The sequence below is a fragment of the Dermochelys coriacea genome, chromosome 9 (assembly GCF_009764565.3).
Source record: "Dermochelys coriacea isolate rDerCor1 chromosome 9, rDerCor1.pri.v4, whole genome shotgun sequence".
Taxonomy (NCBI): domain Eukaryota; kingdom Metazoa; phylum Chordata; order Testudines; family Dermochelyidae; genus Dermochelys; species Dermochelys coriacea.
In genome coordinates, this window is record NC_050076.1 from 18343239 (window position 1) to 18618278 (window position 275040).

Here is a 275040-nt window from a genome sequence, read left to right on the forward strand (position 1 = left end):
CCCTTTCCTCCCTGAAGCCCACAGTGCCTTCCCCAACTGTAGCCACCAGCCTCACCCCCCAGCCCCAAGTCACCTGAGCGTCTCTAGCCCCAGAGTGCCTGGTGGGTGGCACATGGCCCATCCTTTCCCCAGCCCCGGAGAGCTGGGCAGCACAGCCCCAGTGCCGGGGGCCCCCCAGAGGTGGGCGGTCCCAGCCACCCTAGCCCCAGCCGGCTTCCTGGAAGAGGAGCAGCCTGCCTGGGCTGGGGCTAACTAGGAGCAGGAGGGTGCCTCGGGGTGGAGCATGGGCAGGGCCATGTGGGGGCTGTTTGGGAGGGGCACAGCTTTCCCCCAGCCTATTAGATGTGTTGCCCATGATGGGAAGGGGGAGAGGACAACAGTGAAGGGGTATTTATATTGCCCCTATGCAACTCCTATATTAAAAGAATTTCCCCGAGGCCACTGGGACCCCTTTACAGGCCTTGCACGCTGCTGGAACAGCATTAAGAAGCCTCAAGAGCCCACCACATTTCCATCCTGTTCCTGCCGGCTTCATTGGGAACATGATCCAGCCCATATTTAACATCTTAGTGCTCTAGAGTTATTGTAATGGTGATACAAGGCCACTCTGAAAATACTGATGAATTTCAACAGAAGTACTCATTTTAATCAAGTTTTTAGCATCATCGTTAAAAGAAAAAACAAACAAAATAAGGATGTTAAACCCACAAAAGAAAACAGCATAGGTCAATTTTTTAGCCAGTTTCTAGTTGCCACTTTTTGCAAGTGAATAGCAGATATCTGGTCATTTCCCTCCCCAAACTGCTCCTACAAATAGCAGTGTGTATGCATAAAATGGTAACCCAGTCACTTTGCTGGATCAGTCAGTTGCACATGCCAAAGCAGATATGCAAAAATGAACTTAAGGTGAACAAATCTAACTTAAACATGTTGTGTAAAAGCCAGGAAATTCAGAATTTAGCCTAACCCTCATTCTTCAGTTCACTGCACTGTGCCTAAATATTGGAACAGGTGAGTGCAGTACAGGTAAGATCAAGCATTATTCTTAGAACTGTCTAAACCCTAGGCACACTGAGGTGACCGACAGACTTCCTGTTTATTTTCTTGAATGGGTTTCATGAGACCCTCAGCAGTATTTTGATGTAATGCTTTTGAAAATAATTTGGTAACATATACACCCGTACCCGCATCACTACCCTTAACTGTGCCGTAAATTATCTTGCTTTCTGTAAAATAAAACTACTCTGCAAAAGAAATGTAATTAACATAATTAGCCATGACAGACACAATGAGCCATTACTGGTATATTTATTACTCAAATTCCATGCAGCTTTCCATGAACTTAACTGCAAATTTAGCATCTTAATCAATGAGGCTTTTGTGTTTATCATAAATAATCCATTTATATCAAGACACTGTACGTCTTGCAGTAATTAAATGACAAGAAAAAGAGACATTTCTTGATTGCTTCTATTGAATAACAGACACTATCAGCAATTCAGGCACAGTAACTGTATGTTTTAAAAAGATATTCAATCTTGTAACACTATCTTGTTTATTCAAAGTGTGTCAAGCCAACAGTACAAAGACTAACATTACTTTTCCTCTTTCATTCCTCCTACCTTTTGGACATGTCTTGCTGTTGCATAAACTTCTCACAACTTGCATAAAGCTATTTGTCTACAATAAAATAATTTCTTCCTATCTTCCTCCCAGTGGGGCTGTATTTTGCATCCTCTGAAAAGTTGTAGCCCTGTTCAGAGTCTTGGATGGAACTCCATAATCACTGTTGCCACGGAAACAAGCTGTCACCTCGCAACACACAGTCATGTCAGGAGCTATTGATACCACTCTCTTATGTGCATCAATCGAATTTCTGTGCTGCTCTAGCCGGTAACAATGAACCCTTTTCCCAAGAGTTGTCTGGGGAGTGAGCTGACTGAAGATAGGTTGGTGATACACGTATCAAGATATGTGATCATCCTATTGGATCTCTGAAGTGCTCACTTGTCTTCACTTCTAGAATTTCTTGAATTGCATTCATATTTTGCCAATTTGAATTTTCGTTTGGCCTTACTTAGTGTGTCACCTATGCAAAAATTCAGTGTGTGGTGTCCAGTTATTGAAAAACCCTAACTATAATAATTAAAAATAATACTATGAATAGAAAGTTATGATGCTGTTCAAAGAATTATTTTGTTTGGTGTAAGGCACCTCTCTTCAATGCAATTTAACATCCTGGCCTCACATAAGACTGTCAACCATCATATACTCAAATCTTCCAGGGCCCTCTTGTTTCTGAGTATAAATGTAAATGGACATTCTTTGGTGGAAAATGACAGCAGCTAGTGTTGTGTCTGTTTATGTATGGTATTTCCCTTACAGAAAATTCAACAGCCAGTCCAATAAACCCATCCTTATATAGACCCAAAGAATCACTTAAATTGATGGGATTGTAACAAGCCATCAAGGGCAATGTCCTATGGACTTGATCCAATGTCCATTGAAGTCAATGGAAGATTTTCCATTGATGACAGTTGGTGTGGGATCAGGCCCTGTCTCTAAATGGGGTGTTTGATTAAACAGAAGATGATAGCTGTCACAGGGTGGCTGTCCCCCTGTGGTTGAAATAGGTTTGGTTCCCCTGTGCCAGAGAAAATGCTCCCAGTTGAGCCAGTTAAGGGGGCAGGATTGCACATGGGTCAGAGGGAGTTCAGTGAGCTGGAAGGGGAACTGCAGAGAGAGAGTGGTCCCTGAAAAAGGGAGTTGGGGCTAGGAAAGAAGACCAAGCTGAAAGTTTAATTGTCCATTGGGAGAAGGCAAAGAAGGCAGGCCAGGCCTTGCACCTTCTCTAGCTGCCCAGACAGCAGGAAGGGACAGTACCTCAGGGAGGAGGGGTTGTGCCCAGCTCAAGGTTGGATGGAAGATTTTCATTTTTTGGTGGGGGGTGGGGATTACTTTTTGGGATTTTGTGTCAATAGAGAAACCAGACCCCAAGCCCAGAAGATGGGGAAAACAAGGGCAGGGCATTGCAGAGGAATCCCTGACTATGAGGGGGCACTATAATATTATAGGAGTACTTGTGGCACCTTAGAGACTAACAAATTTATTTGAGCATAAGCTTTCGTGAGCTACAGCTCACTTCATCGGATGCATTTGGTGGAAAATGCATTTCCACCAAATGCATCCGATGAAGTGAGCTGTAGCTCACAAAAGCTTATGCTCAAATAAATTTGTTAGTTGCTAAGGTGCAACAAGTACTCCTTTTCTTTTATAATGTTATAGTAACACATGGGCAGATCATGCCCTTTTGGTCTGTGTGTGGATTGCTTCCTCCAACACATGGAAAGAAGACATCAGCCACCTCTGCAGCAGCATCCTCCCTCTTCCCTTGGGCTCTCCATGGGTCCTGGGATTCATGCTGAGGAGAAAGAAATGGGAATTTCAAGCCCAGTATTGGGGGAAACATTTATAATCCCCCGTATCCAGGGGAAAATCCGCTGGAAGTGTGATACAGCCACTGACTACTACATTTCAGTCTCCTCATGCAGCCTCCCTCCACAGGAGAAATCCTTCCCTTGTACTTCAGATCCTATCTTTCCCTACTCATCCTAGTCATTCTAAAGACCTTCAGACCCTGGTGGTGTGCCTCACAGTGTCTGATAATGATAGTCATGACTGGACTACAGGTATTGAAGGGTATGTGCTCTTTAGGAAAGACAGAAACAAAGGTAAAGGGGGTGGAGTAGCATTGTATATCAATGATGAGGTAAAATGTAAAGAAATAAGAAGCGATGCAATGGATAAGACAGAGTCCGTCTGGGCAAAAATTACATTGGGGAAGAAAACTAGTAAAGCCTCTCCTACGATAGTGCTTGGGGTGTGCTATAGACCTCCGGGATCTAATTTGGATATGGATAGAGCCTTTTTTAATGTCTTTAATAAAGTAAATACTAATGGAAACTGCGTGATCATGGGAGACTTTAACTTCCCAGATATAGACTGGAGGACCAGTGCTAGTAATAATAATAGGGCTCAGATTTTCCTAGATGCGATAGCTGATGGATTCCTTCATCAAGTAGTTGCTGAACCGACTAGAGGGGATGCCATTTTAGATTTAATTTTGGTGAGTAGCGAGGACCTCATAGAAGAAATGGTTGTAGGGGACAATCTTGGCTCAAGTGATCATGAGCTAATTCAGTTCAAACTAAATGGAAGGATTAACAAAAATAAATCTGCAACTAGGGTTTTGATTTCAAAAGGGCTGACTTTCAAAAATTAAGGAAATTAGTTAGGGAAGTGGATTGGACTGAAGAACTTATGGATCTAAAGGTAGAGGAGGCCTGGGATTACTTTAAATCAAAACTGCAGAAGCTATCGGAAGCCTGTATCCCAAGAAAGGGGAAAAAATTCATAGGAAGGAGTTGTAGACCAAGCTGGATGAGCAAGCATCTTAGAGAGGTGATTAAGAAGAAGCAGAAAGCATACAGGGAGTGGAAGATGGGAGGGATCAGCAAGGAAAGCTACCTAATTGAGGTCAGAACATGTAGGGATCAAGTGAGACAGGCTAAAAGTCGAGTAGAGTTGGACCTTGCAAAGGGAATTAAAACCAATAGTAAAAGGTTCTATAGCCATATAAATAAGAAGAAAACTAAGAAAGAAGAAGTGGGGCCGCTTAACACTGAGGATGGAGTGGAGGTTAAAGATAATCTAGGCATGGCCCAATATCTAAACAAATACTTTGCCTCAGTCTTTAATAAGGCTAAAGAGGATCTTGGGGATAATGGTAGCATGACAAATGGGAAGGAGGATATAGAGGTAGATATTACCATATCAGAGGTAGAAGCGAAACTGAAACAGTTTAATGGGACTAAATCGGGGGGCCCAGATAATCTTCATCCAAGAATATTAAAGGAATTGGCACCTGAAATTGCAAGCCCATTAGCAAGAATTTTTAATGAATCTGTAAACTCAGGAATAGTACCGAATGATTGGAGAATTGCTAATATAGTTCCTATTTTTAAGAAAGGGGAAAAAAGTGATCCGGGTAACTACAGGCCAGTTAGTTTGACATCTGTAGTATGCAAGGTCCTGGAAAAAATTTTGAAGGAGAAATTAGTTAAGGACATTGAAGTCAATGGTAAATGGGACAAAATACAACATGGTTTTACAAAAGGTAGATCGTGCCAAACCAACCTAATCTCCTTTTTTGAAAAGGTAACAGATTTTTTAGATAAAGGAAATGCAGTGGATCTAATTTACCTAGATTTCAGTAAGGCATTTGATACCGTGCCACATGGGGAATTATTAGCTAAATTGGAGAAGATGGGGATCAATATGAACATCAAAAGGTGGATAAGGAATTGGTTAAAGGGGAGACTGCAATGGGTCCTACTGAAAGGCGAACTGTCAGGTTGGAGGGAGGTTACCAGTGGAGTTCCTCAGGGATCGGTTTTGGGACCAATCTTATTTAATCTTTTTATTACTGATCTTGGCACAAAAGGTGGGAGTGTGCTAATAAAGTTTGCAGATGATACAAAGCTGGGAGGTATTGCCAATTCGGAGAAGGATCGGGATATTATACAGGAGGATCTGGATTACCTTGTAAACTGGAGTAATAGTAATAGGATGAAATTTAATAGTGAGAAGTGTAAGGTTATGCATTTAGGGATTAATAACAAGAATTTTAGTTATAAGTTGGGGACGCATCAATTAGAAGTAACAGAAGAGGATAAGGACCTTGGAGTATTGGTTGATCATAGGATGACTATGAGCTGCCAATGTGATATGGCTGTGAAAAAAGCTAATGCGGTTTTGGGATGCATCAGGAGAGGCATTTCCAGTAGGGATAAGGAGGTTTTAGTACCGTTATACAAGGCACTGGTGAGACCTCACCTAGAATACTGTGTGCAGTTCTGGTCTCCCATGTTTAAAAAGGATGAATTCAAACTGGAGCAGGTACAGAGAAGGGCTACTAGGATGATCCGAGGAATGGAAAACTTGTCTTATGAAAGGAGACTTAAGGAGCTTGGCTTGTTTAGCCTAACTAAAAGAAGGTTGAGGGGAGATATGATTGCTCTCTATAAATATATCAGAGGGATAAATACAGGAGAGGGAGAGAAATTATTTAAGCTCAGCACCAATGTGGACACAAGAACAAATGGGCATAAACTGGCCACCAGGAAGTTTAGACTTGAACTCTGATGGTTAAAAACCTTTGTCTGATGAGTGAAGTTTTGGAATAGCCTTCCAAGGGAAGCAGTGGGGGCAAAAGATCTATCTGGTTTTAAGATTCTACTTGATAAGTTTATGGAGGAGATGGTATGATGGGATAATGGGATTTTGGTAAGTAATTGATCTTTAAATATTCAGGGTAAATAGGCCAAATCCCCTGGATGGGATGGGATGGGATATTAGATGGATGGGATCTGAGTTACTATAGAAAATTCTTTCCTGGGTATCTGGCTGGTGAATCTTGCCCATATACTCAGGGTTTAGCTGATCACCATATTTGGGGTTGGGAAGGAATTTTCCTCCAGGGCAGATTGGAGAGGCCCTGGAGGTTTTTCGCCTTCCTCTGTAGCATGGGGCATGGTTGACTTGAGGGAGGCTTCTCTGCTCCTTGAAGTCTTTGAACCATGATTTAAGGACTTCAATAGCTCAGACATGGGTGAGGTTTTTCATAGGAGTGGGTGGGTGAGATTCTGTGGCCTGCGCTGTGCAGGAGGTCGGACTAGATGATCAGAATGGTCCCTTCTGACCTTAGTATCTATGAATCTATGATAAGAAGATAAATTTCTGCATCTGTGCAGAGACCCATTGAACTCCAAATAAGTGCTGGGGTCTGCACCAGTGCAGGATGGGAGCCTAAAGCCAGCCTTAAAATTTCAGCAGCTGTGTATCAATTTACAAATATTCATGAATTCTTCACTCAGTTCTAAAAGCTGAATGGGAAATCATCATCATCATCATCATCATCAATTCTCTTGTTTTTAGAATATTGTACAATTAATCTCATATGCTGTCAAGATTCCTTCCCCACTCTGAACTCTAGGGTACAGATGTGGGGACCTGTATGAAAGACCCCCTAAGCCTATTCCTACCAGCTTAGGTTAAAAACTTCCTCGAGGTACAAACTTTGCCTTGTCTTTGAACCCTACGCTGCCACCACCAAGTGTGTTAACCAAAGAACAGGGAAAGATTCCACTTGGAGACGTCTTTCCCCCAAAATATCCCCCCAAGCCCTACAACCCCTTTCCTGGGGAAGGCTTGATAAAAACCCTCACCAATTTGCATAGGTGAACACAGACCGAGACCCAAACCCTTGGATCTTAAGGGCAATGAAAAAGCAATCAGGATATTAAAAGAAGAATTTTAATGAAAGAAAAAGTAAAAGAATCTCCTCTGTAAAATCAGGATGGTAAATACCTTACAGGGTAATCATATTCAAAACAGAGAGAATCCCTCTAGGCAAAACCTTAAGTTACAAAAAGACACAAAAACAGGAATATACGTTCCATTCAGCACAGCTTATTTACCAGCCATTTAAACGAAAGGAAATCTAACACATTTCTAGCTAGATTACTTACTAATTTAACAGAAGTTCTGAAGAGCATTCCTGACCTGATGCTGGCAAACACATCAGACAGACAGACCCTTTGTTTTCCACCCCCCCTCTAGCTTTGAAAGTAACTTGTCTCCTCATGGGTCATTTTGGTCAGGTGCCAGCAAGGTTATCCTAGTAGCTTCTTAACCCTTTACAGGTGAAAGGGTTTTGCCTCTGGCCAGGAGGGATTTTATAGTTCTGTATACAGAAAGGTGGTTACCCTTCCCTTTATATTTATGAGATTTGCGAATTCATGGATATTATGGGATGAGTTCTACTAATGAGCACTCAGGTCAGAAGAAAACTGAGTTTGCTGCAGGGCAGAGAAGGCAGGGGTTATTATAGCTGCTGCAGTACTCAGAATTTTTCTATACCTTGATCACACCCTGGGAAGTGACCTTTACTATGCCTATACCCCCCACCCCTGAAATGTGTTTCTAAATGAAATAAGTCAGTAGGTGGTTGCTTTTTCTCTTTTAGTTTGTCCTCCAAATAAAATGAAAGGCATTAGTCTACATCATGGGCTAATGGGCTGCAGATTTTTTATGGAAAAATTATTTCTCACAAAGGGTATGAAAAATTATCTAAGTGCCATTTCAATGCAATGACATTTCAGGTGATATCACTATTTCCATTATAAATACTAATATTCAGAAGCTTATAACCAGGCCATAAAAATTTGCTCCTGCTTGAAGTTCAGCAACATACAACATGTCTGCCAGGTAGAAAGAGCTTCTGTCATTTTGTTAAATATTGAACACTTTTTATTTCTGAGATATACAAGTGAAGCAAATATAAGGCATGGACCCTTCTCAGGTGCTTCTTAGATGTGCATTTGTGAATGCATCCGATGAAATGAGCTGTAGCTCACGAAAGCTTATGCTCAAATAAATTTCTTAGTCTCTAAGCTTCCACAAGTAATCCTTTTCTTTTTGTGAATACAGACCAACATGGCTGCTACTCTGAAACCTGTCATTTGACTTATGTTACTTGTCATGTAATGCAAACTCAGCTGGTGCACCACTGAACATGCCTGAACCGTACAGAAACCCTCTGATTCTGAATTCTGTTTAGGGATGGAAAAAACTTCAAATTTCTGTTATTAGCATCATTACAGTAGTATGAGGAGGCTGCAACCAAGATGAGGACCCATTGTGCTAGGCACTGGACAAACAGAGTCCCTGCCCTGAAGAGCTTAAAACCAAATATACAAGACAGACAAAAGACAGAAGGAAGGAAGTATTATCCAAATGCTACAGGTGGATAACCATTGACTTTAATAGGGCTAGGATTTCATGCAGAGAGTTTAAGTGACTTTCCCAAGGTCATATCAGATGAGCATTCTAGGTTTAAACTCTATGAATTTACACCAAACTGCCGAGCTTTTCTGATGTTTATATGATTGGTTAAGAATGTTCACCAAATACTTAAATGACACCACTTAGCATCTTTCTACTGAAGCAAAATAAACATCAACAAGTTTTCAGTTAATATTCTGATGTCAGCACAACACAGAAGCTAGTAAAAACCAGTTTTCTGCCACTAGTTCATGCTTTTATGTGGCTTTCCTGGTGGAAAGCCGTTAGTTTGATATTAACAGTTAAAGTCATCTCTGAGCACTTACTGGCTATGAATAGCAGAGTCCATTCCTGGGGAGTGATGATGAGGTTACCTGGTTTGAATGCATTCTGGAACACATGGCAATCTCTGATGCTGGCACCACAAATTACACAGTTAGAGAGGTTTTCTGTGAATTCGAATTTGAGTAATTTGCATAGATGCTGGCAACTTGCAGGAAAGCACTTGGAAAAGGAACACATCACTGCCTTTCTCCCTCTCCCCTCCGGCCCCCAACTCTCACTCATGCACTCTCTCACACACACACGCAAAATGAAGAGGATCACTTTGACCCAGGCACTGATTTTTTTCTTCAGCACACTTAGGGTCTCATGATGCGATTCAAATCCCAGTGGCAGAGCTTTGAGAACATCTGTAGTGAACGACCAAATAAAAATACAGGGTTAAGTGCCTTTCATAAGGATTAAGAAAAGTTAAGCAATCACATAAATAATTAAACTGAAAATTATTTACAGCCTAATGTGCAAAGGTGCTGAGCCAGCACAACACCCAAGCATGTCCTGTAGGTTATACGCATGCTACACCACTAAAGAATAGGGCCTTAGTAATTTTGCTGGAAAAACACTTTGCCTGCATCTTGTAATGCCAAGATCTACTATAGGGACCTGATCCAAAGCCCACTGAAGTCAGTCTTTCCATTGACTTTAATGAGCTTTGGATTAGACCCTGAAGAGGGATGTTTGTGCTTGTGGAAAGATGAATGGCATCTTCATAGCATTCAGAAGAGGTTTAGTTCACTGTCAGATTTAACTAGGCTAATAAAATTTGTGTCAGCACTTGGTGGGTGAAACAGACATTTGCTAACACTCTGAAGAGAGACTATGTGCAAATGCTGCTTAGGGAATTGTTCTAGGAAGTTTTCCTGTTTGATTAACATTGTATATTTGCTGAAAGTATAATATATGTAAATTGTCTGAAGGTTAGTTTCACTGTCTGGGTGTGTATGAAAAATAGAATGTGAAATCTTGTTCCTAATGAATCAATGGCAAAACTCCCATTGACTTCAGCAGAGTCAGGATTTCTTATTGATATGGGTGAAAGAAAGACATTTGGTATTTAAAGTTCAACACATTTTTTTGTCTGATCAAAAATATTGGGCAATATGGGTCTGATCCACCAAAACGCTTAAGCTTATATATAACTTTAAGCATACAGGAGCAGGATCAAACCCTACATGTGTACAGTTATAAATAAAAAGAGTTGGATTCTACTAGAGTTTTCTAGATTTTTCACATCAAAGTGAACCAAATACACATATGTGTAGGGCCTGATCCAAAGTCTATTGCAATCAATGGAGAGGTTTCCATTAACACCTCAGCTAAGCATTTATACATGTGCAGAATAATGGAAAATTCTGATTAGGTAACATTTGCACAGATGTAAATAGCCATGCGAGGGACAAGGCAGTGGAGACTCAGGCCCATTGAGGTGCTCCTGATTTGCACCTGCGTGAAAGAGAGGAAGGACTCTCGACACCACAGTTTGTGTAGTGCATCTTTCCCCCGCCCTAGCCCGACTGCCTCCAGGCTGATAGTTATGGTATGCTAGATAACATCCAACTATTATTCATTTAAATCCTTGTCGTTCCCCAGAAGTCCTCTCCTGTTAGTCCCAGAGCATGTGTTCACAGTCACGGATGAGGTGAGTGCACCACTAGCATACACTGTTTTTTTAGGCCAGCTGATTCATTTTGAATAGGGTCCAACATAGGCCTGAATTGCAATAATTTTAATTCAGCATTGTTCATGGCTTTGGCTGCTTTCATCCAAACTGCTCTCCAAAAATAAATCTGTTCTCTGACTAGAGCTCAACTTCCTTCGCCTTGCATTCAACTGTAATAAAGCCGAGGTAATAAAAAAAAGGTGTTATGAAAGCGTATCAAGAACAGGAAAGTGAATTAGAGCCAAGCTCTTAGATGCAGCCCAGGATCTGGGTCTGAATGCTGAGCTGGCCTCAGCTCAGCCCTAAAGCAACAGATAGGATCAGAAGAGATAAGATGCCCATAAGCCACTTTTTATATCATCACAGTCCCCAGTCATGGGACCACCTATCTACTCACGTCTTCTAAGGGGTATTCCAGCAGCTAGGAATTGCCAAGACACAGATGTCCTGGCCATACTTCCTCTCCTCCATGTCTTTCATGGGGACCAACCATGTTGGTTTTATTAGGAAATACTTCCTCCCACATACTGGGGCTGCATCCCAACAAAACAATGGCCTCCTTAGAAGGAGACGGTTAGTCCATTGAATTGCACTTGTTTTGCTTCTGAGCTGATGCTTCCACCTCTCTGGTCTACTAGTTTTGCAGTGGAATTGTCAAATACCAGAAGATAAGCTAAAGTAATGTTTCCTCTTCATTGTACATGCCACCTCTGCTGTTTGGTGCAGCTACAGAAAATGAAATGAAGCAGAGACTGTGAGTTTGCTGTGCAGCTAGTTTGAATCATGAGGTACTCCTTTCTACAGTTGGAGAACACACTTAGAATATTCGTAACTATATTATCTTGCAGAATGTCAGACAAAACAGTTCATGTTGTTGTTTGATACTGCATGATTAATGTTCCAGGCAAAAGATAAGTATTCAAAACATGAACAATTTCCTGAATAGATAAAGATAAACATACGTCTTACTGTAAATGTCACTTCTTGACTCTTTGTGGGACAGCAGCTCCTGCTCCAAAATGCTACATAATATTTATCAACTTGTTCTTAAATGCTTTGATTGTTTGCAGGAAGGTCACATATCTTTTTTTTGTCCACCCTTCGTTCCCCAAAACGGTTAGAGCCCTAGTCTGGGACTCAGTAGACATTCGCTCAGTCTCTGCTCTGCCAAATGCTTCCTGTGTGACCTTAGTCTCTGTGCCTTATTTCCCCATCTGTGAAATGGGGATAATACAACTTCCCTACCTCAAAGAGCTGTTGTGAGGATGACTACACTAAAGATTGTGAGGGGCCAGATAGACTGGGGGGATACATTTACTTTATACTCTTCTGCTGACAGTGTTAGAAAGAAATTAAACCTGAATCAGCCTTGGTTGAGCTGGATGGGGATAGTGTGGATTGCCTTCTATACAGGATGCTATTCCCTCATTTTTGGCCGGTTCAGGCTTTGGCCCATAGTTTGTAATGTGATTTCAGATTCTTTTACAGGAAAGATGATGCTATAGAAGTGTAAATTGGTGTCATTAAAGAAAAAAGTTTTATGGGATGACACCCAAAATCATGGCAGAGTCATAGACAGAATAGAAGTTAGGAAATTCTGTATTCCACATGCTGGTGCTGCACATCCCATCAAACCAATGGTCTGTAAAGTTTATGATGTCTTAATTTCCCTTAGTCCGAAAGAGAAAGTTCCCTTTTTTGAAAAATCCAAAGAATAAGCAGGGCTTCTCCCCGTTGAAGATAGCTAACTGCACATGAAAGACATAATGGTAAAACATTTCTGTGAATTTTCTCATTTGACTTCTGAGTTTGTTAGACGTATTTACAGTCATCAGGATATATTTTCAGTCAAAACAATCGAGGCTTTGATTGGTCTTTTACTTGACTATTGTTTAGGCTCTTAAACCGACAGAAGACAGATAGAAATGAGATCGCCATATGGCTAATCCCACTCCCCATTTTTCTGAAAAATGACTTTTTCCTGAGTGGATCTGATGGCTATTGCTCATCATTTCATGATCTCAGGCATGGCTACACTTACAGATGTAGAGTGCTTTGAGTTAAAGCGGCCTTTGTAGAGCGCAGTAGGGAAAGTGCTGTAGTCTGTCCACCCTGACAGCTTCAAGTGCACTGGCATGGGCACATTTGCAGCGGCACTGGGCGCGGTGCATTATGGGCAGATATCCCAGCATGCAAGTGACTGCAACGTGATTTTCAAATGGGGATGGGTGGAGTGGAGTGGGTTGTGTGTATGTGGGGGGAGAGAGAGAGAGTTTTCAGGGGGCTGAGAACATGTCAGCATGCTGTCTTGTAAATTCAGATACCAGCAGACCACAGTAATGGTTGCTTTGTCTTAGAGCAGATAAGCAGCTGGCTGTGAGAAACAGGGCTTTCAAATCTTTCATTCCTACAGCAATTCAAAAACAATGACAAGAGTGGCCCTTTGACTTAAGGGATGTTTCCAGAGGCTGATCAGAGCACAGTAATGCAACATCTCCTCCACACTGGCACTGCTGCTCTCCAGTGGGGGAGCACAGCAAACATTATTCCACTCACTGATGTGGAGAACCAGCAGCACTGTAGCTGTGGAGTAAGAGCGCTCTACGTGCTTTGCCAGTGTGGACGGATAGTGAGCTAGTGCGCCCGGGGATCCTTTATTGTGCTGTAACTCACAAGCGTAGCCAAGCCCTTAGGCCTGTAGCAGAGCGACACTCTTCACCACCTCCTGCTGGCTATTCTGGAATTAGCTCAAGTCCTTCCACAGGTCGCCCTCCTTCGGTGGTGTCTCGATCACCATTACGCCCGCTTTGCTGTCTCCACCACTCCGGGACCCGTGTCGCTCCCCAGACACCAGCATTCTCTTCTGGGTACAGCCATCCAGCTGTGCCCTGCTCCACTGTCTCTCCTACTGTCAGAGAAACCAGCAGTCTACAGTGCAGCCACTCACTTCAGTGGCCTGCTGCAGTCACCAATCTAGTCCCTTACTCCAGGGGCAAACTGCCGTCTGTTAGCCACTTCTCTCCAGGGCCTCACTCTGGCAGCAGTCAGCCAAAAGCTTCTTCTGCTCTGCTACCCTGGCCGCCGCCGCCGCTCTAGCCAGGGTAGTCCTAGGCAGCCAGTCCTTCTCCTTAACACGCCAGGAAAAGACTCCTAGTGCGCTGTTGAACAGCCCTTTATATATGGCCCCTGCTGGCCCTGATTGGCCACTGCAACAAGCCACCTCCCAATTGGCTCACTTAGTGAGCCTTCCTCTAATTGGAGGGTCCTGCGCAGGCTCCCTCTGGCCTGCTTTAACCCTTCCTCTTCCTGGTGTGTGGCAACAGCCCTGCTACAAGGCTATATGCTCATGTCATTCAGGTAAGTGATCATATTTTAAAATAAGTATTGTCAAGGTTGAGGCCCCAAAATATCTCACTCTGATGTTATTTTTCAGTGTGTTCCAGATGCATCTACTAACAAGTTGCAAGATAATGTGTTCTAGAAAATGCATTTTGTGTAATGTGTGGTAACATACTAGATAATGAGTTCTGCCAGCTTCCCTAAATAGGGTTAGTGACTACCATCCAGGCACTCCAACTTGACAAAAATTAGACAGCTGCTGAGCTCTGACCACTGCCTATTATGCTGACCACCATTGTCTCACTGCTTCCTTGGTCTCCCCATCTCTCTAGCTGTACCAGTTGTCTCTTGTCTTTTTTACTTTGATTGTAAGCTGTTTGGGGCAGGGATTTTCTTTTTGTTCCGTGTTTGTGCAGCACCTAGCACAATTGGGCCCTGATCCACGACTGGGACTCCTAAGCACCACCAATAAAAATAATAATCAGAATAATAACTCAGCTGACAACCAGCCCCAGCTGCTGAGATAGGGCAGATGTGTTGCACGGTTATATCTCTCCTGATGTTCAGGGACCAATCAAAACCTTGGGATTTATGATCTAGAGCGAGAGAGATCCTAACTAAAGCAGCAAGTCAGAAGCAGAAGAATTGCTGGCAGCCAGATGCCTACTGGGTTGGCCTAGGATGCCTTGCTTAGAAGGCTTAATCCACCTCTGTTCTTCCCATGGGTAGGTAGGGGATTCAGATTAATTAATTATTTCAGATTAATTAAAACTAGGACAAAAAGCCACAGCTGAGATCTAGAATTTTGCCTAGATTCTGATTTTTCTGGGCTTTTGTGACTTTTTGTGGTCCTTGGGCACAATAATTTCTTGATCTGCAGTAAACAGAGACTATTCCACTGGGAATCCTGGAGAACACTTAGAATTAGAACACTTAAATATCTGCAATGGGTAAATCTAAATACTTAATGGAGAAAAATAAATGAGTTCACTGGGCACTTAAACCTGTGACATCCACCTTATATGAGCTAACAGGGGTCGACACCTGGGATGATAAACAGGCTGTTTTAGATGTTCTATGCACCAGCAGAATAAAGCAGTAAGTAATTTCTATGGTGTATTTTAAGGTCATTTATGATTGACTGTGTAACACTGGTGAGCTTGTTGAGTTGCTAACAATAAATTTTTTGATGACAGGACCATTTATAACTGAAATCCTAATACTAGTGCTCCTTGAACAGCCGTGTCAAAGAAGCAAAGTCACACTAACAATACTGAAAACAAGTCCTCTGAAATAAGGATTAACAGCTTCATAAACAAAAAAGCAGAACTAAATTCTGCCACAAATGCAGTACTGTTCTATGAATTAGACAATGGTCTGCTCCTGAGATTCATCCTCACAAGCAGGTTAGCAAAGGTATGTAGCTACAAGCAAAGATTGTGGGCTAAAGTCAGAGCCCAATTTATGCCACATTTGCTCTCCGCTGACCCTGTGGCTGACTGAGCACTGGACTGATTTCCAGAGTAATAAAGAGCAGTTTCAGACTTACTTTAAATTGTGTCAGCTACCAACATCCCCGTGGGGCTGTTCTGGCAGTGAGGGATCACCAGAACACCCCTAGTCAAACCTCCTTTTCATTGGCCATGGTCCCTTGCTGGCCACAGTGTGGCAGCATATAATATAGGGGCTATTATGGCAGTTCTTTGCCACCCAAGCTTACCCCATGTAGAGGTTCCTCCTAGGGCCAGTTAACTTTGCTTTATTGCAGCTTTTTACAGGCAAGGTGATACAAAGCTGCACAAATGCAGGGGAGAACCTGGTCTGCCTCCTTACAACAGAAATGAAATTGTACCAGCATAAGTGAGAGCAAAATCAGACTTGTATTCTGCTTGCTGCAGCCACCAGAGACCCCTGTACAACCCTTCAAGAAGGTAAGCATAATTGCAAGACAATGGTGTTGCACAGAGGTAGCTGAAAGCAGAACTTAGCTTGCTGAATCTTTATTACTTGTAATGATATAGACTTGGGAAAGAATCCAGCTTGATTCTCAGATCCCAGGGGAAGTTTGTAGGACTCACATGGAACTCCAGCATGCCATTTTTAGAGTGATTATTCATCCTTAAAGATTATTTTAAGAATGATTTTCTAGGATCAAAGGGTGGCAATTTAAACATGTAATTTTATTATGGAAACATTCATGCATTTAACAAAAAGTATCTCCACCATTTATGTCTTCTCCATTGTTGAAGGTGCAAGAACTTTTGGAATTGATGCCACTGAAGGAACAGTTGCATTACAAGTGGGCAACATTTGGTCCCAAATACTTTCTCTTCTTAACAGTAGTCATAAATATAAAGGGAAGGGTAACCACCTTTCTGTATACAGTGCTATAAAATTCCTCCTGGCCACAGGCAAAACCCTTTCAGCTGTAAAGGGTTAAAATGCTAAGGTAACCTCGCTGGCACCTGACCCAAAATGACCAATGAGGGGACAAGATAGTTTCAAATCTGGAGGGGGGACAAAGAATAAGGTCTGTCTGTGTGATCCTTTTGCTGGGAACAGATCAGAAATGCAAGCCTTCCAACTCCTTTTTAAGTTAGTAAGTAATCTAGTTAGCAAATGCGTTGGGTTTTCTTTTGTTTAATGGGGGGTAAAATAAGCTGTGCTGGAGGGAATGTATATTCTTGTTTGGGTGTCTTTTTGTAACTTAAGGTTTTGCCTAGAGGGATTCTCTATGTTTTGAATCTGATTGGCTGCAAGGTATTTACCATCCTGATTTTACAAAGGTGATTCTTTTACCTTTTCTTTAGTTAAAATTCTTCTTTTAAGATCCTGATTGATTTTTCATTGTTCTTAAGATCCAAGGGTTTGGGTCTGTGTTCACCTGTACCAATTGGTGAGGATTATTATCAAGTCTTCCCCAGCAAAGGGGGATGTAGGGCTTGGGGGCATATTTTGGGGGAAGACGACTCCAAGTAGTCTCTTTCCCTGTTCTTTGTTTAAAACGCTTGGTGGCGGCAGCATACTGTTCAAGGACAAGGCAAAATTTGTACCTGGGGGAAGTTTTTAACGTAAGCTGGTAAGAATAAGCTTAGGGGGTCTTTCATGTGGGTCCCCACCTCTGTACCCTAGAGTTCAGAGTGGGAAGGGAACCTTGAAAACAGTGCTCTATGCCGTATACATGCTTGTATTCACAGTATATTGTGTAAAAAGAAAAGGAGTACTTGTGGCACCTTAGAGACTAAAAAATTTATTAGAGCATAAGCCTTCGTGAGCTACTGCTCACTTCATTGGATGCATTTGGTGGAAAAAACAGAGAGGAGATTGATATACACACACAGAGAACATGAAACAATGGGTTTATCATACACACTGTAAGGAGAGTGATCACTTAAGATAAGCCATCACCAGCAGCAGCGGGGGGGGGGGGGAAGGAGGAAAACCTTTCATGGTGACAAGCAAGGTAGGCTATTTCCAGCAATTAACAAGAATATCTGAGGAACAGTGGGGGGTGGGGTGGGGTGGGAGAAATGACATGCGGAAATAGTTTTACTTTGTGTAATGACTCATCCATTCCCAGTCTCTATTCAAGCCTAAATTAATTGTATCCAGTTTGCAAATTAATTCCAATTCAGCAGTCTCTCATTGGAGTCTGTTTCTGAAGCTTTTTTGTTGAAGGATAGCCACTCTTAGGTCTGTGATCGAGTGACCAGAGAGATTGAAGTGATCTCCAACTGGTTTTTGAATGTTATAAAATTCTTGACGTCTGATTTGTGTCCATTCATTCTTTTACGTAGAGACTGTCCAGTTTGACCAATGTACATGGCAGAGGGGCATTGCTGGCACATGATGGCATATATCACATTGGTAGATGTGCAGGTGAACGAGCCTCTGATAGTGTGGCTGATGTGATTAGGCCCGATGATGGTGTCCCCTGAATAGATATGTGGACAGAGTTGGCAATGGGCTTTGTTGCAAGGATAGGTTCCTGGGTTAGTGGTTCTGTTGTGTGGTGTGGTTGCTGAAGAGTATTTGCTTCAAGTTGGGGGGCTGTCTGTAAGCAAGGACTGGCCTGTCTCTCAAGATCTGTGAGAGTGATGGGTCGTCCTTCAGGATAGGTTGTAGATCCTTGATGATGCGTTGGAGAGGTTTTAGTTGGGGGCTGAAGGTGATGGCTAGTGGCGTTCTGTTATTTTCTTTGTTGGGCCTGTCCTGTAGTAGGTGACTTCTGGGTACTCTTCTGGCTCTGTCAATCTGTTTCTTCACTTCAGCAGGTGGGTATTGTAGTTGTAGGAATGCATGATAGAGATCTTGTAGGTGTTTGTCTCTGTCTGAGGGGTTGGAGCAAATGTGGTTATAGCGTAGAGCTTGTAGACAATGGATCGTGTGGTATGATCTGGATGAAAGTTAGAAGCGTGTAGGTAGGAATAGCGGTCAGTAGGTTTCCGATATAGGGTGGTGTTTATGTGACCATCGCTTATTAGCACCATAGTGTCCAGGAAGTGGATCTCTTGTGTGGACTGGTCCAGGCTGAGGCTGATGGTGGGATGGAAATTGTTGAAATCATGGTGGAATTCCTCAAGGGCTTCTTTTCCATGCATCCAGATGATGAAGATGTCATCAATGTAGTGCAAGTAGAGTAGGGGCGCTAGGGGACGAGAGCTGAGGAAGCATTGTTTTTAATCAGCCATAAAAATGTTGGCATATTGTGGGGCCATGCAGGTACCCATAGCAGTGTCATTGACTTTAAGGTATAAATTATCCCCAAATCTGAAATAGTTGTGGATGAGGACAAAGTCGCAAAGCTCAGCCACCAGATCTTCTGTGACATTATTGGGGATACTGTTCCTGACAGCTTGTAGTCCATCTTTGTGTGGAATGTTGGTATAAAGAGCTTCTACATCCATAGTGGCTAGGATGGTGTTTTTAGGAAGATCACCAATGGACTGTAGTTTCCTCAGGAAGTCAGTGGTGTCTCGAAGATAGCTGGGAGTGCTGGTAACGTAGGGCCTGAGGAGGGAGTCTACATAGCCAGACAATCCTGCTGTCAGGGTGCCAATGCCTGAGATGATGGGGCGTCCAGGATTTCCAGGTTTATGGATCTTGGGTAGCAGATAGAATACCCCAGGTCGGGGTTCTAGGGGTATGTCTGTAACCTGGTGGCTGAACTTTGTGACTTTGTCCTCACCCATAACTATTTCACATTTGGGGACAATGTATACCTTCAAATCAGCGGCACTGCGATGGGTACCCGCATGGCCCCACAGTATGCCAACATTTTTATGGCTGACTTAGAATAACACTTCCTCAGCTCTCGTCTCCTAATGCCCCTACTCTACTTGTGCTACATTGATGACATCTTCATCATCTGGACCCATGGAAAAGAAGCCCTTGAGGAATTCCACCATGATTTCAACAATTTCCATCCCACCATCAGCCTCAGCCTGGACCAGTCCACACAAGAGATCCACTTCCTGGACACTATGGTGCTAATAAGCGATGGTCACATAAACACCACCCTATATCGGAAACCTACTGACCGCTATTCCTACCTACATGCCTCTAGCTTTCATCCAGATCATACCACTCGATCCATTGTCTACAAGCTCTACGCTATAACCACATTTGCTCCAACCCCTCAGACAGAGACGAACACCTACAAGAACTCTATCATGCATTCCTACAACTACAATACCCACCTGCTGAAGTGAAGAAACAGATGGACAGAGCCAGAAGAGTACCCAGAAGTCACCTACTACAGGACAGGCCCAACAAAGAAAATAACAGAACGCCACTAGCCATCACCTTCAGCCCCCAACTAAAACCTCTCAAACGCATCATCAAGGATCTACAACCTATCCTGAAGGACGACCCATCACTCTCACAGATCTTGGGAGACGGGCTAGTCCTTGCTTACAGATAGCCCCCCAACCTGAAGCAAATACTCATCAGCAACCACACACCACACAACAGAACCACTAACCCAGGAACCTATCCTTGCAACAAAGCCCGTTGCCAACTCTGTCCACATATCTATTCAGGGGATACCATCATAGGGCCTAATCACATCAGCCACACTATCAGAGGCTTGTTCACCTGCACATCTACCAATGTGATATATGCCATCATGTGCCAGCAATGCCCCTCTGCCATGTACATTGGTCAAACTGGACAGTCTCTACGTAAAAGAATGAATGGACACAAATCAGACATCAAGAATTATAACATTCAAAAACCAGTTGGAGAACACTTCAATCTCTCTGGTCACTCGATTACAAACCTAAGAGTGGCTATCCTTCAACAAAAAAGCTTCAGAAACAGACTCCAATGAGAGACTGCTGAATTGGAATTAATTTGCAAACTGGATACAATTAATTTAGGCTTGAATAGAGACTGGGAATGGATGAGTCATTACACAAAGTAAAACTATTTCCCCATGTCATTTCTCCCCCCCCTCCCCTCACTGTTCCTCAAATATTCTTGTTAACTGCTGGAAATAGCCTACCTTGCTTGTCACCATGAAAGGTTTTCCTCCTCCTCCTCCCCCCCCCCTGCTGGTGATGGCTTATCTTAAGTGATCACTCTCCTTACAGTGTGTATGATAAACCCATTGTTTCATGTTCTCTGTGTGTGTGTATATCAATCTCTCCTCTGTTTTTTCCACCAAATGCATCCGATGAAGTGAGCTGTAGCTCACGAAAGCTTATGCTCTAATAAATTTGTTAGTTTCTAAGGTGCCACAAGTACTACTTTTCTTTTTGCTAAACAAAACAGTTTGCCTTGGGAGGAGGAGGAGGCTAACCTCAAGATAAACCCCAGGAAAGCAGCTGCAGCTCACCTAGAGAAAGAGAGGGTAGGGCAGAGAGAAAACAAGTTTGGAATGTGTTGGGGAAGGGAAGAGGGATATCAGATTGAAAGAAAAAGAGGAAGGTCAGAAAAACAAATCAAGCCTTGGGAATTTAGACACATTTTAATGGAAGATATGGACATAAATCCCCTAGACTTCTTTCAAGATTTCAGCCGAAAATAGGAAAGCTTTAGTTAGGCTAGGATCTATTCTCTTTCTTTCTTTCTTTCTTTCTTTCTTTCTTTCTTTCTTTCTTTCTATAAAGGTTATAGCTTATATATAATTCATATCACAGTGAGAAATTATGCACAGTAACAAACATGCTGATATCAGGGGAATTTTCCTGATATTTAGGAATATTATTTGACCCCTGAAGACTTGGTGAAAATGTCTGGTGAAATAACACTTCTGGGAGCAGCCTTTTCCATTTTATGGAGCTAAGTGGTCAGTTATGTTTGTGATTTATACATTTTTTATGGAAGATGAATTTCTTTTTAAAAGATGATTTAACAATGCCAGAAGCTACGTTTCTAAATGATATAATGCACTAAAAGCTCTTCCATCTCTCTCTATTGGCTCATGGTTTCATGCTAGCCTGGGACTATCAGGCTTTTCTCACTTATTAATACATATTAACAATAATAATAGCACTCTTGATTTCAACAGCAACTCTACATTTAGTAATATATACGTGCCTTTATTTTTTTTTCTTGATTCCACGGCTCGGCTCATACAGGTACAACTATAAAGTTCTTTGGAAACACTATAATTGGAGATCCATTTTATATTAGCATGTAAACGACCTCTTTGAAGCAGATTTTGTACTAACTGAATGAAAGAAAAGATCTCATTAATAAACTGAAACTACAGCTATGACATTCACTTAGCTGTCCATCCTCATTTTTATTGCTCTTGTGCTTTAAAGCACAAGCCAAGCTCTACCGGATGTGGGTTAGAAAGAAATTTAAATAGGTTATTCCATAATTGCTCACTCTGCCATTTCTTGTACTCTGTCTAAACCATGTGGTGCTGACCACTCTCAAAAACAGGATACTGGACTAGATAGCCTATTGGTCTGAGCTAGCATGGTATTTCCTATCATCCTATGTGATGGCAGTAGCCAGGATCTAAAAATCACAGCTATTCATAATCATAGAGAACGTGGAACTTCTGGAGGTATTTCAAATGTTGTTTGAAATTTTAGAAGTTTAATGATAGTCTTTTTAAAAATATACACATAATTTTGGACAAAATTTTCAATTGGGCCTGAACCTTGCTTCTACATTTGTGTATGGAGTTTAGTGTGGACAAGTATCTGCATGTGCAAATGAGGTTGTTACGCATTTTGGCAATAGAGACGTCACACATACTATTCCTTTTGCCCACTTGAGCTAGTAATAATGCATGTTTATTTTTGGATACTTGACTGAATTTTAACCAATGGAATTTGAGGGGTGGGAAATCCCACAGGGGTGTGTGTGTGTGTGTGTATATTTCTATTTGATCTGTTTAATAATGCTGCAGTCACTCTGGGTGAAATTCTCACCCATCTAGAAGACCAGAACAGGTCCCATGTAACCACTTCAGTCCCATATTATCCCCTCTGCACATGGATGAATTTCACCGAGTCAGAATCTACTAACAGAATTCTTTCTCCAGTGGAATCAAGCTGGGTTCTTTCCCAACTATATATAATTACAAGTAAAAAACAGAGTCAGAACAGTAGGGGCTTCCAAAGCTCATTGAAGTCAATAGGAATGATTACATTGACTCCAGTGAGCTCTGGCCCAGGCCTTAAATGAATAAAACCTCAGGCTGAATAGTGACATTTTTATTGTGATACTTATTTTTATTTGTACGTTGTGTGATCATTTGCTTAATCTAAACATTTAACATTTAGAAGGTGACATTCCTAAATTGTGACCATCTGTAATTACACTTTCTCCCTTAGGATGATTTATGCCTGCCTTGTTGTACTCATCATGGTATTGAGATTTCTAGCCAGTGAAGGAGGAGCAATGGTAATGTCCTTGGCTCTTGTAAGTGCTTGGTGAATTGTAATCTATTTTGCTTTTCGATTCAAGCAACTGTGTCCTTTGTGTCTCATGACTCTAAAGGTCAGTAATCAATAGATAATTTCCTCAGTACAGTTTGCTCAGTAGACAAATATACATTAGAATTGGAGGAGAACTGGAAAATAAATGGATAAAAAGGAGATGCAAGATTAGGCAGCCCCATTCCCACCCTATTAAATAGTGACTACAAGACTAATGTTGACATGCTGTAGATACTCGCAAAGTCTTTCTTTAAAAATAATCTGAAACTATTAAGATGTACAATATCACACTGGCCCTGATTCTCTTCTCCTTTTAGATGGTTAATTGGGAGTAGTGCTAATAGTTAGTGGAAGTACATTATGGTGAAACTGGTCTAGCTTGGATTTGAATTGAACACACTGGCCCATTTGCCGGTTCCCTTGAGGACCTTTAATGGCTGTTCAAAGATGGATCAACTGAATCCCAGGAAATACCCCTGGGATACTGGATTCCCTTGGTGGCACAGGACGGGTGGGATGATGAGCCTGTATGGCTTGCCCTTGGAGAGGGAGGCAGAATGGCCCAGAGGGAGCTGTTGATAGAACATGAGATAATGAATTTTAGGATCAAACTCTTATTCCAGGCTGGTGTAAACCTGGAATAACTCCATTGGATGTTACTCCATATTTACACCAGAGCAAAGGCAGAATTATTGAAACTAAAATATAAGTTACTATTTGAAAGATAACACTTCCATAGGGTGTACAACAGTGGAAAATGCATCAAGTAAATAGGCTTTTCTTTTTGCAGATAATCCTTGTTGACCTGGTATTATTTTTGCACTATCTTGATCATTTTCCTAATAAGATCTGGGGAAGATAGGCTTTTCTGGTCACTTCTGTTTATTGGTGTGTTTGACATATGTTTAGGTGTATAAGCAACAGATATCACATCCTACACTAAGTACTCGCAAAAAGAAAAGGAGTACTTGTGGCAACTTAGAGACTAACAAATTTATTAGAGCATAAGCTTTCATGAGCTGTAGCTCACGAAAGCTTATGCTCTAATAAATTTGTTAGTCTCTAAGTTGCCACAAGTACTCCTTTTCTTTTTGCGAATACAGACTAACACGGCTGCTACTCTGAAACCTACACTAAGTACTGTACACTTATCCAGCTTTGTATTCATTATAGCACTTTGAGTATCATGATTTTAAAATCACATTTCTTGAAGAGTGCTAGATATAAAAATGGAGCAGAGGCACGAGATTCAGATCTGAGTTGGATCTGAATTTCCCTTAAGTTTTGGATCCAAGACTTTGGATTGAGGTCCTCTCTAATTAGAAGTAAGTAGCATTACATCCAGTCTCAAAGATGTAGGATTTTTTTTTTAAAAGGAACTTTGGGCAGTGGGTGTAGCAAGCTTTATCCTTGGACAGTTTATATAATCACCTACTATTCCCTTGCAGGCACCATTAGAAAATGTGGTTTAGAAACAATCCTGTTACAGTCTAGCACTTTTTTTTTTCATATTTTTCCCCCCATTTTTTAATTCAAGAAGACATCTGCATGAACACAGGACTGTTGGTCTGTAAGAGCTCTTTACTTACAATCTGTCTGACAGTACAGGAGCCATCTTTCCCCTAGGCAAAAGCAGATGTCTGTTTATCCTTGGAGTTCGAAGGTGGAAGACCCGTCACTTGAGAGAATGGGATGTGTGAATTTGCTATTTGTTTTATGATTGCACCTAGAAGTAAATGATGGAAAATGTGGATAACTTTAAGAAAGGAATGCATACCTTTAGCGTTTGGAGTAAATTCCCCTGAGTTTCATGTAGGAATCAATTTGATTCCTTGTTTTTAAAATGGCTACTATTAGACAACCTGGAATTTTAATACCACTAGTGGTGGTTTGATTTTCATAAAGGAGTGGAGCTTATTTTGATGGAGACAGTTTCAGGTTGAGATAATCAGTAAAAATGTCATTACAATAATAGTGGATTAAAAATGCAGCTCAGAGGACCACATTTTAAGTCAGACGATCCAGTGGAGACTCTTTTACATGGTATTCTTTTGCAGATTGCTAACAATATTTTGAGCTGAGCCGCCTGTTACCAGACCTGGACTCCTACTGACTTGAGCATGACTACTTACTTCACATCTTTTGAGTTCTTAGTATAGTCATTTGGAGCCTTGAACAGATTTTGAGAACTTGATTTGTATTTCACTTTGACAAGATTCTCAACAGTTGTAAAATTGCATCTGAGGGCTGAGATTCATCTGTTATTTAGAGATGTATTTATCCGCTCATAAAATAAGGGTATTACCTTCACTGCTATTAATCATTTGTCTGGTGTGCTCTCCAGGACTGCTCATAGATGCCCCTCAAACAACATATTAGTCCTAAGGTCTGGACGATACCATTATCTTTGAAGAGAGCAGTGTCCAGCTGCTGGGTAATGGATATTGTTACACTATCATCTGGAACTACACTTTTTGAATTCATGAGGTTATGATCTCTTTGTTCTATGGTTGTACAGGGTCTAGCGCAATCTGGTCCACAACTGGGGCTCCATGGCACTAGTGCAATATAGATAATTTTATTACAGGAGCATGCCTTTAAAAAAATTTGTATATATGTAAATAGTTAATAAATAAAATGCCAGTAGATAGTGCTCAAGAATATGTAGCATTGATCCTAGGTTTTGCAGGATCAATAACACTTTTTGTAGTAGTGAACCGCAAATGGCTTCTTGAGTGTAGTTCTTTCCTTTGCAGCTCTTAACAGATGCCAACTTGTAGCCAGAAACTAGAGAATAGTGAACCAGTTACCAGAGCTCTGCAGGCGCTGGTTAGACACTCTTTATTTATGTCCTGGCCAATATTGCTGCTGCAGGTTGAACAAGGATGCTTATGGACATCACACGGCAGTTTTACAAAGCAAATTACATGACAGCCTTCTTTTGAGCCTAGCTGATCATCAGTTACCAAGGTTGCATTTTTGTTCTTTGTATGGCTGTATGATGGTAGAATGTCCGTTGCCTTGCTCTGGCTAGGATATGCTGTGTTCTCTGGGAAAGCTGCACTGAGCACAACTTCATACACTCTTCAATTGTGGATGGATCTGTTTTTCCCAATCTCTCACTCTTTTGCCACGTTAAGAGAAGAGACAAAAGTCCCTTCAAACCGGACAGAAAATGCAGATCGATAATGAGCTAGGAAAGACTGCTTTGGGAATAATTGTTGACTCTCTTGCATTGCAAATCATTAAGGGACAAATTCTGTTCTTTCCAGGAACAGAGGGCACTACCCTTGCTCCATAGGTGAGTATGACTCCCTTACCTGAGGAAAGCAATGGGCTGCAACCCCACGCCTGCAAGGATACTGCAAGCAAGGATGTTTGCTGGAAAGGGGGGGAGGAGAAAGAGGTGGTATAACCATGTGTCAATGACCTCATTCACCATGGATTCACCAGCCATTTCTCCCCTGTAATTGAGAGAGCATACGAGTCCTGTACAGGCTACTGCAACCCTGGGCTCCAGCAATAGCCACAGAACAGCTCTGGTGTTAAGAAAATTCCTTTCACCCCCCAACCCCTCAAGCACACAACCTGGTTTCTGTGATTGGAGAAAAGAAGTCCCCTACGAGCACAGCAGCCGTGATGAGCTTAGCATAGCAATCTGTGGTTGGGAATTAAAGTAAGAGGATCTTTACCATACAGCAGCACTAACAGAGCTAGCTAGCCCAACTGCTAATTTCAGACACATGAGCCTAATTAGGCTCTCCACTACACCTCAGCAACTCCCCCTGGGAGCTGTACTTAGTTATTTGAGCCAGAAACCCACCGCTGGTAATCAATTAGCTGGATACACCTTAGAATTCTTGCCCATAAGAGAGTGACCTTTCTCAGCTTCTTAGGATAGAGTGACATCTTGTGGTGTAGTCATCTCTTCCTCTCTCTCTCTCTGAAAGGTATAAATTAGTTACAAGCTTTGTCTAATGCTTCTGTTTTCGAAACCTAATCTGATTTTACTCTGAAGGCTGGTTTTAATACCATGGGCTTGATTCATCCCTGCACTAGTCCAGTTTTACACCCATGTATCTCCTGTAAAATTGGAGTAAATCCAGTAGTGAATCAGGTCCAAGCAACTCATAGGATTAAAATTCAAAATGGTCTGAAGTAAATAGGATGAAATTCAATAAGGACAAATGCAAAGTACCCCACTTAGGAAGGAACAATCAGTTGTACACATACAAAATGGGAAATGATTGCCTAGGAAGGAGTACTGTGGAAAGGGATCTGGGGGTCATAGTGGACCACAAGCTAAATATGGGTTAGCAGTGTAACACTGTTTCAAAAAAAAAGCAAATCTCATTCTGGGCTGTATTAGCAAGAGTGTTGTAAGCAAGACACGAGAAGTTATTCTTCCACTCTACTCTGCGCTGATTAGGCCTCAACTGGAATATTGTGTCCAGTTCCGAGCACCACATGACAGGACAGATGTGGACAAATTGGAGAAAGTCCAGAGAAGAGCAACAAGAATGACTAAAGGTCTAGAAAACATGCCCTGTGAGGGAAGATTGAAAAAAATGGGTTTGTTTAGTCTGGAGAAGAGAAGGCTGAGAGGGGATAAAACAGTTTAAGTACATAAAATATTGTTACAAGGAGAAAAATTATTCTCCTTAACTTCTGAGGGTAGGACAAGAAGCAATGGGCTTCAGTTGCAGCAAAGATGGTTTAGGTTGGACATTAGGAAAAACTTCCCAACTGTCAGTGTAGTTAAGCAGTGGAATAAATTTCCTATGGAATCTATGGGAGATTATGGAATCTCCATCATAGGAGATTTCAAAAAGCAGGTTAGACACACCTATGAGGGATGGTCTAGATAATACTTAGACCTGCCATGAGTGCAGGGGACTGGATTAGATGACCTCTTGAGCTCCCATCCAGTCCTATGATTGTAGTCCTGTTTGGCCTACTGTCAGTGCATACATTTAAGCACCAGCATAAGACTGTACAGGATCGGGGTCTCATTATCTACACCAATTCTAAAGGTGCTTCATGACCAATGGAAACTTTGGGTCATATTTTAAAATGGTAGCTAGATGTCTCAGGATGCAGATAGGCACCTAGTGGGATTTTCAAAAACACCTAGGGGTCTGATTTACATTGATTTCAATGCAAATTAAGAGGCTGGTTTCAGTGGGAGCTAGGCACCTAAATATATTTGAGGATCTGGACCCTAGGCCCTTTTGAAAATCCAATTTGGTGCCTATCTCCATCTTTCGATGATTAAATTCCTTTAAAAAACTGGCCCTTTAATAACAAAATAAAATATTTGAACATGACAAACTCAAAGAAATACTCATGTAATTGTCCTTAACGCTACAGTTTACAGTTATTACTAACGTTTTAGAATAAGCGTTGTTTGCTAGAATAAAACTCGTTTTGTACTGCTGCTGTATTTTAAGGGTAGGATTTTCAAAAGCATTCAGTGTTAGCCAGTCCCCACTGTAGTCATAGGGAAACACCAATAGCTTTTAAACAGACCATATTTCTAATATCCACATTTTCTTCTTAAATGTTAATCGGGCATTTCTCTAATTCAGTCCTTCTATAGGAGATTAACATTCAATTAGTGTTCAGAATTTCAACGTTCTGTTGTGTATGACATTACAGCTCATTGATTTGATACAAATGTGAAAAATATGTTTAGTTATTGTTGTTGTCTGTTATGGTTGATACTCTGATCCCAGGATTGTAAAATATGGAACAATTTATTTCATCTTGTAGTCCATCTTCCTATAGATGCAGAATGTAAACTATAGCCTTCTACCAGAGGAAATATATTGACACCAGTTTGATTTACCGAAGCTTTTCTATGACTCAATAAGCCTGTCTGATTGAAAAATATTTTCTGGAAAAAAATCTGATAAAACTGTAGCAAAAAGTATATGAACTACATTTTCTCTAATCTTGAATACTGTCAGTCTCTAGGCTAGCCACCTCCTGTAAGCATTAGCCTTACCAACCATAAATAAAAGCCATGCTCAGATTTATTAATATTTGTTGCCTTTTGCAGCTTTTCATGTTCATTTTCAAGCCATGGCTACAGAAAAGATTTCCTGGTTCAGAGGTTTTTTCCAGTGACCATGCTGGGCCCGAGATCTCCCAGGACATCACCATGGCATCCACGATCATTGTTCTTTACATAATTTACATGTTTTTTGACTTCTCTTTACTGCTGAACTTTGTTTGCTCTGATGAAAGACCATAGTTATTGAATGCTTCAGGAGTGCTACACCTTATGGAGAGCACAGGTCAGAACAACATTTCATATAGTAGTTGTAAAACTACTCCAGTTGATTTTAATGGCTTCCCTACGTAAAACCAGAGTGTCACTACACCAAGTGGAAATATTGGGATAGATCCTACTCCATTAAAATCATTGGCAGAGTTCCCATTGGTTATCATAAGGCCGGGATTTGGTCCATTCTGGCTCCATTGAAGCCAACAGGAGTTTTGTGTGTTGATTTCAGTGGAATGGATTTCACCCATTCTAGTGGCCTTTTATTATAACTCTCAGAACTTCTTCAATGCAAATATAAGGTCTTCATTTAGGTGTTTCACAGAAATCCCAGACTTATTTAAGCAAATTAAATATTCTATATTGTAGTAAAATCAAAAGAGACAGGGGATCCATTTCCTAGTGTTGGAAGTTAATGGTACCTAGCACTTACATAGCACTTATCCCCAACTTACATTCCACTGAGTATTATTATCCCTATTTTACATATAGGGAGACAAAATCCGCTCTCAAGCATGAATTTGGTATCAAAGCCAGGATTAGGATTCAGATGTTAAAAGGCGCCCCAGTTCTCTGCTCTGACTATGCCTCTCTCTACAGTTCATACAGAAAAATGGAATGAATGTGCTACCTCTAATCCTTCTACATACTCTCTGTATATTGGTATATCTTTACTCTGAATCAGAGTTTTTTTTGTTCACTCAAGGGGGAGCCTTTTTTTTTTTTCTGTTCTCGTCTCTCTCAAAGGTTTATAGCTCCTTTAGCATCTTTCAGCTGGCTGTAGGAGATACTTTTCTATTATAATTGACTAACAGCCTATTACCTCAATCAGGTAAAATGTCAACCAAATGTCCAGCCTAGAAAACTGAAGCAAATAGATACATCTCTTGTTAAATCCCACTTCTTCCAGGAATTCTTCCTTCTCCTCACCAATAGTGCACACACTCTTCCTTTCCTCAACCACTGTCACATAGTGTTGAGGAGTTTGATTGATCTGTCATAGGTGCTGAGCCTGTGATGTTATTCTGCACAGACACACCGTGGCCTGCCCTTGGAGTTTACCACAGGACTGGGGTATTAGACTGCAAACTTTCTGGAGAATACATGTTATTCTAGGGACACAAATAGAAAGAGTAATAAAATGTTGCCCTCTTTTTATAAAGTGATTAGCACATGTAAGTAAGTGGAAATGGCTGACTGACAATGCAAAATGGCTCGGAATTCAGGTTGAGTGGCTGTTTTCGGTTTTTGATGCAAATATTAACCACCACCATCACTTCTAAGATTGCTGTAACAATTTTACTGTTCGAAAGGAACATTCATAGGTGGTTTGAACTAAGGACTAGCATCCCGGGGGAATTCTTGGCCTTGCTGAGGACAGGTGGTTCTTCAGTTAATGCAGCACCATTATAAAAATTCAGTCTGTTACATTTTGAAGACATATATTTGACTGAATGGGGGCAGAGAGTTAACTTAAAGTTTGCTCTATTTCTAATTGTTTATTCCCATTTTAAGTTTAAAAAATGCTGGAGGCCTCTAAAATGTGTCAGCAGTTTTTCCCCACCAGAGGATGTTTTCACACACAATAGATGCTTTCACGCACTGTGAGCTCTGAGAATGCATAAATAAGCTGATCACCCAAAGAGTGAATGCAGTCAGGCAGAACCTGACCACTGGTTTTTTATGAGTCATTAACCGTAAAGGCTGGTTTCCTTATTTGCTAGGGCGAGAGTTATGAAATAAATGCTCCAGGCTGTGCTCTCAGCCACATATTGATGGGGGTATTGGGAGGCCTGGGAAATTGAAGTCTCATCTTGAGCCTGCAGCAGCTTGATGTGCTAATCACACTGTAAGGTACAACAGCAGTTCTGGCTATGAGCTATTGTGTCCCCACATATGCATGTCTGAGGACCAGCGAGTCTCTCCTAGGTGAGTCTCACTGCAGACTCCATCCATTTGTTAGCACGCCCTCACAGCAGAATCATAGTAACTATACTACACCATACAATGGCCCAGTACTGTCCCCAACACTTCAGCTTAAACTAGAAAGTGTGCTTCCACAAGATGATAGATTTACTATGTTCACAGGCAAGATTCAATCCCCAAGTTACTAGCTATTTCCTCAACTCCCTGGGGAGTTGACACTTTTTCAAAAGGAAAGGAATGAAAGAAAATGCTGAAAGTGTGCCAAAATCAAAAGCAGATAGCATTGGATTCAATCATATATAAACACACATCTCCCAACATCTTGGCAATGATATCCAGCATGTTTGTACTATCTAAAAAAAGATACGCTATCCAAGAGATGCTCTTGCTGAGTGATAGCTTGTGTTCTATAGCCCAACACTTGTGGATAACAACTTTATTAATTTGGTTTTCAGCAACAAAGCTAGTAATAAACTCCTGTATTTTCAAGAAACATGGAACAACTATTTCAATTCTGCCAAAGCAGCCTGTGTACCAAAGCACCCACCTCCTATTCTTTAGTGTCCAGAAGCCTCTGACTGCCAGAAGCTGGGACCGGATGATAGGGGATTGATCACTCAGTTTCCCCGTTGTGGCCATCCCCTCGGAAGCATCTGGCACTAGCCACTGTCAGGAGATGGGATACTGGGCTAGATGGACCATTGGTCTGACTCATTATGGCTGTTCTTATGAATGGGATGTTTGCTCTTCTTTGCTGTGCACTGCTGTTCATATCAGGAATAGACTTCCACAGTCCGCTATTCTTATATAATGGCTAGGAAAGTTAATTTCTGCCTCATTCCCTCTCTAAGGGCAAGAATCAGGTACCTCAGGCCTGCATATCACCTAAGGTTGACCTAGATTTCAGGGGCTCTACCATAAGCACAAGACACCTTGAGTACGGTATCCAGCAGCCTTGTCTCCATGGCTGCGATAAGGGGCTACTCCTGGTCCCCTTCCCTTATGGGAGTTATTCATATTACAGAGGAGGACCCTAGGCAAGTTACAGCTGAAACAGTCAGCATTAACATGCACAGGCTTGCTTTCCAAAAATAAAGTGGGGATAATATGGAAAGCAGGCATTCTCCCCGTCTTACTCCTTGCTGCAACTTTTAGATCTGGAACCTAAGCCCTAGAGAGCAGCTTTGGTGGGGCTTTTGCAAGGACATTTGATCCATTATTAACACTATAACATCATAAGTAGCATGTTAACGTAATGCAAACAAATTAGGAAGATTAATGCTCTCATCAATATCCCTGAACCAGGCTGCAGATTTTATGGTGATGTCAACAAGATTCGCAAAAAGAAAAGGAGTACTTGTGGCACCTTAGAGACTAACAAATTTATTAGAGCATAAGCTTTCGTGAGCTACAGCTCACTTCATCGGATGCATCCGATGAAGTGAGCTGTAGCTCACGAAAGCTTATGCTCTAATAAATTTGTTAGTCTCTAAGGTGCCACAAGTACTCCTTTTCTTTTTGCGAATACAGACTAACACGGCTGCTACTCTGAAGTCAACAAGATTGAATACAACATATAGAAATGCAGTGTGAAAGAGCCAGCAATATTACAATCTAAAAGCAATATTACTAAGAACATCTAATAGATTATTAGTATTTGTAAAGTGCTTTGAGAATTTAAAATATTAAGTGTGTTCTTATTAGATCATAAAGCAAACATTTAGACTGATATTTGATTGTTAGGTTTCAGAGATGTTTGCACTTGATGTATGTATTGAATGGGGGGAAAAAAAAGTATTTCAGACTTTTTGATAGCATGTTTGGCACTTGAAGATATTTTTAACCAGAGCCTTTGATATATAAACTATTAGCCATTTTCTTGTCTCCCACAGGTTTAATGACAAAAAGATCATAATTACTTAGCACTATTGAAGCATCTTTAAACATGTATTATAACAATTCTAGAAACAATGAAAAGTACTTCCCTGCAAATGGTAGAGGCTGTACATCTCGGATAAAACTCAGATATTGGCCAACTCTACAGATGTCACTGGAGTTGCTTCTACTTACACCAGAGCTGGATTTGGCCATTAACCTGGAAAGTTTTGTTTTTAAAGTAGTCTCTTCTGATTCACCAGCAAAAGTACAATTATCTTATTTTTTGATATATGAAAAAAAACAAGCATAAAATGAAGAAAATTATCTTGAATGCTTATGAATCAACATCCTAACAGATAAAGCACAATATGGGATATTAGCTGATGTTGCTACAGACCACCAAATCACACCTCAGGAAAAGGAGGATTGGCTCCTTATGCACTTATCTATAAGGTGTAGGGAAAAAAGCTGCATGATCATGGGGGACTTCAATCTGAGTGACATATGCTGGAGGTCTCATGGAGCCAGTTCTAAAATATCCTTGGAATTTCTAAATATTATTATGAAAATTTCCTAACAAAAAAAAGTGTTGCATCCAACATGGGGAAATTGTATACTGGAACTCATCTTGACAGATTAACAGGAACTGATCATAGAACTAAAAATTAATGGTAGCTTAGGTACAAGCGATCAAGATTTGATCACATTTATAATGTGTAAACAGTATAAAGTCCAAACCAATAATATATATACTTGGTTCTTTAAAAGGGCCAATTTCACAAAGCTGAAAACTATTATGAGCCAAATTATCAGGAAGGAAGAAATTAGTCAGAAAAATGTGAATGACTGTAAGTTGTTTAACACTTTATTAGATAGCGAAAAAGCCACAATAGCACAGTTCATGGAAGAAAGCCATATTGGTTAAAAACCTACCTGGTTTAGAAGGAAAATGAAGGCAGTGAAGGCAATAATATATAACAAATGGAAGAAACAGAACCTGATAGTAATGAATATAAATCAGAAGCTATGAACTGTAGAAAATTGATAAGGGACGCAAAGGGACACAAGAAGAAATCTATGACCAGCAGAATGAAGGATAATAAGGACGATTTTAACTGTATTAGAAACAAAGAATCCTAGTAATGGTATTGGTCATACTAGATGGAAATGGTAGGATTATCAATAGTAATGCAGAAAATGCACAAGTTTTCAACAAATATTTCAGTTATATATTAGGGGAAAAATTATGTCATGTTATATGAGCATACATTCCATTTCACTGGTATCTCAGGAGGATGTTAACAGCAGCTAGTACATTTAAACACTTTAAAATCAGCAGGTCCAGATAACTTGCACAGAGGGTAATATAATCAGAGCCCATCAACCTGGGTTCATGGAAATAGATCCTGCCAAAACTGACATCTTTTTTTATGCGATTACAAGTTTGGTTGATAAAGGTAACAGTGCTGATGTAATATACCTGGACTTTTGTAAAGCATTTGACTTGGTACTGCATGATATTTTGATTAAAAAACTAGAATGATATAAAAGTTAACAAGGTGCACATTAAATGAATTAAAAGCTCACTAACTGATAGGTCTCAAAATGTAACTGTAAATGGGGAACCATGATCAAGCAGGTGTGTTTCCAGTGGGGTTCTGCAGGGACCAGTTCTTGGCTCCATCTTATTTAACATTTTTATCAATGACCTGGAAGAAAACAAAATCACTGATAAAGTTTGCCGATGACAAGAATTGGGGGAGTGGTAAATAATAGGTAGGACAGGTCTCAGAAACAAAGGGTTCTGAATCCTTTATTAAGATAGGTGCAAGCAAACAATATACATTTTAATATGGCTAAATTTAAAATTTATACAGTTAGTAACAAAGAATGTAGGCCATACTTACAGGATAGGGGACTCTATTCTGGGAAGTAGTTACTCTGAAAAGGATTGGGGGGTTATGGTGGATCATCAGCTGAACATAAGTTTCCAGTTCAATGCTCTGGCCAAAGGGGCTAATGCGATCCTTGGATGCATAAATGGGAATATTGAGTAGGTGGTCATTTTCACCTCTGTATTTGACACTGGTATGATCACTGCTGGAACAATGTGTCCAGTTCTGATGTCCCCAATTCAAGAAGGATGTTGATAAATGGGAGAGTTCAGAGAACAGGCATAAGAACGATTACAAGTTTAGAAAAACATGTGCCTATACTGATTGAGCTCCTTGAGTATCTGTTTAACTTAACAAAGAGAAGGCTAAGGGGTGACTTGATCTCAGTTTACGAGTACCTACATGGGGAAACATATTAGCTCTTTTTTCCACCAAATGCATCCGATGAAGTGAGCTGTAGCTCACGAAAGCTTATGCTCTAATAAATTTGTTAGTCTCTAAGGTGCCACAAGTACTCCTTTTCTTTTTGCGAATACAGACTAACACGGCTGCTACTCTGAAATATGTGACAATGGGCTCTTCAATCTAGCGAAGAAAGGTTTAACGCAATACAATGGCTAGAAGTCAGATTGGAAACAAGGCACACATTTTTAACAGTGAGGGTAATGAACCATTGGAACAATTTACCAGGGGTTGTGGTGGATTCTCCATCACTGGCAATTTTAAAATCAAGCTTTGATGTTTTTCCAAAGGGAAAATTCTAAGAACTTTGCGTGAAGTTCTACGGCCTGTGTTATCATAGAATCACAGAAATATAAGGTGGAGGGGACCGTGAGAAGTCAACAAGTCCAGCCCCCTGTGCTAAGGCAGGATCAAGGAAACAAAGTATACAGGAAGTCGGACTTCCTGCTCCAGAAACAACAAAGTGTCAAGTTTTAGACGTTCTTTCCCTTGTACAGCATGTAAGAAGTGCCTGCGAGGGCTTGGTTTAAACTGAAAACATACCAGGAAATTCTATGAATGATTCCACCTAAAGCTCAGCCAATACCTTTTTCAGAAATTAGGCCTCATCTTGCTCCCACTGAATTCAAAGGCAAAATTCCTACTGACTGGAAGAAGGAACCACATTGCCTCTTACCCACAGACTGTATGTTTTGCCATAGACTGGATTCCAGCCCTACCACCTTCTTTCCTTTTCCCTTTCACCTTTGTTAGGAATTACAGTTCATTTATATTTTACACAATGTGGGAAGTGATAATTATATGTCAGTGTCTGGCACTGGCGGGTACTTTCTCTTCCTTCCTGTGAGCGGGTGTGGCATTTATTCTCCCACCTCATATTTAGAGTATGTATCATTCTGTTCCATCTGGCACTTTGTTCTCAGTAAGAAGTATAGGAAGAAAGAGGATTAGATTTCATTAGACATTTATTTCACAAACTGAACATCATTTTCATTAGTTAGTAGAGCCAGGCAAATGTTGGGGTGGGGGAGGAGCGAGGCGGGAAAATATCCACAAATATTTGTGTGACTATGTAAATGATTTCAGTTCAGTCATGCTCTGTGCTCACTATTCACAAACATTCATGCGATTGAGTTTTACTGGCATCAGCATTCATGGAAAGTGAATTTTTAAAGTCACATGCAGGACTATTCACAAAAACAGCATTTTAGATTCACATGTGGGAGTCTTCACAGAAGAAGAGCTACCACAGTTATCCAACAGATTATATGTCACCACGCATGAACTCCTAGCCCATTGAAGTCAGTGGGTGTTTTACACTGACATTGAGGAGGTCAGGATTTCACCCCCCACAAGTCTTATCTGAACAATCACAACGAACCAGAACAGTGAATACCAAATACTTTCAGAACAGTTCACAATCAATCCAGAGAGTTAAAAAGATTTGCATAAGAGCATTCAAATAATGAATGAATTACAAGATATTACAATCTGCTTGCAAATATTTCAAGAGACTACATTTTTCAAATAATTAATAAAACTGGATGAATAATTTATCAAGTTTTGCCACTGGTAATATTTAAAACTGTAGACATTCTAGTCCAGTCTTACTGATCACGATAGCTTTGAGGTGTAACAAATATAGTACTTACAAATTAAACTTTTGCAGTATAATTCACTAAAATAAGAAAAACACAGCTGTTGACATGTATACAATTTTATTTTAAAGGACTGACACAGCAATCACAATGACAGCAACAGAACCATTATTTTAATACTGAAAGCTTTCCTCCATAAACTTGGCTTGTAATTTAAACCGCGTTAAATATGGAAGTATTTAAACAGTGTCTTAAGGTAAAACACGGCAAACCTTAAATATATCAATTATAAACTCAGTGTGCTTATTTCCCTCCTTTTTAGTGTGTGGCATTATTAAAGTTCTTTGAAGTCATGGCCACTTGTATTCATTGCTTCTGGGTGCATGACTCTTCCCATGAACAAGATAGTACCTAAATCAAATGAGAGAACACACAAATCAGAACCACAAAGGACACACTTCTAAACCACTCTTCATTGTTTGAAGTTATTCATGATTTATTCATCATCTGATAAAGATATAGATTTTATAGGGCACAACATTTATAAATTGCGTTCGCACATGCATGCACGTACACATGTATACACACACACACACGTCTGAGTTTAATATCCATGAGAGGTGATGGATTGATAGCCTTGGAGAACGAGTTCCTCTGTTTGTACTCAGAACAGGTACAGCACAGACAGAAGCAATGAAAACTTCTCCACTGCCCTGACAATGCACCTCAACACACTCCAGAGGCTTGCTCCAAAGCCCCTGAAATCAATAGAAAGATGCATATTGACTTCCTTCAGCTTTAGAGGGACTATCACCGATGTCAATGGGTAGTTCGGTGTCCACATCCATTCAGTCCTTGGCTTCTAGGTGGAGGATCTCAAGAAGGATCAACTGAAGTGTGGACACCTGCCCATAGGCAACTTTCATGATAATTTCGTGTTCCTGCTACCATTGAATTCCCTGGCAAGGCTCCCAACGACTCCAAAAAGAATGAAAATTTGGTCTTTTACTGGACTTGTTTCTCATTTGAAGGACACAAAGAGGCAAAAAATTCTATATACAAGTGCTACTATCCTCAGTCATTCAGTCCCCACATACAACACATCTTCAGCGCATAAATTGCTCACTACACACTATCAGATTGAAGGTTTTGTAGCCTTCTGTGATGCCTATCAGATTCCCCTTCCCCATCTCTCTGGAAGGGTCCCTAAGGGGACACTAAGTAAATGGACATAAGTTAGTGTGTATTAAACCCTGTGTGGATGCCCTCATTCAGAAGTAATGTGAGTCTAGTTCACTGTAGCTTAATCCGCTTGGACAGTACATTGGTAGGGCGTCTCTGACACACCAAGCTCACCATATGCAAGGTTTGAGACAAAGGCTTTTAATGTTTGTACAGCACCTAGCACAATGGGCCTCCAACTCTAGGCAGTACTGCAATATGAATGTTTAATAATAAGAAATCATATCTTGCACATGCTGGGCCAGACTGATCTCAGATGCACTAAAACCCTTGTGAACTGCAGCTACTGAATTTTGCTCCAGACTAGGTGAGATGTCATAACAGACAGCTCCAGCTCCTGTGTGGCCACATAGTAACATGCTGTTCATTATCCAGTCACATCCACGACATTACCAAGAACAAATTACAAATATCAAACCAAAACATTGCTTCATCAGAGGCTGTATTGCCAGCAAGTACTGTTCTCACATTGCCTGCCACAGAATATATACCAATGGAACCAGAGAATTATTCATAACTGCAATATCTGTCCTTTCTGGAAATCACTTAGTATTGGGGCAAATTCTGCTGGACTTACTAAAGCGAAGCACTTACTGAAGTCAGAGGGTATGTTCAAAGAATGCTGACTGCACAAGGGGATTCAGGACTGTGTCCCCTGATGAAGTCAAACAGAGCTATTGTTTAAGATTACAAATGACAATTCTGCCTCAGCCCCCAGTAAGTTTGTTGGTGAATTTTTCCTACGACCACTTACCAAGAAAGAGCAATAATATTTTTCAGGCTACTCCTGTGTGAGGTTGGGGTTGGGAGGAGTGTTAAAGGAATGTGTTATGAGAGATTAGTTAAAATCCCTCAACACAAAGCACTGCAGAGCAGAAAGTAGAGAAAAAATTACTCTCGGAGTCCAGTTTAGTGATCCAAAATGGAGAGCCTCTGCTGCATGGGTCTGATGGGGATTCACTGTAAACAACGAGAAAGCAGCTCGGAAACGGCATACACTTACCTGTTCTCCTGTTTCTGACCAGAAAGAAAAATGGATGATCGACTATAACCTGGGGGTACAGCACAGCCATTCTACTAATGGCAATCATTCCTAATGGGGAGAGAACACACACAAGCAGCACGTCAGGTATTGCTTTATCTTCCCCTCTATACTCTCCCTCTATACAGCACGTTAACTTCTTCACACGTAATATTTGTAAAACCCATGCATAGGAATTAAAGCCTACAAGACTGCACTATCACCAACAAATAGCATGACACGTCTAATCTAAAAGGAAGCAGATTTCCAAAGTAATTACATGTCTATGTATGCTCTGAGAAGGATTAACAATTGGCAATGGCACAATTTATTTCCAGTGATGATGGAACAGCTTATAATTTACAAAAAGGCAGAACCTCTGGATAATGAAGGCCATTCCCTTTTAAAGGAAAATGCATTACAGTAGACGGTATCACTAACCACTCTTATTGTGCTAGACAGAGCTCTAAGACTGACCCTGGTACTCACATTAACTGCTTATTAGATAAAAGAGTTAAGCCTGTGGGCTGACCTTGCCATTTTTAATTTAGCTCTTTGTTGTTTACTCTATTTTAAAGAATAAAGTTAAAGGCAAAATACATGAGGAGACCGGCAGACTTTGGCCATTTGGTATTTTCTTATATTTGGAAATCTTCTAAGGTTTTCACTAGGGCTTTATTATTTACAAGTGTTTTATTAACTTTTTCATTTTGACTGCATTGGCAATTAAAAAAAACACCTATGCATGCCAATAATTTCTGCCCAAATTAATGTTAAATTCCAAGCTCAAAAGAATCACTGGGATTGACTACAAAGGATGCTGCTTTTCTCTTGCTTGAAGAATAGTACAAGTACTTATGGAGAGAAATCACATAATAATGCAAGCAAGTTGGCAAATGAAGTAACTCATTTGCAAGAGGCGGAGTCAAGATTTGCCTGCGACAACCAAGCATCTTCACCACCTGGTCCCTGAAGCATCACTGCTGGCAAGTTAGCCTTTTGCAGTTATTGCATCCCAGCTCACATCCCTGTTTAAGTGCTTATTAAAAACACAACAATGTCTCTGAGGTACTTTTAACCATTTTGGAGAAAACACACAGACCTTCTCGATTAGCAAATCACACAAGAAGGGGAAAATAAAATAACCACAACCATTCCAAATTGCCAAGATTCAAGTTTCAGAAAGAAAATCTATCTTCAAAAATGCAGCATGTACCCTCCCACCTCTCATTAGAAAGGAAATGGGAGAAAGGGGCAATATTTTCCACTGAGCACTTGACACTTTATGACACACTCATATCAAAATGTTGGCATTTTCAATTTCCAGCATCCTCTCCGGGAAGGAGGGACACTTGCCAGACTACAACCTTATGCTGTATTGTGCTCAGCTTTTCGGCTCTGCACCAAGACATTTTTAAAATACTAATTAATATAGGACAGCCAGACCCATAATTGAGTTCATGTTTTCAGAGTCAGATACCTGAGGCAGCAGCAGCTTCGGCACCTTCCTCATTAACTTCTAGGAACGACTTGTGAATTGCTTTAGCAAGGTAAAGCTCTTCGTTATCTGGGGGGAGGGGAAGAAAAAAAAGGAGACATTTTAAAGTGGGTTAGTAAAAAGTGAAGCTTTTAAAAAAGCTTTATTATTAAAAAAACACCTCCAAGTCCTGAAGGCGAAGATCAATCAATCAAATTCAACTGCAATGACTTCCTCCCCCATCTTGGTTTTAAACAGTCTTTTCCTTGTTTATATTTTTATTTAGCTATTATTTGTATCACAGTAGCACCTAGAAACACCAACTGAGACAGAGCCCTCATGGCTAGGTTTCATATAAGCACAGAATAAAAGACAGTCCATAGCCTGAAGAGCTTAAACTGTAAATAGACTAGGCAGACCAAGAGTTGGAGAGGAAAGGATGTAACATTACAAGCAGAGAGTAGTTATTTGTTTCTCCATTTGGGACCAATGCTGAAAGACGCTATATAACTTCTGGGAGGAGCTTGCACAATCAGGCCCAAATTTTTCATGCATGTTTTCTTTCCATCCTGATTTTAAAAATTAAATGTCAGATGGTACTGCAATAGGATCACCAAGGATTCAGCTTCATACCTAGTGATGCCAATGGAAATGATGTAATTGACTGAGTTCACTGAGAGAGGGACTGAGCCTTTGCTTTCTCCCTCGTGTGCTCTCTCCCATCCCAGCAATTCAATACGAATCTGATCCAGCTCCTACTGAAGTCATTGCTATCGACTTCAATGGCATAGGATCAGACCATAGAAGGGCCTGGCAATAGGCCCTTACACTCCTAGTTAGTACAATCTTTAACTATTTTCCACCCCACCCCAGCAACACAATATATTACAGAAGTAATACACACACACTGGATTAGACTTACACTGTACATATACTCACACAAAAAGAAAAGGAGTACTTGTGGCACCTTAGAGACTAACGAATTTGAGCATAAGCTTTCATGAGCTACAGCTCACTTCACTGGATGCATTCAGTGGAAAACACAGTGGGGAGATTTATATACATAGAGAACATGAAATAATGGGTGTTACCATACACACTGTAATGAGAGTGATCACTTAAAGTGAGCTATTACCAGCAGGAGGGGAGGGGGAGGGGAGAACCTTTTGGAGTGATAATCAAGGTGGGCTATTTCCAGCAGTTGACAAGAACACCTGAGGAACAGTTGGGGGGAGAGGGAGGGAAATAAACATGGTGAAATATCTCATATCCACATAGACACGAGAGAATACAATTGAGAGCTAGGAAAGAAATACAATATTCATAACAGGGAAATAAATCAACGTGCAAAGTTTAAACTAAGAAGCCAATCGATTCAATAACCTTCTCTATTTCTGAAGCCTTCCATGACATAACCCTTATTACACAATACCTGCTATCAAATAAATCATTAACTGAACACACTGAATCACCACTATAAGAAAAGGCTGTGGGAATATTCTTGTAGTTGATCTTCATTTATGTCAACTCTCATAACAAAAGATAATGGTTCCAATGCTAATGTAAACAACTGAGAGGAAAGACAGCCCTGCCTATCACATGACTCCAATAGGTCTCATTAACTCAAGATAAGCTAGGTTGGCTCCGAACTGAACTAGCTCTCACAGTTCAGCTGCTCAGCATCTCTTCAACAAAAGTCCCAATTGATTTCCTATGGGATCATATGTGGTAAAACCTACAGGAGACTGCTAAGAACTGTACAAGCTTTAGGCTTCAGTTCTAAGCTTTCAGAAATGCTGCTGTTGTCTTGAAAGCAGGGAAAAAGCCTCCACTGTATTATTTGTAGCACATCTGTCACAAAGCATCTGTTTATCTTATGGATTAAGCAGAACTCTCACTCATTTAGGTATTGACATAACAGCTATTAATAGAAAGATCTCAAAAATATAATATGTGAAGTGTTCACATGTGATTATTCCTTTTTGCAGGTTACCGTTTGTCTAAATGGTTTATTTGCACCGCTAATCCAGAGGCCAAGTGGTTAAATCTAGTCTTCCTGTAAAGTGACCACTCATAGGAAAGTATTCAACTTAAATAAAATTAACTTTCTGAAGAATGAACTGCAGTGTTTTGGCAGGTCAGGGTGGGTGCTCCTTCACTCTGAATTTCTCTTTGCAAGCAGTCTCCACACACCCTTACATAAAGTTCACTATAGTGCATTTTATTTACAATATCTCATGCAGCTTCATGTCCTATCACCATATGGCTTTTCCGAAGCTTCAGCATATCCCGTAGATGGTGGGGTGAGTGGGGCAGGGAGAGAAGTCTCATCTCTCAGATTCTTTACCTTTCCATCCAGCTCTTTTCCCCCCTACTTTCCCATTGTCCATTTAATGGTCCATAGCAGACTAACTGAATCACATTATTGACTGGTTAATCACCCAGAACTAATCAATTATCTCCCTATTCAGCAGATGGGGAAGTTCAGAGTGCTGAGCCAGCTCTAGGCTACACCCACTCTGTCACTGGAACAAGTAAATTCTCAGCAGTAAGTGCTATATGCAAAAACAGTCAGTCAATTAGAATGGAAATATTTTGATGAACACTTCTAATAATCTACATAGCTAGAAGTCTCTCTTTTACATATCATTCCTATAATAGTCCCCCTTCTATCCATTGGCTGGCCTGTAATTTTCCATTCCATCTAGTGTAATTTCAGTTATTCTAGTTGAGAATCTTTCCACAATTTGATTAAATATTTGAGCTGAACAATGAATTTACCAAGAGAAATCTTTTGGAGTAAGAAAAATGCCACCTACAAGCTCACAATAGTCTTAAACCCAAAGAATGCTTATGCTTGATGGCTGTATGCAGTGATGTAGCTATGTTGGTCGCAGGACATTACAGAGACAAGGTGCGTGAGGCACTACCATTTATTGGACCAACTTCTGTTGGTGAGAGACAAACTTTTGAACTTACAAAAAGCTCTCAAAAGTTTGTCTCTATTACCAACAGAAGTTGGTCTAATAAAAGATAGTACCTCACCTTGTCATGCTTAATGGCTGATAAACTAAGAGATTCCCACTCAATTTTGCCTTAGTGAAGACACTACTTGAAATACCAAGTGTTTGAGCCTTCTCCATTGAAAACCAGTGGCAAAGCTCTTGATCATGCCTGGTTCTGAGCACCTTTAGTTTCCAATAAAGTGTGTGGCTACTGAGAGTGCTTAGCGCCTTGCAGGACTGGGCCCCATCACTGTACCCTTAATAGGTGTTGTGCAGGTAGGGCCTGATCTTGCAAACACTTTAAGAGTAATAACAACAACAACACTTATTCAGGGTGTAGTCCTATAATAATGTGCTTGGTTGCAAATTATGGCAGGATCTGGACCTCAAAAGTGCTGCACACTGAATAGAGACTATAGGGCACAGGAACTCACACAGGGGGGCCATCTCATCTAGTCCATGCTGCTTCTAACATAGCCAGGGTTGGATACTTCAGAGGAAGGTGCATGAAATCTCATAGCTATCGACTAACTTGCTCACAGGAGAAGTTTCTCTCAGTTAGTGTCTGGCTCATGCCCTGAAGCATGAGGTTTATAACGATCTAGTGTAACTGTGGATACTTTTCATTATCCACATAAACATCTAATGCATTTTTGAATCCTAAGCTCTTGACCTCAATGATATCCAGTGGCAATGAGCTCCGGGGGTGAATGCATCCAATGAAGTGAGCTGTAGCTCACGAAAGCTTATGCTCAAATAAATGTGTTAGTCTCTAAGGTGCCACAAGTACTCCTTTTCTTTTTATTAAAAGAAAAGTATTCTTTTTATAGGTTTTGAATTGCCTTTCAGCTCCACTGGCTGTCCCTTTGTTCTTCTACTGAGAGAAGAGTAATACTTCATTCCAGTTTTCCATTCCTATACCATTCATCATTTTATATGCCTCTATCACATCCCGTCCTATTCATCCCCTCTCTAAATAAAACAATCCCAGTCCTTTCAGTCTCTCTCCATATCAAAGCATAATTTTTGTCTCACTATCTCTGGACCCTCTCTCTTTCTGCTATAGCTCTGAGATTGCAAGAATTGACCATAGTATTACAGCTTAAGATGCATAATTTGTAAAATGGCATTAACAGATCATCAGTGTTTTCTCTTCCCTTTATATTCCCTACTTGGTTTTCCTTTTTGACATCTGCATAATGAATGGGGTTTTTAATTGACCTGTCCACTAAAATGCTCTGGCCATTTTCCCCAGTGGCTACTGTTAATTTAGGTTGGGATTTTCAAAAGGAGCTTAAGGCAGTTAGAAACCCAAATCCCACAGAAACTCAGTGGAATTTGGATATCAAGCTTCTGTAGGCTCCTTTGAAAATCCCAGCCTAGGAGCCCAGGAATGTGTAAGAGTTCAAATTATTCCTTCTATGACTTATGAGGAGAGGCTACATGACTTATGAGGAGAGGCTGAGGGAGCTGGGATTGTTTAGTCTGCAGAAGAGAAGAATGAGGGGGGATTTGATAGCTGCTTTCAACTACCTGAAAGGGGGTTTCAAAGAGGATGGCTCTAGACTGTTCTCAATGGTAGCAGATGACAGAACGAGGAGTAATGGTCTCAAGTTGCAATGGGGGAGGTTTAGATTGGATATTAGGAAAAACTTTTTCACTAAGAGGGTGGTGAAACACTGGAATGCGTTACCTAGGGAGGTGGTAGAATCTCCTTCCTTAGAGGTTTTTAAGGTCAGGCTTGACAAAGCCCTGGCTGGGATGATTTAACTGGGACTTGGTCCTGCTTTGAGCAGGGGGTTGGACTAGATGACCTTCTGGGGTCCCTTCCAACCCTGATATTCTATGATTCTATGATTCTATGATTCTAGCAAGCATGACCCTGAAAAAATTTAATCTGCCTTTGCACTTCACATCCTTGTGAACACAGTGGTAGTCAGGCCATTCTGAAGCACCTGAAAAATCTCCTCAGGTTTTCTGTAACAGGAAAAGTGTGTAGTAGGGGCTTCCGTGGCCTATTCCCATCCAGAGAAAGGATAGCTACCTCAACCACAATGCCTCCAGGAACCTCTACTGGGGTGATGTACCTCTACCCATTCTGTACTGTAAGATTCTGCCTTAAAATCACTTCACTTCTCATTGAAATGCAGGTCGCTTCTGGGGATAAAGGCAGCTGCCATTTTAACAGTGCACACAAAACACTACATGTCCTCTCAGGACAGAAAGCGAGAAATACCATATTCAGCTGAAAATACAGGGGGCATTCTAGTAAGGCAGAATTTAACTGCTCCAAGACAGTTCTCAAACCATGCTGAATAGTTCAGACCTCAAATTTAGGGTCTGTGTAAACCAAACAAAAAACAAAACAAAATGTATAAAACTCAATGTCAACAGAAGCAGTTTCATGATTTTTTTCATTTCATGGCAAATACAGAATGTTGAGTCTTGGGCACCTGTGGAATTCATAGAGTTCTTGTTAATTCATAGAATATCAAGGTTGGAAGGGACCTCAGGAGGTCATCTAGTCCAACCCCCTGCTCAAAGCAGGACCAATCCCCAATTTTGCCCCGGAACCCTAAATGGCCCCCTCAAGGATTGAACTCACAACCCTGGGTTTAGCAGGCCAATGCTCAAACCACTCAGCTATCCCTCCCAAAAATGCCTCTCTGCCAAGCCTAGAGATAAGTGTGTTTTGGCAGAACTCCATGTTTACTTCTTTTTAAATTTCATCAGATAATACAGTGTTTCTCTTTAAGCGTTTTTTATAATGTCTTTCTCTCTGCATCATAGAAGGTTAGGGTTGGAAGGGACCTCAGGAGGTCATCTAGTTCAACCCCCTGCTTGAAGCAGGACCAATCCCCAATTCCTTAAGTATATGCACATTACACCTGCCAGGAGCTTCAGAGAACCTCAGTTTCCCCTTTTGCAAAGGGGGGACCCAAAGGACAGAGTATGTGAATTAGACCAGCAGCAGATAGACACTTCCTCAGTTTCCCACTTCAGCTTTAGAATGTGCCAAAGAGCTTTTGTCCCCAAAAGCATGCTACATCTAGGGCTAACATTTGGATCCAAATATTCCCCTTTATAGTTCATGATCCAGACATGGCAGTAAAGCTGACTACTCTGTTTCCCTTTTCTGAGATGAATAAAGTACAAGAAATGAACAACCAGATAGTAAGCTCTTTGAGACAGGGAATGTCTTTTGTTCTGGATTTGTACAGCACCTGCTCCAGAAATGGGGCTCCGAAGTGTTACCGCAATAAAAATAAATAATAAGAATAATGGTGAAAATTAAGGCTGTGATCCTGCAATTGTATTCATACGGGCTGACATGTGAGCCCACACAACTCCACTGAAGTCAACAATCTGTGACTGGATTTGGTTTCTGAAGTGGGCCTAGACCTCGTTGGGAATTTTCTGATTAAATGGTTGTTCATCAGAAAATCCTGATTAATTGAAATTGAAATGTATCGCAGACACATTTCAGTTTCAACAAACTTCCTTCAAAACACAGGCTGTGTTCCTACAAAAAACTTTTATGTTGTCTTGCCTGATGGGTTGTTGGAGAGCTGAGCTTCCGAGGTCTATGGCTCTGGGACTGCCCAGCCAGACTACCCTGGGATCATAGATACAGGGCTTCCAGCAACCCTGCTACAGAAGCCTGGGAAATTTGGCTCAAATAGGGGCTCTCAGGGTATGGCAACACTACAATGTAAGCCATGGTCTTGAAGTCATGCTCAAGCCTAAACCCCTTCCATATACATAAAATTGCACTAACCCAGGGCTTGGACTCTGGGTCCCAGACAGTGGTGCTGCCACACACCCTGGCCTGAAGTAGTATTAACAAACACCAAATACATGGTTTCCGTTGTCAGCACCCACACTATAAAAAAAAAAAATGTTCCAGCACCTCTGGTCCCAGGATCTCACAGGAATGGAGGTTCCAAGCCTAAATCACACCAGGAGCCAGACTTCAAACTCTATTGCTCTGCAATTTACATGTAGCCCCACAGAACTCATGCTCTAGGAGTCAATCAAAAGTATCCCACAGGCCAACTTTCTTCATCCTCCAGAGAGTCAAGTTTGGTGGACAGTCAAGTATTCCTATATTGCACAATGAGCAAGGACTAGAGCAGCCACATTTTGGGAATGGGAATTCCCATGACCCCAGGGGACTCCCTGGGCTTCTCCCAACCCCCCAGGAGCAGCCCAAGCAGTCCTTAAGAATCAATTGGTGGCTCCATTTTTTTTGAGAGGCGCAGCTGGGGGGGAAGTTTAGATTATTCTGACCCCCCACCTCCCCAAGAATTTCCTTTCTGCAAGAGATTTTAAAGTTTCTAGTTTGTATTCATATTTGGAATGAAAACTTTTTTCAAATGTCAGAAATTTCCATGAAATGGAAATCCTGAAGTTTCAACCAGATCTCCTTGGGCCTTAGAAATTCAGAGGCTTTACATGGCAATAATTCAAAAAGACAGTAGCAGAAAAAAGTGATAAAAACTTGACAGTGTTTATTTAAAGCCTTTCTGTATTTTCTTTTATTTAATCTACCTACATTTTAACAACTTCCAAATAGGTGTACTTCTCTGAATAAAAAAAACCCAACAACTCACAATTGTTTGTATTTAACTTTCATGAAGTGCTACATTTTCCAAAAAAGTCTACGCCTTGATCTTTGAGAGAATTTTTGGACATTCAAACCCCTGTTAAGCACGCATGTTGTGGACCCAGGCATGTTGTGTATCAATTTAAAATAAAAGATTTTAAATTTTTTGCCCAGAAGTTCTTTTCCTTGTCTGATATTGAAGTAAACAAAAAACAGAACAAAAACAACCAAAAAGAAACCTTTTGTAAGAAAGGAAAGTAACCACAGCACTGGTGTTAACTTTGTCAAGACAAAATTCTAAGTAATAAAAAAATATTACTTTATTAAATTAAGAAATAAAAAAACCTATGAATGTTTTAGACATCTCCTCGGACATTCAGTGGGAAAAATTAGAGAGCAGCAACATTAATCATCGCTGTACTTAATGCTTTACATTCCATTATAAACAACTTAATCTTTAAATAGGTGAAGTGGGTGAGGTAATATCTTTTATTGGACCAACTTCTGTAATGAAAGAGACAAGGTTATGTCTACACTTAAAACGCTACACTGGCAGAGTTGGATCACTGCAACTTAGCTGCTGTAGCGCGTCAGTGTAGACATTACCTGTGCTGACAGGAGGGGTTCCCCATCGGCATAGGTGATCCAGCTCTCTGAGAGGCAATAGCTAGGCCAATGGAAGAATTCTTGGGTCAACCAAGTACTGTCTACACTAAGGCGGTTAGGTTGATTTTTTACACCCCCTGAGACGTAGCTATGCCAATATAAGTTCCAGTGCAGACCAACCCTGGCTTTCGAGCTACACAGAGCTCTTAAGGTCTGGGAAAGAGTCTCACACCTGCTCTGCACAAGAAAATTAGGTCGTTTTAACTATGTTGGTGAGGGTTGTGAAAAGTCCCACTATGAGCAGCACAGTTAAGCCAACCAGTCCTAAGAACATAAGAATGACCATACTGGGTCAGGCCAACAGTCCATCTAGCCCAATATCCTGTCTTCTGACAGTGGCCAATGCCAGGTTCTTCAGAGGGAATGAACAGAGCAGGCAATCAAGTGAGTCATCCATTCCCAGCTTCTGGCAAACAGAGGCTAGGGAACCTCAGAAGATGGTGTTGCATCCCTGACCATCCTGGCTAATAGCCATTGATGGTGCTAGGTGGATGGAAGAATTCTTCTAGCAACCTAGCTATTGCCTCTCCAGGAGGTGGATTATCTAACCATTGGGAGAACCCCTCCCATTGCTGTAGCTAGTGTGTAAACCATAGCATTTTAAGCATGGGCAAGCCCTCAGAGCCTCAGAATTAAATCCACGGTGGAATAGTTTGTTTATCATAAGTAGTTAACACATATGCTAAGAGACCAGTGAAGGTGAAGTTGCCCGTTAACACTTCTCTAGTCACAGGACACAAAAGGGGGGTTATTGTGGGTTACAGATTATTGTAATAAACCATAAATCTAGTGCCTCTGTGTCTTTAAATAGCAAAGTTCAATTGTCCAAGCAAGATATATATGTGGTCGTAAACTCTCTCTTGCTTTTGTAAGACATAATTGTACAAAATATAAATCTTTGAACAAATAATTAATCTCATGGATTAAACACAAACACATTCAATCCATCTGTTGCACTCCTGTGTGCAGAGCTGCTCACTGATGTTTATGCCTCTCTGTGTTGTATATGGAGTGAAATAAAGGGACATGCTCCGCTGCACTATTGGATACTACATCACAGACAGATTCGGAGGGAGAGTCCTACCACCACCCAACACGTTAAGTGAACTTCCAAAATTATCTTTGATACATTCATTTTAAGATTTTTCTTGTGTTAGAGCTATAGATTAATGTGGGATCAGCATTTCCACTACAGGTCATCAAAACAATGGAAGACTTTCTTCATGAAAATGTGGAAAATTCATTCCACAGGTTTGTAAAAAGGCACAATTTTTCGTATATTCATTTTTATTTTTCCTGCCCCCTCCCTTTTCCATTTTATGTAATGAAGAAAGAAAGAAAAAAAAAAAAGGACAGAGAGATGAGGTGGGCCAGAGGACTGGGGGAAGAGAAAGAGAATGGTGGTGAAGGAAAAGTGAACCAATTTTTTTTTTTTTAAATATCTAACTTTGCAAAAAGGGAACATTTGGAAAACAAAACCTTAACATTTCTGGTGAAAGTTTCAGATTAAAACTTTTTGCTGTTGTTGTTTGAAAACCTTCACTTGGCTCTGATTCTCTGTAGTAGGTGATAGAGAAAGGAGACTTCTCTGACTCAGGTATCCATCTCGGTGATTAAGCAGCAACCCAGAAGGGCTGCAGAAGTGGTTCTCAAACTTTTGTATTGGTGACCCCCTTTCACACAGCAAGCCTCTGAGTACGACTCCCTTTATAAATTAATTTTTTTAAATATATATTTAACACTATTATAAATGCTGGAGGTGAAGTGGGGTTTCGGGGTGGAGGCTGACAGCTTGCAACCCCCACGTAATAATCTTGCAACCCCCAGTTTGAGAACCCCTGAGCTACAGCTTCCTGGGTGGAGGACAGTGGGATCCCCTGAGGACAACCAAGGTATATATATAAAAAACAAAACAAAACAAAAAAACCCCACAACTGCAGAGCTAATGTAGTATAAGGATTGCAAGCGGAAGGCCACAGCAAGAACAACTCAACCAGTATTTCTGTGGGCACTGGGTGGCTCTGGAATTTGGGTACTGGATACGACTTAACAGCTCAAATCCAGCCCAGCATAGCAGTGACAAAGTAATTGGCTGTTTTCTTGCCACAGTCCAATTCCTAATGTCACACCACACTGAAGTTTGGTATAGAGATTGTGTATCAGTTTGTTAAGACTAGTGAAATGTTCTGGGACAAGGGAGACAGAGCTATATAAATGTAAATTACAACAACAAGGAGCTCACTGGATCATTAATGTTGATTTTCAATAAGTCTTGGAGCACTGGGGAAGTTCAAGAAAACTGGAAGCAAGCTAATGTTATGACAATTTTTTTAAAAGGGTAAACGAGATGACCTGGGTAATTACAGGCCTATCAGCTTGACATCGATCCTGGGGAAAATAATGGAGCAGCTGCTATAGGACTTAACAAATAAGGAACTAAAGGAAGGTAATGTAATTAGTGCAAATCGACATGGATTTCTGGAAAACAGATTCTGTCAAACTAACTTGATATCTTTTTCTGATGAGATTACAAGTTTGGTTGATAAAGATAATAGCGTTGATGTAATATACTTAGACTTCTGAAAGGTGTTTGATTTGGTACTGCATGACATTTTGATTAAAAACTAGAATGATATAAAACTAACATGGCACACATTAAATGGGTTAAAAACTGGCTAAATGATAGGTCTCAAAATATAACTGTAAATGGAGAATCATCATCAAGCGGGTCTATTTCCCGTGAGGTCCCACAGGGATTGGTTCTTGGCCCGATGCTTTTTTTTTTTTTTTAAATTTAAAATCAATGACCTGGAAGCAACCAAAGTTTCAGTGATTTGTATGCAGATGGCACAAAAAGTGGGGGAGTGGTAAATAACAAAGAAGAAAAGTTGCTGATTCGGAGAGATCTGGATTGCTTAATAAAACTGGGCACAATTTAACAATATGCATTTTAATAAGGCTACTCATAAATGTATACATATCTAGGAACAAAGAACATTATCCTGAGTGTCTCACTATAAGTTCTAATCCTTTGTTCATTCTCGAGGCTCTTTTCTGAACCCTCTCCAACTTTTCTACATCCTTCTTGAATTGCGGGCACCAGAATTGGACACAGTATTCTATTAGCAGTCCTAGCAGTGCTAAATACAGAGGTAAAATAACCTCTGTACTCCTACTCGGAAATCCCCTGATTATGCATCCAAGGATTGCATTAGCCCTTTTGGCCAGAGCACCCCACTGGGAGTTCATGTTTAGCAGATTATTCACCTTGATCCCCAAATCTTTTTCAGAGTCACTAGTTCCCAGGATATAGCCCCCACCCTCCCATCCTGCAGCTATGGCCTTAGTCAATTAAGCTTTACAAAGAGAAGGGGTGACTTGATTAGTCTAAGCACCTACATGGACTAAATATTTAATAATGAGTGTTCCAATCTAGCAGAGAATGGTATGACATGAACGAGTGGCTGAAGTTGAAGCTAGACAAATTTGGACTGGAAAGAAGGCATAAATTTTAAATGGTGAGAGTAATTGGTAAATTGTTCCAATCATTTCTCCATCAATGCAATTTTTAAATTGAGATTGGACATTGTACCAAGAGATCTGCTCTAGAAGTTATTTTTGGGGAAGTTCTATGGTCTGTGTTACACAAGAGGTCAGACTAGATAATCATAATGGTTCCTTCTGGTCTTAGAGTCCATTAACCATCATAGTCAGCTAATTGAAAATAGCTGATAGCTAGAAGGTAGAGACCAAATGAGCCTGAGACTGAACCAGTTTCTCATCCGTCAGGTCAGGACTGAGTATGGGGGAGCTTGTGCTACAGAAGTGCCTGCTACTGTTGCGTATAAGAGAGTAAATTCCTCAGAGAAGGACGTCACTCTGACACTTCCTACGATTGTCTGCTCAACACCTTTCCTGGACTTCACATTCATTTAAAAAAAAAAAAAAAACAAAAAAACCCCAACCCAGCTCTTTTTGCTGATTCTATTTGAAATGACTTTTTAAATTTAAAGGATTTTGGTAGGTATGAAAGTGAAATGCTGACAACTGGCTTAAACAGACATGCAGTGGATGTAGTTATTTGTGCTCATGTGCCTTAATCTTAAAAACTTTTCCTTTATAATGCTTCTTCTACAAAGAAGATTATTAACCTTTATGCTGTGGACAAATGGCCCCTAGGGTAAGAGATGACAAGTCACTTGCTGTTTGAATTCAGGCTACGAGATAAAAAAACAAATCCACTGAACCACCAAGGCCATGCGTATAAGAGGCCTCAATATTGTTCATCATGCCAGAGGCATCCACCTTTTGCATAATGTTCCTTTTTCTCTTTACTCATGCAACAGAAGCATTGCCACTTATAACACCAGGAGTAGAGGGTTCTTAAGCAGAGGTAAAACCCATAGATTGGTAAAGCTTGTAAAATAATCTCTCTTAAAACTGTTCTTGGAAAGTTCACAATCCAATGATAAATGCATAATGTCAGATATTAGAAGAATTCAGGAGGGTCACAAAAACTTATATTATTGGCAAAAACAAATTTTGCAGTCCTTTTTTGTTCTCTCTCAATAACGTCGAGACTTGATGCAGTATTGTGAAAGACTGGAAACAAGAGAGTGTCTTACCAGACATTGCAGTGAGATCAGCATTTCTGCTGAATACTTCTGTGATTCCAAGACCCTTCAAAACATCCTTCAGATCAACTTCCTGTTCTGCTGTGAACCTGGGGAGCATAACAGAGAATTGCAAAATCCAAGGATGTATTAGTAGTGTTTATTTTTATTAGCATGTTTGTAAATTGTAGTTAATTGAGGTTGAAACACCAAGTTAAATAAAAAAAGCAAATTTAGTACTCAGATACTATAGTACGGTGATGCATGCTATAGAAATGCTTATAAATACATTATAAATACATATATTTATTGATAACAGACATTCATGGCTAGAATATTCTATAACTATTTGTACTGCACTAGCCCCTGAAATATGCTAACAATATTATGTACATGAGGCATACACAAAATCCCTGCCTATAAAAACTTAGTAATGTAGTTAGATTAAATAGATAGGAGAAAAAGAAAGCTAGCAAATATCAAACCAAATGTGATCAAGTTTAATCTAGATAATGGAACAATGAGTGATACAAAAAGAGTGCAGAAACTTTAGACAGCTGTTCGCAAAAAGAAAGATTAGGAAAATAAAGATGCTCAGCTTTTATTTTAAGATAATAAATAAAAAACACAGAATACCAAGAAGGATATAGTAATTCATTCTGGTCCTGCTTCCAATTAAGTCAATGGCAAAACTCTCATTAGTTTCAATAAGAAAAGGAGTACTTGTGGCACCTTAGAGACTAACAAATTTATTAGAGCATAAGCTTTCGTGAGCTACAGCTCACTTCATCGGATGCATTTGGTGGAAAAAACAGAGTAGAGATTTATATACACACACACAGAGAACATGAAACAATGGGTTTATCATACACACTGTAAGGAGAGTGATCACTTAAGATAAGCCATCACCTTGGTGATGGCTTATCTTAAGTGATCACTCTCCTTACAGTGTGTATGATAAACCCATTGTTTCATGTTCTCTGTGTGTGTGTATATAAATCTCTACTCTGTTTTTTCCACCAAATGCATCCGATGAAGTGAGCTGTAGCTCACGAAAGCTTATGCTCTAATAAATTTGTTAGTCTCTAAGGTGCCACAAGTACTCCTTTTCTTTTTGAGAATACAGACTAACACGGCTGCTACTCTGAAACATTAGTTTCAATGTTGCAGCATTGGGTCCTAGACTAGGAAGTCCTGTAGTAAAGGAGTTTATCAAAGTAATAATGAGAAAGGGCTACCCTTAGCTAGATTAGAAATGTCACAGAGGTCTATTGATAGATGAGAAGGCGTAATAGGAAATTTTCGTGTAATAAAGGCTCTCTGTAAAATGACCAAAACATTAATTATAAAGCATTTCAATTATGCGGCCATCAACTGTAAGGTCACAAAGAGAAAGCAGAGAGTATAGATGGGTTTCATTACACAAGCCATATGGCTAGAGACTATTTTGCATTCAGACTGCAGTTCTTAGTAAAATCTCTCTCGTATACTCTTGACCCAGTAGAAAAACTATTGTACCACTGTGCCATTTCTTGTAATAAAAAATTAAACAGTCTTATTTCATATTAACAAACCATGTATGATGCAACGTGTCAACCATCCAGCAGCAATGATCCTATTGATGTGATCATTGTGAGAAATGAGTGGTGCTGTACAGAATCCTGACCCAGCATAAAGCAGCTGATGAAGTGTGGAGATGATCTCACTGAGTGTCAGGGCATGTGCAAAAATTGGAAGCTTAACGCTCCCCTCCCCCCCTCAAAATAAAAAAAACCTAGAGATAATGAAGAATGAAATGAAAAAGGTCAGCTGGATTTTCCCATTTTCAAGAAAAATCTAACAGAAGAAGAAAATGGAAAATATGATTCCTATTCATGCAACAAAAATGCAGAAGGTAAAAAGTGACAAAACAAGCCAAAGAGAATCAACAAAAATTCAGCTAAACAGACGTTAATGTTCTTTACTAAGGAAGAATTTGTCTAAATGAAAAGATGATTTATGAGGGATAGTACAGGAGCAGCTACACCTTATTGGTGACGGCAAAAGAATTAAAGCACCAGGCCCAAACAACCTACAGGAGGATCATGGTGCTTGAAAGGAAAACAGGAGAAGCAGTCTTCCTTAAGAGTTCATTGCTTTGGCAGGATACCAGAGGACCAGCAAGTGACTAATACAATGTCATTAGTTGGGAAAGTCCCCTCTGATGCTCTAGCAAATTTCACTGCTGTCAGCTTGACATCTTTTGTCAGAACACCGCACACTCTTAATGAGCAACACGTAAAGACATAGTGTACAGATGAACCAAAGCAGCCAACATGATTTCAGGAACGGGAAAGTGTCCTTAACTAGCTTTGTTCTTTGAAAGGATGCAGCACCCACTTTGCCCATGGCGATGAACTGTGAGTTCACGTAGAGTAGAATAAAGCCCCAAGCAGTTAGCCAATGCAAGGCCCTTTGAACAACTTTAGCCCTGAATTAAGGGCCAAATCCTCAAGTCTTTATTCATTCAAAGCCCCTCCCGACTTCAAGGCTCTGAATCGGTGGGCCAGATTCCGCTCTCAGTTATGCCAGTGTAAATCTAGAGTTACTCCACTGACTTCAGTGCAAACTCTTAGAAAGAACTGAAAGTGCTTGGCCCTTGATGCAGGGTTTAACTAGGGTTTAAATGGTGCAGATGGACTTGCATGGGCATCTTATACAGAGGTGAACCTTCTGAGGAATATTTTTTGCCATGTTACAATTGAGATACATTTCAAAATTAAGAGCCCAAGCATGCCTCCAATCCACCCGCACAGGGGATGACATTATTTGGTATTAGGTTAGTTGGTTATATATGCATTATGTAAAGCAACTGGCTTTTTTTTTTTTTTTTAAAGTAAGCATTACAATAAAGGTGCCAACTAATATCTCATACTGCCAGCTAGCTGGCTCCCACCAGCAATAGGCTCTGACAGAGAACAAACATAACTATACACATCTGATGGACCTCTGTTGGTGAACCATTAAAGTGAGGTAGAATGGTAGTGAGGGTAATGGGTTTGAAAAACAACCCAGAGGTTACAAACAAACAAACAACACAAAAAAACCCCACAAAAAACAAAGAAACCCCAACTACTGCAAATGGAAACTTCCAACTGCAGGAAGATTACTAGGAGATATAAATGGGATTTAAGTGGATTTAAGTCTCTGGACTACTAGACCGCAAATAACATGCTTAGCAGATAAATGACAAATAATAAACTACAAAAAAAAAAAAAAAAGAGAACGCAAATGGATACATGAAAAGATACTTTTGCATACTAAGCTTGGAAGAGATCTGGGAGTTATTTTTGAAAAATTCCTAAACACAAAACTGAATATGCTGCAGAAGGGGGGGCGGGGCTGGGAGGATGGAAAGGAGGGGGAAAAAGTTTATCATATTTCTAAAAACTATATGAAATATGGTATTGACAGTATATATAATGTAGGCCCTATTCTCATTCAGACGTCTGACAGGGCAAAATGTGAATGGGTGAAGTTCACCAGAAGGCCTGCAAAAGGGATCTCATCAGATGATCAGATTTGATCATCAGAAAAATGTACACTCCTAGATACGGACTTAGAAACATTACAAGTGTTTCTTGAACTTTTGAAAAACAAGCTGGCCCTTTAAGAAAAGTGACACTAATCACACACCCCATTCAACTTTGCCATGTGTTGTTGAAAACCTATTCAGAATCAACTGACTCAGTCTAGATTCTGTAGATCTTTCTAATAAGATACCTTCTTTCCTTTTTTACATACTCTGTTAAGCGGTGAATTTACAATTAAAATATCACAATTGGCATATGAATGAGCTCCCCTTGAAAGTAATGGGTCTGTTCACACTTCAGGCTCTTGGAAAACTCAGGGAGGCATCACAGTATCAAGAAGAAAAGGAGTACTTGTGGCACCTTAGAGACTAACAAATTTATTTGAGCATAAGCTTTCGTGAGCTACATCGGATGCATCTGATGAAGTGAGCTGTAGCTCACGAAAGCTTATGCTCAAATAAATTTGTTAGTCTCTAAGGTGCCACAAGTACTCCTTTTCTTTTTGCGAATACAGACTAACACGGCTGCTACTCTGAAACCTATCACAGTATCAGTTACACTCAGGTCACATTTTCAAGGATTTCTTTGCAGCTGTAATAGCTAGAGATTTAAATCAATTATGATGATGATTACTGCATTATTATTATAATTAAAGCGGATAGTCCAGAGAACAACTGAGCTGCCTGTTCAGCTCCAGCCCCCAAGCTAGTACTTTGGGGCACCCCACACTTTGGGAATGCTGCATTACATGATATTCAACCATAAAGAAGTAGTTTCCTCCATAATGTGCAGGAAGTATGTGGGTGCATCATGCAGAGCAGAAGAACTGCATATTCCCATGAGCGCTAAAAGTATCTGTCTTCCAGTCTTATACTGGCAACTGGACAAAAGGAGATTTACTTTGGAGCTTCAAATGCTATAAATAGGGCAAATCAAATTTTCATACCCATCAGACAGAAGTCATAGTCACTGAAGAACTGCAGTTATTTGACAGCACTTGAAACTTAAGTGGAATCTGACCAAAAGAAAACCTACATGTTAAACCTAAATCTATTCTATCAACCCTGAGACACCATAGGGAGAGTAATGCAAACAGCAAGTGAAAAACTGGACTCTCCTGCACTGACCAAAAAAAACCCAAAAACAAAAAAAACCAACAAACACCCAGGCAAGAGATAGAAGAGAAAGACAGGTTTCAGAGTAGCAGCCGTGTTAGTCTGTATTCCCAAAAAAGAAAAGGAGTACTTGTGGCACCTTAGAGACTAACAAATTTATTTGAGCATAAGCTTTCGTGAGCTACATCCAATGAAGTGAACTGTAGCTCATGAAAGCTTATGCTCAAATAAATTTGTTAGTCTCCAACAGAAAGACGGGACTAGCTGGGCTTGAATGAAAGCTTGTTTGTATATAATACATTGGATAAACCGTTACATGATCTCATGCTTCCATGAGAGTGAAAAATGTCAATTACCTGTTCCCTGAGAGAGCACTAACTTGTGAACCTGATCCACTTTCAAAGAACCCAAAAATGTTTATTGCCATAGGTTAAGAGGCGAGATGACTGGCCTGAACGTATAGTACATTCATGCCAAGGGGAACGTCTAACATCTGCTATACACTTGGGAATTATTTCCTCTATTACAGTAGCTTTGATAAATATGTATTCACATGTTAATATCTCTTTAGAGACTTTTATAAAGATAGCAGATGTTGGCAAGAGGCAAAGAAGCAGCACAACAAGCCAAGTATGAGAAAGAGTTGGGGTAAGCATTAGTGTGGCAGTCATTTTTACTAGGTTTACCTGGTCTCTCTCTTCACTTCCTACCTAGAACTGTGGGCCTGATCCAGAGCTCACTAAAGTTGATGACCACGTTTCTTTTTAGGACAGGCACCATATCATCTAGGGACAGCGAAATACAATATCTAAACTTCCCTGATATGATCCAGCTTTCCAATAAATGCCGGAGTTATTGAAGATGAGCCCTGCATCAAGGATTAAAGTTATACAACAGTGGCAATTAGAGGAGGTATTTATGTCCTTGGCAGAACAGAGTTCTTAGTTTAGAATTTATGTAGAGAATTAATTAATAAGATTCATTCAAAACCTTCAATGTTCAGAAAGGACAGAAGAGAAAGGAGAGATGGCCCAGTCCCACAAGATGCTGAGTGCCTCCTGCAAGGTGCTGAATTCCCAGTGAACCAAATGGGAGTTGAGAGTACTTAGAATCAAAGGGGACTTGGTCTACTTTTTGCTCATACAGCAAAAAGAATTGGAGCAAAAATTTAATTCAGCCAGAGGTTATCATTTCAAAGTTACTTAGTTTGTGAAAGGAAGTTGAAAATCTAGGTTCTCAAACTGATCCATAGCACATACTTTTATGCAGAGCAAAAAGCAAAGCATATGAAAAAGAGGAACAAGTGCATTAGTAGATCACAGGTAAAATTAACACCTGCCTAGATGGCCAGTATAAGCCCTCAGCATCTGAAGCAGTATTTTAGTCTAATGGGGAACCTAGGTTTCTATATGGTCAGTTAACATGGCTTCTGACATATCAGCCTGCATCTTAACAGGGCTTTTCAGTGGTGTCAAAGCTAACTCATCTGAGTGAACATGACTGAAACAGTCTCCTCCCTCCCCATCTTTGTCCATCAAGACCAGGCCATAGGCATCCTCTACCACAGCCCTCACTCACAGCGGTAAGAGCTGCAATACCCAGAGTTCTGGACATCTCTATGATCGTGTCACAAGAAGAACCAGAGCTGACAAATACCAGAAACAGCAGAAGGGCCAAGGAAAGAATGAGCAGGTAGGAAAAGCTTCCCCACTCCCCTTTTTAAGGCAAACAAACGGTGGCATGTGAAACTCTGAAGAAGAACTGCTCACACTGTGCTCCCGATATTAGCCAAAAGAAAAGGAGTACTTGTGGCACCTTAGAGACAGTAGTTCTCCCTTTGGTTCTCTTCAAATAAATTATGTTTGGGAGACGTTTTTGTAAATTAGTTTCATGGTCTGTTTCACTTCTATGCAGAAGTGGATTAAAATGTTGATCACTTTAGTCCTAGTTAAGCTGGAAACAATGATTTGAAAATGAAAAATGAGAAAGTATAATTTAACAATCCTGTACAATTGTCCCCTTTGTTATTAAGAGAAGTAATACAGAGTTTCATTTGCACACGGATAGCACAGACAGATATTAGAAAAGTTGTGATTAACTCTGCTGTGGCTAGTCTTTCAGACCCGTTTAGATTACAATTTTAAAATTAAAATTAAAATTCAGATTACAAATGTATAAGTTTAAAAAATGTTCACTTTATAATTGGATAGTATCTTTCAGGGGTATGAAAATTTAATTCTATTCCACTGCTGCTTTCAATTTCTCAGTGGACAGAGTCTGCAGGCCACATTTCATAACATGCCTTTTCAGTGAGAGCATAAAATATTTATGAAGTGTTTATTTAGTGCACAGATAAAATTCTGCAGATCACCTCTGAATCCTAATGGAAATCTAGCATGCTGGGAGTGCACAGTTAATCTCTGCAATTTAATAAGGGAATTACAGTATCTCTATGTCGAATTTCAAGCCCACACTAGTTTTTTTAATAATCTGAAAATACAGAGGGAGATTAATGGCATCCAATTTTATCCAAATTCATTAACATGTACAAAATGCTTAAAGATTGCTGGATGGAAGGGGCAAACTGAGGTTACACTGGGAGTAGTAGATCTGTGTTTCCCAGCTGGTTGGGATGGGCTCCTCCATGTGAAGGGGCACGAAGACTAGCAGAAAAGGAGCTGTTGGTTAGAGGTGGAGCAACAACAGGAGCGGGGAAATACGCAGAACCCAGCAGGACTGGATTAAAGCCTACCCACTACAGGCGCATGCCTAGGATTCCGACTCCTGGAATCATGTGACATTAGAGAGTCCTGTGTTCCCTGTAAGCTGCGCGCTTGAGCGGCTGCGCAGGAGAGATTTAAGTGCCGTGCATGTGTTCAGGTGCCCCGCCTGCAACGTTGCTCTGTCCTGCAGCTGCTTCCGGGACTCTCCTGCTGGCTGTGTAGGGGCAGAGGAGGGTGCTGATGTCAGTGTCCCTCCTCCCCCAGCCCCTGTACCCCATCTCAGCAGAGCAGGGGAGAGGCAGGGGACACAGCCTGGCTCAAGACTTCGAGCTGCTACAGGGAAGGGTGAGTGACTTTCTTAAAGAGACAGTGCATTTGTTTCTGAGATTTCCCCAGCATCCAGCTTACGGAGTCCCAGTCTCTCTGTATGTCTGTGTATATCTGACATGCACACATAGTTACTCTTTCTCTCTCTCTCTCTCTCCCCCTCTCCCTCCCTGCTCATGTATCCCATCTCTGCAGAGCAGGGGAGGGGAGACAACATGACTCCGATCACAGCAGGAGAGCTTTCAATGAGTGCCTTAAAGAGATGGCACAGGGCGTCTCAGAAACTCTCTCAGCACACACACACACACACACACACACACACACACACAGTCTCTGTGTCACACTCACCTCCCAACACATACTTGTATTATTGTTGTTATGTCTTGGTACTTCCTGCAATGCACATATATTCTCTGTCCTGGCTGGAGTAATTGTCCCTATTTAACTTTTTAAAAATATACAACTATATCTAGATATTTTGTTTCTACTGGTGGAGCGCATCCGCACATACCTCAGTGCGCATAACAAAATTTATCCTGCAGATGGATGGAAAAATTAGAGGGAACATTAAAAAAAAAAAAAGCAGAGACTATCAAAATTTCTAGCACTTATGGTTGCAAAGAGAAACTTTAAAAAAAAATGTGATAGGACTGTAACAGATGCAATGACACCTGCCTGAGTCTGTAGACAACCTGGAACAGTAGTTCTGAGATGGGTGAACTGCCTCATGCATCTCAATGGGGGCATTGCTCTGGAGGGCCCTGCCAACACCACCCCAGTTGAAGAACAGTATAGTGGGCCCAGCCCAAGTAGATACCCACTGGCTGCTGTGCAGGCCCCCCTGGTGCCTCTCCAGAGTGCAGGGGGCAAGAGTGATGATGGAAGAAGTGGTTACTTGTGCTGCTCTCAGGGGTGGGGGGAGGAGGTTCCCTCCTGTCTGGGGGTTGGGGGAGATGGAGATCCCAAAATAATGCTTTTGCCTTTCTGGGAGGGGTTTCCCAGCCTCTGCCACTCCAAGTGGTGGTGGGGAGGAGGCATGGCATGAGACAGGACCAGAATGGGGTGGTATGATGTGCCTAGGGCCCTGGCTTGCCTTCATCTAGCCCTATAACTCTGGATTTGCTCTACAATCCATAGCATGGGCCCATGGCTGCAGGTATCTTCTTGAAAAGGACCTTCACATGGGTACAAGGGTTAGGTTAAAAGAGTATTATTCGTTTAAAAGAAAACAGTTATAAATTATCCCTTCTCAGCACAAAGAAGCCCTTGAGTCATACGTACATGATTTCAATTAAATGTTACTGAAATAAAGAGCAGTAACTACCATTTTATGTCTTTGTTCTGCAGCAACAGAATGGTGACAAAGATAACAGTTCCTTAAAACCACTGGACCATAATGCACTTCAGATGTCCTCTGCCACCATCTGTTCCCTGTTTTCAAACCATTCCTTTGCCACTTCTCCCCCCCACTCCCCCCCAGTTGTTCAGTTTATAGAGTGGCCTAAAGAAGCCTTACATAAAAAAATAAATGAGAAGCAGTTATATTCTTAGATATAATGAAAGTTCAGCTAGTCTAAATTTAGAAATTAAGATGATTAAAGAGCATCTTTTCAAAAACTGCATACATCACTGAGGGAAGTTCTTGCTGTACACTGAAAAGCTGCCAGTGTCACCTAAGGAAAATAGATGCAAATGGTTTGATATAAACTCCTCTGAATAGATGTCAATAGACATCAGTGGACTTTGCATCAGGTCCAAAAGAAAAAGAAATCTGGAGGGATTCCTGTATGTTCCTGTGCTTATTACAGAATAACCTTGCATATTACAAACACTAAGGTTATATAACTGCAAATACTTCCTTATCCAAAAGCTAACTGTCAAGTTTGTTAGGGTCACTACTGCAACAGATGGCTACAGAAAAGCCTGACAAGAGGTTTGTATTTGATTGAATGGATCTGTCATTGCTCCAAGTAACCAGTGTAAATCAATCTTTTCACCTTAAAATCAGTGCTAACAGTAAGAAAGGTTTCAATTTGGATCATCTTACATCAAAATAAAATGGCCTCTTGGATGTAATTTTAATGAGAAATCTCCAAGGATTCACTCCCTGTTCTCTCACTGCCTAGAAATTTCACATCTGTATTCTAAAACCACCCCTCTGCAGAGCACATGACAAATCTCAAAATGTCCTGAAAACAGAAAACACTATTGTGATGATTAAAAGCAATTGCTACTGCGCCAATACTTCTCTGTTACCCTGTACAGTCATATAATGACATAGCAGGCAAAGCACATATAAATGCACCCTGTTAAAAAATGTGTACTTGGAAATATATCCTCACCTTGGTAGATATACCTCCACTTTTTGTTTTTTCACAGAGTTAGCCCATTCCTCAATCAACTGGGCTTTCACCAATGGCTCCAGTGTGACTAGTGGAACTTCCTGTCTGGAAAGAATGATCATCATACTTATCTCATCGCCTTCGTATGGTATTTCCAGAACTTGATAGATACCCCCTGCTTCATTGGAGCCATCGCTGAACTCCCCTACAAAAAAGGAATATAATTCCATCATAAGCATTTCCTTTCTCTTTACTAAACAAACTGGGGGAAAATGCACACTATGCAACACTAGTAATCTGTCAGATGTAAATTAAACATAACAAATATGTACACTGTATTCCGAATAAGGCAAAACACCACACCTTAAATTAGTAACCTCATCTTGGGTAAAAATTTTCAAAGAACTTAAGTAAACTGGGAACCTAAGTCCCATTGACTCTCAATAAGACTTAGGTTCCCAAATGCCTGAATTATATTTTAAAATGAGGCTTAAGCCAGGCCTACACTACAGATTTGTGCTGGCATAATTATCTGGGTCAGATAACTAACTAACGTAATTATGCTGGACACATCTGTAGCGTAGATGTAACTTAAAGGCGCTTTTGAAAATTTTAATCTTTGTCTCAATGATTAAGTCTTTCTTGATACGCGATTCCTTGTGATGTTCAATTAAAAAGTTTGTAATTGTATTTGTATTTCTAAGACAATTAATATTATTTAAAAAAGGAGATCCCTCAACTATGTTAGAAAATGATTCAGAAAAAAAAGTGCCAGTAAGACTGAACATAAATCTCAGCTTTTGATACCACTTATCACTTGACCAATCCTTCTCTTATTACCTTAATGTCATCATCAAAACAATTCAGCTATACACTGCTCACATTTGCTTGTCTAGCATTTTCTCTCTCCAAGTGTAGTTATATCCCTATGTGGAGAAAAATGACTTCCTTAACTTGCTCTTTGCTTGGTCTGCCAGAACCTAGGTTTGTTATCCTTCTGGGCATCCCTTTTTTCTCACAGTGAGGTAGATATATTTATAAGCAATCCTTTACTCATTATAATTTATTAAATAGGGCACTAGAGCACAAGACATGCACATACAATCATATTTTAGAAATCTGAAGCGATAAATAAGTAGAACAAAAAATTCAATTTCCCTAGTAACTTTCACAACTGCTTTTGAATAGGATAAGAGATGACACCTTTCATCAGAACATGATAAAAATCAAACTTTAAAATCAAACATTTCATAATTTTAAAGTGGCTAGAACTGAAATTTACAGAATTAAGGATGAAGAAAGAAAATTGCTTCTTGAGAACTCAGTAAAGTTTGATTTAAGGTTTTTTACTTTGTATATTTGACATGTGATGTTAACTATTTGTGTTTTAACAATTATAAAGCTTAAACTTTTTGACACTCAATGTCTACCATCATTAATTATTTACCCCCATCATAATTTCCTGCAACTGAAAATTTAAATTGGTAAAAAAAGAAAAAAATGCTTAAAAATAAGCTTCAATATTACCTGTTGAAATTATAAAACAAAATAAAAGATTAATTCTGTCAAGGCAACATGTAACCGACCATGTGTGTGAAGAAATACCCAGCAAGGGAATGCCAATCAGGTAGCTGCATATAGTTTGTCAACCATATACATACATGTGTAGAATTGTGCATGGCTGAATACATAGTGTCATATTATTGCTGCAATGAGTTAGAGTTATCTGCACTAATTAAGTCAGCTGTCCAGGTCCCAGCTTACCATAATAAAATTCTCCCTGCTGGTACATCATTGGAATCTGCACTTCACTTTCATCATCTTTAGTGAAAGAGAAAGTCCTTGTGTTTTCAGGTCTGAATTGTGACTTCCAGTTTCCCTTGAAGTAGACTGCATTGACGAGGGCCAAATGAGTTAGAGCATTGAAATCCCTTGATGAGGCAAAATCTTTGATCATGTCTGTCAGAGAAACAGGAAAAGAAGGAGTGCTTCGAACTGTACATAAAATTGAATATTCAATCAAAGCTCATCCAGCTCACAAAAGGCAAGAAAATAAAAAATAGCACTAACATATAATATCCAATTCAGATTTTCACATTAAATCCCAAATTAAATTTCCAGCATTTTCAAAACCTAAATCATGGTATTGGTATGTAAATCCTTCCTTCAAGTGGCTATCAGTCACTTGTTTCTGAGCATCACTTTTAAAATATAACCCACACTGAAACCTTGAGGAAATGTAGGTCAAATAAAGAAAGTTTCTACTGGTGTTACAGTATAGTTCACTATTTTTCTCCAGGGGATCAACTTTTATGGACTTTGGCTCTAATCTGAAGAAGCCCGTAAAGATGTGCTTAACTTTAAGAACATAAGGAGTCCCATTGATTGGGGCCTTTAATAGCAATGAGTGGGCAGCGCCGTCACTAGGCATTTCAATGCCTGAAGTGAGCAAGCATATTTGCGCCCCTTACTGTTTCATCCCCCCCCAATAATTTTTCTGCCCCTGTGGCTTTGCACCCTGGGAAGTTGCCCTGCCTTGGTTACGGCCCTAAGAGTGGGTCAGGTACTCAGTTTTCACTCAGACGAAGACCCACCGTCTCCAAGATGAGGACTGTTAAAGAGAGGAAGACCTCAGCATTTGATTCACAGACATTTGCTCAGGGAAAGGAAAGGAGAAAAGACATCTTACATCTGCTGTAGTCATGAGAGGCTTGTTAGCTGAGCATAGCAGCTGCTATGCTCCCACTCCTAAATAAATTATTCCAATCAGAGTGCATTGTCTGTTACCTGATTGGATACAGCTTGTTTTCGGTAAAATAATTTTGATTTTATAACTCTAAGAATAGTGACAAATCTAGTCACTGCATTTAATAATTCATCCCAGATGGATTCCTCACTCCCATTTGTGACCAACATGCTATACAATGGGTTAAAAAAAACAAACAAACCACTATCTGGTTATTACTTCTCAATTTGATTTATGCCATGTGTTCAAAGTCAAATTCTGCCTCTGGATTTGCATTTGCAGAGCTCCACAGAGCAGCCAATTGGTATCACATTTGTGCATCAGTGGGCAGAATCTGGTTCATGCTGTCCTGGGAGTAACTGTTTTTGTTTATACTTCAGTTTATTCAGGGCAATGTCCCTTGAGGCAGTAAGTTTACCACAGTCAAGAGAACACACACGAACACTCACTCAGTTCCAACATGAAAGCTTGTTTGAATATGTGGTATGGGGGGGTGGGGAGGAGAAGTAATCAGAAGTCTTTCCTTTCCTTGTTCGAAATTTCATTTTCAGTGATATTTTCCAAACAGTTCTTGGTAACACGCATTATTGTATATTAAGAATATTCCACACCATATAGACAGTTATGTCTCATTTATTTTGCACCTTGTTGAGCGCATATTACTCAAAGCTTTGAGAGGAGTGTGTTTAACAAGCCATGGATGAAATCCTGACCACCCCTGTGGCACTGTTGCACTAACGAGGGAAGAGGGTTGTCTCCTCCCTTGACAGCAGCCAGGCAAGAATGAGCTCTGGTGCTACAGACATATTAAGCTGAGGGACCACTACTGCCTCTCAGTGCATCACTGCCCCAGTGGATTGCAGACTGCCAGCTTGGTCAGCACAAAGCATGCATGTGCAGCGGGCATTAGACAGGTGCTTATACTGCGCCTTCTAAAAACCACAAAGGTGCACCCAACTGTACATTCACCTATGCCAACATGATGTGACCTATTGCATGGCTGGTGCTACTTTGTCTCCTCCATTTCTGTGTCTCCAAACAGCAAGGCAGGATTTTACCTCCGAAGTGCAACACATTCCCTGATACCTTGGAAAAACAGTATGAATTCAAACTAGAGCAAGAGCCTTAACATTGAATACTTTTCCCATTTGAACCACAAATTTATGTATTAAATAAAGCATTTCTTCCCATTACAGCTCTACAACTAGACTCTCAGGTATCATAGGGATGTGTATGTGGCAGAAATTCCTAGAAAGATTCCGAGTCTTTAGACTTACAGTATTGCAACTGAGGACAGAATCTGGCCTCTATTGTTAAAATATTAACACCACAAATTAAATTTAAGAGATGTGGTGGAAAAAGAATTAGAACAAAATTATTCTCTGATCCACAAGTTGGGACACACGCTGCTTCTATTTGCTCTCCAAATATGTATGGAGCCGAACAATCAATGGGAGCACCACATAGGCAATGATCAGAATTCAACAGCAGATCTGAGCAAATACATTTACTTTTTTAGTTTTGTGTTTACTGTTTTATCCTATTAGAGATCTCTGTTCACCTTAGTAGTGATAGTCTTATCAATGGTCAAATTCTGTCTTTGGCTACCCTGATATGGCTTCCACTGAAGTCAACAGGGGCTGCACGTGTCAAGATTTTGTCACTGAATCTGCACATGTCTACCAAAACTGAATTTATATTCCTTAATATATTTGGGCCTGATCCTGAGAGGTAATGAGCACCCACAATTCTCATTTTAAGTCATTACTAAGCTCAGGCCAGTAATGCCTTTAAACATTTTTTATGTAGTAACCAACAGTTTAGAAAGGAAGCATGAAAAAATTACTTTTCATTAATAAATACAATAATATTAAATAGAAAACAGAGACTCAAATCACAGAGTGGTTGCTAGTCAAGTGTCATTATTTACCAATAGATACTACAGTTATTTTCTTATATGTAGAAGAGGAAATGACAGTCGCTTAGATACCACTGTGTGGTTAGTGATGGCAAAAGCTGATTTTTGAAAGGACTATCACAGTACAGGAAAAAAAATATAATTGTATTAAGAACTGATGCTAGAATTCTCGCCGAGAGAGAAGTTTTCTTAATCTTAAGTGAGAGAGAAGATGACAGACAAGACAAAGGTCAACCAGTACTGACCTACTTCAGCACGACACAACCACAAACATTTACATTAAGAGAGAAATAAGAGAACCACAGGGACTTACTATTTGTATGATTTTCAACCCACTTATTGATATGGTTAGCTACAGCTGCACTTTGACTAAAGTCTACATTTTCTACTTCAGCTTTAAAGTATTTTTTCACCAGTTGCAAAAATTTGTCACTGATGTGAAATCCATTCTGAACATAGAGGGAGTTGGCAATTGTCATCACATACTGGCTTTCCTGAGTAGTTGCCATATCAGAAAGGTCCTTCAAGAATGACAATTCTTCACCTGAAAATAAAATAAAATAAAATAAAATAAAAAAAAAACATTAAAAGTAGTTTGTTTTCCTTAGCGAGGCAAACATACTAAAGAAATATTACATATTCTCCACACTACCAATTCATAATGGTATCTTAGCCTCAAGTACAGAACATCCAGTAACATTTTAGAGTTGTCTATTTATTTATTTAAAGACTCAGACATAGAAAATGTAAACAAATCAGAGGTCAATAAAAAACAAAAACAAAAAAAAACACCACACACAGTGACTAAGATATTGTACTACATTACACTGACTTGAATGTGCACATTGTAGACTGTTCCATTTGAGATCTTGAAGATGTGAATTAATCGGCATGGCAGGCCACTGTGCAATGACTAGTTTGGGTTTTTACTGTCCACAATAAGTAGCATTAGTGAGCCATTTCCTCAACCCCACACACAACCCTGACAATTGTAGTGCTTTCATTTGTTCCAACATAATGAATCATTCTGAGCTATCCTGAGAAAAAAAAAATTCTTGCACATATTTCTCTCTCAAAGGCTCAATGGGTCTTGTATTATGTCCTAAATGTTAACAGTTCAGGGCCGGGGGGTGGGGTGGGGGGAGGACGGGAGGGAGGAAGGGGGGCGGGGGAGAACGAGTTTCAATGCCAAAGCCCTCCACTGAGAACTCTTCATCAGTGGAATTCAGGTCTAGGGACTTTAAAATTACTTCAATTAATTTCAGTTGTCAGGACATTGCCCAGGGAAGGAGAAAAGCACTCTCTTAGGTAACCAGGAACTCTGACAGTAACAGATTTCATAGATTAAAAATCCCAGCAACCAGAATTGCTCCTGGAGTCAAAAAAGAAGCCAATAAAGCACATGGAGAACAAGTGTAGTAAGTTTAATGTGTACTGAACAAAGACTCAAGCAACCTGCTGCTTTCTACAATAGCTGAAGCTTCTGGTTGGTCTTTGCAGATAGCTATTGCAGTGCACTCTACATGAAGCTGAAATAGGAGTTGATAGCAGTGTAGACAAAGTAGGTGTCCGAGATCCGAGCATGGCCTTGTTCGCATTAACTGGACTACACTTTCAAATATCAGAGTGTACTTGTCTGTTTTTTTAATTCCTTAGAGGCAAAATTATAGAACTAGACAGCAAATATAATCTGCAGGCATCATCTGTGTAGGAGATTATGCAAAAGGGCTATTGCAGGGCCAGTGGAATTACATGCATATATCTCCAGAGCACCACTTTATTTTCTAGGCTGCCCAAAAAAATGCTGCTTCTCAGAGGCCCCCAGGTCCAGTGGGTTTTAATAAAGGCCAGAAGTTTCACTCACGGGTTTCCAAGCAAACACCTACGTACAGTGCCTATCATTATGATCCTTTGACGTGGCGGTCTCTAGCTACAGTCACGTTATGGGGTGAGTTACATTTACTCAGAGACATGTGGTAAAGTGGAAAAGCCCAGCAGATTCACTACACAACCATCACTACTACCTGTGAATCAAATTTGCCCTCAAGTATGTCCAAACAATAATATTGAAGGTACACAGATGTAACTGCGGGTGGAGTTTGATCCTATATTATTAAAAACAGATATTTATACACAAGGATAACATATAATATAGGAAACTTTTCTAGGTTTATATTTTCTTGTCCCTATATTTCAACTCACCACAACTAGTTCATACAATAGGCATTATCTGCCCATCTGTTACAGATTTTAGATGGGAAAAAGAAAAAGGAGTACCCGTGGCACCTTAGAGACTAACAAATTTATTAGAGCATAAGCTTTCGTGAGCTACAGCTCACTGATGCTAAATATTTACCCCATTACACCAGCTGCTAAGATTTTTTTCTGTTATTCTAAATCTGATCTAGTCCCATCAAGGAATCACAAAATAGTTATGATAAAAATATTTACATTAGACATTACACAAATCACATAAAATTACAGCTTCAAGAAATTCTACTACTTTTCAAGTGCAACAACTAACAGGTTTTCCAGACTTTCTCCTTAAGAATACTATATTATAATTCTATTGTTTTTGTCCTCAAGTTGCTTTACAGGTATTAACAAAACGATCATTCCCAAACATATTTGGAGGCTTTTTAGGTGGATGTCATCACTATTTTACAGATGGAAACTGAAGTGAAGAGTTCAAGTGACTTGACTCCTGAATCTTGAGTGCTGTCAGGCCTGGTATTAGATTCCAGGAGTTTACAGTTCTATGCTGAGTCCACTACAACGTACTTCAACATGCTCAAATTATAAACCAGAATGTCATTAAACCTACTGGTTAAATAGCAAATCAATGAACAAAACCTTGACATTTCCATGGTTGTTCAATAGGCTCCATTTCTTCCTTTACAACAAAAATACATAGAGAAACACAATTAGAAGACCTTACCATTTTTCAAGATGTCATATCCCAGGGAATGTCGAATTTCTTTCAGAGTGGACCCATGAGCTCCAAGCTCCACCATTCCCAGGGCAATTGCAATGCTCAGAGGAGAGAATAGAATATTCTCATCTTCCCCAGTGGCCCGCAGCTGATTATAAATGTTCACTGAAAACTCTGCAATAGTTTCATCAGGAAAATTTGTGCTTAAGGCCTTACTTTGCAAAACCAGCAAAGACAACAGTCCAAGGAAGTACATGTCTTGTGAGTTTCAGGTCTGCAAGATAAAATTTTAGAGAGGATGAGCCAACCGTATTTAAGAAATAACAGGCTTCATTCAAGAGACTGGAGGGAGCGAGGACACACCACAATAAAGCTAATTATATTGTTTTGTACCATGGTTGAAAAAATGTAAAATTAGAGAATTTAAACATGCAACTTATTTATTGGGAAAGGGGTAAAGCTAGTACATGTGCATTCCAAAGAGATTTCTGTAGAAGATCATTAAGAGGGATAATTACAATATTTATCTATTCTATTTTGTGTCCTTTTACTTCCAAAAGTCAAGTGCAGTTTAAAAAAAAAAAAAGATGGACAATCAAAATAGTTTTTTAAGTCTAGCAACAATTTCCCTTCCAAATGGGTTTTGCCAATAGTATGTGTATTAAAAATGAAATTACATGCAGGGCTTTGTCTTTGTCCACCGAGTCAAGGTCCTATTTATTTAGCTGAAATTGTGGCATGTCAGGCAGTGGCTGTGGTGTTAATGCATATCTGCAATTCTGCAAAAAAACTTGTTCTTTAGTTGGGAGATCAAAAAAGGCAGACCATCCATGTGCATTGCTGAGCTCTCTCTTTGCCCTCCAGTTACACTGAAATCAATGTCCAAATCTGATGAAGATATGCTGTCTCCTATTGAAACTGCTTTGGGTGAGACCACGGATACCCAGATCAATGGAAACATACAAGGGAGGCTGCTTGGTCACAACGCATGTGCCAAGTTCCTAGAGTGAGACTTTGAAAGGAAAGTAATTTAAAAGGTTGGTGGGGAAAAAAAGGCTATCAACTGAGTGAAATAAGATCCTTATTGGTAGCAAACCAACTAAGAAGGGATTAGTTTTTCCAGCCAGAGTAAACATGCACCTGGGGATCTTTAGTAGTGGGGTCAGTTAATACAGTGTTTGGCTGGAGTATCCTTTGTGGAAAGTGTCACAAAAAGAGGGAAGAAGAACTCAATAGAACAAGCTCTGGTTCTCAGCTCTTTGTCAATGCACTGCAGGCCTAGGTGAAAACGAGTCAGCAGCTTTCACAATTTTATCATGAGTCTCATGATGTTTTTCTTAAATCCTCAGCTCTTAGAGTTATGTGAGAATTTATTTTTTTAAATAAAAACTGACAAAGTTTAACTTTCTAACCCTCTTGATTGCAGAGAAAAGCTCAGAAACATGACTCAAAAAGGCTCCAAAGCCAGAAGGCAAATAAAAACACTTTGGGAGGGGGTGTTAAATTTCATGATGCTTGTGGGTCCTGGCAACGCTGATTAGTAGTTTGCTTAACTATTTCAGGACACTAGGGACCCTGAAGTCAGTGACCTTAACATAATATTACTTAATATTTATATAGTGCATTTTATCTTCAAAGCACTAAATAAGTGTTATCCAATTAAAACTCACAACAGCCCAGAGTGGTAAGCAATTAAGCATTACCACCCTCTTTTCATAGATGAGGAAACATAAGAATTAATCAGACGTGTGTATGTTTTGGCTACCACTCTGATGTAGCCATTATTTAGTGATCTCCCTCACCCTTAGCCACGCATGTCACAGATAAGATTTTTTGCTTTGCTTTTTCAGTGAGAAACCAAAACACTAACTTGTTAACTGTTGCGGGGTCTACACAACGTTCACAAAAATAGGGCCTTATTGATGCACTAAAGGAGCTCATGCATATTAGCCAGGCATTGTTTTATGGATCCATATTCTTTTTTGCTTACATATTTATATGGACCTTGTCCCATCCCATAGTTTCCAATAAATTCCCCCAAAACGGAATTTAACTATGTCTCTTATCCCTTCTTGTAGATCAATCTTCCCACTTCTTAGCAAGATATCAAGAAAGCCTGCAGTGGAGATTTCATTAACTTTTGCTTTATGTAAAACAAATCATCTGGGCCTGTCAGCTTTGACTGTTGCTTATGGCTTGACTACCTACTTTAGCATAATCATAAGACCATCTAACATTTCTTTGTCTCCCTTAGGAAAATGTCTCCTAGTCTTTGAGGCATGACCTTCATTATTTCTTTCAAGAACATTGATGCAATGAATTCATTCTGCTCCAAACTAATAACTTTATCTGTCACTAGCTTCCCACTTACCTTCCTTAATGACACTAAGGATTTCTTACCTGCCCGCTCGCTACCCAGCAATTTGAGGAATTTAATCTTTTTCATACTTAACATATAAATCATAATAGGGTGAACACGACTGTCTTTGCTAGTTGGGACAATTAAGACTTCCTTCTCAATGAGTGCCTGTGTGTGTTCTATTTTATATTATTACAAGAAACTCCAAACAGCAGTGCCCCATTTTGCAAGGCGTTGTACAAACATTGAGTAAGAGACCCTCCCCTACCGTGAAGCATTTAAGCGCTAAACAGCCAGACAAAGAATGGGAGGAAGGCAGTATGATCTTCCTTTTACAGATGGTGAACTGATGCACAAAGAGATTAAAACAGACGTCCATCGTTCTTCTCCAAAGCAACACACTGCTTTTCTGAGCTTGACCCCAAATTTTGGGAAACAGCATATAATGATTTAAATAAAAACGTCATATGCTCTGCTGAATGGGGGTGGATTTAAGCACGTATTTAAGTGCTTTGCCACGTCAAGGTTGTAGTTTTAACTCATGCCAGCTTGCTTTGAAAACTGAAAGGGGTAATTAGTTTGATGCACGTTGCATCATCTTCTCTGTCATTTCAAAAAAGCTTTCCAATTACTTCTGGTTGTGAAGATAGCTATTCAGCACTCTGATCAACAGTCTGCCATATGTGCTACAGCCAGAGAGGCTATAACAATAGCAGAAAGGGAGATGCACACATCTTAGAGAGAGAAAACTTCAATAATTAGTTTGGACCATTTAAATGCTAATATTTTTAATCAGGTTTATGCAACACACACGTGCCCAACACCACCCCTTTTCCTTGCACAAAAATCCTACACACCTCAGAACTTAAACTTAAACTTAAAATACATTTTAGTTGTTTTGCTAATCAGACGTAATTATTATTATTTTGTAAATGAAGAACAGCAGATTCATGGCCATTAAGTTACCTGAAAAGAGAACACTGCAGTTTCATTTAGTTCTCTGGTAGATAAAATGCTTCCTTACTTATATGTAGAATCAAGCGGTATCAATATATTAATGCAAAAACTGGATGGACTATATTTAATTTAATAAGTGAAAAGGCTGTCATAAGAACAGCCATACTGGATCAGACCAAAGGTCCATGTAGCCCAGTATCCTGTCTTCCAACAGTGGCTAATGGCAGATACTTCAGAGGGAATGAACAGAACAAATAAACATCAAGGGATCCATCCTGTCGCCCATTCCCAGCTTCTGGCAAACAGAGGCTAGAGACACCATCCTTGCATGTGGCTAATGACCATTGATGGACCTATCCTCCATGAACTTATTTAGTTCTAGTCAGTTTTATACTTGTTCAATGCTACCTTTCCTTTTAGTGGTCAGACAGAGACCTTTTAATGGATAGTTAGTTTTTTTCCCCCTTCACAACTTGGATATAGAGATTTGCTTTTTTAACCACATCCTGGCACACAAAATTTTGAGAAATAATGAAGTTTAAAACTGAAGAAAGATAACGGAGATTGCAAACTGATTCAGGCCTCAATTCAGGTAAGCACTTCAATTCAAGTAAAAAACACTTAACTTGAAGCTTGTGCATATGGCCCATTGACATCAATGCTTAAAATTAAGCATGTGCTTAACTGCTTTGTTGAATTGGGGTTTCACATGTGAGCAGGCCAGAACTATATCACTAAGTAATATTTCTCACAGATATGCCTTTAAAAACAATGGTGAACAAGAGCACTGCTTAAAGTACTGAATGTTAATTTCATGTTTCACAGATCAGTCGATAAAGCTTTGCAGAACCAGCCAGACTGCTCTGAAAATTTCTGCTGGCATCGCTTGTCAGGCACTATGACACAAATTTACCATTTTTCAAGTTCTCTTATCTGTTCAACCTGAAATTTGTGGCCACATCATCAGGCAGTGTAAATCCGCATAATTACATTGATTTACACACCACCTGAGGCTCTGACTCTTATCATTACAACCATATAACTGGGATTGCTCTTATACCAACAGCTCTCTTATTCTTTGCTTCAGGCTATACTCCTCTTTGGTATTAGGCTATCCCAGTTCTTTTTTGCAAAGGGTCTGATCCACTGAACTGATGAGTACCTCTACACTGAGCAATACATTCTCAACACTCATTGATTTCAACAGGAGTGGAGGACACTCAACACCTTGCTGGACTGGATTTACATTGAATTACAAGGCAGGCCAGAATTAACTGAACTGTATACACAAATATAATTTCAGCTTCATTTCCTTCACTTAAAATGCTCTAATCTATGACTGGAAAATTAGATAATTCCCATGAGTATCACTGGCCTGATAGAGCCTATCAGTCTCTGCATTAGCAGAGGCCTCAAATCTCCAATTAAGTGGTACCGTATTAGCTGCAAAAAAAGATTAAAAGGAAAAGAAAAGGTTAAATAGAATAGAATAAAGAGTGTTTAAAAACCAAGAATAAATTTAGTTTCTGAAGTTACTGTGTATGCTTATGTGAAATTAAAGTTCTTTTTCACCAAGTTGATTGCAGAGCTAAACTTTCAAACAAAAATGGAGAGGACCCCTACCCCAGAAAAGCCCATAGCCTAGTGATTAGGGCACTCACCTGTGAGGCGTCTGATTTGAAGCTGGATCTCCCAGATCCTCGGTGAGTGTCTTAACTAAGAGGCTATTGACTGTTTTGGGGTAGATGTCTGTGTCTGTTGTGTTTTTTACATGAAGAACATTGAACGGCCTTGCTTTCGTTCCATGCTGGAATGGAAACAAATTCTGAAACCTCAAATCTTTTCATGAAATGGAAACACTTCTGGCTATGCTTACTATGTTTAAGAGTGTCATCAGGTGACTCTCAGCATAAACTACAACTCTAGTTTTATGAGCCCACACATTTCTAAGCAACTGATGTACAGGAAAAAAAAGAGATAATTAAATTAAGGCCTGATCCTGTGAAGTTTTAAACAGCTCTTCAGTTCCCACTACAATCAAGCACGGATTCCAAACCCTTTGGGGCAGGAGACATGTCTAATCTATGGTTTGCAAGATATCTGTTAAAATGCATGGCTCTAAACAAATGTTTTAAAATAAAAATAAGTATCCAATCTGAACACACACACACAATGGGTGCACATAGAATAAGAAATGTTAAGTTGCATATGGCAACATAGCAAACCCATGGAAGAGCTGGAAATAAAACCCAGAAAAGTCTGGATGTTTATAATCCCATCCTTTCAACATCAGGCCTCATAGGCTCACTGTCAAAACATAGTGATGCAGAAATTTGTGCTGCTGAACTAACTAACTGTTAAAGCAAAACCTCTAATTATACAGCAAAAAGATCCATCAGACAATAACATCCATCGTTTATTGGCTCCGACATGGCAAAGCAATTTACACACAACAGCTTTGAAATTCTCCTTCTCACTTTTCTGTTGTCCTCCCACATTACCAAGGAAAATACTGCCGTCCATTTTAAAAAAATATAAATCACTATTTTCTGGAGCTAGTCAATCTTTTGGATACAGATTTAGGTCCCGGTCTTGTACTGTGAACTTATCATATTGCCCAATATTGTTTCATTTTTTCCTTGTACTCCCCCATTGGTCTGTATCCATCTGTTGTGGTTTATTTTGGGTGGTCAAAACTATTAAAAAATTAATCGCGAGATTAAAAAAAGTTGCAATTAATTGCAGTTTTAAATCACACTGTTAATAGAATACAATTTAAATTATAAATATTTGTGGATGTTTTTCTACACATTTTCAAATATATTGATTTCAATTACAACACCGAATACAAAGTGTACTGTGCTCACATTATTATTTTTGATTAAAATATTTGCACTGTAAAAAAGATAATCAAAAAACAGTGTTTTTCCATTCACCTCATTTTTTTCATTCATACAAGTCCACTCAGTCCTAAGACAAACAAGTTTATTTACACTTACGGGAGATAATGCTGCCCGCTTCTTATTTACAATGTCACCTGAAAGTGAGAATAGGAGTTTGAATAGCACTGTTGTAACCAGCGTTACAAGATATTTATGTGCCAGATATGTAACATTTGTATGTCCATTCATGTTTCGATCTGTAGGCTCTAAAGTTTTACATTGTTTTGTTTTTGAGTGCAGTTATGTAAAAAAAAATAAATTAAATTTGACATTTGTAAGTTGAACTTTGACGATAAAGAAATTGCACTAGGGTACTTATGAGGTTAAATTGAAAAATATTTTCTCATTTTTTACAGTGCAAATATTTGTAATAAAAAATATAAAGTGAGCACTGTATACTTTGTAATTGAAATCAATACATTTGAAAATGTAGAAGAACATTCAAAATATTTATAGTAAATTTAAATTGGTATTCTACTATTGTTTAACAGTGTGATTAAAACTGTGATCAATTGTGGCTACTTTTTAAAATCTAGTTAATTTGTTGTGTGTGAATTGCATGCATTAACTGTGATTAATTGACAGCCCATGTCTCATCTTATACTTGGATTGTAAACTCCCTGAGGCAGGGACTGTCTTTTTATACTGTGTTTGTACTGATGCTAGCACAATGGGGCCCATGTCCATCACTAGGGCTTCCATGTGCTATGATAATACAGATAGCTAACAAAGCCCAGACCCCTCCATCAGCAAGGTCAATAGAGCACCAGGCAGGTATAAGGGTCAGAGTTTCTCAGTACAAGACTGGGCTTTAGTCTCTTTGCAATTTGGCAAAATTATTTATAATCAAGTGGTTCTTTTCTTTAATACGTTTCTACCCCCAAATATTTGGGGAAATGGTTTTTATACTATGATTTTCTGGTTATCTATTTGCATCCACTACTTCCCATTTGTAACTCACTGCATATGCCTAATTCATACAGCATAATTCTTATCTCCCTCCTAAAAATATTTCAGTAATCCACACTGGAGAATAGTTACTTTATGGAGGAATAATTATGCGTGAAATTTAGAGGGTAGCAAATATTCTCAAATATCCAGCAGTTACATGAATATGCAAAAAATTAATAGGATCCCATGAACCATGGTGAAACAAACTTGCTCTTTTTATACAGGCGTATATTTGCAAATCGATTTTTTTTTAAACATGCTCAACCAGCGCTAGTATTTTCTTAGTTTATTAATATAGTTAGTGTTATAGCCAGGTTATATCTAGTGTTATATCTTGCTGTTATTCATACCAATTACACTTTTTTCCCTTTTTAAAAGTTATTCTGCAAAAGACTTGTAGTATTTAATAGAAAATTGTCACCTTTCTGTAAGTATTTTGGGCCATCCAATAAAATTTAAACAGAGAATTTTATCCCTGTTATAGAATTATATGGGATGGTTCAAGATTCTAGAACATGCATCACTCTAAAAGCCTACTGAATGTAAGAGTAGTTTCTGTAGAACATAGTGGCCTTCATCACTGTTAAAAAATATAAGCCTTTTCCATAATAATGAATCTGTTATTTGAGATGGCTGTCTCTTATCCTTATGAACATTACAGAAAGAGGTGTTCAAAAATAATTATTTGGGAAAAAATAATCAGTTAACACACAAGAATCCAGCACATTCCTTTTATTATTTCAGTTCCAAAGCAGGCTCCGTCACCTACTTTTCTAAAGGATTGGAGCTGGAACCTGCCTTCAGTGGAAGAAGCCAGAGAGACTTCTTTACCAGATAAGCCAGGAAGGTGGGTAGCTCATGGGTGGCCTCAGTGTTCCAAGTGATGTGGTCTATGAAGTTTGCAGTGATTTTGTAGCCTTGTTGAGCCCAGGATACGAGAGACACAAAATAGGTAAGGCAATATCTTTCATTGGATCAACTTCTGTTGACAAAGGAGAAACTTTTGAGTGTCATAGAACTCTTCTTGAGGTTGGAAAGAGGACTTCAAATTCTGAAATCCTTTTACTTCCAATAATTCAGATGTTGCCAAATGGAATGGCCACTCTCAGCTTCCTCACAAAAGAGGTTACATCAGACCTGATGATGCAACCTTGTGTCTCTTGATGTACCAGAAATTAAGTCACTACAGTAGAAAAATCACCACAGCGTGTCACCTACTGTGAAAATAAATGTCTTTCTCCTTCATATTTATTTTTGATAAATGACTTGACTATAGCTTGACATTTACCTAACATTAAGAAACAATTACTTGTGGCAACATTCTGCTCTAGTGACATTTTTCTGTTAATAACCATAAGGTAGATCAACTTTGAGTATTCACAGTGACCAAAAATGTTATCATATACTTGGATTATCAGATTATTATTTGTATTTCATCAGCACCACATTGTGTTAGGCACTGTACTAATGTGTTGAGAGAGTCTTTTTCTCCACAAATCTTATAATCTAAACAGACAAGGATCGGAGTGGAAACGGGTACAGAGAGGTGATATGAGTTACCCAAGATCTCACAACAGATCAGTGGCAGAGCTGGGAACAGACCTCATGTCTTCCGAGTTCCTGTCCAGTGCCCTATCCACAGGGCTACGCTGCTGCTGGACATGTCAAACACTGAGCTCCTTCTGTAAATTATTCTTAATCCCATCCATATGTTTCTTTCCCTCTTTCACTGGGGATTTCCAGCTCTCGACAAAAATTAAATCCTAGTTCTACCACTGTCAAACAATTGTACAAGGTCTATTTGGCAAACCTGATGCCAATTGTCTAGGGTGGCCTGTTTTTCATGAATTTCAGTAAAACACCTCAACAGAGGAATTAGAAGGGTTTGAGGCTTGGAAAAAAGGATTTTAAAAAAGTCTTAAAGAATAGTTTTTAAAAAGAGCGAAACTTACAGAGAAATTATTCAGTGGAACAGTTTTGATATCATCTCTTTCATTTCAGGGTTTCATTTAATATTTTTTCCTGTAAGCCACTACAATGCCATTTTTCCATGTATATTATGTGTCTCTATGTACCCACTGCTGTTACTGCTAGGCACCATCAACATGATCTATTGCACAAGATGATTCAATAGACTAGAAGATTCAGTATTAAGAATGAAGCACTTAACCTTTCATCTCTAGGTCTTCACATTCCTGTGTTCCAAGTCTTCCTCCTCTCCCTCCCCAAACCCATGAAATGGGAATGATGAAGTACTTATATGCCTCACTCGGATGTTGTAAGCCATAACTATCACTTAGCGTTTGTCTGAAAATGAAAAATGCTATGCAAATGAAACCCACTGGTGAGTGTGTGTTACAGTACCCCTCTGTGCAGAATCTAGAGCAGGGGTGGGCAAACTTTTTGGCCCGAGAGCCACATTGGGGTTGCAAAATTGTATGGAGGGCTGGGTAAGGAAGGCTGTGCCTCCCCAAACACCCTGGCTTCCACCCCCTATCTGCCCCCTCCCACTTCAACCCATCCAATCCCCCCCGCTCCTTGTCCCCTAACCGCCCCCTCCTGGGACCCCCCGCCCCTTACTGCCCCCCTGGAACCCTACACCTATCCAACACCCCCGTTCCCCGTCCCCAACTGTCTCCACCCTGCAGAACCTCCGCCCCATCCAACTGCCCCTGCCTGCCCCCCTGTGACCCTTCACTCTTTATCAAACACCCCAGTCCTGGCCCTCTTCCCATGCCGCTCAGAGCAGCATTTCTGGCAGCCGTGCTGCCCGGCCGGAGCTAGACACGCTGTCGCTCTGCTCGGCAGGAGCTCACAGCACCGCTGCCCAGAGTGCTGCCCATGCAGCGGCGTGACAGTGGGGGCCGGGGGGCAGCAGGGGAGGGGCCAGGGGCTAGCCTTCCTGGCGGGAGCTTGAGGGCCAGGCAGGACGGTCCCATGGGCTGGATGTGGCCCACAGGCCGTAGTTTACCCACCTCTGATCTAGAGGATATGGGTCAGAACAGCCTCAGATAAACAGGCTTGACTCCCTAACTCAAGCTGCAGAGCTCTCACTTTTTAGAGGTCCCAGGTTAAATCCCTAGTATGTTAAACAAGACAGTGGTGGTCACGAGTTCTATAGTGTCAAATCCTTAGTTCCCAAAATACTGTACCAGTGTAACCAGTTGCATAGTTACAGCAAAGGGGCTTCCTTAGAGGGAAACATATCTGTATCCTAGCACAAATTCTCTCTACACAGACCAGCTTATTAAGGTCCCCATCCCTTCCCAAAACACACCAAATCATAGAAGCGTAGAACTGGAAGGGATCCCAGTAGGCCATCTGCATGTCAGTCAAAGCAGGACTAAGCAATAACTAGACCATTCCTGACAGGCGTTTGTCTAACCTGCTCTTAAAAAATCTCCACTGATGTAGATTCCACAACCTCCCTAGGCAATTTGTTCCAGTGCTTAACCACCCTGACAGGAAGTTTTTCCTAATGTTCAACTTAAACCTCCCTTGGTATAACTTAAGCCCATTGCTTCTTGCCTTTCTTTAGAGGCTAATGAGAACAATTTTTCATTTTCCTTGTAGCAACCTTTTATGTACTTGAAAACTGTTATGTTATGTCCCCACTTAATCTTCTCTCTAGAGAAAACAAATCATTTTTTTCAATCTTCCCGTATAGATCATGTTTTCTAAAGTTTAATCATTTTTGTTGCTCTTCTCCGGATTTTTCTCCAATTTATCCACATCTTTCCTGAATGTGGCACCCAGAACTGAACAGAATAAAGACCATATCTTTCATAGGGTTCACTTGCAACACAAACTGTAAGCCACAACATTTTAATTGTATTTTATTCCCAAGGGACCACTCCATTAGAGATCTGTTTCAGAGAGGTAGCTGTGTAGCAAAAACAACAAACATAAGAACATAAGAATGGCCATACTGGGTCAGACCAAAGGTCCATTCAGCCCAGTATCCTGTCTGCCGACAGTGGCCAATGCCAGGTGCCCCAGAGGGAGTGAACCTAATAAGTAATGATCAAGTGATCTCTCTTCTGCCATCCATTTCCACCATCTGACATCCAGAGGCTAGGGACAACATTTCTTACCCATCCTGGCTAATAGCCATTAATGACTTAATCTTCATGAATTTATCTAGTTCTTTTTTAAACCCTGTTCAAAGTGCTAGCCTTCACAACATCCTCAAGCAAGGAGTTCCACAGGTTGACTGTGTGCAGTGTGAAGAAGAACTTCCTTTTATTTGTTTTAAACCTGCTTGTGGCACCTTAGAGACTAACAAATTTATTTGGGCATAAGCTTTCATGGGCTGAAACCCACTTTATCAGATGCATGGAGTAGAAAATACAGTAGGAAGATATATATAACAGTACATGAAAAGATGGGAGTTACCTCACCCAGTGGGGAGTCAGTTCTAACAAGACAATTCAACTTGAATTGCCACGTTATATCCCCCCAAAGCCTCAAAGACGACCAGGGTAGGGGTATTCAGGAGTGGCTTTCACTTACCCTCCCCCTTGGCTGGAGCAGCTTCAGTTTTGTTCCTATGTGGCAACAGGTGGGGTAACTTCTGGTCTAAATGGTGTAAGAGAGCGGTGACTGGGTCAGGGGATGGGACAGAGGACTGCACTCCCTAAACACCAGGCTGGCACTAGTAACCACCCCAAAAGGGCCTGAGAGGAGGCAGAATCAAAGCTCCTACTCTACAATGCTTGGTTACACTACACAGCTCATTGTACACACTGTTAAAGAGAAAAGGAGTACTTGTGGCACCTTAGAGACTAACAAATTTATTAGAGCATAAGCTTTCGTGAGCTACAGCTCACTTCATCGGATGCAACGGAAAATGCATCCGTTGAAGTGAGCTGTAGCTCACGAAAGCTTATGCTCTAATAAATTTGTTAGTCTCTAAGGTGCCACAAGTACTCCTTTTCTTTTTGCGAATACAGACTAACACGGCTGCTACTCTGAAAACTGTTAAAGAGAGACACTCAAGTGGCCTAGCATCACCTGCAAGCCAAGATTTCTCCGAGTTTCTGAATGAGCAGAAAAAAAGTGTCAAACTCTAGTCTTCTGCATGCCCAGACAGGTTAAAAAAAAAAGTGTAGTCCTTTGTTTGCCTGGTCACACATTCAATACACTTATTAATTTTATAAACAAATAATCCTTATGACTTTTCAAATAAAGTAACTTTCCAGAATAAACTCATGATGCTTATCCTTAGCTCCCTGGCACACAGGGATTAGACTAAGAATTGTCATTTTATAGATCACACTGCAAGCTACTTGCAAGCAAAACAACACTTGGGGAGGGGAGCAGGAAGCATCAGCAGCTTTTCATTTCTGATCGCAGAGCAGAACTTCAGGCAACAGCTAGGGGAGGTGTTTGGGTGCAGGCAACAGAACTGACTGTGTTCACTTGTTCAGAGAGGAATAAATAAGCAATAGCTGCAGAAGTCTGACAGAATTGCTTTTGTGCTACAAGATGTTCTCAATTAACTTGCTGCCCAAACATAGGGAAACTGACTGACAAAAAGATGGTTAGAGGGGATTCTGGTGGAGCTTCACTTGCGGTGGTGGGGTTTTTTGTTTGCTATGTATAGCAGTAAATCCAGGGCTCCAACTCCGGCTCAAGTCTAACCTCTCTCCTGTCTACACACAAATCATGCTAACCTACGGCTCAGATCCAGTGTCCCAGAACCCCAGAGGGGTGAAGGGTTAAAGCAAGGATCAAGCCAGGAACCAGGGTTCAAGCCCTCTTGCTTTGCAGTGTAGACGCAGGCCCACTGGACTCACGCCCTGGTAGTTTGCCAAAAGTATCCCATAGGCCAATTTTCTTTGTCCTCTGGACAGTCAAATTTTCCTATACTGCACCATGAACATACCCCCCCGCATTACTGCACTGCCCTGTCCTGTCTGTCCCCAGCCTCCCTTCCTGCAGTGTCTTCTTCCCTTTCTCGTTTTTTTCTTTAAGTAATCACCTCTCAACTAAATTGCACTCCCCCAATCCAACATATCATGGTTTTATCATGACATTTTCCCTTGTCATTTTGTTTTACCCCTCTGTTATACCTCTTTCCCCTGCTCTTTGCCTGTCCTGTCTACTCATATGTAAGGTGTTCAGAGCAAGAACCGTCTACTAGGTGCTGCAGAAACACAGAACAATAGGGCCTTCATTTCTGTTGGTCTATAGGCTTATATATATATATATATTACACACTCACAGAAAAGTATAATATTTATACGCCAATTGATTTATTTTATAATTATATGGTAAAAATAAGTAAGCATTTTTTCAGTAATAGTGTGTCGTGACACTTTTGTATTTTTATATCTGATTTTGTAAGCAAGTAGATTTTAAATGGGAGATGAAACTTGGGGCTACACAAGACAAATCAGAACCTCTTGAAAGGGGTACAGTAGCCTGGAAAGGTTGAGAGCCACTGGTTTAAAGGCCAGATTTTTAAAACAAGAATTAGAGTGTGGGCTGCCAGGAGAACTATGTCTGAGGGTGAGGAACAGTAACCAATTGTCAATAAAGTTGCCAGATATTCCTATTCTGAATACTGCAAGAGTTGTATTAAGAGGTCTGTAAAATAGCTTGGTTGCTACAAAAGTGATAAACGCTGTGATTCCAACCCCCTCCTGCTCAGAGGTTTCCATAACTTGCGATATTGTTACCATAGCTTTTCCCAAAATTACCATGACAATCCTGCAAGATTGCTCACCCACGTAGGCATTATTACTGTGTTTCATCAGTAACATTTTAGTGCCTGTTATAGTCTGGTTGCACATAGCCAGTGAGTCAGCTGGTTCATGATATGCACATTTGTTTGACTTGCTGCATTGGAAGAACTGAGAATTAAGGAGAGTTTAATATAGTTATATGAGGTATGCTCTTGTCACAGAGTTGCTATGGACAGATGTCAAGCATCAAACTTGTTTGAGTATGTTTGCCTTAGCAATGTGCAATTACATTTATATTTTAATCTCCATGAATATTAATAATAAGGTTATGACATTTGAAAACCAGCTGTTGATTCACAGTCACTGCCTTCTGAAGCAGGAAACCCTGAGGTCAATTTCATTTTGTCTGCAGTTCTGTACACCTCACAGAAGTATTTAAAAAGTGACAGCAAAGTTATTTCAAAGATGATGGGAGATTAGCCATTAGACCAATATACATGGAACTAAATAAAAAAACAAAAACAAAAACAAAAAAACAAACAAACAAAAAGTCCCTCTAAAGATAACATTTAAAGAGATATCACAAGGTTTGGGATTTTTTTTTGGTATCAAGCATGCTATTTCAGGATGTCCGATTGCCTAAGCCTGCTAGGGATGAATGGAAAGTGCCATTAAAAAAATGCAATTTTTTTTTTTAAATCTTCCAAAATGTGGCTCAATCCTGCAGGGTAGTTAGCACTTGGTCCCCAAAAAGCAGCTAAGCAAATCAGACATCTTATTCAAGCTTCATATTCCCTCAAATTCTAACAATTAACCCAACAATAATGCTCTCTTCTCCACAAGAGTGTTGAGGCTGTGGCCAAAAGACAAGCTTGGATAGCTTATAGTTACAGTAGGCACTTAAATTCATATTCAGGCACTTTGAGAAGTGGCCTCATTTTCATAGCTACCAACTTCTGTGGGTTGTGTCGGTTAATGGAACCTGTTTATGTACCGCCTATGAATGCTGTATCTATTTCAAACTATAATCTACATTTAGCCTCCTAAACACCATTTCAGTTATAAAACTGTACAGATCCTTCACCTTGGCTCTGTACCTTCCTTCCATATTGAGCTGAAATGCACAAGAGGTGTCAGGAGAAATTCTTGTACCTAACAGAGGGCTAACAATGGAGGCTGTTAAACCCTGATGATTATCCATTAAAATGAAGACCCCCCCCCCCACCACCTTGGACAAAGAGGCAGCTACTGCCCAGTGTAAACCAATTTTTCTAGTTTAGACTCCAGGTCGATAGTGCCCAAGCTACAGACCACCTGACAACTGACTTGGATCACAAGATGGGGCTTGAGGCTAATCATAGCGATCACCTGATAGGGTACTGGAATTCTCTAGAAGGTAGGTTCTGTCACCGGCCATTTTTAGAAAAATGACCAGAAGCAGAAGACAGGCGTATACAGGAAGAGAAGAGAGACAAGATCCTGAATTCCCTAAAAGACTCAGCTCCTACCTCCACCTGAAGAAAGAGTGATCATTTTAGAAATCCTTCTGCAAAGCCCAGATCTACTTGTTTCAACTATCATTTGTCCCCCTAAGGGTAAACTATAAACCAGAGTAAATATAAAGGTGGTGCTCTAGGAAAAAAAGGTATCCTTATGCTATTTGGGAAACTTGTTTTGGAGGTAGTGAAAAGTGTATTCAGCACTGGAATAAAGGCGGCAGGACTGTGAAGCCATATCTCCAAGAAGGGCTACCGGAGAGAATCTATGCCTATGGAGTGAGCCTGGAGGAAAGGAATCCATGGTCTACGCAAACCAAAGGAAAGCTCTATAGCACATTGGACCAGCATGTGGGTCCAAACCCAGAAGCCTAGTGAGTGTGTTCAACAGTGAGAGCTTCAGCAGGGCTGACACACAACATGTGTCGTCTTCAAGACATGCTATGGGTGCTCAGCACCTCTCACAATGAGACTACTTTTGTTTGAGTTCCTAACGTTAGCAGAGCCCAAGTTTGAAAGTGTTGATCTAAGTTTACCAAGACTTTCAGAAGTGACTAGTGATTTTGGGTGCTCAACTTGAAACACCTTGAAGGGACCCAGTTTTTAGGAAGTACTGAGTGGGGGGGGGGTCAAAAAATGAGCAGTTTAATCAAAACCTAAACATTTTGGGTGCAGTGTCAATTTCAATGTATATATATAAAATTCAAAACGAAATTAAGTATATCAATGCTATTGAAAAGAAAAGTTTTAATTGTCTTAATTAAAAAAATCAATTTGCATTTTGTGGGAAGTTTCAGAAGTGTGTTTGTTTCAATTTGGCACTAAAAAAAAAGTTTGATATGTTGGATTTCCCACCGACTGGAAATTCTGGTTCCTGATCAGTTCTAGTATGAGCATCTTTAAAGGAGGGGAACCCTAGAAGGTTCCATTACAACTGTGCTAAGTTGGAGAGGAGAAAGCTGCAATAGAGTCTGGAGGTGGGGCCAGAGGGGCTAAGATTGCCACCTGTCCAGATTTTCCCAGGACCATCCCTTCTTTGATGTAGTTGTTCTGGGAAATCTATAAAGGTGCTCAGTATATACTGCCAGCTGTCTAGTTTTATGGCTCAGGATCATCCCAGATGTTCTTTTTTGTACCTCAGAGATGGGGGACCCAGTGGGTTCCCTTAGATACCCACAAATATGACAGATCTGCAAGAGCCAACCCCTTGCTTTTTTCTATGGGTAGCAGGGTGCAGTACCCTCCCCACAATGGGCTGACCTGGGGAAGACTCCTCAAAGGAGACATGGAAATGTGAGGGGTTGAACAACATTGAGTCAAATAATTTTCCATCAGAGGCAGCAATGAGTTCTCAATTTTTATTTTTAAAGAAATTCCACAAGTTAAGATCTTCCCCTCTGCTCTCAGACATATCACAGATTCCATCATTTAAACGAGTCACACATATTGTATTCTGCTGCGAAATTTGGTAGATCAGTGTGATCCCAGAAGCTAACTCCCAATTGTAATTTAATTAAAAGGGCAGTAGTTAAGTTTCACCATACGCAGCTGCCAGATGGCATCACTGCAGTTTAAGTCTAAAGGCGATGTTATCGCATGTACTGAAGCATGCTTTTACAAGTAATGAAAGCTGTCACTTATGCTACAGAAATTGTTGTAATGCCTTCTGATATTACAGTATCAGCAGAATATAAAAGTATCAAATAAGACCTGAAGAAGAGCTCTGTGTAAGTGTGAAAACTTGTCTCTATCAACAACAGAAGGTGGTCCAATAAAAGACATTACCTCATCCACCTGGTCTCTTATTTTGTGAGGGCATTTACAGCTGACAAACTTCAAAACAAAGATCAAAGCACATACAAACTGAGAGACTTGAAACTCCATCCGTACTCTCAAATATTTAAAGTGTCCTGAAGTGCTTCACAGTGATGAACTACACGCTAGTACCGAAGTGGGCAATTCCTGGGCACACGTCAGCTATTACATGTTAAACGAGCTGATAGCTAATTTTGAGTATCAAGAATTGGAAGACTAAAGAGCTCAACTAATTGGAGGCTCAAGAAGACTGGGAATAGAATAGTGATCCCTTCACCTCTAGATGGGTCATGCGAATGTGCACTAGGCTGACAGTACCCAAAAGTTGTTACTACTTGGGGACTGATCCTTCTCTCACTGAAGTCACTGTTAAGAGCGCTATGCAGGGGATATGTACTGCCTTTTGGCCCCCTAGCTCAGAACAGCATTAGTTCTGCTGCCATGGGAGCCTCTCCAGCCGGGAAGAAGTGTTTCTCAGGAGGGATCTGAATGAAGAGAGCGTGGTGGCTTGGCAAACAGGAATAGCAAGGGAAATGATGCCTGGAGATGGAAGCAGCAGATGGAAACAAAGGCGGCTGATATTATTAGCAGGGCAGGAAGGATGTGATGCCAAGTAAAGTTTGAGGTGGAGCTGATTTAAAATGAAACCTCTCTGGGGACAAAGGACTCCTCTTCTGTACATGATATTTTCTGATTTCTTACTATTTAGTTTCAACTATCTCAGTGCTGAGTAATCAACATCCTTTGCATCAAAAATGGTACAAAGTCTTACATTTTTTTGTTGTCTTTGGTCTTGTCAAGGTTCCTTCCCCACTCTGAACTCTAGGGTACAGATGCGGGAACCTGCATGAAAACCCCCCTAAGCTTATTTTTACCAGCTTAGGTTAAAACTTCCCCAAGGTATAAACTATTTTATCTTTTGCCCTTGGACTTTATTGCTGCCACCACCAAGCGTCTAACAAATATATAGCAGGGAAAGAGCCCGCTTGGAAACGTCTTTCCCCTCAAAGTCCTCCCAAACCCTACACCCCCTTTCCTGGGGAAGGCTTGATAAAAAATCCTCACCAATTTGCATAGGTGAACTCGACCCAAACCCTTGGATCTTAAGAACAATGAAAAAGCAATCAGGTTCTTACAAGAAGAATTTTAATTGAAGAAAAAGTAAAAGAATCACCTCTGCAAAATCAGGATGGTAAATACCATATAGGGTAATCATATTCAAAACAGAGAGAATCCCTCTAGGCAAAACCTTAAGTTACAAAAAGACACAAAAACAGGAATATACATTCCATTCAGCACAGCTTATTTTATCAGCCATTTAAACAAAACAGAATCTAACGCATACCTAACTAGATTGCTTATTAGCCCTTTACAGGAGATCTGACCTACATTCTTGCTCTGGTCCCGGTTAAAACAACACACAGACAGAGAGAACCTTTGTTTCTCCCCCCGCTCCAGCTTTGAAAGTATCTTGTTTTCTCATTGGTCATTTTGGTCAGGTGCCAGTGAGGTTACCCTAGCTTCTTAACCCTTCACAGGTGAAAGGGTTTTTCCTCTGGCCAGGAGGAATTTTGAAGATGTTTACCCTTCCCTTTATATGTATAACATGCCCCCCAAATCACAGATAGGGTGAAATGGTGGCTGTGATTTCTTCCTGGAGCTCTAGGAGAAAACAGAGTTAATAAGACACATGCACCTCTAAATATACTACCGAGTATATAAAGACTAACAATATTTTCCACATCTCAAGGATGACTTTAACCAGTTAAAAACCAGAAACTTTCACAGGAAAGTGCATCAGCCACTTTGTTAGAAGCTCCTGAGATGTGTTGGATGTCGAAATCAAAATCTTGGAAAGCTAAACTCCATCGAGTAAGATTGTTATTTCTCGTGGCGGTATGAAGTCACCGTAGTGCAGCATGTTCGGTTTGCACCTGGAAACACCGTCCCCAAACATATGGGCGTAGCTTCTCCAAAGCTTAGACAATGGCGTAACATTCTTTTTCACTGACTGACCAGTTGCTTTCCCTCTTAGACAGCTTCTTGCTGAGAAACACTCCAGGGTGGAATACTTGATCTGGTCCTTCCTGCATTAAAACTGCCCCCCCCCCACCACCACGCTCGGACGCGTCTGTGGTTACTAGGAATGGTTTGTCAGAGTCTGGGGCCCTTAGCACAGGATCAGACATGAGTGTCACTTTAAGCTGGTTAGAGGCCTTCTGACACTCTTCAGTCCACCAAACGACATTTGGCTGTTACTTTTTGGTTAGGTCCGTCAGTGGGGCAGCAATTTGGCGGTATTGCGGTACAAATCGCCTGTAATAACTGGCCAAGCCTAAGAAGGATTGGACCTGTTTCTTTGACTTTGGGACAGGCCACTTTTGGATAGCATCCACTTTGGCCTGTAGGGAGATGAGAGTTCCTTGACCTACCTGGTGTCCAAGTTAAGTCACTCTGTTTAGGCCTATTTCACACTTCTTAGCCTTGACAGTTAGTCCTCTGTCCCTTATGCGCTCAAAGACTTTCTGTAGATGTTCCAGGTGTTCTGCCCAGGAATCTGAAAATATGGCCACATCGTCAAGGTAGGCGACTGCATATTCTCCTAATCCCACTAGGAGACCATCTACAAGTCTTTGGAAGGTGGCAGGTGCATTCCACAGCCCGAAAGGGAGTACATAAAATTCATACAGCCCGACATGTGTGGTGACCTTTCCTTGGCGGATTCATCTATCGGTACCTGCCAGTACCCCTTGGTTAAGTCCAAGATAGAGATGAACTGGGCCCATCCCAGTTTCTCTAATAGTTCATCTGTACGTGGCATTGGATAGCTGTCTGGGCAAGTTACAACATTTAGTTTATTCTAGTCCACTCAAAAATGTATCTCCCCATCTGGTTTGGGAACTAGAACCACTGGAGATGCCCATGCACTGCCAGAGGGGCAGATTACACCCATCTGTAGCATTTCCTGGATCTCCCGTTCTATAACAGTTTTAGCTTGAGGAGACACCCAGTAAGGTGGTTGTTTAATTGGGTGAGCGTTACCTGTGTCAATAGAGTGGTATGCCCATTCATTCAGTCCTGGGGTGGCTGAGAACGTCGGCGTGTAGCTAATTCACAGCTCCTTGATTTGCTGTCGCTGCATACGCCCAAGGGTCATGGAGAGTTTCACCTCTTCCATGCCACCAGCACTTTCCCCTTCGTAGTAGATACCTTCAGGTCATCTCCTCCCTGGGCTGTAAACTGACAAACCTTTAATTCTCTGGAATAAAAGGGCTTTAGAGAATTAATATGGTACACCTTAGGCTTTCGGTTGGGGGTAGGGAATGCTATGAGATAATTAACAGCTCCCAGGCGCTCCTGGACTGTGAATGGCCCTTCCATTTTATGGGCCTGGAGCACCTTTAAAACCATGACCTGGTCCCCTACTTAGAAGGAACGCTCTCTGGCATGTTTATCATACCAGGCTTTTTGCTCTTTTTGAGAATCCTTTAGGTTTTCTTTAGCAAGGGCTAAAGAGGTTTGGAGGGTGTTTTGTAGGTTGGTTACAAAGTCCAGAATGTTAGTTCCTGGAGAAGGTTTAAACCCTTCCCTTTGCTGCTTCACCGACTGTAATGGCCCCTTAACCTCGTGGCCATATACAAGTTCAAATAGTGAAAACCCTAAACTGGGATGTGGTACAGCTCTATAGGCAAAGAGCAACTGCTGCAACACTAGGTCCCAATCATTGGAGTGCTCATTTACAAATTTACGTATCATGGCCCCCAAAGTCCCATTCAATTTCTCCACCAGGCCATTTGTTTGATGATGGTAAGGGGTGGCAACCAAGTGATTTACCCCATGAGCTTCCCAAAGGCTTTCCATAGTTCCTGCATCTGTGAGGCTGTCTGAGGACCAACCTACCCTGGCAAAAATGTCTGGTAGTGCCTGGCACACACTTTTAGCCCTGGTGTTGCTTAGAGCTACTGCTTCCGGCCATCGGGTGGCAAAATCCATGAAAGTTCCACACAGTTTACGCCAGACAGCCACATTAGACTACCTTCCCAATGGGAGAGCCTGGAAGTTCCATGCTTTTGAAAAGGAGGCCAGATATTCTAGGTGCTGAAACACAGAATTGTGAGTCTAACTTTAAATCTCTAGGAATGAAAATCAAGGTCTATTCATGCAATCTGACAAAGAACATGGGAAGCGGTGCCACAGGGCTCACAAACTATTTAATGGGAGACTAGCCTATTCCTGTACACTACAGTTACCTTTGGGATTTAACTGACTTTTCCTCTGGGTGTCTTTTTCGGAAAAGGAAAAATCCACAGCTACTCGCTGAAATGGAACTTCAATGATGGGGAGTGGCTGGAGAGGGGCTTTGACCTGGTCTTGGGGTTTTCCCAATCTTTGGCATACCTCACAAGACCGGACATAGGTAGAAACGTCCTTGCCCATTCCCTCCCAGTGGAATGACCTCCCCAAATGGTCTTTCGTCCTGTTCACCCCAGTGTGGCCACTAGGATGATCGTGGGCCAAGCTCAAGAGCTTTACCCAGTACTTAGTTGGAAATACCAACCATCTCTGAGGTGTCCATCAAAGAATTTCTTGTATAAAAGCCCTCTTTCTACAGCAAACCTGGATCGATTAGAAGAGCTGAGAGGCGGTGGGTTGCTCCGGGCTGCCGTGCAAGCTCTCTGGAGGCTTTCATCTGCTTCCTGTTCAGTCTGAAACTGTTCCAATGATGCTGGAGACATCAGTTCCTTATTGGATTGTGGACCTAGGCTTGGTCTCTCTGGAAGCGATGTAGGGGATGGGGCTGTTTCCATTGACTGTGAACCGCTCTCCACTGGTGCACTATGTTGGGGTTCAGGCTCCGGCTGAACCTCTTGTGTAAGGTTAACGGCTGCTGCCGGTTCAGGTCTGGTGGGGCCCTCTGGTGTTTGGGTTGCAAGTACCAGACTCAGTGCTGACAATGGGTCCGGTGCTGGTTGTTCCGCTAGTTCTGGTTCTGGGACTGGCTCTGTCTGGGTCTCTGGGACTGGATCCACTACTGCTGTTGCAGATGTTGGCATGGGGTCCGGGTCCATCACCTCTGACCGGAACAGTTTCCGGAACAGAGCTAGGTATGACGGCTTGCTTAGCCTGGCTGCGGGTGACCATTCCCACCCTCTTTGCTAGCTTCACATGATTGTCCAAGTCTTCCCCCAACAGCATGAGGATAAGATAATCATCAGACTGCAAAAGTCCATGTTCCTGACCAGCCTTGTACTGGACAGGCAACTTGGATCTCTGGGTCGATTAAATTGGGGTCCACTAAGTAAGCGTGGATAGCCAACACTTGTGATCCGGTGTCCCTCCACGTTGTGACCTTCTTCCCGCCCACACTCACAGTTTCCCTCTGCTCCAAGGGTATCTGGGAGGTATCTGGGCCTGAGGACCTCTGGTGTGATTCCAGTGCAATGAACTGTAATCGGTTGGGGTTCTTGGGGCAGTTGGCCTTCACATGCCCCAGCTCGTTACATTTAAAACATCGTCCAGCTGACGGGTCACTGGGGCGAGGTGGGTTGCTGGAGAATGGTGTGGCAGGACGATAAGGTGTCTGGAGTATTCCTTGGTGTGTAGTTGGGGCCTTGGGCCCCGGTAGTAGAGTGTGGTCTGAGGGTGTCCCTTCTGGTATCCGCTCCAACTGCGACCAGGGTTGTTCCTCTCTCCTCCCTCCACCCATTTTGTTCCAGCTTGCCCCGCCTCTCTGGCAGTCTGGGACTGCTCTTAGTGATCAGCATAAGAAGCAAGACTTTCTGCTGAGTCCATTTCCTTATCCCATAAACACTGTTTTATTTCCTGCTTGGACATATTCAGGAATTGCTCCTGAGCTATCTAATCACACTCCGTCAAAGCTAGCGACACCCCTTCCTTGGACCCATTTACCTAACAGATCCTTCATCTGGTTTAGATAAGCCACGTTACTTAGTCCTGGCCCTTCTTAAGGGTTCGAAATTTTACTCTGTACATTTCAGATGTAATTTGAAATTGCTTTAAAACCAAATCCTTGAACTTATTATAGTCAGAAGCCTCATCAATAGGCATCTTATTGAATATGTCCAGAGCTCTTCCAGTTAATTTTGCGACCAATTTGGTCATCTTGTGAGCTTCAGGAATTTTATGGAGAGAGTGCACAGTCCCTCAAAAGTGAGAAAATATTCAGAAATATCACTGGATTCATCATACTGTGGACATAGTCGCTCTCATTTGTGGATTGTTGGGGAAGGATGGTTAGGGTTATCCAGTAGATTCTGCTCAGCCTTTGCCTTCTCCATCTCCAGTGCATGCTTCCTCTCTTTTTCCTTTTCCTCCATAGCTCTCCTGTGAGCAGCCTCTTTGGCTGTTTCTGCCTTGGGCTCTGTCATGTTTGACACTCTGTTTTTAACTAACTTTACACAAAAGAGTTAGAAATAAAAAAACAAAATAAAAAAAACTTGGCTTCTCTCTCTCTCTCTATGTTGTGCTGTAACGGGATACCTATGTTCTCTGATAGTGATTATCAGCCTATAGAAAAATCCTTTAAAAAAAAAAACCACACCTTTGTCTCCAGGCAAATAGACAGAAAACCCCTCTAGTTGCTCTTAGGTAAAAAACAACTCACCTCTTCAGATTTGTGAATTTCCCTGCAGGAGGTTAACTACCCTGCCTTTAGGTAGAGAAAACTCCAGCTCACAAAATACAATTACCTTTTGTCTCTGCTCTGACCCCCACGCAGAGACAAAAAAAAAACAAACAAAAAACCACACACCTCTAACTGCTTTCAGCTTAAAGCCTGCTTTCCAGCAGCCCAAAGGAAAAAAAATATTTCCTTTTAAAAAAAAAAATCTGTGCTTCTGGTTCAAAAAAAATCTCAAAAATGATTTCTAGTTAATCCCACCCCTCTGCCACCATGTCAAGGTTCCTTCCCCACTCTGAACTCTAGGGTACAGATGTGAGGACCTGCATGAAAAACTCCAAGCTTATTTTTACCATCTTAGGTTAAAACTTCCCCACGGTGCAAACTATTTTACCTTTTGCCCTTGGACTTCATTGCTGCCACCACCAAGCATCTAACAAATATATAGCAGGGAAAGAGCCCGCTTGGAAATGTCTTTTTCCCCCAAAATCCTCCCAAGCCCTACACCCCCTTTCCTGGGGAAGGCTTGATAAAAATCCTGAACAATTTGCGTAGGTGAACACAGACCCAAACTCTTGGATCTTAAGAACAATGAAAAAGCAATCAGGTTCTTAAAAGAAGAATTTTAATTGAAGAAAAAGTAAAAGCATCACCTCTGTATATCAGGATGGTAAATACCTTACAGATTAATCAGATTCAAAACAGAGAGAATCCCTCTAGGCAAAACCTTAAGTTACAAAAAGACACAAAAACAGGAATATACATTCCATTCAGCACAGCTTATTTTAATCAGCCATTTAAAACAAAACAGAATCTAACGCACATCTAACTAGATTGCTTATTAGCCCTTTACAGGAGATCTGACCTGCATTCCTGCTCTGGTCCCGGTTAAAACAACACACAGACAGAGAACCTTTGTTTCTCCCCCCGTTCCAGCTTTGAAAGTATAGTCTCCTCATTGTTCATTTTGGTCAGGTGCCAGTGAGGTTATCCTAGCTTCTTAATCCTTTACAGGTGAAAGGGTTTTTCCTCTGGCCAGGAGGAGTTTTGAAGATGTTTACCCTTCCCTTTATATTTATGACAGGTCTTTTTCACTATATGAAGTTACAGTATGCAACACTTCAGCCTGACTACATGTTTCACATCCAGTCTGTTGTTCAGCAGTCCTAAGAAGGAACGCTTCATTCACTTATTTTCTGTCAAACAGATCTTATAATGGAATATCCCTTTGGAGAGAGAGAAATACTTGAGAAATGTGGTTAATTGCTCATGATAGTTCCTGTATCTCCATACAGTTCAGATTTGTAATGAATATACCTATGTCGACTGAAGGACTCCCTTGCTTTTCTGCCATCTCCTTTTAGAAATAAGTATCTATCCAGTTATTTTTTTCCTTCCATTTTTCTGTTAGGTGGTTTTTGGAAGTTTTTGCATAAGTCCAGTTTTATGGGTAAGCTTGTTTCAAACTTGCAACCATTGCAGCTCTGCTGGTCGGGCTTAGCATTTCTGCCACAACAGCTCTTTCAGCAGGCTTTGGTAGCAGTCATTTATAGTTCTTGGCCAGGTTCAGAACCACTGCCAGTACAGTGCCGGATGGTGATAGATTCAGCACTCTGCCAGTACAAGTCCCATAGCTGTCTGGCTTCACAACATCTGCCAGGACTAGCTCGGTCCCTTTGGAAGCTTTGTTGGCCTATTGATGTGCCTTGTAATCCCATTTTTAAAACATGTCTGTTGGTTGGCTGTCAGCATTGTGGCTATCCTGACGGTTTGTTGATTCGTGTAATCACATCCAAGGATAATTGCAGTCTGTCTGGGAGCTCACCAATGGCTGTGGCTGCTACAGTCTTTCATCTTGTGTACAGTAATTGCCTATAAAGCTGAAAAACGTTGGAGAAGCAAGGTCTGCTAGTTATTTTATAACAAACACTTTGTAATAATAAACTGGCATTCCTCACACATTGTGTGACATCTTTTAATGCTAATGCTCTTTGATGCCATCCTTAAATAAATAGAATCCTTATTTTATTTTTGTGGAATTTAATGGTCTGGATTCTGTCTGAGTTACACCAGCTTAAATCAAGAGTAACTCCATTGACTTCAGTGGAGTTATACTGGTGTAAACGTAATCAGAATCTGGTTCTAAGTCCTTGATGCAAATAGGGCTTCACAGGATTAGGGAAATTGTTTCAGACACAGATTTTCATCCAGTAGCCAAAGTAATACTTTTTTCCCCCTTGAAGTTTGAAATTTTTCAGTTAATTTTTCCCTCTGTTTTTGCTCTTCCTGGTTGTGGACTTACTCATCTGACTTAGGTCAGGTCTCTAAATAGCTGTGAGGGGCCTGATCCCGTTTCCATTGAAGCCCTTAGAGATAAAACACTCCATAGCCTTTAATAATTATAATCCCATAATATGGGAACAATTCTGTCTTTGTTCTGGTTTGTTTCTCCTGACTTGGGAGTGCTGCTGGAGCAGATTCCTCCCACTTGGCTCCCCAGTAGAGTCAGCAGTCCAGTGCAGAGTCCAGTATCCAGGCTGTGTATTGCGAGGGTGGCCTTGGCTTTGACATACATCTCTATTCAAGTCTTCTTGATAAAAGGTTCAGCACAATTACTGCTGTTCCAGGAGTTCTCTCTATTCTCCAAGTGAAATTTCCCACCACATTTTATTTATGTGGGACAATTGGCACAATTAAGACAAAGAAGTCTGTACTAGGTCAGATGTGACAACTTGTAACTGTTGGAACAGTTCTCACAATGAGCCAATTTCCACCCTCACTTACTGCCACGCAATCTCATTTGTGACTGGATGGATATAGCTGAGGGTAGATTTTGGTCCCAGGTTTGTTATTTAAGCAGACATTAGTTAAAACATTTAGTTAAAAAGGGCATCTATGATTCTTTTAAAATCTGAATGTTACAATAATTGAAAGCAAATAACCAAATCATATCATTGAAGAGATACTGTGCACTGCATAATTTTTTACAATTTTGACTACAAGCTTTCCTGACTGGCAGAAATTGAACCCAGTTTACATCCATGGAGTTGTGTAATCATGGCCTTGTTTAAAGAAAAATAATAATTACTTCTCAAAACTGAACTTTTTGGGGGAAGGAGGTTGTTTGGATGAAAACTTCAGAAAAGAAAGATGTCTTCTAATTGAAGCAGGGTTTTTTTTGGCTTTTTCAGTTCAGTCCTTCATACCAAATAATTCTCTCAGCCCTACCTTCACAGCCCCTAGCATACAGGGCTCGTTGGGAGAGAGTGTAGCCAGAGTGCAGTGTGCTCCAGCTATTATGTGCTAGCACAGGGACCCAGAGAGGGCCATTACGAGCCAACTTAACTTACAGGAGCCCTAAGGAAAAGGGTTAGAGGCTGATCTGACCTGCAAGTGTCTAGTCCTGTTTAAGTGCACAATTACATGCCACCAAACATTTGATGTTTCAGTTCCATTTTTGTTTAATATGGTAACAAATTAGTTGATTAGGTACAAGATCCAAGCCTCAAGTGGGATATGTTATTGAGGGCTTCCTAGAAAGGACATATCCATACAGGTAATGGGGATAACCAAGCAGGGCCTGCATTTTTAACAGCATATGAAGTTGTACTTTGTGACAGTGATGTAGTTTATTTTACATGGCCCCAGACATGCTTATAGGAGTTAAAAAACAAATACTACTACTGCTATAGCAACCATTATTATATTTCATTCTTTTGCTAGACTAAGTAAGATTAAACTTATGCTGCAGCAACCTGAGGTGGTCTTTTTCCGCTGAATTTCAGGATTGATTTCCATGTATCAGGAGTGACACCGCAATGACTATAGATAAAAAAGGATTTAAAAACTTAATACAATGAGACTTGAAATCTCACTTTTTATCAGAGCTGCCATTACATGCATGAAAGGTCACAGCAGATCTCTAAACTCACATGCTTCTAATATTAAATATTTTTTTTAATTTGTTGGTGTTAGAAAAATCTTTATCCTGCACTTATGCAGCAGATGTTTTCCTTTTATCTATTTGAAAAACTAAAAATCTGACATTTTTCCACAGTGAATCAGCCCATGACATTACAAATGTTAGAATGTAACCACACCTTGTGCACCATGGGTTATTTGTCTCTCCCTGTATCCACAATAAGAAAAGGAGTACTTGTGGCACCTTAGAGACTAACAAATTTATTTGAGCATAAGCTTTCGTGAGCTACAGCTCCACAATGTCTCTTATCATTGCCATTCACTGAACACTACGGGGAGGGGAATTGCAACTCACTTTGCCCATGACTCAGTGCTTAAACCATTTGTTACTCCCTCCCTCTGTTAATCTCTAAACTCAGTTTCCCTATGGGGTGCTCATCAGCAATTCCCTCCACTTAATATCCCATATCCAATTGTAGTGGTCTCAAATAATAGATTTTATTGGTAAATTCTCAAGAGAGAAAAAGTATGACCAAAAGGTAACAGGAAAGAGATCTAGGTAGACACTACTAAATTCAAGATTTGTGCCCCCAAATGATGCCTTTCAGAATACAGTACAGGATTACCACCTATATCAAAGTAGGTCATTTGAAGCTTGGCCACTTTAGCTATCCCTTTTAGACTGACAGTCCACACCACTGAACAGTGCACTAACCCACAGAAACCTTCCTACCAACGCTACAAGAAGAAGGATTCTGCATGGACTCCTCCTAACGGTTGAAATAACAGAGTGGACTTCTACATAGAGGTCTTCCGCCAACGTGCACGGACTGAAATTGTGGAAAAGCAACATCACTTACCCCATAACCTCAGCTCTGCAGAGCAACACGCTATCCACAGCCTCAGAAACAACTCTGACATTATAATAAAAAAGGCTGACAAAGGAGGTGCTGTAGTCATCATGACTAAGTCGGAGTATCAATGAGAGGCTGCTAGGCAACTCTCAGACACCACATTCTACAGGCCAATACCCTCTGATCTCATTGAGGGGTACCAAAAGAAACTGAACCATCTGCTCAAGAAACTCCCTGAAGAATCACAGGAACAAATCTACACAGACATGCCACTAGGGCCCCAACCAGGGGTATTCTATCTGCTACCCAAGATCCATAAACCTGGGAATCCTGGACACCCCATCATCTCAGGCATTGGCACCCTGGCAGCAGGATTGTCTGGCTATGTGGACTCTCTCCTCAGGCCCTATGCTACCAGCACTCCCAGCTATCTTCGAGACACCACTGAATTCCTGAGGAAACTACAATCCATCGGTGATCTCCCAGAAAACACCCTCCTGGCCATTATGGATGTAGAAGCCCTCTACACCAACATTCCACATAAAGATGGACTACAAGCTGTCAGGAACAGTATCCCCAATAATGTCACAGAAGATCTGGTGGCTGAGCTTTGCAACTTTGTCCTCACCCACAACTATTTCAGATTTGGGGATAATTTATACCTTTAAGTCAATGACACTGCTATGGGTACCTGCAGGGCCCCACAATATGCCAACATTTTTATGGCTGATTTAGAACAATGCTTCCTCAGCTCTCGTCCCCTAGCGCCCCTACTCTACTTGCACTACATTGATGACATCTTCATCATCTGGACCCATGGGAAGGAGGCCCTTAAGGAATTCCACCATGATTTCAACAATTTCCACCCCACCATCAACCTCAGCCTGGACCAGTCCACACAAGAGATCCACTTTCTGGACAGTACAGTGCAAATAAGCCATGGTCACATAACTACCACCATATACCAGAAACCTACTGACTGCTATACTTACCTACATGCCTCCAGCTTTCATCCAGGACACATCACACGATCCATTGTCTACAGCCATGGTCTAAGATACAACTGCATTTGCTCCAATCCCTCAGATAGAGACAAACATCTGCAAGATCTCTATCAAGCATTCTTAAAACCACAATACCCACCTGGGGAAGTGAAGAAACAGATTGACCGAGTCAGAAGGGTACCCAGAAGTCACATGCTACAGGACAGGCCCAACAAAGAAGAAAGTAAACAGAACGCCACTAGCCATCACCTACATCCCCCAACTAAAACCTCTCCAGCGCATCATAAAGGATCTACAAGCTATCCTGGAGGATAGTCACTACACAGGGCCAGATCTTCAGCTGGTGTACGCTGATATAGTACCATTGAATTTCAAGGGAGCTATGCCAACTTACTCCAGATAAGGACCTGGCCCCTTTTCTTTTGTTCAGTTTAATTGTTCTATAAACATGACTCCATTCAGTATACTATATTGAAGAAAATCTACTGAAAATCAAAAATGCTCCATTGAGATTAATTGAACCTGAAGGGATAATTGGGCAAGCCAACGGGCAATGCAGGCGGAACAGTAATAAGTTTTCTTCATATAAAAAAAGTATCCAGCATATCCAATCATATTAACTCATTAACATACAACCCATGTATCCAGATACAACTATCAGTCATATATGGACTGGGCAGGGACTTCTGGTATTTGCAGTGTTAAATTCTGGAATATATTTAGTCAACTGGAAATGTTGAAAGAGGATTTCACTAAATATAAGAATTAAGTTTTTAACATTAAATTCTTTTCAGGGGTGGATGAGAGAGAGAGAGAGAGAGAGAGAGAACCAACGAACACACTCCTTTTCTTTCCAGTGACGAGACTTTAGGAAAGGTTCAAGTTTCCTGACCTCTATTAGCCAGAGGCTGATAGGCAAATAATCATGGTAGGAATCTCTTTCCCAGTAGTTTGGGGTGGAAGATGGATTGCCCTCTCCAATATTTCCAACTTCAAATATTCCAAATTCACGAGTCAGGTGCCCAAAAGTCATGAAATTTGGTTTAAAAAAAAAAGTTAAGTTTTAAAAGTAATAAACCTGAGCTTTTTTCTTTGCAGTCTCATTTTTAAGTCTTCAGGGTTTGCATTTTCAAGTTTTTCTTTACAACCGTGGGGGCTAGAAACTATTTTCTTTTAAAAAATAAAAGCTAGGATTCTAATTATAGAGTCACCTGACTCCGGAGCTGGGGCTTTAAAAATACAAAATATCACAAGACTTGTGAAAGAGTCATGAGAATTAGCAACAATGTTTCTGACATCGGGGGTTACAACTGAAAAACTAGATCATCTTCCTTTCGTCTTCCTTTGTGTCTGTCTGTCTAATAGATTTAAACCGTTAGGTGTCTGGAAGAATTTCCAAGCCCCACATGAAGGTGTGTGGAGGGGTATGGGTGTGAGCATAGAGAAAGATTATGGCTAGGATTTTCAACAGTGCCTAAGGATAAATGAAAGTTAAGGGGACTTGGGATCCTAAATCACTCAGCTGCTTCTGAAAAAATCTCATCCTTAAAAGGATGAGTTAAGGAAAGACACTATGTAGAAAGGAGACAAAATATAGGGAAGGATGAAGGGAACACAGTGTAATATTGGCAAGGAGTGAGGGCAGGGGGGAGAATTTAGGCACTAAAAAGGACTTAAGACAAGATACAGCATCAGACTACAGTAGAAAAGACGGGAGGCAGGAAGTGGAATCTAAGCCTATAGCAAGTAGGAGTGGTCAGCTATTTTATTTGATGAGTTTTTTACAGAGATGTTTCAGATAATTTGACTGCATCATAATATTTGTCAATGTCGAATTAGCCAATGGGGCCCATGCCCAGGGGCCCTAGCCAACTGGGGGCCCCTGGAAAAATGGGTGCCCCCATACCCTGACCTGCTCCGCCCGGTGTTCCTGCCAGGGAGCAGAATCAGGGCACATGAGCTTGCCCTGCTGCGCCCACCCACGCTCCACTCAGGGAGCGAGGGCTTGCCCCTGGATCCCAACCCTACTCCTTGGCAGGAGTGCCGGGGGCCTCCACTTGCTCTGGTCCAGGGCCTCACAAAATCCTAATCCACCCCTGTATGCAATTATAGACGAGGTCTCTAGCTGGTTGGATGTTAGTTGTCATATAGTGGTAAAAATAAAGTCAAATAAAAACAGTCAATTTTTTTTCTGCTATTTGATCAGCCTTAATAGTAAATTACTTTCAAAATAAATTAAGTAAAAAGATAGATCGATCAATCATGTTACAGTCAAGTTTAGTACAAAAAGCTACTTTATTGTTTTAGGGCCAGGTACCAATAAATTTATTTATACCAAGTCGAAAGATGTCCCACTTAAATTAATAAAACCATCTTGGATTAAGGCATTCAATACAAGTAAGAGTATCAGAAACTGATGCCCATATATGGGGCACCATGCAGAGATTTTCCATCCTAACCCCGAGCTTAATCTTCAAATTAGTAGGATCCAAATTTGTCAAACCCAGATACCATCTATTAATTATTTATTTGGCAATATGATGGATGAGAATCCTGTCAACAATGGAAATCTTTTCTCTGTCAGTCATTTTAGGAACTCACTGTTTCACAGGTTTTATCTGGTTGGGGTAGTTACCGCAGTAGGGACATTTTACTAAACTCCTGAGCTTCCATCATTCCACTAGTATGTAGTGTTGTTTTAAAAACAACAAACAAGTAATACATCATAAACAAAAAATAAACACCCTGATACACATAACCCTAAAGTCAATAGAGATTTATTTTCACCAGACTTTCTGTGCTGGTCCAGAGGAGTCCATTATGTTCAGATTTAACTTTTTTCTGCTTTCAGACATCTGGATACCTATAACTACTTCAAAAGTGCTTGTCACCGTATAATTTGGGTGTTGGTTACATTCATGCGTTAACACATGTACTCATTTGCACTATCAATATTTCAGAAATTCAACTGGAAAGTCAGTTATGATATTCCAATGAGCCACTTTGCTCCCTTTCCTTCCTTGCCACTCAATGAATAACTGGATGTTTCTCCCTTCTAGAGCAGATAACATGGCAGTACCACTTATTCCTGTAGGTCTTCATACCAGCCCATTAAAGTCAATAAAAAGGCTCCTACTGACTTCAGTTGGCCTCGGAACTGCTACCCAAGCACACACAAACAGGCATGCAAAAGCGAATGCTCATTTTTGAAGACTTTGCCATATATATACACACAAGAATCTCTCACCTGCTACAGAAATAAAACTATCATTTAATACCACCACACTACACTACACAAGGGTGTTTTTTTTTGTTTAAATGAATAAGCGAAGAATATCTTCTCCAGTTAAAAATGCAAGGGAAATTTAGATATAGGAGTAAATATTGACAGAGCGTAACATCCAAGACATGGGGATTAAAATAACCTCACATCTACTTGAGTACCATGGGATCTTTAATGAAAAAGAGTTAGGTCCTTGGGCTTACATTTCAACCAAAATAATGAACCTGCCACCACACCACAAAAGAAGCACTGTGCCTTTATTCTGCGATATTGATTCAGTACCAATTCGAAGGCAAGACTCCCACCATCATTCCCTGAGGGTTGTGCTGAGAGCTCCCATCCAAATACTAACCCAGCCTCACTTTGCTTATTTTAGGATAGCTGAGGAGGTCACAACCCATGGTGGAATGGCTGCAGACTAAGTAGACCCTAGTAGTTTAAACCCCATTGACAACAGGGAAAATCCCTCACAAAGAGGCCAATGTTACTAAGCGCTGGTCTACACCGGAGCGGGGGAGGGGGGGAGAGGAGGGAGTCAACCTTAGCTGAAGTTGGCTTATCTTAGGTCGACTTACCTGGCTGTGAGGACGGCAGTGAGTCATCCGCTGCCGCTCCCCTGTTGACCCCACTTCTGCCTCTCACAAGCTGGAGTTCTAGAGTTGACGGGGAGTGCGTTCGGGAATCGATTTATCGCATCTAGACGAGATGCAATAAATCGATCCCCGATAGATCGATCACTACCCGCTGATCCAGTGGGTTGTGAAGACCTACCTATAGTGTCATTTTTCCTGCCAGGTGAGGTAGCCATAACTACTAGGAAGATTATAACCTGATTTATGAAGCCCTTTCAAATGTTATGTGGTAAGCTATACTGCCTCACAGTTTATGCCCTTCAGAAAAGTATAACTGTCTGATATATATATCATTAAGTAATCACTTACTATATTAGAACAAAACATAAAAAGGCTAAATACAGTACGAGTTTAATTTTTTACACATTGAGTATTAGTGTTTTGTACCTGACTCATCCTATCACTGCTTATTACCGTACTATGTTAATGCTATCCATTTTCCAAATATAATATTTATCATATGCAAATTAACCTTTGCCTTTTAATAAACTTATTCATGATTTTTAATTTTATTTCTAACCAAAGCAACGTGCATCATCATCCATTATATGTACCAAAACAGGAAGAGGTTAACTTAACTTGAAATACATAGTTTCAGAGTAGGATATGTATTTATTCCCTCCAACACTTATTTCCTTTATTCAAAGTTAGGAGAAGTTTACTTACATAAAATTGCTCCCTTTCATCTGTTTAACCTCAAGCAAATCTGGTTCACAGGTTACAGCCCAATGCTACCCAATGCATAAAGCATTCTAAAATAAATAAATGAATTATTAAATGTGCCGGCAAGAGAAATAAATGATTTCCCTGAACATTTTCATAGACTGCAAGAAGACACAATTACTGTAGCTGGTCTTGTAAGTTAATGATTCACAGTGATGGATTATTCATGCATGCCAGCCAGCTGAACATTATACTTTGACCCTAGCGGGGGGTGGGGGGAGTGCAACAGGTCTTAATTATGCTTTGTGCAAGCTGAGAGACAGTCAAACTTCGACAATAAAGTGTTTCAACCAGGACAAATTTAAAAAAAAAAAAAATAGGATTAGTAGCAATTTAAGAGTAAAAAGTCTTGATTGGTCTCCATAATCCCAAATAGGTGAAACAGCCTCTTACAACAAGAGCACATTGCCTCAAGTGATCTCCCTAAAACAGCCCTAACTTGTTGTTTTAGAAATATACATTTTGTTGGGTGACTTGAGTTCACACTTATTCTACTCAAGCATGGAAAACTGATTTAAAATTCCATGTGAGCATGTCTGTCTTATGTTGTTTCCATAACTTCACAAAAAACTTAAATGATGGAACAATTTCTTGCTTCCAGAGCACATCAAGCTAATTTGCATAGACTTTTCAATTCCACTCAACACCATGAATTTCTGTATGAGCAAAACAACCAACCAACATTTCAGTCTCTTGTGCTTATTTTCTAAATAAAAATAAAAAGAACAGTTTATTTCCTTCTGGAGTTCTGATGTTCTCCTATAACATCTCCATTTCCCCCTACATTTACAGGTGTGAAAAGATACTTACTTTTTGTATTATTTTGATCAGAACTGTGGAAAGCATTGTTTGTACTGACACAAATCTAGGCTGTTCAGTAATAGCTACTTCATTTTGGGTACAACAATGTTATTTCAAGCCATTACACTCAAAGTTCCTAAATGTTTTACAAAACATTTGTTTAAAATTGGTGGTAAGAAAAACTAGTTTATTATAGTTTATGAGAGAACCTAATATGAATAGTGTTTCTAGTAGATTACCACTGGGAGGGGAGTGGGAAAAAAAAAGTCACCACATTTGATGAGTATTGTGGCCATCTAATATATTATGATTTATGAGTTTTATCCTCACAACACCCTTATGAGGTAGGTAAGTAGGTGGGGAAACTCAGCCATAGAGTAGATTACATGACTTTCCCAAGGTCACAAAGGAAGCGTGTAGCTAAGCTAGGAACTGAACTCAAGTCTTCTGGGTCCCATTTCAGGGTGCTAGCCTCTAGATTTTTCTTCCTTGTGCTACTGGAAGCAATCCTGGAGCCTGAAAAGATCCCTGAAACCAAGATGCCTATTTGCTTGCTTGCTTTTCCCCTGCCACACATAGGTACCAAACACTGAGGCCACTCTGTGGGCCCTCACTCCCTTTTGAAGTTATTATACTCATAACTACCCTAAAGTCCCCTGCTGCCTTTGTTTTCTTGAATAATATACCAGCTACAGTTCAGTTTATTTTCTTATTAACTTTCACTAGATGCATCACCATATATGTTTCCTAACACTGTAAATCTATGCACATCTGTAAAGGGCGGATCTACGCTTGAAAAGCTGCAGCAGCAAAATGAAGATGCTAATAGGACGATGGGAGAGCTTCCACTGGCGGCGCAGTTATTCCACCCCCGCGAGAGGCGGTAGCTATGTCAACAGGAGAAGGCCTCCCATTGACGTAGCACTGCCTACACCGGGGGTTATTTGGCACCCTAAGTGGCACACTTATATTGATGTACTTTTATAGTGTAGACCTGGCCTAATTTACTGCAGAATACTTTGCTAGTAGATCCTCCAGTGTCAGGGCCTATCTTCACAGGCTGATCAACAGTGCATAACATTACAACCAAGAGAAAAGTGTCTGCCATGTAATATGATCCCCCCCCCATCCCTGGCCCCGACATGTGCAAACAGTCCCTTGGTGTCATCTAGGTCAGGAGAAAAACAACTAAGAGCAGTATTAAATGGTCAATTTTCATCATGGCAGAAGGTAAAAGTGGGGTGCCTCAAGGTTCTGTAGTAGGTACAGTATTATACACACAAACATATATTTATATACTATATATAATAATGTAATTATTAATGACGGAAAGTGGGGAGGTAAGTAGACAAGAAGCAAAATTAGCAGGTGACACAAAGCTATACAGGTTATTTGGGACCAAAAGGAGTCTAAGGAACTTCAGAAACACCTAAACCTGCTAGATGAATGGACAACATGGTACTAAATGAAGTTCAATGTCGATAAATGCAAATTTCTGAACACTGGACGGAAAAATGTAAACTACTCATACACTTTACAAGTTTCTAAATCAGGGATCGGCAACCTTTGGCATGAGCACAAGCCCCCTGGCGGCCAGCATATCCCTCAGCCCACGCCACTTCTCGCAACCCCCATTGGCCTGGAGTGGTGGACTGTGGGAGCTGCGATCAACTGAACCTGCAGACACGGCAGGTAAACAAACTGGCCCGGCCTGCCCTGGCAGGACGCATGCCAAAGGTTGCCAATCCCTATTCTAAATTAACTGCATCAGTTCAGGAAAGAGACATCATTGTAGACAGTTCAGTGAAGGCCTGTGCTCAGAGTTTAGTTACACTAAAAATTATTATACACACACACACAAAGAATGGGGTAGAAAATATTATAAATGTCCTTCTGTAGAAGGATAGTGCAGCCTCACCAGGAATATTGTGAGCTGTGATTGTTACTGCATCTTGAAAAGATATTCCAGAACTAAGGTCATTCAGAGAAGGACAATGAGAATGACCAAGGACATGGAAAAAACTCTCATATGAAGAGTCATTGAAAAATTGACATCATTTACCTTAGAAAAGAGATGAATAAGAAGGGACGTGACAAAAACTATATAAAATGATCAATGATCTAGAGAAGGTTGATCTCCCTGCCTTATAACACTCAAAATAGGAGACTAATTTAAATTGAAAGGTGCCAAATTCAAAACTAATAACATGTTTTCACATAACTTCTAGTCAGACTGTGGAACTCATTGCCACAGTAAGCCATTGAGGACAAGAACTTAGATTGACATTACAACCACTCTAATAGGACAATTCCTATATTCCTGCTTGCAGATTTGGATCTGATGTTGCTTGTTCCCTCTTCCAAATAATCAAAGCTATATCACAGCACTGAGCCCTGCGGCGCCTCACTCATTACCTTTCTCTGAGGAGTGCTTCCATGATTTTTGGAGCCTTAAATACTATATTCAGGTCAGTGACGGAATTCCAATGACTGGGTGAAATGCTGGCCGCACTGAATGCAATAGATCTTGTGCTATTGAAGTCAATAGCACCAGGATTTTACTGCTTGTATTTAAAGTAATTCACAATTTCTTGAAAACTTATCAAAAGAGTCAATAAAATCTACAAATGGTACCTCTACCTCTTACCCTCATCTGCCTCTAAATTGTAACTAATTTATGCTGACCTTCAGAGTCATGTGAATAATATAAGGTGCTATTTATATATTCACTGATAAAAAAAATTAATGCAGATTTAGGACTGCCTAGTAGTATCTCAAGCCCTTCCATAACATTGAGTTCAGCAAAACTCAGACCTCTGAAACCCAAGAAATACTGAGTTACACCAACTTAACCTTAACTCTGCCCTCTTTGAGTGATGACCCAATATACCCCTAACACAGTTGCATTCCGCCTTTGCAGACAGTGCAGAACACTCAGGCAACGTGACCCACTGTAGGACTAGGATTGCCAACTTTCTGATTGGCATCCTTGCACCGCCCTGGTCCTTTCCTGAGGCCCCGCCCCCACTAACTCCATCCTCCCTCCCTCCGTCACTTGCTCTCCTTCACCCTTGCTCACTTTCACCGGGCTTGGACAGGGGGTTGGGGTGAGGACTAAGGCTGGGTGCAGGCTCCAGTGTGGGGCTAGAGATGAAGCATTTGGATGGGGAGAGGGGGGCTCCAGGCTGGGTCTGAGGGGTTTGGAGTGTGGGAGTGGGCTCCGGGCTGCAGGTTGGGATATGGGAGGAGGTGTGGGCTCCAGGGAGGGGCCAGAAATCTGGGGTTCTGGGTGCAAGGGTTCAGCGTGCAGGAGAGGGGGCGCAGGGCTAGGGCATAGACTCTGTGTGGCACTTGCCAGCCACTTCCAGGAGCCGCCTGAGGTATGTCCCTCTGGCTCCTAGACGGAGGGGCGGTCTGGGGCTTCTGCACACTGCCCCCATCCACAGGTGCTACCCCCACAGTTCCCACTAGCTGTGGTTCCCAGACGAGAGCTGTGGAGTTGGCACTTTGGGTGGTGCCTGTGCTGCGAACAGGGGCAATATGCGGAGCCCTCCTGCCCACCCTTGTGCCGAGGAACCAGAGGGACATGGCGGCCACTTCTGGGAGCCATGCTGAGCTGGCCACTGGGGCCAGCTGGACTTTTAATGGTCTGGTCAGCTGTGCTGACTGGAGCCGCCAGGACCCCTTTTCGACCAAGTGTTCCGGTCGAAAACTGGATGCCTGGCAACCCTACAGTAGCACAGGTTCTAAGACCTTCTCTTTGCTAAGGCAGAACTTGTATTTAGGTGAGCTGTTCTGTACTGAACAGAAGCTCTCTGCACCTGTTCTACACTCAAACCTCAGCCTATTTCACAGGAAAAAAAATACTACACCCGATATGTTTTACAATTCCTTTACCCCTGGTCACAACCCCTTTGCCCCAGGATTCCATCTAACACACTAGACTTTCACATACTTACCACTAAAGCCAAAGACCACTCTCATATCCCATCTCATGCCTCCAATCCCCATACCAAGAAGACTTCCCCCCCACCCCCATGTCCCATTACTGAAAACCTACAGAACTCAGCGCTGAGATGAGGCATACTGGATCCCTCAGGGTACACATGCATCTCTTTCCTTTGATCTCTCACCTCCATGGAGCTCAAGCCGTCCTTCTCCAAGGACCCTAGACCTGATATCACAATCTCAACTCTGCCAAGTAGCCCCAACTGATCTCTGCACTGTTCAGTACAGCTACACCTAACATAGCTGAAGTGCATGAAGATAATTACCATTGGTTATTGCCAGCTCCAGAAGGGTAGAGTTAAGGTTGCATTAGTATGTCCTTGGACTCTGAATTTCCTTGTTTTCTGAAGTTTGAGTTTCACTGAACTCACTTTCTGGAAGGGCACAAGACACCATTAACGCAGATAAGGTTGCCTAGTGAAGTTTTCTGTCAGTGATTATTACACTATTCATGGCTTTGAAAGCAAGTATAAGCTAGTTACACAGTTAGAGCTGTGTGAACTACTGACTGTTTTGTGGGGGGTTTTTTTTTGGGGGGGGGAGGCAGGCAGCCAAGGTCAACAAACAAAACAAAAAAAAGTCACTTTGGGTCAAACAAAAATATTTAATTCAACCCAAAATGAAGTGATTAGTTCTGAGCTTTAAAACAACCTTTTTTTTAAATACATTTATATAAAAATTAAGTAAATTTTGAAACAGACATTTTGAATCACAATAGTTAAATGGTTTGTTTTGACTTTTTGAAAAAAACATTGAGTTTTTTTTTTTTAAAAAAAGGAACAATTTGTTGAGTTCAACATGATTTTGCAAAATATTTCAGTCAACCCAAATCTCCTTTTATTTTTGGCAAAAAGAGAAAGTTTTGTGCACAAAATTTCATCCACCTCTAGCTACAATCTGCTTTTAAAGAGCACATCTCCCAGCAGTTTATTTTCCTTTACTGTATTTCTATTTATTGTTTGTAAGATCTCCTTAGAAGCCTCTTACTCCCATTGATTTTTTCCTCCTTGTTCACTTGGCAAACTGATGTTTTCCTCACTCTTACCTTTTGAATGAATCAGAAAGTAAGACAACAATAAACTAGTATATGTACAGTAAAGTGAACTTGGATTTTTCTGTATCATCTATCACAGGACTTCAGGAGGATAGCAAAGAATATCTTGGTTTTATATGTAGCTGATCATTTTGGTAGACTACTATGAATCTCATTTAGAACAAAGTGATCTCATGTTGAAGATTTGCTATTATAGTAAGTTGATCAGCCTACCTTGGGTTTTGATTGATTAATATTTATAAATAGTAGAAGGACTAGGAGAGGGTGCTTTTATCTGGAAGACTGAATATGTCTGAGGAAAAGACAAAATATGAACTGCTTCAGTGATTTTAAATTGCTATGTGAAGTACACAACAATTAAATGCTCCAATAACGGCTTTAATGTGGACAAAGGGGCAAAAGCACTCTAGAAGAATAGATTTACTGAGCCAATTAAAAATATATAAGTTTTAGTTAGATATATAAAAATACAACTAAAGTCTTCACTGGATAAACTGGGGTAGGAAGCATCACCATAAAATCTTCTGACATGGAAACGGATGTTGTTGGAAGATGCAAATTTTTGCTATTGTGCTGAGAAATGTGGCAGATGTGTAGACGCCTTTGGTAATTGTGAGACAGTAAGCAATTCATACTGGGCATCTTCAGATAAATGTATCTAAATCACCCTTAGACTTAAAAGGAGGCCATGTTCAGTGAAGAAATAGTAAACAAAGAACTGGTGCAAAGATGAAGGGCCAAATTCTGCTCTTTTTACATGAAGTATTATCTCACTTCTTGCTTCCAATGGTACTTATTTATGGAACTGGGTTCTACACCACACGAGTACAAATGCCAGGATCTGACCCTCCTGGGCAAATATGGGGAGCAAGTTAATTACTGCTAAGGCAACTTAAGTCATCTTGCATTGATGAATACAGTACAATAAAGGGAAAAACTACAGGGAGATACACTTTTTAAAAGCGGATTGTAGCTAGAGCTCAATTTTGATAAATGAAAAGTAATACATATTGGAAAACAATCCCATCTATACATATAAAATGATGGGGTCTAAATTAGCTGTTACCACTCAAGAAAGATCTTGGAGTCATTGTAGATAGTTCTCTGAAAACATCTACTCAATGTGCAGTGGCAGTCAAAAAAACGAACAAAATGTTGGGAATCATTAAGAAAGGGATAGATAATAAGACAGAAAATACCATGGTACACCCACATCTTCAATACTGCGTGCAGATGTGGTTGCCCCATCTCAAAACAAACAAAAAAAAAAGATATATTGGAATTAGAAAAGGTTCAGAAAAGGGCAACAAATATGTTTAGGGGAAAGGAACAGCTTCCGTATGAGGAGAGATTAATAAGACTGGGACTTTTCAGCTTGGAAAAGAGACAACTAAGTGAAATATGATTGAGGTCTATAAAATCATGCCTGGTGTGGAGAAAGTAAATAAGGAAGTGTTATTTACTCCTTCTCATAATACAAGAGCTAGAGGTCACCAAATGAAGTTAATAGGCAGCAGGTGTAAAACAAACAAAGGGAAGTATTTCTTCACACAACGCAGAGTCAGTCTGTGGAACTCTTTGCCAGAGGATGTTGTGAAGGCCAAGACTGTAACAGGGTTCAAAAAAGAACTAGATAAGTTCATAGAGGATACGTCCATCAAAGACTATTAACCAGGATGAGCAGAGATGGTGTCCATAGCCTCTGTTGGCCAGAAGCCAGGAATGGGTGACAGGGCATGGATCACTTGATAATTACCTGCTCTGTTCATTCCCTCTGGGGCACCTGGTATTGGCCACTGTCAGAAGACAGGATACTGGGCTAGATGGACCTTTGGTCTGTCCCAGTATAGTTGCTCTTAAATTGTTATGAAGTGGTGGTGCACAAGCCAATGCACCATGATGAATTCAGTCCCCTTTGAAAGGTTGCTGAAGCAAACAACTCTAAGTCCATTTAATGGCAAGTCAATAGGCGTTTAAATGTTTCCTGTCAGATACGGCAACACAAAAGTTGTGTACATGGATTAAATCCATGGAAGGAAAGAGGATAATGTGGAAACTGGGCTAAGGAAACTGAAGTCCCTCAAGCATTCTTGTCAAGTTTAAACCCAGTGATGGAGAATTTACACTTTTATATCTAAGGAACCCTACTTCACATATGGGACTGTATTGTGAGAGTATTTGCAGCCCAGTCTGGTTAAATGCCAAGATCTTCCTGGAAGGAACTGAGTGCCCTTTGTGTTTATCAAGTTCATGAAGAGTTGAGAGATGTCAGTAACTCACAGGGAATTCTTAGCACTTTTTACTATTAGGCTCTTGTTCAGTGAATGCCCAGCGTAACTATTACATTTAAATGACCAACTGCATGAGTAAAGCACAGCACCACAACAGACCTGTATTTCTCTCTCTCTCCCCAAGTTAGTTTTAGTTAGCATTTTAGTATTTGCATAAAATAACTAAAATATGGCTATATTGTTTACCTTTCTTCTAGCTTGAATTCTAATCAACGTAGAATACCATTCCTTTGGAGAGAATTTGTCTTAAAAATGGAATAGCTTTTAAAAATAACTTGCTAGTAGGTCAATAACCTTTTGACAAAATATGTATGTTGTATTTAATGCATTAGCTTCCCAAGAGTCACTGATACAAAATGAAAAAAAAAACTTTCCCTCCCCCTTTGAAAGAGAATCTGTCTGACCGCTTTGCAATCTTGCAATGATCGATACAGATCAAGAGCATCAAAATGGAAATCTTAAATTCAGTTTTCATTCTATTAATATAGCTATATTCTGCAGCTATATTCATTTATTCATATAAATTTATGAAATAAAGATCTATGGACATATGACATGACACTTGAAATTTTAATTACTTCACAAAGGTGGTCATCATACATACTTGCATAAGTCTGATAGTGAAGAATCATTCCAAAAGCATTTTGAAAACAGAGAATATAGCTATTTTAAAGCCCTGTGATGACAGGAATGGCCACTCTGCCAAGTACCATGACTGGGTATTTTTCAACACTGAATGACAAGACAATTTTTGGCACAAGTGGCTCTACTTTGATTTTGTCTGGGATGAAATGAGTGACAGGATGTGGAGTGTAATGTAAGTGTGTATGTGAGTGAGTGAGACACTATCACTCCAATCCACCAAAAGCAGAATGATGCTTTTGCTTTTGAAGCACTGCAATGTAATGTAGCTTTATTGTTTTGAGCACTGCTGAATAAAATCATTGGAGGACAAGTTTTATGGGCTGTCTTATTATCTGGATTTATAGCTGGTATGATTTCTTTCTCTTCCCCCCACCCCCCCAAAGTGTTATATGAGTTAGACACCATAACATAAATTTCCTACAGGTATTGTAATTCAACCCACTTGCTGTATATGGTTAATGCTCGAGAGATTCTTTTTGGATACCTCCTTCCAAAAAAAAAAAAAAAAAAATCTACATAACTGTCTCCACACCTTCTCTGTGATAACTATAACGTGCATGTGTGCACGCGTGCACACACAGAGTTTAGAAGGAGCTAAATAAACTCCTTAATGCAACTTGCTCTGTTATCTCTGTCATTTCGTATGTGTCATTTCCTTTTCACTGGGCCTAAAACTTTGCGGTTTTTACTGCTGGCATTACTATAGGAGTCCAAGCAACAACAGTTGAACATAAATTTGTTTTGTTTGTTTTTTTAAATACCTAGGAAGTTACATAAACAAAAAGCTATGCTGAAAGAAATGTTTTAAGGTCACCAAATCAAGCACTCAAGAGTTAGGAAGTGCTAAAATTAAGTTCCCCTATGGTACCTTAATTCTGTCCTCTTGAGCACATGCAGTACGATACAATCTTTAATTACATGATCACATACTACTTTTTCCACAGGACCCCTCACTCATTCAGTGCATATGAGACACTGTGCAGTGTTCAAGGAATGAGGTGGCTGTTTAGTATTGCTTTCACCATGTAAAGCAGAGGTGGGCAAACTACAGCCCGCAGGCCACATCTGGCCCGCGGGACCCTCCTGCCCAGCCCCTGAGCTCCTGGCCCAGGATGCTATCTCCCGGCCCCGCCCCTGCAGCATCAGCTCACCGTGCCGCTGGCACAATGCTCTGGGCGGTGGGGCTGCAGAGCTGCGGCTGCCTGTCCTGGTGCTCTGGGTGGTGTGGCTGTAGCGCCGTCAGCCACCGGTGCTCCAGGCAGCGCGGTAAGGGGGCAGGGAGCAGGTGGGGTTGGTCAGAAGACAGGGGAGTTTGCAGTGGTGGTCAGGGGGCGGTGGTGTGGATAGGGGTCAGGGTGGTCAGAGCACAGGGAACAGGGGGGTTGAATGGGGGCAGGGGTTGGGAGAGCAGTCAGGAAGGGGGGGTTTGATGGTGCGGCAGGGGGCAGTTGGGGGCGCTGTCAGGGAACAGGGAGGGCGGTTGGATGGGGAAGAAGTCCTGGGGGGGCTGGGCCACGCCACGCCTGGCTGTTTGGGGAGGCTCAACCTCCCCTAACTGGCCCTCTGTACAATTTCAGAAACCCGATGTGGCCCTCAGGCCAAAAAGTTTGCCCGCCCCGATGTAAAGTAATACAAGAATTCTCAAATATAATAATGTTTCATTAAAGTTTTTTTTTTTTTTTTTTACATTTACCATTTTTCATATAAAGTTAAAAAGAGTCACCACTGATCACTGCTAATGACAGTCATATACATATGCAACCAGATACACAAACAAAATTATATTATTTACATATATATATAAAATATGATAATTCATAGTGTACAAGTTCTGTTGAGTTTATTTGGATATGCAAAGTACCAGATACCAGTACAGGTGTGTGAATATTTAAGGCAAGATTTTAAATGGTGCCTAATGTTAGGTTCTAAGTCCATATTTAGGCATCTGTTTTTGGTAAGCTCTTAAGCACGAGCTCTGCACCTTGAGGAGAAACTGTACAAGGTCATGCACAAAGTGAATTTCACCCGTAAGTGTGCTGTTACAAAGTTAATGGAACAAAGCATATCGCCTATGAAATACGTGGATTATTAAATGCTCTTTTCTACAGCAAGTTTTTCAAATATGCCAGAGACATCTCTTTGCCGGGGAGGAGTAATTCCCTAGCAAATTTGAAATTTTAATATGACACTTTATTCATATGTGAACAAAATGTTTGAAAAGCTAAGGGTAACAGTTTCCACATTAGGATCAATCAGAAGTGGCTAAATAGAATATTGGCAAGCTACCTCCAGCCCCCAAAATAAAATTCAGCTTTGGCTAAAAATAAGCACAAGACATTGAGGTAATTTTTAAATGAGCTATTAAGGGCCTGTAAATAAAGGCTTATTACAAGTGGCTTCTCAATAACAACATCACTAGCACAATGCTATAATGAGTGGCCATAGGTTTAGTTGTACTTGAGATATGCAGTAAGAGGGCCCAACCCTGAAGAGTGATAGTCTCCAACAGAAAGTGAAGTGGCTCAACACCTCAAAGGAGGAGCTATACAGCCACTTTCATGCAAGAGCTGACATCAAAGTCAGAATTCCTGCAGCTAAGAGGTTGCTCTAGGAAAGTAATACTCTCACTATGTAGTCATTGGACCAATAAGGGACATGGGATCTACTGTGAGTAAATGGGGCTGAAAAATATACCACTTGTGCACTACCAGGTATTCCACATATATGAAAAGTGAATGATTTACTTACATATATTAAAATGGACCACAGGATGAAACAGGATTAACCTCAAGAGATAAGGTTTACATAAAGGATGGATGGCCTACCTCCGCCAGATTTTCTGAGTCACCGGAGACAAGTAACTTACCTGCCCTGTGTAGTACTGCAGATAATATATACTTACCTACCTGTGCGTGAGGCACTCAAAAATTGCAAAGAACTCTGAAATACACCCCCAGATTATAATTCAGAACTAGCATAGCCATAAGAGTATATAAATGGGAATGCACGACACATTTAGCCAAAATTTCTATGACTAAAACATCCGCTCTAACCACTATTCCCATTGGAGAGGAAAACATTCCCTCCTTCATTATCACTCAATTACACAAACAAGCCTTTTCCTTACTGATCCAAGTTAAAAATCTATATGAAATTGATCTGATTTCATCCTTGATAAAGGTTTACATAAACATATTTAAAAAACCTGGATATCTATCTTCTCTTTAAATTGATAATACACATTCAAAGATGTTCCTTAGATGATCAAAGACTCAGTTTTTAACATCAGGTTAGAATTAAGCTTAAAAGTAGAAGGTTGGATACAAAACATACCATATCCCTTAAACCATGGTTTATATATAAAAAAAATTGGGGTTTCCTGTCCTTCTCCCACAGTTACATAAAACATTCCAAGGCCATGCTCTTGATATACTTAGCTACTTACTTGTGATGAAGGGCAGATCTTAAATATCTAAACCTTAAATATCCAGATTAACCAGAAAAGATACTGTCAACATTAATAACTATTTTCCTCTCTTTTGTCAGTGTACCTCCACTGACTTCAAGGGAAATATTTCTGATTTAATTCAGAGTGATGGAGAATCAGTTTTTAAGTAATCCCCTCACTACCACCACCCTTATTTTACATGGAGATTTATGACTTTACCCAAATCTTCATGTATACGTTTTTGGTCGGATTTTTTTTAAAGCAATATTTTTACTGCATCTTGAGATTGTTTTGTAAGCCTGATTTTCTTCACATCATTATTATTTTAGCCAATGTCATTAAGATTAAGAGAGTAAAAAAAAATACTGTTTTAACATTAATGATACTTGTTGAACTCTCTTTGCAGTTTACTGAGCTTTTAAGCTTTTCATCATGACTAAAATACCCTTTAGAGGTCGCTGATAGGAATATTTTCTACACTGCAAGGTGAGGTAAAGACACCATATTTTGTCGGTTCTCACTGTCTCCATATTTCCCTCATGGAGCAAGGTGAAGTGGGGGAGGGAAGTCATACATAGAACCCTGCGTGGATACAAAATTTGTATCCACATCTGATTCGCCATCCATGGATGTAAAGCTGATTGATTTGCGGGGCTCTTGATATAAAATTTGGATCTGCATCCATGCACAATCCACAAAAATGTTCCGCAGAGATAAAGCGGATATTCGCAGATTTGCAGGGCTTTAATCATGTGGCTGTCACTCACTCACCTGAGGCCAATCTGAATGTAGCTTGTTCAACCATTTATCTATAATCCCCCCAACCCTGCCCATGTTGGAAAGACCGTAGTGGAAATCTCTGTGCCTTAGGCAAAACCACTTAGTGCTGTTACATGTCTGACTATGACCTATACCAGGGTTCTCAAACTTCATTGCACTGTGACCCCTTTCTGACAACAAAAAGTACTACACAACCCCAGGAGGGGGGATGGAAGACAGAGCCCGCCTGAACCCCACCACCCCAGGTAGGGAGGCTCGGCCCATTGTTCCAGGCAGGGGGGCTGTAACCTAAGCTCTGCTGCCCAGGGCTGAAGCTCTCTGGCTTTGGCCCCAGGTGCTGGGGCTTGGGCATTGGCTCCAGGCAAGTCTAAGCAAGCCCTGGTGACCCCATTTAAAAAGGGTCATGACCCACTTTGGGGTCCCAACCCACAGTTTGAGAACCACTGGCCTATATTATAAAAGAGGTCTAAAGATATCATAAGCCTTGCTTTATAACAAGGCAATCATCTATAGTTTCTTTTCAAAAAGCTCCAAACTCTCCCTTACGCTCCACAAAACCACAACCGACAGCAGTTTTGAAAAAACCAGGAAGCGATAAGTGAATGGAAAAAGTATTAATCTCTGACTATAGAATCTCGTTTTGGAAAGTCAAATCTGTGGTTAAGTAATTTGAGGGAAGAAAACCAGATATTTAACAGAATATTCTGTTTTATGAATTTTTAAACAAAAAGTGTGCATTACTACACAGCTTCATTTAAAAACATACTTAATTTAATTTCCTCGTGCATGCACTCATATGAGAGAGAGACTCCGACTCACACCCCCATCCACCCTTTGATTTATTTTATGGACTTTTCAAAGCACAAAAAAACCTTTCCCAAGCAGTAGTTTAATTTTCCATAGGACTTACAGACATAAGCCTACAATTATTAAAACAAAAATATTTGGGATGCCAAACAAAGTTAAAAGCTATTAATGATATTAATATTTTTCAGAGTAGCAGCCGTGTTAGTCTGTATTCGCAAAAAGAAAAGGAGTACTTGTGGCACCTTAGAGACTAACAAATTTATTAGAGCATAAGCTTTCGTGAGCTACAGCTCACTTAGTGAGCTGTAGCTCACGAAAGCTTATGCTCTAATAAATTTGTTAGTCTCTAAGGTGCCATTAATATTTTTGTACACTACACAAATTCTAGATCTACCCCACCAATAGAGAGGGATGTGCATGAGTTGGTGTTAGAAGGATTGCACAAAAATAGATTAAAAATAATAAAAAGCATGGTAGAATGAGGGGAATATTGCTTTTTTGTTTGTTTGTTTTTAAGTGGAGCATAACATTCAGATGTCATCTTGGGTATTCCGGCTTTCTTTATGCATTAAGCTATCGGGACCTAAAAGGTGATGATGGATGGTTCCATGTTGTGTTGCTGTCCCGAATATTTGAGATCTCTGTTCCCACACAGCAAAACTAGGAGCCTCAAAGGTATGCATAGCTTTCCACAGACAGTCCCTTTTTGTTACCAAAAAGTTATAACCAATGGTTGATAGGTTTAATCATCATTTACCTATTCATTCAGTTGCTGGCACTCTTCCTACACATCTCTTGTTATATGAAGTTTTTACATCTTTATCACACTATACAGTATTCTTAAAAACTCTCTTTACATGAGCTAACAAATTTAAGAAACCTGAATTTAAAATTTTTAAAAACCTATTTCTTGATTTTCATATGCTATTTAAAGTTCTAAAGCTTTTCTGTAACAGTTGCTCTTAGCAAGTAACATGTTACCATTGTTTAAACAGGGAAATGCATGGACTTAAAACAGTGATATTATTTTGACATTTACAGAACTGTTCATTTAAAGATTTTGAAGTGCTTTACATAATCATCATTATTTATTAGTATAGTATCTTCATTTTTATTCATAATAAAAGGGGTTAGAAATAAAACTTAATTTTTGCATTTTTTTTTAAACCTTGGGATAATTATTGTATTAGAAGGCTGGTAAATATACACCGCCAGAGATTGCTATTCATTTTACTGAGGTGTCAAGATATGTGTGAGACTTTGAATGAGGGAGATTTCAAATTTGGCGTGTTGCATGTTTTAATGAGCCACACAATGCAAAAATGTTATGTTGTAAAGAGAAAGGCACTTTAAAATAGGTTCAAATTGAAAAAGTTTTTTCTCCAAATAGGGGAGACTTACAAGTTATATAAACACATGCACCCACCCACATATACACAGGCAGACACACACACAAATAGCTACCCGTTTTAAATACCCTACTTCTATACTCATTCTGAATTAACTTAAAACTGAAAGACTTGTAATTAATTTTTTTGAATTATTTTTCAGTTTTAAGAAATTCTTTAATCTTCAGAGTTCTCAATATTATTTTCTCCAGCAAAGCTAACACACCCTGAATTGCATCAACACACACCAGATATTGGTCCCCGTTTACAGCGACAGGTTTCAGAGTAGCAGCCGTGTTAGTCTGTATTCGCAAAAAGAAAAGGAGGACTTGTGGCACCTTAGAGACTAACCAATTTATTAGAGCATACGCTTTCGTGAGCTACAGCTCACTTCAAATGCATCCGATGAAGTGAGCTGTAGCTCACGAAAGCTTATGCTCTAATAAATTTGTTAGTCTCTAAGGTGCCACAAGTCCTCCTTTTCTTTTTGCGTTTACAGCGAGTCATTGACAAAGTCGTAAGGCAAGTACAACAAAGCCAGGACTCAGATTTACAAATCTATAACGGATGTGGAAATAGCCTCTGTCAAACGAAACACTGGGGCGTGGACAGAAACAACATTTTAATAAAATAGAAGATTAAAAAAAAAATGCAATGGGTGGGCTGGGGTGGGGACAAACATACCACTGCACTAGGTCACACCCACACCCACATTCAGGAATTTATTTCACGGGGTTTGGGGCTGCCCGAAACCGAGGGAGGTTTCTCAATAACCGAGAAGCGAGCTAGGTGTAAACGACTCACACACATTGCAACATATAGATGTGGAGCAGCGGTCAGAGGGGGACTTTGGAACACATCCCAAACAATGAATGCGAAGTCCACTGGCATGCAAACCTCTGCCATGCATTAAACAGGTGGGGCAGCTACCAAATGATTTCCTAGGGCGGGGAGCCGCCGCCGCCGCACCCGCAGCCGCACCCGCACCGCGAAGTACCTAACGGCGCTTACCTCCCTTGGAGCGCTCCTGCAACCACTGCGGACCCCCCGCCCCCGCCGCAGCTCCCCTAGACCGGGGCTACTCCCGGGGCTGGAGCAGCCGCGAGCACAGCGACCGCCTCAGGAATTGTTTCTGAGGCGTCCACCGACGCCGGCATACTCTCACGCCTGCCCCGCCCCCTCGGGGCCACGCCCCCTCCTCCAGGCCGACACGCCGATTGGGCTAGCTCTCCCCCCCCCTCCGCTCCTCCTCCAACGCTTCCCGCTCCGCCCCCTCGCATTGCCTGGCGGGAGTGGTAGTTGTTTGGAACGGCACTACAGGTCCCAGGGGCCCATGCGGCTGCGGGCTGCTTCCGGACAACGCCTGGTGTGTGGTAACTGCGGCGGACGCTTCCTTCTCGGCAGGCTCTTCCGGCGCGGCGGCGGAGCCTACTCAAGAGCGTTCAAGTCCCCGAGGAGGGTGGGGGAGGTAAGGTAAGGTACCGGGTTGTGTGCGCGCGCCCTCTTCTCGGTGGGTGAGGAGGAAGCGCTCGGCTCCTACGGGCCGGGCAAGGTGACTAGGGTGTTTTCCTAGGGCCTGGTGATTCCCTCGCGGCTACGATGCGTTAGGGGCGTAGGACGCTTTGGAGAATCCGGGCCCCGGCTGAGGGCCTCGCCCAGAGGAGCTGTGGGTCTCCGGTGGGGCGGGGGCGGTATCTGAGGCCGGGCAGATCGGGAGCCGCTGTGAGGGAGGGGCTGGTAATGTCCTAAGATGGGGAAGGGGTCTGGGATGGCGGGGGCGGGCATCTCCCCACCCTTGTTAACAGCAGCAGGCTGAGGGGGTCAGCCGGCGGCGGGCAGGTGTACAGCCAGACCCGGGCCCGGAGGGGCTGCCCTTCGGCCCTAGCGCAAGGCTTCACCCCTGCCCCCCTCCCCCAGCCCTCTGCGTGCCGGAGGCCAAGGGGCTAGTGATTCTGTGTGGCTCTTTCCCCTCCCCTCACATTTTGAGACCTCTTTAAGGGGGCCTGATTTTCGGATTTATTAGTTTTATGAATGGCAAGTTGGGCACCTTCCCTCACTTGTGAAAATCTTGGCCTGGATGTGTGTCTTGTGTGTCCGTGGCATGTAATATTTTAAAAAGGGGCTTTGGTTTGATTTATAAATGTAGGTTTTATAACATATTTACAAAATCGAATGATAGGCGTCATTCATAACTTCCCTTTGCTAGTCTTTCTAACTTCAATCTTGCAGTCCTGTGCATGAGAAGCAGAAAGTGAAATTGACCTATTTGTTATCCAAGTTGAATCAAACGCAAAAAGTAAACAGCATAAATGCTGATGTGTTTTTTCCAGTTTAATAACTGTAGAGGAACTTAAGGAAAATTTAAAACACATAGTTTGTAACCTGGCTGTCCCTTTAAACAAGGCTTGTCAAGGCTGGTTGACTTCTGTTCTCCAGCCTAACAGTATGAGGGCCAAGGCTCTATTGCGTCCCTATCCCAGGAAATAAGCTCACCTGAAGAAGAGCTGTGTGTAGCTTAAAAACTTCTCTCTCTCAGCAGCCGAAGTTGGTCCAGTAAAAAGATATCAGAGGGGTAGCCATGTTAGTTTGTATCCACAAAAACAGTGAGGGGTCGGGTGGCACCTTAAAGACTAACAAATTTATTTGGGCATAAGCATGGCACCCGAAGAAGTGGGTTATGCCCAAATAAATTTGTTAGTCTTTAAGGTGCCACCGGAATCCTCATTTCAATAAAAGATATCCACCATGTCTCAGCCTCACAATATCAATTTACTTGGTGGCTTGTGGTATCATTGAGGTTAGTTTTACATTCTGGTTTCTAAAATATATGCTGCATTTTAATTTCTAGAAGCATCTGATTAAATCACAGGGATAGGAACAATAGCTTTATGTTCAAATTCCTGAGACTGCATAGCGGGAGAAAACTTGATAAAGAAACTGATGCGTGCTGTTACCTTCCCCGTGTTCATTGCTGTGGTTGCATTGCATCCATGCCGATAATTTGTTGCTTGACCAAATGGTAGTGGTGTGATCTTTGCTAATTCTTTTAGGTTTTGTAATCATTTTAATTTGGCTAGGTACAAAAATTGGAGCCCAATTTAAGATGCCTTTCTTGTGTAAGTGATAGGTAGAGAGATACTAAAAATGGGCTATAAGTTTATCTGCCTTTTGACTGTCTGAGGTGCTAATCTCACATTGAACTTCAGTATTTCAAAATAATGTGTTGAGATGGGAGTGAATTGCAAAACTAACGAAGCTGACTGGTAGACTTTCATGTTTTCTGTAAATTTTTCCAGAGTAGCAGTCTTGTTAGTCTGTATCCGTAAAAAGAAAAGGAGTACTTGTGGCACCTTAGAGACTAACAAATTTATTAGAGCATAAGTTTTCGTGAGCTACAGCTCCGAAGCGTAGCTGAGCTGTAGCTCACGAAAGCTTATGCTCTAATAAATTTGTTAGTCTCTAAGGTGCCACGAGTACTCCTTTTTTTTTTTTTTTTTTTTTTTTTTTGTAAATTGTTCACACAACTTCTTAAATGGTGGCACTCAGCCATATTCACAACAGTGAAATGTACCTAATTTACAATGTGCATTTGCATTTTTATCACAAGTAAACCCAATTATAATTGTCTATATGATTTCTATATAAATATAAAATTTATAGGTTATAAAAGGTAATAAAATACCTGATTTTTTTTTTTTTTGGTTTTGCTATACACATAGAACTTTTTTTGGAATAGCTGATTGCCATACAGTTTCTCAAGTATAGCCTCTGCGTAGGTGGCTCTTTAATTTTGGAAAGTTTTTTGGGCAAGCCAGTTTTGAAACTTTAATGGGGTATTATTTCACTTTCTGATAGCATTTTTTTAGTACCCTGATAAATGCTTGGTGTTTGAGGCAGGGGAGACTAGAATCTATACAAATGAGTGCATGTTCGTTTTTTACTTTATTTTATTTTTACCCAGTTAGACTGGCAAAGTTTTAGTTATAGTGGTTTAACTTTTATTGATCTCATCAAGTTTCTAATGTGATTCAGTGGTCCGGTAAATGTAACGATATTTGCTTTACATAAACTAAATTTTCATTCTTTAAAAGAAAAAATCCTTCAAAAGTGAACTGATCATCAGGTTTGTCACAATTTTTCCTAAAATAAACAAACAAAAATTTGTTTAGTATAGTGGTTTATATTTTGGTTAGTCATTTAGAAACTTAAATAACTTTAAGTTACTCATAAAGTTGGAACATGATTAAAACAAACCACATTTTACTGTTTGTCATCAAATCACAAACATTGCCACCTATCTTCACTTGGTGACTGGATTAAGCCCTTCCTGTTAGGAAGTTTCTGATTATTCTGCAGATAAAAATAGATAAGAGCCAAACTGCCTGATTCCATGAATACAGGATAGGATCTAGTCAGGGCAAATGCTAATTTTTTTTCTAGTTGAGTTTAGGCCAGTTACAATTACTTAGTCTCTAAGGTGTCACAAGTACTCCTTTTCTTTTTGCAAATACAGACTAACATGGCTGCTACTCTGAAACTAGGGATGGTGGGGGTTCATTGTTCCTCAACCTGGCCTTATTTGAACACTTATCTTTTCTCTGTCTAGAGAAAGTGAGGAAGAACTTGCTGCAGGTTAGCAGTGCTTCCCATAGTCAGGGTAGGATGGTGGCTTCTCTGCGGAAATTGTTATGCAGCCTCTGCTCAAGAAACCAACACTTGACATTGGGAATCTGCTAAATTATTGTCTGATGTCCAATTTTCCATTTTTGGAAAATATTATAGGGAAGGTTGTGCGGAGACAATTCTGAGTACCTAGATACCTCAGATGATCTTGATCTTGATCTGAGACTGTACTGGTGGTATTGGGAGACCTCCTGTTGGTGATAGATGAGGATTTGTTTGCATGCTGATTAATAAGTACTGCTTTTTGATATAGTTGATCATGAGGAGTTGATGGGATATAGCCTCTTTTTTCTGCATTTTTCTAAAAAGTGATGTCAGGCAACTGCTTTTCCATACCCCAGAGTGCTGTCATGTAGAATTCCACAGGGTTCTAACCTATCTTCCCACTTGGGAAGATTATTGAGGTGGTGTATATGTGGTGGTTTTAGTACGCTAATGACATACAGCTCGAAACTTCCGCTGCTTAGCCTGATGTTTGAAGTATGGATGGAAATAAGCTGCTGAAGTTCAATCAGGGTAAGACGAAGGCAATGCTGGTAATTTGAGGGAAGCAGCCAGAAGACAATTAAAAAATTATCATGTCTCTCTTATTGAGGATTGGTATATTCTGTTTGTTTGTAGATCTTGCAAACTGGAGTTGATGGTAAGTGTCTAGGAAGACATTTCCCCCCTTTTTTTGCTTAGCTATGAGATGGACCATTTTGTTTGGATATGGACCTTGCTACTGCAGTCCATGCCTTTGTCACTTTAAGGTTATAGAGATGCACTGTACACTGTCAACTGGCAGGATGCAGCAATCTGCAACTTTAGTGGTGTACCTTGTATGGGACACATGACATCAGTGCTTTGTGATATGCACTGAATTCTTGGTTTTCAGGTGGAGTTTAAGGTGTTGGTTTAGTGCTTGCATTGAAGCTCTTCTGTATAAAGGAGTGGGAGCTGGGACAGACATTTTTTTATGAGAGGCTGAGCGTTGGAGCATGCCTTTTTTCCCTCCTTTCCTTTAGGCCTGCATTCTGAATAACCTGATTTTGTTAATCTTCAAGGTATGCTGTAATGCCTCTCTAATTATCCAGGATTTTGGGGTGGGAGTAGCACAATAAAGGCAGCTTTCTGCAATGGTATTGTTAGGACTTGGTTTTAGTAGTAGGCTATTTTCCTGGTTTTAGAGTAAGGATAACCTGCTGATTTTACTTCTGACTTGACTGTGTGTTTAATTTTTGCAAATTCACCTACGGATTAGAATAGGTGTGTTTATATAGATGTCTGTGTGCTTATATGTATAATAAGACTATATAGTAAGGTCCACTGGGAGGTAATGTTCTAAGTTTTTTGTAAATTCAAATAAAAAAGAACCTGAACTCTGTTGGAAATCTAGAATTTCCATGAGCTTCATGGTAGCTGTGCTTATAACTGAAGTGGGTTCCCAAGGTGTGCCAGAGATTTCGCATCCTACTTCATTTCCATTATTATGAGCCATAGACCACTACTACCACCACGAATACTAAATGCATTGTCCTGTGAATCCTCTACCACAGGGGTTCTCAAACTTCATTGCACTGTGACCCACTTCTGGGATCATGTAGTAATTTCTGTTATCGAGACCAATGCCTGAGCCTGTCCCAAGCCCCACCACCCTGGGTGGGAGAGACAAAGTAAAAGGGGGGCCTGTAACCCCAGCCCCACTGCCCAGGGCAGAAGTCCTCAGGCTTCAGCTTTGGCCCTGGGCCCCAGCAAGTCTAAGCCAGCCCTGGCAACCCCATTAAAACCCACTTTGGGGTCCTGACCCACGGTTTGAGAACTGCTGCTCTACCATACGGGTTCAGAGATACAGCATTCTTTCAGCCCACCGTCTTGCTATGGGCCATAGATGATAACATTACATCTTATTTTTTGTGTATAGTTGAGTCAATATACCTCCTCCTCCACCACCGTGTTATGAGCTGGAGTGCCAACTTCAGCTAAACTCCTTGGAGCAGAGACAATATCCTATGTTTTTACAGTGCCAGGTGTGCACTTAGCTCTCTTATTGTCTTAGCCAGTATAGGAGGTCTGAACATCTCTACCCTAGGTTTTGAACTGGCTGTCATTACCATTCTAAATACTTGTCCTTTTAGATTGGCATAGGTAGTCCCTAAGTGACTTCTTAGATTCTTTGGCTGTTTGGGTAATAGGAAGCTCTACTTGGGGTAAGTTTTTATTTTATTTTTTAGGGAGGCTGGGATTATTCGTTTAAATGTAATTGTGGAAAAGCTTCTATCAAGAAAGTCTTGCAGCATATCCTGAATATGGTCACTGTCTGGGTTAGTCTAATGTCCTCTGAAAGTTTGTTCCTCAGCTAAATCCCCTCAACTGGGAGTGCCTTATCTCCTGTTCACCTGCTTGAGTCCGTGCTTTGTGATCTGCATTGTACCAGAGGAATGCAGCTGTCTTGGTTGTTCATGAACACAGAGATAGTCTCTACTATAGCTGAGATCTGCTCCATTAACAACTTTAAAAGTTAGAATCACGTCCTTGAACTAGCAGCAGAAACAGATTGAGTCAGTAGAGGGACTGGAATACAGGCTTGAATGCACACTGGTTTAATCCTTGGAGGAGGCTGACGTCTGGAGTCTTTGTACTGTTTTCACATTCAGCCTCTGGAAAATGCACTGTATGTATCCTGTTCATACTCTACATATGTGCTGAGAGTCCCTTTCTTTAGATTTAATTGAGGTCCTCCTTTACTCTGTACACTCTATATGCATTGGCTACACAACACAGACTACACTTAAGCCTGAGCATGTATTCTCCATGCAAAAAAGCCAGTGGTGAGCTGGTTTGAATACAGACTGCTTGTCAACCTTCCTTGTGTCTCGGGCAGTGTACAACTGCTAGCTTGTGCTTGCCTTTTCCCTCAGATCAGACACTAAGGCCACCTCTGCACTATAAAGTTTTGTTGCCCACAGCTGTGTTGGTCAGGGGTGTGAAAAAAACCTCATCTCCTAGCCAACACAGTTATATTGGCAAAACCCCTGGTGTAGAGACAGCTATGCTGACAGAAGAGATTCAGCACCTTTTAAGATGATATCCCTCCTAAAAATAAGTTATTTAATATAAAATATTGCGTGATCCTGCATTAACAAGATTTTATAACACAGAAATAAGGCATGCAAAGTTAGGTGATAAAGGAGGTATGCAACGATTCTGTAATGAATAGCATTTGAGATTCTACTGCCATTCTGTAGTCAAGCTTTCCCGTTGGAATAAATATATATAGATATACAGCTTAGAAAACTTTGTTATACCAACACCATATTCTAAAACTGTTAACATGCAGCCCAAATTAACTTTAAAATGGGGTTAACCTGGTTGATAGAAACCAGAACATGAGACAAAGGGACAGATGAGTAAGAAAAATGGACTGATCTCTTGACCTATAATAAGACAATTAAGTCCCTTATTAAATTCTATATTTAAAAAACCCTTAATATTTGTTACAGGTTTGATGTTTGAATAAAACACCCTTTCACAGATAAATCCTCAAGTTGGAGTAATATGGTACCTCTGTCATGTGGGTTTCTCATGAACCAGATAATTTAGAGGTATGAGTATTTCCCTTTCAATACAGTGCTCATATGCTCTTCAAGTTAGATGGGTTGGATAGGGTGGAGAACCTCTAAGTACCAGATTCAGTTACTGGAACAACTATTTTCCATTGAGCTAACATAGTTGCTGACACACCCTGAGTAGTAACAAGACATAAGATTTCTGTTTGTTTAAAGGCAAGATGTTATATCGAGAACTGAGCTAGCAGAAAAAAGCCTGCAGTGATGATTGATTGTATCTTGTAATGAGTGATTATTAGGATTATATTGAAGAAAATGAAACTAGATACATAAGCGTATAGATTAAAATTTGATTGTATGTTTGTATTTCTGTTTATAGTAATTGTGCATCTGTAAATATATATTGCCATTTCAGGTCTATAGTACATATCACTTTAAAAGTGTGCATTTTACATATGTGAATTATATTGTCTTTAGAAATCTTGCGTTTCTGCTCACTAGTGGTGGTGAGAGCTTCCAACATGAATCCTATAAGGAAAGAATCAATTCATTCTCCTTTTCCATACTTTTTTCAAGAAAAGTTGAGTATGACAACTTGAGATAAAGCTGTAGCCTTTCCAGTAGTGCCTTGCTTATCAAAACAAATTCTTGCATGGGCTACAGTGACTTAAAATTTCAGAACTTCATTAAGTAGAAATCCCATTCACTGAGGGTTTCTTTTCTTGTGAACATAATGTGTTTTTTCTCTAATTATCATGCGGTACTACATCTGCTACTTGAAACCTTTTGTAGGAACGTTTCATCTGAAAATTGTGGCAGTAGTTCAGTGTTTATAATATGTATTTTCTCCTCCTTCCCAGGGCAATTTATTTTTCAAGTCCTTTAAGTATTCTTGCACGACGAGGAAAAAGAAGAAACACTTCAGTGAATGAGGAGTCTTTGCTTTTATAGCATTTTTCTTGAGAAGTGGATCTTTGAATGAGGATGACAATGGAAGAGCTGAAGAATGAAGCAGAGACCACTTCTATGGTTTCCATGCCACTCTATGCTGTTATGTATCCTGTTTTTAATGAGGTAAGTTGTTTTCTCCTGTTCATAGTGTAATACTTTGTTCTGACATGGAGGTACCTGAAACTAAAAGGCAAGAGGCACACTAATTAATGCATGCTGTTCGCCTTAATATGCAAGGATGTTCTACCAAGCCCTCAAGTCTACCATACATTCTTTTTTTGTATTTCTTCATCCTCCTTATCCTTGAAAGCCATCAGCAACCTTTAACATAATCTTCAACAATTTAAGTTTTTTCTTTTTTGCCCCAATCTTTTCCTTAACTCTGGTTTTGCGGAGAGAAGGAGGACCTTGAGAGAGAGATGTCAGGCTGCAAGTATAAAAAACGTAAACTTAAAGTAGCAGTAGATTTCTCCCTCCCCCTCCAATTTTAGAAATGAGAAAAGAGTAGAATGCAGCCTGTCTTTGTAAAGTAATGCCTATTTTAGAGAATACTGTTCCATTGGGAAAATTATTTCAATGCCCCAGTTTGTGACTTGGGAAGTCAAGATGGAATTTAACAGCAAAATATAATTTTAAAGTAAAAGAAAATGATCTCCTGGTGCTAGAAATCTGTGCGTTTTGTGGTACTCGAAGCAAAGCTGAACACCTAAATGGTTTGATTACTGTTTATAAAGTTAGATTTTTTGCTACGTTTAAGTAGTGGGAACCTAAAATAGATCAGTTTCATCACTGATCACTGTAGTGCATCACTGATCTTTTAATCAGAGTACAATTTTAAAACTCTGTGTGTAAAATGGTTGATGAACAGACCCTTTCCTGTAAGATCAGAATAGAAACAGCAGGTAATTCATGGGTCACTTCAATTGTTTCATATTCAAGTCGTGCCTTAAGATCACTGTATTGACAGCAAAGGTTATCTGCAAATGTTGCATAGGTGGGAAATTTAAATCTGAATACAGGGCTAATCCAGAAATGTGGTAAAATGAGTGCTGAATTATCAAAGTTGGACATACTTTCTAGTCCATCAGTAACTAGGCAGCAACTATTAAAGTTAAAAACATTAACTTCTGTAGAACCAGAAAAATTCCATTTAGGAGTACTAAAGGAATTGGCCAAGGAGCTCTTTGAATAATCGATTTTTAATGGATCTTGGATCATTAACTTTATTCCAATTCTCTAGAACTTCCCTAAAGTCATAACGATATTTTAAAAGGTTAAATGGCATTCCTGGGTTACTAGGCCAGTTAGGATGACATTGATCCCAGGCAGAATCATAGGCTGATATGGGATAATCAGTAAAGAAATAAAGGGTAGTAGCATAAATAATGCCAATCCACATGGTTTATGGAAAAGAGATCTTGTTGGATAAACTTTGTATTTATTGATGTGATCACAAATGTGGTTGATGATGTACTTTCCCTTCTTTGACTTAGTTCCATGTGGTATTCTGTTTTTTTTCTTCCCCTAAGAAAAGAAGCACCATTCAAAATTAGTGGAGCCCAAATTCAATAGATTGAAAATTGGTTAACTGCTGATCACAAAAAGTAACTACATGGGGAATTGTCATCTCAGGGGTATGGTGTTTCTAGTGGAGTCCTGCAGTGGTCTGTTTTGAATTATTACTAATTAGTATCTTTATCGATCTAGAAGAAAAAATAAAATCATTACTGGTGAAATTTTCAGGTGACACAAAAATTGGAGTGATAAATGATATAGAAACAGATCAGTTATATGGACTGACCTGGATCACTTGGAAAGGTGGGCCTATTTGAAATTTGTTTTAATACATCCCAATGCAAGGTCATACATCTAAGAACATAGGTCTTACAGGATGGGAGACTATCCTGGAATGTAGCCACACTGAAAATAACTTAGTGGTCGTGGTAGACGACAGTTGAATGAGTTCCCAGTGTGATACTGTAGCTAAGAGGATGAACATGATCCTTGAAGGTTTAAGGAGGGGCATAGCAAGCAGAAATAGGGATGTGATATAACCTCTGTACATGCTATTAGTGTGACTTGCTGGAATACTGTGTCCAATTCTGGAGTCCACACTTGAAAAAGGATGTCAAAAAATTGGGAAGGGTTCAGAAGAAAGCTACAAGGAAGATTTGAGAGCTAAAAAATATGCCTTATAATGAGGCTTAATATGTTCAGCCTTCTTAATTTATCCAAGGTTATGAAGTGACAAGAACAAGGTCTATAAATACCTACAGAAGAAGAGATCCATTAGTAGAGGATCTTTAAGCTAGCCGAAACGGGCATGATGAGATCCAGTGGTTGGACTCTGAAGCTAGATGTATTCAAACTAAAAATAAGAAGCACATTTTTAACTTCGAGGCTAATTAATTTTTGTAACAATTTACCTAGGGAATGCGATGGATTCTCCATCACTTGAAGTCTTAAATCAAAATTGGATATCTTTTTAAGGTATGCTGTAGCTCAAACAGAAGATAAAAGTGTGATGCAGAAGCTATTGGGTGAATTCTTTGGGCCTATCTTATGTAGGAGGTCAGACAAGATTATCATAATGCTCCCTGTTGGCCTCAATCTGTGAAAGCAGATGATGTTGCAACAGTTAAACTGGCTAAAATGTAAAAGTGGTGAGCGTATGTATTGGTGACTCTAGGGTCTCAATGGTAAGGCTTATCTTGTTGAGGGAATAATGATCCCAGGAGAATGTTAACACTGGTAGAAATAAATATAGACAATAGACAAATATAGACGCATGCACAAATTGAAACTTAGGAAAAACAAACAACAAAAAACTTGTTACTGGCATGAGTAATTTGAGTTTAGTTCTTTTTTGCTGTCCCTTAAAGTTCTAGTTTGAATAAGATGAAAAGGACTAACATTTTCCTTGGCATAGTGTACCCTAGAAGATTAAGTATTATGCATATTCCTGCTACTGCATGATACATTTTGTAGTCTTCATGTCTATGCTGAATTTTGTCAATCCTTTGATAATTGTTCACAATTCAAAATGAATTTTTACACTCTGCAAGTTCCTAAGACAGCAATATGCGATAATACTTAATTTTAGTTAAATAACAATATGCGACCCAGTTTTACTGATATGACGTATCCCATTATCTTCCCAGTATAGAACGGATTCAGCTTAGGTGAAGTCCTTGAGGTTGGCAGGGTTTGCTTTATACAAAGTGAATATTTTATTTTTATAAAGGCCAATTTAAACTATTTTAAAACATAATTTTAATCTAAAATGTAACTTTCTATATTGCAAGATTGTTTGTTAGTTCTGAGTTGTGACATCTTTTCCCCAATCTGGGCCATGTCTCTTCCTGCAAATACTGGAAATAGTTTAGACTTGTTCATGGGGCTCTGGGTTTTGGTCAACCTCCTTCTGTCTTTGAGTCAAATTCTCTGACTTCAGGAGCATACAGTGGAGAATCAGCACTCCTGCCTTATCCATTAGCATTACAGTTTTTAAAGCTTATTTTGGGACAACAGTGAGCAAAATCTTCCCTTCTTAGTGGTCGGATTTCCAAGTCTCTGTCCCTCAACTGAGACCGCCAACTGCGTGCTTCTTGTTTGTTCTGTCTTTCCCCATTATGGCAGAGAAGGCCAAACAGAGGCTCAGACTTTTCCTGATTTAATGAACTTCATGTTACTAATGATTCTAAACTTTCATTGCAGCTAGAGCGAGTAAACCTATCTGCAGCTCAGACCCTGAGAGCAGCTTTTATTAAGGTGAGAAACTAATAAAGAAAGATTAAAAGTTGTGTCTCACTCAAAAATGCTATAAATAAATGTTTGAAGCACAGTTTAAAATAAATGCGTTTTCAGCTTTATTGCTCTATTTTCCCTTTGTGCCATCTTGTTTTAGAAGCAATATTTGGTAAGAATCAAATGGCCTTCAAGGAGAGTACCCAGCTTCCCCTTCTTTGGAAAGACTAATGGATTGGTCTGTCTCAAACTTGTATGATTGGTTTTAAAAGTTTGTGCTATTCTGTACTGGACTGATGGGGGAGATAGTTATTTTGTGTCATTGCTGAATGTACTGATATTAAGCACCTTTGATATTAAAAAAGCCTTAGTAGAGGATACTTATAAAAATCATCATTAGTATAGACTTACTGTCAACTGCTACTTCACATTAAATGTACAGTAGGAGATGGGTGGATTGTAGATTCTGAATACTCTGCTCATTGCTTAAGTCAAACTCTATCTCCAGTAAATCAGTTCAATGGAAATTCTGCAAGGATCCTCTTGAGTTTTCATTCTACTGTGTATGTGGTTCTCTTCTGCCCCCAGCCTCCTTCTCTTCCTCCCCCCCCCCCCGCCCAATGGCAGGAGGTAAACTGGCTTTAGGCTAGTTAATTTTAATGCTTTTATAGATTATACAGATGAAATCTTGCCTGGAATTAAGATGGGAAAAAAATGTTGAAATTTAAAACAAATTTCTTCTGCAGTAGGCGTGAGATTCTGTGTTGTGCCTCTAAGGGTATGTCTGCACTACACACTAAGCCTGGGCTCTGCCTCAAGCCCCACTTCTGCCTACACCCAAATCAGTCTGACTTGGATCAGTAAGCACTCGTGACCAGAGTCCTAGAAACCTGCTAGGGCAGGGATGGGCAAACTTTTTGGCCTGAGGGCCCCATCTGGGTATGGAAATTGTATGGTGGGCCATGAATGCTCACAAAATTGGGAGTGCGGGCTCTGGGGTGGGGCCAGAAATTAGGAGTTCAGGGCGCTGGAGAGGGCTAAGGGTTGGGGTAGGGGGGTTGGGATGCAGGAGGGTGTGAGGGCTCCGTCTGGAGGTGTGGGCTCTGGGATGGGCCAGGGATGAGGGTTTGGGGCTGAGGCAGGGGGCTGGAATGTGAGAGGAGGTATGGGTTCTGGGCTGGGGGCATGGGTCCAGGATGGGGCCAGAAATGAGGGGTTCAGTGTGCAGGAAGGGGGTCCAGACTGGGAGGTGCAGGGGAGGGGGCTCTGGGCTGGGGCTGAGGGGTTCAGAGTTTGGAAGGGGGCTCTGGGATGGGGGCAGGGGGCTGAGGTGTGTTTTGGGGGAGGTGAAGGCTCAAGCTGGGGGTGTGGGATCTGCGGTAGGGCTGGGGATGAGGGGTTTGGGGTGCAGGAGAGTGCTCCGGGCTGGAAGTGAGGGGTTTGGAGGGTAGGAGGGGAATCAGGGCTGGGGAAGGGGGTTAGGGCAAGGGAGGAGGTCAGGGGTGCAGGCTCCGGGTGGCGCTTACCTCAAGCAGCTCCTGGAAGCAGCGGCATGTCCCCCCTCTGCCTCCTATGTGGAGGCAAGGTGCCAACCAGGTGGCTCTGTGTGCTGCCCAATCCACAGATGCTGCCCCTGTAGCTCCCATTGGCCGTGGTTCCCTGCCAATGGGAGCTGCAGATCCGGTGCTTAGGGCGGGAGCAGCATGTGGAACCCCCTGGCTGCCCCTATGCATAGGAGCTGGAGTGGGGACATGCTGCTGCTTCCGGGAGCTGCGCAGAGCCACGGCACGTATGAAGCGGGGCAAGCCCTCGACCCAGCTCCCTGGCTGGAGCACCAGAGTGGGGCAGGCCCCTGACCCTGTCCCCTAGCAGGAGCTCAAAGACCAGATTAAAAGATCTGATAGGCCAGGTTGTGGCCGTAATTTGCCCACCTCTGTGCTAGGGGGTGGGTCAGAACCGAGCCATGTCATTTTTACACTGTGGCTTAGGTCACAGGTCTGTGTAGTGCAATATGGATGTGTTAGCAAGGCTGAGAGACCTGGGTCCAGCAATTGTAAAGCCAGGTTTACAGTGCAGTGTGGACTCTCAGGCATAGTAATGGAAATACTGAGTCCACAAGCCCGTATCCCACAGATCCAGGTTTAGTGTACGTTATACACATAACTTAAGAGGTTTAGCACAAACTCTCAATCCAGGGAGTGACTTTCAGGTGGGTACATAGGTGGCTTAATCTGGACTGCTTTGCTGGGTGCAGAGAGCTTTGACTGAGTTACAGAAGCTTCCCTGGAGCTGCCGAGGAGCTTGCAGAGTAAAAATATGCAGCCTAATTTTACTGATTTGAAGTATCCCATTGTTCTCCTAGTTCAGATTGGATTCAGTTGAGGTGATGTCATTTGGAGGTAATTTTATGGCACTCTTCTGCTGTTGCTGTGCTGCCATAATCTTCTCCCAGCTGTATATGAGACTTCGAGGGACTTTTAACACCACTCCAATCTGTTTACATGGCATGAAGGGGTTCGAGCATGGATAAGATTTTCACTCAGACTCTGTGGTTCTTTACAAATTAAATCTTGAGACGTTCTCTTCATGCTTGTCCCACAAAAATAGAGAATATCCATGCAAATTTGTAACTTTTTTTCGACCAAAAACTGATGTCACATTTTAGACTGATACTCAGTGTTCCATGCTGATTCACAAAAGATAATGACAGAACCACAGGAAATTGCCTCTAGGAGAGGATAGTGGGGAAAAGTAGGGAATGGGATTGTCCTTGATCAGGTAAGAATTATGTATTTAAGAGTAGCTTTGGCCCTTCTACCTTTCTTCAGATATAAAACAGAAAAAGTTCTTTAGATTTCTTTTCATTAGCTGCACAAAATCTTATACAGGAGGCAAAGAAACAATCCAAAGATCCACTGAACAGAAATACAGAAAGATTGTTGACTTTTTTCATTATGCTTCTGTAATATGAAAGCTAGGTGTATTTTTTTAAAATCAACTGTAGTGTAAATTTTTCATATATTGCAATAAACATTTTAAACTAAATATTTATTGTCATCTCCATAAAAATACAGTTTAATGTAGGAGTATGTACTATAATCTACTTTGACTTCTTAAAATTATTACCTTCTTGAAATTCCAACTCTGCAGTTGGGCTTGGTCTTAAATGCATTAATCAAACTATTAATACACAGGCATAATTAAATTTGATACAATCAGGGGCACATTTCCTTAGCTAGCTTCTGCAAATGAGGTATTAGATCCTTCTGAACAGAGATTAAGATTCAGTTACTGGTGTCAACGTATCGTGCTGAAATATAAGGGGAACTGTTGGTGAGTCACATCACTTGCATCTCAAGCACCTGGTGCCTATGTAGATTATAAATAGTACTTGATTTCTGCTCTAAAACACTGATATCTTGTTCCCTGAAGACTAATTTTCATCAATGAGACAACTTTTATTGCAGTACATTTTTCATTGTTGCCTTGGTTTGACTTAATTGAAGTTAAGCTGCTCTCTCACTGAGTCTGTAGATGTATTTTTGGAATGACATTCTGGAAACATAAACAAGTATGTATATGGAGAGGGAAAATTGCAGTGATTATAGTGGAGGTATTGAAATACAAACTCTTCTGGGCAGGGCCTTGCTGTGTTTTCTGTAAAGAACTATATATGTTTGTGATGAATAAAACCATGGCAATAAGCAGTCGGATGGATTTGTGTGCAGACAGAAGAGGGTCTTGAGACACAGCCTGGGTTTAGTGTGCAGTGTAGACATGCCTTAGAGCAGGGGCAGGAAAACTTTTTGGCATGAGGGCCACATCAGGTTTCTAAAATTGTATGGAGGGCTGGTTAGGGGAGGCTGTGTCTCCCCAAACAGCCAGGCGTGGCCTGATCCCCACCTACTATCCGCGCCCCCCCCACTTCTCGCCCCTGTCCCCTGACAGCCCTCCCGGGACTCCTACCCCATCAACCGCTCCCTGTCCCCAGACTGCCCCCCGCCGCCCCATCCAACCCCCCACCCCATTCCTGACTGCACCCCTGGGGACCCTTCCCCATCCAACCCCTACCCACACCTCTGCCCCCAGACCACCACCCCAAACTCCCTTGCCCTCTATCCAACCCCCCCACCCCCTTACCACACAGCACAGAGCACTGGTGGCTGGCAGCATTACAGCCACGTCGCCCAGAGCACCGGGTCAGGCCGCAGCTCTGCAACTGTGCTACCCGGCTGCCCAGAGCGCTGATGCTGCGGGGGTGGGGGCTAGCCTCCTGGGCCAGGAGCTCTGGGGCTGGGCAGGAGGTGTCCCGCGGGCCGTAGTTTGCCCTCCTCTGCCTTAGAGGCACAGAACATTGCTTTGATATCATTGCTATTGCTTGTTAGCAGCAAATACATCATGAAAGTATTACCTCAAAAAATACAACTAAATAGTGAAATACTTCACTTGATACAGGGCTTAGAATGTACTCTGCTGTACAGAATGCTGTTGGCCATCCCTTGTCATTGGCAATCATTTAAAAGATATACCGTGGAAGTAATAAGCATTTGATAAGTCTCCGTATGTACCGACTATCTTGAGAAATCTAATTCATATACTCTAAAGAGTTCATTCTATGCAGGCTTTTCACTTCATAGTCTTAGCTTTTTAATGTGAGACTGGTAGTTCACTAGCTTTTAAAGTTCTCTGATCCTGTGGGTAGCAGTAGCAGAGTAGAGCATGAGCTAGGTACTCCGTGGAGTATAAAAGCTGCCCTCCAAATGTTCCAATCAGTTTCTTCTTGACCATGATTGGAGGAGGAGCTCCTTACAGGACACTGGCCTCGAGCTGGTCATTTTTCCAGCTTTTCATGGGATCCCAACAATGTCTTATTTGCTGTCCACCTGCAGTAACCCTGACTTTCAGTCAGGTCTGATGGTGGTTGTATTTTTGAAGCCTTTTCATCACTGGTAGTTTTTTAGCATTCTAACATTTTTTTTTTTCTTTTGGTCAGAACCTCAGCACTACTTCAGCGTTCTCTATAAATTGTAAATTTACAAATCATTGTAAATGTACAATGCTCCAGTGTCAGCATTGTTCTCTGTCTATCCGCACTTGAGTCTAGATGCTCTGGCATCAGATTTGTTAGGCATCGCAACACCTTCCATCTCAATGCCTTGTTCTATACCTGTCTCAGCACTTATTCTGTATATATTGGTTCAGTGTTTTCCTCAATGCCCTTAAAGCACAGCATACTGGTGCTTCTTTTTTCTTTATTTTAAGAAGATGATCATGGGTTCCAACCTTGTCAATGCATGACAGACCAATGCTAGCTAGTGATCATGTTTTTGTTCTGACTTTCTCTAGGTCAACCCTGATGTGTAGGAGGGCCACATATGTTTGTAGATGTCACGTAAAACACTGAAAAAATGCGGGAAGTACCTTCAGGCTCTCTTTGAGGCATTCCCTGGGAGACTATTGTGAGTCCAGTACTGAGGCTGGTCCAGAATGCTTGGAAGAGTAAAATCTTCAAAGCTAAAGCCCGTCAGCCAAGCCTATTGAGTACTGAGATTCAACGCCAGCACTGCCAATATTGATGCAGACTTGGCTTCATCTTGTAAACCTGTTAGGGTAGCTTCAATACCAAAGTGCTCTGTCTCCTCACCAGCAAACCTGAGGATTACAACTGCACACAAGGGTCCCAAAAAAACCAATTCTTAAGATGTAAGAGTGAAAATCTTGCAAGATGATGGATTCAGAGAAACAGAATTACAGATAAATATTCCCTGCCCCCTCCCCCCCCCCATGTTTCCACCTAAAAGCTTTCCAGGTATTCTTTCTTGAGTTTTAATTAAATCCAAGTTGGTATATGGGTACAAAGCTGTGAACTCTGACATTGGAATGGAGTTTTGGACAGGCATAGAAGTTTTCACTTACTGTCAGTGCAGTACAGTGCAACGTGCTGTTGTGAGACTCAAAAGATGACCTGACTGGAATAAAATAAGACAGTAGAGATATACTATCCATGTAATTCAAAAACTAAGAGGAAGAAGTCAACAGTGAAAGTGGATGGAAAAATCAGTAGATGGATGAAAAAATTAAATCCAAATATATGATAGGAAAATATTATGACAGTTGACTTATATAATAAAATAGTACATCTAGGCTGCTGGTGAGAGAACTGAGTTCAAAATAAAACTGATAATTTAACAGTATATTGAAAACTTCTATTGATTACATGGATAAATATAGAATTAACATCTTATGCTTACAACAACAGTTCAGTGTAAAAACATCTCTAATTTCTGTTTGTTTCACCTTTTTATGGGGTTCTGCTTTGTGAGTACTTTGTTTCTATGGACTGTGTTATTGTAAGATGATTGAATATTATGTGGTAATGATTTTGAAAACCTGTTAAACAAAAATGTAAATCCAAAATAAATCTTACAAAATTTCACCCTCCTATATGTTTTATTAGACTCAAGGGGTAATAACGTTTTTGTTTTTATTGCAATTAAATGAATATTTATATTTAAGAATTATTGAGTTTAAATAACAATCTCTTTATAAAGGGAATGTATTTTAATTGTAGGTGGTAGGGACTAAAGTAAACGCGAGTAGTGGAAAATAATTAAAAGACGAGAAGGAGCAATAGCCATGTATGAAGCCAGTTAACAGAATATGCAGATCTGTTGTAACACCTCCAGAGAGTGTTCTCTTCTGTTACTGACACTCCATTAGAAGAAACACTGAAGCATTTGAAAAGCTATGAAAAAGTAATACTAGTGATATGTGAGAGTTATGATATGAGGACAAATTGAAAATCACAATATCTGTGTAACCTGAAAAAAATGCAGTTGAGAGGAATTAAATAGAAATATACAAAATGTCTTCTTGTCTTCTATGTTATGTCAATATAATTTTAATATTTTCAATTTTTATTCAGAGGGTAAAACCAGTTAAACGGAGAGTGTGAGATACCCGTAAATGATTTTCATGGAAATGAGTGAAATTACTTATTGGGAAAATTCCTGATGCAAAAACACTTTGATGCGATTGTGGAAAAAATGCTTTACAAAGTGGTCTGCTATTATGAGACTATTCAACTGCTCTAGTCCCTAATAATTTGATCTTGTATGTACAATCTGTTGTCCCATTGAAATTTAGCTTTAAGAAATATTTAGGACTTCAGTGACATTTTAAAGCATAATCAAAATATTCTTTATAATGCAGGCTGAAAAAGAAAATCCAGGTCTTACACAAGACATCATTATGAAAATTCTGGAGAAAAAAAGTGTAGACGTGAACTTTACAGAGTCTCTTCTGCGTATGGCTGCAGATGACGTAGAAGGTATTTATCTCTGGGAATGGGCGGTGGGAATTGTATTTAATTGCATGTTCTCTGATATTGATGGGTATAAGCCTACTTTTTGATGCTGTTTCTCAGAGACAAATGTTACATTAAATCTGAAAATTAGCATAGAAAATCTGTCAGTTTTCTTTTTCGGGACAGGTTTCATCTTAGCATTGGAAGTACAGGTTAATCCTGTACTTCTTGCTGTAATGAATCCCCTATAATAGTGAGCATTTTTTTTTTTTTACAAATTCCATTGCAATATAGGAAAAACCATATTACAATAAGCACTTGTAGTGGTATGGGTATTTTATTGGACATAGTAATTTAACTTACGTATTTATTATATTCTGTAATTCTAAAAGCATAATTCAAAAAGCATAAATGTAATTTAACTTACATATTTATTATATTCTGTAATTCTAAAAGCATAATTCACCTTGCAGTGAAAATGATAAATTATTAGAATGTACAGTGCATGTTGTTCACTCACTATAGCATGAAATCTGCCTTTTCCACAAGTTAGGAGGCAAAATGTTCTTTCTAATATGGTAGTGTTTTTTTCCCTGATAGAACCAGGAATTCACTGTAAGAGGGTTTCACTCCATTTGGTAAACTTTTCAGACTGTATTGGATTAGCACAATGCAGTCATTCCATTCAGTGGATCTTCCCTGGATTGTTTTTTGTAAATTACATTAAAATAATGAATGTTCTGGGTTTTTTGGATTGAGTGGATAAAATCAAATAAAAGCATTTATAACAGACTATGCTTCTATTGATATAGAAATCCATTGCACATGCATAATGCTGGTCTGTGTACTTCTTTTAAAATACTGCTTTGAAGTACTGATGGAGCTTTATGAATAGTAATATTCACAGTGCCACTAAAAATATACTTGAGGGTAAGTCATTTCTTGTAATTTTTTTTGCCTATCAGAGTATATGATTGAAAGGCCAGAGCCAGAATTCCAAGACTTAAATGAAAAGGCACGAGCACTTAAACAGATTCTCAGTAAGATTCCCGATGAGATCAATGATAGAGTGAGATTTCTTCAGACAATCAAGTAAGTGCTGCATTCTTTATTTATCTGCAGATCAAGCTGGAAGCCTTGACTTGGATATTAAGATATTATATGTGCTTTAGTGATGTAATGTGGTGCTTTCAGTGCTCCTTGAGATTTTGGCAGAACTGTGTTCCTCTGGAGGAATGGACCAGCATGTTCAGAGATGCTGTACATTGCATCTTTGTGTAGCATGTGGAAGAAGCACTGGGGCATTAAGATGTTTTGTACTACTTTTGCTTGTGCTGTACTTGTTTTGGGCTAAGTAGGACATTGGTTGCAGTTTGACTTTTCATGATCGTAGAAACTAATCTTGCATATATATTAAAAAGTAGTTCTGTTGTAATGTATGATAAATACCTTTACAATATTTCACTTACACATAGAGATTATGTCTCATAGTAATAAAATATAAATCACAGTATGAATAAATATAGGACAGGATTGATTATGTAGGTAGTTTATAATTGCATGAGACTAACTAACTTATCCACACAACCGATGAGTGACTTGCCTAAGACCATAAAACAAATCAATGTCATGGTAGTAACACTGTTAATGCCCATGAAAAATAATAATACTAATAATAATGCTGTATATGCTAACAGTTGTTAACTTAGCACAAGATGCAGCTTATTTGAAAATGGTTGAATCTATAGTTACATGTTTATGCTCAAATAAATTTGTTGGTTTCTAAGGTGCCACAAGTACTCCTCCTTTGTTTTGCTGATACAAACTAACACAGCTACCACTCTGAAACCTAGAATTACATGGTTAGCCTAATACGATGATATAATGCTATTTAATTTGTACACTTTATATTTTGATTACTTGCTTTTGTTTGTTTTTTTTAATGGGGTTTTTGAATGCACAGATGGGGCAATACTGACTGAGATTTTAGAGGGGTTTGTGTAATATATAATGTGTAAATCTTAGAACTCAATTTTATTGGTTTTGAGGCTATCCATACATGTTATAATATCTTGTATCCAGATAAACGTACTTTTTTTATCTAAATGTCAATAGTTTATCTTCCCTGCCACCAACACAACTTACTAAAGTATGTGTGTATGTAATGGATGCTGATGGATGAAGGGGTAGATTTTCTTAATGCTGATTGACTTGTACATGCCCATGTTTGTACTGGTATTTTTAAGTCCTTTTGTATAGTACTGACTGAAAACTCCTGGCTTTATAAACAGCACTGGCTTACTATATTGGTTAACCATTCTCGATTTCTATTTCCACTGCATATGTGGGTTTGATTTGTTTTTCCCAAGTCCTTGTCTTACAGTGTGGCAGTCTTCACTTTTAGAGCTTGACATTTCAATAGAAGGGTTGAGGCAGTGCCTTTGCTTTTTATAAAAGGGGGTGGGGTGAAGGAAGATACGTTCATGTCCCAACAATACAGCAAGCGTGTGTTTGCTTGAAATTCACAAGCTAAGGGGAACAGTTATATAACTGAAAACTGCTAATGTTAAACATGAAACAAAAAGGGTCAGACAAAGATGTCATTTCTATGCGAAAACTTAATCTTGATTAGTTGGGCTGTTTTCAATGAACTTTTGGATTCATTGTTCTGGATTGATACAGTGATACAAAGTGTCAGCAATTTTGCAAGCAGGAAATGGCCTGTAGCACTTTATCAGAAGAGTACCTAGATCTCTGCTTTCTGCTCAGTGACTAAGAAATGGGATTATAAACATCCTGAAATGCAATTTTTAATTTTGGTAAGATGATAGTAAAACTGCATATAGAGTGTAATTTTTGACATTTTATATGATGATGTTTATAAAACCGTGCACACTGTTGTACAGTTTTGATACAAAGAAAGTGGCACAACACAATAACTACTCTCTTCTGACCACTCTTAGTATAATAAGAGAGATGCTAGCTGGTCTTGTTTCAAATTGATTTTAAATCCTGCAAAACTAGATACTGTTATACACATTAGTCCTATGTGTGGGTTAGTGACATCAAATTGCTTTCAAAAGGACTGGATGTGAACATTTTCTGCCAGGCAGTTTAATTTTTTTGGTGTGATTGGACAAGCTACAAGGAATCCCAAACTGTTTTGAGCCCCTTGGTACCCTAAATGTAAGGTACATAATGGATGATTTTTTTTTCATATTTGGAACAAACATTAAGGATCTAATTATGCTATTAGATCCACACTTGCAACTATCCCTTAAATTGCTAGGAACTGTGTGTGCATACTGAAGGCACAGTTTGGTTCTTACTGTTAAACAAGTGAGTACAGTATATAGTATTGTTTAACATAAGTTTCCATATTATTGGGCAGATGCTAGCTTTCAGAGTCTAAGGAGCACATTAAACTTAATTTGGATTTAAGTATTATATAATCTGATTAGTTCTTTGCATTTGGTCTTCCTGCATCATATCTACATTATTTCTATAAAATTCTTTAGAAGTAAGTATCAAATATGATTTTTTTTCCTGAAAGTGATTAAAATTCAGTATTAAATTAGGCTAATTTAAAATGTTATAATTATCTTTTTTTAAATCAAATAGGGACATTGCCAGTGCAATAAAGGAACTTCTTGACACAGTAAATAATGTCTTCAAGAAATATCAGTACCAGAACCGGAGGGTACGTGAATTAAGATTTGCATGTAGTATTGTATTATTACTACTAAACATAAATATGAAAGATCTTTAGTTCTTATAGTGTATGGGTGAGTGCTGGAATTTAGCTAGTCATTGACAAGTCAGAAGGAAGTGTAAATGAAAAGAAAAGATAGAGCAGTGTAATCAACTCAAATCTGTCACTAAGGCCATATACTTTTTTCTATTTATTTATTCCAATATGCATGGGTTTTTAATATGTATAGATGTGTCAGTGTTGTATCATTTTAAAAATATTGTATTAAATTAATTAAACATTGTATTAAATTTTTCATTTTCTGGAAATGTCTGACAAGAAGCTTAAAAATTCCATTACTTACCTTTTTCATTTCAAAATCTTTTGAATTCCTGGTTCTGCATGTCTTTAATTCACTCTTTTTTTTGGTTTTGCTCCCTAGTCCTTTGTAGCTTGTTACTGATGAGTTACTATAAATATGTTCTGTAAAGGTATTGAATTAGATTTTTTTATTTAATTGTGGATTTGTATATTTTTAGGCACTTGAGCACCAAAAGAAAGAGTTTGTAAAATACTCCAAAAGTTTCAGTGATACTCTGAAAACCTATTTTAAAGATGGAAAGTAAGTATGCTTTTGAATGCAGCTTCACAACAACAAATGTGTGTTTTCCCTTTTATGTGGTGTTAAATTACTTGGCCTCATATGGCCATGGCATTTGTCTATCTTCATTTCTCCGTGTGTCTGTAAAGGGAGAATAAACCCATGAATACTTAAAAATCAACACAAAGTAATCAGGTGTGTAATTTTGAATATTGTGATTCACTTTCTATAGTATATGTAGCTATGAGAACAGGACAATAGTAAGGTAAGCCAACTAAAAATCTGCACAGATATTTAATGTTTATAACTAGTGGTTTGTGAATGGCAGTTTGAATATAGATGTCTACATTTTTTTATGTGCCTTCTAATTTTTCATATATTAAAAAAAGGCAGTTCATTAAGGTTCATGTCTTTTTGTGTTTTGGAATACACTTGTGCCATGGTATTTCACTGTCACTTACTGTTATGAAGATGATCTGATTTCATAGTCTAATACATGTCTTGGAGGCAGGCGGAATCTTCAGCCAAGTGGTATTGCTTGTCTGTCTCCATGCAGGAGAGCCGCCTTTCATTTTCCATTCTGTTGTGTCAGTCAACAAAGGCTGAGAGCATTGTGGAGACATTGCACCATTCATTATATGAAGGAAATATGAGGGTGATAACTTAAACCACCAGTGATCACCTCCCCTGCTCCCTTTGAAATCAATGGTAGAACTGCCACGAGGATACAGGACCCTGATAGTTTACATTTAGGAAATTTTCTTCATACCACAATATCTCAAAGTACTTTTCAGATCATATAAGCACCAGTTAGATATAGTCTGCAGACGAATAGGAGAAGAGAAGAAATTTTGGTCAAGGACATAGCAGCAAATTTGTATTGTTGGTTAGATCTTATAGAGATAGGAATGTGCTTGGCCAATATTTCTCTCGTTACACACATTCACACAAGTGAATGGAATCTTTAGTATTCATGCAGAGTACACAATATGTTTTTTGCCAGAGCTGAAAGATTATATCTGAGGTGAACTGTATAGTGTTTCAACTATCTTTGGAGGACGGGGAGAATCACTCTTGGTATTCCATTGTGTTTTTGGGGAATCTTTGTATTTGAACCAGATGCTAAGAGTGGCACTGACAGACAATGTGGGGGAATCCTGTCACCAGCCTGAAGACAGTGACTGCAATGCAGGGCCTCGAAGTTTCACAGTTAAAAGTGTAATTCTGAGTAGTACGGTTCTTAAGTCTGTACTAGGAATGTAAAGAACACCAACAAACTGGAGAAAGAGCAAGCTTCCTATAATAATCAGACATCAGTCAGGCGTTATAAATAAGATTTTATTCAACTTTGAAGGGGTCTTCTAGTATAGGAATATGCCATAATATGCATGGTAAAATATATTTGAAAGTAACAGGCTTACACAAATGATTAAAAAAAGGCAAAATTAGCGTGGGAAACTAGAAACCTGGAATAATGATGATTAACAAAAGCTATCAGACCAAACACAAACACACACTAATAATTTACACTTCTGTAGTGCCTTTCATCTGATAATCTTAAAGCATAGAAGAGCCAGTGCTAGGATCTGGAGAGTCTGAAAAATACTGTATGAGATTCCATCTGAGACTTGAATTACTGACTATGTTTGGATACAAGAAGTGATACAACCTGCACAAAACTGGCCATGGCCCAAAGCAAGACTTTTTAAAAGGCACCAGAAAAAAGTGCAACAAAAAGCAAACAAAATGACAGCAGTCTGACAATTATGGATTAGAGAGGTGAAAAATCCCATCTATGTTGACCTCATTCTTGGTCTTTTTTAAATTAAAGATGACTAAACAATGCTGAAGCAACACAGTATAGTTGCCCTGTTATATGGGGATGAGGGAGAAAATGGCAAACGTCAACTCCAGTTAACTTCAGCTGGACTTGTAAGTGCTCATCACTTCTGAAAATAAGGCCTTTAATGCCCACTTTCCACTTTTCTCTAGCTAGCTTTGGGTTTTTTAACTAAATTTTCAGGAGCCAAAAATATTGAAGATCCTACCATCAGTTGCTAGTATTCTTTGCATGGGTAAGGCATGCAAGATTGTGATATCTAGTCATCAGCTGTAAATTGAATGCAGGCTGCTATACTGCAAAACATCTGAATGTGCTTCACTGTGATGTTTTGCTGAGCCAGGATGCATGTAGTTGTCCAGATTTGGTACTAATATTTATTGCATAAAGTATTTCTAAAGCAGTCCATATTTATCTGAAACCGTTCTTGGTGTTGAAATATGTTTCTTTTCTTACAACAGGGCAATAAATGTGTTCGTAAGTGCCAACCGACTAATTCATCAAACCAACTTGATACTCCAAACCTTCAAAACTGTGGCCTGAAAACTGTATATGTTGAGAGTTGTACTTTTCAATGGTGGATAGGATACCTTTATATGTAAATTTTAAAGTTTTGACTGTATAAATTATCAGTCCCTCTTGAAGGGACCTAATGCAGGATTTCGAATGGGATTATTGCCATCTTACACCATATTTTTGTAAAAATGTAGCTTAATCATAATCTCACGATGAAGATTTTGCATCACTTTGCTATTATCATTCTTTTCAGAATTATAAGCCAAAAGAATTTACGCCTTAATGTGTCATTATGTAACATTCCTTATAAGAATTGTAAATATTTGATGTTCTATTTCTGACATTTTAACTTGAATGCGAAAAACTGCAAGACTATGTATTTAACAACATTGGTGGCAAATATTCAATAAATAGTTTACATCTGTTAGTTTGTCTGTTTGTATGTGAACAAAAAATGTGTAACCTGTTTCCCTATAATTTAAGAATATTCACTAGACGTAAGAAGTAAAAGAAAATTATGTGGGTGTTTTAGGTCAATGGCTCTGAATCACAACATTAAAAAAAGGGAGCTTTCCTGTTTTCCATTTAAATCTGAGAGCAAACTTTTTTGAAATGTATGATCAATTGTTAAACTTTGAGTAAGATACTAAGCTACATGTCTATTATTCAATCATAAAGACAAAACAAAGGACCTCAAAGTAGCCATTTTGTTTTTAAAAATAAATAAAGATTAAAGGCAAGGTACTGCAGTGTAATTACACTCATGTTGCTGACAAATTACACAGGTAATTTGTCAAATCTGGTTTAAATCTCAAATAAAGCTAAAATATGTGACAGGCAACCTAGTGAGCATTTCATTATATCCTAACTATGACATCTAATTAACATACATCTTGTAATTGCTGAGGCTGTTGGCTAACAGGTCTAGGTACGCTGTTAATATTTGTTCAGGAAGGAAGCTTGCACAACACCAATCCGTATCACTTTATTTTCTTTATTACTATCTTAAGTATTTAAAGTTTGAGCACTGAATTACAATACTTAATTTTTTTTGTCTCTCTATATACACACACATAGCTGACTTTGTTCAGCAAATGATGATATTCTGAAATGTATATCCATTATACATGACAATTAGCTTTATTTGTACTTTTTCCCATGAAGAACTACTATATTTAAAACTATCCTGTTTTAGGAAAGACAAGAGTTGTTTCTACCTTACAGGCAGCCAATTTTTCAGTAACTGCAAGTCTGTTAATGGTGGTGAGGGACACACTGTATTTGATTTACCTAGAGATGCAGGAGCCCTAAAATGGGTGTTGGGTAGAAAGTTCCAAATGTTACATCAGTTAGGCACTTTGGTGAATTTTTCAGATGTTCCAATACTCTTGAGTCCAACATGGTGATGCTTTAAAGTTCACAGCTTTGGCGCAGTATGAAACATGAAAACAATCTTCATAAAAGGATTTATCTAAAAATCTCAAGCTCAACAAGTGGCTTAGATCCTCCCTGTGTTGTCTAGTTTTTGCCATGTTGTGGATGTAAAGCATCCTTAAAACTGGTAGCTGGCTGCGGGAGGGTCATCCCAAGGTAGGTAAATACTCGTGTGGCAAAAGGGCAGTGTGATGGCTCTGGATTCACTACTTTTTGTTGGTGGAAAAGAGGCATGAGTAGACCATCCCCTGCACATCATGATACCTAGCTGCAGTATCCAGCATTTGGTGCAGTAGCTTACATTAGAGCAACCACTGGGTTGCTCTAACTTGCTCTGGAGGGGGCTATTTTAGCACAGACCCAATCTAGAATTAGGGGATCATAAAAGTGGTTTTATAGGTACCTTTGCATCCTATCCAAATGTGTATGCGGTTACAACAGAGTTATCAGGGCCTATATGTCTGAACTGGGATTTTAGAATACATCTTTACATTTGATAAAACTTCCTTGTCCCAGCTTCTATGTAAATGAGTAACCTGGAGTAACTGTTGAGAGCCTTACTTCTTGCAGTCTTCTAATATAGCAGTTCAAGCACTTCAGAAGAGGTCTTCCTATAGCAATCCACTCTGAATGTGAGTTTTAACAAAGATATTAGAGTAAATGTGAAACCAGTCCAGTAAACAATGTTAAACAAAATTTAGAAAATCTGGGATTGTAAAGGGGCAAAGAACCGCCACTTTTTGTGAAAGGTACTTGCTTTGATATTTTTCTTAGCATATGAATGAAGTAAAAATGTAGAAGTTCATTTATGTTTGATTTAATATTCTTTAAACTATTAGCTAAAGTTGAGTATAAACAAGTGAGCAACTCATTTTAAAATGAGAGTAAATGTGGTGGTAGTCAAACTCAATAGAGATGCTTACCCTCCATCTGAGATGTAACAGTAGCAGGCCTGAACTCCCCAAAGAAATTATTGGGTTCTGAAGCTCCCAAACAAACTTTGATTTACCAGAACAATGGAATATGGGGGTCTGGCTGGAATGAGATAAATAGTATTTTCTATGGATATGAAAGCCTGTTTTACCCATCCCTTTCTCTTTGTCCCCCACCCCCCTTCTCAGTTACCTTGACTGGCATTCAATTGTATCCTGCTTTCCAATGATCTTCCTCACAAACCTTTTGTTACCTATCAGTTCTGTGTTGAGGAACCAGGGCGCAGTACGAGCCTGTCTGTCTCAGGAAAGACCGCTTCTCCCCCCACCCCTCCCTCTGCTTGAACCAAAACCAATCAGAAGAAAGGTTTACAAAAAGCAATGAAAACGCAGTGGGAGATGCACTGAAACCCCCTGGGACAAGGGTGACAGGATGAAGGAAACTCCCCTAGCCTCATTTACATTGAAGATGGGACATGGAGGCATCTCCATTAGCCTACAGAATGGAGAACAGAGATTCCAAGGCAAGAACCGCATGGAACTCTGGGACCAGAAAAGCAGGGAAGCACCGCATGATGGGGATCTCTGTTCCAGATGTTAATGAACCGACACCTGCACACACCCAGCTCAGTAGTTATCAGATCAATTCTAGTAATTTTTTTTAATTGGTATCCAAAATAATGAAGCTCCCTAATTGCATTGTATGCTCACTCCAAGGAACACCGCCCATAGCCAGGAATGATCAGTTCATATTGTCTAGCCTGAACAAAACAACTGGTATACTCCCTTAAACCATGAGTTTACCTAAAACAAATCTAGTGTTCTCAAACTATTGTTCTTTCCCTACAACAACCCCTAGCCATGCTCAAGTAAGTGTTCTGATGCCTTGCTCCAAAATCTGCATCAGTTCCAGAGGGACTTCATCTTCTGCCTGATCGTGCTGGGGGCTCTGCCTGTCTCTAGCACTCCAAACCCTCAGCTACCACCACCACCTGGGACCCCCAAATGATTCAAGATGGGAACCCAGCACGCTCTTTTTCTCTAGGTATAGCCTTCTGACCTGACTTCTATGATCAGTTAGTTTTTTAAACCTGACTTTTATAATCAAATTTAAGTTAGTTAATTTTATAACTGTTTTGTTTGTTTGGCTCCTCTGTGATAATTACCAAGCAATAAATAACTTTCATGGTTAAGCTGGTTGCTTGCTTTTCTGTCTCCTCCCAAACCCCCTCTTCCCCCCACCCCATGGGTGTTTCTTGGCTTTCTCATTTGCTGTGCAGAAACACTCCTCATACCTAAACTAAAGATCCCTGCAGTGGCCAAAAGTCCTGTGAGGTTTGCTCATCAAGTGGATTACTACCAGAACAATTGTAACGTGAAAGTAGGAATAGAGACTTGCTGAACCTGGGACATGAGGGTGACAGCTTGGAAATGCTGCTCGACCCAGCCTACTGAGTCCAGGGACGTATAGGGTCAGCTTGGTAGTGCTGATTAACCCAGTCTTCTCAGAGGCTCTCTGTTAATGTGTGTGTTTTGTCTGATTCTGGGGCTGGAAGAACCCAGCCCTGGGGAACCTAGGTCCTGCATGATAGCTCCATTGGGAGAGAACTTGCAGCAGGGAAAAGTAGAGCTCCGTATGAGAACACAAGTGACACAAGCAGTACGTTGATAGAATTATAGAATCTCCTCCATCCCCCTCCCCAAGAGTAACCTTAATAAATGAGCATACCCCAAAGTAATGGGCAAATCTGGTAACACTTTTCCTACATATCTGGGGGAAATACTCCTTTTGTATTTAATTATCTGGAAGAAATTGTCTTAAGTTTTTCATTTTACAGGGATGATCGCACATATATGTTCCACATAGGAATACTGTCAAAATAAGGCTTTGATTTATGAGGCCATTGCTTTCCATTTTAGCTTCATGAACCTTTGACACTTTTTTTTAATCAGCTAGACAAATCACAAATCTAAGCCTTAGAAAAAGGATATAAATGACCAAATTTTAAAGGGCAAGGTGGGTAGGTAATATTTATTGAGCCACCTTCTGTTGGTGAAAGAGACATGTTTTTGAGCCACACAGACTTACGGGAAAAGTACTTTGTGTCAGCTGAATACAAGGTGGCACAAATTGTTTAGCATAAATAATTAACTTGTGTTTTAAGGTGTAATGGCTTGTTAACAACCCTGGAGTCATAGGACAAAAAAGGAGAGTTATTTGATACAGATTGTTGTAATCCAGTGTCTTTATAAAGACCGTAATTTTTAGTATCTGGTAAAGTTATGAATTTAAGCTCCCAGGCTTGTCTTCTGAAGATGTTTTGCAGGTTTCCTTTGAGGACGAGGATTGAGAGGTCAGCTAAGGAGTGATAGTTTTGTGAAAAGTGTTTGCCCATGTGTGACACGTTTTTGTTTTTTAATATTTTTCTATGCAAGTTCATTTGAGAGCATAGTGGTGGTCAGGTTTCAGCAGCATAGTTGTTGTTGGGGCATTTAATGCACTGGATGAGGTACACCACTTGTGATAGGAATGTGTAGGACTCTGGGATCTTGAAAGGTGTGTTGTGGGGGATGGAACTGATCATGTAACAGTGGAGATGTCTGCAGGTTTTGCATGTGTTCTGGCAGAGTCTGGTGCCAGTTTGTTTCATAGACTATCAGGGTTGGAAAGGACCTCAGGAGGTCATCTAGTCCAACCCCCGCTCAAAGCAGGACCAATCCCCTGACCTTAAAAACTTCTAAGGAAGAAGATTCCACCACCTCCCTAGGTAACGCATTCCAGTGCTTCACCACCCTCCTAGTGAAAAAGGTTTTCCTAATATCCAACCTAAACCTGCAACTTGAGACCATTACTCCTCGTTCTGTCATCTGCTACCCCTGAGAACTGTCTAGATCCATCCTCTTTGGAACCCTCTTTCAGGTAGTTGAAAGCAGCTATCAAATCCCCCCTCAGTCTTCTCTTCTGTAGACTAAACAATCCCAATTCCCTCAGCCTCTCCTCATAAATCATGTGTTCCAGTCCCCTAATCATTTTTGTTGCCCTCCACTGGGCGCTTTCCAATTTTTTCACATCCTTCTTGTAGTGTGGGGCCCAAAACTGGACACAGTACTCCAGATGAGGCCTCACCAATGTCGACTAAAGGGAAATGATCACGTCCCTTGATCTGCTGGCAATGCCCCTACTTGTACATCCCAAAATGCCATTGGCCTTCTTGGCAACAAGGGCACACTGTTGATTCATATCCAGCTTCTCGTCCGCTATAACCCCTAGGTCCTTTTCTGCTGCTTAGCCATTCAGTCCCTTGTCTGTAGTGGTGCATGGGATTCTTCCATCCTAAGTGCAGGACTCTGCACTTGTCCTTGTTGAACCTCATCAGATTTCTTTTGGCTCAATCCTCTAATTTGTCTAGGTCCCTCTGTATCCTATCCCTACCCTCCAGTGTATCCACCTCTCTTCCCAGTTTAGTGTCATCTGCAAACTTGCTGAGGGTGCAATCCAAGCCATCCTCCAGATCATTAATGAAGATATTGAACAAAACCGGCCCGAGGACTCACCCTTGGGGCACTCCACTTAATACTGGCTGCCAACTAGACATGGAGCCATTGATCACTACCCGTTGAGCCCGACAATGTAGCCAGCTTTCTATCCACCTTAAAGTCCATTCATCCAGCCCATACTTCTTTAAGTTTGTGGATCTTGGTCAGTGGGGAGGATGCTTCTGATGATGAGCTTGATGAGGTTGGGGGAGGGGGATATTGAAGTCCAGAAGAGGGGGTTTGGGAAAGATTTTTTTTCAGAATATATGGTTCCCATCAACTGTTTAATGATATCGCATATGGGTCCCAGTGTGTGAGGGTAGGTGACAACTAGGGATATGTGGTTGGAGGGAGTTTGTCTCTTTCACCAACAGAAGTTGGTCCAATAAACTATATTACTTTCCCCATCTTGTCTCTCTAATCTCTCTTGGGACCAACAAAGGTACTTTTGGGAGTCATTTCATTCAAATCTTGATTTGCTCTTAAATCTAACTGAGATCTGTAGGCTGGGGCAAATTCTGATGTCAGTTACACATGTGTAAATTTGGAGTATCTCCACTGACTACAGTGGTCTCAGGATTTACAATTTTTCCAGATTGTCTGTGTATATTAAATCAGAAAGTGACCCACTTCCTTTTCAGTCTCTCTCTAATCATGACATCTGTTACTGGAGTGCAGTGGGCAAACAAATTTTAAAGGGAATTTTAAGGGAGGTGGAATTACAGTGGCCTTGATAGCTTAGGTCTAGATTAATCTCTGTGGATGCAAACTGATGTTTGCTGCAATAACCATTTTTCCCCAACCCAGCTGCGATGGCATTGGGGGGGTCAGCCTGACATCATCCTTCCCTAGGTGTTGTGCAGTGTAGGGTAGATTTACTTTCCGCTTGGATCTTTGTAGGAGCCCTTTCCGGGGAAGTGGCACAAACTACCATATCAATGTTTCCCATCAATCTGGCCCAACCTTCCTGTGGGCAATGATTACTGGCTCTGGTCTCTTCAGCAGAGGGGGTTACAGATGGTTTGCTCTCTTGACCAATTTACCCTGTGATGGGATTCCAAACTGGCTTCTGCCAGTGAAATTCATGGAGTGATCAAGCCCTGCATGTTTGTATCTATAGGTTCTGCCATGCTTTTATTTGGGTGTATCGTTTTCCCTCTCATTCCCTTTTCCTTAGCAGAAGCTGCTTTCAGAATAGACCATTAGAAGAGGTGTAGGAGGAGCAGACCTCCTTTCCACATCCAACCACAGCAGCTGTGTGATGCCTCTGAGCACCTCCCACTGATGGTGAGTTTTCAGGATCCTACTTTTTTAACAGGTTTCAGAGTAGCAGCCGTGTTAGTCTGTATTCGCAAAAAGAAAAGGAGTACTTGTGGCACCTTAGAGACTAACAAATTTATTAGAGCATAAGCTTTCGTGAGCCGATGAAGTGAGCTGTAGCTCACGAAAGCTTATGCTCTAATAAATTTGTTAGTCTCTAAGGTGCCACAAGTACTCCTTTTCTTTTTACTTTTTTAACATATCACATTTTTACTTGGACAGAGCAGAGAGAAGATAGTGGAATCCTTTGCCCAAATGTAGGGGCAAAACTGAAAAGGTAAAACAATAGGCGTTGCAAATAATTCCAGCTACATTCTCACAAAATAGAAGAGAAGGTAAGATAGGGTTTACACGACTGCTGGAAGGAAAAGAAAAGTAATAGCTATTTTTCCATAAACTCAACTAGGGATTTAAAGAAATCCCCATGCCTGGGAGATACAGTGGAGTCGCATCTTACACAGGGTTAGCTTCTAAAGTCTGTGCATAAGGCTAAAATTGCGTATAGTCAAAATTACCCTTGAAAATCCCTTAAATTGCCCATAAAGTATAGTATACTGTACATGGTTTTGTGTATACAGTAATGTACAGTATATAATAAAGAGTACATATGCAAAATATAATTTTACAGTACTGTATTTTTAATTACAGGGGGGTAATTATAGGGGGTCATCAGAGCTTGATGTCAATCCAGGAGACAGAGGTGACGGAGAGCTTGGGTGACGGAGAGCGAGTTGTAGACGAAGTGGTGGGCTCTGGTTCAGTCGAGGAGTTGATTGTGTAGGCTCATTGGCTGCTTTTCCTTGAAAATCATGGTGATCAGCAACTGTCACTGTTGTCTCTTGAGCTGCTCAAACATTTCTTGATACGGTCTCAAATCGTTCGTAAAACTACGTGTTAATTTGAGGCTTCGTTCCATAGAGGGATCATATTCAGAAATTAAATCATTCTTCATTGGCAGATGCAGCTTCACCAGTAGTCTGCATGTTTTTGAGATTGAAGCGGTTCCTAAAACTGCTAAGTCAACCTTGGCTGGCTTTGAATTCCTTCTCATCAGAAGGCTGTCCCTCTTTGGCAGGAGGTTTGTACAGCACGTAGAGGTGAAGAGCCTTTTCTCGCAATGTGTTGCCATCGATAGGCACATGTTTATGGTTCATGTCTTCCAGCCATAAGTTTAATGCCTTTTCAGTCTTCACTAAAGTCTTATCATGCACCTGGCTCATCATCTTATCAGTTATTGGAGCATTTGATGCCACGGCTTGATGAATTTCTCTCTCTCAAATCTTGATGGCATGGATGCTAGACTCATTGAGGCCATATTTACACGCCACATAGGAGACCGACATACCGTCTCTCAGTAAGTCCAACACAGCCAGTTTTTCCTCCAGCTTTGGAATAGATCTGTTTCTTTGGTTGAGCACCAGATGAAGTTGTCTTGCATTTAGGGGCCATGTTGTACAAAAAATATGCATCTTTAAACACTAGAATCACACTCAGTGCGGCAAGATGCTCACACTATGAGAGGCATGCGGGAACTGAGACCAACTGAGGGAACAGCAGATTCACGTCTCCCATCTCACGCTCACTCTGGGGCATACGCTCATTGAGTGGAATAGTGGGTGGAATTGCCCACACTATTTACAGGTATCTTGTTATTTTTCTTTGCCGAGCGCATATAGTTGAATTCCCATATGTAAAATGCGTCTATGATGCGACTCATCTGTACACTGAGATCAAGCAAAGGTGACTGTAATCTGGCTACCATGCTCTCCACAGGAAAGAAAGAGGGTACTATGGAGGATTTAAAGGGACACTTCCAGGTTAAATTTGACCCCGAACTTCAGTTAGGTGAGCATAATTTTTGTTTAGTTCCAACAAAGACAATTTTTAATAACCCAAATGCTCCATCACTAGACCAGATTCTCAGGTAGCATAAATCAGCTACATTGAGTTCTGCATAAAACAGAGTATCATAGAATCATAGATTTTTAAGGTCAGAAGGCTCCATTATGATCATCTAGTCTGACCTCTTGCACAACGCAGGCCACAGAATCTCACCCACCAACTCCTGTAACAACCCCCTAACTTATGGCTGAGCTACTGAAGTCCTCAAATCCTGGTTTAAAGACGTTAAGTTGCAGAGAATCCTCCAGCAAGTGACTCATATCCCACACTGCAGAGGAAGGCGAAAAACCCCCATGGTCTCTGCCAATCTGCCCTAGAGGAAAATTTCTTCCTGACCTCAAATATGGTGATCAGCTAAACCCTGAGCATGTGGACAAGACTCACCAGCCAGACATGCAGGAAGGAATTCTCTGTATTAACTCGGATCCCACCCCATCTAACATCCCATCACAGACCACTGGGCATATCTACCGCTAATAGTCGAAGATCAATTAATTGCCAAAATTAGGCTATCCCATCATACGATCCGCTCCATAAACTCATCAAGCTTAGTCTTGAAGCCAGATATGTCTTTTGCCTCGACTGCTCCCCTTGGAAGGCTGTTCCAGAACTTCACTCCTCTGATAGTTAGAAACCTTCGTCTAATTTCAAGTCTAAGCTTCCTGATGGCCAGTTTATATTCATTTGTTCTTGTGTTCACATTGGTACTGAGCTTAAGTAATTCTTCTCCCTCTGTGGTATTTATCCCTCTGATATATTTACAGATAGCAAAAGAAATAAATGTTTAAATTTCTTTCTGTTTTAAATGATTAGTTATGGGATTTAGGACCTAGGAAAGGAAATGTCCTTTTAATTATTCATAATTGGTATTTCAAAGAAATATAGTTCCACTCTTCCAACAACCACGTTTGTGCTTTCTACAACCCTGCCACTATGGCTGGAACACCCTCCCTGAACTAATCAGTAAGGGCCTTACCACTTTGTCCTTCAAATCCCTTCTGAAGATCTGTTTTCTGCCTGATGCCTGCAAGAAAACACACAGACTAACACCCACTTGGCAAAAGTCAGTGTCAGTGCAAACAAGCAAGTGTATACAGACATATATAAAATGATGTATATTTGTTTTTCTCCTTCTTCCCAACCCTGCATATGTTGCTTGTCTGCTCCATCACCAATCCTGCAAAACATATGCATGCAAGAAACTTTTCTTACCATTCATGGACAAGTGTTGGCAGGGTTAAGACCTCATAAAGTAGACCCCTGGCAGTAAGTCTCAGAGCTGAGGTTGACAGATTTGTGTGTGCAGAGTTCACACTATGGGGCTATAAATATCAGTGTAAACATTTGGGCTTAGGCTGGAGCCTGGGCTCTAAAACCCTGACCTGGGTTCTGAGACTTGCTGCATCTTTTCTTTGGCAGGGGGAAGGACTAAGAGGGGGCTTGCAGCCTAGACATACCCATAGGCTGCACACTCTTTAGGGCAGGGGAACCTGGTCTACCTTTGTGCTTATACAGCACCTTGCATATAGGCATCCCATCCTGATATGGGTCTCCGAGTACTACCGTAATATAATTATGATCTAAACCCAAACATAGGATAAAAAGTCAAATCTTACCCACTCTTTTTGCAAAGTTTCATCATTTATTACCTGGTGAAACTTCACTGAAATCAATAAGATTGTGCCTGGCAGTGGGCCCAATGAGGATTAGCAAGGTGGGACTCCAAATTTGCTTTATACTGTGATGTAAAAGCTGGTTCATTTAAAACAAATTTTATTTTGTAGTATGTAAAAAAGCTCACTTTTACAGGAGGGCTTTGTAGTGTATTTGATTATATGGTGCCATTGCCATTCCTTTATAGCTATACTATACTTCTAGTCATGCTTGCAAATAGCCCTCTTACGCAAACACCTCCATTTTGACCAATAACCAGAGGAGAGAAGGGAGGGGAGCTTAGCTAGCTTTGTATACGTTGCCAGGAAACATTTGTAAGCAACAAGAATAAGGAAAGCAAAGGACTCTGCACATTCCTTTAGTTTAAACTCTTTATTCGAGAGTAAAAAAAAGTTGTAGAGCTTACCAAAGTTTTCTTCAAAAATAATGGAATTATAATCACTTATAATCACAACATTAAATATCACAATATTAACGAGAAGGTAAGTAAAATGGATTTTCAATAGATGACTTTATAAAGCATATTCAGATATCAAATAGAAATGTTTGTACACTTGCTTTCAGTATTAGTTGGTTATAATCCAAGGAAGCCAGGTAGACCGTACCTTTTACAAATAGAATGTTGGAGAGTATCTTTAATGGTCTCGTATGTTATGAAATAAAATTAAAAGTCGAGTTAAAAATGTTTTTATTGCTTTATTTAAATTGATCTTTTCCATCTTGATGTACGTTGTCTCAGAATTTGAGCTATTGGATTTCTACAAAAAAATTCTTTTTTAAAATATTAAATAAAATAAAATTCTTCTTCTTAAAGGACAAATATTGAGTCAAGTACTCCCCTATGTGCCGGAAGATGTTAAAGTGAATCAAGCATGAGCTACACAAATCTTTCACTTAACGACTTCCAGCCCAGTGCTGGGTGTCTGACCTCAGACAGAACAGAAGACACTGCAGCAATGAAAAATGTTGTGGAACAACTTGAAAACAGACTAAGTATTTATGATTTTATGAAAATGCAGGAGATTTTTATGGTAAGTGAATTTCCTAATTAAAATATTAATTGAAAGGATTTTGAATTGCTTATCAAGGAAATATAGAAAGCATTTTCAATTGTTTATATTGTCATATGGTATCAAGAAAAGCATGTCTGTCTGAATAAGGAAATATAGGATGTAGAAACAGACAAAATTCTGTTAGTTGATGTGAATCCAAGATTAGGACAAGAAGCAATGGGCTTAAATTGCAGCAAGGAAGGTTTAGGTTGGACATTAGGAAAAGCTTCCTAACTGTAAGGGTGCTTAAACACTGGATAAAATTGCGTAGGGAGATTTTTAACAGCAGGTTAGACAAACACCTGTCAGGAAAGGTCTAGATCAGAGTTGGGCAAACTACTGCCCGTAGGCCACATCCAGCCAGCGGGACCCTCCTACTCTGCCCCTGAGCTCCTGGCTGGGGAGGCTAGTCCCGGCCCCTCCCCTGCTGTTCCCCCCTCCCCTGCAGCCTCAGCACGCCGCAGTTGCAGAGCCATGGCCTGACCCGGTGCTCTGGGAGGTGTGGCTGTAGAGCTGCCAGCCACCGATGCTCCAGGCAGTGCGGAGAGGGGGCAGGGGGTTGGATAGAGGGCAGGGGAGTTCGAGGGGGTGGTGAGTGGTTGGGGTGTGGATAGGGGTCGGGGCAGTCAGAGGGCAGGGAACAGGGAGGTTGGATGGGGTAGGGGTCCCGGGGGGCAGTCAGGAATGGGGGGGTTGGATGGGGCGGCGGGGACAGTTGGGGGTGGGGGATCTGGAGGCAGTCGGGACAGGAAGAAGCGATGGTTGGATGGGGCAGGGGTTTCAGGGGGAAGTCAGGAATGAGAGGAGGGGTTGGATGGGGCAGTAGGGGGCAGTCAGGGGTGAGGAGTCTGGGGGTGGTCAGGGGACAGGGAACGGGTGGTGTTGGATGGGCAGGAGTCCCAGGGGGGCTGTCAGGGGGCGAGAAACAGGGGCGGTTGGATAGGGGGTGGGGGATGGGCCACCCCTGGCTGTTTGGGGAGGCACAGCCTCCCCTAACTGGCCCTCCATACAATTTTGGAAACCTGATGTGGCCCTTAGGCCCAAAAGTTTGCCCGCTCCTGGTCTAGATAATACTTAGTCCTGCCATGAGTGCAGGGGACTGGACTAGATGACCTCTCGAGGTCACTTTCAGTCCTGTGATTCTATGATTAGAAATACTAGTCAAGTGTAAAAAATAAAATAAAAAAACAGTAATCAGGAATAATAGGTTGCTATCTGGGAAGGGGAAGAGGCAACATTCCCAATAATTTCACTGCCTAAAAGTGAGGCAATCAAAGAAATGTTTATCTTTTCTTTCCCAGGACCGGCTTTAAATAAAACTTCCATACGTATTCAACATGACACAATACAACCCTAGCTTTAGGCAAACAAGGGGCCATTCACCTAGCACTACTCTTCAGGAAGCCATGCTGCTTATCTGTGCAGCCATGACTCAGGCAAATACTGACCACAATTAGAGATGAGCCAAAATCAGAAACTTTGATGATTTTGAACCTCTTCCAGTTTCAGGCAGATTATGTGGCTCAGATTTAAATTCCTGGATTAGAACCCACCCCATCTGTTTTGGTGCTGTGTTGGATCTAGGAGAAGAAGGGGCCTGTTGTCTGGCTGAGATGCAGCCAAAATACCATGAGTAAATGGTGGAAGAATATGAAAATACCCGGTCTCATGAGATTTCTGTCCACTTGGAGCTAAAATGTCACAAAAACATCTTGTGATTTTGGGAGTCATTTCATTCGAGTCTTGATTTGCTCCTAAATCTGAGACCTATAGGCTGGGGGCAAATTCTGATGTCAGTTACACCTGTGTAAATTTGGAGTATCTCCACTGACTACAGTGGTCTCAGGATTTACAGTTTTTCCAGATTATGTCTGTGTAAATTAAATCAGAATCTGACCCACTTCCTTTTCAGTCTATCTCTAATCATGACATCTGTTGTTGGAGTGCAGTGGGCAAAACATTTCCTTGAAAAATAATGACATTTGCAGTGGCCCAGTTGCCTTGAGACAGCAAGACAGCACTCTTCACTGGTATACAAGGTATCTGTCTTGAGCTCCTGTCCAAGTCACACAGCTGATTAAGAAGGGGCTCTGACATGCATATAAGGGCATCCCAGTAAATGGTCAGATGCAAAATTATGACAAAGACACAGGGATTTAGGAGGTTGAGTGTAGAGGGACCAAAAAGGTTGATGTGGGGGAAAAATAGAGTTGTTCAGAGTTCCAACTCAGATTCAGTGTTTTCCTGTCCTCAGAGAGAATAGCTTTTCTTGATGGTAAATATGTTCTCTCGGGAGGGCAGCCCTATTAGCAGTTGCCATCAATAATCTCCATAGGAGCTGCATTCATAAAGCAGAGTCTTAGGGCTTGTCAACACAGTGCGGGAAAGTGCTCTACAGGGGTGTGATTTGTAGAGCTCTCTAACTGCCTCTTGTAGACCCTGCTGGCATGCTCTTTTCAGTAGCTTTTAGTGTGTGCCAGCAAGGTCTACATGGGCCAGTTAGAGCACTCTACAAATCACATCCCTGTAGAGTGCTTCACTGCATCAAGTAGACAAGTCCTTATGTAAAACATGGGCTGCATCCATGAAGCAGACACAGAATTAGGAAAGGTGGACTTGTGCCTTAAAGCACTGGATTGGGATTTTGAAAATCTGGGATTTATTCTTGGTCCTGAGAGGCTAAATTCATTAAGGTACTCAGATACTATAATTATGAGGGGTGGAGTGGGGGATAAAGTGCTTAGATAGATAACGTGACAAAGTAGCCCAGAGAAGAGAGGCCTATGACACTGCAAAAGGGAAAATACCCTTTCTTTTCTTTCTTTCTTTTTTTTTTCGGTACAATACAATTCTCTTTTCACTTACAGTGGGATATATCCGGAGTAACTCTGGTGAAGTTGGCAGGGATAAACCAGTGTGAAACTGGTTTAAATGAGGGGAGATTCAGGCCTGATAGCCAAATGTTCTAAACCTACTTGAATAGGCCTCTGTGAAACCTAAGCACTGAAGAAAAAAAATATTAACTGAGTCTTACTTACAGTTTATATACTGCTGTGAGTAATGAATGTTTTTAGGTAAACTGCCCCAGAGCCCAATTCAGTTGCACAGAAATGTTTCCTCAATATCTAACTAAGAATCATGGAATCATAGATTTTAAGGTCAGAAGGGACCATTATGAATGTCTAGTCTGACCTCCTGCACAGAATCTCACCCACCAACTCCTGTAACAGACCCCTAACCTGTGCCTGAGTTATTGATGTCCTCAAATCCTGGTTTAAAGACTTCAAGGTGCAGAGAATCCTCCCGCAAGTGACCCGTGCCCCACACTGCAGAGGAAGGCAAAAAACCCCCATGGTGTCTGCCAATCTGCCCTGCAGGAAAATGCCTTCCCGACCCTAAATATGGTGATCAGCTAAACTCTAAGCATGTGGGCAAGACTCGCCAGCCAGACACACAGGAAGGAATTCTCTGTAGTAACTCAGATCCCACCCCATCTAACATCCCATCACAGACCATTGGGCATATCTACTGCTAATACTTGAAGATCAATTAATTGCCAAAATTAGGCAATCCCATCATATCATCTCCTCCATAAACTTATCAAGCTTAGTCTTGAAGCCAGATATGTCTTTTGCCCCATCTGCTTCCCTTGGAAGGCTGTTCCAGAACTTCACTCCTCTGATGGTTAGAAACCTTTGTCTAATTTCAAGTCTAAACTTCCTGATGGCCGGTGTATATCCATTTGTTCTTGTGTCCACATTGGTACTGAGCTTAAATAATTCTTCTCCCTCCATGGTATTTATCCCTCTGATGTATTTATAGAGAGCAATCATATCTACTCTCAGCCTTCTTTTGGTTAGGCTAAACAAGCCAAGCTCTTTGAGTCTCCTTTCATAAGACAGGTTTTCCATTCCTCGGATCATCCTAGAAGCCCTTTTCTTTACCTGTTCCAGTTTGAATTCATCCTTCTTAAACATGGGAGACCAGGACCCACAGGTACCTGAATTAGACTTTTCAAAGAGGAAATATGTTTTGCTCACTTCATTAGATTGTAGATTTTGGCACAGCAGAACTTTATTTTATGAAATACAAGCAATAATACAACCTGAAGATGAAGCTGAGGATCAACCTGTTGACTGCTCTTCTGTGTGGAGGTGCTTCTCATGAACATGCAAGCAACACTGCTGTAATTTCCTGCCAAGATACAGTATGATAAATACGGAAGTAGCAGGCATTAGCAGAGTAACACCCAGGGAAGGTACAGCTGAGGCAAAGGAAGCTATTGTAATCACGTACTTCATTAGACCTAAATTAAACCACCTTCCTGATGCAATGGAATAGTTAGATCTCAAAAGCTCTATTTGACCCATCCTCGCTTATTGAGATGTCAAGTATTACGGCTGACCTCACTCTAGTGCTTCATCTGCAAGGACATTGAGCCCAGCAGGACATGCTCAGTGATTGCTTTACAGGGATTAAAATAACTTGTTTGCTATTGCTCTTCATTTGCCAATTACCAGTATTAACACACACAAGAAGATACCACTTTAAATAAACTTTAAATACCATTTCCCCCCAATCCAGAATATACATTGCACGTACAAAATGCAAGACAAGGAGACAAGAGACAGACAAGGATGAAGTACAAACAACTTGACAGATCAGAGAGCCTTTATTTAGTGATTGCAACACAATCATTTGTAAAAAGAAAAGGAGTACTTGTGGCACCTTAGAGACTAACAAATTTATTAGAGCATAAGCTTTCGTGAGCTACAGCTCACTTCATCGGATGCATTTGGTGGAAAAAAGTTTTTTCCACCAAATGCATCTGATGAAGTGAACTGTAGCTCACGAAAGCTTATGCTCTAATAAATTTGTTAGTCTCTAAGGTGCCACAAGTACTTCTTTTCTTTTTGCGAATACAGACTAACACGGCTGCTACTCTGAAACCTGTCATAATCATTTGTGTTAGCTTCACATGATAAAAAGTTGCTTCTGAGCGTAGTTTTTGCTTTTAAGGCAAAAAACATTTGTGGCCTTTGGGTCTTAGTATTCAGGGCAGATGGACTGGACTGCATTTGGATCCCCTTCCTGTCTGTAGCCGTGCTGTGCTATGCAATAGCTTTACCTCAGGGGTATAATTTTTAGTGCAGGCTTCATATTTGTTTCCAGTTGCTCTGCTTTTGTGGCCTTTCAGACTGCTTAAAATGGATGGAGTTCTTTTTGTGCAACAAACACCTGAAAACTGCCATTTATTTTCATAGCTGCAGTCACTGTGTGTATTCAGCCTAAGAACTGCAATTTCTATTTCTCTCCAGACTATCAGTCACTGTCCTTTGAGCCTAATTTGGGAAACAAATGGAATGGTGCATCACTTAACATGCTTGAGATACATGGACTTTATTATGGGTATGGTCCAACTGCAACCAGCCATTGTTTCTATTTATCTCCAAACTATCTGTCACTTTGAATCACATTTCTGGAGCGCAATTTGAGGAGGGTTACAATTTGCTGAGTTGCCTTTAGTAAGTCTAATTGTGTAATTTTATATCCATCTAAAAACATGCTTTAGAACTTTCAGAGAGTCTTGTGAGTGATATGGAAGCAAATTTCAACCAAATTAAATTTTGCTTTGATAAATTATACTCTCAAATGCATTCACTAAATTATTAATACACATATTCATCAAAATAACTTGCAGGAAACAATTACATAAAAATGAATATAAACACATTAGCCTTTACATTTATATTCTCCTCCCATCTGAATCCCCCAAAATAGTCTCTTGTTTGACTCTTTAGGTCAGCAGTTCTCAAACTGTGGGTCGGGACCCCAAAGTGAGTCGCAACCCCATTAGACTTGCTGGGACCCAGGGCTGAAGCCCAAGCTCCACCCCCACCCAGGGCTGCAGGGCTTGGGCTGTGGCTCTTTCTCCCCTGACCCAGGGCGGCAGGGCTCAGCTGCAGCCCCCTTTACCCACTTTAGTCTCCACTAAAATCAATTGGAATATTGCTACTGACTTCAGTGGAAACAGGATGAGACCCCAGGATTCTGATTCATATTCCAGTATGTACACACATAGGTGGTGCTCGTAGATTCACCAATAGTTAAGACTGCAAGATACTTTCCATTAGAAGACCTTGTTTTCAGTTGCTCATAACTTTGTCAGACTTCAACAGTTGAAGCTGAAATTTCCCATGTACAGACAACCTTAACTCTGACTTTTCATAATTTTTGAATGCTTGACTTTGCAACCCTAATAATGTTCTTCTAACTGTTGTGTATATTATAAAAATATAATATATATAAAAACAGTAGACTCTGATGGTACTACCTGGAATGCGGATAGGAAGACCTCTACTTGCTAAGTGCCCTTTTGATGGGCTTGGCATTATAGTTTAATGCAGATGGAACTTAAAATGATTTTTGGTATCAACTGTAAAATATTGCCACATTGTTGAAGTGACTCCTTTGCCCACAGCAAAAGTCTGTACAAGTCTCAGAATTTCTCAATAGGGAAACCCAATGTCTTTTATTGAATGAAACAGTAATAGTAGCAAAAGGACGATGACTTTGGTTATATACGTATCTTGAGCTGTTAGAATGGAGTTTGGAAACCCCATGCTATTTACATCTGTCATAGATGACATGCCTAGAAACCTTTCACTGTCTTTCATATCCCCGTTCAGTTCAGGCTTCCAGTTTAATCATACAAGTTAACCCATTTAACGATGTAAAGTAGGACCACCACCCCCCAAAAAAACTTTACCATTAATAGGCCCAGGAAATGAGAAAGTTGGAACATTGTTTTAAATGCGATAATTAACCAAAATATTTAAAAAATGTACCTTACAAATACTGTAAAACTGAGTGTCAGTGCTTCCTCTTAGTAAAAGAGCACCCAGTTTGATTGGCCATGTTAGTTTAAGAACACAGGTTTCCAGACTCAGAGTTCCATACCTAGACCACTTGGGTACATTTCTCCCATGTTCATGTCTTATAGTAATATTCTAATACCCTTGCTCACACTGAGTAATACCTCACTCAACTAGTAGAACTGCTAAACATGCTCCCCTCCCTGCCCCCCTCCTTGCCCCCCTATTTTTGGGAACAAATATTTCAAAGTTGTTTATGCTTTCCAGGGATCAAACAGGACCCAGATTTTATTTTTCTGAATGTTTTGTGAAACATTTTAATCATTGTTTAATTAATTAAAACCATTATGGAAATTAACGAAATGGTTTTGATAAATGAAAAATGTCAACCATTGCAATAATGGTTCTGATGATGTTTTTAATAAAATGTGCATTAAAAAGGTTGAGCAAAACAAAATATTTTGGAAGAGTTGACAATTTTTTGCAAATTTTCATTTTTGAAAAATAAAAGGTAATTTTGCAATATTGGAAAAAAATGTGGACCAGCTCCATTGGCCCCAGATCCTTTACTACTAATGTCAATGGGAATTTTGCTGTTGACTTTATTGGAAGTAGGATCAGTCGCTAAATGAATAGTCTTATTGCAGTCAATGACAGAGCCCTGAATAAAATCCCAGTGTTGGTATAACTCTGCTCCTATTCAAGGCAATTAGATCATTGATTTCAGTAGAGCAAGAGTTAGGCACTTTTTAAAATCCCACCCTACATGTGTCAATATGCAATACTCAGATCAAGATGGGCATTGTCGTGCACTGTTCCCTCTAAGATTTGATTGGGGGGATTTGATAGCTGCTTTCAACTACCTGAAAAGGGGTTCCAAAGAGGATGGATCTAGACTGTTCTCAGTGGTAGCAGATGACAGAACAAGGAGTAATGGTCTCAAGTTGCAGTGGAGGAGGTTTAGGTTGGATATTAGGAAAAACTTTTTCACTAGGAGGGTGGTGAAACACTGGAATGTGTTACCTAGGGAGGTGGTGGAATCTCCTTCCTTAGAGGTTTTTAAGGTCAGGCTTGACCAAGCCCTGGCTAGGATGATTTAGTTGGGGATTGGTCCTGCTTTGAGCGGGGGTTGGACTAGATGACCTCCTGAGGTCCCTTCCAACCCTGATATTCTATGATTCTAAGCTGTGTGCGTGTGCACGCACACACAGATCCTAAACCCCGCACACATGGCGAAACCACACGCACAAAAATTTGCAAAGAAGCACAACAATTTGCACAGAAGAAATTTTTTGCCTGTCACATGGCCTGTCAAAAATTAGAGGGAACATTGTTGTTGCGGCATTTTTTAAAAAATGCCAAACCGCAAATACTTTGATATAAAAACACTAAGATCACCTCCTGAATGCCTAGCACAAGTGATTCATTTCTCCCCCCCCCCACACACACACACTCCTTTCTTGTGAGAAAAATTAAAGCTCTGTTCTTGACAGTGTCAGCAAATCAGTGTAGTATCACAGGATTTATTTCCTATTTAAAGTAGTTCAGTGAAGTCAAATCAGATACCATCATGTGTGAGACAATTGGAAATGACAGTTGTAGATTGCCAAGTATAATTTTTTTTGATGTAGTGGGCTGTTAGAATTTATAACTGATGTTAATATTAAAATGTGATTGCTGGGATGGATACTTAGGAGAAAAAATGCATTTAATACAGATCTTTAAGAACACGAATTATTTACTTTTTTATTAAATGCGCATGTATGCTCTACACTGCCATACTTCTAGGTATGTGTGCCATAAAGTTCGCACCAATGATCCCTCCCAGATTATTATTTAAAAAAAAAAAGACATATTTGTACCAGAGAATGACTGTCCCTGGTAGTTCCTAAGGTTTCCCAGCACATTAGCCACATTCTGAACATTAACATCAATAGGTGCTGAAACACTTGCAGAGAGGAAGAATAGATAGCCTTGTGGTTAAGGCACTGAGCTGGGACTCATAAAATCTGGGTTTTCTGCCATAAAAGTCCCGTGTAACCTTGAATAAATAACAATCTCTGTGTGCCTCAGTTCCCCATCCATAAAATAGGAGCGAACAATGCTTCCTTCCTCTCTCTCTTTAGACTGTCAGGCAGTGGTTCCCAAGCTTTTTGCTGCCATGACCCTATTTTAATGAATTATTCCCTCCTGAGATCCCAGACAGCGCAGAGGCTGCTATTTTGAATAGCAAAATGGCATGCTCCACAGTGTGACCTCACATGCATCGTACATGTGAGGTCACACGATGAGGAGCAAAATGGCATCCTCCCAACACTAGGGATTGCCACAACCCCACCTGCTGATGGCGTGAACCCATTTGGGGTTGCCACCCACAGTTTGGGAACCACTGCTGAAAGTTCTTTGGTGCAAGGGCTGCCTCCTACTGTGTATTTTGTACAATGCCCAGCACGATATGGCCCTGATGTCAGTCAGGGTTTGTAGGCACTGCCACAATAAAATATATTAATAAAACTTCCTTTCCCAGGAATGCACACAGGCAGGAATTTATAGGTGCCATAAAGACAAGACTTTGAGGGCCAATGAGCCTGCTACGCTTTTAAATTGACAGCGCTGAACAAAAGTCTTTAACATGATCAATATCATTGGTAACTTCCACAAAGGTAAATAATTTACAGCACGGGAAACATTCAAAAACTGTGGGGTGTCATCTAACTATATAGCTATTAGCAGTATGACAAAGAACTTGTTTCATCTGGAGATCTGAAACAGGTTCCTGTATGGACTGTGCTGTCAGAAGAAGTCAGTGAAGCAACTAATGAGAAGAAGATATAGGCCAAATCTGCAAAAATTTTACATCTGATGGGTGAGATTCTGTGTTATGCCTGTAAGGGGGTGGGGAGGGCGCAGCACAGAACTTGTAGTCCAGGGGAAGGAGGAGGCTAAGGTGGCTTTAAATCTTCCTGATCTGAGTGTGCTCTGGGGCTGCTGGTATATTTCTGCCCTAGAGGACTAAGTTACAGCAGCGTGTTTTATGAACTGCAAGGCTACCTGTAATGTCCTCTGTGCTGTGTGCTGCAGCCTTACCTGGACACAACCCTCCCATCCCCATCCCCACCCCTGGCATGCCTGTCTAGCTCTCAGCCTGGTTTTTGAAGGGGTCCTCGAGAGGCAGCCTTATACACGGCTTCCACAGTGCTTGCACCAGGGGAATCCCCACACAGCTAGCAGCAGCAAATTCACAGGTCTATGATGTAGCCATGGTGGTCTGAAGAATGGACTTTCATCTCGAACAGTCCCTTGCAAGTTGTCTTCCTTTGCCAAGAGTCAGCATGGGAGGGTGCGACAGACTGACACTTTCCTGAAATAGCCTGACTGAACTTTACTGAGTTAAGTTAAATCTTACTGAATTTATTTAAATATCTTTAGGGTCCACTGTATTAAAAATGCAATTGGGTGTGTGGTAGTGTGTGAATACACCTTCTCTAGGAGACAGCTAATACAATCTGTGGAACTTCAATGGACTTTTTGGAATAACCAGGAAGTGGATTTCCTCGGAAGTACCAGGGGTAAGGAATATGCAAATGGCCCCTTCGACTCACCCTTTTGAAGCTATTCTCTGGAGAGGAAAACCCATTGTCTACTAATTACCTCTTCCTGGCGACTCCAAATCAAAGACCCCTGAACTGTATCAAGGGTGGACTAAGCGTTTTATGAGTATGCTTGTTCTGAACTGAAGCTGTGTTGGGCTTGTGACTGCAAAGCCCTAGGGTGGGATGTTAATGGACAGCTCCTGCCGGAGCACATGTAACAGTTGGGTGATGTCTGGTAAACTTGTGTAGGTTCTTCTATTGTTTTTAATGTTTTCCATGTAGTGCTTTTACCTTAAGAATAAAATAGGCTTGCACAGAAAGAGCTGTGGGGTGACTATAACTGTGGGTAGTCACACTGTTAACCATCTCTGAATGCTTGGGCAGCCTGTCTCTGCTAGGATTAATACATGGAAGGCAGGAAATTGTGCAGCCTCAGAATGCCCTGATCAGAAAGGAGAGAGATGTGGATCTTCAGCCAAGAAAGGCAATGGCTGGAGTGCTGGAAGCCTGAGAGTGGGTACCCTTGCTCGATCACTGAGATGAGATACAGATGCAGTTGCTCTGAACTGACAGAGGGTTTAGGCTTCTTAAATCCTTCAGAATTGCATCTTCCAATCTCATTTGTAGTCTGCCTCATTCTCTCCTTTCTTCAGCCTAAACTCTCTAAACCTTTAAAAGTGTACCTTTGCGCATGTTGGAGATCTCCCCACCATTTGCAGTCATCTTGTTCTCAACTGCTGCAAGACTGCAACTTGCTGGGATCATCCAAGTATCTCCTTATCTGTGACAAAATCAAATCAACTGCTGTTAAAAAATACACTAACTTTTGACACCTGCTTTAAAGAAAACTTTAAAAAATCTGTTTAGTTTCCTCTCCTCAGATGTTAATGGCCATGTTTCTGCTCCGAATAACAGAGATATCATCACTACTCCATTGATCATTCCTATCTTAGTTGTCACACAGCATCCTGCCACCCAGACAGAGGCCTTGAAGATGCTGAAATGCCATCGATGCAAAACCAATCTGATGTGCGACTTCTTTGGCTATAGAACCTTCTGATGTCAACCAACTGCCCAGATAGATAAAACTATTCACCTATAGTTCCCCAGATTCTCCTTCTTACCTTTTTTAAAGATGGGCCCTAAATTTGCCTTTTTCCAACCATCTGGGATCTCCCTCCATCACCACAAGTTTTCAAAGATAATAGCCAATGGCTCTACAATCACATCAGCCAACTCCCTCAGCACCCTCGGATGCATTGGATCCAGCCCCATGGACTTGTGCATGTCCAGCTTTTCTAAATAGTTCTTAACCTGTTCTTTCACCACAGAGGGCTGCTCACCTCCTCCCCATACTGTGCTGCCCAGTGCAGCAGTCTGGGAACTGACCTTGTCTGTGAAGACCAAGGCAAAAAAAGCATTGAGTGCTTCAGCTTTTTCCACATCATCTGTCACTAGGTTGCATCCCCCACTCAGTAAGGGTCCCACACTTTCCCTGACCACCTTCGTGTTGCTAACATACCTGTAGAAACCCTTCTTGTTGCCCTTCATATCCCTTGCTAGCTGCAACTCAAATTGTACTTTGGCCTTCCTGATTGCTCTGCATGCTCCCTGCATGCTCGAGCAATTTTTTTTATACTCCTCCCAGGTCATCTGTCCAAGTTTCCACTTCTTGTAACCTTCTTTTTTTTGTTTTGTTTTGTTTTGTTTTGTTTAAGCTCACCAAAGATTTGTGTGGTCTCTGATTGCCTGCCTTATTTGCTATTCTTTTGGCACATCAGGATGGTTTGTTCCTGCACCCTCAATAAGGCTTCTTTAAAATACAGCGAGCTCTCTTGGATTCCTTTCCCCCTCATATTAGCCTCGCAGCGGATCCTGCCCATCAATCCCCTGAGGGAGTCAAAGTCTGCTTTTCTGAAGTCCAGGGTCTACATTCTGCTGCAGCATGGCCAATAGCTGGTTCCTCCAGCACTTGCACTACGAAGTTGTCCCCAACACTCTCCAAAAACTTCCTGGATTGTCTGTACAGTGCTGTATTGCTCTTTCAGCGGATGTCAGGATGATTGAAGTTCTCTATGAGCCTGTGCTCCGGAAACTTCTGTTTAGTCAAGTTAAGGAAAATGGTCTTTTCCTGCAGTTGCATTCTTCTTCTTCAGGTGCTTGCTTATGTCCATTCCACTCCATGGACAGAGAGGCCATTTGCCTGTTGGACTTCTGTGTGAAACACTCCATCCACCTTGAAGCTTTCCACTTCGTGGGAGCCCAGAATGCTCTGGCAGATCACCTCATCAGGTCTTTCTCTTCTCACCACAAGTGGTCCCTTCATCCAGAAGTGACCAGATCATCTTCCAAAGGTGGAGTTTCCCCTTGTAGACCTGTTCGCAACCAAGCAGAACAGGAAATGTCAGCAGTTTTGCTTTCTACGCTGTCACAGCAGACTCTCAGATGCCTTCTTACTACCATGAACAGAGCTCCTGTTCAATGTATTTCTGCCCATTCCTCTGGTGCACAAGGTCCTTCTGAAAGTCAAGCAGGACAAAGCAAGGGTTATTCTTATAGCCCTCACATAGCTGTGACAATGATGGTTCGGCATGCTGCTGGATCTGTCAGTAGCAACCTCGCTGCTGCTCCCACCCCTCCTGGACCTGACTTTGCAAGATCATGGTTGTTTGCTCCACCTGAACCTCAGGGCCGTCCCCCTGACCATATGGAAGCTCCATGGTTGAACTTGGTGGAGCAGGCATGTTCAGAACAAATCTGCCAGGCCTTGCTAGGTAGTAGGAAACGGTCCACTAGAGTGACTTACCTAGCCAAATGGGAGCTTTTTTCTGTGTGGCCTGTCACCAACTTGGTCACCCCTCCAGTTGGTGTTGGAATACCTGTTCCATCTGAAACAACAGGGCCTAGCCATTTCATCGATCAAGGTGTATCTGGCAGCAATCTCAGCCTTCCACCCTTCAATGGATGGTAGGTTGGTCTTCTCACATGAAAAGTCCATTTGCTTTCTCAAGGGATTAGAGAGACTTTACCCTCAAATTCACAAACCTATTCCACCTTGGGACCAAAACCTGGTCCTCTCAAGATTCATGAGCCCTCCCTTTGAGCCAGTGGCACTGTGCCCTCTGTTGTCTCTCTCCTGGAAGGTTGGCTGCCTAGTAGCGAATACTTCAGCCAGGAGGGTCTCAGAAATCAGAGCCCTTCTATCAGATCCTCCCATATACAGTGTTCTTTAAGGACAAAGTTCAACTGCCCCCTCCACGCCCCCCATGTTCCTCTCAAAGGTGGTCTAGCAGTTTCATAGTAATCAGGCTGTTTTCCTACCCATTTTCTTCCCAAAACTGCAGAAGCATGCAGAGGAGCAGAGTCTCCACATGCTGGACCTGCCCTGGTCTTCTACACTGAGAGAACCAAGCTAGTCTGTAAATCCACACAGCTCTTTGTGACAGTAGCAGACAGGATGAAAGGCTTACTGGTTTCAGCCCAGAGAATTTCATCCTGGATCACTTTCTGCATTTGTATGTGCTTTGAGAAGGCGGTGTCCCACCTCTTGCCATCTTGAAAGCTCAACTGATGGAAGCTCAGCCTTAGCTCTGGCGGGGCTTTGGGTGGAAGGGGTGGGGCTGAGGGCTAGCCTCCCCCAGCTGGCGGTTCATGCGCCACCCATGCTTCCAAGACTATGTTATCCTAGACTCTTAGGCAGAAAACCATCTAGAAAATAATATAATTGAAACTTTAATAAACAAGTGAAACCACTGATGTGGGATGGAAAAAAACAAACCCTTCCAACCTTCCATCAACCTGCAGTCTAGTTACATGCTGTCTGCCTCCTTACAATCTTTCATTAACATACCATGTTCAGTGGATGGTGAAAATAGTGGAGTAAGATAGACTGGTGCATCTGTTCTGGAACAACATATCAATCTACTTGAGAAGCAGTTCACAGTAGCTGGCAGTGATTCTGCTGTACATTTTAATTAAAAATATATTTAGTAGTTGAATCAAATTGACCAGAGAAACACAGAATCAAAAGATGGGGAAAATAAAAGGAAAGGTATATCAATAGAGGGAATACAAAAGAATCCTTCTCACTGGGGCACCTCAATAGACAATTTATCCTGATTAAGGCTCTGATTCTGGAAACACTTAAGATCATGTAATTATTCATTTGCTTAAAAATGAGTTTGCAGTATCAGGGCCTAAGAGCTGTGCCTATTAAAAATGAAAAATCTTGAAATAAAAGACTCCAATGAACCTTTTTTTTCTTCAAAAAATCTTTATATTCAATGCTCTTTAAATAAAGTGTGCATAGCTCTCTCTCTGTACTGCACCTTTAAATTTCTAAGCCATGTGATTCTCTGCAGGGATGGCTGATATTCTGAGAGTCTTATGCTAAAAAAGGAGCAAACTCTCTCTCATGTCACATTTTAACATCTCAGTGAATTGAGATCAAATTGGGTAAATACAAAACATATCCCTGGAGATGGCTGTCTCATTTACATGGCAATGTCTTGATGCTGAACACATCACAGTGGGAAAATGTTAAATTAGCTCCTGTATTAATATTACATTAAGATGTAAATATATGATGCTGGGAAATGCAAGATTGGGAATGGGTATAGAACTTTTCATTTCTAAGCTGCTGCTATCAATCCTCCCCAGGTTGAAAGGGTAACCATCTGAGTGATGTTAGGTATCCCATTGAGATTCTCAACGTGTGTGTTTGTGTGTGTGAGTGGGGGGACTCAGCCCTGTTTCTGATGGACAACTGTTCACCACACAGGGCTGGCCTTACCCATAAGGTGAACTAAGGCGGCCACCTCAGGTGCCAGACTGTGGGAGGGTTACCACTAGGACCCAGAGTGTAGAAAATTGTGTCTGTTGCTAGTGCATCTGTATTCTCTCTGCTTGAGATGCACAGAGATGGTGGAGTGCTGTTCTGGAGGAAGGAGGGCACAAGAGACATAACAGGCAGGCAGGAGAAAAGGTGAGAGGGAATAACAGAAAACAGCAGGAGCTGCAGGGAGAGAGAGGAGGAGGAGCCTCTTATGTACCTCTAGCACCCCCAGGAGCCTGGACTGATTAACACCAGCTTCGCAGGGAGCTGCCGGTTTCCTGCTGCTTCCCTGAACCCACTTGAGGAGAACAGGCAGTCAACTGAAGTAGCAGGAGCCGGTTAGGCCCTTAAGATGCTGATATCTTCCCTCAATAAGGCCCTGCTACCAGCCTGCTTATTTGTCCCCTTCAATTGAGTGTTGAGAGCCACTATAGCTGGCATAGAACAGCAGTCATGAGTGAAAGAAGAAAACGCCCCTCTGGGGCAGCATTCAGAAAAAGAAAGAAAGCAAAGGAAGCTTTTCTATCTAAGCAGGAAGGAGCTCTCCTGAGATACATAGACACAAATGTTCACGGTGAGCCTTCTGGCCCCAGTGAGGATGTGGGTGGTGAGGAGATGCCTGATCTTCCAGTTAGTCAGAGTGCAGGTGACTTGGCAGCTATTGCAGCATCCATATCTCTGTCTCAAATTGACGTAACCATGCACATTCCTGAAGAAAAGTGTAGATCAGAGAAGATTGTGGTGGAGGTGCAAGAAACAGCTGCAGCTGAGTTTTGTTCCTTAAGTCTAGATGATCCAGGACTGTGGACCCACTTGAGCAGTAGCCTGAGGGACTTCCTCGTACTGCATGGGCCACAGCAAGTGAAAAACTTCTTGTTCCCCAAAGAAAATGAAAATAGAAGTTTCCATCTAACACATTACTGGCGTGAAATCCCCATTGGTAACAAAGTGGAGATGCCATGGCTTATGTACTCAAAACCCAAAATGCTGCATAACTGTTTTTGTTGCAAACTCTTCCAGTCTAATGTTCCAGCCACATTGGGTTCTACAGGAACAAAGGACTGGAAAAAGTCTGGCTAGAAATCTGGCATGCCATGAGAAGGCAGAATATCACCAGAGAGCATTCCATAGGTGGAAAGAGTTTGAGATGAGACTAAGGTTAAAGGTCATCATAGATGATCAGCATCAAAAGAAGATTGCATCAGATTCTCTTTACTGGCAAAATGTTCTGAAAAGGCTCATTGCCATTGTGAGAGTGCTTGCTACTCAAAACCTAGCACAGCACTTCAGATCAGCTGTATGTGTCAAACAATGGAAACTTCCTTAAAATTGTGGAGCTGATGGCTGAGTTTGATGCTGTACTCCAGGAGCATCTAAGAAGAGTCACTACCCAAGAAATGTACACAAACCACTACCTTGGAAAAACAATTCAAAATGAGATCATACAGTTACTGGCAACAAAAGTCAAAGAGAAGATTGTGGCAGATCTGAAGTCAGCAAGATATTTCTCTGTTCTGGACTGCACACCTGACATCAGCCATACGGAACAAAATTACTTTAATGGTGCGTTTTGTAACGACCACAGAACCTAGTGAAAATGTTCCTGCAATGGTGACTGTCAGAAAGCATTTTCTAGAATTTATTGACATTGGTGATACTACAGGAGCTGGTATGACAAACGTGTTTCTTAAAAAGCTGGAAGATACGGGAATTGAGATAGCTGACATCAGAGGTCAGGGCTATGATATTGGTGCCAACATAAGAGGAAAGAACAGAGGAGTGCAGACATGTATCCAAGAGTTAAACCCTTGTCCCATGCAGTTCTCATTCATTGAACTTGGTGGTCAGTGATGCCGCATCAACTTCTAGTGAGGCTGCTGAATTTTTTAATGAAATTCCAAGCATCTATGTATTTTTCTCTGCATAAACTCATCGATGGCAAATTTTGAAGCAACATCTGGGAACATCCTCTCTGACACTGAAACCACTGATTTCCACATGATGGGAAAGTTGAGTGGAGGCGATAAAGCCTATCAAACACCAAACTGGGAAGACAGATGTTGCCATAGTTGCCATTATGGAGGATAATGCTATGACAGGAACTGTTTGTGGGAGAACAGTGGCAGAGAGAAATGGAATCACCAGAAATATACATAACTTCATATTTCTGTGTGGCTTAGTGTTGTGGCATGACATACTGTTTGAAATAAATGTTGTAAGCAAGTGGCTCCAAGGAGTTGACCTTGATATATCTGGAGCAATGGAACAATTGGACAAAGCAAAGTCATACCTACAGTCTTACCGGTCAGATGAGGGATTTCAAAACATTCTGAAGAGTGCACAGAAATTGGCAGAGGAACTTCACACTGAAGCTATTTTCCCACCCATTCAAAAATACAAGAATCACGAAGATGATGACATTTTGATTACGAGGCACAGGATAATCCCATAAAAGACCCCAAACAACAATTCAAAGTGGAATTTTTTAACCAGGTGCTAGATTGTGCAATACAGTCAGTTGAAGAATGTTTCATGCAGCTCAAGGAACACAGCAGTATATTTGGGATGTTGTATGATATTCCAAAACTCCTCACTATACCTGAAGAAGACCTACACCAACAATGAAGGGCACTAGAGACAGTGTTGACACATGATGACATGCGCGATATTGATGCGAGTGATTTAGGTGATGAACTGAAAGCCCTTTCAAGATGCATTTCAGCAGGATCAACTCCAAAGGCTGTTCTGGAATATATGTGCACAAATAAGATGACCACTGTCTTTCCAAATGCTTTGGTTGCTCTGCTCGTACTTCTAACACTTCCTGTAACAGTTGCCAGTGGAGAATGCAACTTCTCCAAGCTGAAGTTAATAAAAACACATCTACGCTCCACAATGACACAGGAGAAGCTGGTCGGCCTTGCAACCACCTCAGCAGAGCATGAGCTGGTCCAGACTATTGACCTTCAGCAGGAAGCAGTTCAAATCTTTGCAACCAAGAAGGCACGGAAAGCACCACTTTGATTATTCAAACCGATAAAAATGCCAGTGTTTACTATGCAGACAAGAAAAGTTACATTTGCTGTTCAGGCGTTTGAAAGTTAAGTGTTACTTAACATTTTTGAACAAGGCATTTTAAGTTGTTAGTTCTCCTTTATTGGGGAAGGTAGCAGAGCAGTACCAAGAGAGGAGTAGAACAGGAAGAAGGCAGAATTGAGACCTCTCAAAGTTTTGGCCCAAACGAGGGAGCATGGGAGCGTCATTTGAGCTCCCTGCCTCAGGTGCCAAAATGTTGTGGGATGGCCTTTCACCACATCACCATTGCAAAGGTGCTGGTCATCTGCAACTCCCACTGCCATCACTGTGGGCACGGTACAGCACTTTTGAAAATCAGGCCACAAAAGTGGAGATTCCTGTTCTTCTACACAAAAGTGAAATAAAAGTTCCTGTGTCAATACAAGATAATTTGCATTCTAGGATAGAGTGTCATTGATGTGAGACATGGAAAAACAAGATAGGTAACAAAGAAATGCTAATGGGATGCAAATAGGAGAAATAATTAAATCTGATTTTCCACAAAGTTACGAATTTACTTTTTTTTCATTTCTTTCATCTTTGTTACTTAATATAAAAATGGCTGTGTCAGCATCTGCTAGTTTTTTCAGTAACTAATTGCAATAGTGAGCTTGCATGAGGTATTGCATTCAGAGCCTTTTTTAAAAAAAAATGTAAGTACACTTAATTTGATGGCATGAGCAAATGAATGGACTCGGGAAAAAATGTGCAGAGTTGACTGAATGGCTCAGGAGATTAGTAATAAGATGCAGAGCCTTCCAGCCAAGTTCACCGGGTCAAATCCAGCCCAGTGACTAAAAATCACTACCATCTGACAGCTATTCAATAGTCCGTATGAGAAGAGGTTTTGGTCACAGGTGTCCACAGTTTAAAATACACCATTGCAACTTCGTTAGCAATCTCAGCAGAATTTTTTTTTGGGGGGGGGGGCATGATGGGTGATATTCATCCCTGTGCAGAGAGCCACAAGGGTTAAGTGGTGCATGGGGCCTTGTGTTTGGTCCTCTGCACAAAGGAAAGTTTTATCCTTGCTTCTAGAGAACTTTGACTCCAGGGCTGTCAATCTGGTGTGTTATACAGATATTTCATTGTTAAAATATCTACATGACCCTCTTGTGAAGGGACACACTCCTTTGATCAGGTTTTGTAAAATAGTTCATTATTACAAACTGAATGTGCCTTTAGATACCACAAGTAAGATTACCACTTGGTCTGTGGCAAATCCATGTTTATGTTTGGTTTCAGCTGTGTTAGTCTGTATTCGCAAAAAGAAAAGGAGTACTTGTGGCACCTTAGAGGCTAACAAATTTATTTGAGCATAAGCTTTCGTGAGCTACAGCTCGCTTCATCGGATGCATTCAGTGGAAAATACAGTGGGGAGATTTATATACATAGAGAACATGAAACAATGGGTGTTACCATACACACTGTAAGGAGGGTGATCACTTAAGATGAGCTATTACCAGCAGGAGAGCGGTACAAATTTATTTGAGCATAAGCATAAGCTCTCCTGCTGGTAATAGCTCATCTTAAGTGATCACCCTCCTTACAGTGTGTATGGTAACACCCATTGTTTCATGTTCTCTATGTATATAAATCTCCCCACTGTATTTTCCACTGAATGCATCCGATGAAGCGAGCTGTAGCTCACGAAAGCTTATGCTCAAATAAATTTGTTAGCCTCTAAGGTGCCACAAGTACTCCTTTTCATGTTTGTTTGTTAGCAAGGGGGCACCAGTGCAACTACTGTTGTCTCACTCTGTCCTTTTTGAAGTCTCCAGGTTTAAATGGAAGAGTGGTCATGACTAGAGAAGAGTTCACAGAGCAGATGTGTGCAGTGATCAGACCAAGTACAAAAGAAGAATTTGGTGAGATGTTTGATAAGATAGATTTGACCCGAGATGGTATCATTGACTGGGACAAAGTGACCTCTTTCATGCTCTTAGACCTTAATGAGAAGGATGAACAAACAAGATCATCAGTTATTCCCCAGTGGAAGAATCTCCGACTTCTTTCACCCATCCACAAAGATATTATTCAAAATGTAACTTTTTTGAAAGGCTCCAGCTGTTACCTGACTGCAAGTAGAAATGGATTGCTGGGAGTCTGGGGAGAAAACTTAAAGCTACAGAGAACTCTGCAGATTACTACAGAAGCTGTCAAACTGAAAGACCTCTGGGTGACAACGCTGGTCTCACTAGCGAATGTAAGCAAGGTATAAAACCCCTTTTTTTAAAATGTCTGTTAGTACTTGTAAAATATCAAATTGATAACCACTGAAGTTCTGTGGTTATTCGCCAGACCGGTACAGCATGAGAAATAATGAAGACTATTGCACTTTTGCCAGGTGGTGAACGTCAGCCAGAAGTGCTGGGTTCAAAGTCTGTAGAATCCCTCTTGGCAAATAAGTAAACCAGCACCCAGAAACCTGGGGAAACTAAATGCACCTCCCTGGGTGCCCTTAACAGGCAGAACTTCCACACATTCAAACACTTAGACTGTGCAGAAATAAGGACATCTTTATTATGGGAAAGGCACACAGTCATAAGCTTGGGAAAACATAGCAACAAAATAAATGTGTAGATAAGGAGTAAAATATCCACCCCTTCCAGTAGCTTTGGTAGTATCTCTGGGTAACTCCCTTGCCACCCAGCTTACACAGTTAAATAAGGAAGTTCCCACTCATGTCATTAGGTCCTGGGGTATCTTCTATGACCTTCAGAGAGTCGGATGCCCCCTCTTTTAAATCTTATTTCAGTCCCATTCACTCTTATGGCCCATCCCAAAGCTTCCATCCTTAGGTCAAAGAGAGTTTGAAAGGGCTCCCTTTATAGGGCCTTAGATCAGCTAGAAGGGGCACTGTTCAAAAACCAGTAGTATTCCCTCCCCATATCTACACCTTGCTGAGAGTTGAACATGCTTCCTTGTTGCTTTCAACCCATGTTATTCCAAAAATTGAGACACCATAACTGAGTCCTGGTCTATACTACAAACTTACGTTGGTGTAACTACATCATTCAGGGGTATGGAAAATCCATACTCCTGAGCAGTGACACTAACCAAACTCCTGGTGTAGACAGAGCTCTGTTGATGGGAAGGCTTCTTCCCTTAACATAGCAATTGCCTCTCGGGGAGGTGGAGTACCTATGCTAACGGGAGAAGCTCTCCTGTCAGCATAGATAGCTTCTTTGCTAAGTGCTAGAGTGGCGCAGCTGAACTGCTGCAGCACTGTAAGTGTAGACAAGCCATATATCCCCGAACCTAGTGAGGAGGGCTTTAAACTAGGTTCACCGGGGGAAGGAGACCAAAGCCCTGAGGTAAGTGGGAAAGCGGGATACCGGGAGGAAGCACAGGCAGGAATGTCTGTGAGGGGAGGGCTCCTGCCTCATACTGGGAATGAGGGGCGATCAACAGGTTATCTCAAGTGCTTATATACAAATGCACAAAGCCTTGGAAACAAGCAGGGAGAACTGGAGGTCCTGGTGATGTCAAGGAATTATGACGTGATTGGAATAACAGAGACTTGGTGGGATAACTCACATGACTGGAGTACAGTCATGGATGGTTATAAACTGTTCAGGAAGGACAGGCAGGGCAGAAAAGGTGGGGGAGTAGCACTGTATGTAAGGGAGCAGTATGACTGCTCAGAGCTCCGGTACGAAACTGTGGAAAAACCTGAGTGTCTCTGGATTAAGTTTAGAAGTGTGTGCAACAAGAGTGATGTCATGGTGGGAGTCTGCTATAGACCACCGGACCAGGGGGATGAGGTGGATGAGGCTTTCTTCCGGCAACTCACGGAAGCTACTAGATCGCATGCCCTGATTCTCATGGGTGACTTTAATTTTCCTGATATCTGCTGGGAGAGCAATACAGCGGTGCATAGACAATCCAGGAAGTTTTTGGAAAGCGTAGGGGACAATTTCCTGGTGCCAGTGCTAGGGGAGCCAACTAGGGGGAGCGCTTTTCTTGACCTGCTGCTCACAAACCGGGTAGAATTAGTGGGGGAAGCAAAAGTGGATGGGAATCTGGGAGGCAGTGACCATGAGTTGGTTGAGTTCAGGATCCTGACGCAGGGAAGAAAGGTAAGCAGCAGGATACGGACCCTGGACTTCAGGAAAGCAGACTTTGACTCCCTCAGGGAACAGATGGCCAGGATCCCCTGGGGGACTAACATGAAAGGGAAGGGAGTCCAGGAGAGCTGGCTGTATTTCAAGGAATCCCTGTTGAGGTTACAGGGACAAACCATCCCGATGAGTCGAAAGAATAGTAAATATGGCAGGCGACCAGCTTGGCTTAATGGTGAAATCCTAGCGGATCTTAAACATAAAAAAGAAGCTTACAAGAAGTGGAAGGTTGGACATATGACCAGGGAAGAGTATAAAAATATTGCTCGGGCATGTAGGAAAGATATCAGGAGGGCCAAATCGCACCTGGAGCTGCAGCTAGCAAGAGATGTCAAGAGTAACAAGAAGGGTTTCTTCAGGTATGTTGGCAACAAGAAGAAAGCCAAGGAAAGTGTGGGCCCCTTACTGAATGAGGGAGGCAAGCTAGTGACAGAGGATGTGGAAAAAGCTAATGTACTCAATGCTTTTTTTGCCTCTGTTTTCACTAACAAGGTCAGCTCCCAGACTGCTGTGCTGGGCATCACAAAATGGGGAAGAGATGGCCAGCCCTCTGTAGAGATAGAGGTGGTTAGGGACTATTTAGAAAAGCTGGACGTGCACAAGTCCATGGGGCCGGACGAATTGCATCCGAGAGTGCTGAGGGAATTGGCGGCTGTGATTGCAGAGCCCTTGGCCATTATCTTTGAAAACTCGTGGCGAACGGGGGAAGTCCCGGATGACTGGAAAAAGGCTAATGTAGTGCCCATCTTTAAAAAAGGGAAGAAGGAGGATCCTGGGAACTACAGGCCAGTCAGCCTCACCTCAGTCCCTGGAAAAATCATGGAGCAGGTCCTCAAAGAATCAATCCTGAAGCACTTAGAGGAGAGGAAAGTGATCAGGAACAGTCCGCATGGATTCACCAAGGGAAGGTCATGCCTGACTAATCTAATCGCCTTTTATGATGAGATTACTGGTTCTGTGGATGAAGGGAAAGCAGTGGATGTATTGTTTCTTGACTTTAGCAAAGCTTTTGACACAGTCTCCCACAGCATTCTTGTCAGCAAGTTAAGGAAGTATGGGCCGGATGAATGCACTATAAGGTGGGTAGAAAGCTGGCTAGATTGTCGGGCTCAACGGGTAGTGATCAATGGCTCCATGTCTAGTTGGCAGCCGGTGTCAAGTGGAGTGCCCCAGGGGTCGGTCCTGGGGCCCGTTTTGTTCAATATCTTCATAAATGATCTGGAGGATGGTGTGGATTGCACTCTCAGCAAATTTGCGGATGATACTAAACTGGGAGGAGTGGTAGATACGCTGGAGGGGAGGGATAGGATACAGAAGGACCTAGACAAATTGGAGGATTGGGCCAAAAGAAATCTAATGAGGTTCAATAAGGATAAGTGCAGGGTCCTGCACTTAGGATGGAAGAATCCAATGCACCGCTACAGACTAGGGACCGAATGGCTCGGCAGCAGTTCTGCGGAAAAGGACCTAGGGGTGACAGTGGACGAGAAGCTGGATATGAGTCAGCAGTGTGCCCTTGTTGCCAAGAAGGCCAATGGCATTTTGGGATGTATAAGTAGGGGCATAGCGAGCAGATCGAGGGACGTGATCGTTCCCCTCTATTCGACACTGGTGAGGCCTCATCTGGAGTACTGTGTCCAGTTTTGGGCCCCACACTACAAGAAGGATGTGGATAAATTGGAAAGAGTACAGCGAAGGGCAACAAAAATGATTAGGGGTCTAGAGCACATGACTTATGAGGAGAGGCTGAGGGAGCTGGGATTGTTTAGTCTGCAGAAGAGAAGAATGAGGGGGGATTTGATAGCTGCTTTCAACTACCTGAAAGGGGGTTTCAAAGAGGATGGCTCTAGACTGTTCTCAATGGTAGCAGATGACAGAACGAGGAGTAATGGTCTCAAGTTGCAATGGGGGAGGTTTAGATTGGATATTAGGAAAAACTTTTTCACTAAGAGGGTGGTGAAACACTGGAATGCATTACCTAGGGAGGTGGTAGAATCTCCTTCCTTAGAGGTTTTTAAGGTCAGGCTTGACAAAGCCCTGGCTAGGATGATTTAACTGGGACTTGGTCCTGCTTTGAGCAGGGGGTTGGACTAGATGACCTTCTGGGGTCCCTTCCAACCCTGATATTCTATGATTCTATGATTCTATGAACACTAACAATGGACTAGCCACATACTTTATATTAAATGAAGCTCCATATGGTTACTTTGTCTAAGAATGATATTCCCTAATAAAGCTTAGCGACATTTATGAAGTCAGGTGTTAAGAGGATAGCAGCTTCAATGGTCAGATACCGGTAGGATCTGTAAGAGTTTGAAAGTCAGTCACTGGATTTGCATGCAGTACATTCAGCTATGTTTTAACTAGTTACCGTATCTTTACTAGGGCTGGATGAACAATTTACACTCTTCAGAGAAATTGTAATTTTTGTTCAGTTCCTAAATTGTCAGAAAACATTGCAACTTTCTCACTTTTAATCTTTAGTCAAAATGATACATTAGATCATATTTTTAAACAAACCTTGGTTCATAGTTCATTTGCTCAATTTGTTGCAAGTATTTGATATTAAAAAAATTGAAGCTGTTTTGATTGGACACATCGGTCACTCGGTGGGGGCAGATCCCCTGCTACATTCAGCTCCCACTGGTACAACATAATGTGCAGCTCTCTCAAGGAGCCAGTTATGGCTCCCTTATTCTGTGCCTTGGTCTAAGCACAGGGATATAGGGACCTTATACTGTCTGGGAATAGCCTGAACAGAGTTTTACTGAGAAGAAGTTTCCAGCCTTTTTCCAATCTTCCCTATCCTCGTACATTTTTGCTACCTGCCCTGGCTGTATGAGAATAACTCTTAGCATCAGGTTTGCATAATCTTAATACTTGCAATTTTGAATTTAAAGTTCACTTTTGGAATGAACATTCCTGCCAGCCAATTTGATTGCTAGAATACTGAAAGGGAACCTAAAGGAGTTTTAAATGTAGGCTGTAATATTCCAGAAAATAAATTGGAGATTCTTTGTTGCAAATTTGTCTTGCTAGAATTTTGACCAGTTCATTAAAGATTATATATATATATATATATATATATATATATATATATATATATATATATATACACACACACACACACACCACACCTGTTCTATGTTAAAGGATATTTTAACTGCTTAATCTAGCAATGTTGTTCTACCCCTCCTCATCTCCTTCTTCCAGATAGCTATTGCTTTTACCAACAAAGAAATCTGCTTCTATGATCTGAATTCCAAGCAAGGATTGTCTTGTCAGTACAGGCTGCATGGCCTCCAGGGAACAGTGATATGTATGGACTATTGGTATAACCCTCATGATGGAAATGAAGCTATTCTAACATTGGGGGATGTCTCTGGACAGGCAAGTATGGTATAAACAAGACTAAAAGGTTGGCACAGAGAGTTCCCTATTTCTCAGCAGATAACTTTCATTAGTGGCTGAATCATATAATTGTATCATCGTTATACTTTGTCGGATAGTTATGCCATTTTCACCCTGGATTTGTTTGAGTAGTAACAGCAGTCTAACAAGGTAGCGACTGATAAAATCAGAAAGCTGGCCCATTCTTGAATAAAATACTAAAGTGAATGACAATATTAAAAAAAAAAGTTCAAATAGCACACACTGATACTATACATAGTATTACATATGAAAAGGCAGAATACAGATTATAGCTATGTTACAAAATCCTAGTGGTCACAGATAGAAAAGACCTCTCAGGGCATTTAGGCCACTTCTTGCCAGTGTAGAATTATTCCCTACAGTGCATTTTCTATAATTTTGTCCAACAATGTGGTTCCTACCTCCTAGCTTGAAAGATTGAAGCCACAGCTTCACTATTAAGGAGCTTCTCCTACTACTCAGAATAAATTGTCTCAGTTGCATCCCATTACTCAGTCATATGCCTTATACTGCACTAAACAGTCTGTTTCCAGATTACTCATGTCAATTACTTTTAGATTTGTCACCCCCTTATTTGTCACATAGCCAAACTATACACATTTAGCTCTTTTGATCTTTGCTCCTAAGGAAATCCCTGAAGCCTCATTAAAGAAGATAGCCATAGCAATGATATTGAAACTCAAATATCTGCAAATTATGAATTTGTAATAAGGTAGAGAGTTTGTGCTGTATTCAGTTTAGTTACCTTTCTGTCAGCCGGGATGGACACCACTTTGTTCAAAACCCCAGTTTGAGCAGTCTGTCAGTCTTTGATTTAGTCAACAGTGGCTTAAATCAAATCCACTGGAGGAAAAAAAGGCACAGTCCATAAACATAATATAAACAAGTCAAATAGCACTTTATCCTCAGGGATTCTATCTTCCTCCCTTGTACTTCCAAATGTTTTAAGTCTTTCAGAGGTAGGCTTTGATTACCAGGCGCTTGGCCTCTTCTTGCAGGATTGTCAAACCTGAGAAGGGGCCTGTTAAGCCAATTGGCTGGCAGAAAATTGTTATCCTGTGAAGTCCTAAGTTCATCTACACCCCCTCCTCCCCCTGGGCTTTATACTTGGGTTTGCCCTTATTAACTACAGCCCGTGGGGGCGTGTTCCTCCATAATTGACATTTCTCCTAGATGAGCAGGTGTGGGGTGGCATTTGCTGTCTGCAGGCAGAGAATGTTCTTAATCTCTTCCTGCCTGCATTTGGTATGGGGTCTGTAGATCACCCCCCTTTTTTTGTTAAATAAAAGTTCTTTCTTTCTTTCTTTCTTTCTTTCTTTCTCAGGTTCAAGCCATTTCCTTTACCACTGCTCTGATCTCTTTGTTTGAACGACCTACTAGCTCCCCTGAAGGTGAAGAAGCAACTGTGACCATTAATTGGCAGGAGCTGGTTTCTGGGTATCACAAATGCTGCTATACGTTAAAGCACAAACGTCATTATAAAGACTGGGTCAAGCAAGGTACTGAATCTGAACAACAATGAAAGCTTAAAAAAATCCCATGCTGTAATTATATTCATTACTAAAAGCTGATGGTCTACTTATGTTTAGAAGCCATTGCTAATTGCAAGTCTAGGGAAACTGGTACTGTATCTATAGTAATGAGTATCACTAATGCTGGGAGAATTATTTTTCCCTTGAAGGCTTTCTGCTGTACACAGTTCATCTTTGCACCTGAACTCTCATGATGAGCAGAGGGAAGCAGTTGTGGTTACCAGTATCTGTGTAACTGCAGCCTGGTTCTCTTCATAATAACTATTATTTTCATGTCAAGAGGTTTGTGAGGGTGTACACAGACCTTTTGGTGCCCCTTGGAAAGGATCCTGAAGCCCTGCCCCAATAGTGTCTCTGGCCAGGCCTTGCAAAACAGTAAACAGCCTGAGGCACTGGGGATTAATTTCTGGGTAGGTTCAGAGACAGCACAGGGAGGTGTTACCAGCTAATTTGCTAATTAGATACAGCTGAGACCATTTTGGCTAAGCACCTTAAAAGACAGGAGATAATGACATACAGGGGACCAAAAGCCAGGGCAGGTAGTTCTGGGGGAAACATAGGAGCCGCCTTGTATGGCGTATGCATTTTGCATGTTTTGAGTTTATGTGGAAAACTACCTGAATTGTATGGTTAAAGACTTTTGTCAACTTGGGGTGCAGTGTGATCCTGGTCCCACTGAAGTCTGTGTCAATGCTCCCATTGACTTTAATGGAGCTAGCATATCATGTTTGTTGTTAGTTGGGGATAAACTAGAACACCCCAACTCCGAGAGCATGAGGTATGCTCAAACCTGTGAATTTCTTCTTTTAAAATTCTGCCTTAGTCCTAACAAATGTATTAAATCATAAGCTTTCGCTTATGCTCTAATAAATTTGTTAGTCTCTAAGGTGCCACAAGTACTCCTTTTCTTTTTGTGAATACAGACTAACACGGCTGCTACTCTGAAACCTGCCTTAGTCCTGTTATAGCTTGGTGATAGGAGTAGGATATTGGACATCCTTTGGACAAGAGAGAGGTATCAAATAACTAATACAATAGCAGCAAGTAGTGCAACAACATTAGCGGTTCTAGGAGCTGCTGCTTTAGAGGTTTACCACCCTGCCCCAATAGGGCTCTGGAAGATTACTTGGCCAAAGACCATGAGGGTCTATAGATGACAGTATGGGGCTGAATGGGGGTATCTTCTGTGACTCGCTGGTACAATTCTAGTCAGACCTGTTCCTCCTCAGTCCCTACCACAGCTGGGAGTCTGAAGGATGGATTGAGCCTCTTAGTAGTTCCAGCTCAAGACTCACCCAGTTGGAGATGTATTGGACTCCACTGCACTGGAACAACAAGATGGACATTCTGACATAAATGCGCATAACTCTGGTACTATAGAAGAAGTAGCTTGTATAATAGAACACTATGTCCCAACCAATTGGCTTAACAGGCCCCTTCTCAGGTTTGACAATCCTGCAAGAAGAGGCCAAGCACCTGGTAATCTGAGGAATCACTGGAGTTGTCAGGGGTGTGGCTTCTAGGTGGGTTCCTGGAATCTTTACCTAGCTACTCCCAAGGAGTCGCTGGCTAGGGTTTCTCTAGGGGATCAGACCATGGGATGAAAGGGCATCTGACTCAGTAATTTATTTTTGGTATGTGGAACCAAGGCAGATTATCTGGGGTTTCCTCTAGGAGGCAAACTCCATTATCAACTCCTAGAAATAATAAAAATCAGGCCAAAGATCCTTGCAAATATACCTGCTCACTTCTCCTTCTCCTCCTTGTGAGATTTTGGTTACAAGGATTCCCTGCCCCTTTCTGTAGATTAAACAGCTGAATGTTTGTATTCATGCACACCAGGCCTCTGGACATTGATGTTCATTCCTGAGCAGCTATGTGGACCAGACTGTGCAAACCCAGGGAGGTGCATGGGGGCTGCAGCTGTCTTTGTGCCTGTGCAGGAACTGAAAGGATGGAGGGAGTGGGCAGCTCCTTTGCACTTTGCCCCCAGGGACTCTCCCATGGATCAGTCAGAATCTGGCTGTGAGTAATAAAGCACAGTCATGGTGTCTGGCTCTGGTACCTACCCTAAGAAAAGCCAGCATTTTCATAACTTCAAATCAGCTCAGTCATTTCACATTAACATGCAAGAATTTCAAAGTGTGTCTTTAAAAATCTAGTAGCCCAAAACACTGTTTACCCCTAGATGACCCTGTTAGCTGCTGGGACTAGTAGGTGCACATAGGCACCAACTTCTCCTGGCACCGGTGGATGCTCGACCCCCACTCACCCCTGGCCCTGTCCTGACTCCATCCCTGCCCTGCCCCAAATCCAACCTCTTTCCCAAAGTCCCTGCCCCAACTCTGCCCCCTCCCTCCCCTTTTGGACTCCTTCCCCAAATCCCTGCCCCAACCCCGCCTCTTCCCCTGAGCACGCCGCGTTTACGCTCCTCCCCCTCCCCCTCCCCCCCCCCACAGCTTGTTACGCTGCGAGGAGTGCTGGGAGGAGAAGTGGTGACACGGTGCACTCAGGGGAGGAGGCAGAGGTGAGCTGGGGCAGGGAGCTTGCCTGCTGCCAATTTTTGCCCGTGGGTGCTCCAGCCCCAGAGCACCCATGATGTTGGTGCCTATTGGTGCATGCTATATAGTAGTACATGTTCTACTGTGTTTTACTGCAGCTCAGTGCTGATAGGAACACATGCTTTCCTGTAAAGCCCTCCCTTTGCTTCCCCTGCATTCAAGGGTGGGGAACAGTTGCAGTCTCTGCACTGAGCAGGTACATTGCTTACTCCAGGCACCCCAGCATTGGATATTACTCTAATGGAGCAGGGATCAGGCAGAGCCAATTGCCCCACCACTCCTACAAATAGCCATACAAAGTGGGCTGATGTGGGGGCGGGGGGAAGCAGGCTGTACAATGTGCACTCTCCCCCTCTGTAGGGTAGACAGTTAGGAACTGTGCCTCCCCCAGGTACAATCCCTTCCTGAGCATCCCCGGGGAAGGTGTGGCTCTGACCTGCTTCCTACTCAGGCCTGTGCCTAACTGCCACAATTGGGCCCGCAGGGAGAGCAAGTGCTTTTTGTTTTTAACTACATAAATTCTGAGAGAAATGTGAAATGTGCTTGTACACCAATCTAAGTAACTGCAAATCAGGCATTTAGGTCTGCCTTTATTGATGTGGGATGCATGAAGCATGAAAGATAAATCAGTGGGGTATTATAATGAATGCCCGTCTAGAGTGCTGCACAAATTCAGCATTTAGGGCAAAGGCAGTAAAGTAATACAACATTCTGATTTAGTTCTAAATGGATCCCATTAAAGGGAGTTTATTGCATTCTGAGCTGTAATATCTCTTTTTCTTACATTGGCAAAGTAAGCAGTTATGCAGTTTGAGAGTTAGAACACCTAGTGGTGTCTAGAAGGACTTTTCGCTCTATCCACACACGGAAATGCATCATGCTAGGGCACAGATCCTGGTGCTCCATTAAGGAAACCTATTTATCCAAAGGATATATGGCATGGATTTCCTGATGTGCTCAGCTGGGCCATACATGTGGAGACTACACAGCTAGTAGTGCCAAAAATTACCTTCCCAAAAAGTGTCCCAAAGCAGCTCAGGCTTCTTATTACTAGCCTGTGTCATCTAGTGCAACTCCCAGCACAAGTGAAGAGCTCCTCTACCCTGTCCTACTGAGTGTTAAATCCATACTACTCTTCAGTATGACCTGCGATGGCATCTGAATGACACCTCCAGGTAATTCTTGGGTTCCTCTTCCTCATCTTTTCTTCATTTCCTGTGCTGAACTATTATGTAGTGCTGCATTGAACCCAATGTACATGCAGAACTAAATCTGGAGGTGGCTGAGCTCCAACAACTCCCATTTTAAGATGAATAGCTTGCAAAAGCACTTCACAATTCTTCTGGATCAGCTATATTATATCAATGCAATAAGTAACATTAGTGTTTACTGTTCCATCACCTGACTGACCACTTCTTAGGTCTCTTTGTAATAAACTTTGTATTTTCCTTTTTCTGTTTTCAAGCTGGTATACTTGATCTTGTCCTCATTGACAAACTCCAAATAATTTCTCCTCTTTCTCTTTGTTACAACCCCTGAAAGACATACAAACCACCATCAGAAAGATTCTTTGCAACAGCTCTTCAAAGCTTCTCATATCTGATGAGTTCAGCCTCTCTTTAAGGTTGCATCTTGGAATCCTTTTTGTAGCCCTTCCTGGAACTACTTTCCTTTTACTGAAACCCCTTCATTATTTTGGCATTCAAAATAGCATAATTAGCTGGTTTTAGTCTTGCTACCTAGGCCTACTGAAGTCAATGGAAAGACTCCAGTTGGCTTATCGGTCTTTGGATCAAGCCCTTACTAAGGCTTATGGGTGAAATTCACTCTTGTGCAGAAGGCTAGCTCAAGGTCAATGCACTACTTAATTCCTATTTTGAGGATTTAAGTGGTGTGTAGGCCTTGCCTTGGGCCTTGCTTAGGGGTGAATTTCACTCTATTTGTTGGTTATCATACAATCCCTGGCTAAACAATTTCACTTCAAAATTCACCCACTTCCTAATTGCTCCCAATTTATGGTACTTTCCCTTGGATTTTGAATAGCTCATATAATTCTCTCCAAGCATCAGAATTTTTCATTTCTATTTTTTCTTTTCCAGAAAAAAAAAATCTAAACTCTTCTGGCAGAACCACTCATGGAGCACTGTAATAGAAGTAATTCCATCTTTACAGAAAGGATTTTTCTCTCTTCTCAGATTGGAGATGTATAATTTTGCATTTTGAATGGAGAATATTTCAGATATGGTATTAAATGACCTTGAAATACTATCAAGGGGAGGTAGCTGGTGGAGGAAATTACACATACTCAAGGGTCTTTAAATAAGTGAGAAGGCCATTGTTACTAACAAGTGGTTCATATATAGAAGGGGAGATGATAGAATACAAGAAGCCTCTATGCAGTGCAATATGGATAGATTCCAGACATACCTGAGTAACCACAAGAACAAAAGAAGTTAAAGGGTGGGGGGGGCAGGGAAGAGAGAATAGAGAGAATAAATACAAGCTCAACATTTCCAAATGATGTTGGAGCCTTGAGACCTTGAATGTGCTAAAGTTGAGGGGAAAGTAACACAAGAAACAGCATAACTTGTAAAGGCAGAGATAGTACCTGAGACCTTAATAAAACACTTTATAGATAGTCAGTGTCATTTAGATGTCCTGTACTCTCTGTCCTTTATTTGTCTACTAAGGCTGAAGTTACAGATTTGGGGAGAGAACAGCTTGGTAAACTCACAGTACAGGGAAATGGTTTATTCAATGTGTGGGAACTCTAGATAAAAGGCAAATATATATAGGGTTTTTTAAAGTTTTTTTTTAAAAGATAGGATTTGATCAACTTGCATGAAGACTTGAAAGAATAGTGATAAGTTTTCTTGTCAAATGTCATTCATAAGAAAGGGCTATAGTTCACTGAGAAGGATGCAAATAGTGCAGCAAAATGATACTTTCCGAAAATAACGGGAAGTAATTTTGTGGCAATACAAACAGTGTTACTACGAACAGGAGGTGTTAGAGAGAGGGGAAAACAAAGTCTAGGGTCCCCATTCTACAGTCCTAATGCAGGCAAATCCTCACTGAAGTCCATGGAATTTTTGACAGTACACTTGTGCACAAAGAGGTAGATTTTCAAAAGCACAAGTAACAATTAGGCACCTAACTCCCAAGGACTCCCAATGTGATGTTGGTGCCCAACTGCTATTTGTGCACTGGAAAATCTCCTCTTTGGTCTCAAAAACGTGCATGAGGGAGGAAAGGCGAAAGATGTTACATGCTTTCTTGATGGGAAGGAATATTTTCGGCTTGTTGAGGTTCCTGTTGAACAAAACATAAAGAAAATTTACTCAGAGTATTCAAAATCTGTTGGTAAATACAATGGTGAGAAGGGGCATGGTTGAATTGCAAAAATGTTAGGAAATATTTTAGTGAGAAAGGTGGTAATGGTAGATCCAGGAAAGGAGTGGGTGTGCCTTTCCCCACTTCCCAGATGGGAGCAAAATGGCAGGAATCCAGCATAAACTGAGTCATGGGAGCTGGATGAAGGGAAAAGCTGCTCCAAGGAAGGCTCCATCTTGCCACAAAGCCCCTTTGCGGCTGTAACATGGAGCGTAGAATTGTGTGGCCCCAGAGTGTGGCCTGGGACAGGAGTTGTGAAATGCTTGCTCAGCATGGCACATTCCCCTTTCAGAACAGTGATTCTTACCCTAAAAAAATCCATCTGAACAAGCACTAACTCCCTCTTCCTGGCTTTTGCAGAACACACATGAACTGTAGTTGCTTGAGGGAGCAGGACAGCCAATCACAGTGTGGCTTGTTGCCATTGCTGAAAGGACAAAACAGAGGGGCTCAGACCCACATAGGAATCTGCATAGGATCTATGATCCACAAGGTCTTAAGGGACAATTCCAGAGGATCTTTGACTCCTCTTAAACTTGCTGGTCCCATGGGATCGTGCACTTTGCTGGCTGTTCTACAAAAGCTATTGAATCCTGGAGAGCCACATGACACTATTTGCAAAGATGAACACTTATTACAACAAAAGGATTCCTTAGTCAAAGGTGCATCAATGAGAATGGAAAGTAGAGGTAGCTGTGGGTCTACTTTCTGTCAGTTGTAATTTGTGATACTGCCTCTATTGTGGGGCTGTATTCTGCATTTGCAAGGACTTGCTGATCTAATTAGGTCTTTTAATAGGTCACTAATTTCTCTGATAATATCAGAGGGTAATGTTAGGATTGTCCATGTTTGTGAATGGAATAAAATTGTTCATCACGCTTATTGGAAGAACACTTTGGGGTCAGATCCTTACCTGGTGTAAAATAGTGTAATTCAAAATGAAATCAATAGAGCTATGCTAATTTATAGCACCCGAGGATCCGGACATAGAGAATATTTCCAAGGACAAAGCTACTCATTGCAAAACATTTGGAAATAAAATTACTTTTTTTCAATGCAGATTCAGATATTTTCATGGCCATATTTTGATTGTTTCCATTCCCTAACCTATGTCTGACACTAAGAAATCTTTCTGTCTCAATCTGCCCCCTTTTCTCCTTTTCCATGCAGATAAGCATTTGAATTTGCTACATACTTTGATGTTATGGAAATTCCTTTAACCTCACCTTTTAGTCAGACATTCTTCAAGGAGCTTGACTTACAATACAATTTAGTCAGAAACGAGTTTGTTTTTATAACAAACTGTGCAAATCACCGAGCTTCTAAAACATAAAACATCTTATTCCCACAAAAGTCACTTATGACCTCCAGATTCAAGTCCTAGAGCAACACTTGGAGTTTAAGATTTTCAATTTGTCTTTCCTGATGGACTGCAGAGCAAGAATTATATCAGTATTTGAATTTAAAGTGGAAATATAACAAAGTAATTTCCCAGATATTTGCACTTTTTTGATCACACAGTAATTATACTGTAGCATTGCCATGTATTTGTGTAGGAATAATTGTTGTATAATGTAGACTTTAGATTTCAGTATCGCTTTACTGAATAAAGAATAACTAGCCTAGTAACATGGGGCCATATTTTATTTTATTTATTTATTTATTTATTTTATTGTCACCAGTTTTATATCCAAACTCCTCAGGGATTAGAAACCAGTGGCAAAGCTCTGTAGTTCAGAAGGGAATACTGCAAGGAGAGTTAGCTGTTACCAGTATATAGTATTCTGTATGGTTCATTAAGTCTCTATACCAAAAATGTAAATGAGACTGCATTGTATCAGCAAAGCAGTGTGATGTATTTTTACCACGCTTCTGTTAGATTTCTTGCTTGTCCAATTACAAAGTATTGAATGCCCTCTAATACCGCTGAACTTCGTGAGAGATGAAGCCATTGAGCACTATATTAGACTCGCACTATATATTGTATGTCCTTGTCATCTAGGGACTCATCCCTGAAATGTGCTGAGAACTCTGGCCACAATCCAGCAAAGCACTTATGTGTGTGAGCAGTCCTGGATCTGGTCCAGAATGCTCAGCACCTTGCAGGATTGAGCCCTGTGGACATGATCCCAACCCCTTTGAAGTCAAGGTTAGTTTTCTCCCTGACAACAATTGGTTTTTTTTAATTAGGTTTAGATTTAATATACCTTGTTCTTTATGAAACTAGCTCTGATTGGATTATATTAAAAGAAATCAATTCAAAGCTTCTCTCTTTCTTTTCTCACCAATTAGTTGCATACAGCTCTTCTTTTGATGCCTTTATTTCCAGTACAACCAGTAATGTTAACACATTGGTGCTAGCTTGGAGAGAAAAATTAAAGCCTCATCTTAAAACTACATCCTTTGACATTGCCCGGGGAATTAATGCTTTTGACTTCCACTCTCGACTCAACTTAATCGGTATGTTTTTAAAAACTGACTAATTTATGTTCTATAGTAAAACCTAAGGGGCTAAGAAAACTGTATTCTGTATGTGTACATATATAGACATTTTCTTCCTTTGTATGCATTTTGCCTGCAAAAGTGAAGGACTGAGTCCTAGGGTTTTATATTTATGTGGTGATGTTTTATATTTCTGGCTTATGAAGTGGAAGACAAATTAGCTGGGGGAAAGGGCATAAAATAAATTTCTGCTCAAAAAGTGCAAGTTTAGGGAAGTTCTGAGTAACTGCAGATGCGATTACAATGGAAACTGTTCTGCATTATTAATTATTGCAGTCACTACCGCTCTCACATATTCACTTGTAACATAAACAAACACATTCTCATTTAGCAAAGCCATTATCACTATGTATTTCAGAGAGATGGCAGTTTCTTTATTATTAATTGAAATAAAATCCCCTTTCAAGAGTACTTTTGGTTTTAATCTATTTTGCTTTGTGATTGTGAACAGCTACTGCTGGCATCAATCACCGAGTTTGCCTCTGGAACCCCTACGTCACCTCGAAACCTGCTGGAGTTCTTCAAGGCCATTCAGCCAGTGTAATAGCTGTTCAGTTCATTACTGAACGAAAACAGCTTTTCAGCTTCTCAGAGGACAAGGTAAATATAAAAACTGCCTACAGGGCCTGATCCTGCAGTCCCTGCATTGGCAAACAGAACTGGATCCACAGGGCCAGATTTTCAGGTGTTGAGCACACACAAGTGGAGCATTTTCAGAAATGCGCCAGCAGCTCCCATTGTGACATGATTAAATTTTCAAAAAAGCTCCATACCCAACATATGAGAATCTGGCCATTTATTTTGGTGCCTAATTGAGAACTGAGGTCTTCTGGAAATATGACCCCAGTTGTGGATGCTAAACTTTCTTGAAAATATGGTCCATAGTGTGTCCTAGTGCTGGTCTCCACTAGAAAATTAAGTCGAACTAGCCATGTCACCTGGGGGGGTTAAGTTGATCTAAGCCCCTACGTAGACAGCACTAGGTCAAAGGATGAATTCTTATGTCAACCTAGCTACTACCTCTGAGGGAGGCGGATTACCTATGCCAATGGGAGGTAGTGTCTGTGCTCTGAGGAAGGTGGATTGCCTAGCCCAACAGTGTAAGTAGTGTCTGCGCTACAGCAGCATAGCTGCAGCTGTGCCACTGTAGTGTTTTAAATGTAGACAGGCCTTAGTTTATTTTCACACTCAACTTTTCTCTAATGCTAATTTGAGATTGTGATTCAGGTTTGTCATTATAAAGGCAAGAAAGGACTTGCTGATCAAAACCTGAGCAGAACAAGTGAGGCCAGCACCAATATTAAACACCACTATATGTCTTTCAATTGCAGTGTTAAAATTGTGTTTTCTCTTTGATTGTTAAACCATTATGCTAAACACAGAGCAGTGCACGTTGTTCTTGGCATTAGTATGAATCTATTTCACTCTGATGAATGCATGGTAATCTGAGTCTCTATGTCTAATAATAAACAAAAAGCCCCCTCTGCTACCAAGAGCATTCTCTGATTTACTGCCAGCAGAAACCACAACAAACTTCTTCTATCCGATGTTATGTGGGATGAAAAGGATGCAAAGAGATAACATTCACCATTTTAAAAGGCGGAATTTTGACAGCACAAGAGAAATTGAGTCACTGATTGCACCATGTGTTATAATGGATAAGTCATGGAGATAGAGTGGGCTTGTTTTAAACCAGCACAAAGTCACATGTTTTAACACTTTTAATCAACATATGTCTTGTGAATTGAGCTGTGTTCACACACCTGGAGACAGAAGCCCCATATCCATAGAACAGATTCAGTATGGGAATAGGTTTCAGAGTAGCAGCCGTGTTAGTCTGTATTCGCAAAAAGAAAAGGAGTACTTGTGGCACCTTAGAGACTAACAAATTTATTAGAGCATAAGCTTTCGTGAGCTACAGCTCACTTCATAGTGGGGGGTGGAGTGTTCTTGTTAACTGCTGGAAATGGCCTACCTTGCTTGTCACCATGAAAGGTTTTCCTCCCTCCCCCCCCACTGCTGGTGATGGCTCATCTTAAGTGATCACTCTCCTTACAGTGTGTATGATAAAACCCATTGTTTCATGTTCTCTGTGTGTGTATATCAATCTCCCCTCTGTATTTTCCACCAAATGCATCTGATGAAGTGAGCTGTAGCTCACGAAAGCGTATGCTCAAATAAATTTGTTAGTCTCTAAGGTGCCACAAATACTCCTTTTCTTTTTAGTATGGGAATACTCAGGATTCCAACTAGGATTTACCAGAGTGGGTTAAGATGGCAGCTATCGCTCCATGGCTACTCATTCTCTCCCCAGTGGACTTGTTTCTTGCTTGTCTCTGTATTATCTACTTGATGCTTTTGCCTACCCACTCTCTGGTAGTGTTCTGGGATTTGCCACACTGCTGTGACCACATTAAAATAATTGGGTCACCCAATGCTTGGGATTTTTTAAATAGATGAGAATTGGTGTATGCAGAGACCTGTAGGCTCATTGAGTTTGGATGTACTTCTAATGACTATAGCTCTGGAGAGGGGCTTTAACTTAGCACATTTGTAAGTCTTTCCTTCTGGTGAGAAACCTGGTGCAAAAAAAGAGCCAGGTTAGTGAGGCACACCAAGGGAAGTGCATTGGCAATGCTGTTTGAAGAAGCTTGCATAGCAACTACTTCTCTGCATCCACTTGCTGATATATTGCTGCTTTATGCTTTCAAGAAAGCTAAAAAATAGCTCCCTTTTATCCTCCTCCAGAACGAGCCATCTCTTATTAGCTATAGCTGTTGTATATTTATAACGAGCCTTTACAGTCTACCAAGTAAATAATGACATAAAAATTACCTTTTTATTTATATACACAACACACCATAACATTTGCCACTAAGCTCTTGTGTCAACACTCATACATTCTATGAGAGAGATTTTTATTGTAACTTTTACTAACCTGCTTTAGTGGATCCAAAGCTCATATATAACACTTCTATCTCCCTGGGGACACTAGCAAAATATAGGCACAACAAGGTTGATGTTTCAACCTTGTTCTGACTATTCTGACTCACTAATTGTTTTTCTAAGGGTAACTGCCAGAGGCTTTTAGATTCTCTTCTCAACTTCACCAGTATAAACCAGGAAACCAATGGAGTTACAGTGATGTAAAACTTTGGACAAGTCACTTCACTGCTGTGTCCACTCCCCCCTTTCTCTGTCTTGTCTGTCTAGACTGAAAACTCCTCAGCACAGAGGTTGTCTTATGTGTTTGTATAATGGCTGGCACAATATGGTCCTGACCTTGATTATAATACAAATAACAATAAAACAAAATACTCACTGAAAGCCTTTTGTAAAATAAACTGAACAAAGATGGCCTCTTTCATCTTGTATTTGGTGGTAGACGTTAATAAGGCAAATGAAGCAAGCCAGAGCTATCACTGCAATAACTAATGATTGCAATGCATTCTGAAACAAAAAAAAAAGCAGATAATGTGTGATTTCTTCATCATTATGTGCACAGGTGTTAAGGCTCTGGGATATTCAGCATCAGCTGTGCATCCAGAGGATTGCGGGCTCATTTCCAAAGAGTCTGGACTTCCACTCCACCCTTTATTTTAATGAAGCTCATGGACGGCTTTTTATCTCATTTAATAACCAGCTGATGTTGTTGGAAATGAAGCAGGAAACCGGCAGAAAGGTCACAAGTCATGGGAAAGCAGTTACTTGTGTTCTTTACAATTCAGTTTTTAAGCAGGTAAAGGGGGGAGAAATAAAGAACCTTTCTGCATTTTCGTGATAAGGAACTTGAAAATGTGTATTACCTACAAGGTGATTTTCTTAATTTGATTTCAGAAAGTTACATTAGAGATGGAGAGACCATTTACTTTGGCAAGAAAATTATCTCATACTAAAGCATGCTAATTACAGTCTTTGTTTGACTTTCCTGAAAAGGACTGTGGGTATTCTAGTATCCCAACAGTTTAATTGAACTAGTAAACTACCTGCTTTCTTTAAACTTTCTATCATATTTGAAAAGTGGTTTGGTTTCCAATAAAGGTTCAGTGTTAAAAAGTGATATCAAATATCAGTGTACCCAACATTTCTAAGAAACACAGATGATAAAAATAAAACCACTATTGTGAGATGGTCTAGGGTTATCTCTGATGTAGGTTAGTGCTGGTATGACTGCCAATTGCAAATGAACTTGATTATAAAATTCTTCTTTATAGCCACTGTACAGTATCCCTGAGGATAGTTCTGAAATATGCATGAAATGTAATTAGTGAAGATTCATTTTCGCTAGAAAATTTTACACAAGTGGCTTACAGTGGCAGACCTGGATGTATTCATAATAAAACGATTCAGTTAAATGTAATACCACTTGGTATGCAGTGAGAGTGTTGTTTGTCTTCACAGTACTTTAATGATGCACTGCAGTCTTTGGTATCAGAGCACTACCTGCATCTCAATGAAGAGCTACAGTTACTATACAGGGAAATGTCTCTGTGATAGATTTTCCTGAGCTCTGCCCAACCAGCCCCTTTTATCTATAGATTGAGATTCAGCTAAGGCAAACCTTAGAGCATATAGTGGTATGATATGGGGTATCAACAGATCATCATGGTTTTTGGTGGTGATTTGTTTGGTACAAATGAGCATTTAAAGCATGGTAGCAGTAGCCTGACTGATTAAAAGAAAAAGAAACAGCTTTCCTGCATGCTGTCAAAGAAACAACCCATGCTGTAAACAACAAAACATCAAACAACATTAAACAACAAAAAAAATCCCACTTTGGTGGAACAGACCCTAAATTTACATTAAAAATAAGTGTTTCCATTTGTCTAAGCTTTAGAAACCGACCCAGTTTAAGGGAATGTAATTTATTATATTATCACTAGGAAAGTATTGCTGTATTCCTCTTCTGCTAAAAGCTTGTGTGTTTAGGAAAAGTCCCTTTACATACAATTACTTTTTAAAATGCCACTCATGGGACCAAAGTTGGTTGCGAAATCATTGTATTTTATGCAGGTGACCAGTCTAATTCAGCTGAATTGGATAACTTATGGAGCACTTTAATTTTTTCATTGCAAAATATGGAAAGTATTTAGATCAGCAAGACTAGTTTATGAGATGGGTACTAGAGAGTTCCTTCCAGGCACTAGGAGTTAAAGTGAAGCAGGATAACCACTTATGACCTGACTCTGCGATCTGTAGTATGGAAGTGGACTGTGGTGCAGGTGTGAAGCCCTGCTGAAGTCAGTGGGGCTTCATGTGGATGCAGCAGTCTACTAGGTACAGTGAATTGTATGATTGAGATTTTAAGGTAGTGGGAGCCCCCGTCACACCTCCTTGTGCTATAATCCATTCAGATCTCACAAGCCAAACATGACTGGACTGGGTCAGCAGAATTTGGCTGGGCAAGGAAGGAATAGTCTCAGTTGATGGTCCTTGAACCAGTACTGAAGCAATGCCTCGGCTTGAAGTTAGGGTGAAATGTGCTGCTAAAGATGCTTTGCTTTAAGATGCGAAACTGATGTCCTGACCTCTTGTAGTCACTGGAGAGCTTGTGGTGCTTTTTGAAAAAGTAGGGTTTTTAGGCTGGGTGTCCAGGCCAATTCTGCTCATTGCGTTCTGCCTACCTAAATCCCTCTTACATTTCCACTTGGCTGACATATTCTTCATTTCATTCATTAAACAGTTGTGCATTGTGGCTGTATGTTAAAGAGAAGACATATTTTCACCCTTGAGGTAGCTGCATTTCATTGAGAAATGATGGGATCCCTGTATGTTTTAAGTTTCCAAAACCATTTAGGATATGGTAAAATACTGTAGTATAGATTTTTATTATTAATAAAAATACTGATTAGCCAAGCAGAGCTAGCAGAGCTTGTGTCCCATGACATTGCTAAGTGGCTGATGAGACATACCAGCTGCACTGGCTCTGGTGAAAAGGAATGCCTTTGAATTCTCTGTGTACTAGGCATTGGGTAAGGCAGAGAATCAGAAGTGTGTGTGGGGGAAAGCAGGGGGGTCAGAGAGAGAGAGAGAGAGAGAGAGGAGGCATTAGAAAAGGATAGATAGAAACTGGCAGAAGGATTCAAGAAGAGAAAGGCATGGCCAGAAAAGATGGGAGGAGTGAAATAATGAGACGTGAGATTCCATAAGAAAAGGAAGGTGGAGGAAGAGAAAAATCTCTCTTCTAACAAAGGGCTTTGTAAAGGACTTCACTCATCTTTGTATTTCCCTGTTGAAGACCACAGTTGCTGGGCCCAGCTGCTAAACAAGTCACAGTGATATGTATCCACCACCTAGCCTTAGGGTGCATGTTTTTGAAAGAAGCAGTATGGGATGCTAGAGGCTGTGCTAATGAGCAGCACATGTTTTCAGTGAAGTTATTGATTTTAAAAGCTTCTGTGAGCCATGAGAAAGGGAGACAGAAGAGAAGGGAGGTGCATTCCTTTAAGATGCAGGCATTCTGGAAAGCTGATGTCTAAGGGTTTAAAAGTGTGGCTCATATGTACGCTCACTTCAGGAATGATAATAATACTTGATACATCATAGTTTTGGAGCACAGAACCACCCTTAATCCTCATAACAACCCTCTGAGGTAGGTAATCTACTTTCCCTCTAAGTGTATCTAATTCCAAAATAATTATTACAAATTAAATACCAATAGCATAGACAGAGTGATGCAAAATGGTATATGCCAACCAGAAAGGGGTAGCAGTGTGGTTTAAATGGCTGGGTCACTGGTCTATGGTCTGATCCTAGTTCTGCCATGGACCTGCTGAGAGATCTTGAGCAAGTTTGTGTTTCTGTTGTAGAGTTTGTCTACACAACAAGTTACTGTGCAGTAAACCAGGGTGTGAATCTACAGCGCACCGGATTGTCCTGCAGTGACATTCTGTCTGAATGCTGCTATAATGCATGACAGTCCCAGAGGATGCTTTCAAAAAGTGGTAGTAAAGAGTCATTTGGAACAGTCAGAGAGAGAGAGAGAGCACAGCATGAGAATAACTACTGGTGGTTAGAGCTCTCACCTAGCATCCAGTGTCCCTGTTCCATTGTCTCTTTAATTATTTAACCAGAGTCCAACATCTTCAACAAGAGAAACTAAGGGATCTTCACATCAGACTATGCCATTTCCCAATGGTTAGAGTGCTCACCGGATAGATGGTAGATCCTAGTTCAAATCCCTTTGCTCCCTGGGTGGAAGGGGGACTTGAACCAGGGTTCCCCCACATCCCAGGGAAATACCCTAACCAGTAGGTTAAAATTATGATGGAATTCTTCCTCCTGCTTCTCACATCTTGCTAAAATGGTTTAGGCACCTAACTCCAAAAAGGGTTGCCAACTGTGACTCGCAAGCACAGCTAGGTACCTCCCTGCAGCCTGGACTTAAGTACCTATCTCCATGAGAGGGGTGGCACTTAGCATGCACCACTGTGCTTGGCATCTTCCATTGATTAGCTTAGGCAGCTCTCTGCTTAGCATGCTGGCTTTAGTTCATTGCAGACTACGGCGCCTATGTCTTCTCCTTCATTGTCTAGGAGCTTAGGCACCTAACACAGTATTTGTGGATTGCAGTGATTTTCCAGGGACTCAATGTCACAACAACTAACTCCTTTTGTGCATTCAGGTTTTAATCTCTCTGTGTCTCAGTTCCCCATCTGTAAAATGGGGATAATATCACAGCCCCATCTCCCAGAGGTGTTGGAAGGATAAATGTTACAGATTGTGAGATGCCTAGATATTATAATAATGCGGACCATACAAAGTACCTTAGATAGAGCACGAGACTGGGAAACTTGGGATTCCTCATTTCTAACCCTAGCCCTGCTATTGCCTGGCTCTGTAATCTTGTCACAGTGCCTTAGTCTTCAAGCAGTTTCTACTGAACTCCTTAAACTCAATAGGTCTAACAGCACTCATGGATGCATGTCATACTGATATAGAAATAAACACTTTTTGTCTGAGAATACATCTGAGGCCTGCATTCGTACTATGATTTCATAGTCTTATGTCGTGTGTTATTTTAACACCTATATGCAGAGAAGTAGCCAAAAAAGTTCAGTGTGCTTAGTAATTACTAGCATATCTAGCAAAACCTGTCAGTTCTGTTATTGGTAGCTCAATACATAACATTTCCCTGAGATCAAGATCAAGTGGACGGCCTGTGCATCAGTATTTGGCTAGGTTTTATTGTCTGCTAATTACTTAAAATAAATAAAATTAATTGGAGATGGACTTAATCCAAAGCCCTTTAGTCCAAAGCACCTTGTGCTTTTGGAAGAGCTAGGAAATGGGGGCATCAAATTCAAATCACTGGATTTAAACCCATCTATACCATTCTGGTTCTTGGTGAGATCTTAAACTGGCTGGCCCTGCTTGAAGGTTCTGATTGACCATTGCTGTGAGAAACTGGCTATAGTCATTCTCCCAAGATTGAGATGAAACTCTTCTGAGATCAAGTGATCCTGTTAGTTTTCTCTAATTTGGGGATGAAATCTCACAAGAACATCTCAGGAGAGTTTGACTTCTAATCCCTGGCCTTGACTCTGACTTGAATTGTGACTGCTGAACATTTATCCAGAGTCTCACTTCCTCTGATCATCTCTAATATTAATATAACATTTTCAGCTTCTATGGTGTCCTTCATCAAATAATCTCAGTGCACTAAGTAGGCCTCATTAGGTAAGTAGGTATTATTAACTTCATCCTATAGATGAGGAAAACTGAAGCACAGAAGTTGCGAGACTCCCCCAAAATCATACAGTAAGGCAGAGGCAGTCAGCAACAGAATTTACATTTCTTGACTCCCACTCCTATGTCTTAATGGCTAGACAATGCTGTCTTGTCTCTCACTCCTTATTTAAATTATCTAGGACTCCTTAGATAATAGAGTGAGAGTTTAGAATAACAAAGGCAAATTGCAGAATTTATATTCAAAACAGACTTGGTTATAATTAGAGTTCAATTTGGGTTTCCTTTGGATGGTGCTTTTAAGAACATGAGCAACATAGCTAATTTAACACAATAAATTTGCAGTATTTTGCTTCTCAACAAGAAAGCCTCATTTAATTACTAAAATTTGAAAGAAAGCAAACTTATTTCAGTGGATTTATAGTCTTTTTTTTTAATTAAACAATTAAGGGAGTCCTTTATTTATTTATTTTGCCAGGAACTAATAAAAAAAAAAACCCTGTCATTGGAATAATTCCATAATGGTATCAGGTCAAAGCACATGAGTTGTGCAGAAGCTGTACTTCATTGTGTTTGTGGTCAGAGGTATTATGAATGAAGATAAGTGGTTGATATAAAATTTCTACAGGTGCTGACAGGTATGGCATTGGGCACATGTCTTTGAACTTCTTGAAATGTGAATTGCATCATGAAAGAAATTTGATTTTTGTTAAGATTGCTGAGAACTCTTTGATTAGCATTTTCTGGGGGAGGAATTGGATTCCTTCTGGAAGAAATAGCCAACTATCTTTTTGAGCACCTGATTTTAACTAGGAGGAAAGGTATTTTGAAAAGAGTCAAGAACAACTAAATCTCAGCAATTATTATGTATTAACTTACATGGAGAAGGGATTAAATAACAGCATGTGTATAGTTAGAGGGTGCCATTTAAAAATTCACCACTTGCCAACAGTTGCCATGCTTGACTGAGATATCACTGTTATTTCTTATTGTAAGACTAGGACTAGAACAGTGATACCAGTGAGGTGACTGCTGATGAACCTTAACCTCTTTAATGATGAGCATCAAAGGCAAAAAAAAAAAAAAAGTAAATTCCAGAATGCTTTTTTTCAGGCAAAACTCCCATTGACTTCAATGGGAATCTTGCTTGAATTAGGACTGAGGTGAGGACTGAAGATTTCACCCAGCAGTAAGTATACAGCAAATGGAAGTAAGAGTGAGTGCATCTTTTTTGAGCAATTTAACATACTGTATGCCAAAAAAGAAATAACCATAATCTGTTCAAATGGATTTTTTCCTAATTTATAATGTCTGGTCTCACTACTGAATTCTAAATTGGGGCTAATATATGCTGAGAGCTTCCCTAAACTATTTCCCCTTCCAGAGATGTAGTTTTAAAGATCCATTACTCAGTGGATCGGTTCTCTGAAATAAGCAGGGAAGATTTATCTGACCACTTAGCACAAAGCATTCAGTTGAGCATGCCTGCAAGATTCCAAGCTGAAGGGCTGTGGAAGTGTTTCATCCCTGCTGAGAACATTTCTAGTTCACGCATGTAACTTGGGATATTGTCTCTTGAGGGAGCTGATCACCTGTCTTCCGTGCTGAAGGATAATAGGGAGTAAATCATTGCTCTTTGGCTAATTGGAACTAGCTGCGAATGCAGATTTTACAAGCAACAGACCTGCCCATAAACTTTGATTGTGGGGAATGATAGAGCTTGTAATGAGATGAAAGGGAAAAGATGGGGAAAATCAATGCAAAAATTATCTGATTTGCATTTCAGATGTTGCTAATTATATAAGTGCAGTGCACATATGTATGAGGTTATTGTTTTATATATATATAAAGATTGTAAATTACATCTCAATTTCTGCTTTTCCCCCCAGGTAATCAGCTCAGATACAGGATCTACCATTACCTTCTGGCTGATAGACACTGGGCAGAAAATCAAACAGTTTACTGGTTGCCATGGCAATGCTGAGATCAGCACTATGACACTGGATGCAACTGAGACAAGGCTCTTAACTGGAAGCACAGATGGAACAGTAAAGGTGTGAGGGGAAAACATTTCAAACTATTTCCTTCCATTGCAGTTTTTTTCCACATAGATACAATGTGCCAAAGTACTCAGCTACTAAACAATGGCTGGTTTTTCCATTGGCCTTGTTAAAGAGGAGATGGGATGAACTCAGCAACTAGAGGTTGAAATCCTAACACTGTTGGGAAAACGCAGTTAAATTTAATTGCTTGTCTAACACTTTGGATACACACAGTGCTTTACAGAACACTTCCTTCTTTGTTACCTCCCTTCCTTCCTTCCTTCCTTCCTTCCTTCCAAGTAGTTTTCTTACAATCCATGACTCTGTACAGCAATGGCCCTTATTGCCTTAATCACCAGACAAACATTTCCATTGCTTTTCTTGGATCAATCAGTTGTCATTACACAAGGGCATATTATCATGGTAGCCAATGCATGACTGTAAAACAACTATTTTGAAATGGTGCCTAGGTTAGTTAAAACACCAGCCTTTCACCCCTGGACACATTAATTCAAATTTTAGTTTATTGAAAGTTAAAATGAATTTTAAATCTTCTTAATCATCTCAATGAGAATTTGACCATATCAAAAACCACCATAAAATTTAATAACTTGTGCTTTCGTTTCTACTAAAGAGAGATTCTTGTGTTTTAATACCAAAGGTGTATGCTGTTAAGATCAGGATTGTATTGACAGAAAGCTGTATTGACAGAACACTGCCCAACATTATGACAGGTTTTAAGCCAGTGCTGTTAGTCTTTCACTTCAATGTACACTAAATTCATACCATTTAAAAAACTTAATAGATTTGCCAAACAGATTTCTAGCTCTTCCTATTTCATTGGCCGAAGTTGCTGAAAATCATCAACCTGAGAGACCATTTCCCCAGACTCGGCTAGTTTTGACATAACTAGTCAGACTTAAGCTATTTTTTATATTACATTAGCTCCTAGAGGTCTCAACTGAGACTGGGGCCTTGTTGTGCTAGGCACTGTACAAACACATAATATGAAAGGACCCTCTCTGGAGAGCTTACAGTATAAACAGAGAAGACAAAGGGTGGGAGGGAAAACCGAAAAGTGACCTAACAAAGATAGCACAGAAATTCAATGGGAGAGCTGGCAATAGAATTCAGGTCTCCTGAATCCCAGGGCAGTGCCCTATCCTCTGTGCCATGGTGTCTCTCAATTTTCTTGCTTATTAACTTGTGTCTGTGGTAGAGATGGGCCTGAGTCATAAAGTTCAGATCCAAATCCAATGTTTGGATTTCTGTCCCATTATAGAGATAAGACAAAGCCACAAATTCTGGACCAAACACTGCCAAAATCTGGCAGTTGGGGAGAGTGGTGTGGAACTTGCATCTATTATTACAGTTTTTGTCCATCTCAGGTATCATTCAAGGTCTTTTTGGCAGTTGAGCATCTCCCAGAAAGATAACCTTTCTGGATAACAAGACAAAATGTACTGTATTGCTTCATCTCGTTACTTCCTTGACTGCCCAGTTCTAATATGGGAAGATCAAGCTAAAGTTTTTAAACACATTCTTAAACACCAGAGTCTGCACTGAAATTTGGGATTGTACTGAGTTATACTGTTGGCCTTGGCTGAGTAGAAGTGGCCTGCCTTAAATGCTGCCAAAGAGCACTCTGCTATTTCCAAGCAGTGGAAGTCCTAAGGACACAACATTCAGTACCTAGGAGGTCGGAGGGAAAAGTGATGGCTTCAGTTCATGACAAAATACCCATCTTAAGGGCTTGTCTGAATACAAACGCCGTACCATGTTAAGTATACTAGCATAGTTAAAACAATACAACCAGCCCAGTGTGTGTGTGGGGTGAGGTGGGGAGGGGTTGGGGTGTTATACCAGCATAAAAGTTGTTTATACCAGTATAGTTTATTCCTATATGGAAAGCAGAATAAGTTATACTAGTACAAGGCACCTTTATACCAGTATAATTGTGTCCCCACTTGTTGTACCAGTATAACTATTTCAGTAAAAAAAAATAAACAAACCCACATTCTAAACTGTATGTAGCTCAGGCCTTTGTCAAAGAACAAACTGAAGAAAATCCACTGTTAGGATGTAGACAGAGTCTTGAGCTAGTGTCAGGAAGCACAGGGTAAGTCAGTCCAGCGATAATACTACAGGATGACAATGTCTTATTTCAGTTTTTCATACTGTCAGTAAAATTTGAAGAGGAAGCTTCCCAAACCTCATTCTTATGAAAAAATTACTTCAATGCCTTTGCAACAGACTCCTATGAATATAAAACACACATCTATGTAAGAATATGGAATACCAACATGTGAAATGAATGTTTAAATGGCAAATACATTTTATTTCAAATCACTACATATATACATTATTGCTGTATCCAATAGATTTATATGTAAAATGAGATGTTTGAGCAATGTTTTCCCAAACCATGAGTCTTTTTAAATGTTGTTTTAATTTACAGGAGTCCATGAACTGTAAATTAATTAATACTAAGCTGAACACATACCTGTGGGAGTGGCAAATACAGAGCTTATTGGCTTGTATATAGGATGACTATGAATTGGTGAATACATGAGTGAATTATGGAGGTCAACTCAAATGAGTGCCAGAAAGCCCTTAACACCACTCCAGAAAATCTATTAGAAGTGAGAACTACTTGTCTCCCTTCACCTGTAAAGATGATTCCTCACTACTGCAAGTCTAACTGAGCAAATTTCAGTTTGACAGGAAATGTAGGACTCATGGTCTAGTGCTTAAGATACTGGACTTGAGAAATCTTCATTTAATTCCTTGGGCAAGTTACTCAATGACTCTGTGCCTCAGTTTCCCAGTTGGAAACTCTCTTGCCCTTTGTCTCGTCTATGTAAGCTCTTTGTCTCTGTTTGTACAGCACCTAGCACAATGGGGCCTTGATTTCAGGTAGGATGTCTAAGTACTAGTGTAATATAAATAAAATTAATTTTTCGATGGTTTAAAATGTATCCAAAATAGCTTTTCTCTAAATCAGACTGTCATGATTTTATAAGGCTCAGTCTTGCAACTGGCTACATTTAAAAGGTCAGACCTTCAAAATGTCACTGGTCCAAGACACAGACATGTCAATTCAAGATCTTGGACCAGCATAACATTTTTTTTTTTATGAATTCTTCTCGGTGGAGTAGGGAAAAGTCTTTTATGGCAGGTAAATGATTCTTATTTCTAAGAAGAAGCTGTCACAAAGATGTTCAAATTGCTGGCGTATTAGTAGAGTCCCAGCAAAGATTGCTTAGCAGTGAACAGGTGAGGCAGTCAAAGGTGCAAAATAAATGCACTTTTGCATATGGTTTCAAGGGGTTCCATGGATAAAGAAGCTGTCACATGTAGGTCATCTCAGAGTGTGTTTGTGTGTGTGTGTGGGGGGGGGGGTGGGGGTGGGGGGGGGGTTGGAGCAGGCGGGAGGGCAGGCACAGAATGGAGAATCAGACTTAGATTCAAATCCTGGCTCTGCCACTTCATTCTATTCCTGCCCTGCTGTTTGTGGTTGGACAAGTCATTTCATCTCTGTCTCTCAGTTTCTCCATCTGTAGAAGGGGGGTAATATTTGCTTCCTTTTTACAGTATCTTGATATCTATAGATGAAAAGTGCTATATAAAAGCTATGGAGAAGCATTATTATTATTTGCTTACTATTCAATCCTATGAGCCTGATTCTGATGAAGACTGAATTGTCTTCAATGCAGTTACCTCTGATTTACATCAAGGTATGAAGCAAATCCAATCCAATAGATTTATTTCTTCATTGATCCTTAAATTACCAGATGATTGTCTGCTTTGCCTATGCTGAGAGGTTATGGATAACTTATTTATTTTTTAATTGAAGATTTGGGATTTCAATGGACACTGTCACCATAAACTCAATGTTGGAAGAGACCGAGCAGTTGACATCTCCCAGATCATGGTACTAAAGAGGACTATATTAGTCACAGGCTGGGACAGGTACTGTATACATTATTCAAAAATGCTGGAAGAAATACATTCTTAAGATGTACTCTTTGACTCAGTTTCTGGAGATAAAATCTATCTTTTAAAAGTCTAATTTTTTCCAAGCACAGTAACTCACTGAGTAGTTGGCAACTCAGTTCAGGAAAAGATTTAGATCTGGCTGCACATCACTGGAGAAAAAGTGTGTTGCTTAAAAGATACAGCACAGCTGGGGAAATTGCTTGCTTTTTCTTGCAAACTAGGGCCCCAATCCTGCAATGGCATTGCAATGATGGATCCCTAGAAACTAAGCTGAATCCCATTTGGAATCTAAATTCTGTCCACTTTGAGACCATTGTAAAATTAGTGCCTAAAGCATGGAATTACCACAGGTTTAGCCTTGCTTGGCCTTATGAAGTGAGGCCCTTGCTTTTTGCTAGTGGAAAAATATTCTTTAATGTTGCTTGAGCTTCTGGAGGAATAAAAAAATAAAATAAAAGATACTTCTCTTTTCTGCATCCAGACAGTATACAGATGCTAGGATAAATTATAGCAGGACATAATTTGAAAACATTCTGTCCATAAATTAGAAAACTCAGAGAATACAGATGCTACTGTACCTAAGGAAGTAATTTATAGAGCAGTTGTTCACTGTAGAATTATGCTAATAGGTTGGGAATAGGATGGGATAAATTGCTTTTGTGTCTTTTCATCCCCTTTGAAACTCAGAGAATCAAATATATTTTTTCTGACTTTTAACAGCTATAGAACCAGAAGGAAAATCCCCACTAATGATCATGAACATGTCATAGACAGAAGCAATGTTCTGAAAAAAAGGAAAAAAAGTGTCTTTTAATATCAAGACTGCTCATTGCACGTGTTCAGAGGCTCAGTCTAGAAACATAAACTTACCTTATAAAGACGGCTGCTGCTTACATATGCTAGCAAAGCAATCATTGCTCATTGGTGACTCAAATCCACTTTTTTACTCTGAATCACAGTGATATTCATAGCGAACCACAGAGAAGTAAATGAGTTGAGTGCACTGATCATTTTCATTTGATGACTAGCTGTCCCCACTTTGTTTATGGCAAGCAGGCAAGTATTCAGCCTTGTTATCTGAGATCTCCAGAGCCTAGTGCTTCTCCTGGTTATTAGGCTTTCCCCTTGCTCTAAATAAGCAGCATCCTTTCAGCATCTCTTTGAGAACAGACTCTCCTGTGCCCATGCTTCTGAGGCAACGGGGCCATAAGCAGGTACTGCTTGGGACAGGGTGTTGGTTTCCTTCTCTCAGGAATCTCTAAGGCAGAGGCCTTTAACCCTTTTAGAGGCAAGATCACTTTTTGAATTTAAGTGAAACCCAGGATCTACCCAACCCCTTCCCCAAAGTCCCCGCCCTTTCCCCAAGGCCCTGCCCCGCTCACTCCATCCCCACTTCCTCCGTCGCTCACTCTCCCCCACCTCACTCACTTTCACCCGGCTGAGGCAGGGAGTTGTGGTGCGGGAGGGGGTCCAGGCTGGGCTGGGGCCGAGGGGTTTGGAGTATGGGAGGGGGAGCAGAGGGTTGGGGTGCAGGAGAGGGTGAGGGGGATGCAAGCTTTGGGAGGGACTTTGGGTGCAGGAGGGGGCTCTGGGCTGGGGCAAAGTGTTGGGGTGCAGGGGGGTATGGGATGCTGGCTCTGGGAGGGAGATATGGGCTGGGGCGGGGGTTGGGCACAGGAGAGAGTTTGGGGTGTAGGAGGGGGCATGGGGTTCTGGCTGTAGGAGGGACTTAGGGCTGAAGATTGGGGTGCAAGAGGGGTGCGGGCTCCCGCCAGGCGGCACTTTCTTCAGGTGGCTCCCAGTCGGCGGCACAGCATGGCTAATGCAAGCTCCCTGCCTGCTCCAGCTCCACACCACTCCAGGAAGCAGCCAGCATGCCCCTGCAGCCCCTAGGAGGGAACACATGGCTCAGCGTGTTGCCCCTCTCTGCAACCACTGCCCCTGAAACTTATATTAGCCACAGTTCCCCAGTGTCTGCAGGCAGAAGCCATGCGCAGAGACCTCTGCCCCCACCTCTGGGGCCTTGAGGGCATGATGGCCGTTTCTGGGAGTGGTGCAGGACCAGGGCAGGCAGGGAGCTTGGAGGGAGCTTTTAGCAGCTGGAGATTACAATTGACTGGCAGAGGCTCCAGGATCAACAAGTTGATCGCGATCTACCAGTTGGTGACCACTGATCTAAGGGCTTTTCTTCAGTACTGGGGTAAGTTGACCTAAGTTACTCTACTCCAGCTACATGAATAATGTAGCTGGAGTTGACTTACCCCGGTGTCTTCACTGCGCTGTATTGACTGGAGACGCTCTCCCGTTGACTTCAGAGAATCATAGGACTGGAAGGGACCTCGAGAAGTCATCTAGTCCTGTCCCCTTCACTCATGGCAGGACTAAGTATTATCTAGACCATTCCTGACAGATATTCGTCTAACCTGCTCTTAAAAATCTCCAATGATGAAGATTCCACAACTTCTCTACGCAATTTATTTCACTGCTTAACCACCCTTACAGTTAGGAAATGTTTCCTAATGTCCAACCTTAACCTTCTTTACTGCAATTTAAGCCCATTGCTTCTTGTCCTATCCTCAGAGGTTAAGAAGAACAATTTTTCTCCCTCCTCCTTTTATGTACTTTGAAAACTGTTATCATGTCCCCTCTGTCTTCTCTTCTCCAGACTAAACAAACCCAATTTTTTCAATCTTCCCTCATAGGTCATATTTTCTAGACCTTTAATCATTTTTGTTGCTCATTTCTGGACTTTCTCCAATTTCTCTACATCTTTCCTGAAATGTGATGCCCAGAATTGGCCACAATACTCCAGTTGAACCTTAATCAGTGCAGAGTAGAGTGAAAGAATTACTTCTCATGTCTTTTTTACAACACTCCTGCTAATACAGTGGTTCTCAAACTTTTGTCCTGGTGACCCCTTTCACATAGCAAGCCTATGAGTGCGACCACCCTTATAAATTAAAAACACTTTTTTATATATTTAACACCGTTATAAATGCTGGAGGCAAAGTGGGGTTTGGGGAGGAGGCTGATAGCTCGCAACTCCCCATGTAATAACCTCGCAACCCTCTGAGGGATCCCGACCCCCAGTTTGAGAACCCATGTGCTAATACATCCCAGAATGATGTTCGCTTTTTTTTTTTTGGTCAGGGAGGTGGAATACTGAAGTTGACGGGAGAGCGCTCTCCCATCGACTTATTGTGTCTTTACCCATTAAATTGATGCCACTGCATTGATCACAGTGGCACCGATTTAGCCTGTAATGAAGACAAGCCCTTTTTCTGATTGTCCTTCTAGAAAGTGATGATCAGGTTTTTGTTACTACTCCCGCCCCCACGCTCCACTTCTGGTTGGTAGAGATTAACTGAATTATATATATCTCATTCCCTTTCTCAGATCTTTTTGGGAATGATTGGTTATCTTCAAAGACAATCCATATGCCATCACCCTTCTGATAGACAAGGCAGAGGTGCTAACTTTACACAATGGAACCCCTGACTGTGATGCATGGGAGCAAGAACTTTTGTGAGGTGGTTCAATTTGTTCCTTGCCAGACTGTGGGTAAACAGAAGCTGGAGATTTGGACTATGCTCATCTCCTCCTGCTTGCTTCAAAGAACTCTGCATGGTTGCAGCCTTATCCCCAGGGAAACCTCATTGGTTTTCATTAAGCTCTGTGTGAATGCAGGGGTCTACCTGTGTGGAACCTTTTGGAGTGGGACTGCAGGTGGTGGAAATGATGTTGTGGTGTGAATCTTATGCCATTATTCCGTAGGTGGTATAATGTTTTACTAAATTTATCTTAAGCTACGGCCAACCAATCAAGAGAAACTGACACCATCAAACATTTTTTTACTCTAGAAGTCATAACACCAGTACAGTTCTCTGTCACAAACCTTCATCTTCATAACAGTTGGTCAGATGCCCGATCTGTGAATCTAAGTGAAATGAATTTAGTGGAGGCCTTCTTACACTCTATTAAATAACAGTCTCTAATTCAAAGCCAACACATGCCATTAAGAAGAGTTTCAGAGTAGCAGCCGTGTTAGTCTGTATCTGTAAAAAGGAAAGGAGTACTTGTGGCACCTTAGAGACTAACAAATTTATTAGAGCATAAGCTTTCGTGAGCCACAGCTCACTTTATCAGATGCATACAGTGGAAAATACGGTGGGGAGTTTTTATATACACAGAGAACATGAAACAATGGGTGTTACCATACACACTGTAACAAGAGTGATCAGGAAAGTTGAGCTATTATCAGCAGGAGAGTGGGGGCTGGGGAGGGGGACTTTTGTAGTGATAATCAAGGTGCACCATTTCCAGCACTTTACAAGAACAGTAAGAGGGGAAATAAACAAGGGGAAATAGTTTTACTTTGTGTAATGACACATCCACTCCCAATCTTTATTCAAGCCTAAATTAATTGTATCCAGTTTGCAAATTAATTCCAAATCAGCAGTCTCTCATTGGAGTCTGTTTTTGAAGTTTTTTGTTGAAGAATTGCCACTTTTAGGTCTGTAAATCGAGTGACCAGAGAGATTGAAGTGTTCTCCGACTTGTTTTTGAATGTTATAATTCTTGACGTCTCATTTGTGTCCATTTATTCTTTTTACGTAGAGACTGTCCGGTTTGGCCAATATACATGGCAGAAAGGCATTGCTGGCACATGATGGCATATATCACATTGGTAGATGTGCAGGTGAACGAGCCTCTGATAGTGTGGCTGATGTGATTAGGCCCTATGATGGTATCCCCTGAACAGATATGTGGACACAGTTGGCAATGGGCTGTGAAGCAAATACTCACCAGCAGCCACACACCACACCACAAAAACACTAACCCAGGAACCTATCCTTGCAACAAAGGATCCGATGAAGTGAGCTGTAGCTCACAAAAGCTTATGCTCTAATAAATTTGTTAGGCTCTAAGGTGCCACAAATACTCCTTTTCTTATTAAGAAGAGTGTTTGCTCTGTCACTTGGCTTGGCAGGAGAAGTGAATGATAATTTTAATATTAACTGATGTAGAACATGAAGTACATTGGTCATTAAGTGACCACACACAAATCAAGAAATTATTGCAAGTAGTGACACTTTGTATGATGCTGACCACAATGGAATCAATGGGAAAATTCTCACTGACTTCAGTGGGAGCAGGACTGATTCCTTCATTTAGGACAGTGGTTCCCAAACTTGTTCCACTGCTTGCGCAGGGGAAAGCCCTTGGTGGGTCGGGCCGGTTTGTTTACCTGCCGTGTCCGCAGGTTGAGCCTATCATGGCTCCCAGTGGCCCCAGTTCTTGGCTCCAGGCCAATGGGAGCTGCTGGAAGCGGAGTGGGCCGAGGGATGTACTGGCCATTGCTTCCAGCAGCTCCCATTGGCCTGGAGCAGCAAACTGCGGCCAGTGGGAGCTGTGATCGGCCAAACCTGCAGGTGCGGCAGGTAAACAAACCGGCCCGGCCCGCCAGGGGCTTTCCCTGCACAAGCGGCGGAACAAGTTCGGGAACCACTGATTTAGGATATGAACATCAGTTTTGCTTAGTTTTTGCTGCATCCACAACTGGAAGATGTGGAAGAGAAATTTTTACTGTGAAAGATTTTAAGTGAGATCTTGAGAGAGAAGATGACATACCATGTGTTTTGGAGATTTTGACACATGAAATGTCAAAATCTGCAAGTTTATTTTATGTATTTTCTGCACTTTCTAGAATCAGTAAAATGTTTCATCATGTCTCAGCTCTGGTTAGAGTATATATCCCCCTAATACTAACACTGCAGAGAACAGTATGTGTGATGATGGGGACAGATTCAGCATTTTGTTTTGGCAGAGTGATAGAAAAATAGCTGCTAAAAGTATCGTGTTTGGATTATAACTCAGAAGAATTTCAGTGGCAAAGGAAAGCAAAAGGACAGAGCTTTTAAATTTTTCCACTCAAGATTATATGATCATATTAAAAAGATACCAATGACATTTTTTGAAGTGGTCAGATAGGACTAGGTTCACTTATGCTTTTTTTTTGTTTGCATGTCTCTTTTTTTAGAATAATTACTGTCTTCCGACTGAGCAACTTGACTCAGTTTTTTGTTCTGCCTGCAGAATGGAAAGGAGGAGTGCAGCATCAAGATGACATCCTATGTGCTGCGTTTTTACCTCCTCATACTCTAGTTACAGGTAGCCTAATATTTATTGCCTAATATATCATCCAGGAATTGGGATTTGGGGATTTATGCAAGGCTGACTCTGTTACTGCATGGGCTGGCATAGCTAATGTGCTGGTGGCTGAGGTACATAACTTAGAAGATGTGAACAAATTAGAACTTCTTAAAGAGACAGAAAAAGCACACTTTTGGTTCTCTTCTGTTTTATGCCAATGAATTTCAATTTGCTTCAATGGGGTTACATCAGCCTCTCATTGGAGAAAATGATAGGGAAGTCCGCCCCATATTTTTCATATCCGAACAGACTGATTAAACCTGGATATTTTGCACGTACCAAAGCATGAAAACATTTATAATAGGAAGCCCATTATCCTGGATTCAATAGGAATTCTATGGAGGTGGTGATTGGAATTATTAAGACTTAAATAATAGGAAAAGATTGAGAATAAATGGTTCAGTTCACCAAAACTTAAACACACTAGAATGTTGTGGGGGTTTTTTTTGAGAGGGCACAGTTATAGTAATTTATTTAAATATGGTGGCATATAGATTTATTCCACTTAAATTCAGTGGAAATTTAATCAATTGTACTTTGCTGGCTTAGTCCATATGACTGTCTCCCTCTAGCGACTAGCCTCAGTAACAGCCTGCTACTTACAAACAGCTAAAGGAGTTATTCCTCAACTCAAGTGGCTGGGGCTTATGCTGAATATCCCTTGTTTGATTGTTGCTAATAGTCATGGTTATTGCATGAGGACTGAGTGTGGGATGTAGGGTTTGGTTCCTCTTTAATCTGGTGCTTGTGAATAGATATCCCTGGCGGCTGAAGACCTGTGCCCTAGCAAGAGCAATATCTGAGATGGCTAAAAAGTGTAAGCTTTGTGATGTGGATTTCTTACTAGAGTACAATTTGAGGCCATAAGCCACTAAATAATCCTCAGATAGTAAAAATGCTTATTGGTACTAGATATAAACCAGAACCTCAAGTTCTGGGGGAAGATGGTTTTATGCAAAGAGTTGAGAAAAGGCTCTGAATCAAATTTCTGGGTCCAACCCAATAGTTTGATTATCAATCAGATAAAAAACCGGGAGAGATTTATTTTTATTTTATTTATGTATTTATTTAGTTAGTTAGTTAGTTTGCATGTGGCAGAAATCTTGTAAGAGCTGCTAATTGTGTGATATTTAAGCCCAGGGTGCCTGACATATAATATCAGCTCTCAAGATTTTGGCATCTTCCAGTCTCGTACTGAATCCTAGCTTTCATCTGGCTTTGAACCAGCACCCAAACCCTAGAGGCTAAAGCTAATTCAAACATCTCCTTCATGGCCCATCTTTAATTAATGAACAAAGAAAGTCATACGAGTGGACTGGAGATGAAAGGCTTTCAATATGGTACCTAAGAGCAAATGCCCTAGTCAGTGGGCTACTCGGAGATGATCGGAAAATGCTGTGTCTCCAGTCTTACACAAATACATGGACAAAAAGGAAGGCTTTTTTCTTTAAATTAGATAATACTATATATTAGTTATTTTGCTTTATTTACCCTCAAAGCATTATTCTTCCACTGGAGAAGGGGGATTAAGAATGTTCTCTATATCAAATTTTAATAAGTAGCCCTCTCCAATCTCACTAAAAACTGCTTGAGATAAGCATTATAATGCAATGGGCTTGATTCTGATCTCACTTAAGCAATGTCTACACTTGGAGCTAGTGGTGTGATTCCCAGCCAAGTAGACAAACTCACGCTAGCTTTCAATAACCTAGTGAGCTAAAAATAGTAGTGTAGCACTGGTACATGCTCTCTATGGCAAGCCCATGCCACTGCCTATGTTACTGTGGCTTTGTGACTATTTTTAGTGCACTAACTCGATGAGAAGTTAGCTCAGCTCCAAATGTAGATGTAGCTGTACAATGATCTCATACAGATGTATCTCCGGTGACTACTTGTGAATTACTCCAGTGGAAGTGAGAATAGCATGAGGTCCAATGTATGGTAAACAGCTTAGTTTGTCAAATCAGGGCAAGTCTGACCTTATATTTTGTTAAACTGAAAGCAAGAATTAGAACTTCAGCCATCACCCTCATTCCCTCCTGCTGATGGCAGGTAGATTCCAGCCATTAGTTGCTGAATGTACCCAAAATCACAGGACTCCAGAGAGTCATTTGTGCTGCTTATGTCTAAGGGTAGTTTTGGTTGAGGTCTGAGATCTGTTACTTTTTGTTTTGTGAACTGGTAGATTTTCAAAGCATTGTAGGGGGTTTGGACATATTACAACTAATGGAAGTAATGCATCTGAATCCACTGGACTGCTTAGAAAATCTCTATCAATTTCTCCATGGCCTGCTTTTCTATAAAACCAGAGAAATGTCCCCTTTACAGCAATCTTTGTAGGAGAGGATTAAACATTGAAAGGTTACAGACACGTAGGAATACAAGCCCTGCTAATCCTTTTAATGCGACCTATCATGTCAAAAGTGAAAATATTGCTGTGTTGGTAATAAAATAATTCTAGCTGCCTGAAAGATCAAGGTTGGCTAGTGACTGTAACAATGTTTTGTCTTTTCTTTGCCCAATGCAGGGAGCTGTGGTGGTGAAATTGTTGTCTGGAATAATAGTACAGAAAATGCTTACCTTAAAATGTACCTGGATCCCCAAAAATCTCTGAAATCCAAATCAGGTGAATGAGCATCTTACTGAAGCAGCACTGCTTTCAGGCTCTAGGCAAAACATACATACTGTTTGCCTTATGCATATAATATTATGTGTGCCACTAAATTACTGATCATTGAGAGGAGATTAGGGGGATTATTTATATCTTTGTCTTGTCAGAGTGACAGAAAGCAGCCTTGAGGTTATACTTGCTTTATTCCCTTTAATTTATTCCTTATACATCTCAAGGCTATTGCTTCTGTTTATTTACACAGATCTACATCAGCATTTTTATATTACCTTCAGCAGGGAGCATTCCCTTAATTTTTGCCTTGTTCAGTGTTGGGTAATAAATAATACCAACTGAACCTTGCAGAGGCTGCTACTCCTGAGACTACCCAGAACCTGAAAACTTCACTGGATTAATAGTCTGCACAGACTAGTGGCATAACACTTGTTAAGCACCATACCAGTTGGAAATCTATAATTATTCCCCACTGTAATCTGTAGTACATTTTATGGTTGCGCACATCCAGTATAAAGAAAATGGCTTGGAAAAAACCTTCTACGGTTCTTATTTAGACTTCCTTAGGTTTCTTCCAAGTTTTGTGGGGGAATAAATACTGAAATATATATATCATGTCTTGAAATTCATTTCTTACTTGCACATACACTACTCAGCAGGGCCATAGGAAAGGACTATCTGGTGTACTGCCACTTTATAATGAGCAAGACACTTCAGAGTGAGAATGCTTAAAAATTGTGAAAACAGTAGATATGGCAAAGGAACCATATGAGCTTTCTGATCTTTAAAGGGTCTAAACCCCAGAGGAGCAGATCTTAAACTGATGTAAATTGGCATAACTGCATTGAACCACACTGACTTTAATCAGCTGAAGATCTGGTCCAGGCAGTGCAGATCATATTATAGCTAAGTGACTCTTAATGGTCCTGCTGTTCAGTAAACATTCCGCAGAGATCATGGGTCAGATGTTCAGACAGTGTAAATTGGCACATCTGCACTGACATGAATAGAGCTATGTCATTTTATACCCTCTGAGGATCTGGCCCCCCATAATTGGGGAAAACTTCTCTTCAAATAGGTATTTCTTCATAATACAAATTATGTATGCAACTCATTGATCCAGCTGCTGGCAATAGAAAATGAGCTAGTTAATATATTTTGTGCTCATTAAACAGGAGACTGGAAATCTCATAGAGCCAGAATCCACTATTTTTACTGCTGAAGAAAAACCTTATTCTGTGAATAGTGCTATTGAAATCTAAAGGGCAGCTTGCAGGGTGAGATACTGCTCACCAAGAGTAAGGGTGGCAGAATTTGGCTCACATAAATAGTTTTAATAGTATGAACTTCCAAAAGATTTAGTTTGAATATGTAAAGTAACAGATAAAAATAAAAACCTGGAAAAAATCAGATGCCAAGTGTTTTTGACATGTCTACTTATACACCTAAAATCCTTTTATTGACTATAATAGGGAATGTCTCTTACAGATACTCTGTTACTACAACAGCAACTTAGTTCTGCTCGAAGAATGTCCTCTAGGAGACATACAATGTCTGTAGCTGACTTCTATGACACTGACACTGAGTGCAACAATGCTATTACTAAGCTTTTATTCCTAGAAGCTAGAAAGAATATTTCAGTGACAGGTACTGTAAAGTAATTTCTAGTGGCTCTGCTTACTTTGCCCAAACTGAAGATCAGTACTTGGAAAAGCTCATGATTAATAGTGATAATTGATTATTGCTTTCACAGTTTCCTTTCCTTCTTGCCCCTCAATAAAGACCTTACAATACTTCTCCTATAGCATGTTAGAATATTTTTCAAACAATGTTCTTTTGTTTTGCATCCAATCTCATTGTCATCTGAATTGATTTGCACAGAATTCATATTGACAGTAAATTTAAATAATCCAGCGGAACTGGTCTGTATCTGAAGCCTGGCTACATACAGAGATCCAAACTGTGTATTGGATTATACCCCCTGCAGTTCCAATTAAGTCAATGAGTTTGCACAGGATGCAAGTCATGGCAGAATTTGGTTTCGTACTGGTATATGCAGCTCTGCCTTTAAGAACGTAAATTATAACTTCTGCTGCTTTAACCAGACATTTTCTGAGTCAACATCATGTATTTGCAAAGCATATTGGAAAAGGTCTGCAGATTTATCTGCAACTATTAAGAAATCTTTTATTAAAAGGTCTATTTAGGGTTTTTTTCTGTATCTATAAAATAAATTGATTGACCAGGTTTCCTTTCACTCCCATAAAGAGAACCAGTTATGTAAAGATTACAGTGTATCGCAATATTCATGGAAAAGGTTAACAACAGGTCCCCAAAGAGTGTTTTTAGTACTAGACTTTGTTTTGTTGGTATTGCTCTGAACTACATACCTCAAATATCTATTGAGTAAAACATATTTCATGTGACTGGAGTTTACTGTGCCAAGGTGCTCTGCACAATATTAAAACAGTGACAAAAATAAAAATATGGGTTCATGCATAACAGAGAATTGCTTATAATAATGAATGCTGATGATTCTTTCTGCTTATTCAGCCACATTTCTGTGTTTTAGGTGGAGCAAACTTAGTGTCTTGTGGAGGTGCTGGCTATGTTAGGTTTTGGAATACCTTGAAAAGCCAGCTCATGGCAGAGTTTGAAGCCCACAGTGGAGCTGGATCCATTATCATGACCATTGATAAAATGAGTCAATACCTCATTACGGGAGATCTAGCTGGATGGGTAAAAATATGGAATATACAGGTACAAGGAAAGTATTTGATTCTCTCTTTGTATTTCTCATGTTCCCAGTTTGTTGGGATACATGCAAATAAGTTGGGTTTTACCTATTTTCTAACAAAGGAAAAAGATTGACCAACATTTTCAAACTTGGGGCTTAAGTACCCATTGAAGTCAGTGGGATTCTTTCCATTGATTTCAGTGGGTGCTGGATTAGACCCTGGGGCACCTAATACAAAGCCTGACTGTCAGAAAGAAAAGGAGTACTTGTGGCACCTTAGAGACTAACAAATTTATTAGAGCATGAGCTTTCGTGAGCTACAGCTCACTTCATCAGATGCATTTGGTGGAAAAAACAGAGGAGAGATTTATATACACACACAGAGAACATGAAACAATGGGTTTATCATACACACTGTAAGGAGAGTGATCACTTAAAATAAGCCATCAACAGCAGCAGGGGGGGGAAAGGAGGAAAACCTTTCATGGTGACAAGCAAGGTAGGCTAATTCCAGCAGTTAACAAGAATATCAGATTTCAGAGTAGCAGCCGTGTTAGTCTGTATTCGCAAAAAGAAAAGGAGTACTTGTGGCACCTTAGAGATTAACAAATTTATTAGAGCATAAGCTTGGCATCCGATGAAGTGAGCTGTAGCTCATGAAAGCTTATGCTCTAATAAATTTGTTAGTCTCTAAGGTGCCACAAGTACTCCTTTTCTTTTTAAGAATATCAGAGGAACAGTGGGGGGTGGGGTGGGGGGCAGAAATATCATGGGGAAATAGTTTTACTTTGTGTAATGACTCATCCATTCCCAGTCTCTATTCAAGCCTAAATTAATTGTATCCAGTTTGCAAATTAATTCCAATTCAGCAGTCTCTCGTTGGAGTCTGTTTTTGAAGCTTTTTTGTTGAAGGATCGCCACTCTTAGGTCTGTAATCGAGTGACCAGAGAGATTGAAGTGTTCTCCAACTGGTTTTTGAATGTTATAATTCTTGATGTCTGATTTGTGTCCATTCATTCTTTTACATAGAGACTGTCCAGTTTGGCCAATGTACATGGCAGAGGGGCATTGCTGGCACATGATGGCATATATCACATTGGTAGATGCACAGGTGAACGAGCCTCTGATAGTGTGGCTGATGTGATTAGGCCCTATGATGGTATCCCCTGAATAGATATGTGGACAGAGTTGGCAACGGGCTTTGTTGCAAGGATAGGTTCCTGGGTTAGTGGTTCTGTTGTGTGGTGTGTGGTTGCTGGTGAGTATTTGCTTCAGATTGGGGGGCTGTCTGTAAGCAAGGACTGGCCTGTCTCCCAAGATCTGTGAGAGTGATGGGTCATCCTTCAGGATAGGTTGTAGATCCTTGATGATGCGTTGGAGAGGTTTTAGTTGGAGGCTGAAGGTGATGGCTAGTGGCGTTCTGTTATTTTCTTTGTTGGGCCTGTCCTGTAGTAGGTGACTTCTGGGTACTCTTCTGGCTCTGTCAATCTGTTTCTTCACTTCAGCAGGTGGGTATTGTAGTTGTAGGAATGCATGATAGAGATCTTGTAGGTGTTTGTCTCTGTCTGAGGGGTTGGAGCAAATGCGGTTATATCGTAGAGCTTGGCTGTAGACAATGGATCGAGTGGTATGATCTGGATGAAAGCTAGAGGCATGTAGGTAGGAATAGCGGTCAGTAGGTTACCGATATAGAGTGGTGTTTATGTGACCATCGCTTATTAGCACCGTAGTGTCCAGGAAGTGGATCTCTTGTGTGGACTGGTCCAGGCTGAGGTTGATGGTGGGATACTCCTTTTCTTTTTGTGAATACAGACTAACACGGCTGCTATTCTGAAACCTGACTGTCAGAAGTATTTCATTTTTCTTTAAAACACAGGGGAAAGAAAATCTTAAAGAGTTTTGCCCCCATCCTTCCTTCAAGGGCAGGGTTTGCCCCTCCATCTATCTCACACAGCAAGCTGTGGAGCTTGCTCAGAAGATCTCCAGATCCAAAATACACCTTTCCTCAGATAACTGCCATTTCCTTTTCACCAGGACTACTGCCTTGGTTCCAGTGAGAACAAGGTAGCCCAGCCACCTCTCCTGATAAGATCATTTCAGCCACACAATGACTGTGTTACTTATCTGGAGATCTGTGTGCGAAGCAGTTGCCTGCTCATCCTCTCCTCCTCTTCAGATTGCAGTATTGTTCTTAGTGATGTGTATGGTACAACAATTGGAATATTTGGCCAGGTAAAAACACTTCTCTTAGCAACTGTTATGGGTAGCGCTGGCTGATAGAGAACACTTCACTTCCAGAGAGATGACTTTTTAATTAACTGCTTCACTACTGGTCCTTCACATCAGCTTCTGTACTGCCAGAGCTGTCCTGTGGGGGTCAGCCATTCTGTTTAACCATGTTTGCTCTTCCTGTGCAAGACATAGCAGAAATATCTTGAACAGATTTTCTCTTTAGATTTTGGCATGTCTACTTGAATTCTTGTCTGGGAAAACAGAATGCAAATGAAAACATACATGTGCCAGGAAGTTATCCACACTTTTTATTTAATTTCAAAATGCTTGGTTTCAGTCCCACTCAAGTTTTGGGCAAAGATTGAGTCACTACTGGAGCTGGTCTGGAATTTCCTGACAAAATGGTTTTTAGGTGGAAAATAATAAAACATTTCATGGAAATGTATCTGTTTTTGACAAAACTTTTATTGGGAAGGCTTCTTAAGTCTAGGGTGGAACTTCTGGCCAAAACAAGTAAGAAAGATACTCTGCTCCTCCCAATAGCTGATTTAGAGCACGGATTTGAACCTGGGTCTGCACAGCTTGGGTGACTGACTTAAACCATAGGCTACTGGCTATTCTAAATTAGACTTCTCTCAACCTCGCCTCTTGGAGCTGCACAAGTTTGTACCAGTGGGCCAAAGAGAAAGTGGTTAGGGAGACCCAGGTTCAAGTCCCTGATCTGCCTGATTTGGAAAACTTTTTTGGTGCAGGAAAATTGTTTACTGTCCAGGTCTAGTCACCACTGACTTTTTCTTACCTACCACTACTCCTGAAGCCATGTTCAGTAGATAATATCTGAATCATGGAAACATGTCTTCTAAGAAGAACAGATGGAACATTGTGAAACCATCATAGCTCTAATAAGGATAAATAATGATTTAATAATATATCACATTTAGTCACTATGAGTGGGGTGAACCTCCCCGCCTAGTGGTAAGAATCCACCTAGTGATATGGGGGTAGGGAAATCTGGGTCCACTCCACCAGATTTCCCACCCAGGGTCCTATATAGCACTGTAAAGCAGGAATCTGTTACCTGTAGTCCCGTGAACACTCTCCTCTGGATCCCTTCCTACAGCTTTGCTCCCACCATCATGATGTGTCATGACTGGCGGCTGTCCTTGGCAATCTGGGGGTCTCAGTAGGCTAGGTATTCGTGGCTCTGTTCAGTAGACCTCCCTATGAGGAGGTCTCCCTGGTGTAGTCCCTCTGCAGCAGTGAGTGCAGCTCTGCCTCTTTCTGTCTGCCACCCTGCTGTGGTGAAGAGACTCCCTTTTGAGTCCCTCCTCCAACTGGAGCCGGGCTGTGGAGGTCGGGCTTTCTGGGTCCAGAATTGTTCCTATGTTCAGTGTGTTAGTAGAGGTGTTAGGAAAATTGATGTATCCCTTTGGGGGGAAATTTTGGCTTTTTGAAATTAGTTTTTGTTCCAAATAAGAACAAAGAGTCAAAAAATCAGAAAGTTTTGGGAAATGAAAACGTTTGAAATCAGAAATGCTGAAACAGAAAACTGACATTTTTAACAGAAATTGTCTGACTTGTTGCTATAAGAGTCTTCAATTTTTCTGATCAGCAATGTGAAAAATGTAATCAAAATATACATTATTCTCACAGGAAACTAAACTATATTTTCAGTGGGGGTGGAGGGGGGTCAGGAATTTGTTGAACTAGCTCAAATGATTAGTTTTTCAAGGCAGGGTCTTATGTTTGTCTCAGTCTCTGAGTTTATACAGTGCCTAGCATAACAGGACTCTAATCTTGGGTGTAACCTCTAGGATAGTGGTAGGCACCCTGCAGCCCGTCAGGGTAATCTGCTGGCGGGCCGCCAGACAGTTTGTTTACGTTTGCACGGTTGCCTGTAGCTCCCAGTGGCTGCAGTTCCCGTTCCCAGCCCCGGGAAATGGGAACTGCAGGAAGCGGCACAGGCCACAAGAACGTGCTGGCCACCACTCTCATTGGCCAGGAACGGTGAACCACAGCCACTGGGAGCTGTGGACAGCTGTGCAAATGTAAACAAACTGGCGGCCCACCAGGAGATTACCCTGACGGGCCACAGGTTGCCCACTACTGCTCTATGAGGTACTGTAATGTAAATAATATGGATCTGGGGACCAGTTGCTCATGTAAGCGTGCAAGAAAATAATGAAAAGCAATAACTGTCTTAAAATTTTGCATCTGATGGTACTTCTATATGAAAGGGGTTTTAAAAAAAAGTAGTAAAATATTTCTAGTTCTGAGCAGCTTTAAAATGCTTTCTGCTCTTCTTATTAGGAAGAGCACTGGCGAATTGAAAATGCTCCTTCCCACCCCAAAAGAGAACAAAATCAAGATGAAAATGTGGGCCAAAGGGAAGAAAAGGATGACGTTCTAAAGAAAAAAGAAGTCCCTGTTCTTGGAGGAGAGCCATCTCCTAAACCCCCAGAACAAGCTATACTTGGTATGGAAGACAAAGAAGAATCTGTAAACACGTAAGTCATTTATCAAAGGGGGGGTTGCAATGGTAGGCTTTGGCATTTCTTTTAAAAAAAACATTTGTTTTCATCCCAAATTAAGACAAAAAAAAGTTTATTTTTGTTATGTATGTGTTTACTTATTTATTGTGGAACAGAATTACAAACAATTTTTGTTTGGAGTTTTTGAAATGTTTTATTTCTTCATTTTTGATCAAAATGAAATGTTTCTACATTCCCCAAACTGAAATGTTTCATTGTGGTTTGTTGCCCAATGGAAATTTTTTTTTTTTTTTTTTCAAAATTGAAATTTCCCCACAGAAAATGTCAATTTTGCAAAAGTGCATTTTCTGTCAGAAAATCATGTACCCTTTGAAGGGACAGAGCCACAATATCTCTGCACAGAATTCCTCCTCGAGTGTCCCATTAGGCAGTGCAGGGACATACCATGCCTATGTTATAATACCACCTAGCTCCTTCTGTTCATCAGTAGATCTTAGAATGCTTTATGAAGGGGTTAAGTTTGATTATACTTTCTATTTCCCCCCATTATATTACTGTTTCATGTATTTTATAACTGAGACAGAGAGGTGAACTGTCACAGCAGGCCAGTGGAAGAGCTGGGAGCAGAACTCGGGTGTCCTGAGTCCAAGTCAGTGTTCAATTCACTAGGCCATGTTTTTTTTCCTATAAATGAACCCTAGCATGGTATGTTTTAGTTTGTTAAGCATTTTAAAACTCTTTGTGATTGGATTATTTTCTGACACATTTTATGCTGCTTTAGTGATATTTTTTAGACTGTACTGTTCCTTCTATCATAACCATAATAAGTGTGCAATTCATTACCTCCCAGTCCAAGGGTTTATATTTGTTCTTAATGCTCAAGTAGTTAGGTCTATATCTCTGAGAAAATACAGTGTACTCCTAAATATTTAAATCTTTAATGACTCTTTGTAACATGGACTGTGTCAAGGCATAAGAGCAGTAAAATTAAACTGTACACAAGTCCTTCTTTGGCTTAAAAAAATTCCTGAATGTAATAGCACGAAACATTTACATTAATAAAAGGTTATATTCTTACATGAGATTATTAGAAATGTCACATAACATCAGCAAAGTATGAGCAAAATGGATTAAAATTAACAGCATTTTTGTGATAGATAAGATTGTTTGTGCAGAGCATAGTGGTACTTTCTTAAAGATTAAAGAGCAAGTGATAAGTATTTATTGTGGTGAGCAGCATTTTTAAATATAATGGATCTCGTTATAATCTTAGAGCAATTCCAGTGATTTCAGTGCAGTAGCTCCTGATTTACTCTGTGGTAAATAACTTCTGAATCAGACCCAGTATCCACAAGTTTTAATATTTTCATAGAAAATGAAAAAAACTGCCAACAAATAATCCAAGTTGAACCACTGCAATACAATAATGAGCACATACCTTGCTTAAGCATGCTCCAAATGCTCCCCAGCAAAATCTCTGGGCTCAGTAAGATTGCAGATTCTGCTATTTTCAGAAACATACTAAATGTGTGCTTGGAGAAGTGCCAGATTTCTCTTCTACCCTGGAGCAGAACAGGTGGTTTAGTAGACTTCTCTTGAGAGGAAGCTGATTTTTTTTCAGAAGCACCTGAAGACAAAGAGGTGGAATTGTTTCAATTCTACTACCCCTTTACAAGCATATGAGAAGGGAGAATGGCGTTTGTGTACTCTAGTAAATATTTCACTAGTATGTAGTCTTGGGAGCAATTACATCTCCAGTCAGGGCCAGATGCATCAGAAGTGGGGCCTCTTAGTACTTATTACTAGAACACGTTGATGTGGTTCCAAAGCATTAAAGGTACAATGACACTCCTTTACAGCATATTCTCTTTGTAGACTTATAATATCATGAGGCTGTAGCTCGGGCAATAGGTTAATCATTTTTATTATTTCTTAACAGAATGACAATGAGTCTGGATGGAAAGTAGTGCTGGTCATAAAAATTCCAACAAAACATTATTTTCTCAAAATATTCTGATTTGAGAGAATCAAAACGTTTCACAGAGATGGCGATTTTTGCCAAAGTTCCAATGAAAACCTGCCTGCCAAGTTTCCTGCTAGCCCATTGGCCCAGTTCCTTGGCAGCCTGGGCCTCTAGGTCTACAGTTCTGGTAGGCTACAAGGCCCCAGAGCTGGTATTCCACTCTCTTTTTTAGAGAACTTCAAAATGTTGGGGTTTTGTTCCAAATTTTAAAATCCTCTGCGAAACAGAATTACCTTTCTCTGCACAGTTATAGTCACAAGGAAAAGAGCTTACTCGCCAGGAGGGGATGGCTTGGTGTCTTGGTAATTGGCCTAAAAGTGCTTTCTCTCATGGGATCTTAGTGAAAGAAAACTTCACTCATTCACTACAAAGAGATTTTTGCAATCATTAGATTCTTTTTTGCTAAACATGCAGCCTCATACTTGAATGATCAGTAAGTCATTTTACACATCAATAATAAAAATGACTATGGGCCCAATCCAAAGCCCATTGAAGTCAATGGGAGCCTTTCTATTGATTTCAATAGACTTCTAATCAGATCCTATAAGATTATTTGTAGTCATGTAACATATGGTTACTGAAACAAAAGCCATATGGAGCTATACACATGTTCTATATTCTGACAATCAGTGTATTTGGACCCAGGAAGGTGTGACCCTTTGAATGCATGATAACATATGCCAGGCAAAGGATAAAAATAGAAACTGCAGGAGGAGACAAAATAGATGCCTATCATTTTGTTTTTGCATTTAAATTTTAGCCAAAAAAAAAAAAAGAGTCACTTGTATCTTTCTAGGATCAGTCCATGGGAAAACACGATATTGGGTAAAAAATACAAAGAAAGCAAAATCCAGAAAGGAAAGAAACATAAGTTCTTCAATGGGAAGACCATGAAAAACTCCACTGGTAAACAGTCATTTTGACTTCATAACCTCAGTAGTTGTTATCTTGCATATTTGTAAATACGGAATCTTATGGGGGTCTTTCCTGGGGAACAAGCCTGAGCGAACCAATGGTAATGGAGTTTTTCTACTGATAGGGAGTTAATAACGGTTCTGGTCTCTTCCTTGGGCCACCTTACAATAGATGTCTGCATTCAGACACAACCTGCTCTCCTACAAAAAGAATTCAGGTGGAGACAGAGGTCCAATTTGCAGTGAACTCAATGAACTACATGATTTGTGGGTTGGGGCACATTCATTTCTTACAGGTGCACTTTAGGCATCCCTACTTTCAAATTTGGCCAATGCAGCGTAAAGGAGGTTGGGGCACTATTGATTTGGTTGAGATGTGCTAGATAAATATTATATCATTTTATCAAGTGCATCTGTAGTTTGCTTCAAATAATTTTAAATTACATCTTTAAGAAATAACTGAAAATTTTTTAGCATCTGGAATTTCACAGGATGGATCCATTCTTGTTCTCAGTGATAAAACTAAAATAAGTGGGTGGCCCTTAACATTGTTAATTATCTTTAGAAACCTGATCCATTTTCTTTGGTTTTACTTAAATAGGTAAAAGAAACTCTTTTCACTCTGTATTTTATGGAGGATGTTACGTATTATAGAGAAGAAATTGGAGAATATCCAAATTGACTTGTGAAAAGTGTCACTTCCAAGTGAAAACTGGGTGTTTTTTGCCCCCTTGAATTCTCAGCTAAGAACCAACAAGCTTGGTTGAAAGCTTGAGCTTTCTCTGGTTGTTTTAAATAAAAATGATTGTGGATTTAATCTGTAGAGCTGTGTTTACAGAGCTGAATGTTTCTTGTCTCTTAGTATTATAGCAGAACAAGTGGAGTAATATGAATGAAGATAGACAAAAAAAGCTATCTTATCTTAGAAATACAATTGGGCTGTTATGTGGAGTTAATTCTGGTTTTTCAATAATCCTGCTGTTTTAAAGGAACATTTAGGTCATTAAATATTGGAGCCCTTGAGGACATTGTTGAAATGAACAAGGCTGACTTTGTTCTAAACCCTGACAAATACTTCAGGGAAATGACTGAGGAGAAGTGCCCTGAAAATCTGAAGCTCCCTACTCTTTCAGAAAGTAAGTAGACTTTGATTATATTCGCATTTCTCCAACTTTCAGTACAGAAAGGCAAAAATAAAGGTCACTAGCTTTTGCCATCTGTGCAAAAATAAGATGAAGGTAATAGAGAATTCTAAGATTTATTGTTTAGCTGCTGATCTGGGGCTTCAACACAGCAGCAGGACACATAATCCTATTTGAACAACTTCTTATTTTGTAAGGGCTTGATACAAAGTCTACTGCAGTCTATGTCAATGGGAGGTCTTTCTTTCAGTAGGTTTTGAATCAGCCCCTAAATGTTCCGAGACAGGATTACTTTGAAGCATTCACTTCTGATTCTGTTCTTGGCAGAAAAGAACAATCTTATTTTTAACAGGTTTTGACAAACGAGAGAGAGAGAAAATATATATTCCAGTGAATTTCTGCTAAGCTGATTTGTGTCCCGATAAAGCGGGATGTTTCTGGTAGTATGCTGAGGAGTCCCCCTTTACGGAAACTTTTATAGCACACACTGGACTCCTTCCACTGACAATCAAAAAAAGACAGGAGGTGACAGATGGGGCAGAAGGGTGTCTATGCAAGCATGAGGAGCAATGCCATCTCTGACGTAGCCCCATTCAAGAAATGGCAGAAAGAGACAATTTTTCAGTCAGCTTTTCACACCCAACTTCTGAATCTTCGTATGGCTGGCAATAACAAAAGCGCTCACGAAAAACAAAAATTCATTGAAACAAGGAGGGAAATGGTGAGAAGATACGTGCAGAGCAGTTCTATCCAGGCTGACTGGAAAAAACATTTACTGCTATACTCTATGATTACAGAGTGCTCTTGAGCCATTACACTGTGCTTTACATATTCCTACAAAACCATCACAAAATGGATCCTCAATAAAATAACTATTACATCGTATTGTTCTTTAAAATACATATGGGTTTTCTATACCTCTTGCCAACTTACACTTTTCCCTCCCACACAAAACCAAGCTGACTTTTTTGGCAAAGTTTATATAACTGCTTAAGTGTTGATCCATAAAGAAAATTGGCTTGTCTGATCATTTATTGTGACTGCACTCTCTCTGGCATTTTCCTTGATGACTCCCCAGTGCTTCTCCTTTTGCTGCTCCTTCAGAAATCCTGATGTTGAAACATCACTGCTAACCATTCTACTGTAGCATTTAGGGCTTGTTGTAGAACACATCATTGTAATATTTATTTGATAAGGCTTATCTTCAAAATTTAGCTATTTTAATATCAATAATTCATGATTATAGGTGAGTTACTGTTAGGTTTGTGTGAGCCAATCAGCAGGGGTCAATTGAGAAGTATGAGGAAAGCATTAAGTGTGTGTGTCTCGGTGGGGTCGGGAATGAACCAATTAAATGAAAGCCTTTGCAGCTGAAACAGCAAGGCCAAATTTTGGCATTGCATGTCTACATTTTAATTTTAAAGATTACTTCTGTAATCTATATCTTGAGGTTGGATTAATTGCCACATGAACTTCATTTACTAGTCAGGTGCCTGTTCCCAGCTAGCAAAAATATCTTTTTTTCTCACACAGTGTATGTTTACCAACCAACTGGTGTTCTGTCTCTCTCGCTCGCTTTGTTTCTGACTTGCTCCTGTGAAAGATTCAGATGTGGAATAGTAGGGTTATATTTATGTCTGACTGATTCCAACCTCTTTTCATTAATCCAACTGAAATTCATGATGCATAGACTGAAGAAGGAGGTTTTATACTTCCATATGTACATTCTATTCTATTAATCAAAATAAGATAAAATCACAAAAAGTAAAGAGTGGGATCCAATGTGTAATAACATGAATTGAATTAGGTGTAATTTGGTAGATTCAAAGGTAATAAAACCAACAATCAGATGTCACAAACATAACACTTAGTAAATCCAAGTTTATAATAAAGTGGTGATGGCATCTCACTAATGTGGGAAAGCAACTATTAGCCAAATATGGATCTTTAATATAGATACTTGTCGGGTCAGTCAAGTTTCTGTCAATTAGTAGTTATGGGCTATCAGTTACCGTCAAGATTCCTTCCCCACTCTGAACTCTAGGGTACAGATGTGGGGACCTGCATGAAAACTTCCTAAGCTTACTTTTACCAGCTTAGGTTAAAACTTCCCCAAGGTACAAACTATTTTACCTTTTGCCCTTGGACTTTCACTGCCACGACCAAACGTCTAACCAGGTTTTTTATTGACTTCAAGTCTCATGACTCTAGATGAAGTGTGAGCTGCTGATATTCAGCACCTTTGGAAATTATGCACTTAATTCTTTGAGCCATGTGCTTCCTTATCTTCTATTCTGCATGAAGGATGCAGCTTCTTGCTTAAGAAGTAATGAGCAGTGCACAGTTAGTTTTAGTGCACTTATGATTATTTTTATGTTCTCTGCACTGTTAATGGTCATTTGGGAATATTGCTCAATCCCTATGTATAAAGCTTGTTAAAATGCAAGTAAACATACATCTAAGTGTAATGATTAAGCCATATCCACAATCTCAGTAGCTCAGGTACACATTCTGATTAGTTTAAAATGATCAAGGCATCACCTGGGTGACAACATAAGAATATATAAAAGCCTTATCAAAGTTAATGAATTATTTGGGCCTCCCTTCTTCCATGGGAATGGTGTAGGCATGCCTCCTGTCTCTGAGTTACTCATAGAGGTGTCCCCTGGCATCAGGGTAGCAACTCAATAAATATTGTTTAATGCTTCATTTGAGTTGATTTTAATGGAAGGGATATATAGACGCCAGAGGGCAGAATTTGGTCCTTGATCTTGGACTAGAGTTTCCTGAAGACCAGACAGCTGTGTGCTCAGATATATGATTGCAGGATACACTTGCTCAGTCATGCAGACAGTCAACTAGCAGTTTAAATTCTTTTATTTCAATACAGGATAATTTGATTTCAGCTTTTTATCCCTTAAGAGCCGTAAAGAGATTAAAATAATTTAAAAGAACAGTGTTTTGGTTTTTTGTTTTAAAAAACCACCACTACCTCTGTTCTTTCTCCCTCTCAGTTAGAGGATTCATAGCTTCACATCTTCAGAGGCAGACTGGAATTTTAAGGTTCAGATCCTAGAATGAGCACTCCATATGAGGCATAGGACTCTACCCACTGGGCATTCTTTGCAGAATCTGGGCCTAAATGCTTAATGTACAGATTAAGCCAAAAAGAAAGAGCAAAATATAAAGTAATTTCCAAAAAGCCACAAACTTTTCTTAGCAGATCTGGAAGCAAAAAGTTAGTATTTTTCTCTCAGATTTATTCTGGTTTTGTTTCTGTATTTCTCCCCCCTCCTGTGCCTTTCTTTTTAAGAGTGCATGTTACCCAACATGATTGATTTTGATGTGAATTTCATCCCTGTTTTATAGCCTTGAAAGCTGTATTTGATGAGAAGAGCCTGTTCCCAAAAGAAATTCTGGATCGTGAACAAAAAGCAAGGCAACTGTATGAGCAAATGTGCAACGAAGACAAGATGAAAAGAAATAAGAAGCCAGCAAAGATGAAAGAAAAATAAACCTTCCTGTTACAAAGAAGGTAAGTGCAAAGAATACTATATACAGAATGAAGCTGACTTTGCCACAAACAGTTTAACAGAGTAAGCCCTACTTTTAGGGTCAAATCTTCCTGTGTTTGCTTGGGACCTGCTCCTGCAGCCAGGCACTCAGTGAGTAACTTAACTCATGTAAGTCTAATTGAAGTAACAGGAGTCAATCAGAGCACTCCATGCATGTTTGTCTGCAGGATCAGTCTTTTGGAAAAAATCTGCCTGAAGTTACTGGACATTCCACATCCAGAGGGTTGCTAATTTGGATAATTTTGCAGGCCTAATCCTGCAAACTGTGATTCCCCACTGAGTTCAATAGGACTACTGATGTGTGTAAATAAACTCATATGCATAAAGAACAGGAGTACTTGTGGCACCTTAGAGACTAACAAATGTATTGGAGCATAAACTTTTGTGGGCTACAGCCCACTTCATCGGATGCATAGAATGGAACATACAGTAAGAGATGTGTGTGTGTGTGTGTGTGTGTGTGTGTGTGTGTGTGTGTAAGAGAATGGAAATCCATCAACTTCATGAAAAAACTCATACAGATACAGACAGACATCATCTTCCTTTCCAAATGCAAACAGATGGACATCATACCAAAAGGACTAAAGGTAAAAAATCCATTACAATCTACATATCACACAGACTGTGCTGAGAGATTGTGCCACACGCTCTCAAAGAAACTGCGAAACCACCTGATCAACATCCTATACAGCAAACAGGGAAAGATTAAGAATGAACTCTCAAAACTGGATACTCTCATAAAAAAACAAAGTTCCACACAAACTTCCTCATGGATAGATTTTACAAAAACTAGACAAGCCATTTACAACACAAACTTTGCTTCTCTACAAAGGAAAAAGGACACTAAACTATCTAAACTACAACATGCCACAAGAAGCCACAACAGTGGTTCCCTTAACCCACCCAACAATATTGTTAATCTTGCCAGCTATACTCTTAGCCTGGCAGAAGAGTCTGTCCTATCTCAGGGCCTCTCCTTTTATCCCTCCAGGCCCACAAACATGATACAGTTCTGTGGTGACCTAGAATCCTACTTTCGACGTCTCCGACTCAAAGAATATTTCCAGCACACCTCTGAACAACATACTAGCCCACAGAATCCTTCCTACCAACACTACAAAAAGAATGATTCTGCGTGGACTCCTCCTGAAGGTTGAAACAACAGACTAGACTTCTACATAGATTGCTTCCGTTGACGTGCACAGGCTGAAATTGTGGAAAAGCAGCATCATTTGCCCCATAACCTGAGCCGTGCTGAACACAACGCCATCAAAAGCCTCAGGAACAGCTCTGACATCATAATCAAAAAGGCTGACAAAGGAGGTGCTGTCGTCATCATGAATAAGTTGGAATATGAACAAGAGGCTGTTAGGCAGCTCTCTAACTCCACATTCTACAGGCCATTATCTTCTGATCCCACTGAGAATTGCCAAAAGAAACTACACCATCTGCTCAAGAAACTCCCTGAAAAAGCACAGGAACAGATCTGTGCAGACACATGCCTAGAACCCCGACCAGGGGTATTCTATCTGCTTCCCAAGATCCATAAACCTGGGAATCCTGGACGCCCCATCATCTTGGGCATTGGCACCCTGGCAGCAGGATTGTCTGGCTATGTGGACTCTCTCCTTATGCCCTACGCTACCAGCACTCCCAGCTATCTTTGAGACACCACTGACTTCCTGAGGAAACTACAATCCATCGGCGATCTTCCAGAAAACACCCTCCTAGCCACTATGGATGTAGAAGCCCTGTACACCAACATTCCACACAAAGATGGACTACAAGCCGTCAGGAACAGTATCCCCGATAATGTCACGGCAAACCTGGTGGCTGACCTTTGTGACTTTGTCCTCACCCATAACTATTTCATATTTGGGGATAATATATATCTTCAAGTCAGAGGCACTGCTATGGGTACCCGCATGGCCCCACAGTATGCCAACATTTTTATGGCTGACTTAGAACAATGCTTCCTTAGTTCTTGTCCCCTAATACCCCTACTCTACTTGCACTACATTGATGACATCTTCATCATCTAGACGCATGGAAAAGAAGCCCTTGAGGAATTCCACCATGATTTCAACAATTTCCATCCCATCATCAACCTCAGCCAATCCACACAAGCGGTCTATTTCCTGGATACTACTGTGCTAATAAGCAATGGTCACATAAACACCACCCTATACCAAAAACTTACTGACTGCTATACTTATGTACATGCCTCCAGCTTCCATCAAGGACACACCACACGATCCATTGTCTACAGCCAAGCTCTAACATACAGCTGCATTTGCTCCAATCCCTCAGACAGAGACAAACACCTACAAGATCTCTATCAAGCATTCTTACAACTACAATACCCACCTGCTGAAGAGAAGAAACAGATTGATAGAGCCAGAAGAATACCCAGAAGTCACCTACTACAGAACAGGCCCAACAAAGGAAATAACAGAACGCTACTAGCTATCACCTTCAGCCCCCAACTAAAACCTCTCCAGCGCATCATCAAAGATTTATAACCTATCCTGAAAAATGATCCCTCACTCTCACAGATCTTGGGAGACAGACCAGTCCTCGCTTACAGACAGCCCCCCAACCTGAAGCAAATACTTACCAGCAACCACACACCACACAACAAAAACACTAACCCAGGAACCTATCCTTGCAACAAAGCCCGATGCCAACTCTGTCCACGTATTTATTCAAGTTACACCATCATAGGACCTAATCACATTAACCACGCCATCAGGGGCTCGTTCACCTGCACATCTACCAATGTGGTATATGTCATCATGTGCCAGCAATGCCCCTCTGCCATGTACATTGGCCAAACTGGATAGTCTCTATGCAAAAGAATAAATGGACACAAATCTGACATCAAGAATCATAACATTCAAAAAACGGTAGCAGAACACTTCAATCTCTCTGGCCACTCAGTAGAAGATTTAAGGGTGGCAATTTTGCAATAGAAAAACTTCAAAAACAGACTCCATTGAGAAACTGCTGAGCTTGAATTAATATGCAAACTAGATACCATTAACTTGGGTTTGAATAGAGACTGGTAGTGGCTGAGTCATTACACATATTGAATCTATTTTCTTAAGTTAAGTATCCTCACATCTTCTTGTCAATTGTCTAAATGGGTCATCTTGATTATCACTACAAAAGTTTTTTTCTCCTGCTGATAATAGCTCATCTTAACTAATTAGCCTCTCACAGTTTGTATGGTATCTATCTATCTATCTACCTATCTATCTATCTATCTATCTATCTATCTATCTGTCGCATTCTACGCAATCCAATGAAGTGGGCTGTAGCCCACGAAAGCTTATGCTCTAATAAATTTGTTAGTCTCTAAGATGCCACAAGTACTCCTTTTTGAGGATACAGACTAACATGGCTGCTACTCTGAAACTTGTCATATGCATAAGTGTTTAAAGGGGTAGAACACTAGTTTTAACTGGTAGGAGGAACTCCAGGTTTTTTTCTGTATGAATTTCAAAACATGTTATATAAACTCATGGTAAGAGTGATTTAAAGCAAACAAAATGTGCTCTATAAGTACACTGCAGTGACATTCATAAATAGTCATCTTATAATGTAAAAACTAAAAAGACTTAAAAATAAAGCATATGTATAATTAACTCAACATCTTCCTTTCAGAACTGTTTTTGATCACCTTGGCAATATGGAAATAAATATCAGTGAACAATTGTACCAATAAATCAAGCACAAAACAATTAAACTACAGACCTTGAATGTGAAGAATAAATTTTCAAAACACTTTTATAGATAGAAGAACTGTTACTCCTGTTTTTGAGTGTTTGTAAACTTTATTTGGTTCCTGAGTGTTGTACATTTATTTCTAAAGAGAAGCAGTGTATTAAAAAATCCCACTTTTTTGTCCGAAAATTATTTACTTACTGTAACAAGTAGTGCCTAAAATCAATTTAAATGTACTTTAACATTGCCTAAATGTTATTTATACAATATCATAAATGTGTATGCTGTTTTATAAAATATGATAAGGTTACCCACAGCCATTTCACATATTCCATGTTATTATTATGACGTACTGTATTTTTATGGTAGTGCTCACAATGTGCTTGGTGCTTTCCAAACACTGAAACACGATCTCTGCTCTGAGGAGCTTACAGTGTAAGGATAGACAAGTGCACAGAGGTTAGGGGAAAGGAAACACATGTGACAGATATGGCATTTTCCTGCAATATCCTTGGGAGACCTTATGGAATTAACTTTAAGTATCTTTGGGGTTCATTGTATTAAGGAATGTACGAATGGTTTATGTTTTATTGTGGGCCGGGATTGTATGTAACACCTCAAGAGAGAGGGGATGCAATGTGAGACCTGGGTGTTCAAAAGACTATTGAACAATGTGCCACACAAGCATGCACTTTTGGAACAAAGTGTGTCAAGTGGTTTCCCTGGGGAATATGTAGGGGGTGGTGAATGCAAATTCCCCACCTCCGATGATGCCAAAACTCAGCCCTTTGAAGCTGTGCCTTCATAGGTGGGCCATTGTCTGCTGATTACTTGTTACAAGAGATCAAAATCAAAGACCCAAGTTGTATAAAGGAAAGATTGAGCTATTCATTGTAGCTTTGAATCTGAGTTATGAACTTGTAACCATGGGGGAAACCCCGTTGTGGGTTTTGAAGAACTGATACCCATCAGAGAACTAGATTGTAGTTGGTGGGTAATCTCTGGTAAACTTTTTGTATGTGTGTAGGTTCTTTTATTGTTTTCTTTATCATGCTCACACCTTAAGAATAAATGTGCTTGCTTAGAAAGAGCTGGTAACTGTGGCAATTATACTGTTCATAGCCTTTGGCAAGAAAGTGAAGTGCGGACATAGCTTGTTTAGACAGTCTGGCTTGCTGAGGATAGCACAGTTTAGGCAGGGAATTGTGCAGCCTGGAAAAACCCCAATCAGGAGGGAGAGGGACATGGATCTCTGAGGACCCTTGAGTGAGCGCCCTTAGTGGACCATGGAGGGGGAATATAGGCAACAGGCACAACACGCTCCTCACATACAGGTCATCTTAATTTACTGTCAGCATCATGGCAGGAGTCTTCAAGAGGAATTTGGACGCAGCAGGGCAAGGGCACTGCAGGTGAACTTGAGCTGTACCATGCATAGGGATACATGGATGAAGACATAGGGGTAGTTTTCATGAAAAGCTGAAGGAAAAGTGAACAAGGCTGAGAGCATTGATAGAGCAGAGGATACTGTCCCTGTCAACTGTGTGGTGCTGAGTAACATGAATTAACTTTACTCTGATCTCAGTTCCACTTAAATTTCAAATCTGACTAGCATCAAGCAGAAGCCTTTAAAAAAAAAAGCAACCTGCCATGCTCCTTCTTGCCTTCTAGAAATGGAAGGCAACCCCCTTCCACCCTTGTCTCAAATTCATACGGCTCTGAGGTGCAAGCTGGGAAATATGTTATGTATAAAATTCTTCTTCTTCTAAAGCTTGTGCAGTTGTAGTTCTGTCCTAAGGAAGCCTGACTTCATAGAAATAATAAATATTGGCACTAATGGTTTCTCAAACTTCTTAAAATACTATTTCTGTAATCCATACAGGCTATGTCAAATGTCTGATTAGGGCAGTATTTTATCAATTTTTTGATTGGCATGCATTTGGGATGACTTGCATAACTTGTGATGGCTGACTAAGGGTACATTTACACTGCAATTAGACACCCATGGCTAGCCCACACCAACAGCCTTGGGCTAAGGTGCTGTTTAATTGTGGTGCAGACATTTGGGCTTGGGCTGCAGCCCTACTTCTGGGACCTTCCACACTTGCAAAGTCATAGAACCCAGGCTCCAGCCCGAGCCTGAACATCTACATTGCAGTTAAACAGCCCCTTAGCCTGAAACCCAGGAGCCTAAGTCAGCTGGCATGAGTCAGCTGCAGGCTTTTAATTGCAGTGGAGACACACCCTAAAACCTCTACACCACACTGTCATGTATTCCTTATATCTATTATATAATGTTGCAGTATTTTATCACTGCTTGTTGCACTAAACTGTTTAGGCTAAAATTGTGCCAGCCCTTATGTAGCTGTATGTGTGCGGATGGAATAAGGAGCCTTTCCCCAATCATTGCCCCAGCACAATGGGGAACTCCAGGCAGCACTGTGCCTTGTCGAGGCAAGAGCCTCCCAATGCTCTGTACTACTCTACTACAGGCTGGGGCTAAACACATGTAACCCTTTGTCCCTCTTCCACTATCAGCTATGCTTAAAATATATACATCCACAATGTCTGATGTATTTGCAATTTGCAGGTGAAACCATGTGGAAAAAATAACCATTATTTCTGTGGGTCAATTCAGGAGCATAGTCCATAGTTCTGCTTCAAATGCAGACTCTCTCACGGTAGACTAAAAGGATCAGAAGGGCACACTAGAATTGTGGTCATGTTTCTGAGTTATGCTGTCATCCCATTAAACTGAAACACAGTTCTCCCCATTAATTTCTTACACAAGGCAAGATATCCCAATTAATACTGACACATTTTAGAAAGACAAATTTTCGTAATAAACTTTGTGGCCACCTGTTATGGGTTTTGGTACATTAGTCATGCTGCTTTTCATGATAAACATAGTAGTGTCCTTGTCCTTGTTGCTCTTTATTTTTCGTTTCAAGGCAAACCAGTTTTTAAGTGTAGTGTTGCTGTGAAGTGTGGAGAGATAGGTGAAACTGTTTTTCCAGGTAAGCATATGCATTAATTCTTTAAATTGCTTTGGGGAACAGGAAACGCATTACTGGTTGGTATTAATATAAAAGAACTAAATATTTTAAATGATGTAGGTGTGTATTTTTATTATTGCCTAATCCAAATTCCTTTAAGCTATAGCTTTCTTAAGGTAGGACAGAGCAGTAAGTACAGACCTGATTCTTATTCCCATTGAAATCAAGAAGTGCTTTCGTGATTTCAACAGGAATGGGAGCGAGTAATTGTAACTGAATTCAAAATATAGTTCTGCAATTTAACATGTTAGGGCTTAAAGCCATTGTGGTCAATAGAAAACACCCAGTGATTTTCAGTGGACTTTGGATTATGAATTTAGTGTAGCATAGTTGAAATGGACAGTTAGGGGTTTAGGATGGGATTGCTCAAAGCAACCTAAGGGAGATCCCTTAGACTCCTTTGAAATTCCAATCTCTAGTTTCTTAACATGATTGAGGCTTATACTCAATGCTGATGTTGTTAGAGGTATCCTCTCTCTGTCTGCCCTTGATGCTTGCTCATCTGGAATTTAATAATTCCAAGGTAACTCTTGAGCAGGAGGGATTCCATTGAATTCCAGGCTTCATGTGAGTTAATTTTGAGTTTTATAATATCTGCTGTATTACTATGCCAGAATGTAATTAATTATTTAGTAAAATGCTTTTGTGATAGACATAGAGTGCTTTATAAAACCAGATCTATTCAAATGTACATTTGTATTATGAGGCTACATTTCTAAAGCAATATTTGTCCTGGAATTCAAGAGGGACTCACACCAAAATCCTGGATTCAAACACACTTTGGGGTCTGAAAGCTCATCCCTGATCTGAATTGTACAAATGGCCCCGTTATATGAATACACTGATTCAAAATCCCAGATCCAAACACCCTAAAATTCAAGGTGCTAGAAGTATAGAATCAGATTAATATTTTGCAGCTACAGTCCATTTAGAATAGTATATTCCACTCCAAATAAAATCAAGCACAGGATGGTGTTTTCTACTATGTACAAGTGTAGTAGTACAGCTGTGTATGTATATTCATTGCTAGCATCAATTAAATGGATCAGTTACTTAAGTGACTGCACAGAATAAAGGACATTCCTTTTCCCTTCCTATGATTTGTTAAAGGATAACTTCTAACTGTGGTAAACAGTGAACTTAATATGGAAACCCTACATACATTATGCCAAAGGTGCACAGAATGATACTTGCAAACTATCTTTAAATATTCACGTTAACCTACTCTTGTATAGGTTTTTGTTTATCAAGATTAAACAAAAGTTTAAGGTATAGAAGTTTACTTTACGGGATGATTTACATAAGATTCTATTAGAGATTAAAGGTAACATTTCCTTGTGCTAAAAAGTTTCTTTTATACTGGGTGTATAATTTATGGGTGAGATAAAGAAATTGATCAATAATCAATTGAAGGAGCTAGATGCTGTTTATCGTAACTTCTCAGACAAGTGTGGCAGTATGAAGTTAAATCACTATTCTGGTTTTTATAATGTGATTTCAGTTCCAATCATTCAGAGGGAAAAAATCTGCAATAAACTGTGCTACGATGAGAAGTGCTTTATTTCAGAGCCTTCTCTTGATTACAGCTGGAATGTCCTTAACTTGCAGCCCCATTTCTAATCCTATGGCTGATAGCACTACACAACTTGCAGTGGAGCTCTACCAAGTTCTTCATTGTTCTCCTAAAGAGGAGAACATCATACACTCGCCACTTGGTGTTGCTTTACTTCTTGGAACGGTGCAGTTGGGGGCAAAGGGAAAAGCACTTAATGAGATAAGACAAGCTTTGAAACTGCAAGGAAATAAAGATGGTGAGTATCGCTTGATCTACTGTCAGTCATGCTGTGTAATAATGGTGAAACACATAGGTGTGCTGGTGAGTGGCATTTAGTACCTAGCTCATGTCACATGACATGACTGTCAGGGTTTTGAATGATTATATCACTGTCACATGGCACTAGCTCCTTTTGCTAGATCTCATTCTCTTATCTTAAAATGCAAATAAAATATCAATCTCAAACTAATGAAGCTAACTAGTAAAACCGAAATGGATATATATGGAAATATCTAAGATGCAGAACAGGGTAGAGGACATTGGCCAGTAGCTACCATCTCTGATCCTCAGTTGCTTTCTGATCACGTAGACATTTCTTGCTCTCAGAACAGGTTCTTCCATAGCAGCCAGTTCAGTCACTGACATGGATACCATACCATGCCATCCTTACTTCTGTGCTTCTGCTGGCAGCGGCGCTGCCTTCAGAGCTGGGCTCCTGGCCAGCAGCCACCACTCTCTGGCTGCCTAACTTTGAAGGCAGTGCCGCTGCCATTTGTAGCACAGAAGTAAGAGTGTACCCCCCTACAATAACCTTGCAACCCCCCCTCCCACCACAACTGCCTTTTGGGTCAGGACCCTTACGGTTACAACACCGTGAAATTTCAGATTTAAATATCTGAAATCATGACATTTATGATTTTTAAAAATCCTATGACTGTGAAATTGACCAAAATGGACCATGAATTTGGTAGGGCCCAATACATTATATATGCAATTTGCATAGCACCTTATCCATAAATCGTCCCATTGAAGTCTTGAGATTACTTACGGAGTATAGTGCTCCCAAACATGAATTAAGAGTATCAGAATCTGGCCTAAGGGGTATAAGAAGTCAACTCCAGCCACTCACCCCTGGCTTCCACTTCCTTATTTATATTTAATATCATCTTAATGAAAAGTAATAGGAAAGTCATTACAAGTTTCAAAAATAACCCTACAGTAGGTAATTCTACAGTGAAAAAGACTTAAAAACATTTGTTGGCTAAATGATTTTAAAATTTGTACATTTTGTACAAAAAACACTGCATTTTTAACAGCTAGAAGTAGAAATAGTTGAAGCCCATGTTCAATTACAGGTTCCAAGAAATGTAGTAAGTCCATTTTAATTGCTTTGAATAGTTTTAATGCAATCTGTCCTAATAGAGATCATTGATCTTCAGATCAAATCCAATGTGTAAAGTATATTTTTAACATTACTTTGCAGCATTTTGTTTGGTACAATGGTCTTTTTCCATAGACTGCGAAGAATAATGACTTATCAAGGGACAGCTGGGCATTTATAGCACACTTGTAGATCTTCAGTGATTGACATAAATCCATTCATTCAAGCAGATGATTATTAACCATTTTTATTTTTTTAGAAAATACTTAAACAGACAAATTACTTAGAAAATGAAGTCTCTGACCTCTGCCATGTGTCATGCTGCCAGTCACTGGCAGAAAGGGATGTTTCCAAAATGCCTATGCAATGCAATATGGCACTAACAAAAACTAGTTAGAGTGGGTGGTTACAACACTGAATGGATTTCATATCTCCGTGTTAAAAGATGTGACACAACAGGAGAGGAATAGAATGAGCTGAGCCTGGGACGTAAGAGGGAAGATACATGTAAAAAATACAGCTTGCAGTGCATTAAATTATAGAGTTAAATGAATTCTGGAGGCCAAAATTCAGCCCTGATGTAATAAGTGACTTCAGTGGAGTTACTTCAGGAATTTATTTGGCCTGGGAACTATAAAAAATCAAATATGTAATCAATACATTGTGGATTTTAAAGTGTAAATACACTCGGTAGGGGTGCCCCATTATCCGCCCTCCAGGGTGTCTTTCAAATATAAGGTTAGCCTGAGCATGTGAAAGTGACTTCAAAAATTTTCTCTGACATGTTACCAATGCAGAAAAGCATACAGAGTCAGACACTTGGAATACTCAACTCATAGTATCTATTTAATTAGTGCACCAGTGAGATTCATTCACCCTGTCTTAAAATATATTTAGTTCATGCTTTGCTTATTCAATATTATCCTCTGAAGGAGCACGTAGGTTAAAAGAGCCAGACTTTGCCACCCTTACTCATGCTGAGTAGTACCTTACTCAGTAGTACCGCTGATTTCACTGGCCCTGCTTGTGGAGTAAGGTACACCCAGTGAGAGTAAGGAGAGGCATAATCTGTCTCTGCACTAAAGCTGGTGATGTGAATTAATCTTGCATGTGTAGGCTAATGCATGTTGTTCCTTATATAGAATATGTTTATACCTTTCACTCAAGAGGACCAGGAGAGAGAATGGTTGCAGTGGAGGGTGAAGGAGGTATGCATAGGAGAGTTTTGAGTGTGGGAGAGAACAAGAGGAGTTCCTTCTTCTCTCTCTCTACCCCCACTCCTTCAACAAGCAATCCTTGTTACTTTCAGAATTGAACTTTGTGGGGGTAGTATTTGCCCCCTTAGGGTTTTCCAGTCTTGAACCCTTTTGTTGTAGTTTACTTCCCTGAATCTGCAGGTGGTTTGTGCCACAAAAACATTTTTTATGACATTGACAGCGGTGGTTGGAAGAAGACTTAAAACCACTGACAGTTTTGAGGAATATCTAATTACCTTACCAGTTACCTTTACAAGGTAGCTTGGGTAGAAAGGGGACTATATTCTGGGGACGGGTTGGTGGTGGTGGTGGTGGAGGGTCTCTGAATCTTCTATTTTTTTCCAAATGTACATGCAGCATAAAGGAAACAATCAGAATATTGCAGCTCATTTTCAAAAGCAGCCTTAGTTGTACTGCACCTGAACCTTCAGGAGATTATGGAATGTATTTTGTATATGGAGAATGATGCTATTACACAGCTGCTTTATGTTCTTCAAATGAAGATGCTACTATTAACATTTATTTTCCTTAGGTGAAGAATTCTCTCTGCTCCAGACACTTTTCTCTGTCACCTCAGAAAAGAAAGAATTTACATTTAATCTTGCCAATGCCCTCTACCTTCAAGAAGGATTCATTGTAAAAGAACAGTATCTCCATAGCAACAAGAAATTTTTTCAGACTGCTATAAAACTGGTGAATTTCCAAGACGCACAAGCTTGTACAGAGGCCATAAGTACCTGGGTAGAAAACAAAACAGATGGTAAACTCTCTCTATACCTTTCATAAAATCACTGTTTGCTAGTTAAGTTCCTCCCCTTTAATGCCCTAAAATATATAGAATGGGTTTGTGGTTGCATCATTGATCTGTGACAGATATGAGACTTTGCAAGAAGGAATCTGGAAGTTAGTACCTTGTTTCCATTATAGCCTGTTATTCAAACCAGCAACTAACCCTTAAAAAGAGAAAAATACCAGGCTGTTTTCTAACTCTAATGATCTTCTTTTGATTCACAGTCATGTGAAGCATTTTTTAATAAAATTATTTAGTAGGCATTTTTACACAGCTACAGGTTTTGGGACACTGGAAATCATTACTCCTTGCCAAGTAGATGATTATTTAATTTGTTAATAACAAGTGCTCCATTTCTCACATTTACTGTAAATCATTAATGCATGTTAGTAAAATCTATTAATTTTTAGAACACTATCTATACAGCTGCTAAATAAACTCTGATGCTCCAAGCAAATATAGAAGCTAGCCACCAAAACCCCATGTCCAATGTGAAACATTCAGGCTTAATTTTACAATAGGGTCCACAGAATTATGTAACTCTGCCTATAAGCCCCCTCTGACCTTCCTTCACCAATTAATATAGTATTTTGTGTGTTATTCAGTTTGATAATGTTCCATTTATTTTATGCTGCTCCTATATTTTAACTCTGATGTGCTGCACATTTTTGTATTGACATCGAATAACTGAACCAAAGAAGTTGCCAGGGGAAAGCTGGAGGTTTTGGAAGCTGGGTATGGGACAAAAGGGGATTTTGGTATCCAGGAGCGATAAGTGGTGGGGGAGCTGCTGATATTCTGGAGTCATTTAGGGAATTGGTACCAGGGAGAGGAGATAGTTCTTCCCCTTTCCCTTTCAGACAGGTGGAGAGCTGACTTTAAATCTGGAGGCAAAAGGCATTTGAATGGCTCATTCCTTACCAAAGCAACTATTGACACCAACTATCTGCCCCACTGTACCTATCCTAATACCTGTGCTACATTCTACAACAATGGAGAAGCCCATTAGCTTGATATTTCTGCTAAAATAACAAGCAATTAAATTACCCAAATGTCATTGTTAACACCTCCTGTTAGATAATGTTGTCTGCAGACTCAGATGGACATTCTTACATTGCTTACACTCGATTCATAACATGAAGGTTTTCTTTATAAGGGGAAGATAAAAGTTCATTGAAAAATAAATCCTGCATTCTGGAGCAGAGCACTGTGACAATATCAAAATAATCTGGAACTCTGCAGGAAAGTATTATATTCCGTATTATACACAAAACCCTCCTAACATAAAGAACATGCTCTGGTTCCCATTTATGTCAATGGCAAAATCCTGTTCACTTCACGGGGACAAAAGTATAATGACAAACTACTCTCTAATGTCAGAGTGCAATAGGCTTTTTTTCAGAGTGTTATCATAACAGAATCTTTAAAATCACAGCCTGAATATTACATGCATGCACATTTTAATTGTGTTTTAGACTAACTGGTGTTTATAGTGTCTGAAAATTTTGCTAATGTCCTTTTTTTCCCCCCATAGGCAAAATAAAAAATATTGTTTCAAGTGAAGAATTTGGTCCCCTCACTAGGCTTATTCTGGTGAACGCTATTTACTTCAAAGGAGACTGGAAGCAGAAGTTCAGACCAGAAGCTACCTATGAGATGGATTTTACTAAGAGAGATGGTTCTGTAACTAAGATACCAATGATGCATCTTCAGCTGAGAACAAAGTTTGGTAATGTAAAATATGCATGTCTGTGTGGTGACCATCAAATCATATATATTGTCTTAGTGGTTGCAGTTTGCTTACTGAAGCCCATGGTTTTGTATTTATTCTAGGTCATTTTTCTGACAATAATGTGAGCTACCAGGTGTTGGAATTACCTTACAAAGGGAAGGAGTTCAGCTTAGTTTTAACACTTCCTTCAGAAGATGTAACTATAGAAGAAGTAGAAAATCTAATTACAGCTCAGCTGATAAAAGACTGGTTCGCTGAAACACAAGAGGAAGATGTAGAAATAAGCCTCCCTAGGTGTGTAATGTACTTCTCAGTATTCTTATTTTTCATTATCCCTTCTAATTTTCCATTATGGAAGCATTAGGGATTAAATACAAAAATAGTCAAGAAAGCCTACTGACATCAGGCCCTGATTCTGCTCCCACTTAAGTCAATGGGAATTTTGTCATTGGTGTCAGTGAACAGAGGATCAGATTGGACTTGATTTTCCACTACTTTGTACCTTGTGTAGACCTTTACACCTGTTCCAAGTAGGTATGAAATGCTATCGGATCAAAACTCTTCATTCACTTACATGAGTGGTGGCATTTTATACTCACTTCACTCTCTCTTCGTAAATGAGCCAGGCAAAATGAGAACCTAGGCTTCCTGGATGGCAGAGCAGAGCATGAACATTGGCTTGGAAGTGTGCCCTCATTTGGTTATTTTAGCCACCACTGATCTAAAAAGGTGCTTTATTAAGTAACACTACATAGACAAATTAAAGTTAAATTAAAGGTTTGCGCTATTTAATATCCACTGATAAATTCAGCTGCTCTCAATGACACTTTACATCTTGAGTTTTCGACCATGTAATGCTTCTATGTCTGGTTTCTTTATAATTTTAAACATTGTCTCTCTTGTTCAAAATAGTAATAGTACTACTATGAAACCCTTAGATGGTGCTTTTCATCCATATAGCTCAGAACACTACAATAAGTGGACAAGTAGCCTTTAACTACTTACTCACTACATAGATTAGGAAACTGAGGTACAGAGAGATTAAATGACTTGCCCAGGAGCACACAGCAGGGGGATATAACCTAGATTTTCTATCTTCCTGCCTCCTGATCTAACCACTAGGCTTGCTGCTTCCATTGATAATCATTTATTGACTGGGAAAATATTGATAGTTATACAATGAATCTCTTTTCTATACACTCTATAGGTTTAAAATAGAACAGAGAGTGAACTTACAAGAAACACTGCGCTCCCTCAATGTAACAGAGATATTTAATGGCGGCTGTAACCTTTCTGGAATAACAGGTGCAGTGATTAACAATTCTGATATTACAATTATGAAACTTTTATCTCTGTTTTCAGTTGTCATCACCTTTTATAATAATGTACTTTAACCATGTACTTTTCGGTATATACTCAAGACAAAACTGCATGTGCATGCATACACACATCCGTGCGCACACACAAGCAATTTTTCCTCCCATTCTACATCAGAGAACAAGGGGGGCTTATTCTTAGATTCATGTTAAATATGGGGAGCAAGTGAATTGTAATTTTGAATGTATAGAAGATCTAAGGTTTGAAGTTCATGGACTCCTAATTTCTGGAAAATGTTACACACACGACCCAATATTGTTTAAGACCTAGATTTCTCAGATCTCAGTGTTCCGACAAGACCATTTTCCTTATATTACATGAATAATATATTTGTGCATCTACAGACAAGTGTACATGCTATATTTTCAATATACAGTACCTCTCCTTTAGCCTAGACTTCGCTTCTTTGTTTCTTCACCCTTTAACTCATCAAACATTAATGGGAGAGTGGGTGGTGGTGGAAATCGCACATGTATTTTTTGAGAGTGGGAACTAGGAAATGAACATGGAAAGGGTCCTCTGATTTTAACAGTTAAGCATTGTGCATGAGCCTTCATCTCTCAACATAAAATGTAATAATTTATATATTTTCCCTTCAGAATCATCTGACATACACATTTCTAAAGCCATCCAAAAAGTTTGTATTGAGGTAAATGAAGATGGCAGTGAAGCGGCAACATCCTCAAGTAAGATGTGAATATTTTCTTTGCTTAGGAGGATAAACACTTATCACTCCAATGTATTCTGAACTTGATGCGAGTGGATCTTGAGTAAATGTTGGATGCAAATCATTTGGTGCACTTTTCACTCACGGTTCTTCCATTTCAAATTAAATTATTAAAATGCATGCAACAGGCATGGACTTTATTCCTCAACCCATAATTGGACATAAAAAAATCCAACCTTTACCCACATATTTGGCTATAAGTTGATATTTTTTTCTTCAGTATGCTTAGTCAAAGACACCTGTTCTTCCAAAATAAATGATTTTTAAGGTAACTTTTACAAAATGAAAGGCTCAGCAATTATTTGTATTCATGACTTTGTATCAATGCAGGTCATGCAAATCATTGCACTATTGTTATTTTTAAACAGATTTTTGACACTGTACTTATTCTGATTTTCAGTATGTTTTCCTTGTCCCACTTGCCCAAAAGTAAGCAAATTTTTAAAATACGCATGCCTATGCATGAGTGCAAGGGAGATAGAGGAAGGACAAAAAGATCTAGTGCAATGTACCTTGTGTAGTGAGAAATCAGAATCTCATGTTTGCTCTTCTTTAATGCAAGTCATAAGGAGTCATAGCACTGTCAGGGCCCCTGATCCCATAACATGGATGTGAGGTTGGAGTGTGGCTATGTTGTCATCTCCCCAGCCTCCTTCCACACCAGAAGAGACTTTCCAAGGCTAGCTTTTGGGTAGTTATATACATTTCACTCTGTGTGTCATAAGGTGCTCTGCTCTGCACACCACCAAATGCCTTGGCAGCATTTTAATTGAGTCCGTCCTTCATAGGCACAATGTCTCTGGCCATTATCTAATCCCTAATGTTGGGTGGAGCAGTGACTGCTAAAGCTTCTGTCAAAGCCTGTATTTTCATATTTGGTTTCCTCTTCAGGAATTGTTTTCTAACTGTCGTGTAGGTCCTAGGAAAAAAATACACCTTGGACTATTTATTTTTAGGGGGTTTTAATTTAATATATGTTTGGTTTAGATTTTGAACACACACACTAAAAACACAGCTAACAAAGTTAGGTAATAATAGCAAATTCTGCATCGTGTACCTTCATGGACCGTAATGCAGTTACTCTTGCTGTTTGTTAGTGTATGTGAGAGGAGAATTTGGTGCATTGTGTCTCAACTCAGCACTTCGTGAAGAAGAATATTGGAAGCAATCCGCTTGCTAGCAGCTATTAAATGAATTCATAGCTCCCAGACACACTACTTGAAAGTGTTCTCTATATTAAGTACTTAATAAATAATCAGTCCCTGGATTGAACAACGCTAATTGAATTACATAGTGCATATGATACTTATAACACTATCTGCAGGAAGTCAGAGGTTGCTCTCACACCAAATATACCATCTATTATGTTTTTTGGTTCCTGTCTGCATTTTCTTTCCTCCCAAGTGTTTCTTAAAGCCTAAATATCCCCTCTCAGTTTTTGCATTTACTTTTTTCTGTATCAGAAGGATGATTGTTGTAACATTAGGTATTTTGGTAGAAAGTTATTGACTGGCATATGCACAGATATTACAGTGATGAGGGGGGCATCTTCGTATCAAAGCACCTCAAAACATTAACTACCCCCACCAAAATGCCCAGCCTTGTGACAACCATTCCTCCCGTTAAGGCCTGCTGAAGATGGTTCCCTCTGAGCTCATCAACGTCACTCTCAAAGTGGCTAATGAGTGATAAAAGGCCCTGTTCTGCAAAGGCTGAGTTCTCGGTCTTCTCAATTTTCCCAGCTGCTGCTGACCCAGGAGCAAAGGATTTGAATTCTGCTCCCTCACACAGTAACAAGTGCTAGATTGCTAGGCCCAGCCTGTTGGCACTGTAGTTGTATGACACTGCATGAAAAAGTTCATCTTGTCTTTATGATAATTTCTGCTCTAGCTTTTAGGAGTGGCAAAATTCCATATTGGCTATGGGCTGCTCATGAAGCCCTTTGTAATGGAGATGATTTACTGTATCTAGCAAGGATGTTAATATGAAACAGAAGATAACCTGATTTTATTTTAATGACAGTCTTGCAGTATCGTATCTTAATTCTTAACCAGCCCATTTTCAGTGGTAAACCATTGTTCTTGAGCACATATATCACTGTTTAAATGAGTCATTTTAAGCCTTCAGTTTGACAGATGCCTGCTAGGAAGGTAATAACTATAGTTAAAGAATATAGTTACAGTATTCTATTCAGATGAGTTTTAAAATGAAATGCCACATCTTGAGCTGAAGAAGTTAGTCTCAAGATATCTCCAGCAGGTTATTATCTTAATAGTTTGTGCTAAGTCCTCAAAGAAAATGTCATATGACAAAGCAGCTGTATAATAGATGAGTGATTTGTTCTTGTAATTGTGCAGTTGTCTTTATGATTTATAACTAAAGAAAAAATCCAGTTAAAATGCATTTGTCATTTGGTAATCAAGAACAGCAGTTCATCCAGTGTGTGTGTCTCAGTGAAAGGCATTTTACATAGATTTATCACTTCTCCTTACTGCACCCTATACTAGACACCTGACATAATGGGACAACAGTCTGATCTGTTATAGCAAAATCTCTTCTGTAAGAATGACTAATATTTCTAATCTGTGATGTAGAAATCCAGCCCAATCTCCATGGCCACAGAAGGCCTCTGGTACCAGAATGGGTGGGGGGAGGTGACTGGCTGTATGGTGCAGAGCCTAGTTTTGCTTATGCTTATGCTCCCTACACAGTGGCTCATCCAATCCCCTGGACGTTAGAAAATAACAAAGCTGTTTCAGTCATTGGCTTCAGGTAGCTCCTTTCCCCCGCTCCACACAGGGTGGCATCTTAGCAGCTTCCTCACCTTCTTTACTCCAAAGGCACTCCTCCCAGCACCCAGACCTTCTGCTTAAGCTTTGTGTTGGGCTAAGGATTTATCCTTAACAGAAAGTCTATTGCTTTGTGTTTGTAGGCATGCAGATGGCAGCCATCATGAGCATGTCACATTCCCAGTTTGTGGCTAACCGCCCATTCCTATTTATTCTGAAACATAATCCAACAGGTAAGGTTATTGCATTTACACTCCCTCTCCTGGGATTTTTCAAAGGGGTATGTGTCAGATAGCCACATCTTGGGCTAGTGCTTTCATGGGGAAAATATGGAAAATAAAATTAAGAAAAAAATGTTCTTGTTTGTATTTAAACGTTCCTGTGCAATATCTGCAACTCAACCAGGACCACACATTGTACTAGTGCGGGGGAACAAGGAAGTGAAATGGACTATGAAACTTCTGATTACAAATAAAAGTGAAACTGATTAGTCGGACTATTAGAGATACAAGGTGGGTGAGATAATATCTTTTATTGGAACAACTTCTGCTGGTGAGAGTGACAAGCTTCTTGTGTAAGCTCGAAAGATTCTCTCTCTTACCAACAGAAGTTGGTTCAATTAAAGATATTACCTCACCTATACTGTATTTCTAATATCCTAGGATCAACACAGCTACAACAACACTGCATAGTCTGACCATTATCTAAGATAAGTGAAATGCAAAAAGAAAAACAAAGAGTAAAAAGAAAACTAAGTACTATTAATAAGGAAATTAGGAAAGCTATTGGTTTGAATGTGTGTCTCTTTAACAAGGTCTGTAAATTTCACATATATTCACATTCAGACCATTCTCCGTCTTCATTTTATCTTTTCACATGTGTGTTTCAAACTCCAGGCCTGTCAGCCTGATGTGGCTTTAATCTATTAATCCAGACCCCACACTGGTTGAAAATTCTTCAGAATTTCAACTTTCTTTACCTGTTCTCTGCTCCTCACAGTCCTTATGTCCTGTTGAGCCCCACTGAACTTTAGATGAGCAGCCATTATGCCGGTAGGCCTAGCTTCAATCTCTCTGAAAACAGTTTTCAGAATAGCAGCCATGTTAGTCTATATTCGCAAAAAGATAAGGTGCCACAAGTACTCCTTTGAGACTAACAAATTTATTTGAGCATAAGCTTTTGTGAGCTACAGCTCACTTATGCTCAAATAAATTTGTTAGTCTCTAAGGTCCTACAAGTAGTCCTTTTCTTTTTTCAGAAAACAGTGGGAGGTGGAAGCCAATTTTATTCAGGGCAGCTTCCCTTCCACATGCAGATAGGTTGTAAGGAAATGGCAGCCATCTTGCTAGCTTCCGCTCCATTGACAGGTAGGAAAACACCCAATGTCACAATAAGATTGTGAGATTTAGCACGGTTGTCCATTCAGCCAGCACGTCTACTGGTCAGGGACTGCTGCTTTAGTCTCTTTTTTAGTTCAATGTGTCAGGGAGAGGGTTCAGAGGGGTCAGCTTTCTTATCAGTAATCCCCTAGTCCTGCTCGTCCCAGAGCAAGGCATAGGTGAATCTCGGGTGGGTAGGGGGACCCAGTCTCTCACTCCTCCAGGTTCTAGCCAAGTGTGACAGCACAGGCTGATCTACGCTTTGCCCACCTCTTGTTCACCTTACTGTGGGCTACTCCTTACCCTACCTGATGTCTCAGTTTGGGGCGTGGCTGCTGTTTGATTACAGTCCTTTGCTCCAAACCCTGAGTCTCAGGGCTGACGCATGCAGGCAACCCTTTGGTGCCCTGTACATGGTTCTCCCTGCCTCTTGGGTGATGTCTCAAAGAAGTGGGAGAAAGATTCATTGCAAGACCTCCTCAGTAAAAACTCCTCCTCCTGGAAATGATTTCTCTCCTCCCCTCTGCCTGGTTGCTGGAGCTCTTTTTATAGTGCTAATTTCCCCAAACAAATGCTTGGCAGTGCCTGAGAGGCAGCACTTTCCTGGTTCAGTACTGCTCCAGCCTTTCACCTGCCTCCACCTTAGTGAGAGGTTTGTAAACCCCATCACACGAAAGATGACAATACTGCTGATGTCAATTAGCAGCAGTGTAGCTGAGAGCAGAATTTGGCCTAGTATGGCCAAAAGGTATCCTATTCATCTCAGTAGGATATTACCTCTCAAATCTGCTGACTAATAAATATCAACATTAACTATTTAACTGCTGATCACTTCAGCAGAAATATTCACTTAGCATGTATAGATAGTGGTTGGATGTAGGCAGGGATCAATATAGGAGGACTGGACAAAGGCAGTTGGCATTCCGCTTCATATACATCAATTTTAAAAGTACACTGCTATAAGCAGTGGAGTATGTAGTGCTTTCACTTCATTTCCTGTCTCTTAATGCTTGTCCTCTGAGCTCTCTACCTCTGCGCACTCCCCACCCCCGCAAAGGGTAGGGGCTCAGAGAACAGATACCATTCTGGACACAGAACCCAATAAAGAGCTGAATTTATGGTAGTCCTAAACATGGTTTTCATTCTCCACCTCCTCCACCCATCAAGTGGTACTGAATGCAACATCTAACTTTGCTAACTAAAATATTAGTTACTACCTAAGTACCATATTTTCCCCCTCAGTCACTTTGCAAAACTTCTAGACATATATGTGTGGCTTGAGAGCCGTATATTGCCCTAGCTTTGTAGCCCTGACCTAAGCGTATTAATTAAAAAAAATGTAATTCAGCCATTTGCACAGAATGAATTTGGCACCCCATTCTAATGATTTTGGAGAAAAGTTTGTTCATGGAGGCTAATACAGTTATTTAAAAGTTGGGCATGACAGAATCCATAAGTATCTTTTAGATAAGCTTTGTGTATGAAACTATTGTTTTGAAGTTATGTGAAATCAGTTTGGTTTTAAGAATGTTTTATTTTTAAATAGTAAGACTCCCTAATCCTATAAGTACTAGGTCCAGCAGAAGTTTTAGGTCAGCTTTTGTATTAATATTTTAGCTTTAGCTCTTTTCAGATCATTTTTCTTGATGTTTTCCTTTCTACTGGTCATCATAAATGATTCTACTGAACTAAGATCCTTTAAACCCCTTCCAAACAAACAAAACAGAACACTTATTTTCCAGAAATATTCAAAGCTAAGACCATGTGTCCGTCCCCCCCATGCATAGGAGTCAATTGAGGAAGACCAGTTTTGATTTTAACCTTTAGGTAGTGCAAATTCCTTAGAACAAATACATTTCATAAATTCCATGAACCAAAGGAGCATGTGGCATTGATGCAATGGGAAATCAGAACATTCAAAATAAACATTTTTGATCTTATTACCACATAGCAGCAGTTATTGGTTATTTTGTATTACAGAGCCATATGATGGCAATCAGCACATAAAAGTGTGTGGGGAAGGGAATACCGGGGGAAAATTCCTCTTTTTTTTTTTTAGCTCCAACTTTTTAAACAATGTGTTTAATGAAAATCTGTTTTACAATCTGCGCCAAAATTAAAATGTCAAAACTAAATCTCTAATTAAAGGAGTATCTAACATGAGTGACAACTCATTTATAGGAGATGATAATGGCTGCCATAAAAGAGGAAAAATTACTATTATTTTTAACAATTACACAATCAGTAGTTTGTTATAGCAACTTTGGAAACGAGTTTCAGGAAATCTGTCATAATGATAGGCATTTGAAGACCTATATAGGCCTGATTAATGCCTGACCTAAATAGGATGTATGGGCCAAATTATTATTTTGGAATATTTGGATCAATTCCCTGTCTTCTGATGAAATAATCCCCTTTCCTGGAGGCTGCTATACTGCCCTTCCCACATACGACTTGTCTGAACACTCATCCTGGAGAGAAGATGACAGAGAGAATAAATCACACATGACAGAGGTTAATTATGTCACTTAATCTCTAAAGAAAGGCGTTCAGATATTACAGTGATGTGGAGTGATAGGCGAACAACAGTAGCTATCACAGTTAGTGAACACCAGTCCCAGTCATGTAACAGGAGTATTAACCTTCTGTAACTCTGAACCATGTCAGAAGTCAGCAAATTAGGTTCAATCTCTTGAATATACAGTACATATAGCACTGGTTAAAATACAAAACAAAAACAAAACAAAACTTCAAGGACTCCCATAAATAGTAAAAAACAGGGACTGCTGGGAGAGGAATCTAAATATATAAATAACTCACATATTTCCATTTAAAAATAAAATTAGAGAAGCTCAAATGTGCAAAAATAATAAATAAATAAAAGACCCAATGTAGGATCAACTTGAGAGAGTAAATTCGAGATGGATGGCCAACAGGAAAAGCCATGTTTATCGTGAAGATAAAAAACCCTATTGAGACCAGGAGAATAAATTGTTGTGCAAGATAAGATTCTGGATAAATAACATTATATCATAATACTGCATAGCATGGGGACAAAAATGCTAAATACAGACACAGCAATGTGAAGAGATAACTTATCTTGGATTACAGCATTCATATAAGGCCAGAAAAGGTCATCCAAGTTGTAAATCTTCAGTGAATTCACATGCAAAAGAACCAGTGAAGCTACATGGGATTTTTGGCAAAAATCTCTAATTAAATGGGAAAAATGACATCTTACTAATGGACTACTATCTGGATTTTTAAAAAGTTTAAGCACACTGCATAACAAATTAATGTTCTATAAATGTCAAGGAAGCAGGGTCTGCCATGGATGAGAACCAATGCCTTTTGATTGGCCTCTGAGGAGGAGATGTAGAGGCAGCTCTGTGAAAAGACTTCCTCGCCCAGAGCCAGATTTCCATTTCAAATCTGACACTTGTCCTGGGTAGCGACTTCACTGCAAAGAGAGACTTCCAACTGGGGAGAAAAAATGGGATTTTACCATGTATAATACTAGAGTCAAACTGAAATGGCCTTTGGAAATAGCAGGAAGTCACAAGGAGATTAGTTCCTGAGGCAAAGTAAAAAATCTTTAATAATGGTAAATTATTCCGGTGTGTGTGCGGTAAAATTCCCTAGGGTTGGTAGGCTGAGTTATTGGAGTGGTCAGCAAGTAAAAGGGAGAGACTTGAGGCACAGTAGGGCATATATTGTAAAAATGTCTAACCCAGGGGTAAGGTTAAGATTTGTCACAGAGGTTATGAAAGTCATGGCCTCTGTGACTTTGAAGCCTCCTTGACATTTTCCGTTTCAGCCTCATGCCCTGGGGTAGCAGGGGCCTCACAGCTCCCAGCTGCTGGCCCCAGAGGTCTGAGTTGTCACAGGTGGCGGGAGCCCTTGAGCTCTGAAATGCCAACCCTGAGTTGCTGTAGGCAGCAGGGACCTGGAGCTCCTGGCAGTTAGCACCCCCCACCTTATTTTTAGTAAAACTCAGACAGGTCATGGGCTTCTATGAATTTTTGTTTCCCATGACCTGTCCATGAGTTGTGTTAGTGAATTCACTTCAACACAAAAACACAGACTCCATTGAGAAACTGCAGAATTGGAATTAATTAGCAAACTGGACACCATCAAATTAGGCTTGAATAGAGACTGGGAGTGGATGGGTCATTACACAAATTAAAAACTATTTCCCCATGCTAATTTTCCCCCCTACTGTTACTCACACCTTCTTGTCAACTGTTTGAAATGGCCATCCCAATTATTGCTACAAGGGTTTTTTTTAAATCCTGCTGATAATAGCCCACCTTAATTGATTTGTCTTGTTAGGGTTGGTATGGCAACCCCCATCTTTTCATGTTTGACCGACCTATCTACTGTGTTTTCCACTCCATGCATCTGATGAAGTGGGTTTTAACCTGTAGCGATGGGACGACCCAACTACTTAGTCTCTAAGGTGCCACAAGTACTCCTCATTCTTTCCATCACAACTGACCATAATAAAATCTCTGGTACACAAGAAAAAAAGCAATCACAGTTACAGAGCTACACATACACCATTCTGTACATGCAAAGAAAGTATGATACAAAATAGTGTATCTTAAGTACTCCAAGCCATACAATTGTAGCTTAGATATAAATGAAATTTTATATGTTTAGCATAGGATTTCTTCTTCATACAAATAATAAGGGCTTGCAGGATCAGTTTGGCCAGATAGGGGAATAGATTTTAATGTTGTTTGTGTCATTACATTTAACTCTGACATATTTTCTATTGACAGGGAAAAGTAGGAATAGATGAAAAAAATTATGTTCTTATTCTTAATAATTGGTACTGAAATCCACACTAATGATTACCAGCAAACATATATAATACTCTTTAAATTTCTAGGTTCAATTGTGTTTATGGGAAGGCTGGCAAATCCTGACATTCAGAACACAAGGAGAAGAGATATGGAGTCACTATAATCATAACAAAGGCAGAAAAAATGTAATGTTCTAAAATTAAAGTCTGATCATTATTGCAGCCAAACTTGATGTTTTTCCTTTTCATTCTTTCAACGCTTGAGCATGAAGAAGTTTGAAATTTCAGAATAAAAATGTTATTTGCTTAGTAGCTGATTTTCTGTCTTCACAAAGACAGAATGATTTTGTGTTCCTTGCAGAGCCTATAGTAAGATGACTAACAACAAGATTTCTTTGTAATGTGTGTATATTAAAACATATGTAATCTAGTCACTTCTCAACATATATCTAATTCTCTGTGTTCTCAGCTTCTTGGAATGCGAAGAGGTAGTCTGATCTTATCCTCTGATGGAAAGGTCTTATATTAATTTTCAGACAATACTCTGTCCACTTTTGTTGTACTTTGAGAACTAATGCTTTAGCGTGATTGTTACCCTAGCATGCCACCAGAGAAGATCGTTTTCATTGCATTATGGGACAAAAGAGGACTCTAGTGGTGTTAGTGATACAATAGATATTTTTGTGTTTTTTTACAGGCACTCTTACAATTTCTCTCATTTTAATCTCTGATATGCTCTCTCTTGTCAGCAATTTGCTGCTAGCGACTCTATCTTATCTCTTCCAGGTAATGATATTGTACTAATGATCTAATAACATTTAAACTACTATGTCTTCACTGCCAAAAGGTGTGTGTTTTGCCGTGAGATAATTAATGTGAGTTAGCTATCTGGCTATAAAATGCTAGTGGAGATGACTCTAGTTTTTACTTAGATATAAGAAGGTGAGGGATAGTATAATGTTGACCTCATGTAGATACAGTAAGGTAATAACTAACCATGCCTTGTCTCCACTAAGATTTTACAGTGAGAATGCTAACTTGTTAGTTATCTTGCTGTAAAAATATCCACCATTTTTGGCAGTAAAGACATAGTCATAAGTTCCCAAACTGTGAACAATTCATAGTGTCCGGAGCACTTGCTTGCGGTCTGCAGATAGGTAAGCTGGTCACAAGTTGCTTGTTCGCTTTGTCTCCACTTGACAGACACAGAACACATGGGTGGAGTGGATGGAATGAAGAACAAAAATAGACAGTGTGAGAATTTATTTTCAAAAAGCACAACATAGTTACCACTAAAGAGAACTAAAACAACATCAATATTTCCAAGTTCCATACATAGAAAAAAGAAAAGGAGTACTTGTGGCACCTTAGAGACTAACAAATTTATTAGAGCATAAGCTTTCGTGAGCTGTATTTCTTTTTGCGAATACAGACTAACATGGCTGCTACTCTGAAACCTGTCATTATACATAGAAAAGTAATACTAGGAAACCTTTGCTAGCAAAAAGGGAAGGAGAGACAGACTTTGTGATCATGAAAGGCAAGGAGGGGTTGGTCCATGAGATACTCTTTCTATTAAGATTTGAAAAGTTTGAGAAGCCCTTTTCTATCCAGTTCTGTCTGAATGGTCAAGTATTGAGTTCTGTGATCTGGTTCTTCTTCCTCCACCTTATTGCTACAGCAGCTTCCAGATATTCCTAATAGTGTATGCTGCTGTTGCTTTGGCAGTGGTATGGTCCCAGATATTAAAATATTCATGTTCAGTTATTATTTTGGAATGTTGTCAACAGTTTCCTAAGGAGCTCAAGAAGCAGAAGGGCAAAAAGCAATTTTCAAAAGCGTATAGCTAACTAAACCTGAATGGAATTTGATGGGATAAACAAAAGGCACTTTTCTATTCAAGGGCTCTCTCCCTGCTGAATTTCAAAATTGTGCTGCAAACAATGCAATTTTAATGACAGTTTCTCAAAAAGAGCTTTAACTGGAAAGTGTTAAGCAACCTAAAATAGGGGTTATTAGTCTCTAAGGTGCCACAAGTACTCCTTTTCTTTTTGCTAAAATAGGGGGTCGCTCCCAGCTCTGCCTATAGCAAAATAAAGACTTTGAAAATGCACAAATCAGTTTCCCCTAAAAAAGTTTATATTCCACCACCTTCCCTGACCCAGCTGATACCAGTAGCTATCTCAGTGAAGTCAGTAACATTTGTCCATTTTTCACAGTGCTTCCCAGACAACTGGTAAATTATTTAGCAAGTTTAGAAATGGAAATGATATGAAATAAATTGTTTTCCCTATAGCTCAGCTCTCTATAATTCCAGACAAATGTTATCTATTTTCTGTCAATTTTCACCGGACCCCCTTCGTATTGGCATGTGATGGCAATGGCTGAACAATGAAAGGATTTTGTGCAGGTGAGTTGAACTATCCTTATCCGCATTTTGCAGATAAACTGCTAAAGACACAGCAGTAGCAGTAGGTGGACAGTCTGAGTCTGGCAAAAATATGTGGCTCTGTGCATTTTTCTGTTGATTATATATATGTATAAAATCTTCCTGGAGAAGCAGAATTCCTCATCTGTCCTCCTTCCCTCTAGATCTGCTGAGTCAGCATTAATGTTTTTGATTGCTGCATGTACTTTCGGTGAAAGTTCACCTGAAAAATTACTTGCTTTTTCCATCCACAGAAGTGTGACTGTTGTCTAATTCCTTTTGATACTTTAAAGATGCTTTCTTCTCTCTCTCTATATATAATGTATAGTATTCTGTTACGCTAAGGGAGTTGATTTGGTCTTGCTATTAAGGCAAGTCAGTATTGTTCATAATTGTGAACTATCCATTTTACTTTTTGGCATGTCCTAGTTTTTGAAGGAACTGTTTAAGTAGAGGTAGAAATCTGCTAAGGATTTTAAAGAGACACTATAATTTAATTTTAGAAATAATTTGAAAAAATTTATGGCATAACTCTGGCACTCGATGATGACCGGACATCAAAAAATCTGCGAAAGTCTGATTCCTTATAGGAAGTTTGTCCACACTACTTAGATTGTAAGCTCACTGGGGCATGGACCTTCTTTTTGTTCTGTCTTTGTACCATGCCTATTACAGTGAGGCACCTAAGCGTTACAATAATACAAACTATAAATAATAATTCAGGCCTGTTCTGTCTCAAAAACTGGATTCACGCAAACCAGCTTTCTTATTATATCTGGCACTTCTGATTCCAGCTAAAACCTGGAGAGGCTAAGGTTAAAAAGTACTGAAAATTAAAGAAAAATATTAATCATTTCAGACCTCAGAAAAGCTTAGCTCAGTTTAGGTAAAGTCTGCAGCAGTAAACTCAAGGTCCTGAAATGACTCATCCTTTCTTTCAGACTGAATCCAGAAGATAGTTGTAGGCAGTTATGCCTCTGTCTCCAAATCCCTCAGCTGAGAGCTCACCATCAATCCTCTAGCCTATATTATTCAACATGGATATGAAGCCATTGGAAAAAACTGATGAAAAAGCAAGGACAGAAATGCCACCAAGACATGGATGACATCCAACTGTATGTCTCCTTTATGGCAATCATAGATAACAACATCTCTCAGCTTCCTCAATGTCTGAATAAAGAGCAGCAAGCGAAAGCTGAACACAAGCAACACTGAGATGCTGATTGGAAGAAGATGATGCCTTGAAGAAACTTGTCATAATTCTCAGTCTGGCATATGCTGTAGCTGTGTCAGGAAAAAAAAAAGAAGGCTGGGGTGGTGGTGGAGGGAAGCAAAACCAGCCAACAAACCAACCAACTATATCACATGCTTCCATATGCAACTGGCCAGAAGACTGTGGCCCATCGTACTGAATATGGTGTAGACCATGGTGAGCCATATGTTAGTGACCTGGAGGCTTGACTCTTACATCTCATTGTATCTAGGAATTAATCCATATGCCCAGAAAATAACTCCAAATGGTACAAAACACAGCAGGCCATCTGCTTAACAGTATAGGTGACCATGGGCATATCTTGCAGCTCTGCTCTTTGCACTGGTTCTCCACTCAAGAGAATTCAATTCAAAGTACCTCTCCTCATATTCAAAGGCCTACCAAGATTTGGGACTGAGAGAGTGGCTTTTCTTCTGCGACCATGTCTGTCAATGACAGCTATGTTCCACTATAACCATAAACCTGTCAACCAGGAGGAGGAGACAGAACTTTCACAGGAGCTGGATTTTGACTATGGAAGTCTCTCCAGCAAGAAATAGGAATGACTACGGGGCCTCATTGTGTGTTCAGCATTCATCTCTTTGACTTGGCTTTCCCTCTACCCCTACCACCCACCTCCACAAGTTATTTTCCTATAGGCTGGAAGGGAAAAAAGAGTGACACTGTTGTTTCTATTTTTAAATACTTGGAGTCTACTACACAATAGTGATGAGGGCTTAGATAAATTGATGGACAGACAGGCAGAAGACAGCAGCTGCATTCTGTTTGGATGTCACAATCAAGCAGCAGTTAAGTAGTTAAAACAAATATTGAGTCATTTTCTTATATTTATATCTTAATTTGCCTTTTTAAGAACTCTACTGTTGTTTTTAGTCTTCAGATCTTTTATTTGCTTAAGTCTTTGTCACTACAGCTCTCAAACTTTGTAGATAAATCTTCCAGTTTGTGGTATTTTTCCTTAAGGCTTCAGTTGTCTTCAATCTTTTCATTTAATCACATTTAAATATTTCAGACAATTTCAAGACATTCATAAATGGATATGATTAAGATTAGGTCCCAATAAGTGGTAGGGGAAAAAAAACTTGTCTTCCACTCAAGACAATGAAAGTCCATCACAAGCCTCAATGGATTAAGACAAATCTTTTTTTTTCTTATCCTTACAAAATGAACAAATTAAACACAATCCCAGAAGCTGTATTCACTAGAAGCACTAACGATAATCCCTTCCATTTGTTATTGGAAAGTGTTTTCCTTTACAAGTATCAGCCTGCTTTATTGGCAGCCATGTAGGCCATAGATTAGAAAGCTGAGCAACACTTGGTAATGAAATCTGAAACTCACCTGGTTTTACCACAAAGCCAAAGCTTGATTCAGATTTGTGATCCTTTGGTGTGAATGAGAGTAGTAGTAACATTTTATATTCTAAGCCATTTGCAATCAATAATTAATTACATAGTTCTCACAACATCCCTGCAAGATAAGAGTTTGTCCCTACATTTTTCAGGGAAACTGAGTCACAGAAGCGAAGCACTCATTGCTGCATCAGATGTCAGGGGATGTGCACACATGCTGAGTTGCATGCATATGCTTAGCAGGGAACAAGTCCTGAGTTTTTAATTAAACAAATGCCCAAGGACTTCCAAGGGGGGTTGTCCCAGAGTACAGACTGTTGAAACTAATGAACATCAGGATTTAGCTTTGAGATGTGCAGGCAGCTACTGTATAGTGTGTCTAAAGGACAGTTTTTACAGTGCTGCTAAACCTGTAGATGGGGCATGGATACTGGGGGCCCTTCAGTGACAAATTTGTGTAGTATTTTAGTGCCTATGGAATGGAGTGTGAGCAGCTGCCTATTGACCACAATGGTAACTTCAGTACCATAAGCAAGAACAATGGTTTATCACAACCCTGGCTGGGGCTCTTTGCAAGTTCTCACTTCCTCCTAGCTAAGAAGATACCTTTGTCTAATGTTCCTCGGACTCCTTCAATAAACATAAAGCTTCAGGACACTTTTCCTGTGACCTTGAAACTCCTCGCCTAGCACATAAAGGATGCTGGAACAAAATCAAATTGCACATTTAATTTTAGAGAGAGAAGGTGGGTGAGGTAATATCTTTATTGGACCAACTTTTGTGGGAGAGAGAAACAAGCTTTCTCTCTCACCAACAGAAGCTGGTCCAATAAAAGATATTACCTCACCCACCTTGTCTCTCTAATATCCTGGGACCAACATGGCTGCACAATAACACTGCATAATTTTAATTTTACTCTGTTTAGGGGTTGTCCCAAATAAATGGGTTTGCAAGACCCCAGACTTTCTTGAACTGTAGAGGTGTGATTAAAAGCGCAATGTGCTCAGAATGTTGGTATGTGGTGGGTTATAGGAGATTGATTGCAAAAATTATCTGCGTTTCTGCTCAAAGTGTGTTGATTAGTTGTGGATACTCAGATAAGTAAAGTGGTATTGTTTCTATTCCCGACTGGATAATTGCACAAGGTTTTCCAGAGCAAATTTAAAAGTTAATTTTCCACAAATTGCATAGGAGATTTTGAAATTTCCTTTCTGTGAATAGTTATGCCAGTAGAATTCAATTGCATGAATGTTTTGCAGAAAGTAAACAAGAGGCATGAGAATGCTTGAAATAATATTTGCAGATTTATTTATTTACTCTGAGACCTTGTACATTGTATGGAAATGGTGTTGGTCCTGCTTTGAGCAAGGGATTGGACTAGATCATAGAATCATAGAATATCAGGGTTGGAAGGGACCCCAGAAGGTCATCTAGTCCAACCCCCTGCTCAAAGCAGGACCAAGTCCCAGTTAAATCATCCCAGCTAGGGCTTTGTCAAGCCTGACCTTAAAAACCTCTAAGGAAGGAGATTCTACCACCTCCCTAGGTAACGCATTCCAGTGTTTCACCACCCTCTTAGTGAAAAAGTTTTTCCTAATATCCAATCTAAACCTCCCCCATTGCAACTTGAGACCATTACTCCTCGTTCTGTCATCTGCTACCATTGAGAACAGTCTAGAGCCATCCTCTTTGAAACCCCCTTTCAGGTAGTTGAAAGCAGCTATCAAATCCCCCCTCATTCTTCTCTTCTGCAGACTAAACAATCCCAGCTCCCTCAGCCTCTCCTCATAAGTCATGTGCTCTAGACCCCTAATCATTTTCGTTGCCCTTCGTTGTACTCTTTCCAATTTATCCACATCCTTCCTGTAGTGTGGGGCCCAAAACTGGACACAGTACTCCAGATGAGGCCTCACCAGTGTCGAATAGAGGGGAACGATCACGTCCCTCGATCTGCTCGCTATGCCCCTACTTATACAACCCAAAATGCCATTGGCCTTCTTGGCAACAAGGGCACACTGCTGACTCATATCCAGCTTCTCGTCCACTGTCACCCCTAGGTCCTTTTCCGCAGAACTGCTGCCGAGCCATTCGGTCCCTAGTCTGTAGCGGTGCATTGGATTCTTCCATCCTAAGTGCAGGACCCTGCATTTATCCTTATTGAACCTCATTAGATTTCTTTTGGCCCAATCCTCCAATTTGTCTAGGTCCTTCTGTATCCTATCCCTCCCCTCCAGCGTATCTACCACTCCTCCCAGTTTAGTATCATCCGCAAATTTGCTGAGAGTGCAATCCACACCATCCTCCAGATCATTTATGAAGATATTGAACAAAACGGGCCCCAGGACCGACCCCTGGGGCACTCCACTTGACACCGGCTGCCAACTAGACATGGAGCCATTGATCACTACCCGTTGAGCCCGACAATCTAGCCAGCTTTCTACCCACCTTATAGTGCATTCATCCAGCCCATACTTCCTTAACTTGCTGACAAGAATGCTGTGGGAGACCGTGTCAAAAGCTTTGCTAAAGTCAAGAAACAATACATCCACTGCTTTCCCTTCATCCACAGAACCAGTAATCTCATCATAAAAGGCGATTAGATTAGTCAGGCATGACCTTCCCTTGGTGAATCCATGCTGACTGTTCCTGATCACTTTCCTCTCCTCTAAGTGCTTCAGGATTGATTCTTTGAGGACCTGCTCCATGATTTTTCCAGGGACTGAGGTGAGGCTGACCGGCCTGTAGTTCCCAGGATCCTCCTTCTTCCCTTTTTTAAAGATGGGCACTACATTAGCCTTTTTCCAGTCATCCGGGACTTCCCCCGTTCGCCACGAGTTTTCAAAGATAATGGCCAAGGGCTCTGCAATCACAGCCGCCAATTCCCTCAGCACTCTCGGATGCAATTCGTCCGGCCCCATGGACTTGTGCACGTCCAGCTTTTCTAAATAGTCCCTAACCACCTCTATCTCTACAGAGGGCTGGCCATCTCTTCCCCATTTTGTGTTGCCCAGCACAGCAGTCTGGGAGCTGACCTTGTTAGTGAAAACAGAGGCAAAAAAAGCATTGAGTACATTAGCTTTTTCCACATCCTCTGTCACTAGCTTGCCTCCCTCATTCAGTAAGGGGCCCACACTTTCCTTGGCTTTCTTCTTGTTGCCAACATACCTGAAGAAACCCTTCTTGTTACTCTTGACATCTCTTGCTAGCTGCAGCTCCAGGTGCGATTTGGCCCTCCTGATATCTTTCCTACATGCCCGAGCAATATTTTTATACTCTTCCCTGGTCATATGTCCAACCTTCCACTTCTTGTAAGCTTCTTTTTTATGTTTAAGATCCGCTAGGATTTCACCATTAAGCCAAGCTGGTCGCCTGCCATATTTACTATTCTTTCGACTCATCGGGATGGTTTGTCCCTGTAACCTCAACAGGGATTCCTTGAAATACAGCCAGCTCTCCTGGACTCCCTTCCCTTTCATGTTAGTCCCCCAGGGGATCCTGGCCATCTGTTCCCTGAGGGAGTCAAAGTCTGCTTTCCTGAAGTCCAGGGTCCGTATCCTGCTGCTTACCTTTCTTCCCTGCGTCAGGATCCTGAACTCAACCAACTCATGGTCACTGCCTCCCAGATTCCCATCCACTTTTGCTTCCCCCACTAATTCTACCCGGTTTGTGAGCAGCAGGTCAAGAAAAGCGCTCCCCCTAGTTGGCTCCCCTAGCACTTGCACCAGGAAATTGTCCCCTACGCTTTCCAAAAACTTCCTGGATTGTCTATGCACCGCTGTATTGCTCTCCCAGCAGATATCAGGAAAATTAAAGTCACCCATGAGAATCAGGGCATGCGATCTAGTAGCTTCCGTGAGTTGCCGGAAGAAAGCCTCATCCACCTCATCCCCCTGGTCCGGTGGTCTATAGCAGACTCCCACCATGACATCACTCTTGTTGCACACACTTCTAAACTTAATCCAGAGACACTCAGGTTTTTCCACAGTTTCATACCGGAGCTCTGAGCAGTCATACTGCTCCCTTACATACAGTGCTACTCCCCCACCTTTTCTGCCCTGCCTGTCCTTCCTGAACAGTTTATAACCATCCATGACTGTACTCCAGTCATGTGAGTTATCCCACCAAGTCTCTGTTATTCCAATCACGTCATAATTCCTTGACATCACCAGGACCTCCAGTTCTCCCTGCTTGTTTCCAAGGCTTTGTGCATTTGTATATAAGCACTTGAGATAACCTGTTGATCGCCCCTCATTCCCAGTATGAGGCAGGAGCCCTCCCCTCACAGACCTTCCTGCCTGTGCTTCCTCCCGGTATCCCGCTTTCCCACTTACCTCAGGGCTTTGGTCTCCTTCCCCCGGTGAACCTAGTTTAAAGCCCTCCTCACTAGGTTAGCCAGCCTGCTGGCAAAGATGTTCTTCCCTCTCTTCGTAAGATGGAGCCCGTCTCTGCCCAGCACTCCTCCTTCATGGAACACCATCCCATGGTCAAAGAATCCAAAGCCTTCTCTCCGACACCACCTGCATAGCCATTCGTTGACCTCCACGATTCGACGGTCCCTACCCAGGCCTTTTCCTTCCACGGGGAGGATGGACGAGAACACCACTTGCGCCTCCAACTCCTTTATCCTTCTTCCCAGAGCCACATAGTCCGCAGTGATCCGCTCAAGGTCATTCTTGGCAGTATCATTGGTGCCCACGTGGAGAAGCAGGAAGGGGTAGCGATCCGAGGGCTTGATGAGTCTCGGCAGTCTCTCCGTCACATCACGAATCTTAGCCCCTGGCAAGCAGCAGACTTCTCGGTTTTCCCGGTCAGGGCGGCAGATAGATGACTCAGTCCCCCGGAGGAGAGAGTCCCCGACCACCACCACCCGCCTTCTCCTCTTGGGAGTGGTGGTCGTGGAACCTCCAACCTCAGGACATCGCATCTCATGCCTCCCAACCAGCGGAGTCTCCTTCTGCTTTCTCCCCCCCAGACATATCATCTGGTCCACTCTCCGCATTGGTACCTGTGGAGAGAACATGAAAGCGGTTAGTTACCTGTGTCTGTGTTACTGGAACCCGGACATTCCGCTTACCTCTTCTGGAGGTCACATGTTGCCAAGCTTCTTCACTGGCCTCTTGGCTCCTCTGTGCAACCTGCTCTACATCTTTAGAGCTTTGTGCCCCTAGAAGGCTATCCTGAGTTTGGTCCAGAAAATCCTCAGTCTCTCGTATACAACGCAGGGTCGTTACCTGTTGCTCCAGACCTTCAATCTTCTCTTCCAATATGGAGACCAGCTTGCACTTTGTACAGACAAAGTCGCTTCTGTCCTGTGGAAGAAAGACAAACATGGCACATCCAGTGCAGGTCACAACAGCTGAATTCCCCCCTTCCATATCACCTACCTACTACGGAGCTTCCTCAGAGACGTTGGCAAGATGTAAGCCTCAATGGGCTCACTCCAGGCGAACTCCCAGGCAAACTCCTGCTGTGAGCTGCTCTGCTGTCCCCGCTGCTCCGCTGCCGCTCAGCTGGTTCGCGAGGCTCCGGCTATTTTTAAACAGCCAGGCTTCCCTGACGCAAACACACAGACACCCTAATGCCCGCCCCCTGCAGGCTAGCAGCCAATCAGACACTCACTCAGGCTCCCTCCCAGCAAACACACGCTCGGATACTTCCTCAGCAAGCAAACACACACACTCGGATACTTACCAGTCCCAGGCAAACTCCTGCTGTGAGCTGCTCTGCTGTCCCCGCTGCTCCGCTGGTTCGCTGCCGCTCAGCTGGTTCGCGAGGCTCCGGCTATTTTTAAACAGCCAGGCTTATTGTTATAACAATAAAATAAAAACCAGCAGGATCTTATTAAAGGGGAAAAGGCAAAATGCCACATTTATTGTGAATACAAAAAGAATCATAGTAAGCAGTTAGTTATAGCTATAACATTCCATTCAATTTCATATTTATTCACACACACACACGTTCTGCAAGGTTGTTATCATAGTTACCAGCCTTAGAGTTGCTCATGCCAAGCCACTGGATAGGTGGCCTGGACAGGAGGAGGGAGCAGGGCCTTGTCAGATGCTCATCTGATGCTCCTGGAAGTTGGTTTGCAGAATCAGACCCCAAAGTTCTCACTTTCTAGAGTCCATTTTTATAGGAATTTCTTCCTGTGCCAGTCTATGGGAATTGCTTCATCATGCTGTTGCTGAATCAATCAGCAGATGGCACATTCCTGACGGCTCCATGCTGCCAGATATTATCTTGTTCTTTGGTTCTCCCATTCTTGAAGCTGTTGTGTGGATTCCGGTCTGCCCTCCAGAGGTCCTCTGTTTATTTCCACTTGACACCTTCTTCAGCCGATGGACACTGGATTCTTAGGCTGGTATCTCCCTGATCATTCAGTTATTATCCACACCAAGCATCCATCCACATACATCCTCTGTCTCTATTTTAATCACAATTGTTAACAAAGCAAGATGAATGGGCAGGGAGTCTCTGGGTGCTGTTTCTGTTGTTACAGAGTAGTGCTTTGAGTCTCTCTGTGTGTGAGCAGTTGTTGTTATAAAGAATTGCTTTGAGAACAGACTCTGTCTTAGAATGTACTAACACAATTAGCAGCTTGCAAGTTTCACACAGAGAGGGAGAGAAACAGTACCAAAAACCAAGAGACCTCTTAATTAGTAATACCCTGGAATTTAAACTATGGGGAATCAAACTCATTTGTGATTTTAATACAGAACTTTTTTAATATGATCCAACATGATGACCTCCTGAGATCTCTTCCAATCCTAATAGTCTCATTCTATGAAATGTACACTAACCAGGAAAATAACTAAGAGGGCAAAACCATTCCATCACTGATCTTGGTGAAGGATGGTGTCACCTAACTGAACTGCACTGAGCAGACCTCTGCACTTCCCTGTGGTTCTCTTAATGCTTCCTGTCTGTACAATGGAGAGTCAAATCCTAAATAGCTTATCCAAAGGTACAAACAGGGTCAATTTCAAAATTTGATTAGAACTTGTGAGTTCCTCACAGGTCAGGGGGATCTGCACCCACTTATTCCACAGCTGAATTTTGCCTTTTATGTAATTTGAAACTAAAATGCTAAGCAAAACTCCATTATTCCAGAATAGAACCAGAACAAAAGTTGGCATAAACCCTAGCAAACCAATCCTGCTAAGGCTCAATGAGCTGTACGTGATAGATATGGCAAATTCCTGCAATATACTTGCAAAATCTTACGGTATTAAATGCAAACTTTATGCATCATTATAGGTTGGGATTGTATGTAAGGGGGAGGCCTGGGAGTTCAAAGGATTATATTGAAATTGTGCCAAATGAGAATGGACTTTTGGGACAATCAGTGTGAAATGGATTTCCTAGGAAATATCTAGGGAAAGGTTAATACAAAGACCCTACCCATGCTTATAGAAAAACTCGGCCTTTTGAAGCTTTGTTCTGAGAACAGCGTGATTGTCTGCTGAATACCTGTTCCCGGAGGTTGGAGATAAAAGGCCCAAGCTGTAAAAAGAAACAGCTGATCCACCCAGTCTGGGTTCTGGTTCTAAATCTCAGACAGTTATGAACTTATAACCATGGGGAAACAACAGTTGTGGGTTTTGAAGGACTGACATCTATCAGTGCCTGACATTTCTCTGTAATGCTTTCACCTAAAGAATAAATGTGCTTGCTTACAAAGAGCTGCGCGATAACATAAGCATGGGTAATTACTGCTGTTCATGGCCTTTGAAGAGAAAGCAAAGTGCAGATGCTGGCCTGTTTTAGCAGTGTGGCTTGCTGGGAATATCATAGTGTAGGTAGGGAACTGTGCAGCCTTAACACACTCGTCAAGAGAGAGAAGGATGCAGGACCCTGCCCAAGAGAGATGACAGCTGATGCATGAGAAGCAAAAAGTACCTCCTTGTGAGGGACCATGGAGGAGTCATACAGGTGCAGTTGCCCCAAACACTGTACTCCTGAGTCCTTTCAAACTACAGGTTACAGTTTTAAAAAGACTATTCCAAAATATTTTCAGTATAGATTGAGTATAAAAAAGCAACAGGATAACAAACCTGGTTTTACCTATCACAAACAGATTAGAAACAAAGATAGATAATGGCATTTTAAGAGCCTAGAAAAACAAGGAGAGTTTATAACTTATAGCACAACTCCACCAGATGGATTTTAGGTGAATTTCAGTTTTGTCCTTCTGAACTTTGACTGAATATTTACTTTCAAGTAAAGTAAACCTGGAGGAAATAATGCATTTATCTATTTTATGTAATCTGCATTTTTGAAACTTGACAAAAATGAAAAAAATTTGATTGTAAAAGTCAGATTTAAACATATAATACTAAAATGAGAATTGAGCAGCAGAGGAAAGGCACAAAGTATTGTGAATGGAACATAAATGATCTAAACATATTTATGGTGAAATTTGCTGAAGTTCAAAATACCAGCTCTAAATTCACTGCCCCACTGAATGCCCCATGTATTAAAATGTTCCAAATCCTCTACATAAAGGAGTTAGAGGCTCCGGATGATCTTCCAGCTATGGAGCCTGATCCAAAGCCCACTGAAGTCAATGGGAATCTTTACAACTTATGGGGACTGATTCCAACTTTATCCAGAGAGGAGTGTTGTGTGAATTCCTCTCTTAAAATACAATTTGAAAGAAAGGTTTCACAGCCTTCCCAGTTTTTGAAATAAAGGTATTCTTGGACATTCTTTCAATGATACTGAAATGTGAAGTATGTCTTTCACATGCATTAACAATAACAAACAGGTTAGCTATATATTTGTCATTGAAAGTTAATGTCACACAACACCTGAAAATGAGTTCACAATTGCACTTATCTAATTATTGGTAGCAAGACTTTTTTATTTACAACTGTATTAGACAATTATGCCATGCCTGACGTATGGTCTAGAATACAGTTTGGCTAGCATAGTTTTCAGAATATATCCATTGTCCAATCAGAATGTAAACAGGGCTACAGGGGCTAGAAACGGAAGGATTAGGAGGCTATTGCTTTCCCCAGCTAATATTTCACTATGTATGTATTTACACTTTTTTTTTAAAAAAAAAGATGTTCGTTTTGGGCACAGCATCTCCAAAACAAATGTTTTTTGATACCAGAAAACACACATTGCTCATCTTCTTATACAAGTAATAGAGCACTAATTTCTTAGGTGTAGTCAGTGTGTTTCTATTACCCTTGAAAACATTTTTTCAGTGTAAAATAAGTTAAAAGTAATGATCTATTGTGCTTTTCCACCCATTCTTATTGTGAAACACAAAACAATCCAATATGAGTTTGAGAGAAGAGTATACTTAATAATTTTAGCTTTACACATTATGCAGAATAGGGTCCCTTCTTAAGATTAAGTAATCACATGAGTTTCCACAGACTCTCATCACAAAATTGCCTGCTGGTGCAAAATCTTTAAAATTGTACTGTAACCAAGTTGATGAAGGAAAAAATACTGCCAGACATATTAAGAAGTCAAGAAAAACTCTGTAACTTGTTTTGTGCCTCCCAGCTTGAATGCATAAGGGACAAATGCAAATTTTCCAAATGAAGTACAGCTCACAGTGCATAAATCTCAAACAGACAGTAGTTTGCACTTATTAACGCTTGGCTTGGATCATAAATGAAGCACTTTTTCCTGAAATGCCAGCTTTTCTGTAAAGACTGGCTTTTCCCTAAAGGAACATCAATTATAAATCATGGTCTGCTAGCAAAATTGGCAGGGCTAGGCTTGAAGCAAATAAACTGGGAAATACAATTGATTTAAAAATGAGTGTGTTGCCATGCATTTTAGCCATCATTTGAAGAAATGGTTTGGGGGTCATTATCCATTGGCAGGCATATAAATTCCATTGCTGGAATTTTTAAAAGCTTATGAAGGCAAAAGTGGCTTGCTGCACACCCCAAATGTGGCTCGCTGCATGAGGGAATTTCCAGAAAAGCTTGCTTATCATGATCAAGTTCCCTGAGCTCTGTGAGGGCTGAACATTCCAAAAGCATGGTGCTGCGAGCAGTTAAGGGGCTGACAGCTCATTTGAGACTTTGAAAAGCACTTAGATGCTTCTATGTCCTCAGCCAGGTAGGTTTGGAGTTAAGCATTGTAAGGGGCATGCAGGTGCTGATTAAGCCACTCAGCCATCAGCTATTTTTTGGCTTCTCAAGACACAGTGCACCCAGAGATGCTTCTCCTAAACATATATTTTAAAAAAGACCTAAGAAGCATGGGTGAAAGAGAGACACAAACCTTTGCAAAGAGAGACACAAACCTTTGCAATGAGTCCTGCTGTTAGGACTGGGTTCAAGGGGGTGAGAGAACAGATAGAATAGAAAACATGGATGGGGAGGAAAGGTGGTTAGAAGGAGGGTATTTCCAGTATTTTCCAATACAGATTGGGGGCTACAGCAGCTACTGGATTCATCATGCTGCCATGGATGCAACCAGGCTCCTTACGGAAGTGAGGGAAAGTAGAAGGTGGGCTAAGCTAACCTTGCATAATGACAGGTTTCAGAGTAGCAGCCGTGTTAGTCTGTATTCGCAAAAAGAAAAGGAGTACTTGTGGCACCTTAGAGACTAACAAATTTATTAGAGCATAAGCTTTCGTGAGCTACAGCTCATGAAGTGAGCTGTAGCTCACGAAAGCTTATGCTCTAATAAATTTGTTAGTCTCTAAGGTGCCAGAAGTACTCCTTTTCTTTAAGCTAACCTTGGCTCAGATAGAAGAAACACAATTATTGAACATAGGATTTGTCAGCCAAGGAGGATCTTCCTTGATCTAACTGAAGCACACAAATGATGCAAGCATATCCCAGAAGCCATCATGAACTGGAATACAGAATGCCTCTCAGTTCCCATCTGGGTCATCAACTGGAAACTGCCAATCTACTGCCTGACCCAGGCTAGAGAATTTCTTAATCACCCTGGTGAGCAGCACAGCTCAATACATACCCTTTTCCAGGGCCTAAATCCATTCCCTTGACTGTAGGAATTCACCCAGGTAAGTCCATCAACTGCTGAAGAATTTAAACTTTCATTTTAAAATAAAATAGCACTTGAAAATATTCCCAATGTGAACCAAGC

The 275040-nt window shown here is 40.6% G+C and overlaps 4 protein-coding genes across 16 annotated transcripts; 3 read left to right on the forward strand and 1 right to left on the reverse strand.

Moving 5' to 3' along the window:
* Positions 1 to 37296: 37296 nt before the first annotated feature.
* On the reverse strand, positions 37297 to 122523 carry SERPINI1 (serpin family I member 1). 3 transcript variants are annotated; one of them, XM_038417316.2, is made up of 10 exons: positions 91750 to 91961; positions 91140 to 91264; positions 71505 to 71772; positions 68880 to 69110; positions 65667 to 65861; positions 63903 to 64107; positions 53836 to 53933; positions 40937 to 41023; positions 39439 to 39528; positions 37297 to 37604 (listed from the first exon to the last, which is right to left on the reverse strand). In XM_038417316.2, exons 3-10 carry the CDS (start codon positions 71752 to 71754, stop codon positions 37528 to 37530), a joined length of 1233 nt encoding a protein of 410 aa, XP_038273244.1. In that variant the 5' UTR covers positions 71755 to 71772; positions 91140 to 91264; positions 91750 to 91961; the 3' UTR covers positions 37297 to 37527. The 3 variants fall into 3 exon arrangements, with proteins under 3 accessions (XP_038273244.1, XP_038273242.1, XP_043347745.1); XM_038417314.2 differs by lacking the exons at positions 91140 to 91264; positions 91750 to 91961 and adding an exon at positions 121998 to 122523; XM_043491810.1 differs by lacking the exons at positions 91140 to 91264; positions 91750 to 91961 and adding an exon at positions 72176 to 72272.
* PDCD10 (programmed cell death 10) lies at positions 122268 to 148296 on the forward strand. Of its 5 annotated transcripts, none has more exons than XM_038416973.1 (8): positions 122268 to 122459; positions 130078 to 130291; positions 133886 to 133939; positions 141128 to 141245; positions 142187 to 142313; positions 144843 to 144921; positions 145452 to 145534; positions 147815 to 148296. In XM_038416973.1, the coding sequence occupies exons 2-8, from the start codon at positions 130196 to 130198 to the stop codon at positions 147894 to 147896; spliced, it is 639 nt and encodes a 212-aa protein (XP_038272901.1). In that variant the 5' UTR covers positions 122268 to 122459; positions 130078 to 130195; the 3' UTR covers positions 147897 to 148296. The 5 variants fall into 5 exon arrangements, with proteins under 5 accessions (XP_038272901.1, XP_038272899.1, XP_043347748.1 ...); XM_038416971.2 differs by having other exon boundaries at positions 122270 to 122454; XM_043491812.1 differs by having other exon boundaries at positions 122273 to 122352.
* A 10664-nt stretch (positions 148297 to 158960) lies between these two features.
* WDR49 (WD repeat domain 49) lies at positions 158961 to 245952 on the forward strand. Of its 7 annotated transcripts, none has more exons than XM_038417633.2 (20): positions 158961 to 159150; positions 159483 to 159699; positions 179872 to 180312; positions 185435 to 185611; positions 186978 to 187152; positions 195432 to 195599; positions 196093 to 196241; positions 199147 to 199380; positions 206219 to 206383; positions 210228 to 210343; positions 216411 to 216541; positions 219111 to 219209; positions 220695 to 220853; positions 221779 to 221966; positions 223978 to 224175; positions 226486 to 226682; positions 229487 to 229596; positions 230594 to 230740; positions 234116 to 234281; positions 245828 to 245952. In XM_038417633.2, the coding sequence occupies exons 2-19, from the start codon at positions 159541 to 159543 to the stop codon at positions 234259 to 234261; spliced, it is 3159 nt and encodes a 1052-aa protein (XP_038273561.1). In that variant the 5' UTR covers positions 158961 to 159150; positions 159483 to 159540; the 3' UTR covers positions 234262 to 234281; positions 245828 to 245952. The 7 variants fall into 7 exon arrangements, with proteins under 7 accessions (XP_038273561.1, XP_043348438.1, XP_038273560.1 ...); XM_043492503.1 differs by lacking the exon at positions 245828 to 245952 and adding an exon at positions 242605 to 242736; XM_038417632.2 differs by lacking the exon at positions 245828 to 245952 and adding an exon at positions 237988 to 238085.
* On the forward strand, positions 242650 to 259124 carry SERPINI2 (serpin family I member 2). The gene is made up of 8 exons (XM_038417641.2): positions 242650 to 242914; positions 245828 to 246055; positions 247620 to 247814; positions 247919 to 248111; positions 249025 to 249122; positions 249794 to 249880; positions 252854 to 252943; positions 258984 to 259124. Exons 1-8 carry the CDS (start codon positions 242650 to 242652, stop codon positions 259058 to 259060), a joined length of 1233 nt encoding a protein of 410 aa, XP_038273569.1. The 3' UTR covers positions 259061 to 259124.
* Positions 259125 to 275040: the final 15916 nt, after the last annotated feature.

What these genes read in the sequence shown, in the direction of transcription:
- SERPINI1 (XM_038417314.2), bottom strand. Translation starts at nt 71,754, where the DNA reads ATGTACTTCCTTGGACTGTTGTCTTTGCTGGTTTTGCAAAGTAAGGCC. An exon ending in CGAAGCTGCTGCTGCCTCAG is followed by an intron (nt 39,529 to 40,936) that starts GTATCTGACTCT and finishes TCTCCCCATTAG; the next exon opens with GAATGATTGCCATTAGTAGA. An exon ending in GGTCAGAAACAGGAGAACAG is followed by an intron (nt 37,605 to 39,438) that starts GTAAGTGTATGC and finishes CATTTGATTTAG; the next exon opens with GTACTATCTTGTTCATGGGA.
- WDR49 (XM_038417633.2), top strand. Translation starts at nt 159,541, where the DNA reads ATGAGCTACACAAATCTTTCACTTAACGACTTCCAGCCCAGTGCTGGG. An exon ending in CTCTCGACTCAACTTAATCG is followed by an intron (nt 195,600 to 196,092) that starts GTATGTTTTTAA and finishes GATTGTGAACAG; the next exon opens with CTACTGCTGGCATCAATCAC. An exon ending in TCCTCATACTCTAGTTACAG is followed by an intron (nt 216,542 to 219,110) that starts GTAGCCTAATAT and finishes TGCCCAATGCAG; the next exon opens with GGAGCTGTGGTGGTGAAATT.
- PDCD10 (XM_038416973.1), top strand. Translation starts at nt 130,196, where the DNA reads ATGAGGATGACAATGGAAGAGCTGAAGAATGAAGCAGAGACCACTTCT. An exon ending in TGAGAGCAGCTTTTATTAAG is followed by an intron (nt 133,940 to 141,127) that starts GTGAGAAACTAA and finishes TTTATAATGCAG; the next exon opens with GCTGAAAAAGAAAATCCAGG. An exon ending in ATCAGTACCAGAACCGGAGG is followed by an intron (nt 144,922 to 145,451) that starts GTACGTGAATTA and finishes GTATATTTTTAG; the next exon opens with GCACTTGAGCACCAAAAGAA.
- SERPINI2 (XM_038417641.2), top strand. Translation starts at nt 242,650, where the DNA reads ATGAGAAGTGCTTTATTTCAGAGCCTTCTCTTGATTACAGCTGGAATG. An exon ending in GGTAGAAAACAAAACAGATG is followed by an intron (nt 246,056 to 247,619) that starts GTAAACTCTCTC and finishes TTCCCCCCATAG; the next exon opens with GCAAAATAAAAAATATTGTT. An exon ending in TAACCTTTCTGGAATAACAG is followed by an intron (nt 249,123 to 249,793) that starts GTGCAGTGATTA and finishes TTTTCCCTTCAG; the next exon opens with AATCATCTGACATACACATT.